This window comes from Hibiscus syriacus, unplaced genomic scaffold, assembly GCF_006381635.1.
Source record: "Hibiscus syriacus cultivar Baekdansim isolate YM2019G1 unplaced genomic scaffold, ASM638163v2 tig00012370_pilon, whole genome shotgun sequence".
Classification (NCBI taxonomy): Eukaryota; Viridiplantae; Streptophyta; class Magnoliopsida; order Malvales; family Malvaceae; genus Hibiscus; species Hibiscus syriacus.
This window is the reverse complement of record NW_024062270.1, coordinates 1-236,914: the sequence shown is the minus strand read 5'-3', so window position 1 is coordinate 236,914 and position 236,914 is coordinate 1. Positions and strand designations below refer to the sequence as shown.

Here is a 236,914-nt window from a genome sequence, read left to right as displayed (position 1 = left end):
ATAACAGAGATTCTATTAATAATAATGTAAAACACTTCCCCTGAAACGCGTCTTTCATTTCAGATGGGATGGAACACCATGACATAATAGAGATTCTCTAAATAAAACATTATGACATGAAAGAGATTCTCTAAATAATAATAGAAAATGTTTCCTCTCGAACACACCTCTCATTTCATATGGGACAGAACACTATGACATGACAGAGATTCTCTAAATAATAATGGAAAACGTTCCCCTGGAACACGCCTTTCATTTCGGATGGGATGGAACACTATGACATGACAGAGATTTTCTAAATAATAGAAAACACTAAGACACGACAGAGATTCTCTGGAATGCACCTTTCTTTTTCTTCATATTTTATCTTATCGAGCATCAGACACTATATATATGAGAGATGAAGCAAATGGTCCTCAGTAGTTAAAAGGTCACATTTTGGGACCTTTTCACTTACGTTATTGAGTGTCTAATAGCTCATTTAGGACCATGTAGATGCATTTAGAAGCATTTAGTTGCATGTGGTGGAATTCAGTTTGTCACGGCGTTTTATTTTTAAAACGATGCTGCCTTATGGGAAAGGTGCTTGTTTGAAGATGTGCATGAATTGAAAGCAAGGAGAAGAGGAAAGAAAATATCGTGACATAAGGAGATTGCTGAGCAAAATGAAATTGTCAAGTTCAACCGACATTTCGAAAGCGCTTAAAGTGCGAGAAGATATTTTTAAAGCCAGCTGTCTCCGACTTTTCGAGAGCTCTGCCCGAGAAATCCACCTCGAAGATCAGCCTGGAGGGACCGACACTGTAACCGCCTTTTCTTCTTATGACGTCGCCTGACCCTGCAGATCCTGTCTGTCCTTGGGTGCCTGCAAAGGGATTATGCCGGTCACTCAGCCAGCTACCCAAGCTGTATCATAGCCTGTTCTGCTCGACTCCCAAGCAATTTAACCATGGTTTTGGGGTATCCTAAGATAGTAAACACCAAGTCCTAGGATTAGTTTTCCCCTATAAATAGAGGATGAAGCCACATTGTTAAAGACTTTGCTTCCACCCAGATTTGAGCTTAAAAAGTTAGAGAGAGAAGGTATCATCTTTCTCCGTCAATCCTACTTATCGTGGCATTTCTCCTTGACAAGCCTGAGGGAGTGGCGTCCTGAGCGTCAAAGATGAGCCAGTTCGCTGAGAGCAGTTCTTGGTGGCCGAGGGAAGCACTGGGCAGTGAACGTCGAAGGATTTCTCTCCTCTCCTTAGTTCTTTGCTTTCATATTTTGTTATTGGGTTGTAAGGAACGAATGGAACTTGCTTTGTACTTGTTTATTTCGAACCTCGCCATGAACTAATCCTATTTGGTGGAAGTTCGCTTGGATGTTTAAGTTGTTATTTCAATGAATGGTTGTTTTTATATGCTTTAATCTGTTTTGTTTATGAAACTTAATGTCTTAAGGTTATAGGAGCTACGAGAGTATTTTTTTTCTTGGGAGGTTTTTAGGGCTTGAGAGAATACCTTGGCAAAATATCCTTAGTATTCGAGAGAAACTAGGGAGGAGCCATATAAACAAGGGGTTCTAGGTAGTAACTAGGCCTAATCCACCTTAGAGATAAGGCTAGGATTTCATTCGACTAAAAGGAGATATGCAAGAACGATAGGTTAGATGTTAATGATGCCGCAAAAAGGTATTGCCGAGACATATCCTGTTATCTGGACCAATAGGATCACTGTAGGGGTTTACGCCAATCGGTTTTGCCAGGACATCTTTACTATGTCGATTCCCTTACTAGAGATAGCATAGGGCACCTCATACCGAGCGGACAGTAGTTTACCTTCTGTGTATCTTTCTGATTATTTTATGTCATTTTCATAGACTTTTCCATCGTTTTCAATGGTAGCTAAATATTCATTATCATATCTCCTAAATGATATATTAGTTGAGATTTTATGTTGCACTGCTTCTAATTCTATTGAGGACTTTCTCCATCTTCGTTTAACTTGCTGAGACATTTGCTTGGTCATCAAACTATATATTCATATTTGTAAATGTTCGAATTCGTTGATATGCATTGAAACATATGGATCGTTCTAAATGGTTGCTCGTACGAAAGACTTATGTTTCCAAAAATCCAAATGCGTTGTTTAAGGGAGGTATAATTCAGTGTTTTCCAAATATTATGTTAATGTTGAAGTTGGTTGTCATATCTTCAAGCAAGCCTCTACCATGGGTGTCATCGAAGCAACTTACGCTTTAGGCATACGATTGCTCCACATAAAAGAGAGTCTTCAAGAAAGATATTGTTGAAAATATTTTTGTTTCGATATAACAAATTAAGTTTAAATGAATTTTAAGATTTTACAAATGATTTTCTAAGTATATTCGATTTAATTAATCGAATATCAAATTATTACTCAAAGTCTTTCAAATTCAAATTCAAACCTTACTAAATGTGTAAAATTGTGTTTTATACTTAAACTATTTTTGAAACAATTTTCACAAAGTATTTTGAACCAAAATCAAGCCTAAAATCAATTTTTCAAAGTGATGCACCGATGCACCAATCCATGCATCAATGCACCAATTATTTTTTCAAACATCGAATGCATTTTATGCATCGATGCACAATATCATGCATCGATGCACTTAGGCTTTTTCAAAACATCGAATGCATTTCATGCATCGATGCACTCTTAGTGCACCGATGCACTGAGAGTCCAATGGTCAAAATATTTAAATTTTACACTGATGCACCGATGCACCTAGGGTATGCATCAATGCACTGACGCTCCCAACTGCTTTAATTAATTGTTTTCATACTTAAACGACTCTATTGACACCACTAATCATCCCAACGTTCAGAATCATTTGAAGGTGTATTTAAACAAGCTTAGAAGCCATTGATAAAAAACAAGAAACAACAAGCAACTAGAATCAAGAGAGAATCAAAGAGAAAGCACCAAACCTCAAGTTTGAGCATTTCAAGCCTATTTTTCATTCAATATTCATTTTGCTTTCAAGAACACTACTTGTACTCAATTGTATTCACTTTTGAGTGTTTTTTCTTTGTTCTAGAATTGTGCAAACAATCTACCTTGTGAGGATTTCCTTGTAAGTTTGCAAATTTGTAATCTTCTCTTTGAGAAAGAGTGTTCTCAAGAATTGGAGTATATTCTTGAGGGAGTTGTAAGGTTATCTCTTTGGCCTCAAAAGAAAGAACAAATTAGTGAATTTGTTGGAAAATCCTTAGTGTGGATAGCTAAGGTAGTGGACATAGACTTTGGTTGAGAAAGTCAAACCACTCTAAATCGCTGCGCAATTACTTTCAATTTTCTGCACAAGCTTCCACCGGAATTTTTATTTGCCAATTCACCCCCCTCTTGGCCATATTCATAGATCGATTAACTCAACAGATTTCAAGTGTTGTCCAGCCTAAACCCACTGTATATAGAGATGAAGCAAAAAGAGCTTTTCCACTGCAGAAGCATGACTATTTCAACTATTGCCAAAATTTCTCAGTTTTGTACATCAAAAAGATTCTACAAACATATTGCTCATGTGATGACACGTTTAGAGGTTGTTTTTATTGTTTCTGGAATAGTGAAAGTAATATTGTAAAGGATTTTGTTCTTAGTATGACTAATTAAATTCAATATGAGATTTTTTATAGATGTGGACTATAAAAACAACAAACCATAAACATTATATTAAACAACAAACTATTAAACATGACATGAAGCATACCAAACCAACGAACCAGAAATACCACACATCTTTCACAGACTAAACAATAAATAAAATCATACACATACACCTAAAATAGTAAATAAAAACATACACATACACCTAAAACAGACTTTTCTTAATGATATTACGATGCCCAATTACGTTTGAACCATGATGCCGGGTGTTCATACTCAATATATGTGTTCCCGAACTCATTCTGCTTAATTTGTTGGGTAGTCGAATTCGAAACATCATCATCAACATCCTCAAACTCTACAAACAAATCCACATAAGATACAGAATGAGAGTAGTATGTCTCAATCATACCACAAAGGTTAACAACATCGCTTAGAAGAAACCTCTTTAATGATACTGACAATCTATAATATAGCAAAGAGGTTCTTCTTTTCCTCCAAAGTTTAACATTTCTTTTTATTTTAAGCTTTAACTCCTCAAGTGAACTTTTTTGTTGAAAGACATGCTTAAATATTTGTAATAAAAAAAAACTTTTGCCTAAATAGTAGTCATCCTAACTAAACAACTAAAGTTTTTGCCTGAATAAATTAAAATTAGTTTTCACCTCGCACATATATATATATATATATATATATATATATAGGCCTAAGGAAGTTGTCTTATAAAACGAGTCTACCCAAATTATTGTGTTTTCTTTGTCCTTGTTCGCAAAAAGACATTAAACATCATACAAAAATATGTTTTATATAAATACAGAATAGCGAAACAAAAACCAATTAAGAGCAAACACATGAAAGACCATATTTGAAGCTATTATATTCTTGTTCGTCATGCACCCATTTGATGTGGGTGACAGGTGCAAAATTGATGGAGTTCAGGTACTTAGATAGCCGTTTGAACCCTTCTTTTTTCCTTTTATGTTAATATTCATATAAATTCTTGGCGTATCAAATTTCTTATTGAATGAATTTCAGATGTTCGTGGAGGAAATGAGCATCTTAACTACTGTTTTCTTAAGATACGATAACCAGAAGATCATAATCCCGAACAGCGTGTTGGCTACGAAGGCCATAAATAACTACTACCGTAGCCCCGACATGTTAGAGATAGTTGAATTCTGTATCCATGTGAAAACTCCTGCTGAAAAGATTGGTCTCATGAAGCAGAGGATATTGAGGTGGGTTGAAAAAGATGCAAAATTTTCGGTTCTTTTAACTTTATTACAAAAATCTTCAGTTTTTAATATATTGCTTGAGTGCATCTATGAGCTGTATTATTATTATTAGTATTTGAACATAAATCGAACATGTCTGACCAATTCAATTTTCTCTTACTGCAGTTACATCGAGCACAGGAGTGATCACTGGTATCAAGATACGATGATCATACTCAAGGAGCTCGAAGTGTTGAACCGAGTAAGGATAGCAATATGGGTGACACAGAGAATGAACCACCAAGACATGGGAGAGAGGTTTATAAGAAGGGCTCTCTTGATCGAAGAACTGGTTAAGATTTTCAACGAATTGGATATTAAATACCGCTTGTACCCTATCGACATCAATGTTTGTGGCATGCCTCCCATGGCATCAGACCGCCTTCCTCCGACTTGGACCGGACCTGCCAGTTGAACAAGGTAACAACCAAAGTTAGGACACCACATTTTACTCCCTTCGTGACATCGCTTTCCTGGATATGGTTAGTTTACAGGGAGATGATCTTTTGAATTAGATGATTAGATAATGAGTTACTAGCATAATATTTCATTATGTTTTTTGGTAGATTGAACAAAGTCTGATTTGCTAGATGCTTCTTAATGCTCATGTTTTCTATTCCTCGACTTCAATGACTGGTATTGAACCTGGTTGAGTCCTGTTTTGGAATTGCTAAAGCATATAAATTTATATATGCCTGAATCTTTTTGAGTCCATTTCATAAAACATGAGCTGTTAGTTTTCATGATCACTGGTAATAGGGTTTGAAACTTATGGTTTGAAGTTCAGTTAAAGTTTGACTATTAGTAAGTTTTTAGTTGGTTCACTCAACTTTAAAAAATTACAAGATAGTCCATTTCCGCTAAGTTGGTAACAGAAGCTGATATAACGATTTACAATATTGGCATGACAATAATAATAACATTGTTATACATTTTGTCGGCGAATGCTTGAAGAGGCTGAAAGTGGCTCACTCGTTTATTGATGAGGTGCACATAGGATGTTTTATTTATCCCCGAGAAACTCGGGAAATACACCAGTAATTTTTTTGATGATGAAAGGTTATATCGGTGGCGTATGTATGCAGTGTCGCATGTTGATCGACGAGGCATGGTTGCTGGAGGTGTAGTTGTTGGAGTGGCTACTGAGGAAGCCACAAGTTCAGTTGATACTACTAGAAATCAGTTGCTTCAGTTTTTTATGGAGAACTTGAGGACCTGGACAGAAAGATTCAAGCATGGCAAGTGAAGCACAAGTATGTTAGAATGCATGCACCAGCCCCTGGTGAAATTGAGTAGGCTGGTATGGTTCTTGGTATGGCTGTTTTTCTTATTGGCAAACTGGTATGGTTCTTTGTATGGCTGTTTTTTCTTATTGGCAAAAGCAGCAGCTCTTTTTGTTTATTTTGGATGTGGCTGCTTTGATTCATGTTCTTTTGTCTCTCTTTTTTATTTTATATTTGGCATTGGCAGTTCTCCTATTATCATGTATATTAGATCTGAGGGTTAGAACTTTTTGTAGAATATTATTTGATGCCTTGAACTATTGGTTGAATCATAACGATTGGTGCTTCGTATCTTTTCTTAACGTGAGAGAATAGGTGAGTGATTAAATATGTAATTTATCCTAAAATATATTGAAAAGTAACTCTAGAACTTGTAAGATTTCATAACAGAATACAAGGAAAAGAAATCCAAAGGCTACACTCCTTTTCGATCTTAGACAATTATAATATAGTTGTTCAACTCAGCGCGAGAAGCTTATTGAAATCATCAGTAATTGGGGTATTTGAGATCACAAAAATCAGTTGACCACCCTGCAGTTCCTTCTGATCTCCCCACTTGTTCCGGTGAGGGGACTAATGTTTCCCATCCTCACCATGGCAGCCGCAAAATCGGCCGAAAAAGTAGCAGGGTTGTTGCTGTATGTTTGTACAAGAGCGTCCTGAGATCCTCCATTGAACAGCTCCTGGTCCGAGTGAAGAAGCCCCCTTTGCGCCACGAGGTCTCGGTAGTAATTGTTGTCGAACCTGGTCGAGGTCAGCGTATCGAGTGGAGCCAAGTTGTTGTCACCTCCGGAAGCAGGGCAGTTAGCACGTCTGGTGGCTGCGAAATTCGCATCGATGTTGGTGTCATTGTAAATGCGACTTCGGAACATGGCGCATCTAGCCAGGCCGATCGTGTGGCCACCGGATAGGGCGGTTAGGTCCCGGGCACTTAGGCCTTTGGCAGCGAAGGAAGAGGTTAGAGCTGCAAGGTTGGCGAATGGTGAGGGGATTTGATTGTTGGCTGCGCTTTGGCTGGCTGTTCTTGCATCTCTACGCCCCAGGAGTACTTGCCATGTAGGACCTCCAAGCTGCCACAACATAATAGTAAATATTTATTTACGAAAATGATTTTCGTAAAATGAATTACGGCTTTAAGAACAATAACCTGGACTACACCATCTCTAGCAGCGAGTGCCAGGATATCTGCGCAAGAAACGGTGGCATTGCAAGCAGCCTCTGTTGGATCATAAACTTGATCCATTATGAGAGCCTAAACCCAAACCCAAACTAAATTGATGTCATTACTTACATCATTTAATTAAAGATGTCATTGCTTACATCATTTAATTAATGATGTCATTGCTTACATCAATTTAGTTAGGTGAGAGTTAGATATTTGTTGAATTTGTAATGGTTTAAATTAGTTTATTTGTGTGGTGTAGGATTGTTCTTGAGTAGTATAAATACCCCTTCCCATTTTAGTTTTAAGCATCAAGAAAAATCAATAGCTTCTAAGTGAGTGAAGAAGCAAAGTCTTATAAGAGTGAGTTGTAGTTCTTGTTTTTGAGTGAGAGTGTTCTTGTAATATTTCTTTGAGCTTCAATAAAAGTTGCTTGTGTGAGCGTTTTATTTCCAACAAAGTGGCATCAGAGCGAGTTGGAAAGATCGAAGGTCTCGACAAGAGGAATACGACGCCGCCAGAATTTTCTCAATCTGAGTTCTGACGCACCGCCACGCACCGCCGGAAGACTGCTGCCAGAAAATCGAGTTGACTCACCGAGTTGAGCCGATTCAGCCGAGTTGGAGCCCTTGACCGAGTTGTCCAAGTCCCTCCAAAGTTTTTTTTTTTCATCGTTCCGGATTCATCCGTGCAATCAGATTTTACAAAATCTCATTATATTGAGAGATATGGCAAATGGTATGGCACCATTCCAAGTTCCGACACTCAACAACAACAACTACGACAATTGGAGTATCAAAATGAAGGCACTTCTTGGATCACAAGATGTGGGATATCATAGAGAAAGGCTATAATGAGCCTGCGGATGATGATGTTTTTGCTACTCTTACACCAGATCAAAAGACAACTTTGAAGGATTCAAGAAAGAGAGACAAGAAGGCTCTCTACCTCATCTATCAAGCATTAGATGATGATGGTTTTGAAAAGATTTCAAGTGCAAGCTCTAGCAAGGAAGCGTGGGAGAAGCTGCAAACCTCTTACAAAGGATCCGAGCAAGTGAAGAAGGTTCGTCTCCAAACATTAAGAGGTGAATTCGAATCCTTAAACATGAAAGCATCTGAGTCTATTTCAGATTATTTCTCAAGAGTAGTAGCTGTTTCTAATCAATTAAAAAGAAATGGTGAAAAGTTAGACGATGTGAGGATAATAGAGAAGATACTCCGTTCGTTGGATCCCAAATTTGAGCACATCGTCGTGACGATTGAAGAAACTAAAGACTTGGAAGAAATGAAGATCGAACAGCTCCAAGGATCATTGCAAGCATACGAAGAGAAGCATAAAAAGAAGCATGAGTTTACTGAGCAACTCCTCAAGCTGCAACTCAAGGATATGCATGAGAGCCAACGCAATGATAGAAACCAACGTGGCCAAGGCAGAGGTAAAGGCCATGGACGAGGTGGAAGTCGAGGTCGTGGACGAGGCTGGAATTACAACAATAACAATTCCAACAACAACTATGAGAAAGGAGAAAGCTCAACACGAGGTCGTGGAAGAATTAATCCAAACTCAAAGTATGACAAATCTCAAATTCGATGTTATAATTGTCAAAATTTGGGCATTATGCTTCAGAATGTAGAGCTCCCAACAACAAAATTGAGGAGAAGGCCAATTACGTGGAGGAAAAGACAGATGGCAAAGAAACTCTTCTTCTAGCACGAAAGGAAACTGATGGTGGCCAAGCAAATTCCTGGTATCTTGACAGTGGTGCAAGCAATCACATGTGTGGAAGGAAAGACATGTTTGTGGAGCTAGACGAGTCAGTAAGTGGAAATGTTTCGTTTGGAGATGATTCCACAATAGCAGTGAAAGGGAGAGGTAACATTCTTATCCGTTTGAAAGATGGGAGACATCAATTTATTTCAAATGTCTACTATGTGCCCAATATGAAAAGTAACATTTTAAGTTTAGGGCAACTGGTAGAGAAAGGTTATGATATTCATATGAATAATTATAATCTTTCTATAAAAGATGATAAGAATAACTTCATTGCTAAAGTGTCGATGTCAAAGAATAGAATGTTCTTGATCAACATACAAAATGATGTTGCAAAATGCCTGAAAGCTTGCTACAAAGATGCATCATGGCTTTGGCATCTTCGATTTGGGCATCTCAATTTTGGAGGTCTAGAGCTATTATCTAAGAAGGAGATGGTGAAAGGACTACCTCACATCAACCATCCTGACCAACTCTGTGAAGGGTGTCTAGTCGGGAAACAATTCAGGAAAAGCTTTCCAAAGGAGTCAGAGACAAGAGCTAAGAAGCCACTTGAGCTCATCCATACCGATGTGTGTGGACCGATCAAGCCAAGTTCTCTCGGTAACAATAACTATTTTCTTCTCTTCATTGATGATTTTTCAAGAAAAACCTGGGTATATTTCTTGAAACAGAAGTCAGAAGTTTTTGAAGTATTCAAGAAGTTCAAAGCAGCAGTGGAGAGAGAAAGCGGTAGAAAGATCAAAGCCATGAGATCCGATCGAGGTGGAGAATTTACTTCCAGGGAGTTTCAAGAGTTATGTGAAGCAAATGGAATTCGTCGACCAATGACAGTTCCTAGATCCCCCAGCAAAATGGTGTGGCAGAAAGAAAGAATAGAACAATCCTCGACATGGCACGAAGCATGCTCAAAGCAAGAAACTACCCAAAGAATTTTGGGCGGAAGCAGTATCGTGTGCAGTCTACTTGTCAAATCGATCTCCAACAAGAAGTGTATGGGGAAAGACACCGCAAGAGGCATGGAGTGGAAGAAAGCCTGACATTTCCCACTTGAGAACCTTTGGAAGTATAGCCCATGTTCACGTACCAGACGAGAGAAGAACGAAGCTTGATGAAAAGCGAGAGTTTTATCTTCATCGGCTATGATGCTAATTCGAAGGGCTACAAGTTGTACAATCCAGAAAATAAGAAGTTTGTGATTAGTCGAGATGTGGTCTTCAACGAAGAAGGAGAATGGGATTTTAACTCCCATACAGATGACTTCAATTTCTTTCCTCAGTTTGAAGAAGATGAGCAGACAATGAGGGAGCAACTAGATGAATCTCAACAAGAGCTTGCAACTCCACCCACTTCACCAACATCAACCACTCAAGGAGACTCATCACCTTCATCATCGTCAAGTGGGAGTCAAAGTGAAAGAGTTGTGCAACGCACAAGAAGCCTTAGAGATCTCTATGAGGTAACTGAACGACAAGATAATCTTACATTATTTTGTCTGTTTGCCGATTGTGAACCAGTGAGCTTTCAAGAAGCGGTACAAGAAAAGAAATGGAGAGATGCGATGGACGAAGAAATCAAGGCCATCGAGAAGAATGACACATGGGAACTTACCTCACTTCCCAAGGGACATAAGGCGATAGGTGTCAATGGGTGTACAAAACAAAGCAAAACGCCAAAGGAGAGATTGAAAGGCACAAGGCGAGGCTAGTTGCTAAAGGCTATAGTCAAAAGGCTGGAATTGACTATGATGAGGTATTTGCTCCTGTTGCTCGATTGGAGACTATCAGACTAATCATTTCTTTGGCAGCTCAAAACAAGTGGAAGATACAACAGATGGATGTAAAGTCCGCCTTCCTAAATGGAGTTCTTGAAGAGGAACTTTACATTCAGCAACCATCAGGCTATGAAGTCAAAGGGCATGAAGACAAGGTGTTGAAGTTGAAGAAGGCTCTTTACGGGCTAAAACAAGCACCAAGGGCATGGAATAGCCGAATCGACAAGTACTTCCAAGAGAATGGCTTCAACAAATGTCCCTACGAGCATGCTCTATATATCAAGATCAAAGATGAAGATATTTTGATCGTGTGCCTCTACGTGGACGATTTGATCTTCACTGGAAGCAACCCAAGCATGTTTAATGAATTCAAGGATGTGATGATGAAAGAATTCGAGATGACAGACATGGGGCTCATGGCGTACTACCTTGGCATTGAAGTTAAGCAACAAAATGATGGAATTTTCATTTCACAGGAAAGCTATGCAAAGGAGATACTGAAGAAGTTCAAGATGGAGAACTGTAAGCCAATAAGCACACCGGCAGAATACGGGATCAAGATGACCAAACATGAAGAAGGCGAAAGTGTAGATCCAACATTCTTCAAAAGTTTGGTAGGAAGTCTACGCTATCTAACTTGCACGAGACCCGATATTCTTCACGCAGTTGGATTGGTTAGTCGCTACATGGAATCCCCAACAACCACCCATTTTAAAGCTGCAAAGAGAATTCTTCGCTATCTGAAAGGTACAATTGACTTTGGCTTGTTCTATTCAGTTTCTAATGATTACAAGCTTGTTGGATATAGCGACAGTGATTGGGGTGGAGACATAGATAATCGAGGAGCACTACTGGATTCGTATTTTTCATGGGAGATATTGCATTCACATGGATGTCAAGAAACAACCGATTGTCACATTGTCCACTTGTGAAGCGGAATATGTTGCTGCTACCTCATGTGTTTGTCATGCAATTTGGCTTAGAAATCTATTGAAGGAGATTGGTTTGATACAAGAAGAGCCTACCAAGGTTTGTGTCGACAACAAGTCAGCCATTGCCTTAGCGAAGAATCCAGTATTCCATGATCGAAGCAAGCACATTGATATTCGCTACCACTATATAAGGGAGTGTGTTGCAAGAAAAGATGTGGAAGTTGAATATGTGAAGTCACAAGATCAAGTTGCTGATATTTTTACCAAGCCACTGACCAACGAAGACTTCTTAAGATTAAGGAACCTACTAGGGGTCACGAGATCAAGTTTAAGGGAGGGTGTTGGATCATAAACTTGATCCATTATGAGAGCCTAAACCCAAACCCAAACTAAATTGATGTCATTACTTACATCATTTAATTAAAGATGTCATTGCTTACATCATTTAATTAATGATGTCATTGCTTACATCAATTTAGTTAGGTGAGAGTTAGATATTTGTTGAATTTGTAATAGTTTAAATTAGTTTATTTGTGTGGTGTAGGATTGTTCTTGAGTAGTATAAATACCCCTTCCCATTTTAGTTTTAAGCATCAAGAAAAATCAATAGCTTCTAAGTGAGTGAAGAAGCAAAGTCTTATAAGAGTGAGTTGTAGTTCTTGTTTTTGAGTGGGAGTGTTCTTGTAATATTTCTTTGAGCTTCAATAAAAGTTGCTTGTGTGAGCGTTTTATTTCCAACAGCCTCCACATTAGACTTGATGGTGTCAATCACTTCGTAACCTCGAGCCGAGTTCCGGTTCGGTGCCGCATTCTTTTCTCCGGTGAACGTCGAAGTGTCGTCCAGCAGTATCGATGCATCACAGCCCTGCATCAACAATAACAAATACCATATATCAGCACCATTAACAATGCATACATCTTACAACTCGATGTTTCGAAACCAATAGACAAAGATCATTACATTAACAAAGCAGTCATGGAAAAACAAACGGAGAATCGAGGCACCGATTCGCGCCTCTCTATTAACGGCCTGCGTCATCCCATTGAGGACGATGGTTTGAAGGTTAGGGCAAGAGTTTGCATAGAAGTTGGCAGAAAGCTGAGCATTGGCAACACAACTGGAAAGCAGCAGAATGAGTAGAATATTAGAAAGTGTCAGTGTGGAGATTACAGAAGCCATTAGAGAAAAAGCTTCCGAATTACAGCAGATAACCGTGAATAATCCCTGATTGAAAAGCGTTTATATAGGGAACGTAATGTGCTTAAAACTTCAAACTTTGCTGCTAAACGCGGCCCTAGATGCGTTTACAGGCATGCATGCATGAGATTTGCATGGAAATTGATCAAAAGTCTAAAAGCACTAATCAATGCAGATTGACTTGGTGCTAAATCCATACCAGTCCTTTTCTATACAAAATGAAACTGAGATTTTTCAATTTCTTGCATTTAATCCGAATTCAGTTTAGAATAATTTAGTATTAGCAACCATTCCCAATTTTATTTTTAACATTGTCGAGGTAACAATTAATCCATCTTTTAAAAGCACATATAATGCTTCTATTTCTTGTTCATCCCATTCCAGGGAATGCTATGTCATCCCAATTTAGTAAAACAATTTAAACCAGGCTTACATGGAATAAGGATCAACCTGGTATAAAGAATGAAAATTGAGAAGTAAATAGGTGTTCGGAACATAATTAAGTAAAAGTGCAAACTGAAGGATAAGAGATAAGCTTACGTTCTTTGTTTAGCTTACAGAACAAAAATAAGTATAACATTAACCATCAAAAACAACAACAATGTTTAGACTTACAAAAGATAATAGTCATGACATTCTAAACTTAATCATATATGTTGGTTATATTATATACACAAAAAATTCTCCAAGTCAAAAGCTTCACATATACCTAGTGAAGCTAGACAAAAAAGTTGGGACCATATTCTAAATTCAAAATCAAAAAAGATCGACATACAATCTCCATCATTTGCAGTTGTAAAATAAGAATTGTATCTGCAGACCACTGAAACCACATTGCCAGTTGCCAAGGTTATATCCCAGAATAGAAGTATATTTCCAAGGAATGACTTACTGCCCCCAACATATGGTAACATGAACTAACAGCAGAAAAATTCAGGATGAACTACCTTGACATGTCAATTTTTTTACCACTTTCCAAAATCCAAGCTAGAAAGCATAACAACATGATTCTTTCATCTTACAGCAGCAAAATTTGCCAAGTATTTGGCAAATTCAACCATTCGCCCCTGTTTGGAATGACCATTCAAAGATCAAATCATTCAATCTACATTCAAGTTTTGTATAGCTTGAAAATGAAGGGGGAGAAATTATTTGGAAGACAAATTTTAACAATGGCAAAAGGATACAGTTAGTTCACAATTGAATTTCAAATGGCATTGTGATCCCTCAGTCAGGACAATCAGAAATGACCCAGCACTCGATCTAAAAGTAGTCATTCATTGCTTCAAGAAGGTAATTGAAAGAAAAGAATCCATTAGCATAGGACACCAATCCAGGCACTTAACTATATAAATTCAAAAAAATTTATTAATGGGGTTCCCTGTATTGAATTGACTAATCATTTAGTTAACACAGTTGCTTTCTAATAACGACAAATAAAAAATAACAAGCAGTTTACAAGTAAATTCAATGGTTGTTATCCTTCTAGTTCAGTTTTCAGTAGTAAAACGACCTTAAATCGATGATGATTATTCAATGTTAACCATCTCAGAAGGTCATGGCAACAGAACATACTTGCAACAAGAAAATATAATCGAAACAACCAGAGACTACTGCTGGAGAAGAGTGAGATGACTGAAAGACGACTCGTAAGCTGAAAGATCAAGAAATGACGTACTCAAGTTCTAATATATTAGTCCAAGCTTACTATAACAAACAATATGAAAGGGGGGAATAAAGTGAGCACCTTCGAGAGGAAGAGCAAGGTCGCCGCAAGGAATATGGTATAAGCATCGTTTCCAACGCAGGGAAGCACAAAGAGATCATCTAAGTATCCAATTCTCTCAGCTTTCATTGATGCTACTAATAAATCCACTGCTAGCTGCCCCACATTCCAATCGACAGCGCCAGCTAAAACCCAAAAAACAAAAAAAAAGTTCAATTTTTTAATTGAAAACAAAAACAAGTACCCTAAGGTAAGGAACTGAGGGAGGGGGGAGGACAAACGCTGAACGAACCAGAAGCAAAGTAGACAAACCTAACAACAGATTAGCAGATAGAGCTAGAGCACCACAGAAAAAGTTCGTTGGAGCAGTAATAGACATATCTTCGCAACTCTCGCCAAATCGAAGAAGAAGAAATTTTGTTTCAGCCAGAACCAAGCTAACGGGAAGAAGGGTAATTTAGCCAACAGGACGGGAATAAACAAATACCTAAGGGAGATATGGTATTTGGATTCGCAGTTAAACAGAACAAAAAAAAAACCACTGTTGGTATTTAGTTTTTACCCTCACTTGGGAATATGGCCTATTCAAACATGGGTATCTTAATCCGGGAAAAAAAATTCCTCCTAGGAATGAAGAAATCCGTGAACCAAACGGGCTGTAAAGGGTTATTTTTTTCTAGATTTTTGCATAATCTGATGGGAATTTAAATGATCTAATTATTCGTTTTTCTAGAATATTTGATTCAAATGATTCAAAATTAAAAAAAATCAAATTTTCAAATCATATCAACAAATCAATGAATAAAATCAATCAAATATGTGTTTTTACACACCCCTAAAAACATCATTCTATTGTCTTAATTAACCTGATATCATCCCCAAACTCGTGGGCTTACTCTCTCATATAAGATTTGGGAAAAATTATTTTTCTATATAATGTATCTACCATATTATTTCTTAAACTAGGTTTTTCTATTGGTTTGAAAACGTCGTACACTTCTAAGTCTTCTTCATTTGTCTGAATACGTCATAAAGTCGTAGAGTCTTCATATTTAGTTTGAAGACGTGTGGAACACCTGACGTCTTTAGGTTGATACTATATAATCCATCCTATATAGAAAAATAATCCTCGAAATGAATTATATTAAAAATTAAAAAAAAAACTCATTTACATTATCTCACCAATTTTACCCAAACTCGTATATATATTGAAAGCTTTTAAATCAAAGCTAACAAAATTTGAATAATTCAAGGTACTGAAATTTTCTCGCGGAAGAGATCTAAAGGAGCATTAATGGCAGCGCAAGGTGACTGTGACTGTGACTGTGACTGCGCCTGTGATTAGGGAAAAAGCTCAGCAGCCTGCACTTGGGCATTGAAAATTGATCACCTTTAAATTTTGGGTCTGCTTCAGATCTCATTATATTCGATATCTAATAAATAAATACAGACTTTTAGTACATACATTGGGGTCGTTATAGAGGGCATTTTGGTTTATTTGGGCCTGTTTGATATTGATAGAATCCAAACTTTCAAAGATGAGGAGGAGAGAAAATTATAAATAATCTCTCTCTTCGTATATTTTAGGATAAATTACACGTTTAATTTTTAAACTATTAGTTTTAATCTATTTTAATATTTAAACTTTTACTTTTTTTTCAAATATACACCTAAAATTTAGTTTTTTGTTTCATTTTAGTAACCCCACCGTTTAAAATTTTAGTTTTTGTTTCATTTTAATACACCGTTTAAAATTTAATGTTAAGTTTTGAAAAAAATTGAAAGTTTAGGTATTAAAACGAACCAGAATTGATAGTTTAGGTACTAAATGCGTTAAGTTTTTAACAACGAGATACTAAAATGAAATGAAAACTAAACGTTATGTATGATTTTGAAAAAAACTGAAAGTTTAAGTACTAAAATAAATCAAAACTGATAGTTTAGGTATTAAATGCGTAATTTACCTTATATTTTAATTTTTAGAAAATTTTGAAAATATTTATTTTGTAAATAAAGATGAATATGTAGGTTCATGATGAAAATAGTGAAAATATGTTACCTAGGTAAAAATACGTTATGCAGGTAAAAATACAATTAGAAAATTTTGTTTCTAAACCTATGATATTATTTCATCAATTGTAACCGTATTTTTAGTTTATGAAGGAATTAATTGAGATGTTATTGTTTGTTGAATTTCATATCAAACTATGATATTTACCCACACACTAAGATTATATCACACACACAATGTGTCATTCACGTTCTAGTTCCCTATTTAACAACTTCTTCAAATTGTTAATCTCTTCCTCATCATCTACAGTAAGAATTATGTCATTCACATACACAATTAGAATAACTTTCTTATTTGTAGAAGTTACCTTGATGAAAAGAGTATGATCGACGAGGGACTGCTTGTAGCCGTTTTTAAGAATGACTTTAGTGAACTTCTCGAACCAATCTTTGGGTGATTGTTTTAACCCGTATAGAGACTTGTTGAGCTTGCAAACCTTGTTGCTACCTTCAACAGACTTTAAGTCAGGTGGCAATTTCATATAGAATTATTCCTATAGCTTGCCATTAAGAAATGCGTTTTTTACATCAAGTTGGTGTAATTTCCAATCGCAATTTACAACCAAACTTAGGAGTACTAGAACAATGTTAAGTTTTGCCACAAGTGCAAAAGTTTATGTGAAATCTATCCCACATGTTTGCGTAAAGCCTTTAGCCACTAGTCTAGCTTTGTATCGTTGGATACTACCATTGGAGTTATACTTTACAACAAATATCCATTTACAACCAACAACCTTTTTTTCCTTGAGGAAGGTTTGTAACGGTCCAAGTAGCATTTTTCTATAGTGCACAAATTTCCTCTTCAACAACCCTTCTCCATTTTGGATCCTTTAGAGCTTCCACTATGCTTGTGGGAACTTGTTTTTTATCCAAGGTTGTTGTAAATGCTTGAAAAGAAGGCATCAATGAATTATAACCAGCAAATTTTCCAATATGATGCTTGGTGCACTGTCTAGCCCCTTTTCTAATAGCAATAGGGAAGTCATCTAGAGTAGGAGAAGTAGACTTACTAACTTCTTCTTCCATTTTGCCAGCTGGACCCAAATCCAATTCTCGAAAAAAATTAGTTTACAAAACAACCACAGGGATATGTTTTATTTTCCTTGTGTAGACATGAAGCTATTTGGGTGGTGGTGTTTTTAGAAGACTTTCAATAGAAGTAGATGTATTTTCAGGAAGGGTGTTTAAAGTAGGTGTAGGTTAATTAGTGATAGGTATTATAGGAGAATCAATGGGAGTATTCACGGGTGACAAATTTGTAGGTAAAGGCAAAAATGGTGGCAATTTTAAAGGTTGAGAATGAAGATTATGAGAAGATGCCTAATGTGGTTGAAATTCCTTCCATGTCTCTCCCTGAATTTTAGACTGAGTGAAATAGGGATCCTACTCATAAAATGTTATATCCATAGTGGTAAAAAATCGTGTAGAATAAAAAATCGTTTAGAAGGAGGATGATAGCATTTATAACCCTTCTTAAGTGAAGAATACCCCACCAATACACATTTTAAAGACTCGAGATCTAACTTGGACTTATTAGGAGCAATGTTTTGGATAAAAAGAATACATCCAAAGATTTTAAGTGAAAGAATAGAGGAGATGGGTTTAAAATGGGGAAAGTGTTGCAAAAATATAGATTGAGGTGCTTGAAATTGTAAAACCTTACTAGGCATTCGGTTGATTAAATATGTGGTAGTTAATAAGACTCCCCAAAAATATTTAGGAACATTAGTGGTAAATAGAATAGAACAATTAACTTCAAAGAGGTGTCTATTTTTTCTTTTGGCAATGTTGTTTTGTTGTGGGGTTCCAACACAAGAACTAAGTTGAACTATGTATTTTTCCTGAAAAATACCCAAAGACCTAACAAAAAAATCACTGCCATTATCAGATTTAAAGAATTTGATTTTAGACTCAAATTGAGTGAGAACCATGTTAAAAAATTGGATAAAAACACCAGCAGTTTCAGATTTATCTTTTAGTAAATAATTAGTCTAAGTTATCCTACTGTGATCATCAATGAAAGTGATAAGTCACTTACAATTATCAACATTCTTCACCCGAGAAGGGCCCAAATATCACTGTGGATCAAAGCAAAAGGGTGAGAAGGCTTGTATGTAGAAGGAAAACAAGATGATTTAGTATGTTTGGCAAGGGATCAAACTTCAAAAGAAAAAGAATTTGGCCTTTTATTAATGAATAGAGCAGGAAACAATTTTGCAAGGTATTGGAAACTAGGATGGCCTAAACGAAAGTTCCATAACATAACATTATCAACTTTTCCTAAAGCAGTGAAAGATTTGGAGAGCTCGGTTTTAGGAGAGGGATGGAGGATGTAGAGACCATTTTGCAAGCTAGCCTTAGCAATAATCTTCTTCGAGTTCAGTGCCTGCAAAGTATAATCAATATCATTAAAAATTACGGAGCAATACAAGTCTGCGGAAAGTTTACTAACAGAAGCGAGATTGCAAGCAAGATTTGGTACAAAGAGAAATTTTTTAAGTACAATATGTTAATTGAGAACAGCATTGCCATGTCATTCTATTTTGCACAAGGAACTATCATTCGTTTTGACAACTTTACCAAAGGTTGGGAAAAATTGCAAAACAAAGCCTTGTTACCAGTCATATGATTTGTAGCACCAGAATCGAGGATATAATTATGAGTCAACTGGGAGGAGAAAAAAGTTGTAGCATAAGGGTTACCTTCTGCTTCTTTCATGACCAGATTACCCTCACAAAGCCCCTGAAACTTTCCAAACAGTTTTTGAAGTTCAATAATTTGTTCTTTGGTGAAGCTACTGACAGATGTGGCAATACCTACACTTGATTTATTATCGCGAGAGTTTTTGGACTTCCAGTCCTGAGGCTTACCATGAAGCTTCCAACACTTCTCCTTGGAGTGGTCGGGCTTTTTGCAATGATCACATCAGGCAGCATCACACACCTTCGGCTTTTTTCATTCTTGACAATAAAGAAAGCCTCTCAAAGGGAAGGAAGAGGAGAAATAACTAAGACCCTGCCGCGAACCTCGTTCAGGTCCTTGTTTAAGCCTTGGAGAAATTGAAAAAACCTTCTTTAAATATTTCGAAAGTTCAATAAGTAAATTTGAAAAATTAAAACTACAGTGAGTAAAATAGGAAAGAGAGTATAGTTCAGTGAGGAATGGTGAAATTTACCCCTTATTTAAAGAAAATTTGAATGACCAAAATAGACACATGAAAAGTTAGGTGACTAAAAGTATAGTTTATTCCCATATGACTTTCTTTTCATTTTCCGCCACAAATCGAAAATAAACGAAATCAAAAACAAAAGATTTGCACAGTTCCTAGCTTCTCTTCCCACCAACTTCAAAACGTATTGCTTGCCCCAAAAAAAAGAATATGGGCTTTTTAACCTAATTTTGATTCTATTAAGCCTCTTTTGCCTTTTGATTTGAACGTTGAGTAAGAGAAGAAAGTAGAACCAGAGGAAAATAGTAGAAACCTAATTTGTAAAAATCCCAAAATATGCACTTTGGATGCTTAAAATGAGATTTTGGATAGAAGCAAGAAAACCCCATGTGAAAATTATCCCCCCAAATACATCAAAACTAGGCAAGAAGAAGAAAACAAGGAAAATAAAATCCATGTAGAATAAAAAATCATTTAAAATGAGGATGATAGCATTTATAACCCTTCTTAAGTCAATAATACCTAACCAGAACACATTTTAAAGACTTAGGATCTAACTTGGACTTATTAGGAGCAATGATTTGGATAAAAATAGTACATCCATGCCTATTTTTTCTTTCGGCAATGTCGTTTTGCTGTGGGGTTTCAATACAAGAACTAAGTTGAACTATGCCCTTTTCCCTGAAAAAATCACCTAAAGACCTAGCAAAAAAATCACTGCCGTTATTATATTTATAGAGTTGGATTTTTTACCCAAATTGAGTGAGAACCATGTTATAAATTGGGCAAAACACTAGCATTTTCAGATTTATCTTTTAGCAAATAAGTTCAAGTTATCCCACTGTGATCATCAATGAAAGTGGTAAACCACTTACAATTATCAACATTCTTCACCCGAGAAGGGCCCCAAACATCACTATGGATCAAAATAAAAGGGTGAGAAGGCTTGTATGTAGAAGTAAAATAAGATGATTTAGTATGTTTGGAAAAAGAGCAAACTTTGCAAGAAAATGAATTTGGTCTTTTATTAATGAATAGAGCAAGAAACAATTTAGCAATGTATTGAAAACTAGTGTTGAAAACATTTTGATGTTTCGATATAACAAATGTGTAAAATTGTGTAAGTATATTCGATTTAATTACTCCAAGTATTTCAAGATCAATTTCAAACCTTACTAAATGTGTAAAATTGTGTTTTATACTTAAAATATTTTTGAAACAATTTTCACAGAGTATTTTGAACCAAAATCAAGCCTAAAATCAATTTTTCAAAGTGATGCACCGATGCACCAATCCATGCATCGATGCACAAATTAATTTTTCAAACATCGAATGCATTTTATACATCGATGCACATACCATGCATCGATGCACTCAGTGCATTTGATGCATCGATGCACAAGACCATGCATCAATGCACTCAGGCTTTTTCAAAACATCGAATGCATTTTATGCATCGATGCACTCTTAGTGCACCGATGCACTGAGAGTCCAACGGTCAAAATATTTGAATTTTCACTGATGCACCATGGGTATGCATCGATGCACTGACGCTCCCAACTGCATTTATTAATTATTTTCACACTTAAATAGCTCTATTGACTCCACTAAGCATCCCTAACGTTCAGAATCATTTGAAGGTGTATTTAAACAAGCTTAGAAGCCATTGATCAAAGACAAGAAACAATAATCAACAAGAATCAAGAGAGAATCAAAGAGAAAGCATCAAACCTCAAGTTTGAGCATTTCAAGCCTATTTTTCATTCAATATTCATTTTGCTTTCAAGAACACTACTTGTACTCAATTGTATTCATTTTTTAGTGTTCTTTTCTTTGTTCTAGAATTGTGCAAACAATCTACCTTGTGAGGATTTCCTTGTAAGTTTGCAAATTTGTAATATTCTCTTTGAGAAAGAGTGTTCCAATAATTGGGGTATATTCTTGAGGGAGTTGTAAGGTTATCTCTTTGGCCTCAAAAGAAGAAAAAAAAAATTATTGAATTTGTTGGAAAATCCTTAGTGTTGATAGCTAAGGTAGTGGACGTAGACTTTGGTTGAGAAAGTCGAACCACTTTAAATCGCTGTGCAATTTCTTTAAATTTTCTGTAAAAACATCCACCAAAATTTTAATTGCCAATTCACCCCCCTCTTGGCCGATTCTATCAATCGATTAACTCAACAATTGGTATCAGAGCCTCACTCATTTGAAGGTTTAATCGCCTCTTGAGTTGATTCGGGAAGAGTTACATCGATAATCAAGCCATCAATGGCCTCCACTTCAAACGTCGACTCCGGTCTTGATTCAATGCCCGTCAACAAGCCTCATTTCTTCAATTGAGCTAACTATTCCTATTGGAAGAATAGAATGATGTATTTCATTCAAGCAAGTGACATGGGAGCATGGAATATTGTAGAAGACAGATATATCAAACCTCTCACTCATCCAAGATTGTGGAGTGAAGGAGAGACAAGAATGTTCCAACTCAACTCCAAAGCCATCCATATCATATTTTGTGCTCTTGGACCAGATGAATATGGAAGAGTTTCATCTTGTACAACCGCCAAAGAAATATGGGATAAATTACAAGTTACTCATAAAGGCACCGACGAGGTAAAAGAATCTAAAATTAGTCTTCTAACACATAGCTATGAAAATTTCAGGATGAAACCAAATGAAGATATCAAAGCTATGACGGATAGATTCTCAACTATTCTCAATGGTCTCAAATCATATGGAGAGATCATTCCAAACGAGAAGCTTGTGAGGAAGTTAGTTTACCCACTTCCAAAATCATGGCAATCCAAGAAGACGACAATCATCGAGGCTAAGAACCTAAAGTCCTTAACTCTTGAAGAGTTAATCGGTTCTCTCCTAGTTCATGAAATGATGCTTGAAGATGAGGTAGACCTCAATAAGATTGAAGAGACATCGAAGGAGAAGGAGAAGAAGAGAAAAACATTGGAGTTGCTCTCAAATCCACAAAGATGAGAGTGATTCGGATGAAGATGACGATGACGAGGAAATGGAATTGTTTGCCAAACGGTTCAGAAAAATGATGAGACCTTACCGAGGAAGAAAATTCAAACGAAATAAAGGCCTAAAAAATGAACCAAAAGAGAAGGACCCGATCATTTGCTATGAATGCAAAAAGCCGGGGCATGTCAAATATTATTTCCCACAATTGAAGAGAAAAGGTCAATCAAAGAATAAGCACAAGGCTCATGTGGCTACATGGAGCGATGAAGAAGGTTCTGATGAAGAGGAACAAGAAGTAGCAAACTTGTGCTTGATGGCATTCGGGGAAGATTCTAAGGTAACCTCTAACTCATCAGATTTTGATGATTTATCTTATGATGAGCTATTAGAGGAATATAATGGGTTGGTTTCGGATTATGAGAAATTGTTTTTAAAATATAAAAATGATATTTCAAAATTGAAAAATAAAAATAAACTCATATCCAAAACCAACAACGATCTTGAAAGTAAAATCAAAGATTTGTAAATCAAACTAGAAGAGTTTGAAAAGAAAAATTCGGATTTGCAAAATTTACTTTCAAAGGTCAATGATGATCATCAAAAGAAAATTGATGATCTTAAAGCTTCTTTTGATAAAGTTGGAACAAAACTTTTTGAAAAAGGAGAAAATTCAAAATCCAACTTTGTTATAAAAAGTTTTAAAAACCACAATCATAAAGGTCCCCGAAGAACCTCTAATGGAAAAATTGTTAGAAGTATATGGGTTCCTAAAGAGCTCATTACTACTAAAGATAATGATATCCTACACAAATGGATACCTAAGGGGACTAGGATTTTGGAAACTAATGAATATGGACCCAAAAGAATTTGGGTACCAAAAATCAAAAATTAATCTATGTGTGTAGGAAAAGGAGCATTGCTACAAGGTATGGGAAACAAATTCAAATTCATGGTACCTTGATAGTGGATGCTCGAGGCACATGACCGGAGACAAAAGCCGGTTCATTGAGCTTAACGCCAAAGATGGAGGAGAAGTGACTTTTGGTGATGATTCAAGAGGTCACATTGAAGGTATAGGTACTATAGGTAATACCTCTTCCATACAAATTAAAAATGTTTTATATGTGAATGGATTAAAGCATAATCTCTTGAGTATTAGTCAATTTTGAGATAAGGGATTCAATGTCATGTTTGAAACTAATGGTTGTAAAGTTATTGACATTGCATCTAATCGAATTATGCTTGTTGGTCATAGAATAGGAAACATTTACATGGTGCATTTAGACTCTATTGTTATGACTAATTTATGCCTAGTTGCTAAGGATGAGCATGATAGTTGGTTATGGCACAAGAGACTAGGACATGCTAGTATGAGTGTTTTGCATCGGCTAATTCAAGGTGATTTAGTTCGAGGGTTGCCTAAACTAAAATTTGATAATGAAAAAATCTATGATGCTTGTGCTAAAGAAAAACAAAAGCGAGTTTCTTTTAAATCCATTAATGATGTATCAACTAGTAGAGTATTACAATTGATCCATTGATCTTTTTGGACCAACTAGGACTACTAGCTTGGGTGGAAAACAATATGCATTTGTCTTGGTAGATGACTATTCTAGATACACTTGGGTTCTATTTTTAAGTACTAAAGATGAAGCATTAGAAAATTTCATCACGTTTTCAAAAGTAATCCAAAATGAAAAAGGTTACTCTATAACTAGTGTTAGGAGTGATCATGGAACTGAATTTGAAAATCTTGGATTTACTAAGTTTTGTGATTCTAATGGTATTAGCCATAATTTTTAGCACCTAGAACCCCTCAACAAAATAGAGTTGTTGAGAGGAAAAATTGAACTTTAGAAGAAATGGCTAGAACCATGATTTGTGAAAACAATTTGCCAAAATATTTTTGGGCGAAAGCCACAAATACCGCTTGTTATGTTATTAATCGAGTAATGATTAGGCCTATTTTAAAGAAAACTCCATATGAACTTTTCAAAAATAAAAAACCTAAAATTAGCTATTTTCATACTTTTGGATGTAAATGTTTTGTTTTAAACAACGGTAAAGACAATCTTGGCAAATTTGATGCTAAAAGTGATGAATGAATTTTTCTGGGTTATTCCTTAAATTCTAAAGCTTATCGAGTATTTAATAAAAGAACTTTAGTTGTAGAAGAGTCTATACATGTTGTTTTCGATGATAACCTCCTTCTGAGGAAGGATTCTTGTGTGAATGATGATGTAGGTGTTATAAATACAAATGACGTTAGACATGACGTTGGAGAACCATCATCAAAGGAAGAAACAAAAAATGAGGAAACTCATGATCCTCTCGAGAATCCAACCATTGAAGAAAGAGAAGTATCTTATCCAAGAGAGTATAACTATGTCAAGGATGTTAAATCATAGGTGATCCATCCAAAGGGGTAACAACTCGATCTTCTCTTAGAAATATATGTAATTATGTTGCATTTATCTCATGCATTGAGCCTAAGAATATTAAAGAAGCATTAAATGATGAACATTGGATTATGGCTATGCAAGAAGAGTTAAATCAATTTGAGAGAAGTAAAGTATGGACATTAGTTGAAAGGCCTAGTAATAAATCTACTGTAGGTACTAGATGTGTATCTAGGAATAAGCTTGATGAAAGTGGTAATATAGTGAGGAACAAGGCTAGACTTGTTGCTCAAGGTTACACTCAAGAAGAGGGCATAGACTATGATGAAACATACGCTCCCATAGCTAGAATGGAAGCAATTAGAATGTTATTAGCATTTGCATGTTTTCATGAATTTAAATTTTATCAAATGGATGTTAAAAGTGCATTTTTAAATGGTTTTATAAAAGAAGAAGTGTATGTAGAACAACCTCCAGGTTTTGAAGATTCAAAATTTCCGGATCATGTTCTTAAATTGACAAAAGCGCTTTATGGTTTAAAACAAGCTCCTAGAGCTTGGTATGAAAGATTGACATATTTTTTAATTGAAAAAGGTTTTTCAAAAGAGAAGGTTGACACTACATTGTTTTTAAAGCATAAAGGTAAAGATCTATTGGTAGTTCAAATTTATGTTGATGATATAATATTTGGTTCTACTAATGATGTTCTTTGCCAAGAATTTTCTAAGCTAATGCAAAGTGAATTTGAGATGAGCATGATGGGGGAGCTCTCATTTTTCTTGGGACTCCAAATCAAGTAAAGAAAAGATGACATCTTCATCAATCAAGCTAAATATGTCAAAGATATGCTCAAGAAGTTTGGACTGGAAAATGGGAAACCTCATGACACTCCAATGAGCTCATCAACAAAGCTTGACATAGATAAAGGAGGTAAATGTGTGGATGTTAAATTATATAGGTCAATGATTGGTTCTTTGCTTTATCTAACCGCAAGTAGATCGGATATTATGTTTAGTGTTTGCTTGTGTGCTAGATTTCAATCTTGTCCTCAGTAATCACATTTACTAGATGTTAAGAGAATCTTTAGATACCTTAAGAACACTCCTAGTTTAGGACTTTGGTATCCTAGAGACTCTAGCTTTAGCTTGCATGCCTTTTCTGATGCGGATTATGGAGGATGCAAATTAGATAGGAAAAGCACCTCCGGTACTTGCCAATTCCTTGGAAATATGATGATTTCTTGGTTTTCAAAGAAACAAAATTGTGTTGCATTATCTACCACTGAAGCAGAATACATTTCAGTCGGTAGTTGTTGTGACAATACTAGTGCTATTTGTCTCACTAAAAATCCCATCCAACACTCTAGAACTAAGCACATTGAAATAAGACATCACTTCATTAGAGACCATGTCACTAAGGAAGATGTATTTCTAGATTTTGTTGATACTTTGCATCAATTAGCGGATATCTTTACAAAACCTTTAGACAAGGAAAGATTTTGGACACTTAGGAGAGAATTAGGTTTAACTGACCTATCTTCACTTAGTGTTTAAAATAATTTTAGCACTTTTAAGAATAAATGAAAAATGCTTATAATGGTAATTTTTGATTGCATTCATTGCTATTAGTTAGGGGGAGTTTATGTTATTTGGTGAAAATTAATTTTATATTCAAAAATTGTTTAAAGATTAATTTGATTGATTGAACATGATTAATTTTCAATATATGAGTTGCCAATACCAATAGAGCTAATTAATTTAGCATTTTAAGTGTTTAAAACGGATTTTTGACATTTTTGTGCTTCATGCATCGATACACTTAACAGTGCATCGATGCATCCCTTTGAATGTGCATTGATTCATCATGTTGATACACTGATGCACGCCTTGAATGTGCATCGATGCACAGGGTCATGTATCGATGCATCCGTCGGGTTTTGGATTTAAAAGGCTTATTTTCTTATTTGTTTCAAACCCTAAAACTAAACCCTCTCTAGCTGTACGCCTCTTTTCTTCCCTAAACTCTCCTCTTGCTCAAAATCAATGAAAATTTGTCAGAATCTTCGAGTTTTTCAACTCCTAATCCTGCATTTATCATCAAATCGTGCAAAACAACATCACATTCCTCTCAAATCCGAAATTTTCAAGGTAATATTTCAAAAACTCCATTTTATTGATTTTTGATCTTAGGACTAGTTTTAATTAGTTCTAGGATGAATATTATATTGGGCATTGATAGTTTGATGATTACAAACTAGTTTTTACTACTAATTTCATCAAGAAACTCGCAAATTTTCAATGAATTTGTGAATTTTCAAAAAAAAAATCGAAAATCTAAATTTAATTTCTAAATTTGATGTTTTTGATTTAATTATGTTGTTTTGAAAAACTATACATATTATTTACAAATATTATTTTCAAATAGTTTTTCAAAACCTTGCCCATTATGATTTGGTTTAGAGAACCTTGAATTATTGAGGACTCAATTGAGTTTTGGGATTGATTATTGTGCGTACATGTGTTTCATATTGCAGGATACATTCCTTTTTCCGATTCCTAAACCATGTCTAATCCCAAAAGCCCTAGAACCTCATCGAGTCATTCTCGTTCAAACCAACCTCCAAATCCCATTCCTCCTCCTCCTAATAGTCTTATAGGACTTTGTTTCAACATGCCTGAACGTCGTAGAGATGACCTGTACCATAGGTATATAGAGTCTTTCCAATCCTATAGAATCCGGGAAGAGCATATTCCTTCTCTTCCAGCCATGATTGACATTGATTTTGAATACCTCTCAATTCTTAAATCTTGGAAGTTTGATAAATTGTTTCGTCTCAAACCTGTCGTTTTTCATCAGTTAGTCCGTATTTTCTATTCTAATGCGGTGTGCATTCAAAATGATACTCAATGTGGGACTATTGCTATTAGATCCTATGTCTTAGGCCAATATATTAATATTGACCCCACGACTATAGCCTCACGTTTTGGGTTATATGATGATGGTTTATATAATGAAAATGAAAATGTGGATTATCCTTATATTCCAAACGCTAGTGTTAGTACCCTTTGTTCTCATCACGATCGTTTTCTTCATTTGATAATCTCGTGGTGGTTTCGACCATCTGCTAGTAGGTACTCCACTCTTCGTACTAGGGATTTATGGTGGATGTATTGTATTAAGAAAAAAATCAAAATAAATCTGCCCCATATTATTTTTAGTCAACTAGTAGATATCATAAACATTATGTAACATCCTTAATATCGGGTTAGTGACCAAATTGTAATATTTCAGAATTTGGTAATTATAGTGGAATAGTTGAAAAGTTCAGTGATTTATTTGAAGATATTACGTTAAGGATGCTAGTAATTATAAAAGATATTAAAGGGCAAAAGGATTTGACCAAGAGATGAATTAAATAATTATATATATGGATAAGGATGATAGATTTTTTTCCTAAAATCTCTTCTCTCTTTTTCTTCTTCATCTTCTTCTTCCTCCCGTGAAAGCTCCAAGGCAAAGGTAAGATTCCTGGTTAGCTGATTATTTGTTAATTTTAAGAGTGGGTTTTGATCCTTAGGTAATATTTAAGCTTATGGAAAGTTTAGATTGTCCTAAAATCAAAAGATGAAGAAGTTATGAAGAATTAAAGAGAATGGGTTTTTAAGTGAATTTTCGGTAAAGAGTTGATAAGTTGAATTTAAAACTAAATTTGACTTGTCATCAGCTTAATTAAGAAGTATTAAGTGTTAGAATTGGATTTGAAACATGTGGAAAATAGGGTATGATTCTTGAAGTTCTTAAAGAGGAGAGGATATTAAGGTTAAAGATGAGATAAATGAATATTAATAAGTTTAAGTATGTATATGTAAGTTAGGAATATGAAAGAGGTTGAAATATGAAGGATTTAATCCAAAAAGAATGAATTTTCGGGTTCAAAAAGAGGATTTTGGGCAGAGTGCATCGATGCATATTCATAGTGCACCGATGCATCAAGGTTAAAACCCAGAAATTGTTTGAAGGTGTATCGATGCACAGGTAGTGCATCGATGCACTCTTTAAAATAAAAACATCGAATGTATTTTTTGCACTGATGCACAAGTAGTGCATCGATGCATCGTTAGGGAATGCATCGATACACTGTGCAGTGCATTGATGCATACCTTCATTAAAAGATGAAATTGGCTTTTCTCTTAGCCTAAGGAGTGATAGTTTCGAATATATCAATTAGTATACTGATAAGTATAAATTTATGATTATGTAGATATAGAATGAAAGCTTGTTCCGGAACAAACTAAGGATTAGGATTGATTCGAAGCAAACGAGGCCTAGGTGAGTGCATATTCAGTAGTATATGATAGGTGATGGGAAGAAGACTTGCGATGAGTCTATTTCCTGAAAAGTTACATATGAATTCATGATTAAAGGCATGAGTTGAATATGAGTGTATGTATGCTTGATTATATGAATTGATACGTTTTGTATGTACTATGTGGTTTATGTACAAACACTATTAAGTGTTAATGAGAGAATATCAAATAAGTTATGAAATTATATGAATATAGAAGATAAGTCAAGAGATGTAGGGAAATGGAAATAGAGGTTTATAAAGAATCATAGGAGAATAAATATAAGTAATATGATTAAGTGTAATATATATGTTTAGAAATACGACATAAGTTATATAATCTAAGGGAATACAAAGAAATAAAGTATAAAGTAGACGAAATGAGATAAGTTATTATATACCTATATGATATATGTTATCATGTAATATGAAAGGATTCAGAAAACTTATATAAGCTATGTGAAAGTGATCTAGGTGTTTATATGTGAATTATGCGGTAATAAGTTATATGAAATGAGTGTAGTGATTATCATATCATAAGAGATAAGTCAGAGAATGTGAATAATATGACCAGAAACTATGAGCATGTGTGATGAAATAAATATATGAAGACATGACTATGAGATATGTGATAAGAAGTTATGATTAAATGATCAAAAGATATAAGCTAAGGGATATCTGTGAATTGACATGAACTACGTGATTATATGTATGTGTGAATGAAGCTATGAGCTTATATGAATATGTGATATGTTTACATGAATATGTGCAAGGATATAAAAGATAGTTCCCATGTTATGTGCCTTGAGAGCTTTGGGGTATAGTTGGCATGCCAAGAGTCGAGGGTCTACGCGGTCCTTTGGGACATATAGGTATCCTATGGAACATCTATGAGGTCCTTGGCGACACATATTTGGTCCTTAGCATATGTATATGATTCTTAAGGAATGATATGTGGTCCTTATGGACATTATTATATGGCACTACGGTGCAATTCTACGCGGCACTACGGTGCAATTCTACGCGGCACTACGGTGTAATTCTACTTGGCACTTCGGTGCAATTATACGAGCTGTGGTGACAACATAGTGCACAACCTCTATAGACTCACATACCTATAGTTCTCACATATGTCCATGGGCTAATCATAAGATAATAACTACAAATATATGTTTGTGATATGATAAATGTTGTAGAAATGATATGATGTTATGTGTATGTAGGTATATTTTGTTAAGTAATCTGATATGATTTGTATGCTATGATGAAATAAGGTGATTTAGTATAGCATGATAGAATGAAACATGCATGCATTGTTAAATGTTATTAAGTGCGTTATAAGTTTTATTTACCTCACTAAGTCATCGACTTAGCGTGTGAGTGTTTCACACGTAGGTTCCGAAAAGCTAGAAGAAAATCTAAGAGAGCAAGACATGTCAGCATCTCTCTTACAAATTTCAGATCAGAAAATAGATGATTTAAATGATTTTTGGTTATTTTGAATATAATTGGCATGTACTAAAGGATTGAGTTAATATGCTCTGATTAATTTTAGTTATTGTGGTCAAGTTATGTAAATAAACTACTTTTACTTTAATTAAAGTTTTAAATTTTCTTTGAATTTTGTCAAGAGTCAAAGTTTGAAAAGTCAATGTGACACCTCAGACTCGTATCCAGGTCAGGTACAGGTTGGGGGTGTTACACATTATTCCTTCAAAACATGTAGAAACATTAGTTTATGGATGTCTTCATAGTAACCTCTTTATCAAACTTGGTCTAGACGTCTCTCTCGATAATCTCATTCCTCTCCAAAATCCAATCAATCTAACCTCGTTAAAGAAGGCTGAGTGGAAACAAGACGAGGAAACCAGTCAATGGGTCTTTAGACCCGGTAAGCAAACTCCGGGAGCTAGTTCCTCACGAGTTGGTCCTAGCTCCTTTGTTGCTCCTCCTCCTCCGGCTCCAGCTGCTGACAATGATCCTGAATTTCAACAATTATGCAAGACATCAACGATCACGTACCAGATGATGAGCCTGCTCCATAAGAGGATCAAGTGCCTCCATATTTTCATTCGTTTTTGAAGACATTTAATCTACGGTATGCTTCCATCGAATCCCACTTGACTGCTACTCACGAAGCAGTAAATCAACGCTTAGACACTTTGGAAGCTCGACAGATGGAGTTTCAAATGGAGATGCTTGCACGTATGGATGCTCTCTCTCTTGAGATGCAAGCCCGATTTCCTCCTCCGCCTCTCGATCCTTCTATGGACGAGTAGACCTTGTTTTGTTTTGGATCATCTTTGAACTTTTATTGTTAAAACATTTTGAATACTTTGGGGATTATTGTTTTTATTTGGATTGTTTGAATTTGTTTGAAGATATAATTTGGATGCTTTGTGGTTTTTAAACTTGATATATATATATATATAGGTTTGATTTGAATTTTCACTTTGAGATTAATATTTATTAATTTTTGCATCAATTTCATATTAGTTGCATTATGACCAATTATGTCATTTCACATTTGATTATGAATGTTGATTATGAAACTAATGGCTAATGTTTCTCTTGATTGTGATCTTAACAGCTTAAGATATATTACTAATCAATTGGCTAAATGTTTTTTAAAACCTTGTTTAAATCGATTTTTAAGTCTTTTTTATTTAACAAAAAGGGGGAGAAATGTTAAGTGATGTTTTAAAAGGGAGAAGTGTTATAGTAAGGGGGAGTAATTTTTCAAAATTGATTTCAATTTTTTAGAAAATCTTAAAATAACACAAATGTTTTGTTATATCAAAAAGGGGGAGATTGTTGAAAACATTTTGATGTTTCGATATAACAAATTAAATTAAATGAATTTTAAGATTTCACAAATGATTTTCTAAGTATATTCGATTTAATTACTCGAATATCAAATTATTACTCCAAGTCTTTCAAGATCAATTTCAAACCTTACTAAATGTGTAAAATTGTGTTTTATACTTAAACTATTTTTGAAACAATTTTCACAAAGTATTTTGAACCAAAATCAAGCCTAAAATCAATTTTTCAAAGCGATGCACCAATTCATGCATCGATGCACAAATTAATTTTTCAAACATCGAATGCATTTTATGCATCGATGCACTCTTAGTGCACCGATGCACTAAGAGTCCAACGGTCAAAATATTTGAATTTTACACTGATGCACCGATGCACCGATGCACCATGGGTATGCATTGATGCACTGACGCTCCCAACTGCATTTATTAATTGTTTTCACACTTAAACGGCTCTATTGACTCCACTAAGCATCCCCAACGTTCATAATCATTTGAAGGTGTATTTAAACAAGCTTAGAAGCCATTGATCAAAGACAAGAAACAACAATCAACAAGAATCAAGAGAGAATCAAAGAGAAAGCGTCAAACCTCAAGTTTGAGCATTTCAAGCCTATTTTTCATTCAATATTCATTTTGCTTTCAAGAACACTACTTGTACTCAATTGTATTCATTTTTTAGTGTTCTTTTCTTTGTTCTAGAATTGTGCAAACAATCTACCTTGTGAGGATTTCCTTGTAAGTTTGCAAATTTGTAATCTTCTCTTTGAGAAAGAGTGTTCTCAAGAATTGTGGTATATTCTTGAGGGAGTTGTAAGGTTATCTCTTTGGCCTCAAAAGAAAGAACAAATTAGTGAATTTGTTGGAAAATCCTTAGTGTGGATAGCTAATGTAGTGGACGTAGACTTTGGTTGAGAAAGTCGAACCACTATAAATCGCTGTGCAATTTCTTTCAATTTTCTGTAAAAGCTTCCACCAAAATTTTAATTGCCAATTCACCCCCTCTTGGTCGATTCCATCAATCGATTAACTCAACAACTAGGATGGCGTAAACGAAAGTGTCATAACATAACAATATCAACTTTTCCTAAAGCGGTAAAAGATTTGGAGATCTCAATTTTAGGAGAGGAAGGGAGGATGTAGAGACCATTCTGTAAGCTGGCCTTACCAATCATCTTCCTTGAGTTCAGAGCCTACAAAGTACAATCAATATCATTAAAAATTGCGGAGCAGTGCAAGTCTATGGAAAGTTTACTAACAAAAACGAGATTGCAAGCCAGATTTGGTACAAAGAGAACATTTTTAAATACAATCTGTTCATTGAGAATAACATTGCCATGTCCTTCTATTTTGCACAAGGAATCATCAGTCGTTTTGACAGCTTTACCAAAGGTTTGGGAAAAATTGCAAAACAAATCCTTATTACCAGTCATATGATTCGTAGCACCAGAATCGAGGATCCAACTAGGAGTCAACTGGGAGGAGAAGAAAGTTGTAGCATAAGGGTTACCTTCTGGTTCTTTCATGACTAGATTACCCTCACAAGGCCCCTGAAACTTTCCAAACAGCTTTTGAAGTTCAACAATCTATTCTTTGGTGAAGCTAGTGACAGATGTGGCAGCGAGTAGGCTTGATTTATTATTGCGAGAGTTTTTGGACTTCCAGTCCTGAGGCTTACCATGAAGCTTCCAGCACTTCTCCTTAGAGTGGTCGGGCTTTTTGCAATGATCAAACCAAGGTCTCCCCCGTTTAGAAGTGGGAGATGATTGATGGGTGAGTATGGCAGATCCTTCAGTAGGGGAATATGGTTCATCAGGCAGCATCACACACCTTCAGCTTTCTTTCTTCTTGACAATAGAGAAAGCCTCTTGAAGGGAGGGAAGAGGAGAAATAGCTAGGACCCTGCCGCGAACCTCGTCCAGGTCTTTGTTTAAGCCTTGGAGGAATTGAAAAAGCCTTTGTTGAGTGACAATTTGCTGGTAAAGGGTAGCATCTCTTGGATCTACCCAATCATGTTGTGCATACATATCTAATTGCTGCCAAAGGGCGGTAAGGGTATTATAGTAGAGTGTGATGGGCGATAAGTGGGATCATCTGGTTTGTGCTCTTTTGGTTTCGGAGGTGTTCTTTGGGGATCCTGAAGGAAGGGAAATGATCGATTGTTCTAGGGTGCCTGAGAAGAGATGGAAAGGTAAATGTTATGTTTGTAAAACTAGGAAGGGATGTGCTATTGAGTGCTCGGAGTCCAAATGTGGCTTGGAGTTTCATGTCACTTGTGGATTGAATGAAGACCTCTGCATTGAATATACAGAGGGAAAGAAGGGTGCTGTTGTGGCAGGGTTTTGCAACCCCCACACTGAGTTGTGGAAAAAGGTACACTCTTTTGAGTTTTCTGTATAATTTGGATTACTTCTTTCTGTTATCATTCATGGTTATTGCAGTATATAACATTAAGGCATAAAATGTAAGACTCTGAGCAATGTTTGCTTGTTGAAGTTTTGTTTTTGATTATGTGGCTTTCTTCTGTTTGCAGCAACAACAGACAGGGAAGTTCAAGATTGTAGCAAGAGATTATTAGCACAAGTAATCAAATATTGTCAACATTGTTGAAACTTGGATCACAGGTTTTATATGAGATTTTTGTGCGTTTGTTGATGGTTTCTTTAGATCATAGATTTCAGAAGTTTAGGTTGTACTCTTAATTGTAACTGATGCTCTTGAATGACATGTGCTACTACTAGATCAAGACTCAAGAAACTGTAATTTTATTCTCCTACCAAAATTTTAATCAATTTTAATAAATTTTTTCAATAATTCATGTTTTAGAAAAAAAATAAATTAGATTTTAATAATATATGTTTATGGATTGATTGATATTCATATCTATATCAAATGCATAATATTTGAATCCGCAAGGGGTGATGCAATCCCTAAATCATTATTATTAATTTTATAATGGAAAACTGCAATGTGATGCAAAGCATAAATCAGAAATAAATAGGATGCATTTGACACTTGGATAATACATCAATTACATATAAAATTTTATCCAAAACTTTTTGTTTTCCATACAAGGAAGTTCTTTCTTCCGACGTTGAATCCATAGAACATCATAACAAAAACAAGTCGAATTATCCATAACATGGTATTGGAATCAAAGTTTGTTTTGAGATTGTCTACAACTTGAGTTGGTGTTACCTGCATCATATGACCAATTCCGATGACCCCACTTCCGAGCAAAGAAACCGAAACCTCATCATGTTAATCGGCATTACCGCAACTTCTTACTGGCCAAATTTCAAGTTTTAGGCTTCTTTGGTGCGCCTGAATTCCCAGGCTCAGCCTTGCGCTTGATTCCCAAGAAATGCTCAACCTATTGAATTGGAACGGTAAACAAAGATTAACTAAACATAATAACTTGAAAGTAGCAAATGTTCAAAAATTTGACACACCAACGAAATCATCCGCATCAATGAAGAGCTACAGCATCATAAGCATCTAATAAATAAATAAAACTATGCCTGAAAACCGATTTTACGGTAATAAAACATGACTGGTTTTCATGTATATAATAATGCAAGGTAAGAATTAACTTGCCTTTCTATCACCAATCATAGGTGTCAAGCTTCCTGGAAAATCCTTCTCAACAGTAGCAAAGCCGCTTGCAGGATCACTAGTTTGCCTGAAATTAATCACATAAAAGAAATGAACAAGCACTTAAATTAGTAAATGATAAAAAATTATAAACAGTGGTAAAGCTATATCATAAAAATGTACCAAGATCGTTGAATGTACAAGAAAGAAGAAGAAACTAGATAGTACATCCTAATTCTGAGTAGCTGATATGATACGTGAACTTGTTTAAGTTATTGTACTGAAATTTAGTTAAACCGAACAAGCAGAGATCGTAAATTAACCCAAGGAAAGAAGGAACATACCCTGGTTTAACATGACCACTAAGGACAAGGTAAGGTGTTTTCAGCTGAGCTTGAGCTTCCTTCATCCTCTCCACTGAAAGTGAAGGTGTATCTGAATTTTTCATTTGCTTCAGCTTCAATTCTTCCTGATATTGCTTCATCCGTTTTTCTTGCTTCATTTTGCCTGGCCCCTTGCCATGAAATTTATGAGAAAGATTCCGGAAGGCTTCCTTGGGAGTCATCTGGAGAGATAAGAAAGTCATAATGTGTAAGCCCAAATGCATATATAATAGAACATAAATTATCATTAAATATAATAAGCATTGGACTTGTTCTAGATCACAAATTCTGATACCAAAAGCAATACGCATCAGCATGCCCATTAATTTGAAGCATTTCTAATCCTTGACAAAGTTAGGCTTTTTCTGCTATTTGACATTAATAGAATAGAACTAACTCCCAAGGCATAAACTTAAGAAAGAAATAGATCAGATTGAAGTACTTACAATTCGACCAAATTCATCTGTCCTTTCGATGCGAATATCTTTGAACCTATCATTTTGACGATCTTCGTCTACAATGCCAACAAGTTTGCTCTTTTTCTTGTCCATGTTCCGGCCACCCCATTCAACAGTTTCTTTAAGTGTTCCTCGATCTTTAAGCAGCTTCAGTGCGCCTGATAATCCTTTGCCAACTGCAGCTTCGTGAATAGTTTCATCAGGAACAATCTCATTCTTATCCTCATTAGCAGGCTTTTCATCAGCACTAGTATCAGCTACTTCCGACCATCCACCCACCTCATTTTCTGCATTTGTTTTGTCTTGTTCAGAAGCTCCAGGTACTTCATCCTCATCCATGAAAACATCTTCACTTTCGGGCTTATGGGCTTCTGAAAACCAAACCAACATTAAAAGTTATATCATTTACCAGAAAGATATGATGTACATAAACATAATTCTTTTTATTGTTATTATTATTATTATTGAAAAGAGGGTCAGGTTGGCTGGTCTAAGCATGTGTGGCTAAAAGAGAAAAAAGGGAGATTCAAAAAATAAGATAAAATTAAGACAAAAATGCGTGACCGGTGTATAATCTAGAACCTAAAACTTCCAATGAGACTACCCCAGGACGGGAAACTGTGAGGCTAAAATATATAATCCAAATTTTTAGCAGATGATACAGTAGCTGGCAGTATACACAATAAAAGGGGTCATGTTTTGAACAAGATCATAGTGATGTAAATTTTGAAAGAATGTGCAAACCTTCATCAAGTTGAAGACCCCATACAAACTCCTCCATCTCTGTAATTACAACCTTGTTTTCCTGTACCTCTCCAGTGGAGGTGTTTTGACCATCTGCAGTTTGATTGCTGGCAGCTTTGGTAGCAAGAAGTGCAATAGCTTGTGGACCTGATTTTTCTTCTTGCTTTTTAAGAGCCAACCTCCTTGCTTTTTCAAGCGATTTATAAAGATCCTCTTCATCATCAGCAAAAACTTGATTTTCATCTTCTTCAGGTTTTACTGTAAGAGTTTGTTCATGCCGGAGTAGCTTAGATGCCTCATCTGCTTTGGCATATGCTGCTTGGTATGCATTATATCTCTTTTCAGCCTCAGATCTGGCTTCCTCCTCTTTAATTGCTTGTCTTCTAGAGTCATTTCTAGAACCAAGATCTCCAGCACCAAGCCCAGAAGAGATGGCTTCTGCTTCAAGGGCATCTATATCCAACTTCTCTTTCTTCCGCAAAGCTTTCTTCTTTTTGGGCTTTTTAAATCGAAGCATTTCCTCTTGGGTGTAATAATCCGATGAAATCTTAGCAGCATTATTAAGATCTTCGACATGGTTATTAGTGGGAACTCCTTGTAACCTTTTACGGAGCTGCCAAGTGAATGAAAGGAAAAATATGAGGGAACATCAGGAGCAGAAAAAATGTTAAAATATGTTTCATTGTTTCTAACAGCTCAAAAAGGCCAGTAAAAATTACCTCTTCTAGTTTCTTTTCAGCTTCACCAGTAAAGCGCCCCCTTTCATCCAGAATTACACCCTGAAAATAAATAAAAAGTAAAACAGCCACCAATAACCAAATGCCACTTTTCCTCCAATAGAAATACAAGGAAACTTTGAAAGGTAAGAATTTAATTGAAATTTAAAAAGGAAAAGAAAGATAAGCATGAAGGCAAACCTCGTCTGTGACTGGATCGTCATATTGCGGCAGTATTTTTTTCTCTGAACCAGGCTCATCATTGAACCTAGATTACAGAATTCAAATTAAAGGTAGATAATAAATTTGCTAATAGGGGAGTTAAACTTCAGAAAAATGAGTACATTGTAATATAGACTTAAAACCTAAACTAGCATCTAAATAAAAAAAGTCAACAAATTGACCTATTATATTTTGTTCAACCTAGGATTACATATTACAGGTAAATACAAAATATGCTAATAGGCAAATAACGCACCAAAAAAATGCATACACTGTAATATAGAGATAAACCTAGATCAGTACCAAAACTTCGATTTAAAAAGGGTAAAAAATTGACCAATTATTTTGTTCAATCTAGGGTTAAATATTTGATTTTTACTCGATTGAGAAAAACTAAAGGCAAAATAATGTGCATATGCTAGAATCGAGCATATGCACATTCATCAGCAAACACATTACAATCAGAATCTTACTTGTCATCGTAAACCCCAGTTTTCTTCTTTGCAGCCTTGTAAGCCTCATCTCGTCGCTTCTGCTCTCCAATTTCAGTATTTTCAAGCATATCAATATCTGTCGGATCATACCAGAAAGCTCTGTTACACAAAAATCTACATCACATCACAAACATACACAAAAAGATAAACGAGTAGCACCCCAACACTTGTATACCTTCATTAATGTCACCATTAGCAAGTATGCTTTGATCTTTGAGTGTTAAAACAACAGCTCCGCCATCCATTACTTTGTCAAGGCCATGAAGAACTTTCACCCCTGCTAGATCATCTGTTAACAGATTGTCAATTTAAAAAAAGAGCCAACAAGTCAGTTGCTGAGATGGAAGAATAAAAACAGTCATGACACTTGAAATGAAACATTAGCTCCTACACTGAACAACACCCCAAATATATTAGGGCCATAAGAAGGACCATTTGGCCGACTCACATGAAGTAATTTTACAGATACAGTAGTTACAACATCATTTGTAAATAACAATAAACTTAATCCATGACAATAAGCAATATCCTAAATTATCTGCTCTATTTATAATTAATGATTCAGTTATTCACATTATCAGTTGCAGTATTTGCTTTGGTCATCTCAAGAAAGAAGGATAAATATGGCACTAACAAAAGCATACTATCCTAAACACATAACTGATGTTACAAATAGAAAATCTTAAAAAAGAAAGCAAACGCACGAGAAGGGTGATTATCAGCCTCCTCATCTTCATCTTCTCCCTGAACGAAATTATCCTGTGAAATTTATTCCATAGCATTAATTATTACCATCATCCATATCACTTGCAAATAAATATTACAGTGAGAAGAAACAAATTAACCAAGTATTGTAGGAAAGAAAGAACAAAGAAATCAAACCTGCTCTTCAAAAATTTTTGATAGCTGCAAAGCTTTCTCCTTTTCAGCATTCCTTTTCTCCTCAGTTTTACGACTTTTACTAACCCATGTTGAAATCTCCGAAATACCTTCAGATTTCTTTTTCAATCTTTCTTCTTTCATTCTGAGCAGACAAATATAAGGAAAAGGTTCACAATAAATACTTGCATTAGGTTAAGCGTTTGAATACACAGTCCGAAAGAAAAGGCCTAATATGTCATCAAATTGAGAAATAAAGCCTGAGTCAAGCAACTAGAAAGCTTCTGACCAGATCACCAAATATTTTAAAGACTCTAGTATCATAGTCTTTCTTTATAAAAATTAATTCAAAATCACTGCATGACCTTAATATTCCCGTCTAAGATATGAAATAGCAGAATGCCTTTCAGAGAATTAATTTTACATGACAAGTAACACTTCATAAAAGATATATTGAAGCAGTAAGAATTTGTCTAATATGCAGACAAGTTAAAGTCAAATGTGACTAAATGATTCGCTCACCTCACAATACGCTCCTCAATCTCTGAAGCTGCCTGCGCTAAACCTGAATTGCGTCCAGCATTCAATTCATCTCCATCTTTATCCCTACTCTCTTCATAGTCTAATGCTAGCTCCCCATCTTTGCTTCCTTCATAGTCTTCCTCCCTATTTTTCTGTTTAATTCTCTCCTTTCCCTTCTCTCGATCTCTATCCTTCTCACCTTCCCTCTCCTTCTCTCGATCCTTAATTTTCTCTCTCTCCTTTTCCCTTTCCTTTCCCTTGTCTCTTTCCTTTTCCTTTTCTCTATCCCTATCTCTAATTTTATCCTTTCCCCTCTCCTTCTCAGACTCTCTATCCCTCTCCCTGTCCTTTTCCTTTCCTCGATCCTTTCGATCCTTCTCTCTTTCACGCTCATGTTCTTTATCTCTATACTTATCCCTGTCATGATCTCTTTCTTTTTCCCTCACCTTACTATCTTTACTTCTTTCCTTCCCATGCTCATCTCCGTCATCCTTCCTCCTCTCCCTGGTTGACACTCTATCCTTTTCTGAGGATTCATTCTCCCTTTCTTTCAAGACCTCATCACTGCTTCTCTTAGAACGGTCCCGCTCTCTTTCCCTACCCCGGTGATCCTTTTCTTCTTCTCGACTGCTCTTCTTCTTGTCCTTATTCCGATGCTTTTCATTTTGCTCCAATTCACCACTGTAGGCTCCTCCATCCCAGCGTTCTCTGGAAGCATTGTCTTCCCTATCATATCTATCCTTCTCCATTGCAAGTAATAGAAAAACTCAAAAAATTATCTGCAAATAAACCATCAATATTTTGTCATTCATTCGATACAATGACCCAAAACATTAACGCAGATGCACAACCCAAAAGCATACCAGTGGTGTGGAATCAATACATAATTGAAACCATAACAAGCAAGGTCCTAGTCGGTTATCACTTTCGAATATTCACGCCCACCTTTTTCAAAAAATTGCACAAAAAAGGGGGAGAAAAGGTGCAGAGTAGAAACGCAAAAGCATAGGAAAATTCAAATTAAACAAAAATAAGTACAAAAATACAATATTTTTCTACATAAAAGTAGAATCATATACTTTTCTAATTCTTTAAAAACTACCAGTTGCTTATATCCAATCGCGCTCTTTTTACGATTTTACCTCCAAAAACAAAACGAAAGTGGTACATAATAAACCAAACAGCGCCTATGTTATGTTCTGCACACGAAATCTAAAAAGTTCACAACTTTAAAAGTAAAAAAAAAAGTGGATAGCAATTTGTTTTGTTCAAGTTAGGGTAAAGTATGTAGATTACAAGAAGCTTCCTTAATAAATTGAAAACCAAACTCACCAGCAGAACATAATAAAAATATTATCTAAAACATAATACCATAAAATTCCAAGGACCCATAAATTCTCGACAGAGAATGAAAAGATGAAAAAATGATAGAGAGAGAGGGGAACTGGAAACAAAACAAGCGAGATGGATGTTACCGGAAGCTCGAATGGAGGTCAATATATAGGGGCAACGGCGGCGAATGAGGAGATCCGGCGGCCGGAGATGAAATATAGGTGACGAAGTTTAGAGAGTAACACTAGTTTCGCAGAAAGAGAACATTCGCAATAGTTTGCACTCTTGATTCCGAGAAGAAAAGGATTTAATGGGTCGGATTCAATTCTTGGAGAAACGATATTTTATATGGGTTGGGCTTTTGGAGTTTTGGGAATTTGCAAAATCCTATTCAAAGCCTAATATATACAGGTCGAACAAATAATCGAAACGTATAGATATTTAATGGTTAATTCAATCATCGATCAAATTAAATTAGTTAAAATTAAAAAAATTAATTATTAATTAAATAAATTTTTTAGTTGGGTTAATATAAATTTAATAGAATATTATTTTCATTTAGATTAAAATTTAATTGAATTTTAAAAGTTTAATGGGTAAAATATCTCATTTCGAAATTTTTTAGGTTGATACTTTTTAAAGGTTTTGAGATCTAATGTATAATTATTTATGATTTAGTAGTTTAATGTGTATAATTTTATCATATAATTTGTTATATTACTACTTTTTATGTTTTAATGATTTAATATAATTACTTATAAAAATAAATACTACATATTATGTTTACGATTATTATCAATTTTCATATATTGCGAGTAGATCTTTTTTATCTAATTTATTTGTCCGTTAAAATATTATATAACAAAAGCTCGGTTAAAATATTCTCCAAAATTATAAAATCTTTGAACATTCAGAAATTAATTCTCCTACTTTTAAGAATATAGTTTATTTAATTTTTAGATTTTAAATTTTAAGTTGGATTTTAACATTTAACATCATAATTTTTATATTAAATTTTATTTTTATTAGAGACCACTGAACCTGACTCGATTAAAAAAATATAATTTTTCTTCACTGGCATTTTTTGTTTATATTAATTATGAACGTTGGGGGGAAAATATCAACGTATAATGTCCTTATACCTCATCTTCGACATTAGACTCAATTTTCTTTTGGTTAATGTATGTGATATGTGATGATGATGCATAATAAGTTTGTTCAAGGTGCATGATGTTAAATGCATGAATATTTACTAAAGCATGACCGTATAGATTAAATATGTAATTTTGGAATCTTGACATGTTTATTATGATTCTTTAAGTTAATATGTTTATTGAGTTTTTTTTAAATAATTTGAGATGATTATAAAATAATATCTATTTAAAGTGATGTTCGAGCATGTAATTTGACATGCTCGAATGTGTGCATGACTATATGATGTTTTGATATGTATGCCATGTTACAAGTATGTTCATCTATTTTCATTAATATTAGAATCAATCAATTGCATATTAACTAACTAACAAGAACATATTCAAATTGATTTCAGTAAATTTTCAGGAAAAATGATTGATCCCTCAAACTCGGGTCGATCCCTCAAACTCGGGTCGGATCTTAAAATGCTTGGTTGATCAGATAATGCAAGAAAATTCAAGAAAGCATGAAATGATTCCCTCAAAGTGGCTTCAATCCAAAGCACGACCGAAATCTTTCAAAGATGAAATTAAATATTGCAACAGATCAAGAAAAGTTCCAACATCCCTTCAACGCAATCAAGTTTCTCACGATTTGGAAGTCGCCAAACTCGGTTGATCAGTTACTGCAATGTCGGGCGCGTAACTCGCGGCCTCACCGGTGTCTTTGAAGGACTTACCCTGAAAGTTCGGAATTTAAACGCAGTAGGGTTAAGCTTTTAATCGACGACAATCATGGAATCGAAAGCAACAATTTAGGGGGAAACAATTCAGGGACACACCTGATAGGCTGAGTTCCAAGCACCATCCCACTACAATTCAGTGCAAGTATGGCGCTTTCCGCCTGTCGATAGAACGGAAGAAAATTATTAATCCGATTCAAGGCACAAAACATCATGCAGGAAATATTATTAACTCGGAAACAAGTAAAAGTATTCTCATTAACCGTCACTGAATCTTATTGCATATTATATATGTAAAAGTGCAAGCACAACGGCGTTGTGCTTTTTGCCGGCGATGATTCAAGCATGTACAGCCGATTTAATGCAAGAGTAGATGGATAGTTACTTATCGTAGTTAAAAACAAGTCATGATATGGGAACAAAGTTCAGTGGTAAACAAACAATCAAACGGATAGACATTTATGGTATCGCTATGCGATATTTGAATGAACTATGGAAGAAGTCAATCGACTCACATACATCCTTTGTAAGAAAAAAGAACATAAATGCCTTGTCGAATTATCATCGATGACATTATAAAATCAATAAGAAAATCAAAGAAGACAGAAACCCTTTCCTAAATTTAGATGGTCCGTGGAAATGTGAAAGAGGTTCAAGAAAAAAAGAAAGCATCGATCGAACAAACATACAATCAACTGTCTCGCAATTGCATAGTTAAAACCTGAGATCGAGATTACACATGGAAAAGCTGAATTATAAAGGTTATGAACTCAGTCATAAAAGGAGTTGATGAAAAAACATGCTTATATATGTCATTGGCTGTAATAGATCAATATATATATATAGAAAACTTGTTCCAAGAAGAGCTCGTGTTTTGATATAGACTTCACTTAATCATTTGCACAAACGGTTTGTAAAGAGTCGACCGTGACATATTATAAATAATTTTACCGACATAAAATATACTAAACCAAAGCCAGAAACATAGATTTTAAATCATCATAAATATAGTTTCAACCCCAGATCTATTTCGAGAAGAATCCCACAAACATAAACTCACCACGGCAAATTCAACAAAAGCTATACGAGTTGAATGGACTTGATCCCCTAAAAGCCTCAAGCAAGTGACCTGAGAATTAAATAAAATGACCATGATAAGCCCCTCTACCTTTAATCTCCTTCAAGAAAAGGTGTGAGGTTTTGATGTACTAACCTCACCACAGGTTGATTCAAAGAAATTCTTCACTTCAGCTTGAGAAACCTTCAGTTGAAGTGAAAATGTTGATCGGATTAGATCAACAAAGTTACATTAATAATACAGATGATAGAGGAAGAGATGATAACCGATTACTTCAGTTACAAATGTTCGGAACTCAAACATTCATGTGGGCAAACATGGCGGAGTTACCTTCTTGTCAATATTTGTGCAGTAAACCGTCCTGGTGCACATTTCCCTTTCATCTTCTGACTGCAATTGTAGTTATTACCCGTATCAACAAAGAGAATCAGAACAAAAATATAGAGAAAAATCTGAAAAGCTATTTAACGATGGTGAAACAGTATTGGATAAAATGAAGCCCTGTGCAAAACCGAGACAACTAACAGCCAGAAAGTTATTCATTCATACCCTAGGAAGAAATGTAGGGTTCACAGGAAGGATGGCAGTTTTTGATGGCAAGACCCTAACTGGATAAAACCCAAGCATTGTCCCATCAATGTTCAAAGCAGCTCTTGCACCATCTGTGAAAACAAAGTTCATTTAAATTGTGAATAAATGTACATCGATTTTATGAAAGAAAAGTTTTAAGTTCAGTCCATAGAAGCTGCTTGCCTTCATCTGCAAATTCCACAAATGCAAAGCGAAGAACTGAATGCGGATCACCACAAACTCGGCAATCAACAACCTTCAATAATAAATTCCCAAACCACTTGAGAAATGCCATATATACAGTAAGTTGTCACATAAGCTATCATATTTACAGTAATATCGTCACCATTTTAAACTCAAGCAAAGAGGAGATAACAACCAAAAATATGAAATAAAAAGATGATTGAAAAACGTGAAAAAACCCCAGGAAAACTCAAGTCTTGTGCATACCGCAGCAATAGAGAGAGAGAGAGAGAGAGCTCTAGAGAAAGGCATGATAAAGCTTTAAAGAATGAAGTTACGCTACAATACACTATTAGCCAATTGTAAGTGAAGTTGCAAGAAAAACTTTAAAGCCATCATTATAACTTACTTGTCCACAATTACTAAATAAGCTGGCAAGTTGCTCTTCGGTAATCTAACACAAAGAAGGAAATGAATTTCACAAGTGAGCTATCCAAATCAGAATAAAACAACAAAAAGAAAATCACTAGACCGGATTGTTGTTTAAACTTACAGTCAGATCAATATTGGAAACATAGACTGTTCGCCTGATGCCATCATCTCTTTGAGCTCGAAAACCTCTACCATTAAGCCTTCTTCTACCCTGGTTGAAGTTATTTTTACCCTGAAAAACACAACTATAATCATTTACCAAATGTAACCAATGTAAAACTATAAACAAATATAAGGCCCTCGCGTGTCAATAACTCGATATTCAGCATAATACCAAATATGATGATGAGTAGAGGGAGCAACCAAGTCCAAATGCATCCAAGTTCCAACAAATCAATCAAATTAATGATTAGACAATAATTAGGTTTATTAAAGCTCTTGGAATCATAAATTCCAGCAAAACATACAGTTTATCAATCAAAAGGGGAAGAAATATCAGAAACCAATTCAAAATGCAGAGTTGAATAAGCATATAAACAGGAAACAAACTGCCAATTTAACCATTAAGATTACAGAACAAATAGAAAAAACCCCAATTTATCTATGCAATCAAATTCATATCATCAATAATTTCCCACAAGAGAAAAACAAACAAAAATGGGAAAAAAAAAACTAAAAATTAGCAAACACCCATGATCCAAAACAAAAAAGAAGTAAGCAAGAATGCCATGAGAAAATGTAAGTGATCAGTGGAAAGAAATTACCCTTTTGTTGGAGAAATTCTCATTCCCATCTGATTGCTTGTTAACAGGAATCTGATTAAAAATATCTGTTTTTTTGGTCCGATCATGATAATAAGATGATGGGAAAAATTCTTTGGCCAAAGGATTCAACTTTGTGAACATATCAACCAGGTTTTGCACATTGAAGACCTCCGATTCTGATTTGGCTGTTTCTACGACCAAATCGTTGTTTTTAACCGCACCCATTGCTTCATCTGAGTTGTCAACAACTGCAGCCATTGGAGCAAAACCCAAAAACCACCAAGAAATTCTCTTTTCCTTAGCAAAAAGAATACAAATAACCAGAAGAAATGGGGATTTCGCTTTTGTGAATCTATTCTCTTCGTTTCATCTTTCCCACTAGAGAGGAAGAAAGTTGAGAACTTTACAGAGAAAATAAAAATAAAAAACTTAGTTTTTTATTTATTTTATGATTATTGATGCCTAATAATAGACACCCCCATTTGGAACAAACAAATTTCTAGAAATGGAAGTGAAATCAAAATACAGAATGGTTTCCTTTTTTGCTCCTTTTTGGATGTGTTTAAATTAAATGGATAAATATCTCAAATTAAATAAAAAGAATTCAGGGTTTTGAAGGAAGCTGGAATGAGCATAAAAAAGAGGGGGAATAACAGCCTTTTTGGGTTCTATTCTTTTCTTTTCTTTTCTTTTCTTAATTTTCCTTTTCAATTTAAAAAATGGTGAAACTAATAATCAGGGGTTAATATCTGGATATTCTTATGACATCAATAAATCAATTAATAAATCCAATTATTTTATGTGAAATAAAAAGCTATATATTTTTATTATTTGTCCTTTGTATTTTTCATAATAATTTAATTAAAAACTAGTCGGAAAATCTGTTATATCTTTGATTCTTGGAACAATAAAGGAAGAATAATTACATTACTTTAAAATATCCCAAAAGTTTATGCATTTATCTTATCGGAATATTAGATAGATATAACAATAATAATTACTAATCACTAAGTCTATAAAAAGATATTATTATTCATAAGAAAATTGTTATATTTTAAAAGATAAATACTATACGTAAACATTTAATTATAAAGTTATTTTAATTTAAATATTATTTTTTACATTAATTAATGAAATCACTAAATATTTAAAATATGTTATTTATTATTAACATTTAACAATAAATAATATAATAATTAGTGAAATTATTATAATTACACATTTAATCGTCACTTCTCATATATCTATCAATTTTATCCTCTAATTTAATCGAATATGTCATTAATGATATATTTCATTGTATTAAATTAAATTAATAGATATATAAAATAAAAATTAAGTATATATTTATACAAAATTAGAAAAAAATAATGATAAAATCAAAATCATCCACGGTTACTTAAATGACCCAATTTCCAATGATTCAAGCCTTTCCTTTTTCATCTTACTAAATTTAAAAATTATTAGTTGGCAAGTTTTTTTATTTTACAAATACTGCTAAAAGTATCATTTTTATTTTTTAAAAAATATTTATTTTTTATAATAATGAAAGATTCTTTTAATTCGATGAACACGTCAAAACATCTCGAAATTTTAATCGGAAAGTAGCTTGGCCTTGATACATGTTTTTGGATCAGACTGATAGGGAACAGCAACCTATTTGCCGAACTTTTCGTATAAATATGTTTTGCTACATTCATCCAGTAATGTGTATCTGATTCTTTGCGAAACAGCAGTGCTCTGAATTTTGCGGTATGTACATGGATTACACCATCGGCTTCCTCATTTTCCGGCGGTTGCCAGAAGAGTAATCACTGGTTGCCGGTTACTGTTTGGGGTTTCATATCCCTTCGAAAAGAACTCGGTGCTCCAGAAGGTCTGACAGAACACTTCTCATCTTATCAAGTGAAACGGGTTTCAATATAAGACCATCCATGCCGATCCTCATGCAGTTCTCCTTCGTCAACTTGTCTGTATTTCCGGTGAGTGCCACTATTAACGGCCTTTCATTGCATTTTGCGAATTTCTCGTGTATTCTGTCGGTGATTCTGTGACTATCCGTACCGGGAACACAAATGTCCATGAAAACAACCTTGTGCTTGTGAGAAACCGACCGCAAACACTCGTCACTCGATCCAACCGTCGTCACGTCACACCCTAAATGCATAAGAAGCTCTTTGGTTACCGTCCTGCTAACCCTGCATTACCCCATAAAAGATTTCAATGTTCTTTCACATTAAAAGGAAAAGCTGGAAAAAGAGTAACTTGCCTATTCCCGAACTACATTATGCAAGTGTTCATAAAACCCGATAGAAGAAGTGTTCATAAAACCCGATAGAATAATATCGCAGGAAAAATGTTAAACTTCACCGATTTGAATCACAAACTAGACATTCATGATAAACTGGCCGGATCATTTCATACGTTTTCCAGATCGTTCTCGCACAAAGACTATATAACATGTAACGAAAACGACCCCATAAAATACATTAAACGGATTTGTAAGTTAACGAAGTATGAAACAAGATTATGAGACAGATTTTATTGTTTTATGACCCGTAACTTTAAATATGGTTTAGGAAATTAATTAATTAATGATTAAATTGAATGTAATAGAACTGACCCGTTTTCATCCATAACCAGAACTTTAAGCCCCGGAAAAGCTGTATGCCCGTGATTAATTGGCATCTTCAGCATGCATGGAAGTTTATATTCGTTCATGCGCTCCGGGATCCCAAGTTTTACAATGAAGATAGCAGTACATCCCTTACCAAGACCTTCGCTCTCTATCCAAATATGTCCCTCCATTAGACTTACAAACCTGATTATATCATTCTATGTAGAAAATCAGAAAGATGGCTAAAAGTTTATAACACCTACATGTTAAACCGGTATATTGGTTTAGTCAAAAGTGGTACAAGGGGAAAACGTACCTCTTACAAATAGCAAGGCCTAGTCCGCTGCCACCTGAATTTCGTGTTGCTGTTGATTGATTTTGTGCAAATTTGGTAAATAAGTTGGGAATGTCTTGGGGGCTAACCCCACAACCTGAATCTTTCACCTATACCAGAAGCAAAGACATAAACACATTATCAACCTCTAATTTACAGTGATAGCAGCCTAAGGCAGATTATTACAACTGACAATGACGGACCAACCTGTACTCGCAAATAAAAGTGATTATCACTTGGCACCGGGAGAAATTCCGGGGCTCGAGAATCTCTCAGTGTTTCTGGTTTTGCAACAAAAGCAGTGATTGCTATGCTGCCCTCCTTTGAAAATTTCACAGCATTACCAACAACATTCAAAATTGTTTGCATCAAGCGCTTCTCATCACCAATGGCATATTCCGGCAAGTCCGGAGCCAAACTTAATGAAACATGAAGCTTTTTAACAGATGCAATTGGCTTGATCAACTTTAGGACCTATGACGAAATGAATGTGTATTGTTAGAATAAAAAACACCCATCGGTACTCTAGAAATTTCCAAAAGCAACAAAAGAAATGAAATTCTACCTCTTTGAATACGGCATAAAGATTAAAAGTTCCAAGGTCTAGTTGAAGACTACCATCTTCAAGCCTCGAAAGATCCAGTACATCATTTATTAGAGTTGCAAGAAGGTTACTACTCTTGAGAATAGTTTCAACCATCAGACGTTGTTCAGGTGTCAACTCGGTTTCCTGCAGCAACGAAGACAAAGCGATAATTGCATGCATTGGGGTTCTCATCTCATGATTCATAACAGCCAAGAAGTCATTTCGAGCATGGATTGCTGTCTCGGCTTCTCTTCTGGCCAGATCAAGAGCAACATTCTGCTCCATAAGAAGATTCCTTGCCCTCATTGACTCTTCTAAGATTGCAGCGTGTGAAAGAGCAACTGCCACCTGAATTCATTACACATATTTACAAATAATTTGCTTTAAGCAACATTGATATCTGCAACATAAGCAGTAATCCAAGAGGGATGAAGTTATCTACAGCAACCAGCTATGAGAGCACAACAGAAGGCATCAACAAGAGATAGGAGAGAATGGAGGGAGCTCTCAATGAACAAACTATGTAGCAAGAGTCCCGATTCTGAATTACAAAACTAAATCTAAAATCCAATAATCACAATAATGTTCGTATTTATTGTTGCAGCAAATGTTACTCAAACTTGGTTGTGAGTATTTAATATGAGTAGGTTATTAACACGAATATGATAAATTTTTCCCACGTTCTTCCTCGTCTTTGGAGGGCGCTTGCAACGGAGTAAATATGTGCCAATAGTCCCGATTTTGAATTACGAAACTAAATCTAAAATCCAATAATCACGATAATGTATGCATTTATTGTTGCAGAAAATGTTACTCAAACTTGGTTGTGAGTCTTGAATATGAGTATGTGATTGACACGAATATGATAAAATTTTCCCAAGTTTTTCCATGTCTTTGGAGGGTCATATCCATATACCCATATTCGAATATTGATCAAACATGATTACTTCATTAAAGAAGAGTCAAAAGCTCTCCAACTTCCATAAATAACTTGAAGGTGTCAAAGTATTGAAGAATTAATAGCAAATTATAGATATTAGCCTAACAAAAAAGCATGTTTTGTTGTCAACTACAAAATATTCTTTTTTTTTATAGGAATTGCAAGCCTCGTTAAAAACCTCCTTCATGATTAAAGGAGCTTATAGAGAAGCTCCTTAATCAGCGGAAGGAGGAAAATAGTGCTTTAAGATTTTATTAACCATAGAAAGAACACGATACAACTAGGGAGCCACCCCCAATATGAACAAAACACCAAAAACAGCCACCAACAATCCTACCAGAACCAGCCTAATCCAACAAAGCAACAACAACAGCCTAAAAAGGACTGGCCAAACAAAAAACCTAAACGAGGCCCGATAGACACTCAATCAAACAAAACAACCAGAAAAAAGCCAAGGGTGACAACTGACTAAAACCATAAAAGCCAACTTCTAACTCAAAGGCACAAGGTTCTTAACCTTGAGGTCGTGGGATCGAGTCCCACTGAGGGCATTTCATAATTCGGAAGTCTCTTACGAAAGCTGCTCTCAACCTGGTGTTGGGGGTAGCCTACTATCTTACCTCCCCCTTACCCCATACATATGGGAAAAAGGGACAGCCATTTTCTAACTTAAAGGCCACGGAGCTTTCACATGATAAGAAAACAAAAAAAACACGTATATAGCCGCCTTTCCACCACATCACCACGTCTTGTTGGCTAAAGACCATCCGAACTTCCAGCTCCAGACAAAAAGCATGGTGTAGATCACCTGAACCTTCTACTCCTTCCCCCGCCATCGTCTTCCGACAATAGATACACTACTGCGCCATTAGACTCACAACCCAAATCTTTCCCAAAAGGCAAGGAATTGAACGAAACTACTCAAGTAGCTATTTATCAATAGCTCAAATCAAATTACTATAGGCCATCGAAATATGTATTTAAATATAGAAATGACATCGCAATACTATTATTGTACATGCACAAACAATGTAAGTATTAAGAAACATTAAATATTATAAATGTTTACCGGACAATGGAGTATTTAAAAACATAAAAAATGGGGAAGGGTGGTAGGAAATAATTAACACATGGTTAAGAAGCAAAACAAGGCAATTTTTACCTGATCAGCAACCGCTTCAACGAGCTCCAACTCGTGAATATGCCATTGCCTTGCACTATCTGAAGGGAGCATCAAAACCATCAAAGCATATCTTTTCGTTGAAAGTTCAGGCCAATCATTAATATGAAAATTCGAGAGATGCAGGAGTGGGACACGAACAGCAACAACCTCTCCAGGCAGGTACTTCCCTGCAGGCCGTAGTCTTGCCACTGGACAATTTGGGGAGATGTTTATGGCATGATTGGTGCTAAAAACTTGATTGATCACAGGATGATGGATCGGAACAGTATAAACAACTGGATTCTGTTGACGAAGGGTGTAGGAAAGTTGCAGCTCTAACCCGGTACGTGTTGGCATCCACAATGCACATTCTTCTAATGACAAAGTTCGACCCAATTCAACAAGTGTAGTTCTTAGTATTGTATGTCTATCCAAAGTACTCCGGATCTCGTGTGTAAGCATCCGAACATGTCGACCTGTTTCTTCTTGTGTACGAATCAAACCCATTTCTCTATCAAGCTCAGCAGCCTTATTCTTTAAAAACAATTCTCTTGTTTTTACACTCAACAGATCTGGAATAATATGTACAAGCATCAAGGCCGTTACGCAAGACACCAGAGCTGTCAAAACCTTTGCAGTGGTCATCACTGACGCCACGGTTCTTGTGTGCGGTGTAAAAGTCCACAAGTTAATAAGATGAGTTGCACCACAAAGCACAATAAAGGCACCAAACTGCACGAGGACCCATCTATAAGGAAACACAGCAGATTTCTTGACGAAGTATATAAGCTCTAAGGGGATTGAGAAATATGCAAGTGCGATGAAGAAATCAGAAATATATTGATATTTCATCAACAGGTCATCCGGAGGCCCTTGCGGCTCAATACAGTTGCACGCCATCCGACTGAATCACCTAAGCTCTAGCTTCTTCTTCTTCACATACCTGACAGCAGATCATAAACATTTAAAAAATGCGCTCAGCTAAAAAGGTACAATTTCTTGGTTTAGGGTTTGATTTTACCCCCAAAACATTGATTCATCAACGCTAATGATAATATTTCTTAGATTCAATAAGCATACCAAATGGAACAAGATAAAAATTAAAACTATATACTATTTTTAGTATCGACCGCAACCATAAGCTGATATAATCCCACCCACTTACTTGCTTACCAAACATAGCCTTAAGCATAAACAAGAAAGAAATTAAAATAATGCAAAATAGTCAAATTTTGAGTTGAGCAAGAACAGAGCTTAAACCTGAGAAATCAGATAGAGAATAAATGCCGGAAAACAGTAAATTAAAAAAAAAAACTTACCCAAACAAAACAATCAAGCTAGCAAAATTTCTTGCTGGATCATCAAAATGAATTTCACAAACAGCTGCCCAGAGCACAAAAATCAGATGTCCAAAACAATTATAATTTAAAAAAAATCAAAAGAACTGGAAAATCAAGGAACGGAAAACAAATTTAAAAGTAAATTTAAGAGTAAATTACCTAGCTGGGTTTTTTTGGGGCAGTTTAATTGCAAAGCCTTCCCTTTCAGGCAAGCTTTGACGATCTGTGTTCTTTAAGGGAGGGTTCTTTTTCCCCCGTCATTATAGGGAATGGAAAGTAGGCACCAGAAACAAATATGCGGCTTATGATGCTGTTACTGATCTTTGACTTTTAGTAACGGACGGTTTAATCAAGGCCGTTGGTGTTTTCAGTATTTATCCGTGATGGAGGTGGGATTCTCCCCGGGGCCACAGTGTGGTGTGGAGTAAGTTGATCGTCACAGACACGTAGCTTTATCAATCTTGGCTATAGTGATCCAACATGGATGACAGCTTGTATTTCCTACGTGTAAATAGCAAGACAAACCAGATATTTAGTTGGGAAAGGAGAAAAAAGTAATTTTTTCTATTAATGAAATTTATTAATTTAATTTTTATAATTTAATTTGAGTATTTTTTAATTAATTTATTTATTATTAAATTTAAGTGATTATAAAGTAATATATATTTTAAATAATATTAATCATTTGACAATAAATGTTAAATCACAATATTATAGACATTGATGCCAAAATCTATGACCTCTATAAACAACGAAAATTTAAAATTTCGATCACAAATTATATAATAACTGTTAAATTTATTTAATTAAGTATGCAATTAGTCTTTGTATCATGCATAGTTAAAATTTAACTTCTATTATCTAATATAGTACTGACATAGGTTTATAAAATTTCATTTAGCATATGAAAATTATTAGAAATTATTTTATTTTTTTAATTATATTTAGAGTACATAAAAATATACTTATTATTTTAATAATTAGACTCACATATAACCACAAATAATTTTAATTTTCTTATCGATGATTGAATACTAAAGTTCAAGTCTAATTTACTATTTAAAAAATAGAAAATAATTTCAGTAATCGAAAATGCCTTATAATATACGATTTTAATAATTTTATCTTAAGAATTTTCTCTAAATTTCGCAACGCTGGTTCCAAATTCGCAACGCGAACACGATACTCCAAAATCGCAATGCATTTGTTTCTTAAGAATTTTCTCTAAAAAGATAGTATCCGCGCGGACGTGTCGAAAACACGAATGACCACGATCACGACGGGACGGGCGGCGGCGCGCGAGAGTCCCCCTTGTTTTCTTTCACTCAACAAGGAAGTGAGAAATCCAAACCTTAAATACCCATTCCCAATAGTGTTTCTAATACTACGTGAGATTGAAAATATAAGATCTTTGTACTTGTTTCAATGCTTAATTTGGATGATTTGCCCTTCTTTTAAATTGCTTGTGTGTTTTTATATAGTTTTATCACATGGTCTATACAGCAAATCCTACATACCTGGATTGTTTTTTTGTTGCCAATAAATGAAATATGGATTCTGGGCAATGTTTATATATGTTTATGTCGAAATATTTTAGCATTTCTTTTTCTTGATCTATATAGCAATCCAGCTTGTTAGAAATGTATTAGTTTCTTGATGTTCTTGTTGCTTATATATTGTTGTGCGGATTGAATTATTTTCCTTGGTGATAACCGGATCATACATGTCACTACTAATGAGTTAGAAGTGCATAATTCATAAATGTGATAAAGTTATGTGATAGCAATTGTCACAACATAACTAAATATGTGTAAACCCTTGATAGGGATAGTTTCTCTTCCTTTGCTTTGAGCTTTGTTCTGCATGTTAGGGTATTAAATTTTGGAAACTAATTGAAATGGGGACTAGTGGTCTATAATGCAAGTGATACTTTAATGAGCAGGATGGCATAATAAGGTAGTGCAATTTGCTTGGTGTTGGATCTTATAAAGAGGTTGCTGCGAGAATGATAATTGCCTAAATGTAATACTCAATCCCACATAATATTGGGAATACTATTGGGAATGAGTATTTAAGGCTTGGATTTCCCACTTTCTTGTTGAGTGAAAGAGAACAAGGGGACTCTCACGCACCGCCGTCGTCGCCCGTCCAGTCCGGTCGTGGTCGTGGTAATACGTGTCTTCTAATCTTTTTAGAGAAAATTCTTAAGAAACAAATGCATTGCGATTTTGGAGTATCGCGTTGCGAATCTTAAAATCGCGTTGCGATTTTGGACTATCGCGTTTCGAATCTGGAAACTGAGTTGAAAAATTAGAGTTCGCGTTGCGATTTTGTTGGTCATTTTGGCAAATCTAAAAAAAGTTGGTTAAGATCGTATATTATAAGGCATTTTCGGTCACGGAAGTTATTTTCTCTTTAAAATATTAATTAATTATCGAATCTCGTATTTCTGTTCAAACCGATGGGGCCCAAATAAAACGGACTTTAAAGGCCCAAACCAATAACCAGAGTGCCGGAGTCAACAATGGCAAAATCGGTATTAAATTCTTTTGTTCCGTTATGGCCATATAACTATATTTTATTTTAAAATCATATTTAAAGTTTAGTTTTGGTCACCTGCTGTTAAAAATTAACGGTAATACTGATGTTTCATCATAAAATAATAATATATCATCATTGCAAAAATAGAAAAGGTCACCTCAATAGTTGTGTTAATTTTTTAGCTATAGGTGACCGGAATAAAATTAAAATTAAATATTAGATATTAGATATGATTTAAAAAAAATAGTTAGATGATTAAAATAAAATAAAATTGATAATTAGTTACTAGATGTGTAATTTACTATAAAATACAAAAAAAAAATCTGAAAATGTGAAGTATCGAAGATTTAAAGAAAAGTGATGCTCAACTTGCATCTAATATCTTCTTATGTTTTAATTATTATATATATTATGCACACACAGATATGCAAATGAGTCTAAACAAACAGTAAAGCGAAGACCCACAGGAATGGCAGATCCTGTGAAGAAGAAGATGTTGAAAGAAGAAATCATTACCTACGCTTATCTCATTCTCTACATCGCTCTCTCCAGCGGTCAAATCTTCTTCAACAAGGTGGATTTATCTCTTTTCCCTTTTTCTTTTGGATCTCTCGTTTTTTTTATTAGCTTCATGTGAATTTAAGACGGTTTTAAGTTTTAGACTTCACATTTGGTGGAAATGCTTGTAGTTTCAATCAATTGCATTACATTTAATTTTATGTTTAGCTTAATTATTCTAGTCGGAATTGTCTTTCCGTCGAAAGTAAGCTCGTAATCTGATGTTTTTTTGGATAGTGATTTTTGTTTTAAAATTGGCGTATTTTTTAGGTGATGCTTCGCTTGTAATTTGATAAAGACGTTGATGCTGAATTTGTAAGCTCATAATCTTCCCGCATTCAAGCAGGAAAACGAGTCTCAAGTAGCTTATTATTAGTTCAGGGTTGGCCTTGCAATAATTTTGGCTTTTTTTAATGATTTTATGACTAGCAGATATGTTTCCTTTATAGTCTTAGAACTTCATGTGACAAAATGGAAATGTTATCATTTGTTACATGTGCCTGAAAATGGGCGTCTTTTCAGGTGAATGGGCTTAATAGTGGTCCATAACTGTGTCACTGTTAACTTCTTATGCATACTCCTTTCTGTCAAACCTTTTCGATTTCAGAGATCAGATCTATGTTATTCATGGTGAATGCAATGCATTTTGTATAAGTTTTAATATTTCGTGTATTGTTAGTTTGACCATATTGTTCATGAAATTTTAGTGTTGCTTGTTATTTTTCTGCCATAAAATGTTTGTTTGAGGTGGTAGAGAATGTGAAACGCAATCTTCTTGTTTGCTTGAATTCTCCATACTACGTTGGCAATATGCTGACAAAGATTTAGAATCTCACGAGTAAAGAATGCCCTTCTGTAACATTTGTCTAAAAAATGGTCCCTCAGGTGAGTGGGCTAAAATTGCTATTGATAACTATGTTATTCCTTATGCATACTTGATTGTGAAAACGTGCAGCTTGAGAGTTCAGAATAGTGTTGGTAACGTTGAATTGAACTCAAATACAATGTTTTCTCTGTCAGTTCAAACATTGTATGTTTTGTTAACTTGACTATGTTATCCATTAATTTTCAGTGTTGCTTGTCATTTTTATCTTCTCCGCTTTCTGTGAAAATTGCAGTGGGTTTTGTCATCAAAGGAAATTAATTTTCCATATCCCCTTGGGTTGACTCTGCTTCACATGCTCTTCTCCTCTGTTCTATGTTTCGTACTCACCAAGGGCTTCAAGGTATCCTCAACACTATATATTTATATAAACTGGTATTCAGTGATGAACTTTTAATTTCTTTTATGTGGAAACCTTGATCTCCCTTTTTTACCATGCCAGATTTTGAAAGTTGCAGATGGAATGACATTAGAAATGTAAGTTAGTAACAGACCACCTTATTTATGATGCTTGAATGTACTTTGTATGGTTAGAAACAGGTTTATATACTGGGTGGTTTTGATTAGTGTCTTTAATGGTGATTGCAAATGAATAACCTTGGTGTTCTTCAATGAAAATTGAAAGGACACGGATGTTACTAACTAGGGAAAGGGAAAGATAGTAAAACTTGGAGGAAGAATACTTTTTAAAAAGAGAGAAAAAGAAATATAGAAGGACAAAACAGTTACAGAAAGAGAGAAATTAGAAAGAATGGGAAGAAAAAATTAAATAGACTGGGAAAACAGGATTAATATGGGAGAAAAATAACAGAAAGAAATGGGCTGTTTGCTTTTTCTTTTGGTACTCAGGCAAATCATAAACTGAAATGATATAAGCAATTATAGATTACTTTCTAAAAGTAGTTGATAAATTGTAACTTTTTTTCCAGATAATTTTCAATAAAAGATGGAATTGTATGAAATTACATAATAAACTCCTAAACTACGTAGTCTCTGTACGTGCATCCTCCCTTGCATCAAAGATTCTTAACAAGTTGTTGACTGTGGTCTCACTAACCATTTCATTTTTGATTAGGGAAGGTATCATTGTTATGGTGCTCAAATATGAACTTGGAAAGGGATAGTTCCTTTTTTGTTGGTGGTTAGGAGAAGCGCTTCAACCTGCCATACCTTCCTCGTTCCTTAATTTTGTTCTTATGTCCTCACTCTACAATAATTGCATAGTGTAGCTGGTACTTAGTCCTTGGCTCTGTTGGGGTTAGTTACTCTTTAAGCATCTTAATAGGACTCTTACTAGAAAAGGAAGTTGTTTTTAACCTAGTTTGGTTGTCCCTTTTGTTCTGATCTTGTACTCTAGAAAATAGACAAACATTTCCTGTAAGTTAAAACTTGTAGAGAGATGAGATAAAGTAAATGATTGTGTTAATTTATTTCACTGTTTCTGATTCATCATGTTTCGTGCTCTGGTACTCGCCCCAATCTAAATATTTAGAACTCCATGCTATTTAACTCATGCCAATTCTCTTTTCTCCATGGAAGATTAGTAATGAACGGTAGTTGTGGCAGTTTGATGTTTCAGTTGATGCTGGTAAATGAAGAACCAAAATGTTAAGTAGGGTATTCTAGTAAAGAATAAATTAGAAACTTAAAGTACAAGCCAAGAATCCAATGCAACTACGATTGATTTGTAGCAACCCTTATCTGAAATTTGCAAGATGGGAGCATATTTTGAAGTACAGAAAGCTAAAAAAATTCCGATGATAAATTGAAGTTCCCTTCCACTGCAGCTCCTGTCATCTCTTTGGTCATTATATATAACCATTATCATACATCTTGTTTTTAATTGAGATTATATTAAGAACAGTAATTCGTCTTTGTTTCCTCTTCATCATTCTATGTATGTTGTTATTCTTCTTTATATACTGTACCCTTAATTTGATGAAGTTAAACATGCACAGATACACAACATCTGTGGTCCCAATTGGTGCCATGTTTGCAATGACTCTTTGGCTGGGAAACACTGCCTACCTGTATATATCTGTTGCATTTGCACAAATGCTGAAGGCAATTAGTAAGTTGTCAAAATTCATTGAGCAAATTACACTTTATACCCATATTCTTTTTGTTGAATTTGTTTTGATCAAATGTGCCATATAAATGTACCCTTAACCCTGTCTGTTGTTGACTTGTTGCTGTTTGACTAATGGGGTTATGTTATCAAAATATGGTATGTATTGTGATGTTTTCATCTGATTTGTTTTTTGAAATAGAAGAGCATCCCTTGCTTCAGTTTCTTGACCCTTTTCTTGATTTTGAAGTGAAGCAAAATCCTGTAGGAGATAATGTGTAAGCATGTATATGTACATATATTGGACGTATTGTTAAGGTTTTTTTTGTTTTGTTTTGATAGTAATAATAAGGTTATTTTTGCTACTCTATTCAAGTAGGGATTGGTGTGACTTGTTGATAAGTCAAACAGTGAGAATTGCACTAGGTCAGGTGAAATCTTTTATATCTTGTTAGATGAAGTTAATTCTGCCCTAACCACAAGGGATTAACTGTTATTGTCTCTATATTGAGTTTCAGGTGGGTGGGTAACTAATGCATGTATAAATTGAGTTGGTCTCGATGCTGTAAAATATATTTTTTATTTTGCAGAAGATGTTAGACTAGTGATTGAACTCTAGGCATTCAAACACCATGAATAAGGGTCATGAATGTGCCAATAAATACATTACTATATATTACCATCATTTAGATGGCAGATATGAAGATTGTGATATCAATACTTTTCTTGAATGAGCTTTCAGTGCCTGTGTCTGTTTTCATCCTTGGAGTAGCAGCAGGACTTGAGGTAATGAGCTGCAGAATGCTTTTAATAATGTCAGTGATAAGTTTTGGTGTTCTGGTGGCTTCTTATGGAGAAATAAATATCAGCTGGATTGGAGTTGTTTACCAAATGGGTGGTGTTGTCGGAGAATCTTTAAGACTTATATTCATGGAGATTCTGGTTAAGCGAAAGGGTCTCAAATTAAACCCTATATCTCTCATGTATTATGTTAGTCCTTGCAGGTACTTATTACATCATTCTTCATATTTACCCTTCTCCTGCCAGCATTCCATTTCTTCCCCATATACAAATTTAATTCCGGTTGGGATTGAAGGTTCGTGTCTCTTTTGCAGTGCCCTTTGTCTTTTTATTCCTTGGCTCTTTCTGGAGAAACCAAAAATGGACGCTCATAGGATGTGGAACCTTCAGCCTATTGTGCTAACGCTCAACTCTCTCTGCACCTTTGCACTCAACTTGTCAGTTTTCCTAGTGATCTCCCACACTAGTGCTCTAACCATTCGTGTAGCTGGAGTTGTCAAGGATTGGGTGGTGGTTTTAGTTTCTGCCCTTCTCTTTGCAGATACAAAGTTGACATTCATAAATTTACTTGGTTATGGCATCGGTAAGTATCTTAAAGTGAATTCGTTTTTATATCTTCATCTCTTGCAATGAGCATTTTCTATTTACATCATTTTGAGGACATAGTCAAAAGCCAACAATCCATTCATATTACGGAGGATAAGGATGTAGCTCAGTCTTTCAGGTTACACTTAAAAGTACCTTAGCAGCAGCTGGTTAAGTATAAGCGAAGTATAAAAATTTGAATTGACTGATATAGACAATTGATCTTTCAAGCATGGTGGAGATTATCCATGGTTTTTCTGGACAGACCTTGAAAATTAATGCCTTAGATATGCTAAACACTGCATCATGCTATTAACGATTTACTCTGATGGGGTGTGCGTGCCTAAGGATTCACATAAGGCACAACTGAACTAACTAGTTTGATATTAAGTCTTACAACAACTTCTATAAGTTTGAGATGATAAGTTTAGTTAGTTCATTATTGATTTTTAATTTCTTTTTATCGCTTCTCTTAGTTTTAGCTACAACTGATTTCTCCATATACTTTTTTTAAGGACAAGAATCCCTTTTTTTTTTTCCTGGTAACTTGAGGTAATTTATGGTCTTGGAGCTTACCTGGCTTAAGATAAAAATCTTTATAATCAGATGCTAGACGTTTCTCACATACCTAATCACTAACTTGCCTTATGTTAATGTGTGGTTGTTTCAATGATGTACCATGAGACATTGATTTCATTATGAAAATTGCATGAAGTTTAGATGGTACCGAAGTTATGCCGTTAAAGACAGGTTCTTGGCTGGGTTTATCCTGATCCAGTCCTAGGCTTCATTATCTTTTCATCTAGTAACTAGTTCTCATGCTTTGATATTGTCATAAATTTCGAATAATTTCTAGCTTTTGTTGTGGCATTCCGATTCTTTTCTGTTTCTTCGATTAGCTTAGTATTTTTTTATATTATTGTGTAGCCATTGCTGGTGTGGCGGCATACAATAATCACAAGTTGAAAAGGGAAGCATCTCGTAATATCTCTGATGACTCCCAAGATGCCCAGAGCATTCCGATGACTACAGCCTCGAATCCGAACAGATAGTTATGTGCAACACTAATCTGCCAAGATGGTGTTGAAAGTATAAAATAATTGCAAGAATGACAGCTACTTGGAACCACCAGTTAATTTCATTGCCCCTGTTTATTCCGGAATGTTCATCACACGCTGCAGGCAAAAAAAAAACCATTTCCTGACTTTTCGATTACAGATTTGTCGTAGTTTTAATTAGTTTTTCCACTGATTCTTCAGCAGATTATTTGGGGTACTTTGTGCCACCATCGAGCTGCAGCACCCGTTGTTATCTTTGGAGAAATTGCCCTACTGGGATGAGGTAAAGTAGAAAAACTGTAAAGAAATACTTGGACTATTTTAAACTACAGTGTTACTATGATTTTTGCTTTTACTCCTTAAATGTACACTGCTTTATTGGATCGAGTTAGAGGTCCATGCTTTTGTTGACTCGGGTTTGGTTTTAAACAGTAAAAGCTTATTTACCCAAACTTAATTAGACTTTAAAGCTCGTTTTACTGTTTAAAATAACATTAAATATGAAAATATCAATTTATATATGTTATTTATTATCGTTATATTAAATTTATGAAAAATATTTCCATTATTTAAATAGTAAAGTAAATGGAGTTCAATCTATAAGTCATCTCAACAGTAATAAAGAGTTGTTATTTTTAAAAGTCATACATTTATACAGTGTTCATAGGGCGTGTTGTTAATAATTAAAAAATTAACTTAAAATAATTTGGGTGAAGTCGAGTAACTCAAATTACCAAAATTCTGTCCTGGGGAATTTTTATACCAGTACTATGTATTTGTAAATTAAATTTAAAATATTTAATTTATTATTTAAATAGTAATTTGAATTTTTTATTTTTAATGTGTTACTTTTACTTAATTAAAAAATGCAGTAATTTCTTTCTTCTCATTAACATGTTATGCCAATCTCTACTACCTAACCCTTCTAACATTTTTTTAATGATATAAAAATAATCGAAAGCAATGAAATCTATCTAGTTGTATAAAATAAACCAATATATTAAAGAAAACTTGTATTTATAGCTTTAAATTTTATTAAAGTTTGTTATTTTACCTTTAAATATCTTTTCCCCAATCACAACTTATTTTATTATCGACTATATAAGTAAGCCCAAAATACAAAAAGCCCATGAAAACCAAAACGATGGACCCTTAACATAAAAGAAAACCCAAAATCCAAGATGAAGAGAAGGGAAAACTGAAAAGAAAATAAATAAAAGTATTTTTTGAAGCAACGAACCCTCGCGATTTTTCTTATTTCCTATGAGAAGGGGGGAATTTTTATTTTGAGAACAAATTTTCCCGGAAAATTGAAGGATATGCGATTCTGGCGGTGCGGGTGGCCGTCCGATGAGAGATCGTCGAAGGAGGATCATCGTCGTTGATGGGATTTGTCGAGTTACAAATGACTTGGCAGCCGAGTCTACTCAGTGAAAAACGGAAGAAGGGACCCCCTTTAGGCTTAAGAAATCTCGGCAACTCGTGTTACCTCAACAGCGTTCTTCAGTGTCTCACCTACACTCCACCGCTCGCCAATTTCTGCCTCCGCTCCCGACACTCCTCCTCCTGCGACGCATCAGCCTCCAAAAAACCCCGCGACTGCCCTTTCTGTATCCTTGAAGCGTGGATTGCACGCTCCTTAACCCTCGATCTCACCCTCGACTCGCCTTCCAAGATCCAAAGCTGCATTAAAATCTTCGCTGAACACTTCCGGTTCGGCCGACAAGAGGATGCCCATGAGTTCTTGAGGTACGTCATCGATGCTTGCCATAACACATGTCTTCGTTTAAAGAAATTGCGGCGAAAGGTAAGTGAAGGCGGGGGAGGCGGGGGAGAAGCAGTGAATGGCAATACCGTAGTTAAAGAGATCTTCGGCGGTGCTTTGCAAAGTCAGGTTAAGTGCTTGGGGTGTGGTGGGGAGTCAAATAAAGTTGATGAAATTATGGATATTAGTCTTGATATTTTGAATAGTGGTTCACTTAAAGAAGCTATGCACAAGTTTTTTCAGCCTGAGGTTTTGGATGGAAATAATAAGTACAAGTGTGACAAGTAAGTTCATGTTTCAATTTGATTGAATTATTAGTATTATTTTTGCTTAGCTATGGTTTTATTGTTACTTTTGCAACTTGGGTGTTTTGCTTTCAAGTTAGAATAACAAACAAACAATTATTTTGGAGAATATTGCATTTCATGTTGTTTACTTTTTACCCTTTAAGAATCCATTTAAGCAGAATACAAACAGGAAAAGTAGTGCCAAAAGTAACAATAAAATGGTGCCTTGTTTTTTTGGTGCATTGTTGTTTGCTTTTGTTACATGCTTGAACTTTGGTGAAATAGGACAGGAAGGAAAAGAACTGAAAAAAATAGTAATATAGTGTTTCTAGAGAACGAAATTTTACTGCCGTTTGTGGTGTTTCTAGTGAACATAATCAAGGCTTTGGATGGAAAAAATGAGTACAAGCCTGAGAAGTAAGTTCATATTTCAATTAATTGCATTACATGGATATTATTTTGTTTGGCTATGATTTAATTGTTGCTTTTGCGTCTTGCTTTTTGGCTTTCCAGTTAGAATAACAACCAATATTACTTCTGAAAAGAACAACTTTTTACCCGTTATTAACCATTCAGGAATCAGAAAACAAATAGGAAAAAATAAATGATTTTCAGAAGTAACAATGAAATGGGTCTTGTTTATGTATTGTTGTTTGCTTTTGTTTAATGCTTTTACTTCGGAAGAATAGGATAGGGATGAGAAGAACTTAAAAACTAGTAATATAGTGTTTCTAGATAACAAAATTTTATTGTTGTATGTAGTGTTTCTAGTGAGTTTGTAACTTTTTATCCAAAGTTTTGACTTTATTTTGGCTCTTTAGGAGGAAAAAACAAATAGCAAAATGCAAGAGAGAGAAACAAACTGAATTGAGCCTAGTTAAATACTTTGCTTGTAATTTTATTTATTTATTTTGTTTTGAATGAGAAACTTCCGGTTGTTTAGTTGTAAGAAATTGGTGGCAGCAAGGAAGCAACTGTCTATACGTCAGGCACCAAATATCCTTGTTATTCAATTGAAGGTCAGACACAGAATTTCATTAATGTTTCCATTCTGATTTTACTTTTGCTTATGTTAGTCTTTATTATTATTATTATTATTATTATTTGTGGAGTAAGTGAATGATTGTTAGATTGTTATGGCAGAGATTTGAGGGAATACTTGGTGCGAAGATTGATAGGCTAATTACATTTGATGAAGTTTTGGTTCTTTCAAGCTTCATGTCCAAAGCAAGCCAGGTTTGTTAAGTTGTTAATTTTACTGCGCGGTCGGTAAAAGTTACAGTTGCAGGCTTGCAGCATTCTACGGATTCTAGAATCCAAGTTTGATTTTGTGGATGATAACGATATAGTAAGAGTTACAAGTCAAATATTTTTTTTTTGAAAAGAACAGGTCAAATAATAATATTTCTAGATGAGATGTTATAAATGAATTCCTTGCGAATAATTTATTTCCTGGGACAAGTTAATTGCTTGCTGCTGTCAGAGTTCTGTAGATGTCATATTAGTATTACATTTTATGAGCTTTCCTTTTGCTTGTGTAGAGTAGCTATGAACCTGCCTTGTGTTTATTTTACTAAATGATTGGGGGAAATTATAGTATCTTAATGTGTTTGCTAGCAATGCTTATCTTTTGGAATTTCTAGGATAATAATGTGCTTGAATATCTCAGCTATCTGTCATATATAACAGGGTATGATTTTTGGGTTAGTACTCTCTGTGAGTGAGTGGGTCTATGAAATAAATATTACATTTACTTCAATCATGTCATTGGTTTGCTAGCAATGTTGAATAAGTCTGGCAGCATTACCCTAGAGGAAGGAGAGTGAATGTTAGTGATTGACAAGGATTACATGATTTGGTTGTTGAAGTTTATGCATGGTTCTACCAATTGAATTTAATGCATTCAAAAGCATTTTCTTTATTATCCTGCACAAAGTAATCTTTTCTACTGGTTGTATTCCGTATATCCTATATTACTTTTTTCTTTTTTTTCTTTTGTGATTTTGTTGGTATTTTCAATGCAGGATCCACAGCCAGTGTATAACCTATTTGGTACAATTGTGCACTCAGGATATTCACCAGAATCTGGGCATTATTATGCATATATTAAGGTGCTTATGTTCTCCTGTGTCTTCAATGCCACCGATGTTGAGTAGTTTCTGACATTAGTTCTCTATTTGTAAAGGATGCAATGGGCAGGTGGTATTGCTGCAATGACACCTTTGTCTCACTTTCAACCTTACAGGAGGTCTTGTCTGAGAAGGTTTATATTCTTTTCTTCTCTCGTGCTAACCAAAGGACAGGGTCTCACGGGACCACTGTTTCTTCTAATGGAGTTAAACAACATGATTCTAATGGAAGTGAGGCATCCAAAATCCTGAAAGCGGTTCAATTGAAACCAGTCCAAACAAAACCTTGTGTTGAGCAATCTTCACAGAAGGTTGGAAAATTGTCTTCTAGCCCTCGTGTGAAATTCAATATTTCTGAAAAGCCTGGTCCCAGAAAGCTTCCCCTTACGAGTAATGGAAAAGTTGATTTCCATAAGACTCAGACCATTGCTGTGAATGGAGTTTCAATGGATTCAATTCGTATGGAGAAGAATGGGAAAGACACTTTGTCATCGATGAACAGGAATTGTACAGACAAAATTGGAAAAGTTGATGTTGTTGCTGGTGGAAATAACCAACAATTTGCATGGTCCAATGGAAATAAACCAGATTCTTTTGTAGTTAATGGTACCAGGAGCATGGCGGTCAGAGGGCAGATTGATACTACGCTTTCTGATGCCTCTGATAACTTGGGGCAAAAGAAAAGTTCAGAAAACTCTTGTGCTATTTCAGTACCGAAGATAAAATCTGAAGATTCTTATGATATTTTAGGGACAAAGCATAAATCCGAAGATTCTTCTGATGTCTCAGGGGCAAAGAGAAAATATGAAAATTCCTGTAATTTCTCGGGGACGAAGAGAATATCTGAATATTCCTGTAATTTACCAGGGTCAAAAAGAAAATCTGATGACTCATTTGATAACTCAGTTCCAATGACAAAGCCGAAAGACTCCTCTTTTAACGTAAGGGGGAACATAAAATTTAAAGACTCGTGTAATCACTCAGGGCTAAAGGAAACAGAAGGCATTGGTGATTTCTCGATGCTAAAGGGAAAATCCTGTGTTTTGCTTTCCCAGGATGCCCAATCTCGAGCAGAAGTTGAAAAGATGAAAGAAATGTAAGCTACCTTTTTATCTCAATTACTCTAGGTATGCCTTTTATCTAGACGTTGCATGTTCTATGTGACGTAAGAGGGTCTCTTTCTTTTAATATATATATATATATTTTGTGGGTTTTCATTCCTGACATGTCTTTGAATTGTGAGTTCAATTAGTTCCAACTAGGGTGTTTTGCTTTACCACATTTGGCTGTAGTTATCCAGCTCGAACTTGTCGAAGTTTTGTAGGACTCCTATACTATCCTGGGGTTGTGTTTTAACTTCATCAGAAGTTGTGTTTTTATTCATCTTAATATATATTTTTTTAATTTTTTTACATGTTTGATTCCGATATAAATTTACCAGGTTGAAAAACAAAGCTTCTTCAGTTTTGCGATCTTGTGGCTGGTATGTTGATGTTTACAATTTCATGCATTCAAAGAAGCAGTCATATGCACAGGAGACTGGAAGCACCCAGAGTGATAATGATTTAGAGTAAGCCTTTCTTATACTGTTAAGTAACTTTCTTATATGTGCAAATTTAATTCTATGTGCACTTCAAGTATGCTTGATTTTCTTTAGGAATTTATTTGCTTTGTTGTGGCTAGTTTTTGATGCATTTAAGTTGCAGTAGATTTCCCGTCTAAATTAGTTACAAGGAAAGGATGGAGTTTCTTTTTTTGAATAACCCATGCTGATTGGATTTGGCGTAAATAGCTTGAGTAAAGAAATTGGTAGTCAAAGTAGAGAAGTCAAAATGTGTCATGAACCAATTTTAGGTACTCTTCCCTTAGGATATTCCAAGGAAAACTCGGAACAAAATGACCATATTCGCATTCGACACTCAACACCCGATTTTGAGTAACATAGGTTTCTAATGCATTTCATTTATTTCATTAAAGTATTAAAAAAGGCTTTTATTTTCTTTCCTTTGCTAGATGCACTATCCAAATCTCATATATTTATTCTATCAAAAAAAAAATCTCGTATATTTTCATATTCGTTTTTTCTACTGAAATTTTCATACTGAACACTCAAGTTTAACGTGTAATTTACATTGTTGATCATGGAACTTCAACTTTCATTTAGATCACAAACCTTTAGTTCAATCAAATTAGATCATTCAACTTTTATTATTAATAAAGTAAGTCACTTCTACTAATATCCTTAAATAGTTCTAACAAAAAAATTAAATTGACACTTTAACCTAACATGTTTTTCACATATCATTGTCAAATAACGTTTAATTGATAATTTAAATAATTTCTGTGAGAATTTTCTCAAACATTTCATTCAAGTAAATCCAAAGGAAAAAGAACATTATTTGATGACGATATGTGTAAAACATGTTAAGTGAAGATGTCGATTTAAGTTTAGAATTGTTTAACGGTGTTAGTATAAGTTCCATGATCTAGAATGTAAAATTATCCCATGTTCTGAATGTTTTTATGGAAATATGACTTTTTAAAGACCTTCTACATGCATGAAAAAGGGCGTGTACTTGAATTCCAAATTTGAGTAACATGGCTTTATCGTCATTATTTTGTTTCATAAATAGAACTTTGGTTCATTCCTTAACTACTTTTATGCAGGAAGAAGCTGATTGCAGATGCAAAGCCAACCTTTATTCCACAAATACCCGAGTCACTGAAGGAGGAATTAATTAAACATCTCCAATCTTTCAGCCAAACAAACCGAGAATCTCCAGATCCTTGACTGGTAATGTGACAATTAACTTTTAAATATGCAGTATTCTTTTATTAGAATTCTGGTAATTATTGATGCGATGAACTTGGCTAACAACTTCCATTCTTGCCAATGCTTTCCGCAGTCGTGGTGTATAATCTGTATTTTAGATTGGTATTGTAGCGAAAGAACATTAATCGGCGTACATTAGTCCTCTCTTTGAGCAACTTCCAGCGATGCCTGTCGTTTTCCCGATGCCCGAGTTCAAATATTGCCGGAAGACTCAACAACTCGAAGTCGATTTTTCTTTTTCCGGCAAAGAAGGAATCTTTAATTCATTTTGTAAGATATGCATTTTTGGGGAACACAAATTATTAGCGTTAAAATCTTGATTTTTCATGGATGCATAAATGACAATTTTCCCATAAAAATTGTGGTGTCTATAATGAAAGCTATGAAATTGAGTTATCATTTGAGTAAAGATGAATCTTAGGGGGCGTTTGGTTCGCACAAAAAACCATTGTTTGGTTTATGGAAAAGAATCAAAAGATCATTGTAAGGTAATAATTTATTACCAGAAGTAGTTTAGTGTTAAATGATGAAAATGTTATTACCTTTAAATTTTTGTAATTTTGGATAAAGGTAATCTTGAAAAATAAATTATTTTCATATTGATCATTATTTATTCTCATTCTTAATGTTTTATTCAAAATTACAAATATACTAATAATATTATACGAGTTTAATTTAATAAAATATTAATAAATTAAAATTTAATATTTTCAATATTTAATATACTATTCATTTTTAATTTGAAGAGGTTAAAAATAATATTAATATAAAAACGTACTTATTTTAAATAATATTTAACGTTAAATTATAAAAAATGAGTAGTTTTATATATTAGAAAATAATATCTTTGTCATTTAAGATCACAATATTATTTTTTATATTATATTATATTTTGAAAAAAATAATTAGATAATAAAATAAAATAATAGTTGATGTCTAGATGTATAGTTTATCTTATTTTTTACATCAGTGCTTATAGAGAGAGTAAACTACATGTTTGACAACTGAATTTTATTTTTCTCCCTATTTCGATCATTGTAGTTTTTAGGGTTATAAATGAGAGAAGACAGATCGTGTGACGAGCTCGACTCGAGTTCTTAATGAGCCGAAACGAGTTACTTGATATTTGAGTTGAAAGGCTCGCAAGCAGTTTGAAAATATTAAGATTTTAAAAAATAAATCATTAATAATATTAATATTTATACGTTTATTTTTTTAAATCTAGTATAAGATTTTCATATATTTAAGGTTTAAATTCAAGTTTGAGGTTTCAATTGAGTTAAGTTTAAGATTTTTTTTTTTCATTTTGAGCTTTTACGAGCTTCAATTCATGATTTCGAGTTCGAATATTATAAATAGAGAGATATTATAATAATTGTTATGTGCATTACCCTTGCAAATGAATAAAAAAGAAGAAAAACTCCAACTCTAGGGTTGTGCATAGTAAGGAATCATTTAGATTATAGGGTACACTATCCCAAATGTCATTGATCTTTGGTTTGAAATCATTTAGAATATAGGGTAAACTATCCTAAATGTCATTGATCTTTGGTTTAAATTTAAAACGTTCCAAATTTAAATTGAACTTTAATTTTGGTTTCAATGTAAATATATGAGAAACTAAAGTTAAAAGTTTAAAGGTAAATCGTTTTAAAATTTAATGACAAAATCGAAACACAACCTAAAATTAACAGGAAAGAAAACATTACCATACAAACCATAAAGTTTAATGACATTTGAGTGTTTAATCTAAATTATAAACAAATAAAATTTAAGATTTGTTCAGGTAAGATCCTTAACACCTCTGTTAATACATTCTTGGAAGTCAAGGAAGCAACTGTATCTCTAATATCTGCATATATAAATAAAACAAATGATTATTGAAACGCTAAATATCAAAGAAAATTACCTAAAAATTAGTTGTTGATTTTGGAGTTTGAACTCATTCGCGTAGAATTGGAGCTTCGAATCGAACTTTTTATCCGCTTTAGAAGAAGAATCTGGTCTGCTAGAAACAAAGGAAGGAAGTCATAAAATTGCATAAACCCCATGAATTTACACTGAAAAAGAAAAAGAAAATACAGCATACTCGCCGAGAGCTTGGTTTCCCCATATTTGAATAAATTCTTAAGGTTTAATTCTTGGAACGAAGGAAACCCAAGCTAGAGTTTTGGGAGGATTGGATTATAGATACACAAAGAAGGCAGCAGAACAAACACAGAACTAAAATTCAGGAATGAGAAACTCAGTTTACAACGAGAAACAATGGATTTTCCTTTGAGGTTTCAGCCTTCTTTCAAGCCTGAGAAAGTTTATGGGTTTTACAGAGATTATAGGCGCTCAATTATTAATCTTCCATACTCAACCTAGTCAAATGTGCGGGCTTTAATTTTGACTATAACTCTGCACTCCCACAAAACCTTCAGCTTCACACATCACAAGAAAAAAAAAACCCAGGAAAGCCATATTTGATTTGTAAACCTTCGAATCTGTACGAGGTTTCTCAGAGATGGAGAATGAGGAGGTTGTTCTGTTGGATTTCTGGGCAAGTCCCTTCGGGACGAGAGCCAGGTTCGCTTTGGCTTTGAAAGAGATAAACTACGAGCACAGGGAAGAAGATTTGAGCAACAAGAGTGATTTTCTTTTGAAAACCAACCCGGTGCATAAGCAAATCCCGGTTCTCATCCACGAGGAGAAACCCGTCTGCGAGTCGCTCGTTGTGGTTGAGTATATTGATGAGATTTGGCCTCACAAATCTCCTCTGCTCCCTCTTGATCCTTACCAAAGAGCCACTGCTAGATTCTGGGCTGATTTCATCGAAAAGAAGGTATTTCTCTTTTCAATTCTCAGCTTTCAGTCTTCATAGGTAACCCCGTTTGTTTGTTTTCCACGCACAAATCATTGAATCAAATAATAAAACGGTTGAACTTGTGCCTTTTGGTGAATGAAATGCAGATATGTAGTCTCGAGACCAGGAAAGTATGGACAGGAAAGGGTGAAGAGCAAGAAGCAGCAAAGAAAGTGTTCGTCGAGGGCTTGAAACTGCTGGAAGGAGAGCTCGGAAACAAGGCTTATTTCGGCGGCAAAAATATCGGTTATGTCGATGTCGTGTTGGTTCCGATGTATAGCTGGTTTTATACCTACGAAAAGTGTGGGAATTTCAGCTTCGAAACCGAATGTCCGAAGCTGGCTGCTTGGGCTAGAAGGTGCATGGAGCTAGAGAGTGTTTCCAAGTCCCTGCCTGATCAAGAGAAAATCTACGAGTATGCTTTGCAATTGAAGAAAAGGTTCGGTTTTGAGTAAAGTTTAAGACAAGAGCAAGAGCATGTTATTAACTATGTTTTGAAATAAATGAGGGCACTTAGTTGTGCTTTGGGATGCTGATTTGGTACTTGTTTTTATGTTCCCTAATTTTGGATTTCATCTAGCACATATCCAATCTCTGCCTGTGATCACATTGCACCGAATCCATTCGGATGAACTCCTCCATTAATTCCGATTTAACGATCTCATTCTATGCCGACCGAGCGATCACACATTCGTGGAAAATATGCGATGCAAACTTCGTATCAGCACCGCCGCGTTTGTCATAAGGCGATCCCTACAGGTTAACCATAACAGCGTCCTCACTCGTGGCATCACACGGTTGCGACTCTGTCTCTCCTCAACGTTGATAAGCACTCTTTGTCGAGAAAACGACTTTAAAATCTAATGTCAACTAGAATTAAAACGACTTTTCTTATTAGTACCCCACAAAGGGTAAGCTTTAACTTATGCTTTAATTGTTACATACCCTATGTACAACTCTATAAATGAAATCATAAACAGGATAATATATATGATTCTCAAAGAAATGAAACCACCTTCTCCAGTAAGGATTCACATAGAGAATTATTATGGAAGTAAGAAAGAAAATGATGCATGTTATGCTCAAAGTCACGTAGAAGACTATAGCATCAATGCCATACCATTTCTCCTTTGATCCACAGATTTCATCAGAGGATGTGGTGATTCGGTGCTGTAGTTTTGGTTCAATGGCTGTCCACAGAGAAATCGAATCCCTTCGTAACAGCTGCGATCGAAAGTCCCTAATTGAGCTTTCGTATCCGAGATTTTACCCGACAAGTTGTTGTAGGCCACACTGAACACTTCGAGGAAGTATAGATTGATCAGAGACGAAGGGATTTCTCCGCTCAAAGCATTGTGGGAGAGGTCTAAGCTTTTGATTTGGGTGAGATTGGAGAAAGATTTCGGGATCGGTCCGGCGAACATGTTGTAGGACAAGTTCAGTGCGTGGATCCAGGATAGATTTCCGATAGCGTTCAGGATCCGACCAGAGAGATTGTTACATGGCAGATCTAAACCCGATATGAAATTTAGAATACTACCTTTGTAGGTGCTTGATCTATGTTTCGTCAAGAAATCAACTTCCACATGTGTGACAGATTGTTCAGCAGTGCTATGGAGCTTGTATCCCTTCTTTAAAGTTTCATATCTGAAATATGTGGTGCAATCCCATTCATTAGAAACTTTTTCATGTGAAATGTCGAAATACCGAGGCTCGATCTTTCCAAAGCCGATATCCTGGAAACAGGAGGGAATTGACCCGAAGAAGGAGTTGATGGAAAGATCCATCATGCTTATTTGTTTCAATCGACACAATTCCTCCGGAATCAAACCGGTCAGGCGATTCTGGCTCAACAGCAGAACTCTCAAGCTACTCAGCGAGCCGATCATATCGGGAACGGTCCCGGAGAGGTCGTTATCTTTGAAGTTCAACACCAAAAGTTGTGTAGTATTGAGAAAAGCATCTGATATTGATCATAAATGCTGCAACCCAGAGCATATAGGCAGTGGACCGGAAAAGTGATAATGAGACAGGTCTAAATAATACAAAGATCGAGAAACGCCTTCGCACTCGAACCGACCCTCGAAATAATTGTTCCGCATCACAAGTATGTCCAGATATGTCACATTACCGATCCAGCTACCGATGTTCCCCGTCATGAAGTTGTAACCAATGTCTAACAAATAAAGACTTCCTAGTACCCTTCCTTCTGGTCTCACATTCGACATATTCCCACTGAAGTAATTGTCCTTCAACTGCAGCACTCCTAATTGACTCAAATCTGTCCATGAAGTTCGTTACCAGATAATATCAGAACGCGTAAATCACCGCAGCCAGCGATCAGTTCTTCGGGAATTTCTCCAGAGAAATTATTATAAGACAAGTCCAGAACTTGCAAATTTCGCATGTCACCAACGGAGGGCAATAAGTCTTGATCGAAAGCATTTCTCAACAATAATTATTATACTCGTGTAATTATATCCAAAAGAAAGGATCGTTTAGAAATAATTATATTATTCAGAAGTATTATTGTCCAAATGGGAATGAATTGTCTAATAAATAATGGATTCCGGTGAATTCAAGGTAAAAAAAAACACTGTTGGTAACGTTTCATTACGTCATGATGGAAATGCCTTTGAACCATATGTGATTTCGGAAAATACTATTCCCCTAATAATGAATTTTTCCTTGATCCAAACATCCTCTTACAGTCTCCTATTCGTTTTTCACTTAAATTCGTAATATTAAAGTAAAAAATTATCTTGTTGATGTTAGAAATGTATTTGGTGGCTTTTGATTAGATGAGTTGTGTGAGCCCTACAAGCACAAATGTAAGAAAGAAAATTGGTTATATGGTGAATTAAAATAAATATTTTAAATATTATTATTTTTAGATGGAACAAAAGATCAAGTCCAGTCAATGTACAAATCAGTCATTATAAATGTTGAAAATATATTGCAACGTAACATAAATTCTCCTCAGCGCTGTTTTGTGTGAATATTTCGAAGTTGAGTATTGGGCAGTAGAATTTTTCGATGCAATAACTTTGAAAGAGGAAACAAATGGAAAGTGGTCAAGTGTCGGACTGGGTCCACTCCTACCGTGGGTCTGTAATAGCATGACTTAGCGGGAATTGGCGTTCGCCTCATTCTCAAACTCATTTCAAGGCCTTATCGCCCCCACTCTGCACTAAAGTCGGATTTCATTGACTATGGTGTTTTGAGCCGATCCCAAGTCTATTAAATTTTCAAATTAAATATGATTTGTGTTTACGTCAAATTTATCCCAAATTGGACTTTTATTTGAAAAGTTACTCGTTTTGTATTATTTTTTTTATTAGTGGTTATTTTTGTTCACGTAATAGATTTAATTTATCCCAAATTATTGTTGTTTCTAAATATCACAAGTTCAAATATTAACAGTTACGGTAGGGTGATTGAGTACTTATTTTTAAAATTGATGAGAGTATTTAGAATAAATATTACTTTATAAACACCTTAACTTAATAAAAAAAATTGTAATCTACCGATTTAAACTACCCTTCGTGTACTACAATCCATTACTGTATTTAAGGTTTGGTCTCCATAACAACTTGACGTAAATAATGCACCCTATAACGTTGGATTAAGTATTCTTAATTAATGGAACACCCTTTTTTGAGTAATATGCATGGTTTTCAGAATCAGATCGGTTAGCGAATCGGTCATACTATCGATTCACTGGTTCAACCGGTTGAACCGGTCCGACCGGTCGGAAGAATCGGACGACGTCATAATTATTTAAAAAATTAAATAAAAATACCAAAAATATTTAATAAAAAATAATTTTTTATATCACAAGTCATATTCAAAGCAAGTCATAACATATATAAGTTAAAAACCATAAAATCAAGTGAAACAAAATGATTAAAATTAACTACAACATAATATTTAATGTAAAACATATTAAATAATAAATATAATTATATAACTATAATTAAAAAATAAATTTGGGGTTAAAAAAATCATAACAAAATTATATAACTATAATTATATAACTATTTTTTCACTTCAATCAAACTGGTCCGGTTTGAACGGTTCAACGGTTCTGGCCGGTTCACTAATAGCGGTTCAACCGGTTTAGATTGAACCGGATTAAGCAACGGTTCCCGGTTGAACCGGCCGGTCCGGTCCGATTTTCAAAACAGAGGTAATATGTCACTGTATTATGACTAAATTTATAACTGGATTATAATATTTCAACAAATCACATTCCGATCACTCTAATTCAGAAAAATATTATTGATTGGATTAATATAAATAGGATAAAAATGTATAAAATAACTTATATATATTTTTTTATCTCTATAAAATAACCTTGTTACAAAGCAAACAAGGTTAAACAAAGCTTTATTCTATAGCCCTCCTATCTTTGTCAAGCAGTCTATGTATCCCTTCAAGAGCTTGTTGGAGTATGCAGAGCCCCGGGTTACAGGAGCGGCCAAGATGAACCAGCGAGTCTGCCACCTTATTTTTTCACGTGTGATGTAAAAGATCTTCACCCTCCATTGACGATTCAGTAGGGTCCTGGTTCTACGAGCAATCGAGGGGTCATAATAGTTGGGGGACTGTTGGGAGTTCTCACAGCTTCGATGTTATCAGTTTCAACCTCGATGCTTCTAGCTCCTCTGTCCCAAGCTAAGGACAGTCCATCCATGATCGCCCAAAGCTTAGCGTGGAGGACGGAACAACGGCCGATGTTCCGAATAAATCCCGAATACCAACTTCCACCTCCTCCAAATCAAAATTCTTTATATCATACATACCTTCAAAGTTCATGCATATATTTAGGGATTATTTCTATATATATATATATAGCCTAATCAAAAACTACAGCAGGCGATGAGCCAATCCCCAACGTATTAGCCTGACAATATCAGAGCTTCTAAAAGATTCAAACCCAAACACTTAAAAGAAATAAACCAGAACTCGAGTTATATCATGCAAATATGAATTATATTATGCAATGACCTTCCACGAATAAGTGTAGCAAAATTGATAACAAAACAGACTATCAGACTTAAAACAAGCCATGAGTTATATTATGCAAATATGAATTGTGGATTTCTATATTTTAACATCCAAAATTGAGAAAGCCACGGCGCAATCCATGGGGTTTAGGAAAATTAAAAAGATCTTTAAGGGGCCTAGTCTTCTTGTTTACTAGCTTAACTTTTTACCAGTTCCACTACTTCCACAATAATATTATATAAATTCTACAAGTATGGATACCAACCATCAATGCCAAATCCGGGTATATATTAATGTTTGATAATTTAAACTAATACAATAGAATTAAAGTTAATTTAAATACAACCTCTATAAAACCCATTATTTACACACTGAAGGGATCAAAACCAAACTCTACAACTGACTTGAGCTCATCCCAGTTTGCATGAGTGAAGAAATCATTATTTTCTGGACAATTTGTATGGCTCGAAGATGATGCCATTGATGAAGTTTGAGCCAAGCTGCTCAATTGCTCTGCATGCCATTGGTTTCTTCCACTGATAGCTCCGAAAACCGGCTTCTCGTCGCAGCTTCGAGCAACCGAAGAGCCGAAGGCGATGTAATTCTCGTGAGTGTCGGATCCCAGACTGCGGATTTGAGCACTCGGTGTGGCACTCGAACTGCGTTTCGCTGCAATTTCTCTCCAGTCCGGTGTGTATTTCCTTTGCGATGCGTTCCGCTTGAATATTCGACAAATAGTCCACACTTCCTGCAATGATAGCAACGAAGTATACATCAAACAAGTTTGTACCTAAAACCCTACGTGATAATAAAGATGAGTGACAATGTGGGAGATTGTTATTATTTCTAGAGGTGTCGGATTTAAATAATTGTATTTGTATGGTGTACGTGTATGTGAAAACAGTATGTTCCGAATAGTAAAGGTAATGCTTTTTTTTTTTGTTTCTCACAGCTTCTAGTGGAGGAGATTTGGGATCGGAAAGACCGGCGTCGTTGGGAAGGCGAAACTCATGCATCATCCAATCGGTTTTGGTGCCCTTCCCTGCAGTTCCACGGTAGTACACTAACGTTTTCTTTAGCCCGATGCAGGCTTGAAGATGACCGGACGATCCTCGACGATCTCGGTGCGAATAAACCGGCTTGTCGATGCCCGTAGCTTTCCAAAATCCGGACCCCGTCACTCTGTTTGGTCTAATGCTGTTTTTGTACTTTCTTCCTCGTCTGCAGAAGAAATACGAGTCACCGTCTCCCACGGAACCGCTGGTCTCTGCTTCATTAATCATCAAACATATTAAAGAGAGAGTAATCATTAGCTTCAAGAACTTGAAGTATTTTTGCCAGGAAACAAACAGTTTTGAAAGAAAACCCTAGAATGTTTTGTTTATCAATCTTTCAAAACAAAACCCGAACCGATTTCCCATACTGAAAAATCAAAGACCAAGATCATTGAACATACTTGGGAGATCCCATGGATCGAATTTGTAGATATCGATCTGTGCGATAAGCTCGATTCTGAGGGGTGTATTGTCGACTTTTCGTCGGAGATAAAACCCTAAGAGCTCTTCATCTGTAGGATGAAACCGAAACCCAGGAAGTGGAACATCTTCTTCTTCTTCTTCCTTGTTATGATCAGCAGAAGAAGCTTGGACGACGTCGTTCATCATCTTCATTCAATCTTTTTTTTTTCAAGCTCTGTTGATGCCAAGTACAGCACAGATTTTGAAGAAACAAAATGGATTTTGATTGACTTTGTTGGGTGAATTGCATGAATCGGCAAACGATACAACGAAAGCTATCTTTGAATACTGTGGAACCTTCTTAAATAATGTCAAATTTGGAGTCATTCTGAATATTAAATATTGTTGTTCAGGTCAAGTCAAATTATTGACTTTGGGCCAAAAGAGAGAGCCTAGCTTTTAGAAAGAGTCTTTCTTACAAGTTTCAAATACTCGTTAGGGTAAATATCTAATTAATAAGGGATAAATGTCTTTGCTTTTATGGTGGAATTATACCTTTTATCCGTATAAGATATTAATGATTTTGGTAAAGTAATCTTGTACATTGAATCTATTGATGAGACGCGGTGATAAAATGAAGTATTATTTTTTCGTGATTTACCGATGTGGATTATGTTGTTAGTGGTATTTTAGGGTAGACCTTTATAATTTAATAATGTCGGGATCACGTAATTTTATTAATTTAAAGAAGTACTAATTAATTGATAAATTAATAATTTATTAATTTAAATATTTTTTTTCAATTCAATACATATTGTGTTGAGTAATTGAATGATGTTCATGTAATGTGACTAATTAAATAAATTTATGTAAATATATAATATTTAAAGGTTATTAATTTGTTGAGTATATATTTGTAGCGGTTCTAACTTTGTCGTTGTTATTTCTCTAAAAGACATATGTTCAAGTAGTTGCGTCTTAAAGTAATAGTTTTATGTTACAAAAATCAAAGTAAAAAATTATAAAAAAACTATCTACATGATACGTGTGTTACATATCATAGGTACACGTTAAATATTGATTTAGTATGCCACATCCCAACCCTAAGGCAAGTCTTTCGGAACGTTCAATGGTGTGTGAGGTCGCCCCTTGTACTGACAAGGAAAGGACATAAGCAAAATAAAAAAAATAGGGAAAATGTTAAAAATTAGCTTTCACATACGGAATTGAAGGTGGAGCAAGTCCTTGTTTGCAAACTAGAATTATTCGGGCCTGGTTTTGAAAAAAAGGGAAAATGTTAAAAATTAGCTTTCAGAATAAATTAATTATTGACTTTATCGTAATGCATAAATCAAAGTAATATAATGACAACCGATCGAATGAGTGGATGACATGATGCATGAATTAGTTTGATAAACTTTTTAATTGAAAAGTAATATAATGACAACCGATCGAATGAGTGGATGACATGATGCATGAATTAGTTTGATAAACTTTTTAATTGAATTTTTGTAATTCAATATCTATTATATTGAATACTTTAATCGATGAAAATTTATTTAAAATTGGGTTTAAAAAGATATAAAAAAAAGACTTGCATCCAACCTGAGGCAAACATATATAGTTTTTATTTTTATTCAGTAAACTAATGACTTAATTAAAAATATATAGAGACATTATTTGATAATTATATTATTGTCTCGGATCGGGTCGAGGATTTTGCACCCTAAATTCAAATTCATTTTTGATCTGATCTTATTTTTCAAAGATTCGATCTAACCTAGATTTTAAAAAATTAATATTATAAAATCAGATCAGATCAAAACCTGCTAAATTCGAATTCTATATTTATCCCTGGTTTATGTTATAAAAAGTGCAGACATTTGAGCTTAAGAGAGTATTAATATAATAGAAAAAGTAAAGACAAGTTCCCATATCTAAGGGAAATATTCAAAGAGTTGTGTAGGTATATACTTATTGGAGTAAGATGAGACGCCTATAAAATATTTGTACCAAAGACTTGACTTGCCGGCGCCCTCCCTATTTTGTTGGGTGGTACTTTTCTACCATGTAAATCCAATATTAAGTTTCTTTATTCAAATAAGCCCTTTATTATTTGACTTTCATTCATGGAAGTCCTCGAATTTGTGTATTAACTTCTCGCCTGAATAAAATTATAGAATCTTACAAACCCAAATCTCGCCTGAAAGTTCTAAATTATATGTACCGTGGACCTTGAATTTTGTTCAAATTCAAAATCACATGTTCCGATGATTTATAATTCTAGAATTCTTATTAATATTAACAAATAACATGATACTTATTATATTATTTCGTCATTTTACGTGCCGTATGAGAACTGGGAAAAAGAAAGTATGCATAACGCATGTATGGAAAATTCATATACAAAACAAAGCCATCTATATCGTATGAATCGAGTGATCTTAGTAGTTAAAAATGTATTATTATTTTTTGAGATTTTGGATTCGAACACGACATTTATAGAGATATGAACATTCATTGTTAAATTATAAAAAAGTCTTTCGAACAGATACAATCCCTTCTATTCATCTCAAATTAATAAAAAAAATTAAACCTATATCAGTATTGATTATTGTAATTTTAATCGTCGGTTAATAAAAAGGTAGGAATTTCTTAAAACATTTACTTGATGTCTTTCTTTCTTTTAATCAAACTAAAACTTTTATTAATCGTGTATATGATTAAATATACTTAAATCTATATCTTCTAAGTTCTTTACGTTAGGTCAGCCCTAAAAGATAGGTATGCCCTGTATTATTTTTCAAAACGAGACCTTTAAATATATTATAATAAGAATTAATTTGTCAAATTTTATCATAGAAAATAATAAAAGATACTGTCAAAATATTCGTTTGACGTTTTATCTGTCCTCTTTCCCAGAACCAAACGAAAAGTTTGTTTTTCTTTTGATATGCTAACCAAATTATGCTAGCTAGGGTGCGATCCTTTAAAATTTAAGAAGGGGACGGATTTATAAAATTCAGGAGGACAAAAATAAAATTTTCAATAGAAAATACATAAAAAAATAAAATATATGATAATTTTAAAATTCCAGAGGACGACTACACCATCCGCCCCCTTCGATCTATCTCTATGTGCATGACCAAACCTATATGATATTCATGTCTGAACCTCCAAGTTTAGAGACATTGTGACATGTCACAGAATAAACATACAATTGGACGGTTTACTTTAAATAAGATCAAAGGTTTATTCTCTAGTCAAGTTAATGTAATTTAATGAGTTTAAAAGTCAAATTGATACAATTAAAATGTATGAACAAATTTATTGATTTAAATTTACTACGAGGACAAATTTATCCCTTAAGCCTAAATAAAACAACTAAAACTCTTGCTACTTAAAGATCAAACACATAATTAATAAATTTATATACAAATCCTTTACAATTTCACCTATAATTATTTCTTGAATAAATTCCATTAAAATATTTAATTATATAAATAGTTATGTTCACTCTCATAATGTGTGACAAAATCTAAAGACCACTTAAATTATTTTATTTTTCTTTTATTAAAGATGAAATACTTAAGATACAATTGAGTACCTAAATTAGTGTATATATATTTTAAATATTACACATTTGGTACTTGAATATAACATTACAACATGTCAAATCATTCAGACACTAAATCTGTTTATAAAAAAACAAGTATCATTATACCATATCTGATTTTGACAAGTACAATTACCAAATTGAATAAAAGTGCAGGTATTCGATTTGTAAAATGAAATTTAAACATTAAATCATATATAAAATCAAGATGAAAATAATTTAAACATAATAAAAAATTAAAAAATATATATCAAAATATATTAAAAGCCAAAATTTATAAAATATAAACGATTTTATAGAAATGTATTCAAATATATAATAACTTTTAAGTTGTTTTATAAGTAAAGGGCCAACGACAAATAGACTTAGAAAATTCATAAAAATCAATTGAATTTTGAATAAAAGGTTAGGTGAATTTGTCGTCAAAACCACAGACCACTTTATCTCTAACGTAAACTTTGTCCTTTTTTTATGGAAGTTATCTCTTATGCAAATTATTAATTGACACATTTTATTGGGTAAGGGGAGGTATGATAGTAGGATGCCCCCAACGTCAGGTTGAGAGCAATTTCCGTGGGAAGCCTCCGAATTATGAAATACCTTTCGTGAGACTCGATCCCACGACCACAAGGTTAAGAGCCTTGTGCTCTACCAACTGAGCTGGATAAAATTGATCCAATAAGTTACATAGATAAAAATATGATTTATTAGGTAATTTTTAAAATTAATTTGGGATATACGATATTTATGTCATGATCGAAGAAGTAGAAGGAAACGGAGAGGAAGAGGTTCGTTGCGAAAAGAGACAATTGGGAATTGTTAATCAAGGGTTAGGGATTGTGGATACTGAATGGGAAATTGGAACTCACATTTATGTGATGAATTTGAATAAAAAATAATATTTAGACAAACTCATCATGTGAACGTTACGATTTTTCTCTGCAATGTAGCGTTTGTCGTAGATCCTAAATTAATTTTGTACATAGCCTAATGAGCTAATTCTTCTACCCGCTCGACTTATTAGGCCAGTTTTGCTGAAAATTTTCTATAAAACTTAACAATTCTATGATCGGCCCGAATGACAGCCCATATATATAATTTTCTTCCGCCTTGCTTAGTTTTGGTCCAATTTAGTTTAACATTTGAAATTATTATTTATTAAAAATAAAAATAAATAAATTATACTTAAATTCAATCTCAATTAGAATTAAAGTTCAATTATTTTTAATTATATTGATTCATTAAACTGTTAATATCTAATTAAATTTTATCCATTCTATTAAACTCAAATTAATTTAACAAAAAAAATATTTTTTCAATTAATTCGATCATCGATCGAAATAATTAAAATTACTCAGTTTATTAATGATTTTTAGAAAAATCGATTTCAATTAAGGATTAAAAGAATTGATTAATTTGATTTTTGAAATTTAGTTTGGTCAATGGCCGCTGCTGTTTAAACACCTTTATTTGTTATTTATGTAGACATCAAATTCATTTAGATATTTTTAAAATAATTTTAATTTAATTTAAATAATTAATTGTCATTTTCATCGAATTTTAAATTAAATTGTTGGGTTTAGTTTGATTCGTGATTTAGGAGTTGGATTTGAGCCCATTCTATTTGAATATGGGTTTCTATCAAGTAGCTTGGGTCGTAGTATGTATATGATATTTAATATAATTATATTATTTAATATATAAAAAATAAAAAAAATGAAAATTACAGAAAGACAAAAGTAAAATATAAAAGGAAGGGAAAAACACAGTCAACAGCTTATCCTCTTCACCGTAGTCTATCGTTTGATTATGAAATATATTAGTTGTCATGCAACTAATAATAGTTACATAATGCATCATAATAGTTTATAATGCATTATAAATTGACAATAATAATGGTTCATAATTGGTATTAATAATGGTTGAAAAGTGACATGGCAAATTACACATTTTAGTCATTGTATTTTAGGGTATTAACAAGATTAGTCCTTAAGCTTTAACTATAAATACCCTAGCTCATTTAGCTTCAAAATCATCCCAAAATATTATAGCTTTCTTCTAATACTCGAGAGAATTTATAGAGTTTCTTGAGAGTTGTTTTCTCATTTTTTATCAAGAGAGAATTATCATTGTTTTCTCCTTGGTAGATCGAGAGAGGTTGTAATTCCTATTTTCTCATAGTGAAATTCTTCTACCGTTGCCCGTAGTTTTTATCCTATATTATTTAGAGGTTTTCCACGTAAATTTTATGTCTTCTTTATCTTCATTTTTATTTTGTCAAATTATCAGTTGTGATTTTGCTCAATCTGATAACCGTCTTCCGCAACAAAATATTATGAATATATATTATATATAATTAAATTATTAAAAAAAATATAACTTTCGGATATCATATTTCGTGTGTAGAAACAAGTCAAAGTAATCATGTGTTTTTTTGGATTAAAATGTTATGTATGTAAAATATGTTTAATCATTAGTATTTTTATGGATTTAAGTTTAAATAATATTATTTTGATAAATAATTAAAGACATATAAAATTTTAATATTTAATTATAAACCTGATATATTTAGGTAAATTTTTCTAGAATTTTTGTTATCAGATTTGGTGCATGCAAAAATAGGAGAGAGGTGTTTTAGGGAAGAAGATTTGTTTTCTATATAAAGTCATTAGTTTTATTAAAATTTAAAAATATTCAGAATTATAATAAAAAATTATAAGTATAATTGTATGTGTAAACTAAATTATAATTATGACACTTTCCTACAACTATTAATACAAAAACTAGACACTTAGATTACACAAAGACCAAAGAAGAAAAAGGTTAAAAACCTAACCAAAATATTTGAACAAAATAAACATACGAACAAATCTAACTACATCGATAAACGAACCATAAAAGGAAATGAAATTATTGAAAAATCACCGATAAATTGTAAATCATAGTCAAGCGACGTGAGAAAACTATTCATAAACGCAAAACATGTATCAAAATCAATCCAATGGTCCAACGCAGGGAAGGTGAACATGATAACAAATAAACACCATCTTGATCAGTCGTGATGATGTTAAATCTAACCCTGAAAAACATATAAACGAAAACAACGAGAAAAAAAAAAGAATGTCAAAGACAGAGATAAATGTGTCATAAAGACAGAGATAAATATGTCATAAAGACATAATTATTCCTAAAAACTAAAAAGAAAAAAGAAAACCGAAAGTCAACGACCAATATTAAAACATGTTAAATAGTCTCAATCATTTGATAATAAACTGTTTAATTACCTTGCTGTAGTCATTTGCACTCGAACTTATAACCTCTAAGAGCAATAACAATTTATTTAACCACTGAAGTAAGTTGGTCTGTGCTTTTTTTTTCTTCAGTTGGTTACTCATTCTTTGTTTTTCAAATGGTTAAATACAACCGTCATTTGGTATAGTGAGATGATGTACTAAATTTCTTAAATAAGTTTAGGAATTTAAATCATGACGTTTATGAATGGAGTAAATTAGTTGAGAGTGTCGCCCTTAGAGTACCTGATATGAATTAGTCGATTAATAGATCAACTAATGATTAATTTTTAGAAATTTAAAAGGAGAGAAAAAGTGTGGTTTTAGGCTATTTTTTTGTTCTTATAAAATTAAATGCGTCATTTTTACTATAACTACCCTCCTAGTCAAACTAGCTTTAGTTTTCCAATACAATTTACAAGTAATATATTTGTAACTTTCGTTAAATGTATATTTTATAATTTTTTTATAAGATGACCCGATTAAAAACATTCCTTAGTTGGATGACTATCTCTATATTTTTCCCAGAAACATATTGAAAATATATAAAGCTTCCGAAAGTCATAGATATAACCCTAGCACACATGCAGTCTCAAACGCATTTCATCGGCATATAAAATATCTCATCGAATATAAATAAGGCAGATCCTTTGTCTGCCTCTCATTCAAGTGAAAGTGGGTTTCCCCTACAATCTTCATCTCTCTGCCTCCTCTCGCCGCCTATAGCTTATGGTTTGCTCTCGCCCCCTTCATTTCCATTAGATCCTTATCTATGCATTGTTCTTGGTTTTGAACATTAGATCATGTTTTGATTTTCATATTGAATCTGGTTACTAGTAGATTATGCAGTCACATAGCTTTTTAGGAAATCGAGGCTTATACTTGTACTGTATGGTCTTTGTTTATATATATATATTTCTGGGTACTGATTGCTTTCAGCTAATATGGTTCAGATCTTGAAATATTGATTTCTTTCATTGGATGAGCTTTGGGTTTTTGAAGATTGAGAAATCTGTTTTTTGTTTGCTGGACAGGTTTTGGTTGTTCAGTGCGATTTAAAGACAAGTCAAGATGGTGAGTTCAGAGAATACGTTACGTTTTTCTTCTTTTGCCGGTTTTCTGTTTAGTGTTTAGTTTAAGTTTAGCTGTTTTTGTTTATTTTATATTTGTTGGATGTGTTACAGGTGAAGTTTACAGCTGAGGAACTTCGTGCTATTATGGACCGCAAGCACAACATCCGTAATATGTCTGTTATTGCCCATGTTGATCACGGTACGTTTAAATTCATGTTAATTTTCAAAGAAGCTGTTGTTAAAGATCAAACTTGTTTTAGTGAATTTGTACTTGATGATGCTGTTTATGTCAAAGTGTCATTGCAAGGTTTTTGAAAGACGTGATAGTATTATATGAGCATTTTGTTTGTATTAAAGTTATGCTAGATTAGTTACAAAATGAACTTAGTTTAGTCTGTTATGATGAAAGGTTTTTGGATCTTGATGATTGAAAGTTTTAATATGATGTATTCTCTTGTTGTAAATCGTTGATTTTGTTGTCTTCATCTCTGATTACCGTTTCTTTGATATGCAGGGAAATCGACTCGTACTGATTCTCTTGTGGCTGCTGCTGGTATCATTGCACAAGAAGTTGCTGGTGATGTTCGTATGACAGATACTCGTGCTGATGAAGCTGAGTGTGGTATCACCATCAAATCTACTGGTATCTCTCTGTATTATGAAATGTCCGATGACTCTTTGAAGAGCTACAAAGGAGAGAGACAAGGGAATGAGTACCTCATCAATCTTATTGATTCCCCTGGGCACGTTGATTTTTCGTCTGAGGTCACAGCTGCTCTTCGTATTACTGATGGTGCCCTTGTGGTTGTTGACTGTATTGAAGGTGCCTGTGTACAAACAGAGACTGTCCTCCGGCAGGCACTTGGAGAAAGAATCAGGCCTGTGTTGACTGCTAACAAGATGGACAGGTGCTTCCTTGAGCTCCAGGTTGACGGTGAGGAGGCTTACCAGACGTTCCAAAGAGTAATTGAAAATGCTAATGTCATTATGGCCACCTATGAAGATCCTCTTCTTGGTGATGTTCAAGTCTACCCAGAGAAGGAACAGTTGCTTTCTCTACTGGTTTGCATGGTTGGGCTTTTACCTTGACCAACTTTGCTATAATGTATGCCTCAAAGTTTGAAGTTGATGAGTCGAAAATGATGGAAAGACTTTGGGGTGAGAGAACTTTTTTGATCCAGCTACCAAGAAGTGGACCACCAAGAACACCGGAAGTGCTACCTGCAAGCGTGGGTTCGTTCAGTTCTGTTATGAACCCATCAAACAGATAATCAACACTTGTATGAATGACCAGAAAGATAAGCTCTGGCCCATGTTGAAAAAGCTTAATGTCACCATGAAGTCCGATGAGAAGGATTTGATGGGGAAGTCCCTAATGAAGCGTGTAATGCAGACTTGGCTTCTGGCAAGCAGTGCTCTCCTGGAAATGATGATCTTTCACCTTCCATCTCCAAGCAAGGCTCAGAGGTATGGTGTTGAGAACTTGTATGAGGGTCCACTTGATATCTATGCCAATGCTATCAGGAACTGTGATCCGGAGGGCTCTTATGCTCTATGTTTCAAAGATGATTCCCGCTTCTGATAAGGGTAGGTTCTTTGCCTTTGGTCGCGTCTTCTCTGGCAAAGTTTCAACTGGTTTGAAGTTCAGGATCATGGGTCCAAATTATGTCCCTAGTGAGAAGAAAGATTTGTATGTTAAGAGTGTACAGAGAACTTTTATTTGGATGGGAAAGAAGCAGAAAACTGTCGAGGATGTTCCTTGTGGTAACACAGTGGCCATGGTTGGGTTGGATCAGTTTATCACCAAGAATGCTACCTTGACTAATGAGAAGGAAGTTGATGCTCACCCAACTCGTGCCATGAAGTTCTCTGTCTCTCCTGTTGTCCGTGTTGCTGTTCAGTGCAAGGTTGCATCTGATCTTCCCAAACTTGTTGAAGGGCTGAAGCATTTAGCCAAGTCTGATCCTATGGTTCTGTGTACCATTGAAGAGTCGGGAGAGCACATTGTTGCAGGTGCTGGAGAACTCCACCTTGAGATCTGTCTCAAAGATCTGCAAGAAGATTTTATGGGTGGTGCTGAGATCATTAAGTCAGACCCTGTTGTGTCATTCCGTGAGACTGTCCTAGAGAGGTCTTGCAGGACAGTAATGAGCAAGTCTCCTAACAAGCACAACCGTTTGTACATGGAAGCACGACCTCTGGAGGAAGGTCTGGCCGAGGCCATTGATGACGGACGAATTGGTCCAAGAGATGATCCCAAGAATCGTTCTAAAATTTTGGCTGAGGAGTATGGTTGGGACAAAGATCTTGCTAAGAAGATATGGTGTTTTGGGCCCGAGACCACTGGTCCTAATATGGTGGTTGATATGTGTAAAGGAGTTCAGTACCTGAATGAAATAAAGGATTCTGTAGTTGCTGGATTCCAGTGGGCATCAAAAGAAGGTGCATTAGCTGAAGAGAACATGAGGGGCATATGCTTTGAAGTGTGTGATGTGGTCCTTCATGCTGATGCTATCCATAGAGGTGGTGGTCAGATCATTCCAACTGCTAGGAGGGTTTTCTATGCATCTCAGCTCACGGCCAAACAAAGGCTTCTTGAACCTGTTTACTTGGTAGAGATCCAAGCCCCTGAGCAGGCACTTGGCGGTATTTACAGTGTTCTTAACCAGAAGCGTGGACATGTCTTTGAGGAGATGCAGAGGCCCGGTACTCCGCTATACAACATCAAAGCTTACCTTCCCGTTATCGAGTCGTTCGGATTCTCTAGCACCCTGAGGGCTGCAACATCAGGACAGGCTTTCCACAATGTGTGTTTGATCACTGGGATATGATGTCGTCCGATCCATTGGAACCTGGTTCCCAGGCAGCTGCCCACGTTGCTGACATCCGCAAGAGGAAGGGATTGAAAGAACAGATGACCCCACTTTCCGAGTACGAGGACAAGCTGTAAGATAGAGGCTAAACCGAAGAGGGTACGGTATGATTCTGCCGGCCTATCTTTTTCGCTGCAACCTAGTTTTGTTTTGCTCTCTTTATGTTTTACTAGTGTTTTGCTTCTTGGGTTCCCTTCACCCACAAGACCTATCATTCAAGGTCAGGTCTTTTTGGATACTTTTCACAATGAACTCAGTATTCCACATTTTATTACTTCTGTTGGTTTGGTGCAAGTATTATTGCATCACTGGGCGTCTCCTTTGGTTGTTCATGAGTGGAGTTGAGAATCATTTTGGTCTAGCCTTGATTGAAAGTGTCATTATTATAAAAAATATTTTATTTTTATAAAAATAACATTTTGAAATTTAATGATAAAATGTTTCAAATTCCAAAATAGCTTCATTTTTATAGAACGAGCACCTAAAAGAATCATTTTTCACAGAAGTTTCTATTACCCTTCAATTATATTAAGATACTAATTAAATATTAATTAGATGCTAAGTCAATATCTAAAACCAGACATTATCTTTTTAAACAATATTTTTCGATTAATCTTCTCGTATTATCCGTTTAAATAAATATTTAACACTATCCTTTCAAACAACATATTTAACCTTTTAAACAAGAAGACTTCGATCAATCTTCTAGTATTAGTAAAACACTCAAATATCTCATAGTCAATTTAGCCTTAGGTTGGAACCAATTACATGTTAAAATTTAACTTGTTAAGAGAATAAATTTGTATTATTGAGTGAAACTTAAACGACAAAAGGTTCAACATCCATCTCGATTCGAAATTCATTAATCAAAACTTAGTTAAAGATTACATTCTAATGCATATACATAGATATTGTACAAAAAAGTGAGACACGAGAAACCCCAGTGGAAAACAAGACTAAGGCTAGCAAAATCATCGCCTGATTTGGTAAGGGCTAGGTTAATGATTCATGCTTGCCCCTGCCGCCGCTACATGGCTCCTCAACTCTTCATTCTTCTCATCCTCTTCTCTTTCCAAACTTTGCCACCTTTTCGAAATCATATCGATCGCAGTAGCATCATCGTCTGCACTTTCCATACTAGGCCTTTTATTCGAAACCGTCGGTCTCATGTCGGTATGAGGTGATTCCTTAAACTTGTTGTAAATATCGATAACGGAATCCGAACCCGGAAAGGAAAAAACTTTCCCATTCTCGGAGATGGAAACAATGGCGACTCGTGCACCGCATAGTGTCTCGAGCTCCGCAGCTTTCTTGAACAAGCTCCGTCTTCGTCTCGAGGCGGCTATGTTACTCGCTTTTTCACTGTCCATGGCCATTGAAGCAAAAGGGAAGAGAGCAAGTAGATGATACAATGTTACACAAATTTGGCCTAAGAAAATTATGTTAATCACAGGCGGTCGAATTATAGACCCGTTGGGTAATATATAGACGTATAGAATTATTATTGTTAAGTAGGACTTAAACTTTATCAAGGGAATACGAAAGTAAAAGAAGCAAAAAAAAAGGTACTTTTCCTTCTTTTTTTAAATATTCTACTAATTAATTAAAGGTAATTATTTGAATATATTTCCTATTTTCATTGTGATTTTAGGGTAGGACAGTTAAACGGAAACTAAAACTTTCCAAACCTAATAGAATTCTAGAAAGGCAAAGTCGTAAGCTTTATATATGAATGTTTATCCTCAAATTTCCTTTTATCTTAAAGCTTTACGGTTTACACCCCGAAACCCTAATTTTTATGGGGAAACTATTTAGGGTTTTCGACCTTTTTTAGTTTTCTTTAAAGCTAGTTTTGGAAGTGTTAACCATGGAAGTGCCGAGACAGAGACCAAAAGGGTGCGGTCGAAAAAAGATTGAGATCAAGAAGATAGATGACCAGAGGAAACGATGGGTGTCTTTTTCGAAACGGAAAAAGGGTTTGCTCAGCAAAGCCAGTCGGTTGTCGAAGCTGAGCGGGGAAGAGATCGGCGTCGTCATAATTTCCGAACAGGGTAGGGTTTATACCTCCGATAATGCCGATGCGGTTATTCATCGTTATCGGTCTCAAAGAGATGTCAAAGAAGGCGATGATCGTAATGAGATGGAGACGACAACGTCGGGGCTTAATACCCTAGCCTTGGCACTTGATGATATCAATGATGACGAGGAAGACTATGACAATGATGATGATGGCGGTGTTGATATTCATTGTTCGTCGTCCAAAAGATTCGACGAAGACGACGATAACAAGGATTCCGGTGCCGGTGGTCGTCAATATCTACCTCCAAGAATTGTTAAAGAACGTAACGACCATGACGATGGAGGAACGATAACATCTAGGAGTTTAGAACACCAACAGCGAGCCTCGACCACTACAGGCGATGATGATAATGGAAACTCTAAGAATGGAAGGGCGGTGGTGGAATTTTTCAGGCTCAATGATGAGGAGATTGAAGCGACAAATACTTGATTGATCTAAACGAAATTCCGGACGATGAGTTATCCATGAAAGCGGCCAAGGATTTTTTTAGCTGATTGTTCAACTGTTACAATTTTCTCGCCGTTTAGCAGAGTGAAAGTATGAACTCGTTATAGTTTTGATCTCTTGGAATTTGTTTTTGGCATTATAATAATACGATAGAGTTTTCTGTTACGATTTTCTTGTGTTTATTTTTAAATTTAAAATTTTTCATAAGTTAATTATATATCCATTGTTTTCGTCTTAAAATTCTATTTGTGTTCGTCCTTATAAAAATTTGTATAAAATATATAAATGGTTTCCGATTATGTGGTTTTGTTTTATCAGTCATCGACTATTAAAAGTTATGAAATGATTCTCTGATTATATAATATTACTTTATTAGTATTCCAACTATTAAAAATTATAAAATAATCACCTAAATATTCATCACGTTACAAATTCGTCATTTTTCGTTGAAAACTGGTAGTTGTCTAAGCCCATAATACCGTCACTATTTTAATAGAAAAAAGAAGAGTTTGGAATAATGAATAATCTAGTACTATTTTATAAATTTTAAAAGTTGAGGAATTAAAAGACAACCCTTTATTTATAATTTTTAGTAATTGAAGAACTTAATAAAACAATATCTTATAATAAAATGACCATTTTGTATTTTACCCTAAATTTATTGGGTTAATATATATACGTTTACCTTCAAAAAAAATATTTTTAAATCCGCAATAAAGGGTTGGTTTTTTAATATAATTGAGAGGGGGGAAATTAGTTTAGGATGATGACATAAAATTTACACAGTTGTAGACAAATTAGGAAGATAGTAACAGTTCAAGGTAACTTTTAAAAATTATCTCAAGACGCTGATTGCTTTGGTATGATACATCTAAGAATATAAATGATTAAAACAATTTAATCTAATAAATTTTTATTTTGATTTTAAATTTTTAAAATTGTTTGAAACAATATTGAATTTAAAGATGATATGCTTTGATTTAACATAATATATTTTATTATCCTATTTGTTATTTCTAGAAATTTTAAATTCAAGCACCAAATTACGAGATATTTAAACATTTATTATAAAATAATTGAGAGCCTTTAACTTATCCCAAAAATTTATTCTAAATTTTTTCAATTTTTCTGCTATTAACTTCATCGTGAGGTAGAATTAGCCCAATAATCATGATGGAATAATTATTTGGGTTTATAAAATGATCCAAACATTAATTAACAATTTACAACAATTATTTACATTGATTTGTAAGCGGACATAATGAATTTTAATAAAATATAATTTTTATTAAAAAATTTCACCATTTAATCGATTTTAATACAAATTTATATTCTTTCAGAACTTATCACGTTTAGAAAACGAATTACAATAAATTTTTTTTCTGAAACTTGTCATTATAATATGACATATTCATCTTCCATTATAGTTATTACCGTAAATCCTAAAATAAATTTTAAGCTATATTATCAAATTAAATAATTTATTCACTTAGATGATTATCCTGATTTTACCTCATCATGATTCATTAAATAATTTTAGAATTAAGATATTTCATTTAATTATTTTCCCTATTCAACGTTTTCCCGAAAGATCTTAAAAAAATAAAGAAGCGATAAGAAAACAATGTAAAAAGATTTTTATGCGAAGAGGTTTGCAAATTCAAAAGAATATTCCAACAGAAAAACTAAGTTTAAGTATAGACCAAATAATTTCTCCTTCTCTCTCATTCCAAATTAGTATTAAAAAAACAGCCCTAACGTTATGTCGCCGCCGCCGCCGAACGGAAAGCCCGAGTGTCCGATTTCCCGGCGAATTGTTCGAATAACCGTTACGGATGCCGACGCTACCGACTCTTCCAGCGAGGACGAAGCGGTTTCGCCGAAGGAAACCCTAAAGAGACAGAAGAAGAAGCTTGTCAACGAGATCACCATCGGAGCTTCTGAGAAAGAGATTGAAGTAATAGAGGAGCCGAGCCAGGGCAAGGCGAAGAGGTACAGAGGGGTGAGGCAAAGGCCGTGGGGGAGATGGGCGGCGGAGATTAGGGATGGTCGGAGGATGAGGCTTTGGTTGGGCACCTTCGATACGGCGGAAGAAGCGGCCGTCGCTTATGATCAAGCGGCGCTGAAGCTGCGCGGACCTAACGCCCCTACTAACTTTAAGTTGCTTGATTTAAATGCTGTTCAGTCCTGAATTTTCTGTAAATATTAACCTTCTTTGTCCTTTTGTACCTTTTGTTGTTCCTGATGTCTATGTTGTTGTTGTTAGGGCTTTTAGTTTTTGTATCTTTGACTCTTTGCATGCAGTAACCTTCGAACAATTGTTCCTCTTGTTTTTCTCCTTCATTTGATCATAATATTGTACATTTTTTTAACTCCATTTCCTAGTTTGTCAAGTAGAACTACAATTTTTGTTATCTAAATTTGAAGAAGCTTTCAAAGTTTAAGGTGATTTTAGTACCATTTCTCTTCTCATATACCTTAAATGTTATCTGAATTTAAACTGCAACGAGCAACACAACGAATTCAGTTTTCCAGGTGGTTGGATGGAAAGCAAAGATATTCAATATGTTAAAGGTACATACTTCCTTGCTGATAAAATTCTGTTATTATTTATTTCCAAAGAAATAAGATATTTTAGGAAATATTTGTAGTTATTGATTGGTAAATTAGTGAAAGTTGGAGCAATTGGTATGGTGTAACTATTTCTTAGTAGAAGTGAAGTTTATTCTTTTGTGAGTAGAATTTATGTAAATGTAATGGTGTAACTTGTGTTCATCGGTTAAGGTGATTCTGAGCGGAGAGTTTTATCAAAATGGTTTTACAGAAGGCATAGCATCCTCAGCTAAGTGATTATCTATTCCTCTGTTTCTTGACATCTTCCTTGCATCTCTGATTAGATTTATTTAGATTTCTATTGGATGCCGCATGTGCACATTGATCATATAAAATTTCTGATGTGGAAGCCTCTGAGCTCTTTTAAATATGCGTTCTGATGTAATATTAGCTTTAACATGCATATGAAACCTCGCAGAGTATAGTACACATCTTTGTAAAACTAGGGTATGGTAGAGAATTGATGTAATCTTTTTTGGAAAGTCTTATTTTCAAACTAGCTGTTATTTTCCGCTTGAATGTGGAGGAGAGTGATCTTGAATTCTCCTCAAACTTTGTCCCATTTACACGGGTTCTACTTTGTGATAAGGGTTACTGGAACTTATTTATAAAATATTCATGTGTTCATTTGGTCCGAGTGAGAATGAAGAGATACTGAATTCACCTAAATCTGGTTGGGATTTTGTGTGCTGGCTTACTTGTTCTTTGACTATGCTGTGAATTTTTATTTCTAATTATGATCTGAAGATTAAGGCGAACTCTCGTTCTTTTTTGTTTTATAAATTTCAGGTGGGGAGATGATGGCTTACTTCCATTGCTTCTTCCTGGTTAGTACTCTCAAGTATACAGAGTTGTGGATCCCAAGTGAGTCAAAACAGTGGCAACAACTCCGATAATCCCTATCGAGTCTATGATCCCAGAACCCTCTGACCAATTATCCTTGGAACATATGAGCCTATCTGATGCCTTAAGAGGTAACTCGTACAGCGATCATAGTAATCTGGTACGACACCCACACATGGAAATTATGCCCTGCTTTTTTGGCACGTAACTTACATGCACTTTTAACATCAAGCTTAGAGTATGAAGTTGAGCTAAACAAGAATATATTTGAATATCGAAGCCAAATTCGAAGAAGGGACCAAACCCAAACGTTTTGAATGAGGAAGCTAAAGTATAGCCTGTTGATTACTCTGTTGATATACCTATTTGATGACTTGATTAAACCTGTTTTATCTTATAACTAGGGCTTGCTTTCTAGTAGAATGTAAATGGTTAGCAGATTATTGATCTAGGTAGATTAAAGCAGGTTGACATAGTGTTTATGTTCTCAATGAAAGTTTTTTCGTTATCTTGAATTAAATGTGGCTCTCATGTCTTCCTCTACATGATGCTTGGTGCTCTTTCTTTGCACCAGCTTTGTTTGATTTGAGTAGCATACAAACTTCGAAAATCTAGGGTTTGTATTTTTAGTTTTTATTTTCAATTGAATATGTTAATTAAAATTAAATTTATTACTATAAATATCATTGGTAAGAAAAAAAATAGCATTCAAAGGGAATTATTGGTGAGAAAAAATATATAGATTGTTAAATTAACAAGTTAGCGATTTTTTTATATATAAAAAATAAGCATTATAATAATTGTTTTCCCAAGAAGTATCAAACTATATTCTAATAGCAACTATATTCTAATAATATGTTATATTTGATATTTTTTAAATATTATGATTTTTTATTTTTATTTTTAATAGAATATTGATTTTATTTATTAATCCAAGTAAAAAATCAAAACTTTCATGTTTGATAATGTCGTGGAAAAGTTGAGAATCTTCTTTTAAAAGAAAAAAAAACGTGCAACGTTACGAACACAATAATCGAACATTCCTCCGATAAGTTTATTAATATTCATAATAAATATGACAGTAAATTACACGTTTAATTTTTAATTATTATTTTTATTCTATTTTAGTTATTTAGTTATTATTATTTTTAAATTATATTAAAATGTTATGTTTTTGTTTTTTTAATTATTTATCGATAAAAAAATAATAAAATTATCGATATAACATTTTTAAAAAATTCAATAATAACATGATTATCTTTTGATGACATATCAATATATTCGCTAATTTTTAACATTATAAATTATTATTTCAATATTATAATAATCAATAACAATTTATATTACTTAAAAAATGATAAGTTATGTCATGTATCCTTTCCTAACCAATTAAAAATAGTCACATCAATTAAAAATGATAAATTATGAATTTTATTTTGTCCTCAATGTGTGACACACATAGCACGTATACGTCTTAAAATACGAGTTAAAGATATCACATCAATTTTACAAACATTCACTGATCATAAATGCTTAAAATTTTATTCTATTATAAAATATTCTATTATTAACTTTCCAATTATTTCATTAATCGTGTAATCATAAAATAATAATTATAATATAAATCAAGCTTAATTTTAGGCAGAAGTTTAGTAGCTCAATAGTAAATAATAATGCTTAAAAACTGCTTAATTTTAAAATATTTTTTATTATTGTAAAATATAATTTTGATCTAAAATATAAAACTTCGGTTCACATTTATAACCCTAATAATATATCTTTGACATTTCTTATTTGTATACATGCTATCTATAAAATTTAAAATAGTAGGATGTCATCTGATACACGTATTTGTTCTTTGTTGATTGATGCCAACTCGACTCCTTACTTCACTTGTTTTCTTTACCTAAGTGTGAAAATCATCATAACTAAGTATTTACTTAGTGAGACATTATAAACAAACTAAGGTAATATAAAATATTAAACAACTTAACAACATCATAACATTATTTTTCTTTATATACAACTTAACTTAAAATATCATAGCAATTCAAAACATTAAACTTAAATTCAAATAAAATCATTAAATATTTAAACCGATTTATTCAAGTCGTCTTTCCTTATCAGAGACCAGAAAATCATAATCTCATGATTTTGTCAAAACCCTCATTTCCAAACTCATCATACATGCATGATCTCCATGTAAAATTTATACCAAATGATAGAGAATTTCAAGGAGATTAATTCTCTATCTAATAGCTTAATCTAAAAATCAATCGAATAAGCTTAAAAATAAAAAAAATAAAATTCTTACCTTGTAGCTATGGTGGTGCACGTTTTGGGGCTAGAATAAACTGAAAATTTTCTATTTTTCTTCAATTAAAACATAATACACTTGTCTTAATCTAACATAAATGAATTTAAAATTCATTTAATGTGAAATTATCATTTTACCCTTAATTAAACATGATCATTTCAACTTGTCATTGCATTATCATCCCTTTTAATATTCCAAAGTCAAATATGAACAAATAAAAATCCACTTTCCACCTTTTCCATTGAAATTTTTTTAAAACTGTAATTTAGTCACTAAATTTTCCAATTTCAGCTAAATATGTAAAATTGACTTCAATTTCACTGATCCACATTAAATTTCACTGTTCTAAAATTTGGAAATAATTTTTCCAACCTTTATCTATCGTCCTTCAAATTTTTGTAAAATTTCGGTTAGATCCAATTATCCAATTTTCTTTCGAGCTTTACTACTTTATAGCTTTTAATACAAGTTATAGATCTAAATTTTGATTCCCACAAAAATTTCATTCTTGGAGTTGAACTATTCATTTACGGGTTCAAAATACATAACTTTTAAAATTTATCCTTTTGGTCCCTAAACTTTTCCAACTTTATACTTTAGCCATGTAACTTTCAAAATTTATGTTTTAGTCACAAACCAAATTGTACTTTGGCCACTAAACTTTCAAAATTTATGTTTTAGTCACTAACCAAAATTTGGGGTATTACAAAATGTGATTTCCATATTCAAGTGAATAATCTTATAAACTGAAGCAGAGTTGGATGAGTATTTAAGTTTCGATTTTTAAAATATGTCTGCAAGTCATCTTACTACTAACTAACCACTACTGAATCTGATCTAGCAAGAACTTCGAGCACTATGCATCATTGATTGCCTTCTCAATTCGGTTTCTTATGGAAAACCTATGCGTGTATGTATAAAAATGCTATTTCAAATAAAATGTGTTCAAAATTTCAAGTAATTTTTTTACTTGTAAATGGTCTTATTTCAACAACTCGATTAGGAAGAAAAACAATGGAGTAAGAGAAATAAGATTGTTTTGATGGATACGAAAAGGGTATTAATTAAGGTTCTAAAAACAATTCCTAAATTTAAGTTTTATTTTATTTTGATATGCATTAATGAATAAGCTGATATGGAAAATAAAATACATGGTATAAAAGACATGGTCAAAATTATTAACGTGGCTATTTTTAATTGGTTGGACCATTAATGACGTGATGAGAAGATTCATGGAATAATTTATCCTTAAAAAGATTATATTAGTTAATTTTTTAAATTAAAAACTTAATCAAGTTTAAAATATTTTAGAAATTTAATTAACTTTTTCTAAAGTGCAAAGACCTTTTGCACTAGTTAAGATTAAAATTTTAAGATTTGATATTTTGCACTAGTTACAATTCAAATTTTATGTATTGAGTCAAATTTTTTATATTTATTAATAGATTTTTAATAATTTAAGAGGATTATAAGATAATATTTTTTTAAGAGTTTTTTAATTAATTAATAATGTAAACATACTTTATTAACACAATCACTCAAATCTAAAATCTCTAAAAAATCTTTAATAATAAAAAAACTAAGATTTAATTACACGATTCATGAGGAAAACGTGCAAAATGTAATTCAACCCCGTAGGAGCCTGTATTCATTCCTGTTCTAAATACGCATTCAAACAATGTAATGTAGTCGAAAGGGGTAACATTTTGTTCATTTTGTCGGAGTAAAAAGGACAGGTGAGATAACTACACGTATGGGGTCGAACAAAATTTTGTCCATTCCTAGTTAATCTTCTTTTTTTTTAAAAAAATATATAATATTTGGTTATCTTCGTTTATATTTAGTTAAGATATGATTTTGTTTTTATTTAATTAGTATGTGGTCACTACGAGTTAACATTTAACATATTAGGTGATGTGATATTTGGTATAATCACACATTTGGTGTCTGTTATTTATATATTCTCTCAATTTAGTCATAATTTTAATAAATTAAAATAAATTTAATCCTTCAATCGAATGATACCACATGTCATTGTTGTCACATATCACCATTCGATTGAGTAACTAACTTTATTTTAATTTAATATATTTATTTTCCATCAATACTTTGAAAAGTTAGTCCTTCAATTTAATAGTGACCAATGACACATGGCACGACACACAATATCATTCGATTAGAAGATTAAATTTATTTTAATTTATTAAAAGTAATGTTAAATTAAGATAATATATAAATAATAATGATCAAATGTGTAATTATATCAAAATATTTAATGATATTTAATTGATGATGATCACATCTTAATTAAATAAAAATAAAAATATCACATATTATATTTTAAAAATAAGTGAAAAAAAAGTGAATAATGAATCATATAGTTAAAAAAATCAACAATTTAACGTAATTCCAAAGAAACAATTGAACCTCGACACACTGTCACACTGATTTACCCTCCCGATTATGACTTCTAAAACATAAAATAAGATTCTTCAATCCTTTTTTTCTCTCCAACGGAAGGTATTGCCAATCGATCGAAATCCATTTCTCCATATCTGGGTTGTTTGTTGATCTCGAACCGGTTAGTTGTTCCAATACTGGTTTTGGGACTTGCACACCAACTGTTCGAGGGTTTGTCTCATTGAAATAAAAGCACCGTCTTTATTTATTAATCGATGATTAAAAGATCCATAATAGCGTGGCCATCTTCTGCAACCAGATGTCAAAAATCGGATTCTATGTTAGTTTCAGTGCGGCAAATAATGGAGGAAAAAGAAGAAATATACCATAGGGACTATCAACTTGACAAAGTAAGGACTTGCAAAAAGCCATCTTTAATTCTTCAGCTAAAGTCCATCATCCAATCTCAAAAGCATCAATGTCTTCTTCTCCGTGACCTTGAAAAGGAAGTTGGGTTTGTGGCAAAATGGAACTTCATGCCCATCATTGAGAAGTACCCTTCAATATTCCGTGTTGGTGGTGGTAGTGGAAAAGAACTCCCTTTTGTTACACTAACCGGAAAAGCCGAAAAGATTGCTAGAGAAGAGGGTGAAGCTAGGAATTTAATGGAACCCATTTTGGTTAAAAATCTAAGGACGTTGTTAATGTTGTCTATTGATTGTAGGGTGCCATTGGAAAAAGTTGAATTAATCGGAAATGAACTTGGCCTGCCCCAGGACTTTAAAAAGTCACTGATCTTCAAATATCCCGACTACTTTTCGATCAAAGATATCAATGGTAGAGCTTATCTTAACTTGGAGAGCTGGGATTCTTCACTGGCAATGACTGCTCGTGAAGAGAGATTAGCACGCGAAGGGATGTTGCAGTCTGCTGGTGGTCAAAAGAAGATTAGGATCATGAAAGATGGTAACTACCTTGGTCCATTTGCTTTTAAAATGTGTTATGCTGCTGGTTTTAGACCGAATAATAGTTATCTTGAGGAGCTTCAGAAGTGGCAGAAAATGGAATTTCCTTCTCCATATTTGGATGGGAGGAGATTCGAATTCGCAGATCCGAAATCCCGAAAAAGAATGGTGGCCGTACTTCATGAACTCCTCAGTTTAACTATGGAGAAGAGGATGGTTTCAGCAAAATTGGATGCATTTCATTCAGAATACCGACTACCGTCCAAGTTATTGCTATGTTTGATAAAGCACCACGGCATCTTTTACATTACAAATAAAGGTGCAAGGAGCACTGTATTTCTTAAAGAAGCTTATGGTGGTACAATATTGGTAGACAAATGCCCTATCTTGATGTTTAATGATAAGTTTATTGCACTTAGCGGTAGAAACGAGATCAGTCATGTAACAATATGAATTCTTCAGAGGTTGTTACTTAACAGAAATGTCAGTTTTTATTTGGATGGAGAAAACCAGAGTAGATGGAATTCTTTCTGTCTTTATGGAATTCTTTCTGTCTTTCTCATTAAGAGCGGAGTATGCACGGCACCATTTTCTGCTATGAGTTGCTAGTTTTTCTTATGGTAGTTATTTTATTTGATAAACAAACTAGACATCACTTTTCTTAAAAGAAAGGCAGGGCAAACAGAGGCTACTTTCTCTCGGGTGCAGGTTGTAAAATTTTCTTATGTTTCTCATTGGTATTCAGCATTCATTCCCTGTTTAGACTGAAGAAAATTTTGCAGCTTGTCCTTTAACCATAAATGTTGAAGAAGTTCACTGCTAAAATTGCAGCATGTGTGCGGAGATTGATAAATCCTATTGTTATTGTTAATGGAAAGAACCTCAATCGTCCAATTCTCCCATTTTTCTAAGTTTGGAGCGATTCGTTAAAATGCAACATTTGGCTAACAAGGGTCAACAACAAAGGATGGAGAACGCCAGATGAAGAATTCTCTGCAACTAAAGTGAAGTGCTTATTGGACCTCCTACAATATAGGGTCATTTGTTTGAGGCCTTATGTAATTGAAGCAGTTTCATAGTGTATGCTCATTCATATGGTATCTAATGAAGTTTTTTTTAGCTTGTAATTTGTTATGGCAGAATGCAGATTCAGATCATTTATTTAATTCCGCGAAAAAGGTACTGTCAGATGTAGTATTGACATTTGTTTCACATAAGTAGCCAAATGACAGCTCATTTCCGAGCTGAAGCTCAGATCTTTATGCTTGTGAATGCCTTTCTTTTCTATGTCCTTTTGGTCCTGCAACTTAATCGCGAGTTCATGCTCTCATCTTATGATAGGTACTGGCTATTGAGACTTTATGTTACAATGTTGAAATAAAAGGAAAACCAAGAACGAATCCTCAACTTTAAGTAATGGTGGTATCTGCTGGAAAACAGGATGATTTTAATGGATCTTCAGTTGTGTATTATCATCTAAAGGCGACAAGGATTCGAGTGGCGCGACTAAGCCATCGACTGTCAAGAATAGGGATAGGAAGGACAAACAACCTATCAAATGTTACAACTACAAGGGACTTGGGCACTTGGTGAGGGAGTGTCCACAGAAGAACAAGATCCATGCCATCACAGACAAGGGTGGGGAAGAGACCGAGACTATTAAGTTTGGCTCCATACTCAGTACTATGTAGGTCAAGAAGGGTCGGAAGAAGAAGGGGTTATGTTCGTGGACATCAATGTTGCTGGCCAAAAGTTGAGTGCACTAGTTGATACGGGTGCCTCAGAGTTGTTCATGTCAAAACAAGTTGCTAAAAAGCTTGACCTTCGTGTGGAGAAAGTAAGTGGTACCATCAAGACCATCAATACTGAAGAAGCTTCGATTGCAGGAGTCGCAAAGGGAGTGGAGTTGGTTGTTGGGGGCCGGTCCGACAAGGATTTCATCATGGTGATTTCTCTTGATGACTTCGATTTTGTGCTTGGGTTGAGTTTCTTGGACCAGATCAGTTCTTTTCCAATTCCTTTTGTCGATTGTTTATGCATAATGGATCCAAAACAACAGTGCATTATTCTAGTGAATTGAGGGTCCAGAGTAAGGCCAAGATCTTGTCTACAATTCAGTTCTTGAAGGTGGTGCGCAAGGAGGAGCATACCTTTTTGGCTACCTTGGAGTGCGATGATGTTATCACAACCGAGGATGTTCCTAGTGAAGTGAGACGTGTGTTGGCAGAATTCAAGGATGTGATGCATGTCGAGTTACCGAAGAAGTTACATTCGAAGAGGGAGGATAATCACAAGATTGAGCTTATGCCGAATGTTGAGCCAGCCAGTCGTCCGAGCTCCTTACTGGATGACTCTGTATGAGTTAGAGGAGATGCGTAGACAGTTAAAGGATCTCTTTGATGCTAGTTACATTCGACCTTCCAAGTCACCCTACGATGCTCTGGTGTTGTTTCAAAAGAAGCACGATAGGTCACTTCGGATGTGCATCGACTAAAGAGCTTAGAATAAGCTCATGGTGAAGAACAAGTATTCAATTCCTCTTATTGTGGACTTGTTTGTTCAACTTGGTGATACGAGGTGGTTCACTAAGTTGGATTTGTGATCGGGCTATTACCAAGTCATGATAGTCGAGGGAGATGAATTGAAGATAACTTGTGTCACAAGGTACATTTCATATGAATATCTTGTGATGCCTTTTGGCCTCACGAATGCTCCTGTCACTTTTTGCATGTTGTGCAACCCTTTCTCGACAAGTTCATTGTAGTCTATCTTGATGATATCGTGGTTTATAGCAAGACATTGGAGGAGCATGTTGAACACTTGAGAAAGATGTTCATGGTCCTGCGAGAGAATGAGCTCTATATCAAGGAGGAAAATTGCTCATTTTTCCAAAAGGAATTTCTGTTACTCGGCCACATTGTTAGAGGTGGCGTGAGCAAGATGGACAAGGACAAGATTCAAGTCATTGAATAATGGGAAGCACCAACCAAGGTAGTGGATTTAAGATCTTTCCTAGGGTTGGCTAACTACTATCGGAGGTTTGTCAAAAACTACTCTAGAATCGCCGCACCATTAATTGAGTTGTTGAAGAAGACCAAGGCGTGGGATTGGGGACCGGAGTGTTAAAAAGCCTTTGACAACTCAAAATCGCAATGGTGAGTGAGAAGGTCTTGGTGCTACCAGATTACACCAAGCCCTTTGAGATTTACACTGAATGCATCCAATGTGACAATTGGTAGGGTCCTTATGCAAGAGGGACATTCGGTTGCTTTTCAGAGCCAGAAGCTCAAAGATGCTAAACGGAGATAAATGGTGCATAAGAAGGAGATGACCGCGATTTTGCATTATCTACGCACATGGCGGCATTATGTGCTTGGGTCAAAGTTCGTGGTGTACGCGGATAATGTTACCAACAATTACTTCCTCACATGGAAGCAAGCTCGTTGGTAAGGGTTTCTTGTTGAGTTCAATGTTTTCTTAAAGCATAAATATGGGAAAATAAATTTTGTTATCGATGCTTTAAGCCGAAGGCACATTATCGGAATGGTGAGCTTGTTGGAGGGACCGATACTAGATCATGTCAAAGAGGGCTTGTCACATGATCTTGTGGCAAAATCACTGAAGGAACTTGCCGAGGGCAAAATTCAGAGATTTTGGCTTGAGGGGGAGCTTATGTATGCTCGAGGATACCGACTTTATATGTTGCAATTTGGGGGATTACAGAAAAAACTCATAAGGGAATCCCACGATTCCAAGTGACGGGACATCCGGAGATTCACCGGACCTTGGCCTTGATAGCAGAGCACTATTATTGGCTGCATATGGGCGGTGATGTTGAGGCCTATGTGAAGACTTGCCTTGTGTGCCAACAAGACAAGATTGAGAAAAAAAAATCTGGTGGTTGTTGCAGCCATTGCCGATCCTGGAGAGACCATGGGAAAGTGTTTCCATGGATTTTATAGTCGGTTTTCCAGTTTCAGAGGGATGTTCGAGCATCATGGTCATTGTTGACCGATTTTCTAATTATGGGATGTTTATTCCAGATCCAAAGTGTGCCCAGTTGAGGAGGCGACTCGTCTTTTCCTTAAGTACGTGGTGAAGTACTGGGGTGTTTTAAAGAAGATCATCAGTGATATGGACACAAATTTCACTGGGAGGTTTTGGACGGAGTTGTTAAAGTTGAAGGGTCAGAATTGAACTTCTCAACGAGTGTCCATACGCAGACTGATGGGCAAACTGAGCGAGTAAATGCACACGTTGAGATCTACTTGAGGCACTATGTGAGTGCCACGCAACGTGACTGGCCGAAGCTGCTAGATGTAGCCTAGTTTTCTTACAATTTGAATCGAATTGAGGCAACCAATCAAAGGTCGTTTGAGATTGTGATTGGTCAGCAGTCGCTCACACCAAATACGGTTGTGATCGGGTACCGAGGGTCGAATCAAACAACATACCAATTTTCCAATGAGTTGCAAGAGAATCACGACTTAGCCTGCGATTGTTTGCACAAGGCGAGGAAGCAAACCAAGAAGTGGGCTGATCAAAAGCGTCGGGACGTGAATTTCAAAGTTGGCAATCTAGTCATTGCCAAGTTTATTGGGATCTTGCGCAACATGAATCACAAGGGGCTTGTGCGAAGATACGAGGGTCTCTTCAAAGTTGTGAAATGAGTAGGCACCATGGCCTATAAGTTGGAGTTACCATCAACCATCCAAGCTCATCTTGTGTTCCACGCGAGTTTGTTGAATCCGTTTCATTAGGATGAAGAAGACCTGGATCGAGGTAAGTCACACCGAGCGTCAGTCGAAGTGAAGGTCTCATACAAGAAAGAAGTTGAAGCCATCCGCATAGAAAGAGTTGTTAGACAAGTGGGATGTAACCCAAGGTATACATACCTTGTACAGTGGAAAGGACTTCCCATGAGTGAGGGGAGTTGGGAACCTTCCGAGGCCTTGTGATAATTCTAAAAGGAGATTGACTAGTTTCATTCGAGCCGTGCGACGAGGTTGTTGCTAGATTTAATGGGGGAGAAAGTTATGGACCACGAGCCCAAGATCGAAGGAAATGCGATCAAGGCTGCCCAAAGCTTTCATTGTCACGTTTTGGGTCTTTCAGAAGATCCATAAGAGTTTTGAGAAGACCTAAGAAGCTGACCCACTCATTTGAATGAAGAGATAAGGCATGATAATTCTTTATTTATCATTTAAAAAAGATAGAAAATAGAGTTTTAAATAGAGTAGGCTTTCTTCTGAACCGTTGATGTAATTCAATTGTAACCGTTAGATGTAGGGGACTCCATATATAAAAGGAGGCTCTCTCTACTTCATTTGTGATCATCACTTTGAGGAATACAAGTTAGCATTCACTCATTCTCTCTTCTCTTTACTTTGAGGATCCATCTCTTAGTTTTCCCTTTCTTTTGTTTGTTTCCGTTGTGCTTTAAGCAATCTTAGCTTAGGTGTTTGGGTTACTTAGCTGCTGATTCGACTAAGAACGCGACTAAGGCCGCACGAGCTTGCTAGCAACAGTCTAGCCCCATGACACTATGCACTCAATCAATGTTGTATTCCTAATTGGTTACCCCATTTTGAATTGCATGGTAAGTTTTGCGTTTTTGGATAGTGTAGTGGCTATGTTATTCAAAATCGAATATAAGTGTTGCATATCATGGATATGTGTCCTTCACAGTGGCATTTCATTTCCGGTATCTTACGATAAGTCCGTAAGGTAATACTACTCTTTGCCTTACAGCGGTTCCCTTTGTTTAGAATTGCATATTTCATTTTATGAACGGGCGCATTTGTTGTTTTCCAATTAGGGATGGCAACGGGCCGGGTTCGGGCCGGGTATTGGTCTCCCCGTCCCCATCCCCATCCCCGTTTAAAAAACCGGTACCCGTCCCCATTTAAAAAACCACGGGGATTTAAACGGGGATCCCCATCGGGTAATCGGGAAAAACCGCGGGGAAACGTGTATCCCCGTTTAGCATAAACGTTTGTTCAATCAGTGGCCGAACCGACCGAACTACCATTAACCGAATTTTTTTTTTCTTTAACCGTTAATCGAACCAAATTTTTTTTCAAAAATATTAACCGAACCGAATAAATTTCGGTTAATTCGGTTAATTTTTGAATTAACCGAAAATTTTTAGAATTTTCGAATTTAATACTAGAGAGCAGTTGTTGTTCCATTTGCTAGGGAAGAACGTGATGTTGGTATAGGTCCTGAGGCTGATTTTAATATGGCTAATTCACATGCTTCGCTTTGTTAGAGGAACGTTAAAGCTTGTGTAATGGAGACAGCTTGTATGAGGTTATTGGGATGCGAGGTGAAAATAAGGGTTGCTGTCGAAGAGACGAAGACAATATTCAAGTTGCATTGATTTTAAATTATGCTGGACATAATTTCCACCTTGCCAATGCTAGTGGTGGGCTTCAGGTGTGTAATGTTGTACTGGACGAGGACTCTGCAGCAAGTACACGTTCGTTGGAAGTGACACAATACCACCAAACCAACTAGACTTTTCCCATTTAACTAGACAATGTTTGTCTATTAAAAGATATTAAAGGTTCACACGTGATTGCAAACAAGAAGTGTAAGCACTATTTTTACGATTAAAAGAAAAAAAGAAAATTATGAGACAACGAAAATTGAGGTAAATTCTAGAAATTGAAGCGGGAACGATGTTTTAAAGTGGGACAGTATGGGGTGAAAAAAAAATAAAAAATATTTAAGGGTTAATTTAAAATATGTTATTAATATTATATATAAAAAATAATTATTTTTAATATTTATCGGGTCGGGAATCGGGTGGTAATCGGGTCGGGTAATCGGGTAATCGGAACGGGGATTATCAAACCCGTCCCCGTCCCCGTTTATCATATCCGAATTCGACCCGTTAAATTCGATTTTCGGTTTTCCTCGTCGAGTTCGGATTTTTTTACCATCCCTATTTCCAATGGATCATCCATGCTTGTGTGAACCTTTGGTAAAGCCTATATTTGTGCTTTTTACAGTTTTATCTACTAGTTGAAGTGCTTTAATCTCATAATATGTTACTCCTCTCTTTGCAGGTGGCCATCTCACGAGCCGGAGAAGAAGCCAACTGATAATACTCTTGTTAATTTTTATTCTATAATTAATTAATATTTTATAAAAATTTATCTGATACACATATTTTGTAAATTAAAATTTACATAAATCTTTTTAAATAATATCTACTTAGAGAAAGAGAAGGAGAACTTTTACTCTTAATTAATATTAAATTCACAATCTAAAGAAGATGATTTATATACTTATCTCTAATTGTTGACATATTATATCTAATCTTTAGAATTTAGGATTTTAGGATTTAAGTTTCATATTTTAAATTTTAAATTTTTTATTTTAATTTAATTTTTTATTAATATAATATAATTAAATTAAAGTTTATATTATTTTATTAAAAATATAATAATAGACTATATGATAATTTTGATAATACAACATGTCATTGATAAAAGTGTATTGAAATACCTTACATGTAAAAGCCTATGTAGAAAAGATCTAGCCTATTACTTGCCCTCTCAGGCTCTCTCTCCCTCTTATCAGAAACAGAGTAGATAAAAGAAAATGGCAGTGTCTACAACCACCGCTCTATCCATCGGCGGCAACGTCTTCTCCGGCCAGCTACGGCGGAGGGAGCTTAACGAATCCAAGCTCTTTCAAAAACCCAGAAGTCATTTTCGGTGGTCATGCCTTAATGACCTCCATTTGCTCCGCTTCAGAACCAAAACCTCGAACTTCAACCCAAGGGGAAGCTCGCTGCCTTCACTTTACGCCTACGGAAAAGAAGCTGACGATGCCTATCTCTCGGTACCGGTCTCTTTTTTCCCCATTTAGTTACTTTAAATGACGGAAATTGAGCATGGTGGAAGCTTATGTTTTTTTTTTTTGCTTTTGAAGTTAATGTTTTGAAAATTTAAGTTTCAAATGTTAATTGTTCGGTGAACCTTTGAGGATATTAGAAGATTTTTACTACGTATTTGCAGTTTCTCAGAGAGTCATAGTGTTATATTAAAGCTCGAGAAATTCCAGCTCCATTTAGCTGTTATTTACTTTTGCTGCTTTTTTTTTGGCCTTTGGAACGTATTATAAAGCAAAAATGTGCTCTTAGATACAGTGGTTTTGTTTCTAATAGTAATATTTACATAATAATCGATTGTAATTTATTTCTGTTAATGGCTTGCACCTTCTGGGCATGTTTATGTAATTCTATATGATGTACAGTATAGTCATACATCCATCGGCAATGTTCTTCGTTCCTTGAATTCTTCCTTGCATCCCAACGAAGTGATACTTTTTGCAGAATGTAAATGAGGACACTGATGAGATGTTTGATGATTTGATGAAAAAGTATGGAGAAGTAGTATTTAGAAAGAGTGACCGGAAGTCTCCGAGCGCTGAGCTTGATGATGATGCCGAAAGCTTGTCTTGTAAGTTCATCCTGTACAGATCCGTTACATATTGACAACTCCCATTACCATCTTTGGTTTTATGTTGTACTAACTTGGATAGATATCTAGCCTCACCTCATCCATCAATGATCATAAATTCCTTCCTTCGAGCTTTCAAGTTCGTGTCTCCTTGTTAATTATTGCATTTATGCTTGCAAACTGTAGTCAAAATCAAGATTATGCTTGCCTACAAGTTTAGCTGCTTTGCAATTGTTTTTGTATATTTTCTGTCTGCAGCTGTTTTTTTTATAACTAAATAAAGGCGCCTTATACTCTTTTTGTGCCCTTAAGTATATCTGTATATGTCGATAGGGTGATTTCACTGCTCACGCCTGTAATGTGGCATATCACTTGTGGTGTGGTTTTAGTTTTGTAACCGGCTCATCATGCTGTGGCTACATAGCCTTAACGTGTGCAGCATCTCATAAACAATTTTAGAAATTTGAAGTAAAATCGTACACCCTATGTGGCAAACATTAGTAGCTCTGGTTTAAGCTTGCACCAGCTGACAGCTTCCTGCTATATCTGTAGTTGCTGTAGAAATGGCCAAGGTTGCAAGTGATGTGAAGGCTGGAGATATAAGGGTCCTCTTTGTGAAGCCTCTTGTGTATTGGACTCGGTTTTTCATCATTGCCACAGCATTTTCTCGTCCTCAGATTGATGCTATTGGGTATGGACTTTAACTTTGACCTTTTACCCCACTTTGTGGATTTGGTTTTTAGTACTTTTTCCAGCAGTTCTTTAACTGATTTGTTTCTTCCGAGTAACAATATAGATCCAGAATAAGAGATTTGGCTGAGAAGAAGTATGGAAAAATTCCCTCGGGAGATACAAAACCAAACTCGTGGACACTTTTAGACTTCGGTAAGCCATCTACGGTGACTATTCGTTCGCACATTTGTTGTATACCATTGACATGACTATGAAAGTTTTACAAATCTAGCTTAGATTTTGTGCCTTGTTTTTTTCAGTATGGTCAAAAAGCATTATGGAAAATTTAAGAGGCAAAAACAGTAACAAGAAATAATTTGTAATGATTAGGAAGTCTTAAACTTAGATGTATAAAATTCCATTTGATCAATATGTTGATGAAAATATAAAGCGTTACCATAGTCCGGCATGATACGAGTCCCGTGCTCAAGTAAAGCTATTTTCGTTTCTGTTAATCTTTTAGCGGTGTTTCATCTGTCATAATTCCAGGTGATGTTGTTGTTCACATATTTCTTCCTCAACAAAGAGCATTTTACAATCTGGAAGAGTTTTATGGGAACGCGACGCTCATTGAGCTTCCTTCCGAAAACCAACCACCATTTCACGCTCGAGAGTAACTGATTCCGACGGAACCAAAAGCACCGACATATAGAACCCCGTTGTGAAAGTGCTTATCTTTACCGGGGTACACTTAGCATTACATCCTCATCACCTCAAAACCTTGAAGGGAGGCTTGATCTGGGCTCACAGGGGGGGGGGGGGGGCACAGTTCCGTTTCCGGCAGCTATCTTTTGCCGATCATACGGAAAAGTTGGAATTATCATATGTTTTGGTTGATTCTATTCTTCTTGGATGATGCTTTTAAGTATTTATGGCATGTACCTCGAACAGATGCAAGCTCTTACGCAATGAGGCTTGTTGAGATCTAATCAATGTGAATGTAGGTTGGACTTATAGGTTAAATTTAGCTTATAATCCGAATCTAAGAATTCTAGCATGCATCGTTCGACACGGGTGAGAAAAATTTGACTCAAAAAATTAATTTTTTCTACTCGATTTAATATTAAGACTTAGTAATTTTATAAATTTGATTTAACTCGAAAAAAATTAAATTCGAGTCGGGTTATAAGATAGAACTTGAATAATTCAAAAATTTTATTGATTATTGGATTAATTGTATATGATTATAAAATATCATTTAAATTGAAATCAAATAGTATCATACTTTTATAAATATTTATAGTTAAATTAAATATAAACTCGAGCAATTTAACTCTATTTAACTCGAATTTTATAAACATGACTCGTAATTTTTTTAAAATAAAATGAGTTATAAAATAAGATTCATTAATTTGAATAACTTAAATTTTTTAACTCAACTCTATGATTATTCCTACCACCAATTCAACTAAATATACAAATAAAGAGTTCAAATAAAACATAAATTCCGTTTCATCTCATCCCACAAATTAGAGATTTTCTATTAACGTACATCACAATGTGTATTTTACATATTCAGGTGTTATATAACTCTTTTTTTTAGGTAAATAACTTCCAACGCAATGCATATTCAACTCAAGGTTGAGTATTCGATTGAATCAAGTTAAAAATTTCAGAGTTATTTGAGTTAATGAGTCGTATTTTATAATTTGAATTTTATTTGAATTTTTTTTTAAATTTGAGTCGAGTTTGTATTTAAATTTAATTATAAATATATATAATATTATGATATTATTTTATTCTAATTTAAACGTTTTCTATAACTATATACAATACATATATATTTTTCTTATGTGAATACATATATTATACAAAGTTAAGAGATTTGACTCAAGCTTAAAAATTAATTCACTAATTACTAAAAGTTTATGAGTTATTTGAGTTACTCAAGTTCTATTTTATAACTCGACTCAAATTTGAAGTTTTTTTCGAACCAAGTATAAAATTATTGACTCGGGTCAATTCGAGTCGAGCTTTCCGAATCAAATCAAGTCTAAAAGAATAATTTTTCAAATCGAATCAAGTTCTATTAGCCCATAACCGATAGATGCTTTAAAAAACACAATACTAATTCCAAAATAGAAATATTCAGAAGTTTCAACAAAACTCCCATGGCGATTCGTGCTCGACCGCAGCTTCTCGACCAGCCCACTTAGAAAAATATATAATCTGGATTACTATAAAAGCATCAAGCAGCGCACATCCACCAGCATCCACCAGCCATGGCAAGTTCGGTTCTATTATCGACCAATCCAAGCTCCTCACAAGTATACTAGCAACATACGTAAAGTTCCCAACCAAAGCAAAGATGAACATAAAAGGGCTAAGTCCCTCTACATTGCCTCTTCTAATGATCAAGTAAATTTGTGGAAGCCGTCCACCCATGTAGATAATCGCCATTGCCCAACCAAGAAAAGTCCCAACTCTGCTACCTCCTTCAGAACCGCTTGAATTTGACTGGAGAAGCTTTCTTCCTATATGTATCATAAATCCTTGATTTACTTTGAATTTGGAGACGTTTGAATTGAATAAGCCGATGAACATTAATGCGGACACCGAGCATAGCAATGATTTCAAGCTCCAAGGCGATATGAGTTCCCGGTGCCGAGAGGTCGATTGTGTTGTGACATATGTACCCAGCAATGGCTCTTGAACTAAATCCTTGTTGCGCACGTCAGGGTAGCTGTGACCATAGTATACAGTCTGTGCCGTGAGGATAAAGGTGGTTATCGCATACAAAACCGCCATGTAGTACTGCATCGGGAGAGTAGCCGGTTCGAGAATACAACCGGAGAGATTGAAAAGATCGCCGACTATCCAAGTAATCAAGAAACCGAGAGAGAGGCCTTCAACGGATTTGTTCTTGTAGTTGGTCATGATCTGAGGGATTTCGGCCACGGCCCAGCTTAGTACACTGACCAGCCCCAAACCGAACGAAACTCGGTCTCTCGTGCCGCAGACGCAGTCGTCTAAGTAAACTTTCGCCCATTGCCAGCACTCCCCGCTCAGCCGGCTGCATGTCGCCATTATCTCTGCCCCTGATTTCCCTTCCTCAATGCACTGATACTATGGGAATGACTGAAATTATCTCTTAGCCTTGCATTCTCTGTTTAAATAAGTTGTCTTACGTCTTCTAATCTTTCAAATAATTCCTATTTGAATTAGGTCTTCTAGTTGTACGAGAATTAAAATCATTAATAAAAATTTAAAATAAAATATATAATAAAATAATCTTGGAAGAAATATTTGAGAACTATAGTTACACTATATGATTAACTTGTATTTTATTTGTTTATCCTTAAAGTAGCTTTTTGATTTACCTGTTTTTTATTTAATTAAAATTTTAAAGTTAAAGAAATTATTAAACTGTCAATTTAATAATGAAATTAATCTTTACTTAAGTTTTTTAATAAATAAATTATTATTAAAAAATTTAAAAAAGTCGTAATCTAAGTAAAATTATTAAAAGCAGTATGAAATTATTTTATATTTCAAAAGAAAAAATATGGGAAATATTGAATAAATACCAAGGATTGAGGCTAAGTGGTTAGGTGCAAATCTTTTCATAAGCATCATTATTTTTTTAATTTATTTTCTTTTTAATAAGATGGTGACACGTTACATAATTTTCAATAAGATATTTTGACACATTAAATGTTAATGGTTAGTAGCTTAATTGGAATTATTAAATAGTTAGATGATTTAATTGAGAAATATTTAAAATAAGTGACCAAAATAAAGAAAAAATAATAGTTAAGTGATCATATGAATAGTTTACCAAAAATAGGACTTATATAGTAATATGGATAGAGTTTGTAGATTTTAAAAATAGAACTTACTTTTTTTGTGTTAAAATAAATTTTTAAATGATGATATTAAATTTAGTTTGAAACGATCTCTATCTTTATAGAAAATTTTAGAGCGATTATAAAAGATAATATATATTTTAAATATTTTTAATTATTTGACAATAAAAATTTTAATATTTTATAATTATTGACGCTTAAATCAAAAAAATTAAAAATAACAATTATTTTTTAAAATTTAACCAGAAAATAAAAATTACATTAAGCTCAATGAATCCATGAGTTGAGTAGGTATAGTTTTATTACAAAAATTCTAAATTTACTAGAAATACAAATAAAATAGTAATCCACAAGTGGCCGCTCCACGTGCGTTATTCTCTTCTTTTAATAATCTGTACAGCTTTCTTTGTAAATTGTAATTGTTCCCGATTAAAAGCAAAACTGACTGCAGAAACATAGTAGAAACCGAAGCAGAGAATGGGAGTAGCTCGCTTCGCTCTTTGCGAGATTGCCGCCTCCTATGAATAATAAAATGTTTGATGTTAGCTTACAATGGAACACTCATGTTTCAGTAAATGTGCATTTCAGTTTAAACAGCAGAATGTGTGATTTGATCTGGGGCCTTATTTCTATGGTCAGATGAAAGTTTTTGTGTTCCTTGATGTTATCTTGTATGCTAATGGATTGAAGAAGTCATCATTTGGTAGATTTTGCAAGCAGAGGTTCAAAGTTTTCTTAGGTCTGATATCTAGTTTTACAGATTATCCTCATTCCTTCTTTTTTTTCCTTGTCTTTTTCTTTTCTCGTCATAGCTTGGAGTAAACTCACCGCTGCTGAAAGGATCAAATTATCTTAGAAAATGGTATTGCCATGTCCTGCTATATCTTTTTATGATTCATTATATTCAAATTTGGAATGGCCAACCATATGATAAGAGCCATGCTCTTTTTCCATGTTTCTTTTTGTGGTTTAGCTTGAGATATCTTGGCAAATGATTGTAGCTGATGGATGTGTGGAATCTGACATATTTTTTAAATTATTGAGGATTCATTTTTCGAAGCATAGTTTGGGAGTTCAATCTTCTGCTTTTTAATCAAAATGGTCCAGATTGACAGGATATTTTGTAGCATGGAAATTTAAATGCTTATCTTTAATGGCTGACACCCAGAATTTAGTCGTTTGGCAAGACTGAACTAATCATTCTTGCATGTTTTTAGTATCGGATAATTTCTTTCTTTCTTTTGAATGTTCTTTAATAGGTACGATCTTATAATGTCCCACAAGGAAGAGCTTGGCCAACTAATAACATTAGAGCAAGGAAAACCTTTAAAAGAAGCCCTGGGTGAGGTATTCATTTGAAAATTTAGTGTTATTAAAATTGAGCAACTGGTTTTGACCGCAACATGTACATCATCTGTCAACTCTAAAGCAAGATTCAAATTATAGGTTAGTTATGGAGCCAGTTTTATTGAATTCTTCGCAGAGGAGGCCAAACGGGTCTATGGAGATATAATTCCGGCTGGTCTAGCTGATCGTCGTTTGTTTGTTTTAAAGCAGGTGAGGATAAATTCTTCGATGTTTAAATCACATTTTGATTACTTGTACAAATTTTAAATAGTTTCTTAGTTATGGTTTGATAGTGTATTCTAAGGGAAATATGATATGTTGACCTCAATTTAAGGGGATAAATTTGTTGATATCATTGTTAAGCATTCGATTTACTTCTTGCAGTCTTGTATCCGTGCAAGGAAATATAAATAGTGTCCCTTTTGTATTTAAAAGAAGAAACCAGCATATAAGAAAAAGGATAAGAAAGACAAACATGAACTAAAAAAAAAATTGGAGAAGTTAAATTACCTCAACTATCACAATTCCCTTCATAACCATTGAAGTAGTTTGACATCTGAAATTGCATAGCATTTGGTGTCATATGTGAATGTCTTGGATGATCCTTTGAGATAAATTTTGGTGTTTGGTATCACTTTTAATATCGCTATGGTGATGTAATTAACATGGTGATAGGATCACAAAGGTGATTTGATCACTTGTGACCTTGGATTACCGAGTTTGGTGCAATATTCTAAAACACTACTGATATTAAATCTGTGTTTAGTGTAGTGTAGAATGAAAAGATGGCCGAATATAAAGCACTTAAAATAATCTTATTATAATAACAAGATTTCTTTTTATTGAATGAACAGTTTTATATAAGAATAATTCATTGTTCTAGAGCAAATCAAGCTAGTTTTGTCGAGTATGATACACAGTTATTGACATGTTCACGATTAATGATCAAACAAATATAAAGATGGAAATTTGATTATAAAAAATAAAAAAATGGAGGGATATATATATTGTGGTGGGCACTACTTCCCAGGTAAATGTGTCGTAAAATTTTGAAGATAATTCTCCTAGGAGAAAACCCCTTCATAGTCTTTGGGCATTTAGATCACCCCAGAGGGCCATGTAGGATTTGCAAGTTATTACCAAATACTTTGATTACATCACCGAAGGTGTTACCCCTCTTCAAACAGCATCTTAAAATCCATGAATTTGTTGCCTGGGACTGCTGATCCTGGTGGCAAATCTCTCTGAACAATTAGATGGATATGTCATGCTTTTAGCTTGGGTGCATTCAAGGGAACCAGAATAGCAGGCTCTAACCAGCAGGTGGCATCTTGATTCTGCCCCAACCTCATGGGAAGTCTAACAAACATTCTGAAGAGGAAGGGTTTTGAGGAGTTTTGAGGAGCACTATTTATACAAGGCCTCTAACATCCAAAAGTTTGAGGAGTTTTGAGGAGCACTTCTCAGCTATAAACTTGATAGGTGAATAGAGGAGAATTCACACTGGAGAACAACTTTCCTGCTGCTTTAGTTTCTTCCCTTTTAACTATTGTTGTTATTATGTTGGCTTATAGAGCAAATGCAGTGGAAACCAGTTATATTGAGTTATTTTTTAGTGACTGGGGTTTTCACAAAGCTTTAATGTACTTCTTAGTGCAAACAGTTAGTGTCAGATTATGTATTAATTTTAAAATTCCTTAATTTCTTTTTGGCAACCTTTAGGTGTTGTGGGTGCAATTACACCCTGGAACTTTCCCTTGGCAATGATCACCAGAAAGGTGGGTGCCATATGTAGAAGTTTTGGTAATATCATGTTTCCATGCTGCTGAAGAACTAAAATGTTCCTTTTCATGGCTGTATCAGGTTGGCCCTGCCCTCGCTTGTTGTTGTACGGCGGTTGTAAAACCTTCTGAACTTACTCCCCTCACAGCTTTAGCAGCAGCTGAACTTGCTCTTCTAGCAGGAATTCCACCGGTAATCGTTATGCATTAGTGCCTTTTACAAGGTTTTATTATTCAACAAGTTTATATTGCAGTGTCTTAGCATGTAATGTTAATTCAAAGCTTGATCTAAAAACAATTGGATCATTTGTTGATTTCTAAAATATAGGATAGATAGTTTCACACATGCATACATGTGTGGGTGTGTCATGCCCAGTGTTGTCATCTGATAATAACGTTGACCTTTTGAAGCCAAGTCTGACTTCTCACTCTTGTTAATTTAGATATAGATTGATTTGGCAGTCTTGTATGCATGGACAACCTAGAGTTGAGGATACCTATTTTTTGGCTACCTTTTACAATTCTTTTTGACATGTATAATTTTTTTAATAATTTGTTTTATGCAAATTTTGACATGCTTGTCAATTACTGTTGTATTTATATTATTTTATTTCTAGAAGAAAATTGTTGCCCCTGCTGCATTTTATTTCTTGGTCATTTGGTTTGCATCATTTGTTATTAAGGTTGTCTACTTTCCAACCTTGCAGGGTGTTCTGAATGTGGTTATGGGGAATGCTTCTGATATTGGTGATGCATTACTTGCAAGTCCACAGGTCTTCTATCATTAACGTGAAACTCAGTTGTTGTCACATGACATGACATCACAATTGATTTGCCTCTAGAAATAGAGGGTTTTTTTTTTTCATATCCAGGTAAGAAAGATCACATTTACTGGCTCAACAGCGGTTGGGAAAAAGTTGATGGCAGGTGCTGCTGGGACTGTTAAGAGGGTATGGATATTCTGGTAAATGGATATATGTATATATATAAATGCTAAACCAGTATGATCATGCAGTTGACTGCTTGTATTCTGGATTCTTCTAGATATCACTTGAACTTGGTGGTAATGCCCCATGCATCGTCTTTGATGATGCTGACCTGGGTGTGGCAGTTAAAGGAGCTGTAAGTTTACACTTTGAAGTAGCTTTGATATGTATTGACATCATTTTGCGGTAATTTTCGGGGCGGATTATGCTTTCATTAAGTCGATGTCAGGTTGGGGTAAATTATGTTAAAATCGGGGTCGGGTCAGGGTCAAGTTGGGATTACTAAATTTCGGGTCGGGAGGAGGCAGCCAAAAACCCGCCCCACTTCCGCCCCGTTGCCATCCTTACTTGTAACTGGTTGTGGGACTGCAGCTACCATTCTAGATTTTGATAGTTGTTATAGAATCAAAATGGTTATCAAAATAAATGTTGTAGCAAAATCTTATCTGAACTAAAACCTTCTTGGAATTAAACTTGGTTCGAGTTGGATTGACTCAAAAGGTCAATGAACCAAAGTAACTAAATTGTATGGAACCCAAATTGAACCAAGCCGAATAGGCCTGAACCTGAAAATTGTCAAAAACATAAATGGCATGAACCGGTGCATATTAGACCTAATAAGCTGAAGTCAAATCTATTTGTAACCCAGAACTGAACTGATCAGAAACCATTACTACCCAAATCATAACCTTTGAAGACTGCAAATGAATGAAACAGTGACACTGACTGTTTTAAAAGATCATCAAGTTTACTACGATTTTCTGGATACGTGAAAATTGGCTGTAATATGCATTCTACTCTCTTGTCCAATTGCATCTTTTGTTTTATTCTTAACTCGATCATGTAGTGTTACCTTTGTTACATCATTAACAATGCCATGCAATTTGCAGGTTGCAGCAAAATTTCGTAATAGTGGACAGACGTGTTTGTGCAAACAGAGTAATTGTGCATCATTAAGGAATTGTACTGTTAAACATGGTTATGTTGCCAGTTTATGCATGGATTGATGTTTTGCGTTCTTTTTGTAAAATTTGATAAATTCTCTACATTTTCAAAATCACAAAAGATACATTTTTTTTTATTGTTATCTGCAATATGGTGCATGCTAAACTTCTTAACTGATTATCATAAGAGCCAGGAAGCACAGACACAGGCACACAGTACATGTACGACTAGACACATGCAATATGGTGCATGCTAAACTTCTTAACCCTTGAGGGAGGATGGCTCCGTGGGTAAGTTTTCCTGATTAGAATAATTTATTTTTAGCAAGTATTTTTATTGCAATTGGAAGTCTTTAATTTTAGTTTCTTACTTTACAAGAATAAAACCCTATAGAACCTCTATTTAAGAGGACGATTCATAGTAATATACTAAGAAATCATTCAAATTTATAGAGGTTTAAGATTGTATCTCTAATGAGTCAAGGATTATAGGAGCTGCCTTCGAAGGTTCCACACATTATTAATCATAGGTTCTTCATGAGGTAGGGATTGTAATGAGGATAACGCTTAATCAACTGAAGCAGGTTTTCTCGTGATCCCTGGTGACTTAAACGACAACTCATAAACTTAAGAATTTGGTGTAAGAGTGGGAGACTAATGGAGATTCCCACACAAAAGAAGAGTTGAGGAATTAGTTGCAAGAAGTTAAAATAATTAACAAAGCAAGAGTGGTAGAGGGCAAGTCACAAATGGCAGCAAGTGTAGCCACAAATAGCCTAAATTGGGAAATCAGTTGCAACAACTGTCTAGTGACTCAATCCATAACTTAACTTGTGAACTTAACAAATACAACAAGAAATAAATGTATTAATTTACATTCTTATATGTATGTATTTAAAAAAGGGGAAAAGTTAAACCATTTAGATACATTTCTCATCTGAAAGAATTGATAATTTAGTACAACCAAATAGACAGCCAAACCTAAAACTATTTGGTGGGTTTTTTTTATGTTTTAGTTTGTTGGAAAATTTGGGCTACAATTAGGCTTAATTATGAGCAATGAGCCACAACATTTTTATCCTTTTGCTGCAAACATGTTGCATACAACTACTCTTTATTCTCTAGGATTCGGGGTGCAAATTAAAACAAGTTGTAGAATTATTCTAAATTCAGTTCTTTGTTTGTTTATCTTCCAGATGGTGATTAGAAAGGCCTTTTTTTGTGCTTCTTTTATCATATTTAGATACCCAAAGCATAAACTATACGGTTGGCCTTTTTGGTCTTGGTTGCTAAATTTCATCCAAAATTCAATGATGGATTATACTATGACCGTGATTATTGCTTTTATTTGCATGAATGCTGTTGATATCATTGCTGCTTCAAAGAAGTTGATAGTCTACTGCATTACAAGTGTGAAGTGTTTCAAGCCAATCTGGTGTATTTGTCATTGTGTACATGTTTGGCTGTTTTGATTATATATATGTTAAGAGTCAAACATGCAGTTGTTAAATTTCTTGTCCTGTATATGCTGTCATGTTTCCACATCAATTTTGCTGCTTGATTGTGTCTTTGTATTTACGTTTTAGATTTATGAGATGCATTTCAATTTGTCTTGTGTCAGAGAGGAAGTGTTTGGACCTGTGACCCCTCTTTTGCAGTTCAAAACTGAGGAAGAAGCTATCCGCATTGCAAATGACACCAATGCAGGTTCGTTTTCCAGGGTTCATTGTTGTCTTCTGGATAAGCTAATCCGTAGTCTTTATTAAGTTCATTTCCATTATGTTTTTAATTGTTCTGTTGGTGTCTAGAGAACTATTTGTCTACCAAACCTAATAAATCACTATTGGTAAAATTACTTGTTTAAAAATTATTCATATACCACCTCTTCTAGGATAATATTATACAGTTTGATTTATTAGATCTCATTCTTTGCTGCACATATTCAGGGTTAGCTGCTTACATATTTACAAACAATGTTCAATGGACATGGCGTGTTTCAGAAGTGCTCGAATATGGACTTCTTGGTGTTAATGAAGGAATCATTTCAACCGAGGTGAGTCATATTTGGATAAACTAACAGAAAAGCAACAGCAGCGATAGATTAAAGTTATGGTTTGTCTGTTTCAATTCAGGTGGCACCATTTGGTGGTGTCAAACAGTCTGCTCTCGGGCGAGAAGGTTCCAAGTATGGGATAGATGAATATCTTGAAGTGAGTGTAACCGAATATTGCCTCGATGCATTTTTCTCCTTGATCTCCTGTTTCCCTCGGTAAAGCAATCTTTCATGATTTTGCAGCTCAAATACGTGTGCTTGGGAGATATGAACAGAAAATGAAGCGCAAGGTATGTACTGGGATTTTTGTTTATGATAGAAGCCTGGAACTCGAAACCGCAGAACATCAAGTGGTTTGTATTGCTAAATGTCTGTTCACAGAATTTAGGCAACCTTTGCCGCCGCTGTAGACTAATTAATAGTTGAGAAGGCAACTTGTTCGAGAGTGAGGTGCACTGAACAGTGCAGTCTTTGAAGGTAGTTATGGTCTGAAAGCTTTTATGATAAATTAAACAAAATCCGAATCTATAACATTTATGAGCATGCATGATCCATCAACCCTCCCCACCAATATTTTATACGTTCATTGTTGATGATGAAGTTAGTTGTTACAGTGAAAGTGGAAATGATTAGTGAAGGTAAATACATATATCTATATTAAGGATCAAAGATATCAGCTGGAGGAATGAAGGAATCAATGGAGAGTCCCTGAACATTGAAAACAACATCATCGATGCTCCAAAATTCCTCCATCCGACTCCGGCTGTGCTGCATCGACTGCTCCCCGAATAGGAAAACGGTAGCGATCGATCGTCCTTGGTGCGCTATCAACACTCCGTCCACGTCTCTGTAGTCCTCAATGCTGCTTCCGATGGTTGTTTCCCAGTAGGCATCGTCTCCTTGCGTTTGGACTCTGGTCAAGTGGGAGTCCTCCAAGTATATCAACAGCCCACTCTTTTGGGAAAAGTAACCATACAACACGTGTCTGATCACCTCCGCCGGCCCTTCATTCCGTTCCATAACTGCTGCACGGTCGGCGCTTACTTTCAGTACGAAGCAATCCTCATCGCCTATTCGTTTCTCCCCCAAGCATTGCGCTTTTGCAAATAAGCTGGCTGTTGTCCTTGGATCCAGCCCCTGAATATTCATCCCAATTAGCCCATCTTTATCCAAATAATTTAAAAAAAAAATCACAATTGTAATAAAGTAACACATTAAAAAGGAGATTATTTGAGAATGGGATAAAATACCCATAAAAGCAAAGGAGGAGAGCAAAATAATGCAAGTGTATGGTAAAAGAAAAGAAAAAAAAAAGCAAAAGCAAAAGGCAAAAGGCAAAAGGAGAAGGTGACAATCCCAAGATGGAAGCAGTGGAGGTGTTGTTGGATGCAAGTGATTGATGAATGGATCATACATTACATGACATTTGATGATGTCAACTACACCATATACTCAATATTATCACACATTCATTTCTTTTCCAAGGATCAAAACAAAAAAGAACAGAAATTTTGTCTGCTTAAGCATGAGACAGTTTCTCCATCCATCTTGTCACTTAGTACCATCCTTGTCTGCTAAATCAAAAAAAATTAAATTTGGATATAATTTATCAAATTTTAGAATTAACAGGGATTTATCAAACATAAAAATTTAAGTAATTTTAAAATTAACAGAAGTTTCAAATACAATTAAATCAGAAATTTAGAGGACTGATATTTAATTTGATTAATTTAAAATTAATAAGGTCTGATATGTAATTAAACCAACAAATGAAGTCCTCCCCTGCACCATATGATTATTTACATCATATGTTAATTTTTTTTATCATGTACAGAAATGTTAATGCCACCATTGATAGCTTAGATACCTGGATAATGCGTCTCAAAGGACGTCGAGGACCCTTGGCAGCATGCGTGCCCAGCCAAGACGTGTGTCGCCACACCGTTTTTCCGTCGCTGCCGGCGATGACCTTGTTGCCTCCTACGACGAGCTCGAGAGACCACATCTCCGGCTTCATTTGCCATACCACAAAACAACCGGTCATCTCTTCACTCCTCCTACCTAAACTCTTCACCATACTCTTCCCTTTCCCCAACCCCGTCCCCGTCGATATCTCCGTCTCGCAACATACCATCTTCACACTCCCCGTCGCGAACATGTTCTTCGCCCCGCAATTCTGCCGCTGCTTCAAGCACCCCGACGCCGCTAAGTATTGCTGTATGATGTAATGCGCCATTGATACTTGCTGTATTCGATTAACAGTAAGAAATGATATAAAGACAGAGTGACAGACTCAGAATTTTATCTAAAATTTAAATAAATAAAAAAAGGGAAACTTACAACGGGAATGTCTTTGGGGAGAATGTGATGAATTTGGTGATCAGGTAGCGGAATAGGGGCGAGGGGGCAACCCAAGACGCCGAGCAAAAGCCTCAAGTCTTGTCTCTTGGCCGCCGCCGGAACATTACTTCCGGGATAATCGGACAGTGGGAAGCTGTTATTATTAGTAGGAGACAATGACAAATCCTTGTGTGTTCGAAAGCATTCTCCGATGAGTTCCCAAGACCTCTCCTTCTTGCTCCCTTCATCTTGGATTTCCGGGTCCATTGGTCCTTCCATTAATGGCGTCAGTGTCTGCTTGTACCAGCTCTGCTTCCTTCTTGCTCTCGTTCCCATTGATTTCGATCGGTTAAAGACGATTTATTTGTGTCCTTTTCCGTCCCAAAGAACTCAGAAAAGATTAAAGGAGATGACGGTCAGAGAGTAATGGAAAACTGGGAAATTTTCTTGTGGCAAAAGAGTGAGAAAAAAGGGACCGGTGATGAACCGTTCAACCACATGGGGAGAAAGGGTTTGTTGATATCAAAATTTCAAAAAGAAAACTTAAATCGTATGAAAAAATATTCTATCTTTACCTTTAACATTCTTTCCTTTTTGCTTTTGGACTTGGACTAATAGTTTATGCATGTAGTCAAGTGTTGTTTTGTCTTTTTTAAGGTTAAAATTACTCGTTAGAACTATTCATTATAATGAAATAAGAAGAAGAAGAATTGTGCTATAAAGCAACATGGTGTTAATATGGTAGCCGGTAGGTTGGATGGGAGAGTTAAGTAGAGTACCAAACAAGGCCCCGGCTCTTTGTTAGAGGGGCATCCACTAGTGGACATTTACCTTCTCCCAAGCATCACTTTAGTACGACAGTAGATGAAACTAGAGACAAATCGCGAATTATTTGATATTCGATTCGAAAAATTCGTGAACTACTCAAAAAATCTAATATATTAAAGTTTTAGTTTTTTTTAAATTAAATTATTAATAATAGTAACATTTATATATTATTTTTTAAAAATAAAATATACGGCTATTATGTGGTTAAGGCTTGGGTTTGAGTTTGAGTCGAGTTTCAATTTTTTTATTTCGAGTGGAGTTTGAAAATTTTAAGCTCACGAGTTTTCAAAACGAATCAAGCTTAATTCTAAGTTTTTGAGTCGAGCCGAGCTCTGTGATACTTGAACTCGACTCAATTCATTTACAACCCCATACTTCTTTCATGTTATCATTGAGTTTTTAGAAGGTTTAATGGTAAAATTTTCGTGAGTCAGTGTTTGTGATTGCAGAATTCGTCGAAAACAGCAGCAAAGAGACGATGACGATGGGGTTCAAAGAAAACAAAAATATGATAGTTATGGATAGACCAATGAAAGAGGCGGATGTACAGTCACACCTTGAAATTTTTAAATTTCATATATTATAAATTTTTTTATACTTTTTATTGATAATTTATTTTACTTTATATTGAATGGTATGATTTATTTTACTTTTTAATACATAATATCACACTTAAGGCTGATTGGAGGAATCCCTGTGCCTCATATGCAGGGTTCCTTAGGGTCAAACCTAAGATAGATTGGAGGAACCAATATACTTCACACATTAGGCTTAATAGGAGGCACAGCTATGTATGTTGTATTGCATATATGTTGGACATTTTATGATTCTATTTTATATCTCCGGCAGCTTTAAAACTTTTGAACACTATTGCTGAGGTTCGATGGGTATTTAATGCCTTTCTAGACAATCATCTATTCAAATTAATATTGTTTGTTTGATTTATTTAAGTATATGCTTTTAGGTACTAAAATAGAAGTATGTTTCGTGTAAGTATAATCATCTAGTATTTCTTTTAAGCATGTATGTTTATCTTTTATACAAGGGTTGGGAGGAGATAGTTGTTAAGCAAGAACAGTCTGATGGGGGTGCATCAGAGATGAAAATATCACTCCCATCTATGCCTTCTCTCTATGTGATCTCCTTCTTATGTCAAGCATGTGAAGAAATTCATAGTATTGGAGGCCATGTTCTCAAAAAATCAATTGTGCAAAGGTTTGCATTAAGCCTTGCAGAAAAAGTACAAAGTTTGTCTTGCATCATGTTCTTTGATTATTCTACTAACACTGCAATTATCTTGTTTATATTCTATATACCAAAATCATGCTGTATATACTTTAATTGTCTTCTTGATGGTGTTATTTCTAAAGTTCTTTTTCTTGTAAACATATACATTAAAGCCTTAATTTACAGTTTATTTGTTGTAATTGTAATTGTTAAACTGCTATGGTTAGATCCCTGTTTCTTAACTTGTAGTTGTTATTCCTTGAGGAGTCTTCTTCCATACAGCTCCATACCATATGGTTTTTGATGTCTCTAGTTTCTTATATTTTTGGGGCTTTATTACCATATGAGTTGATTGACCATCTGATTTTCTGTTCATTTTTTGAATACTAGAGCTTGAGACAACCATGATGATGGCAGTTGTTTCCCTTTTTAAAGAAATATTAATAATCAAGTTATTTAATTTTTTCTCTTTTTTGATGTAAAAGTGGATGTGTCCTTCATAAACAGCATTGACAACCATGATCTGTGACTGACTTAAAAACTGGACACGAGTTCTATGTTTACATCATTAGAAAGAAAATTACACATTGCTTCTGTATTAAGAATGATTTCTTTAAATAAAGAAAGAAAAATTATGCCTCTTGAGAAGTATTATATGGTGGATTCTTTTTCCCAGGAAGGTTTCTTTTCAAAAATATTTAGCTCTAAATTATATTTTGCTTGGTTCCCATATGTTTCTATTCTTTTTGGGTAAATTTGTTTCTATTCATCGTGTAGCTCATTTCGATTTATGAGAACTCTCTCTCTACTAGAGAAGCCTCTGGAGCTCAACTGTCAGAGAAGGGAATTTTGCAGGTGTTGTGCATGAGATTTGCTGCTGATGTTCTTTCTGGGGGTGATTTCAATGTAAATGAAGAGTTATCTAGAAAACCGAAGTATAAATCATCATTCAGAAGGAAGCAGGATCAAATTCAGACCAAGTCTGTTGTTAGAGACAATGTTGATAGGCTGATCTATTCTCTTTCTCAAAAGTTGGATCCTATAGATTGGCTGACGTAAGTGTTTCCATAGCATTTTACATAAATTTGTCTTTTGATAATACTTCTAAAATTCTTAACGACTGTTATATAGACTAGAGACTACATAGTATTCCTTCAATGTCGGAAGGAGAACCGAGATGCATCGAAGCTTGATTTTGATTTCTTTCATGTTTTTTTCATTTTGTATGGTTTGCTACCAAACTCCAGCATATGTTACATTCAAGTCTAGCTTTGACTAGATCCATGGTAGCCATCTAAACCTAGTGTTGGTAAAATCCCTTACATATCGACTAAATGAAATATGTAGCTTGGGTAAAAAGTAACTTTGAAAATGATAAACAAGAACAATAATTAAAATTAGAACTAATTGGAGTACATGCTCTTAGACTTGTTACTTTATTTCACCTTAAGTAGTGAAGTGGCCTGATTTTCTGCTGTTGATATTTATCTCTGAACTCTAAGCATATTGCACGTACAGGGTGCTGTAATTTATTACAATGGGCTGTTCCTGTAAAAGAAGTTTTCTGATTGTTTAACTCAAACATTGCAAAAATTAATGCAATGGTTCATCTGATAAATTATTTCATTTGTTTAACTAGACCAGATTGTTTCTAGTCTGATATTTATAAAATGTGTACTGCTATTTATCAAAATGCACTACCTTAATTAAACTCTGTTAAAGCCTGATGAAATCGCCAATGTGTCATCTGTTCTCTGGATGCTTCCTTTTGAGCACCTTTGTGCCTATCAGTTTATGTTTTAGAGTCGTTATTTCAACTAGCAAATGTTTATATGTTATATTTATGCTGTTGGCTTAAAGGCATGATTGCTTGTAGCTCTTCTGATTAATGGTGTTTTCTAAATAATCTAAGGTATGAGCCATACTTATGGGAGAATGAGAGGCAGTCATACCTCCGGCATGCTGTGCTTTTTGGGTTCTTTGTTCAACTTAATCGGATGTATACAGATACTGTACAAAAACTGCCTACTAATTCTGAATCGAATATTATGAGATGTTCTGTGGCTCCTCGTTTCAAATACCTTCCAATCAGGTTTGTGTTTTACTCGTTTATTTTGCTACACGATCTTCTTTTCACTTTACTCGATGTACAATACTATCTTGCGGTATTTATTGATGTATCTGATTTTCCTATACTTTATGGTTTGGTCATGTAGTGCTCAAGTTTTGTCTTCTAGAGGTAATAATGGGAAACCTAATAAGGGCGCCTCCAGCAATATTACATCAAGTTCCTGGAAAGCTTACACGAATGGAGACCTTTCCCAGAAAGGTGATTTGGATGATCATCAGAGTTTAGGTGTTGCGACACCTTTCTTGAAATCATTCATGCAGGTGATGCTATTCATCATTCTTTACGTCATTTGAAATGGTTTTTCCTTTCCCTCTGTCATGTGATGTGAATGGAAAGTCTCCGTATAGTTAGTGTACATTTCAAAAGCATGTTTGCCGATACGTATAAACCGGTTAAAGTTGCACCCTTTCCGGTTTTACGTCGTCGCAAATAATACCTCGTAGTGTTTCGTTTTCTTTTTAATTTGCATTTAGTACTTAGCACTCTGGTGTTTCATCTTCATGTTGTAGGAGATTACTTAAAGTTGCTTATCAACAGATGGTAAATATTTAGGCACATTTGATGCTTTGGCACCGTGTTAGGCATATGAAATCTCATGTTGATGATGAATTACCTTGTATTGGCCCTGGCAGGTTGGCAGCAGATTCGGAGAGAGTACTTTAAAACTGGGATCCATGTTAACGGACGGACAAGTGGGCATATTCAAGGATCGATCCACATCTGCCATGTCAACCTTTGGTAACATTTTTACCTGTACAAGCTGCCGGACTTCTTTCATCTTTTACAAACACCAGGTCAGATTCTTGATCTCTGCTGGATTTCCCATATTTTAACGGATACATCACTATATTATATGGAGGGTAGGGCGGCTTGAAATTTCCGACCTCAAAGAGCAACGATGGGGAACAGCACCGAGTGATATATACTTTGAAAGTAAAAAGTCGAACCGCAAAGTAAATATAAATTCGTACCCCCACTTGAAATCATTTACAATTATCCACTTTAGGAGCTATATCTTAATGTATCAGACAAGCGCATATAAGGCGACATCGACAATCCCCAACTTTTGTAAATCAAATTTTGTAAAAGACAAGTGTAGTGTGTATTAATTCCAAATGCCGGACATTCCAATTTCAGACAAATAGCTTTGGTCTGAGCTTCCTTCTCCGAAGCTCGGCGATTCCTTCACATTAAGATAAGCATCCAGCTTGGTCAAATGGTTCAGCACAGCTTTGATCACTTTTTTATCACAAGGGAAAGAGTCCAAGCAAGCAACATTAACGGATGTTTGTCCAACAGCTGTTTGTGTTTCGGCCGGAATGTTCGGTCCGACGTCTATGAAATCCGGGTCGGTTTGGGTTTGGGGCAAATTGGAGAAGCAGGGCACTTGCTGCTCATCTGGATTTGGTTGATTCTGATGAGAAGTGAAGTAAGAATCCGTCAACGGCGGAAGAGGTGTTGAAGAGCCTGTGTCATCATTACAGCTTCCCATGCTACTGTGTTTTGCACTAATCTCTTCGTTCTTGTGCAACACTCGACATAACACCCAATCTTCCTGCAAGTTCCAAAATGACACAGCTTTTATCATTAATTTTGGGTAATCATATTTTGATGTCATGTGATTATAAGAACAAATCACAATTGAAGTTCGGTATAACAAAATCTTACACTAAAAAGTTATGGTAATGTAACACAAAGGACAAAGGTTTTTATTTTATTTTTATAAATCAAAGAAAAAGATGAGATCAAAAATGTGTCGGCTTCTGGTATTTGAAAGTCAGAAAATCATTTTTAGAGATTTGACTTTGACATTAATATTTTTTAAGTTACAACCTGCCCCAATGTTCATGCAGAAATTTACGACTTCATAATTTATATTGATAGAACATACAACCAATCAATTTATTAGTTGAAATATTGGTAAATTCAGCCATCGAATTATAAAATTATCAGTCGTATAGGGAATTCAGAATATTGGGAGGGTCGTCCTTGTTTTAATAGTATTCGATTTAGATTAGTCGATTAATAGATCAGATATCGATAGTTATAATTTTTTTTTATTTGAAGCAATACAGAAAGAGTGACATACCTTGAAGGTGGAAAAGAGACCATGAAGCCTGAATTCATGCATTACCCAATCAGTTTTTGTGCCTTTGGGAGCCCTACCATGGTAGAACACCAAGGTTTTCCTCATCCCTACAATGGTGCCCTTGCTTAGGACTGCCCTATCTTTCCCAGTGGCCTTCCAGTACCCTGAGGCTGTTGCCCTATTCGTCCTCAATCCTGTTGCATATTTTCTATCTCTTTGACTGTAAAAATACCATTCCTTCCTACCCACTCGAGCCGTTTCTACAATTCATTTCCATTTCCAAATTAACTATATCATTAAAAGTATTATTTCTCTTTGAGATTTTGGGTTCGAGTAATTGAGTCTATAGGATGTGTCTGCGTTGTCAATAACTAATAAATATTATAGACAAATTCATGCTCAAAACTTTTCTTTTGCTTTAAATATTCGAAATCTTCGATGGATAAAATAAATTGTTGTTATGTCTAGAAGTCAACAGTTATATTAGCAGAATAGGTATGCGTTATTAATAGTTAAAAAAGATTCGGAAGAGATGTTATCTTGTAATCACACCAGACTATTTTAAAAAAATATTAAATTATGTAATATTTTAATTTTGTTTTTACTTTGAAGTTAAACTCTTACGTTTATTTAAAAAAACGTTTACCTAATGAATGTATACATAATATGTATTTTCAATAAGTGTATTATTAATGAAAACAACTCTCGACTTTATCGTTTGAGTTTTTATATGCAATAATACATTTGTTGTCATTTCTTTGAAGAAGTTGCACTAAAATTGTTAGTTTTTGAGGTTGACTATGTCATCAAACTAACTAACTTTGAATTTTGGGTTACTTCAACCTAATTCTTCTTGGATGCACCTTTTTGGGGTTAATTGAAATTTAAATATTCTTTAGATTAGGTATATACATAGGGATGCACAGGAGACCCGAACCCGATCGAGTCGGGTTTTTTAATCGGGTTCAGGTCAGTCGGGTTTTTATTTAAAAAAATGGGTTCGGGTCGGGCCATATTTTTAAAAGGTGATGTTTGGGTCGGGTCGGATTCGAGTTTATGGTGAAAAATATCCGAACCAAAAATATATTTTACCTTATATATTTAGGAATAATTACAATAATACTCCTTTATATATTATTTTTTTCAATTAAATCATTATTTTTATTGAATAAAAATAATATTTTTTATTATTTCAGATCGGGTAGTGTTGACAGTAACTCTACCCAAAACTGACCCATATACATCCCTATATATACACTCGCATAGCCAGCTAAATGTGAGGGTGTCATATAACACCCCAATTTTATTTTTTTTGAAATTTACAAATTAACACCTTAAAATATGTATTTTTTAAATTTGACAAATAAATTTTCTAATTCAGTCCCTTGGGTATATACCTAATAAAACTCATATATATATATATATATATATATATATATATATATATATATATATATATATATATATATATATTATTTTATATATAAATTATTTAAAAATTATTTAATTCTTATTTTTAATTTCAAAGTCTAAACCCTAAAACCTAAAACTTTAAAATCTAAATTTAAACCAATAAATAATAAACTCTCAGTTTTAAATGCATAAAGGGTAGTTTGTTGATTGGCTTAAAATAGCTGAGCCAAAGCCAATCAAAGATCTTAATTTGTCCCTTTAATGGAGAGTTATTGAAGATTGGTAGTTTTTCAAGAGGACAAAAGAGGGATGCTTTGCTTACACGTGTAGCACGTGTGACAGACGTGCAAATCTTTAGGAAGAAATTGAAAATTAATTCCCACCACAGTATTTTTAAATTATTAATAAAATAATAATAATATAAAGTTTGAATAGATGATGAGATGTAGACGGTCTTTTGGATTTGTTTAGGACAATCGAAGTACTATTTCAATTCCTTTGAATAGAGGAAAGTTATATAGTGCGATAATCTTAATATACGGTTAAAGAAAGACATTATCGGTTTTGTTATTATTATTTTTAACAAATATGGTAAAATATTACCTAAACCATATCCATCATCCCAAGTCCCAACTCGCCCGTCACTCCACATATATTTTCTATCATGATATTCATATTTAACATTTAATACAAATTTAAATATAAATATAAGACTTAATATATTTTTTAGAGCCTGAATTATATCTCAAAATACGATTTAGTGTATAAAGGACTTCTTTATTGACAATTGGTATTTAACGTTTTTAATATTATACTTTTGGACCTTAATCGTTATTAAAAGAAACCGAAAATGCAAGGCAGCTTAGAAAGGCAATGGAAAATGAATAGAATAGATGCATGGTATGGTGAGAGAAAAGTTACCAGGAAGATCCCAAGGCTCGCACTTATTAAGATCAACTTCAATCAAGAGGTGCAAGGCATCAGTTAAAGTGACCTTCCTCATCAAGTAATCACACACCAGCTCTTCATCTCTGGGATGGAACCTGAACCCTGCTGGCAACTTCGCCTCTACCAACTTTATCTTGCTCATCTTCTTCACAACCTTCAAACCCAGAATATTGCAGAAGAAAAGGGCCTCTTGTAGTTGAAGGAGAATGGATGAATAAATAAACAAGAGTTTGAGTCAAATCAAACGCATCCAAATGCTTAGGTGTTTAATTATTTGGACCTCACCTATCATCACCAGTTTCCCATTTGTAATTTATACCAACTCCCTGTCCTTTTCGTTTCTTTTATATTCTAAAATCAACTTTCGTTTCAGTCGAGGCGGAACATAGAATTTTATGTTAAGAGTTAATTTATAAAATTTTAGAATACGATGAGTTTATAAAATTTAAAAAATAATAATAAATTATTAATAAAAATACAAAACAATCTAATATATATAACAATTTGAAAATTTTAGGAACACGACCACCTTCGGCCGAGCTTGGATTTGTTGGTCCATTCAACATAAATAAATGGGGGAAATATTTCTCTGCTGCCCTCATGATATCCAATAGATTGGATTTTGTTTTACCAATCGTGTACTAATATAATATTTCGTTATTTTTTGAATTAATTAAAAATTATATAAGAAATTATTGAAAAAGACTAATGAAATATAGTGCAAAGGTCAATAAAGTCACATTTTCAGTTCCTTGGTAAAGGAAATATTGTTATTTTGAAGATTCGAGTTCGAGCACCATAAACGTCACGAGTACGGGTGTTCAATGTCAAAAGATTGAGAGTTATCTTTAAAGAAATATTGCTTTGTATTTACCTCAGATTAACCAAAAGAAATGAAAAAAAACTATCAAATAAAATATTTTTAAATATATATGTTTAATTATTTTATTTAAATATACAAAATTATAGAAGAGAGGAAATACACTTCTAATAAATATTAATTATCATTTATAATAAAAATGTTTTAATTATATTTCAACTCTTTTTTAAACAATTTTTGTGTAAGAAAAAAAGGTAAGGAGCAATGAACATTGAATTCACAATCTATAAAAAGAAACGTTTCAATTAAGAATTTTTAACCAACTTTATATCCACTTTGAGAGTGCTTGTATGATATTAGTAACTTTTTTTTAAATAAAAATGAGTTATTGTTTAATTATTTAATTTTATTTAAAGAGCCATCGTTCGATCGATCTATCAACTAATCTTAGTGATTAAATAGAATATTATTTTCCTTGGAGGCATCGGGTTCAACTAATCGTGTCTGTAAAGTGTGTATATTGCCAATGGTTAAGATATTTTCTTTATATTTTTAAATATTTTAACGATATGAGATATTTATTTCATTGGAAAAAAAATGAAAGGTGGTAGTAAAACCCATTGAAATCCAAAAGATGGTAGGGGATAGTATATTGAAAGGAACAGCCTCTGAATCCCTTAAAGCAAACCCTTATCCACAACTCAGTCAAATTCAATTCCTTCACAAACTCTTCTTCAGATAGTGCCGGTTCTTCAATTTGTATTTAAGTTTTTTTAAGTGAAATGCATGGGGAAAAAACAAAGGAATTGTGGGGAAGAAGACATCGATGGTGGAAGGAGCCAGAGAAGAAACAGGACAGGTGTTTCAAACGACAAAAATTGTTCAAAAGCAACCAATAACTGAGATTTGCTTCTTTTTCATACGTGGTTGGACTTTGCATGCCCTACCCAACTACCTAATGCTTAAGCAGCAATCTACAACATCTATCCAACCATGTGCATTGAATAAATGCATAAAAGGTTCTGTATTTTTTTAAAGAAAAACTAATGTGGCCTTTGTGTTCTTTTTTTTTTATCAACGTGGCCCTCCAACACACACATACACAATTTTTTTCACATGTACAATTAAAATTTGTAATATCGTTTAATATATTAAATATTATCTAAAAATATGTAACATGTCAGTATTTTTATTTATTAAAGAATTGATTACGATGATAAAGTATTGGAGTATAAAAGAATCAAATAATTGATGAGAATTTTTTTTACAAAGAGTTGTAGTTGGAGGAGAAAATTGAATAAAATATAAAGTTGTGAGACCAAATAGCAAAAAGAAAAAAATTGTTCACAAAAAAATTATTAAAATCACATAGGTGTTATGCACTGATTAAGAAACGTATGGTTCAAATTTAGTCAAAATAAACGTGAAACAGATGAAAAGCTAAAGAAGCAAGAAAATTATTCAAAATTTAGGACTAAATAAATAAATTTAAAATAATTCAAAATTTTTTAAAAAAATGAATCAAATCATAAAACAACCGCATTATTTTGTTAAAGTCCAAATTGATATCAATTTAATTTTTATTTTTCTATTATTCAAACTTTACATATTTAAATTTGACTCAAATTTAAAATTTGAAATAAATCAAATATTAAATTTGACTCAAATTTAAAATTTGAAATAAATCAAATATATCAAGTAAATTGAACAATTCGAGTTAAATAAGTTAATTTATTTTAAATAGTTTTAATTAAAAAATGACTAGGCAAATTAAAATTTTCGAGCTCAGGTTGTGACTGGGCAAATCACTTGACGAAGAGAAGTATTAATTACAAAACGACCCTCGCACTTGAACACAATTTACACCCGAGCGAATTAGGGTTTGGGAAGGGTAGGCATTCAAATATCAGTAGTGGAAACGTCACTTCTCTAGATAGATCTTCTGCAAATCGATCACAAAGCCCCAACCCAAGATGAGAGCCAAGGTAAGTTTCATCTTCATCTTCAATTAATCTCGCTTTTCCGTGTTTTTTTTATTATTTTCTTTCATTCTTTTTCCATCTTCAATTATATACATTCCTTTTTGCGGTTGGAATTTAATTTGTTTTTACTCATTAGAGTTTCTACTTTTTTAGACATCGTACAAGTATAGGGTTTTATAATTGGATGCGTGGTATGTTATCTATATGCAAAAGAAAGTGGAACCTAAATGGGATATTTGTGATGTTAGCTGTAGTGGATTATAGAGTCTGGAATGTGTTTGGTAATAATAATTTTGTTAATCCGAACCCTCTAGTTTTAATTGCTGATAAAGTAGATGAAGAAAATGTAAGAGGACTGGGTGAAGTTGAGAGATTATTGAGTTGGAACAGGAAAATGAGGAAAGCTGGTGAGAGAAGCCTTTAGCTTAGGTGAATTATATTTTAACATGGAATTGTCATATGGTTTATCGGTTTGGAAAATGCTTATGTTTTGATTGGCATTTATTGTTTCTTTCTTTGGATATTAGCTTTGCAAAGTGACAGATGAAGTGCATTGAGGAAATTAATTTGTTTGTTAGCCTAGAGATGTGTTTACATTGTGGAACTTTAATGCCTGGTTTTGGATTGGGAAATGAATGTAATACGATATGCAACTCATGCTAAAATTCTTGAGCAAATTCTTGCCTAAAGCATTATTTTTTTACTTTTCTGGTGATTTGAAGAAAACTTTTGTATTTCACACTTTGGTCTGGTTGATAAAGGATACTCATTTGTTTTACTTGTTATAAAAATGCATTGTTTTGACTTAAATTGAGAGATGTGATGGTTTGCAACGATTGAATTTTTAGTTATTTAAACAAGTGGAGATGGTAACATTTTAGAATAATTTACTGCATGAGCCATTTGGAGCAAATTGTTTAACTGTGTTGTGCTTTTCAGTGGAAGAAGAAGCGCATGAGGAGGCTGAAGAGGAAACGCCGAAAGATGAGGCAGAGATCCAAGTAGATGCGTCTTTCACTGGATTAGTTTTGCCCTGGAACCCCTTGTCTTCATGATTTTCCAGCATATGTTGCCTGATGTTGTGAAGATAGAAGGGTGTTTTAAGGCAAGCTTATCTGTTTCGTCTTCTGAATCTAGGTTTAAGTTTTAAGACTGTTTGAGATGTTATCTAGTACTACTAGATGTTATGCTGGTATTGTGTGGTTTGATCTTTGTAAACGGTTATCTTTGGCATCCTAAATGTCTGAAATCGGAACTTTTATTCTCTTATATGGTATCTAATAAATGAAATAGGTTGTTGGCATATATATATCCTGTAGCACTCAGCAGTGTCGAATTGGTTTAAGGGGGCAAGTTGATCATGTCATATTATGACCATAATACATAATTAAGTAATGTTCTACATGTGAGAAGGGATTAACAATAAAAATATTAACCAGCTCACTCAATATTAAGTCTAAAATACGAGTCCTTGTGCTTGAACTTGATTCATCTTCATTCCACCTTCCATAAATTTGGTTCACAGTCAAATGATCTTGAAGCTTCTTCTTTCCTCTTCAGAACAAAATCCATATTTTAAACTGTCAAAGGAATTGAACACTCAGAATCAAAATCACAGACCAATGACCTTCCGTTTTCTTCCATTTCCCCCCGTATTTTGGTACTCTAAAATTCAAAAGTTATCAATGGCTGAAAGGTTGTACTGCATTATAAGTCTGTCTACAACATGTTGACTAACAACTTCTCTCATATGCAACTCCTTCAGTACTTCCGCTGCCAGCACCATTTCTCCTTCATGTGCAATCCCTTCCACAAGTATGGTATACGTTGTCTCGTTAGGCATATAGCCTTTCTCGATCAACAACTCAAAAACCTTTAAGGCTTGACCAGTTCTCTGGGATTTGCAGAATCCTAATATAAGTGCATTGAAATTGTCAACATCAGGCTTAAAGTTGCTTTCTTCCATTACTGTGAAAATTTGCATAGCCGCTTGCAACATTCCCTCCAAGCACAATCCTCTGATTAGTGAGGAATAGGTGTAAGAGTCTGGCGTGAAGCCGGACTCGGTCACTTCATATAAAAGCTGAAATGCTGCAAATGTATTCCCTTTTCTGCATAAACTTGAAATCACACTCTTGTAGAAATCATTCGGAGACGAATTTTGTTTGCTTGCTAAGCTTTGAAATATGGAGAACGCCTCCTGCACCATTCCCTGCTCACAGAGCACAGCGATAGCATTATATGTTCCTTCATTATGTTTACAACGTCTATAGATCATTTGGTCCAGACACTTAACCACAAGATCCACCTTCTCCTCTTGGCAAAGTCGAGCGATTATCGGATTATAACTTGTAGCACTGACCTTAAAACGTCCTCGTATCATTTCATCCAAAACATCCATAGCATGAGAAGTCCTGCCATGGAGGGCAAGAGAACCAATCAATATATTGTAAGTAACTACAGAAGGAGATCGATCCTCACCATTCATCTCCGCCAAAAGCTCATTCGCTTCTTCCCACCGTCCCTCATAACACAAATTCCGTAGCACAATGTTATAGCTCACAACATTCGGATCAAACCCTTTGGCAGGCAAATCCCGGAAGAATCTAATCGCTTCATCTGTCCTCTCTTCCTTGCACAACCCGGTCAACAAAACATTGTAAGTAACCAAATTCGGCTTCCCACCTTTGGCAATGATCTCATCCAAAAGCTTCATTGCCTCGTCCACACCTTTTTCCTTATAAGCAGCTTCAAGCAAGAAAGAATAAGTGAATTCATTTGGAACCAATCCTTTCTGTATCAACCTATCCATCAACTGCAAGCTTTGCTTCAAGTTTCCATGCATACAAAGCCCTCTAACCAGAGAGTTATAAGTAACAGTATTCGTGGGATAACCATGAGCCTCCATCTTCTCCACTAATTGCATAGCATGCCCAACATTCCCCCTCTTGCACAAATGATTCACTAAGAAAGTATAAGAAGCTGCATCGGGTATGATACCGGAGTCGACCATCATCTCCATCACTCGAATCGACTTCTTCATCTTGTTAACCTTGCACAAATCGTACAACAGCTGAGTTGCTTGAACTACATCAGGCTTCTGTCCTTTCCCCACCATGTATTCCATGTGGAAATACGCATCGCTAAGCCTGAGTTCCCTACTCTTAGTGTCGCCCTTCCCTGTTTTCCAATTGGGTAAAGTGAAAACAGAGTGTTTAGGGGAAATTGTGATCTGGGTCGTTGCTAAAACCCTGGAAAACCCCTTGCTGAGTGTGAAATAATGACGGTTTGCGAGCTGGTAAAAGAAACCAGGTGGTCTCCTCGTTGGTTCAGGCGATGGGTTGGTCATGGAAGATGTGAAGTTGATTAAAGTTTCCATGGACTCCACAGAAACAAATGGGGAAAAAGAATTAAAAGAAACAGAAAGCGAGAACCTAATTTCTGGCAAATAGTTTCGTTTTCATTAAACAAAAATCAAGAGAAAAGGAAGGATGAACGTACATATAACTCGGTTGAGTGGCCTTTTAATTGTTGGGTGCTTTTCTTCAGGGAAGAACGCTTTGTTGTTGTTTTTTCTTTGGTGAGTTGGTAACTGGGAAGGCGAGGCAGACTCGGGTCATCTTCTGCCCATTGCCATCCACTGCTCTTTCCCTCGTTATCCATCTGCGACTGGTATCTACGCGCTATTTTTACTAGTCTGCCTGCCACGCGCTGATTCTCACTGTTCTAAATTAGAGGGCATTGAGGCTCATATTTTTTGTTTACAGAAACATAAAATAAAATAACAATCCAAAACCATTGAAGCCCAAATTTGCCATTTTAGTTTTTGGGTTAAAATATTGGGGTCCTTGAACTATTTTAAAACTTATACTATTAGTATTTTCTTTTACGTGACATTTTTAATTATTATTTTTAATATATAATTAAAATAAAAAAAAGGGGTAGTGCTGGTGACAGTGGGTGATCGTAAAGAAAGGGATGGGTTGAAGAGGATGGTAAAAGAGAGACCGTGAGGGTCGTATGAAAGATTTGTGATTTAGGATTTGTGGTATAATTTTTATTATGTATAATTTTAAATTTATTTTTTATTATAATTATATATTCATAAAATAATAATAAATGTCATGTAATAAAAAATATTCATAAAATAAATTAGAGTAATTAAAACCTCGTCAACAATTAAATTGAAAGTTTTTAAATTTAAATAATCAAAATAAGAGTGAAAAGATAATTGAATGACGAATAGTGTAATTTACCTACAAAAATAACATACAATTCCGTTAATTTTCAAGGCGTGGTACCAAGAAACCTAAATATGTGACAGTTTAGGTATTAAACGTATAATTTATCCTTATTATTATTATGTTATAATTAGGCTTAATATAAAACTAAATGTTTAAATTATATTCAAATTTGACTTTTGGTATCTAAAGAATTTTTTGTTAAAAATAAATGTATAATGTTTTCTTTGTTACACTTTTAGGTGTCTATCGTTAAAAAATAATTAAGTAAGACATGTCAAGTTTAGATTTTTTTTTCAAAAAATACTTTTAAAAAATATTTTATTTAATAAATAAATAAATATAAACGTGACAAATATCAATTGACATTTTTTAGTGGTAGATACTTAAAAGTATGACATAAAAAAATATTAGCACTTATTTTTAACAAAAAATTCTTTAGGCACCAAAAATCAATTTTGGATATAGTTTAACAACTTATTTTTATATTAAGCCTCAACTATTCATTTTTGGGTAAATTATAAGTTTGGACTAAATTTTATTCTCTCTCCTATTTCAGCCATTGTACTTTTAATTTTTTCAATTTACTCTTGAACTTTATAGATTAATTTTTTTGTCACTCTGTCATTAATAATTAAACGATGATAAGACATAACAACTTACATCAAAACGTTGTTGTTTTGAATTCCTGAAAAAAAAATTAGACTAAAACGAAATCATTTTGATTAAATATGACCGTTTTATAATTCCCTTAATTATTTAACGGCGGAGTGATAAAAAAATTCAATCTATAAATATAGTGAGTAAATTAAAAAAAATTAAAGTATGATGAGTGAAATAGGAGATAGAGTAGAGTTTATTTACTAAGCCTCTAGTTTACCCTATTATTTCGTAAACTGTTAGCCATTTAGGGCTCTTTGTCGTCTTCTTCGAGTTTCCACTTCCCAGCTTTCCTTCCTTCATCAATCTTCCTCAAAGTCCCTAACTTCGTTTTCTTCTTGGCTTTCTCGTATGTTAATTTCATTTTTTATTCAATTTTTTTAGCTATTAATTTCATGGATGTTACCGTTATATTTCAGCTGTGTTTTTTGATATTCATGTTTTATTCTTTTCAGAAATAGGAAAGAAATTGTTTCTTTTTTGTTCCATTTTTCTACTCGATCTTGTTAATTTCCGATTGATTATAAATTGGGTTTTCTCCGTGTGCTCGTGGCCGAGACGATTGTTAGTTATAATCCATAATATTTCATTAATTTTGTTTAGAACAAGGGATTATTTAGATGAGATTTGATTCCTTTTAATCTTAAAATTCCGATATAATCTGATAATACAACCTTTGATATATTTTCAGGTTTTGTTCTTATTCGAATGACCTTTTTGTTATTTGCAAATGCTGACTGCTAGCGTTTGTGCCAATTCTCCACCACGTCTGTCTACCGGTATGCTCATTTTCCATGCTAAAATTCTTGGTACTTTCTTATAATATTCATATGATATATTTGTTTTGTGATAATATTCTGTCATGGTTTTGAGCAGGGACCCGATTAAAGTTGCAAATTAATTGCAATGATCGCTTTGATGCTGTCAGAGTTTGTCCGCAAGTTAAGCCAATCGGACTCGGCCTGGAATTACAGCCTGTTGTTGGAATAAGCAGGAAGCAATCTATCTCTGTTGTATGTGCTGCTGCTGCTGCTTTGGTAAGCTTGTCACCGTAGATAATCGCTTACTTTTCTGTCTTGCTGCTTTATTGAAATTTAAATGTAGAGGAAACTAATTGAGTTATTGATATGGTTTGAAAAACTACATCTCAAAAGCTAGTTGTTGAGGTTAGAGATCTTAGGTCTATATAAAGAATAAACCACACCAAAAAATCCCTTACTTTCTTAGGTGGGATAAAAGTCTCATGCCTTGCAATGAGGCACCATATCAGTTTGTTTAGAGTAGGTAACATGGGAATGGACGAGAGAATGCATAGTGAGAGTGTCGCTTATCTTTGATCATATCAAATATTAAAATTCAAAACTATATATATGTGTGTGTTTGTTCTTCTACTGGCATAAACAGATACAAATCCTGAAATAGATTTAGTGAAAGAGATCACACCTGTACCGCCTCCTCCCTTGTCTCCAATGGTTAGGTGCTTTTTCACTCGGCATTGACAAGGTTCGAGAGTCTTGGTAGGCAAAAGACATGAAAGGAAAAAATGATCAAAACTTGTGTTTGAAAACGCTTATATGTTTTTGTGTGTGTTATCTGCTTTAAACATGCTAAAAGTTGACGTTTTAATGAAGTTGGTACTGAGTTTTTTATTTCCTTATCCTGCAGAGTGCAACATGTAGTGCATCTGGGCAAACTCAGACTGTTATTCGCGAGGCACCAACAATCACCCAAGCTCCTGTCCATTGTAATAACTAACAAAAACTTTCAATACTTTGCTGAAGTTCATTAGATGTATTCCTTTTTGTGTTTTTCAAGTGGACCTAGAGCCACCAACCTTAAGGTGAATGATGGTTAAGAAGGTTATGGAGGGCTAGGTGATTTGGTTGGAATAATAGAAGACATGGACCACATGGTGATAGGCATTTATCATTCTCATTCTTTTTGACACTTAGCCATTCTGCATCCAAACTTGCATGATCATTTGCTCCGTGTACATTTGTAGGATAGGATGATTGTTATTTTAGTACTTGGGAATCCGTATGCTACCTGTCACTACTAGCATTGAAAAATGTTCCATTTAAGTTTTACTAGCTTCTCATGGTGTCCCATGATTATTCAGGATTTCACTGTGAGTTCCAAGCTACTTTATGCTATTTTTTAAATATCTGGAATTTTATGTACTATTTTAGTTGATAAATACTAAGCCACAGCGGCTAGGGATAGAATCCTGGCTCTGGGGCTGTGTAACTTATTTACCTTGGGTGGGATACAACTATAAGCTGCTCACTTGAAGTTCATGGATTCGGCGCACTCTTTTCTAGTTCAGAGTATAAGTCTGGTAATTTTGCCAGAAAATGTACCATTTAAGATTGTTTTTATATGGCTTATTGAATTGCAGCAAAAGAGAAGTCACCACAACTGGATGACGGCGATTCTGGATTTCCTCCCCGTGATGATGATGGTGGTGGAGGAGGTGGAGGTGGTGGTGGAGGCAACTGGTCAGGTGGATTCTTCCTTTTTGGATTTCTTGCATTTCTAGGCTTCTTAAAGGATAAAGAAAGCGAAGAAGATTACCGGGACAGTCGAAGAAGGAGATAAAGAGTGAGAGACTGCAAATTGATAATATTGTGGAACCATTTGCATATAGATTTTAATACTGTATGCCTTTTGATAATGAATAACCTAATTCATCTTGAAATAAGAATTTGTAGTTAACTAGCCTTGTTCTTTTCCTTTTCTGGCAGAACATATGAAGAAGGGTAATAAGAATAGAAAATTTGTTCATCTAATGATTTAGATTTCATAAATCACTTTCTGATCTAATATATGTATCAAAGTAGGGCTCTGTAATTTTCCTTTTAATGAAATATATTTCTTTTACTTTTTTTTTTTTTTTTTGAATTTTGATATTAACTTGTATATGATTAGGGTTCTAAATGAGGAGTCGAGCTTGAGTATTGATGAGTTTGATTAGATTTGAAAAGTTAATATTGAGCTCGACTAGAAGCTTGTGAGGTTAAAATTGTTAAGTTTAACTCAAACTTGAAATAAAAAATTGAAGTTTGACTCAAAAGCTCGAGAGCTTAAAATTTTCAAGCTCGACGTGAAACCAAAAATTGAAGTTTAACTCGAGCTTCAAAAAACTTGAGCTTGGAACATCCTCAAACTTTGCTCGATTAAAGCTTAAACTCGAGTTTGGTTCAAGTTTGAACATGAACCTTTAAGTACATAAAAGTCTTGCATTGTATTAAAAAACATATACATATTAATTTCATTAATAATTTAATTTAAAAAAATAAAAATTTAATATATATTTTTTTAAGTTGCTCGCGAACTTTTCGAGATGAATATCAAGTAGTTCATTTCGGCTCATTAAAAACTTGAGTCCATTCAATTCTAGTGTTAAACTAAATTTTGATTGGGTTGAACTCGAGTGACTTATAATATGTCTCGTCTCATTTACAACCTGATAGATTTTACAAACCTTTAAACTAAAGTTAAGGAGCTCATATATCATTTTTGTTAAACAGATTTACTTAGAATTTTCTACAATTCAATAATACTTATTTGTCCTTTAAAAAATACTTATTTTTTATGGAAGGAATATGCAATTTTTTTAACTTTAAATTCTCATATGTATGAACGAATTGATTTCTTTCAATTTATTGCAATAAGGGTCCAATTGATTTTTTCTGTATTCCATAAGGGCTTTTTAGAACATTAAGCCAAAAATTATCAAGCGTCAATAGCAGGATCTATTTACAGGGAAAATACGAAATTGAAAGAAAAGTAAACTAGTAGAGATAATCTCAAAATTAACAGAACTTATAAGCAAAATTTAAAATTTCCCAAAAAAAAAAAACTTGTAAAACCCGAAGGCCATAAATCAAACCAGAACCAGTGGCCGTATTCTTTTATCCACTGAAGCCTTCGTCTTCTACAATGGCAAGAACAGCATGCAATAGTCTTCTTTCTTCTGTAACTCTTTTTCCAAGCAAAGCCTCCTTTTTCACCGAAATTCCTCAATTCGTAACTGCTTTGAATGGGTCCAAAACGAGATTATACTCTTCCAAAGTAACCATGAGCTTAAGAGCCGGCATTGTTGGTCTTCCCAACGTCGGAAAATCAACTCTCTTCAATGCTGTTGTAAGTTTCACTCAATTTCAAACTTTGGGTTTTATTTATTTTTTCTTCATTAGAACTGACAAGATTGATTTTGAGGAGTGAATTATTGAATTTTGAATGAAATCTTGTAGGTTGAAAATGGGAAAGCACAAGCTGCTAATTTCCCGTTTTGTACGATAGAGCCAAACGTGGGGATTGTTGCGGTTCCGGATCCTCGGCTTCACGTTCTTTCTGAACTCAGCAAGTCTCAAAGAGCTGTCCCTGCTTCTATTGAGTTTGTTGACATTGCTGGTCTCGTTAAAGGTGCTAGTCAAGGGGAGGTAAAACTTCTAAAACTATTTTATCTGTTTTTTCAGATTCTGTTGCAATTTTGGTTCTTAATTTCGTATCTGTTATTTATTTGTAGGGATTAGGAAATAAATTCTTATCGCATATCCGTGAAGTGGACTCCATTCTTCAGGTTCTTCTCTATTCTTTTCCACCATTCACCTGTAATCTATTCTGCATTTGCATATGCTCCGCTGGTTGCTTCTCTTATACGTCTTTTTAAGTTGATGATGATGTCATTTAAATGGAGTTTTCCTAATAGAAAACACAGGACAAATAATGGAAGGCATGCATATGCTAGCTTGACCGTCATTTTGCTAACTGAAATTAACGGAGTTCCCTTTTCGTAGTCTTTGGTTTAACTCTTTAGCTTCATATGCACAAATACAAGCTAATCTCTTTGTTAATCATTACCTCACTTGTGGCATTAAATGTCTGGTTCCTGCCTTTCTAATACTTACCCAAATCTGAGTGTGTATCTTTCAATCTCAGTAGAGCTATATAACCGATGGAGCTAGGACGCAATACATGCACAACAGGATATGGACATACAACTTTCCAGAAGAATAGGACACAGATAGCAGGACAGTTAAGACAGGATAATAAAAAGAAATTTATACAATAATATAAATAAAAAAATGTAAAATTTGATGCTTTTCAATTAAAATATAAGATGCAAATAGCTATTCAATTTTTGAAAAGCAATTCTGAATTTTAAAACTTGAACCGAAGAAACTCATCGGTACCAAATAGCTCAAACTCAAAGACCCTAAATTATCAGTTACACTATAAGAGAATTCTTTTCATGCTTGTTTCATTCTGCACTGCATCAGCCTTTTTCCCTCAAATTCTCAATCCGTGTAATCTTATGTTGATACTTTACTTGATACTCTCTCTCAGTCTATCATTTAACTCTCGTTCTTGTTTCCCTATGTTATTTTTTTTTCTTTTTTCATTTCATGACCTCCTTAGGACATGAGTATTCACTCTTTGTTGATTCTGTAATTGGGACAGAAGAAAACCTCTTCACCGTGTGTCCTGCTGTGTCTTGACTATTATTTGATCGTGTCTGATTCTTTTTGTTATATCCTCACATATCCGATGCATATTTTTCCGTGTTTGTCACTCATGCAAGACACTTGGACAATCCCTGACACTAGTGTCCAGGCTTCATAGGCTAAAACCTTTAAATGGTGAACTTGCTTCAAATTAGCTTAGTTGGAAGTTCAAACCAGTACTCCTTATTGATATTTCCCCCTTTTTCCAGTCTCTTTTTAAGTCAGCATCTTTATGCATGAATAAAGAAAATTTTCAAGAAACATGTAAAACCTTTTATTTTTCAACGATAAATACTGTATTTTTCCATATTAGTTCATTCCATTTTTTGAATGTTTAGAATAAAGATCTTAGTGGAAAAGCAAACAAAGAGGTCCTTTTGATTTGAGGGCAACCGGGCAAGGGATCATATTAATTATTGAGCCATTATTCCAGTATTCTATTTGTTTAAAATTATAAGGAGATCATCCCTTTATCCTTATACAGGAGACTACTCATATATTTAAGAATTAAGGAACCCAACTAAAAACTCCCCACCCTGAACAATCTTTTACTCTTTTTAATTGAATATGAAAGTACTCATTTTGAGAATTTGTTGATTTTTATGCTTTATCATTGTCCAATCAAAAGCTCAGCTATGTTGTCATTAACTTTTATTTTTTGAAATCAATGCTGATTTTATTATTCTTTTAGGTTGTACGCTGTTTCGAGGATAATGACATTGTTCATGTGAATGGAAAAGTTGATCCCAAGTCAGATATTGATGTAATCAATTTGGAACTTGTTTTCTCTGATTTAGATCAGGTATGCTTGATGGAGCTTTAATACAGCTTCTGCATTTTTTTCCCGAAAAAGTGGGGATTCTGATTCAATAGTCTGTAACACATTATCATCATATGAGTGCATCGAAACATCTCTTACAATGTCTAATCTTTCTGCATTGTTTGTGTGGTGTCTAATTTACATGTTAAGAGAAAACTTTAAGAAGATTTTACTCAATTACTGCTCCCCTCATGCATTTGGGATGATATTGATTCAAAGAGATTTCTATCTCAAAACTTACCCCTCTTTTAGCAAATAATGGTGGACCTATTTTGTTTAATTTATGTATTTATTTGAGAATCGTAGTTATATCTGATTGATAAAACACAGTCCTGTGTTTAATGGCTTATGGTGATGTGAATCAAATTACTATTTGTGTTTTTTTTCATATGCATTGTATCATCCATACAGCTAATCTATTTGTGTAGCCATCCCATATTGCATCCTGTAAATGATATGCATGCATATGTTTCATATCAATGTCAGTTTTTTCCAACATCTGGTTTAACATTAGCTTTATGTAATATCATATCCTTGTCCATGCCTGGGATTCTTACCATGCTGAAATATTTGTTTACACATTTATCTGTGAATTCAAATTAATAATTTTCTGTCCTGTGTTATGTTTTACTCATGCACTAACAGACAATAAATTTGTTTAACTGTTCTTTCTCAAGGAACATTATACCTTAAATAGGTTTTCTTGATTGCTTTTTTCACCGATAACCTTTATGAATCCTCTATGGCCATATTACATTCCTTTGGCCGCCTAAACCAAAATGGGGATATATTAAAGTATTGTATCTTTTATAACAACTGCAGATTGAGAAAAGATTGGAGAAGCTTAAAAAGGGAAAGGCGAAGGATTCACAATCTAAAGTAAAGGTGAAGCTATTTTCCCTCCTCTTATCTTTTGCCCGTCAGTCTGTCTATTCTATTCTCCGATATTGTTTGTGTTTGTGTTAGCATTGACTTTTTTAAATTTATGATTTTTTAGGAGGAAGCAGAAAAGTCTGCCTTGGAAAAGATTCAGCAGGCACTTATAGATGGAAAGCCAGCACGATCCGTTGCACTAAACGACTACGAAAAGGATGCTGTGAAACATCTTTGCTTGCTGACTATGAAACCAATCATATATGTGGCCAATGTAGCAGAATCAGATCTTGCTGAGCCTGGAAATAATTCCTATGTTAACGAAGTGATGAATCTTGCTTCTGAATTTCAGTCTGGAATTGTAACAATTTCTGCACAGGTTTGGTGTTACTTTTGAAAAGCATAGCATAGGGATAGTAGCATAGACCTTTGCCTCCTCTCTCTCTGATGTGCTTGAGCCTGTTGGCAGGCATCGATGCTCTGTCATCTTTTACTAAAATAAGAAAATATATCTTCATTTAACGCCTGATGTTGATTCATGTTATATAGCTGGTATTCTACCCTGCAGAGGAACTAAGGAAGCTTAACATTGCAGGTTGAATCAGAGCTCACTGAACTTCCGTCAGAAGAACGAACAGAATTCTTGAAATCTCTTGGTGTCAGTGAAAGTGGACTTGGAAACCTTATTAGAGAAACATATAGTCTTCTAGGGCTACGTACGTACTTTACATCTGGGGAGAAGGTGAAAAGACACTCATAATTAGTTCAACAGTTTTTAAATAATCCTGTGAAGTTATACTTCTGCTTGAATCCTTAGTTGTTGCATTGATTGAAAGCATTGTACTTAATGCTGCAGGAATCAAAAGCATGGACAATACTTGCAGGTAGCTTTAGCCGTGCTAGTGTTTGATCCGTACATTGTGGAGGCAGTCTTATCTTTATCTTGAATCTTAAATACGTGTTCCACTGTTGTCTAATTTTTTTCTTTCTTGATCAGGAATGACTGCTCCTCAAGCTGCCGGAGTCATTCACTCTGATTTTGAGAAAGGCTTCATTCGTGCTGAGACGGTAAGCATCAACAGTAATTTTGTGGATTGCATCCCATATATATTCAGTTTTTTCAACTCGAAGTGGCTGAATGGATGCAGTTTTTTTTTCCTTTTCCTGCTATTTGGTTTTATCCCACCTACTGTCTTGGCTGATGTTTTAGCTCCAAAAAGGGAACTTCAATCGTTTTGCTGGGCTATGCTTAAAAAACTGGACCAGAGGTCAACATGGTGAAACCACCTATTATCGGTTCAACTGGTTGGATCTGTTAAAATGTTTGATTGTCAAGGATAGAATTCAAAGATTACAAAACTAGTTTTTAAATTAAAGAAATATTAAAATAGTGAATAGCAATTAAAATTTTATATTTGATTAAATGGTATAAAACTTTAATCAAGGGGTTATAGGTTCAAATCACATATGATGATGTTTAGCACCTGTTTTCTTTCTTCAGATTTTTACTCTTTTTTACCAGTTCAACTGGTTTTTAGTCAATACGAAAATCTAATGGTAAGATGATATGTGCTTGATAGGATGCACCACTGCTTTCCGTTTTGACCTGACCGCCTGGTCCAGTTCTTGTTTAACAAAGAAACCTGCATGTAGCACTGCAGCGAGCTACTATCCCTGCAGTCATCAGCAAACTGTATAGAACATTATTCTATAGAAAGACATGGAATTCATTAGATGCTGGCCGAACTAAATATGTTATGAGGCCATCTGCTTATGTCAAAAGTGCAGAATTGTACAGTATATGCCGATTAAGGGGGGAAAAAAGAAACAATGTTTTACATTTTTGAAACATAATTCTTTAATCTGAATATAAGCATACTTTACCTTTTCAAACATATGCTTCTTTCCAAGTTATATGAAAATTCAGATATACACTCACATGCCGCTTGTTTCACCTTAAGATGTTTACTCAAACACTGAATCGTCGTATGGAGGGTGTTTGATCATTGATCATGAGATGAAATATATGCTTTGTTCTTTCAGTAACCATCTCTTATGAACAACTTTCTTGTTCTTAACAGGTATCCTATGATGATTTTGTCGCGTCTGGTTCACTAGCAGCAGCAAGAGAGAAAGGACTTGTAAGTTGTTTCATTGTTATTATCATATAAACTTCTAATCCTTAATAATTTTCCTGAAAGGAATGTGTATTAATACCTAGCATGATGTTCGTTTGTGCTATCAGAAAAGTAAGATTGTTTTGCATGCATTTATTTTATTTGAAAATGGTGAAACTCTTCCTTGGTCCCTATCTATGTTGCTATGTTTCTCTTCATTTTTCTTAAAATACCCGTATCCAATGCACAACTGGAGATGGGTATGGGTATACGACCCTTCAAGACCCTCCAATACATGTGAAAACTCGGAAAAAGTTAAAGCATACCTGTGGCTCATACATACCTATATTTGACACACATCTTGATCTAAGTAGGAATAAGTTCCCATGGCGCCCTATCCAACAAAACCCGGACTTGTATTTAATTTCATCTTTTCCTTGTTTATCCTTTAGTTTCATGCATATTTCAGCTATCCGCATTACCGAGTTTTCTTCATCTCTCTCTCTCTCTTGGATCTAATGCTCAACATACTTTTTCCTCTGTCTGCTGATGTTGTACTTTCTGCAGTTGAGATCCGAGGGTAAAGATTACGTAGTACAAGAAGGAGACGTACTGCTGTTTCGCTTCAACGTTTGATGACTGTTCTTCCGACGCCGAAGGCAAATTCATGATTCTTTTTCCCATCAAAGCAGTGAACAAGAAATGTAAAACTCTTTGGTTTTATATACGACAGTTGTCTAAGAGACTAAGACCATGTTCAACGTCAGGAAAATAGTATAGGATTGAAATTATTCTTTCATCATAGCCAAACCAAGAGATATTTTCGGATATTTTGCTTGAAGAATTGTTTGTCTGTAATTCAAAAGTAAAACGAAGGTAAACCCAAGATTCAGTCTAGTTGGTTCTTACATTCAACGTCTATAGCATATAACAATTTGTACTCTCCTTTGTACCAAAAACAGATAAACATTTGTAGTATCTTAAAAGAAAAATTGGGGGGAGGGGGGCATTTTTTATCTCAAGGTTGACATTTTTTATTAAGCTACATGTGATTACAAAGTAGTATATGTTCTAAGTATTCTTAATCATTGTCATGTAATATTTATTTTAAGTACTTTTAACCATTTGACAATGAACGTTTAAGATTAACCTTATATTTAAAGGTATGCATTATACTTGTAAACATTTGTATCTTTAAAATTTCACCAAAATTTTGGACTTTGGGATAGCCAAAATGTTTGGAGGTGATCAAGTTGAAGCCAAAACTAAAAGAGTAATTGGGACATAGTAAGTCTAATTTTGTTGCATGAAATTAATAGACTGCTTGTTTTCATCACTTGGTTCAAAAGCTTACACTTTGCTTGATCATTTGTTTCAGTGGTTATATGTCGCCGGAGTACGCGATCGACGGGAAGTTTTCGGTTAAATCAGATGCGTTTAGCTTGGGGGATGCTTCTGTTAGAGATTGTGAGTGGGAAAAGGAACAGGGGCTTTAACCATCCGGATCGTTACCACAATCTCTTGGGACATGTAGGTCGTCTTTCTTGCATTGTCATATGATTTCGTCGTGTCATTATCCTTATCCACTGGTGGCTGTCGGTCAGTATTCACAGATAAAATGTATTTGTAAAAAATTATATTTGACGAGCGTGAATTCATTAAATAATTTTTTAGTAAAATAAATAAGGTTAAGTGTTTCATATTAATTTTAAAAATCTATTATACGTTGCCATAGATATTTCTCCTAAATGAATGAAGTATGAAAGCATATACCTGAAAATCATCTTCATTCCAAAGTTGTTCTATGTCGCTCCGTGTCAATTTTAACACGACAAGATTCTTTGGATTGAAATTTGGTGATAAAGATTTGAAGGGGTAACACTCCCATGCAACATACCTTAATTCATTTGGAAGAGATGCAATACCAACCCCATTTACAGGTGGCTTCGAAATCCATTCCCATGAAAAAGGAGAGACATACAAGTTGATATATCTAAAATTAGACATGTTTTCAAAATTAGTAAGCATGAACTGTAGATTATCAATTTGAGCACATGATATACATCTTCAGATACCCATAACCTACTGCGTTTTTTAGGGTCTTTTGATTCTTGATCAACGATATCTTTTCCCATTTTTTCAAGCATATCATGCATAGTAATCCGCCCATAAGAATTGATATCGAATAAGCATTTGTCGAGCAAGTTACTTAGTCCACTCACAGCACCCATACGTGCAATTTAGAATTTCTTCTACATCTTCCTTGGAATCTCCCTTAGAGAAACATGCTATGTCAAGAAATATGTTCTTCTCTAGCTTATCCAGTCCATCAAAGCTACTCTTCAAAATGTCTGAAATTTTTGGTTCAACATACCGTGTTAGTCTATCCACCTCACTTTCCCACTCTTCTCTAGACTTTGAATATAGTAGCTTACCACCCAGAATCTTCAGAGCAAGTGGACTGCCTTGGGCGTACCTTACAAACTTGTAGGATAAATCTAAAAGTTCAAGAGGAGCAGGATTCAACAACTTAAATGCAGAAGTAAAAAAAAAGTTGAAGAGAATCCTTCCCATTTAACTTTTTCACCATACGTATTTTGTTAACTTCTCCATTCATAAGCACTTGTCTATTTCTAGACGTCAGAATGATTTTACTTCCATCACCAAAATGTTTAACACCCATCCGGTCTACTTGTTCTGAATCATAAACATCATCGAGAACAACAATTACTCGTAAATTGTTCAGCCTCTCTCTGTAAGGGTACCCTATCGAAGGGGTGTTTATATGAATTTCTTTATCCTTCAAAAGTACGGAAAGAACTTCATTTCGCGCAAATTCCTTCCCTTGTTTTTCTATTTTCTCTCTAACATTTTGAAGAAAGTAACAACTTTCAAATGTGGTAAAGACTTCATTATAAACAGCCTCAGCAAGGGTGGTTTTGCCTATACCACCCATTCCTCATAGTCCTACACATTTATTTTGCTTAATCAACTCCAAAATCTTATTTTTCTGATCATCTATTCCGATAAACTCTTCAAAAGCACTTTCAGAATAGCTATTCACCAACTTCTTTAATGCATATTCAACAATATCAACTTTCCATCACTTCACTTGATCAGCAGGCCTATTTGACTCATGGTCTTCAAAGGATGTTTTGAAACTGCCACTAAAATTTCGAACACCAGAAGGATCAACATGATAAAACATGGGAAGAACAAATTGACCATGAGTTCTCTTGCGGTCCATGATGACAGAGAGTTAAGCCAAGCATGATTTTGAAGATGCATAGTCGGAAGATAAAACAATGATGAAGAGTCTCGAGGCTTCAATAGCTCGAGAAAGTGCTGGTGAGATATGCTCCCCTATTTCCAATTGGTCTTCATCGAAGAAGACACTCATCCCAGTTTCTTTCAAAGCTTCGAGTAGATGAGAGGTTAAGTTAAGACGGTATCTTCACCCCTAAAGCTCAAGAACACTTGATGCTTCATTGGAGGAGAAGATGAAGAAGAAGCCATGAGAAAAATACTGATTGTGTGAGTGAAGCAAAAAAGTACCATCATTATTGGTGCCTTCTGTTGATCCTGAAAGAAACCGGACGCGCTTCATTTTTTTTTTTATAGCATTCTCAAGTTTACTTGGTAAACAACGCTTCTTAATTATACAAATTCAGCATTAGTTTAATTTTTTAACATATGGTTTAATCCGAAAACGACTTGCAACCTTTCAATATCTATGGTTCAAATCATACAAAACTAATCCAATATTCAAAGGTTGTCACATCAACAATAAAACACAAGTGAACTGTCATGTCAAAAGGAGAGGAAAAAACAAAGAGAAGTAAATCAATTCAAAGGTTAGGTACACAATTCTTAATTATACAAATTCAGCATTAGTTTTCATCTAACGTGTTAGTTCAATAATACCAATTCAAATTCAGCAATCCATAGAATAGTGACTCATGCATGTTAAAACTTGTTGAAATTGTCACAACTAATTTATTCACTGGTTTGTAGATATGCAGCCATGTGTTTCCAAGTTTTGTAGATATGGAGGAGGGTGTGAGAGTAATTTAAGGCCCTCGCAATCGTTAATCACCAAGGTGTTTCAATATCATGGGTCGAGTCAGGTTAAATTTTTTATCTACTCGAATTTGACCTAAAAATTGAACTCATCCACCCCTGAATCTCAATTTAACAAGAAGGTATTAACTTAACAACACTAGCATGTAAAGTAAGTGTCAGTGTGGATTATTTAGCAACTGATTTCTTCATTCTTTAATCAGACAAGAACAAATGAATGACGGGATTATTGGAATTTAACATACGAATTAAAAAAAACAGCTTATATATATTGAAAAACTGTAGATTATTAACAAGGTGTTTAATTCATAGAATTTAGGAGTTGTCTAATCCATGAAAGATTACTTCTTATAATAGAATAATTATAATATAACCAGGTACATTGTATTTGTCTATTTGATTTATTTAATTTAATGAAAGATTTTTATTCTTCGGTTGATAATGGAGGATCATTGCTTCCTCTTAAAATCTCACCTTTTGATATTAAATTAATTAAAGGGTAAATTACAAAAAGTCACTAATCTTAGAGTAAATTTTCACTTTTCCTATTGAAATTTCAACACTATCAAATTAATCACCAACATTATTGATTTATAACAAAAAAACTGATGTTGCATAGGCGACTCTTACTTGGACCGTCTGTCTACTCCTGGTAATGCACTTATGGAAGACCATTTAATTGTCTGTTAGTTTTCTTAAAGCTTCAACATCTTTCATCTCTGAAATAAACTTTTCTCTATTAGCGATAGTTGTTTATGTTAACAAATATTCTTTTCTCAAGATTGAAAAATACTACTACTTTAATAAATAAGAGAATGATTCAAAATATAGTTCAGTCAGCCTCAGAAACATATCAGATGATAGCCATTCTAAAGAAAGAAAGAAAAACAGAAGCAAGTTGCTCCTTGTACAAAATGGAGCTTCCACTGTTGCAGTGGAGATGGTAAGGGTTGTGTTCACTGTTAAGATGCACTTTAATCACTCAATCACTAATCTTAGCACCTGATTTTTCACGCTTTCTTTTCTTACTCCTTTTCTTCAACAACCCTTTCTCTGCTAGTGTTTTCAGTTTCTGCTTTTTACGTTCTTTCACTTTCTCCTCAAACCCATCGTCCATCATCTTCATCCTGGCCACACGTTTAGCTTTCAATACCTGCCAGTTTGCATAAGATACTAATTAACCTGACATGCATAGATATCAGAAACTACTATGTAGAAAACCAACTCTTTAGTGCCTTAAAACAGCCAAGTACTCGGTGCTTCAAGTATGGTTCATATTCACTACATTTGCACATCTCCCTGAACACATATTTCACACATGCATAGTAGACCTAATAGCATCAACGTGTTGACCAGAGGCATCCTTTCGCAACAGCCAATTTTCTTTTATTTCTCTCTCAAGTTAATGCAGTAAGACAAGAACTTCGATGCCTAAATGCATATTATTGCTTAGTTCTAAGAGGTAACCATATAGTTTCAACTTAAGAGCATTAGTTGGAATTGCATAAGCAGTTCACACAATGCCAATCCTCAGAAGGTTGAGTTCTGACAGTTGTCTAAATGAATAGCTCTGCAGTTTAAGCAGAAAAACTACAGGAAAAAAAGAAGAAGAATCTAACTGATCATACCTTTGTGAAATCAGACAGGACTTCATTCTCTTTGCATTCAAATTCTTCCAACTGTTTTCCTAGTTCTGCTTCTATTTCATGAACAAGATCCACATCATTCTGCAAATTACATTACTCTAATAAGCAACTCAAGAAAATGAACAACTAGGATCCTCATACTTAAAAAGCCTCTTTATTAGATCAGAAAAGGATAATCCATAACATACATGAAAACAATATAAGAACACAAATGAATTGGGATTGAGGAGGGTGATAGAGAAAACAGAAGGTGATGTCGTTATCAATAAGTTTTATATCTGAAATATGAGAGAGGGTAGACAAGGCTTAATTTATTGATGGAATTCGAACTCAAATTGGTTTCGGTTAACTAGCTTGTAGCTTCCTTATCTAACAAAAAGTCTTTAAGTTATGTAGAATTGACCACATATTACAGGAAACATGTACAGAATATCAACTACGGATTGTTTATAGATGGCAATCCCCTTTAGGGCATATAACACATGCAAAGGAACATGCTATGCCTTTAGAACAATAACTAGATAATTCTCATTTCTAAGGTTTGTGTTCTTCAAGATTTATGGGAAAACCTTTCAACACTTATCTTCAGGATCCATAGCCCTCAGAAACCATATTCAATGTCAACAACCACTTCATAGTTCATACTCACCTCAGTAACAAAGCTCACAGCCAATCCTCCTCTACCAGCCCTTGCAGTTCGCCCCACACGATGAACATAATCCCTAGGATACCTGCAACAAGTAGCAGCTAACATTCAATACCCAAGCATAGTTCAGAGACACTGGGTAAGAAAATTCTTAATTAATAGAACCTTGGAAGATCATAATTGATGACAAGATCAACAGTAGGAATGTCTAAACCGCGACTAGCAACATCAGTAGCAAGCAGTATAGAAACCCTTCCCGATTTAAAATGCTGCACTGCTGAAAGTCTTAGAGCCTGTGATTTTAATGAATGCAGAGCTGCAGCCTCCACTTCAAGCTCTTCTAACAATAAACTTAAAAGATGACAATCTCTGTTCCAAATTTATAAGAAATGTCAAAACAGAAATTTATGAAGAAACACAAATTTTATAACTTCAAAATAAATTCTGATAAAGCTACTAAGGAGAAAAGAATCACAACTAATGCAACATCTACAAGGTGGAATATTTTATTTTATACACAGCTTAACCAATTGTAGATGTAATAATAATAGTAGTAATAATAATAAGATGACAAACTAATATAAAAAGGGAAAGAACCAATCTACTCAAAGGTTTGATACCTGCATCTTGAGGCAAATATCATAGCGGAGCGGATATTCATGTCTTCCATTTTAGACAAAATGTGAACAAGATAAGCATCCTTCACAGTCTTAGGGATGAAAACATACTGCTGCTTAAGTGTTTCAACTGTCCTGAAGCCTTCATAAGCCTCATAGAAGTAGGCCTTGTTGGCAGAAAGCTCAAGCAATGTTTGCAGTTCACTGGTCATTGTTGCAGAAAATAACAAAGTTTGTCGATTCTTTGGCAAGCATTGGAAAACCACTCTTAGTTCCTCCTCAAAGCCAGCATCCAATACTCTATCTGCTTCGTCCAAGACTAAAAACTGAAACAAAATAATAACATAAAAGGAATACGTAAAGGTGGAGCAATTTCAAAACAAACATATTCATTTATTTAGCATGAAGGATCTGAAGAAGCCAGTGATCAGATAAAGAATCTCAACATCCTTATCCTGCTTTCCCGAGTCAATTATCACTGTCAAGGGTAGTTAAAAATATCATGTTCCAGTTACTCACATTCAACAATCTCATTCTAAAAAGTTCAGCTTATTTTCTGAGGAATAAACTCCATTCTGAAGATATTCAAATCTTCCTGTAAACTAATAATAAACAAAAGAATACAGAATCATTTAAACTCAATCCCAAAGTTACGTAATAATAGATGAGAAAACCTTCTCCATCCCTTAGTCCATATCACATATCTCAGCTTCTTATTCTCAGGTTTTGAAGATACTTGACTAGAAAATTACTCAACACTAATTATATTAATTAAACTAATACAAATGCAAGAAAATAATTAAACCCAACATCCTATGTTGTCCTAGACTTCAACAATTCATCCACCAAGTGCGTGAATTTGCAAGACAGAAACCCATACATAAGCAATGAATTCAAATGCTTTACCCGACATTCCAATTTTTATCAAATGAAACACAAATTTATCACGGCTTACCATCCACATCATCCCCATTTAGCCAAATTACTAGCTAATTGCACGTATTATCCAAAAATTAAATCAATCGAAGTTACATTCTGAATTTGTCAGTGTCAGTTCCAAATCATACACTAGCAAACAACTCTCATCAAAATCCGCTCTCTCACTCATGAAAATAACAACGAAGAAGATGAGGGATTTACCTTAGTTCTTTGAAAGACTTTAGGAATATCAGGATTCTCTTCAAGCAGAACTTTGACTCTTCCAGGTGTAGCCACGACCACATGCGGCCTCGAGACCAAGGCTTTCGCCTGTGTAATCATATCCATTCCACCCACCACAACCGAACACCGCAGATGCAAACAAGACCCCAAAGCTCTAAACTGCTCTGCCAACTGAAAAGCAAGCTCCCTCGTCGGAGTAATCACCAGCGAAAAAACCCCATACGGATCCTCCGCTAAACGGTTCAATATTGGCAGAGCAAACGCCGCCGTTTTCCCACTTCCCGTCTGAGCTATCCCTAGCACGTCACGACCAGCAAGTATTTTAGGTATGCAATGGGACTGAACCGGCGTTGGCTCTCTCATCCCAAGTTCTTTGCATGTCTGGATGGCCCATTCTGCTAGGCCCAGGTCGGAGAAAGCAGAAGTAGACGCGGCGGCGGAAGTTGAGGAGGAAAACTTTTCTAATTGGGGAGTATGGGAATCATGTTTCAGGGAGGGTTTAGGGGTTTCAGTGGCTTTGGGTCTTCGGGGTTTGGAGAAAAGAGGAAAGCTTTTGTCAACTAAAGTGGACGAATTTTCTTGTTCCTCTCCTCCTTGCTCCATCATGAATTTACTGTTTGGAGAACGAGAAACCCTGAGGAGGAAAGAAAGAGAACGAGAAATTATTATTCAAATTTGCAACACTTAAACAAACAAGATAATGCTCCAATGGGCTTATGCGTCCGACCCGGTCAGCCCAGTTCGACTTGGGTTACATTTGAGTCCATAATTCCAATTTGTATGTCCGCCTAAACTTTATTAAATTCTAAGATATAAAATATATAAATATTAATTATACTAATATTTTTAAATTATTATATTCTAATATGATCATAATAAAGTATGTTGTAACGTTTAAGAAAAAATTAAAAAAATTTCAAAATTAACCCCTCAATGTTTACTAGAATGGTGAATTTGGGTCCTATTCTTTTTTTGGAGCATTTTGATTGTGATGTTTTATTTTAGGGCAAAAAGACCCATAACATTTGATAAAATAGTTACTTTTGCTCTTATCGTTTTTCTTGGAGCATTTTAGCCCTTGATGTTTCATTTTAGGGTAAAAAATATCATATTTTGAAGCATTAATCATTTACTAACTATTAGTTTTCATCTATAGTGGGACCTTTTGAAACATACTTAACCCCCGCATTCGTACCCAAATACAAGTTAAGAATGACACTATTTTTATATAACATTTCTTACTTGAAGTTGATAAAAATTTTGTTTCTTTTAAAATTTCTAATTTAACATTTATTATTAAACTATTTAATCACATAAAATCATAATGAAATATTTAATTTTCAATTCACATTCGGTTTTAGGCAATTTAATATTATTTCATAACACAATTAAAAATACCCAATTTAAAATCAATCTATTAATCTTTCTGATTTAATACTACTCATACACAATTACTTAGTCACTTACCATATTTTCTCTTCTCTTTATTACGTTTTCTTATATTATATTACTTTACGATTTTAGGACAACTCTTATCATATACTTTTATATCATCATATATATAATTTTTGTAATATCTATAATTAAATTTATTGAAACATCTCATCTGTAGTTGTTGTCTACCGCCACACGACTACCCACAGATAACAACTATTATTATAGTTCCATTTCATCTACAGAAAATTCGTATTGTGCACATAAATTTTCTCACTATACACGAAGTATCATAATGCACTGATGTATTACAATTCACACTAAGTTTTCACTTAATGAGGCATTCAAATTAGTTAATAAAATATTTTTATAACATTATGTAACAAACATATATTTTAGTATAAAATATCGTATAAAAACTTAATATAACATTTTAATTAATGAATGAGATTTATCCAAATCATCCGAGTAATTTGTAATTCAAATTTTCATATATAAATCATTCAATGTTAAATCGAACTTTACATATAAAATTTTACTGTAAAGCATAATAATCAAACCAGTAATATACTTTTTTCCTGTACCGTTCCTTTTCTTGTATTGTATCTTTTACTATATATCTTTTATTATATTATATCTTTTACTATAATAATATTTCTTTTAATTTCATTTAATAGCCCAATGTATAATCATGGGAATACATGTTACTCAAATTAGTCATGAGTATTCAGTACGATATGCAGTGTAATTGCCTATAACTGTATGTCACATTAGTATCTTGTATGCAACATAGTTGCTAGTAACGATATGGCACATTTAGTGCCCACTATACAATATAAACTGACAGTAACAGTATGGCACATTCAATGCCCAATACGCAATATTAGCTACCACTAACGGTATGGTACATTCTGTGCCCATTATGCAGAATAAGATGCCAGTAATACTATGGCACATAAAGTGTCAATATCAGTGAACATACAAGTACTGTAGAACATAACATCAATATACCAATAATCAGATATGGTACCTCACAAACGTCAAAATATCATGAGACCCATAATGTACATATAGTGCCAGTAATCAATAAGTACTTCACCTCACGTACCACAATCTCTCAAGTCTTATACACTGGGTTTTTATTAAATTTTATATCATTTTTCATATAAAACGTTTATAGGAAAATTATCACATTCATATAATGTTTCATTCATATATTAGTATATTCAACTAACATAGTAATTTTATATTCGTACAAATATATTTAAAATGTCATTAATATATATTTAATATTGATTTCTTTCACCAAATTTTAGCATTATCAAATTAATCATCCGAGTTCCTTAAATAATTAGTTCTCACAACAATTTACTTAGTTTTTCAACATTTCACACTTAGCTATGAATAAATGTTTCTTTTAAATATAACCTAACATTTTGAAAATGTCCAAAATAATTCCTTAATATTCAAATTAAATCCATATCAATCATCATAATCAACCACTTTTACATTATTTTCAATCTAATGCATTATCTTTACATAATTATCATTTTATCTCCAATTTTCCTAAAACTTTTGAATTGGACCTCTATCTTATACACTTTTCACATTAATCCAAATTCAATAATTTATTATTCAATTATAAATTTTAGCATAATACACTAACTTTCTAACCTTTGCATATTAATCCTCCAACTTCAAGTGATTGCAAAAAAGTTCTTAATAACTTAACCGAATTCTAATTTTTCTTTACATGTCCTTCTAATACTCTTTTATCATTATAATTTACTTAAACTTAACATATTATGTTATACCCAATTTCTATTTTAATCCAAAATTTCTCCATATTTATAAGTTAATCATTAAACTTTTACATATATCCAAAATCAGTCCCAATAAACATTAGTATCACTATTCTATTATTTAAACTTTAAGTGCTTTAATATTCATATTTATTTAGTTACTTTCAAACTCACAATTTATGAAATTTATATCTTAGTCCCTTAACTTTAATAAACTTACAACATCAACCCAAAAATCAACATCCCAACATTAAATCAACATTTTAATATTCAATTCTAATATGCTGCTTAAAATTCTAAACAATTACACAATTGCTAGTTAAATTCTCATCATTTTTCCATTATTATGATTTAGCCCTTATACTCTTAAAATCTTCCAAATTCGATTCACCATAGGATAAATTCTTCTAGAATTCATCTCAACTTTTCTATTTTATTCAAGATGGTCATTTTTATCATTTAATCCCAAATTCAAGCATCATAAGACAACTTAAAACATTCCAACAATGTATTCAAATTCTACTCATCAACTTTCTGCCAAATTCCATTTCAAACCCACTACTTATATAAATTTGCAATTCAATCCTCAATCTTAATAATCTTACAAATTAACTTTAATTCAAGCTTTAATTAACATAACCAAAAATTCCAATGTTTAATTCAAACATAATACCTCAGTAACTAAACATTTTTTACTTAGTTCTTATCTCTTCCATATTTACAATTTAGTCCTCAAACTTTACCAACTTTCTAAACTTTACCCCAGATTATTTTTTACGTTATGCAAAAAAAAAAAAAACTAAAAAAAAACTAATGTTATGTTTAAACTTTGAATTTAATATTATATTTTATAACATTTTGTATTCTTTGATCATGCTTATTTTGGAATCCCTGATAGTTATGGTTATTCTCTGGATTATTTTATTTTATTTTTACAATTTTCAAATATTTTTATAAAAAAGTATTTTAAAATAATTTATAATTCTGCAATATCCACCTTCAAAAAATGATAGAGTAAAAAATAAAAGTTAACGAATCCAGTTCCATATTATTCATTATCGTTCTTCATTCTAAAATCCAAAGCAAATATTGATTTTCCTTTTTCTTATGAGCAAGTGGGGTATTTTATATCTAAATCTTTGACCACTCGGTACTATACTGAAAGTTAACAAAAAGTCGAGAAGATGAGATAACGCCCGACCACGAACGCACCGCCTCTAGAATCGTAGGCAAGCGTGCGGTGAGATTGGTCGGCAGCGGCACCACCGCCTTTGGATAACGACTAAAATTTTAATTTGCCGACCTATTGCAAGAGATCAAATTGACTTTGTTCCTGTCCATACAAAAAGATATTTATATATATATATATATATATATACACACGCACGTAGGCCGATTTCATGATAACTTCCCTTTCATTTTCCTTTCGGATTCTTTATTCCAAGACACTGAATGGCGCAAACCTCAAGATCCTTCGTTGTGTGTAAATGGCGAAAGGTATGTACGTAAAACTAACTAACTCGTTCCTTTCATTTTCTTTCCATTTTCTACTTCATTTTGCTTTGTTTTCATGCATGCAACGGTTTTTAGATATTAAAACAAGACCGGTTTGAGAGATTTCATGCATTCTCATTTAATTTAACACGTAGGACCGTAATAAATTTTATGTTAGGAAATGATTTTTTAAAACTTTTAAGAGATAGATACAAATTGTTAATAGAAAATTAAAATAAAATATTTAAAATATATGATAGTTTAAAATTCTTAAAGGGACAATTGTTGTCAGCTCTCTCGATCCATCTGTGTGCGTGATACTTATTAAGTAATCTAAGTGTACTGAAGTCATATTATTAAAATTTTAGAAATGGAGGTATAAAATTACAATATTATTTTATTTTAAAGAAAACATACAAATTAGCTTAATACTTTCGTCCTGACGTGTATTATATATAGAAGTTAAAAAACTAATAGAAGTTATAACCCCAAGTTAATGAGTAGTTGACTAACGTGGACTGTTTAATTACGCGGGAACCGAAGAGAAAGAATTCAGCAAGGTATCTGAGGAAGAGATTCAAAAGGTTGAAGGTAGACATGAAAGAGATGAGCAAAGAGCAGGAAAGCGTCAAAGAAGTGCAGAGGCAAGTGGAGGCAAACCTCGGAGCAATCCAGGAAGAATGCGATAAGCTCCGAGACGAAACCGCTCAAATTATCCGACAATCTGCCCATACTCAGACTCGTCTCGCTCTCGTGTTCAACATCCTAAAGGCACGAGAACAGGGCGATCTCGCCCAGGCTGCCCAATTAACTCGGTCACTTCGGTAAACCCTAATCCTTTCCATTTTTTTCTTTTTCCATCTTCAATTGGTAGCTTTTGCCTTGTCACAAACGATTGATTTCTCCTCCTTGATCTTTTTTTAGTGAAACATTTGGCGGAGATGAAGCAACAATGAAGCAGCTGTAGTCCAAAGATCAAATCCGAATTTTCTTTATCCAAGTTGATGATGTGTATAATTTCTCGATGTTATTTCCATGATTATAATATTTTCTTATTGATGTATTATTGCAAATATTACATATACTTGAAGGCCAAGTTCAAGTATCATTTAATATACTTTAGTTTTCTTATTGGTGCAATGCAGATTGGTTGTATTCATTGAAAAATATAATATTAAATTATTTTGTGCAAATATTTATTTTATAAATTATATATTAAATTTCATTTTTAGAAATTTAGAAGTATATTTTCAATGAACAAAGGTGCATGTTTCAATCATAAAATCATAGTTTTATACTTTCATAAAGATTTTATAATATTATATCATATAATCAGAATAGTTGAATGATGAACAAAATAAACCATTTTATAGATTATATTAAAGAAAATGAAAAGTTTATATTACACATTAATGAAATATCAAACGTAAAAGATATGATTTTTTTATTTATTTGAGTAAATATAAGGTAATATATATTGAAAGATAACTTTAAACCATTTGATTTTGAATGCTCGAATATGAAATCACAAGGAATAACAACAATTCATTTACCATTGAAGTCGCTTGATTTGTACATAAGAGATATGATGTTACATATTCTTTTAAATATATTTATTTTTTAAAAAAAATATTTAATAAAATATTTAATATCATCTAAATATTGTTTATAAAATTATTTTTCACTGATAGTTTTTCAAATAATAATCTATATATACAAATTGCTTTCAATAAACTCTCAAGTTTAGAAACCCTTCAAAACACAACAAAAACAGGCCTCTCTTTATCTGTTTCTCTTTAGCTATGGTTCGATCCCCTTTTGCTCAACAGACTTGGCACTCGAGCCCACTCTGCTTCATGATGGTGTCGGAAGGCGACCATTGCTGGCTCTCCATTCCGTAATTCATCAATTCAGTGTCAGTTTTGAAGGTCACTCCTCTACTTGGACGCTCGTCTTGATGCTTCATTTTGATTTAGTTTCTGGCCATGGAAGACCTCGCAATAACCGTACTTTTTCTCTAACCCTAATTTCCTCTTATTCCGTCTTTACTTTGCTAAATTACCTTGTTTTTTTTAATTATGCATATGTTATTACAATTTAGCCATGTTGAAGCGCCGTTTGATATTAATCATTGAAATATATAACCGCATTTATTTTTCTTGGATTTGTTATGTGTACTTGTTCGTTTGGTTGCCGATAAAGTAAGGTTAGTTTCAAACTTTTTGTTTTTCTCCCCTTTGATTTTTGGTTAGGAAGCCAATAGAATCTACTTTGAAAAGCTGAATATAACTAAACAGTTGTTACTGCTAATTGAGTTTGGTAAACAGAGCTTGATTTATAATTCCTTTTATTCGAATCAAATTCTTGAATGAGAAAAATTAAAAGGCTTCAGATTGATAGTTTGTTTACCTCATGGTTCATGAAGTCTAATTTCTTATAAACATATGCGAGAATTAATGATACGAATTATTAATTTCTATCACCACTTCATATTCGTTCTGTTAAAATGAGTTTTCTATTTTAGTTAATTCTTTACATGATAATGATTTTTCTGGACATATTTTTGGGTTTATCCATTGTTTATTTTGAGTAATATATATTGCTTTGATAACGATAGTCATTTATGTTGTGCGTTTGGGTGACAATTTAGTACTAGTAAGCTGTGGAAAGGGCAATGAAAGACCTGAAAATTACTTGGAGGATGAGTCTGAGTGAGAAATGATGATAATAACAGTGATAGATGAGAATGAGAATCGAGGTGAACTTAACGAGTGCAATGGTAAAACCCTGTCAGCTTTTGAGGTAAGTCTTTTTCCCATTCTCAAAGATTTACAGTACTGTCGGTGTCCGGTTCCAGAATTTTGCTACTAAATTCTGAATTTGAGCTACATTTTCATTACCACTGTATATATGCGTTATATTCAACCAATATGTTAGGACCTGAATTCCTATCCATCTAAAGTAATTGATCAAATAAATTGAATTTAGTTCTCTATTCTTTATTCGGTAGCCATTTCTTATTCTTATTCTTTTCTTTTAACTTTTGCATCCATTTTCAAAATTTGAATCTCAATCTATGTTTTGTTGCTTCAGTTGCTAAGGGATATCTGTTTTGGCTCTTTCATATCAATTTTATTGGTTAGAACTCTCAGTTTTAAAGAAGCAGACTGTTTTGAGTAATAACGGTACTAAGTTTGCTTACATATCAAGTTCTTATTGCTTTAGTTTTTTTTATGCTTTGTTACTCTGACTTGTCCATTTTGGCACTATACTCGTGTCAACACAAGTCGACACTAACTTGGGTTTGGGATCTGTGTTGATTTCCTGGGACACGGCCTCTTTTTACTGAATGGAGAAGAACAGTTCAAAAAAAGTAGATTAAAGGAGGCAAGCAAAATGGTATCAGCAAGAAACAGATGGATCAAAGAAACTGAAGAATTAGGCCTAGGCTTGAAGAGTATGGCCCAAAATATATATCATTGTTTAGTTTATAAAGCCAGTTAAGTTACTTAAATTTGATTACAACTAATAAATAATTTTAATAAATAAAATGTTTTAAAAAGAATTTTTTTCCTAAAAATCATAAAAAGATTGTATTATATTTTACTTAAAATATTTAATATGTAAAACGAACCCTTGCAACCGTATCCTTCTCTAGGATCCCTTGGTTTAAAATCCTCGTGTCTTAAGTTAAAGGCGGATGATGAGTCAAACGTTTAGGTACATATCAGCACCTGACACTGTTATTCGAGCAACATAGCTTTGATAAGCCAAAGTATCACATAAATACAACTATTCAAATGTAAAAGGTAATTTAAAATTTAAAAAAAATGCTAGCTAGTATGGTTTAATGTTTTTGATGTATATGCTCTTGGGCAAAAAGAAGATAAATGTTGCATGTCGGCTAACGACATGGAAATGAGAAGTTATTGGCATCATTCCATTTGTAGCTTAAATATAAATCTCAACAGTTGCTTTTGGTTTGCTAAATCATGTGTTTAAACATAGATGACAACATGAATAGTTGTGGTTTTAGTTGTTTTACTTTACTTTTGGCCTTGACTAATATAGTTGCGATCTTAATCCACAACTTTGTTGTGTACACAGTCTATACTGAAGAACATGATGCGTAAGGTGACAAATTGGGCTTGACTTTTGGGGTTGTGGTTGTGGATTACGATGGGTTGTAGTCACAACAAAAGCAGTTCAGGCTGCAACTTTTGTTGTTACCTAATATGCATAGATCTCTTCCACCGAGTAAAGTGTGGGTTTGAGAATCCTAAACTTATAGCATAATGATTTGGTTAAACACAATTCTAAACTTGTTGGGGGCTTCTATGTTGCTTTTTTGGAATTGTTTTTGGAGGTTGGCACTTGGGCCTAAGTTGCTATTGAAATTAAGCTATTTTTGAGATTTTCTGAATCCAAATATCCATTGCCTTGCATGTGATTTAGCTACTATTTATCCTGTTGAGGTTTTTCCATATTTGAAGTTTTCTAGATCGTTGAAACGTAGATTGGTCTTCTGTCTGCGGCATTTGATTATCTGTTTTATAGTTCTGACTTAGATTATGTGCTGAATTGGGAATAGTTTGATAGGGTCATATTGTCGCGCAGGTTGCATTTATGATGTATATGTGAAAACCATCTCATTGAACATTCAACTAATCCATTTGGTATAGTTTCTGGTGTAGTTGTTAGAGACCTAGTTGAAAATTTGTTCTTTATCTACATATTTGAATGTGAATGTGAGGAATTTCTTGATTACTTAAAACTGAATTCTTCTCGCTCTCTCTTTTATGTTTGCCTTTGTTATTTTATAGTTTACATTGTGTATCATCTCTACAAATATGGACTGTTGTTGGTTCCTTCCATTGTATGGTGTGTTGCCCTTGCTTTGTTTTCTTTATTCCCTTAGTTTGTTCTTACTCTAATAGTTTTGATTTGGTCCCTCCCCAATCCCCTTGCCACTTGTATGTATAAAAAAAGTTTTGATTTGGTAATTCATCACATTTTATTTTGTTAATAATTTTGACATATTACAACTGGTTAATGTAATATTTAACCTTAAGGTAGCTTTATTCTATAGTCATTTTCTCAGAAAATTCCAAGATAATTCGTCTCAATTATTTTGCAAAATAAATCTATTTGATATCCTTTCGCTCTCAATCTTCGCTGTAAAGGAGCAATCAATAAAACTTAGGGTTACATTTGGTCCAATGTCCTATTTGAACTGAGAATTTTGACGCAATTATATAGTTAAATTTTAATTTGGATTCAAACCATTAACATCCTTACATTTTACCATTCAATGCTTATCTATAACGTATAAAAATTTTCTAAAAAGAGAAACTCAAGAAATAAAGGGAAATAATTAAATTTATGAGTATGCACAATGAATCGAATTCAAAATTTTCAAGGGTATAGGTACATCAAACTAAAATTTATATGCAAAACTTAGTAGGCAAGTAATCGAAACCCTAATGTCAAAGGATAAAATAATAGGTAAAAAGAAAGAAAAATATTTAAAAGTACAACCAGTAGCTTGGTTGTGGAATCAACCAGCGTACGACAAGAGGAAAAGTAAAACTGGGCAAGTGGGGATTAGAATAAAAGGCAAGGCGATCGAGAACGAACGATCTCGGCAGCAAAGGGGCGAATACTTATGGTGTATCGCACGAATTTTGGTGGAAGTCGGTTGCTTTCCGTGTTCGAAATGTGTACAGAAACCATTATAGTAGTGATGGCCTACAAATTGTGGACATTAAATAGGATTGACCCCAACATGTGTCAAATAATACGAACTTATCAATTACATTATTGCTGGATTTGATCTGTGTACACGTCAATTTTTTTGAATAATGTGTTACAAAAATAAAATTTAATCATATAGAGGATATTGGAAATTATTTTTCCAAGTAGGGTACCTGTTACCAAGACGGACACATGATTTTATATTAGGAGAGGTGAATTTGAACTTATAAAATTTCAGGCGGCGAACTTGAACTTATAAAATTTTAGGTGAGCAAGAACAAGTTTTCAATAGAAAATACATTGAAAAAATTTAAAATATATGATAATTTTAAATTTTTGGAGGGCGACCGTCTCCACCAAAGTTCATCCCTATCTGTTACGATGTTTATTGGAAATCATCAGAAAAATACTATAATTTATAGAAGGCATCTAGAGTACATGATGTTTTCTTCATATTTCATATATACACGATAGCACAGATAATTAAGTGGTGCTACAGATTTTTAAGTAATGTTAGGGTTTGAATCCTGACGTTTGCAAATGGAGTAAACTGAGTTGGGAGAGTTGTCTCTCGCCTTGTAGTATTTGATCTAAATCAGTCGATCAATAGATCGAATACCATTGATAAATTTAAAAAATACTAATATATGTAATTTTATATATCGCCAGTGAATTAAAACAATAACAAATCATCATTAAAAGTTTTAAATAAAATTTATTTACATCCATTACCAACAATGTGTTATAAATTTTTTTAATAGTTGAGAGTGATTACAAAGTAGTATTTGTTTATAATCTTATTTAGTCATTGATACACACATATTTTATAACAGTCTTAATCACTTAGGGCACTCAATGAGTTCATGATGTATTATAATTTTTTTTTGAATAGTTTGAGGTGGTTATAAGGGTAGTATTTGTTCATAATTTTTTTTAACTATTGACAACACACATACATCATGTAAACACAACTTCTCGAAGTCATAACATCAAGAAAGAATAAAATTTTCTTTAATCACTAAGACCGTTCGATGATTTATAGTGACATAATTTTAAATATGAAAATATGTCATCATTTAATTCGGGGTATATAAAGTATTAACCTTATATATAGGAGACTTCCCCCTCTTTATATATTTGCATATGGCGAGTGCTATTTGAGAATAGAAAGACCAAGACTTTGGCAAAGATAAAAAAGAAGAATATGAGAATGACTTTCTCTTCCCATACTCATTTGCATCCTCCGGCAGCCATCAAGAAGAGATGCCACCTATCTCGGATAAAGCTCAAGGTTTGTTTCTATTCTACTATTAATTGTTACTATGTTAATGTTAATCAATCAACAAACAAACGAATGCGTTAACCAATAATTAGTCGGTTTAATGAAATAAAATATTGAATCTTCTAAATAAAATCAGAAGTTCGAATTATAACGTTTATGAATAGAATAAACTAAGTTAGGATGATCGTCTCTATAATAAGCATCTATAAAACTTAATCTAAAATAGTCTATTGATAAATCGAATATTGATAACTAAATCATAAAAAATAATTTTTTATTAATTTGGGGTAAGTACAAGACAATATTTTTTCATAAATAATTCTCCACCATTTGAGATTAAAAGCGCATACTCTTGACATTTCTAATGCACGGACTCGGGATCTCAAGGATTAACAGAAATTCATTTACCACTAAAGTGGTTTGGCTCGGACTAAAGACAAACGAATAAAACCATTAAATGGGTTCAAAAAAATTCTTTAGAAAATTATAAATTTAAATTCCTATCATCTTTACTTTTAATCTCACTTATATGTTAAGGTGGATATTGGATTTACATTCTAGAGGCTTATTATTATTTTCATTAAAAATACACAAACTAGATTTGAAATTTATAATGTATTATAATTTTATTAGTTTTAAATTTTATTGTATAATGCATGCAAGATGAGTTTAGACAAAATTTTATTATTATATTAATTTATAATTTTAAGATTAAATTATAATTTTATTATTAAAAAAAGACTCTTGTTTGTCCTTTTAACACTGACATGAATGAATAAAAATTCAGGATGATTTAGGGGTGGGTGGGTGTATTCCTCCTTTTAAAAATTATAAATTATTATTTATTTAAAATTTTTAATATATTTTCTATTGATAATTTTTTTTATAATTTTATAGATTTGATCCTAAAATTTAGAAATTCACTCATAATATAAAATTACGTGTCCGTCCTTATATAGAATAACTATTTTAAAATTGAGTTTACCTTTAATTTATGTAAAAGTTGAATTAGGAGAGTTGATATTTTATTGTTTGAATTAGGGAGTTAATATAAATAAAAGTTCCTAACAAAATTAGGTTAAGCCGAGTAGTCATAGGAAATTTTCAAGCGTTGATCGGTATTATTCGCTTATCTCTAATATTTTCTTATTGGATTAAATTTCCTTAAAATTTCTAATTTTTTATTATAAAATATTAGGATATAGTACACAAACGATCCCCGGATATATGACTCTTTAAAGAATGGTTGTCGATTTTGAGTGAATTTTGTAGGAAATCAATTTAATGAGAAAAAAGAAGAGTGAAATGTGAATGTTTTGATATTGGTCTTGCTGTAAATAACAACTAGTGATCAATGAGATTGACTGCCAATGACAGTCGGAAAATTTTAATATTTACAATTAAACCTTTTTAGAGTTTAGTTGTGAAATCGAACACTCCTAAAGTTTAGTGCCTAAAACACCATCGTTTTGGGCATCAATATTCGCACTAAAAACTACGTCATTTTGTCTACATCATCACAGTGATGTAAAGATCCTTCCACGTCACCGTCCTATTAAAATTTAACAACAAAAATGATATAATTGAAGCTAAAATCAAAGTTCAGTGCTATAATTGAAACAATTTGAAAGTTTAATAGTATAAACAATACAATTTATAAAGTTCAGTAGTGTGTATATATATATATATGGATTAGGATCCACTTACACTATGTAAAACCAATAAGTTTTACGCCGATTTATAGCCATTAGATTTAAATAAATAAATAATTTAGATTTAATTAAAATTTATAACTCATAAATAAATATCTTTTAAATCATAGTAAAACAATAGCTTTTTTTACCCTAACCTCAAACCCTATACCCCAAAATCCTAATCCATAACCTCAAACTCTAAAGCCTCAAAAATTTTGAAACCAATCCCTAACCATAAAGCATAAACCCTAAACCCTAAATCCTAAATCTTAAACCCTAAACCCTAATCCTAAAAAGAAAATTATTGTTTTATCATTAGTTAAAGAAATATTTGTTTATGGGTTATAAATTTTAATTAAATCTAATAGCTATAAATTAGTGTAAAACTTTTAGTTTTACATAGTGTAAAACTCATTGTTTTTTTCCAGTGAATATCTTCTCATTTTTTACCGTTAATCCCAACCTTTGTTTTCCTCTCATCAAACGATCTTAAAAAATGTAAAAAAAATTAGTTTTACATTAACTATATAATTTGATTCTAACCCATATATACAGAAATAGGTGAGTTCTTATGAATGATTTTTTTAAAATAACATTAGGTATTTGAATCAAATTCAATAATAACTCCAGTGCGATAGATGAGATATTATAATAATAATAATAATTATTATAACAAATAATAATCCTTTCAATTTTAATATTAATTAAAAAATTAAATTGTTAATAAATCAAATAACCATGCATCATACAAAATGTTTGTGTTTGGCTTACAGGGGAAGCTGGCAACGAAAGAGATGAGGAGGAGAGCTGTGGAATTGAAGGGGGAGATGGAAGAGATAAGTGAAGAGCAAATGGTGATAAAAGAAGAACAAAGACAAGTTGGAGAGAAACTGGAAGCCATAGAAGAAGAATGCCAGAAACTGAGGAAGGAAACTAATGTGATCATTCAGCGGAGCGCTCAAACTCAACTTCGTCTAGCTCTCATGTTTCAAATTCTCAAGGCCAGACAACAAAATGACTTCACCAAGGCTGCTCACCTCACCCTCTTGCTTCGGTCAGCTCCATCCTCCCTATACCTAAAAGTTCAAATTTCCATTCGGTACTAAATCTCGTAAATAAGGTTAGAGGTTCAAAATTTTCTATTGTGAACGAAGCAGATTCGGTCAGGAAAGTCGCCCTAATAAACAGACACTTACAATACTCAATCTGAATTAGTCGATCACCGGATCGAATACCACTGAAATAGTTAAAGGACTTTAGTAATTAACGTGGTCATTATGAATTTTTTAAAAACAAAAGTAACATTGACACCTGAAAACCCTAAAACTATAAATTTGAATATCAATATTTTATAATTAAAATTTGTTTTAATTTAAATCTTATAGATTTGAGGTCCATTTAATTGATCGAATGTTTATATTATCTCAATTTTCTTGATATTTACCTTAAAAATATAATACCGCTATTTAAAAAAAATCATAATTTAAAGTTATTACTGCGATAAATAGCCAAGAAAGTTGAAGAACAAAAGAACGACATGGAGATTAAGTGAGTGAAAAATTTTAATCTCCTTTTTGTTATGGTTTTTACAGTGGGATGATATCAACTTCGGCCGTCAAGCATTGAGTGATAAAATTCTCTGCCTATTGCAATCAAATTATGTGTAATCTATATGCTTTCAGTTGTTCTACTTCTTAAATTTGGCTATGTTCATCTTCAAGACATTGTAATTCAATTTGATCTGGTTTGTGATGTACTTAAAAGTTGAGTATAAGTCAAATATAAATTACCCTTTGAATCAATATGGGATGATTGCATAGGATGTCCTAAAACTATGGCTTCTATTTTAAATTAGTCTTTAAACTTTAAAATATTCGATATCAATCCTCAAGCTACGACTTCATTCTAAAGTAGTCCATAAACTCTAAACATTCTATTATCAGTCCCCAAACTGCAACACTTGTTAAAAAATTAATATGTTTTTGAAGGTAATGGGAATTGAACCTACGATGTTCTAAAGAAATTCACAAGACGTTCAAGCACATATTATTTTTTTAGAAAGTCACAGGTTCAATTCTCATAACTTTAGAAGGTCACATTGTTCAATTCCTAGGACCTTCAAAACCTAGTAGAGTTAATGACAAGTTAAAGAAAGGCCAAAATGGAATGGTGTTGATAGTTTGATGACATATGTATAACTTCTAAAGCTGAGATACCAATTTAGAATGAGATCCATAGTTTAGGGATTGTTATAGTATTATAAAATTTAGGGACTAATTTAGAATAAAGATCATAATATGAGGACCTCATGTGCAATTAACTCAATACATACAAGAGTAGATTTTTTTTATTCATCACGTTTCTACATGTTTTCTAAGTTTTTTTTACTGAAAGTAAATTTTATTTATATTTGTTAAATATGATTTTTATTTTAAAAATAAAAAAAAAATTTTGAATAAACGAAATCAATATGACTATTTTATAAAATTGAAAGTTTTAGATAATCAAAATTGCAATTTTTTTAATAAAATGATAAATAGGTCACTCAATTAATAGATTGTTTTGTATATATTACTATATCATTTATAAATGAAACATTAGAAAGTGCTGGTAAGAAATATTTTTTAATATTTTATTAGTAAAATTATGAATGAATCACCCAATCATTGCTAAGACTATAAATGTATCATCCAATTTTAAAAATTCACAAAAGAATCACTTTTTTTTAAATCACTCAATTAATCCTAATGGTAAAAAAGTTACCATCAATGAGAAAAACATATCACAAAAATAAGACAATGTAACAATAAATGATATAAATCAAGATTCAATAAGTTCGATAATTTTGAGTGGTTTCTTGGTTTTTGAAAGAGATTCTCAAGAATCTAATTAAATTACGTGAACAAGGAGATGGAGGTGGACCTTGTAATGAAATTTAATTTTCATTGGTCACAGTCTAATACGACAATGTGATATGATTTTAACAATTAATTAGTTGGGTAACTCGATTGTTACAATCAATTAATTAACTCTCTTTCTTTTTAATTCTTTAAAATCTAAAACTTTTAAGGAATGTAATTTTAAGTGTCCGAAAATCATTGATATTTAACGATATGATAATATGTTTTTAACGATCAATTAATCGACTTATTCACAACTTTTTAATACTAAACGGTCTATTTATGATCTTATTAATAATTGATTGCCATGTAATAAACTTTTGCATAAAACTTGGGGTAAATTACACTAGATTCAATCAAATTTTAGGTTATGTATCGTTTAAACAGTAAGTTTTCAGTATTCTCAATTATACCATTGAGTCTTTAAATCGTTAACAGCCAGATCAAAACGGTATCGTTTTGGTGAGGTGTTTATGTCAATTGTCATCAGTCACGTCGATAGCGGTCAGCCATGTCATCATGATGTTAACAATTCAATGATATAATTGAAACAAAAAAAAGTTCAGTACTATATTTAATAAAACTGAAGTTTACTGATATAATCGATATAACGCCTAATGTTCGGTGGTATCTAATATGGTTTACCCTAACAATTGTCCCCTTTGCGGGTGTGGAACCAATAACCGTTTCTCCACGGTTCATATTAAATTCCAAAAAGAAACCCCCGCCCCCCCCCCCCCACCAAAACTTATAAATGATTGATTTTCGGACGACTATACCTAAAAAAATTAAAAATAAAATCGGACGACTCGCACTGGGGCCTGGGATGGTTGACTTTACAATCTGAACAATGAACTCGATGAAAGAAAAAAGAAATCTCTAAAAAATAATGCGTACGAGCAACTTGGACGGCATCGGACGATTAAAGTAAGCGGCAGGTTTTCGAACGATGAAGTGAAGAAGAAAGAAGGAATTAAGAGAGTTGAAGGTTGGGTTATAAGAATCAGATGATAAGTCTCTAAACATCACTGGCCTTTGTAGTTTCAGCTAAAGCAGGAAAGGAAGATTCCGTCCAGCTCTAGTTCTATTTTCTCCCACTCAAGTAAGAATCAGATAATGTTGAGCAGTTCTTTTCAGAAATCCGGTTGAATTCAATACTTGTTTCCTTGTTTTTCTTCTTCTGCTAGTTAAATATATATAGGTGTACCGCAAGATGTTTAGTGGTTATTCATCAAGTCGGAACTGGTCCATGGAGGGTTATTCATCGGATGGATCCACTCCATTGGTGCGAGATACACCACAATTTACTTTCGATAGGAGCTCGTTCATAGATGATTCTGAATTGATTGGTTTGATTGACTCTGAGTTAGTCATTGACACTAATGAGATCTCTGGGCCTGCTATTAATGGTGGACCAATGGAGTCTCCAAATTACCAGTTTAATCAAGTTGAAACGTCTGAAGCTTCGTTTCAAACAGAAGCAGGATGGGGCAAATCTAAGCTTACTCCAACACAAAGAGAAAACAAAAGAAAATGTGATGTCAACTACAGACAAAAGCTAAAGGTATAGAAAGTTTTTCTTCTCATTTATCCTACGTAATAAATCCTAAATTGATTGTGGTTTCATATTCAAATCAAGTATCGTATTATCCTGGATGCTTAAAATGGTATCAAAGACCAAGTCCTGTGCTATTTTGTGAGTATCATATTGTCTGGTAGGCTTCTTTGTTTTCCCCTTCCAGTTAAACCGTGAATTGCTTGTGGTTTGATATTAAAGTTGGATTACTTGCTGATTGGTTCTTCAGGAAAAGATGGGCATTTCTTCTGGGACTTGTACCTGGTTGCAGTAAGGTGTGTTTTTCTTGGATGTTATAGCTGAAAAATTACCTTTAAAATAACACCTAACAGTAATTTTGAACAGCTAGTTATGCTTAGTTTGTAAGGGTTTTATTGTGTTCCTGCAGGTTAAACGCAAGGAAACAATGCTAGATGAAATCATTAACTATGTATTGTCACTTCAGCGACTGGTTGAGATATTCAAGCTTAATTCAGCGACTGAAATGGTGCTTTTATTAAAATGCTCTGTTAAATGCACTAAATATAAAATCTTCAGTTTTATATTCAAATGTGTATTTCTATCTATTAGCAATACTATCTGTTGAAGAATCGGGAAAAGTAAACGAAAGAACACAAGAATTTTAACGAGGTTCGGCAATGTGCTTACGTCCTCGGTGCCTAGGCGGAGCTAGAAATTTTATTCAATGTCTCATAGGTTTAGGCTCCATCCCCTGTCCTCTTTACTGGTATATTTATGAGCCATACCTATCACTATCATATACTATCTTGGATACTTAAAATGGTACCAAAAGTCCACAAGTCCTGTGCTGGTTTGTTTTTCTTCCATATTGCTCTTGCTTGATATCTCTTTCTTGTTTGTTGCATGATAAGATCCTTTGTTATCCCATTTCAGTTGAATCAAGAATTTCTTGTGGTTTGATATTAAAGTTGGATTACTTGCAGGAAAAGGCAAGTGAACAGATAGTTGAGAATAAACACTTGAAAGAGGAAAACAAGCGATTAAACGCTGAGAATACAGCTCTAAAAGTGCAAATAGGACTGCTGCCTTCCAGTGGCAAGCATCCTGAGCATCAAAGTGTTTCATTCCAGGTAGCAACTCTGAGCTTCTAAAGTTTTTTAAGAACCTGAGTATTAAGTCATTATTTTGCAATTCGGTTCTTTTTCATGGCTGGCATTCATCACTAATGTTTATTATAAGTGACCTCAATAGCATTTGTTACATTATAAATTGGATGCATAAAACATACATTTAACCATTAAAACCAGTAATTCTTAACATATCTGTTTTTTGTAATTTGCAGGATCATCATGAATCTAACTCTGAAGATGTTGGCAAGGTATGGTATATTATTATACATCTTTACGGGTCTAATGGGTTTGAACTTTAACTGAAATTCATCTCATACATTATAACTATTAAAATCAATCAGTGTTGCTTATTTGCTTTTTTTCATTTGCAGGATCACCATGGAACTATTTCTGAAGCTGTTGACCAGGATCACGCCGAGAATACAGCACTAAAAGAGCAAATAGGATTGCTGCCTTCCAGTGACAAGAAGCTTGAGCATCAAAGTGTTTCTCTCCAGGTAGCAACTCCGAGCTTCCAAAGTTTTTTAAGAACTACAATAGAAGTCATTATTTAGCAGTTCGGTTATTTTTCATGGCTGACATTCATCACTAATATTTATTATAAGTAGGCTTAAATGGACCATTGCCTCTAAAGTAAACACTTTATACCGAATTGCTCTTAAAGTAGTTTTTTGTCTCAAAGTTTAAATTGTTACCTTATTTGTCTCCAACTGCTAACTTTGTTTTAAAAAACAAGGGTAAAATACATATTTAATCACATAACTAATTTTGCAATTCTGTTTTGGTCACCTATTTTTTTTTCAAAATCAGCCCTAAACTTAAGCTTTTATTCCATTTTGATAATCTAGTTCGATTCGATTTACTTTTTAAATTTGTAATATATAAGAATTCGTTTATATCACATATTTTTACAGTGACTTTTTGTTTAGCTGACAGGCATGGGTAGAGCTCGATGCAAAGCAAATTTGAAGAGAGGGCCTTGGTCTCCTGAAGAAGACGCCGCTCTCAAAAGCTATGTTCAGACCCATGGCACTGGTGGTAACTGGATCGCTGTGCCCCTTAAAGCTGGTACCCAAATCAACCCTCTTTTGTCCCTTAAAAACTAGGATTACTGAGAATCCTGCCAGCTTCTTGGTTGTTTTGTCATGATCTTTGTTCATAATACCAAGTTTCATGATTTTTGGTTCTTCTTTTTAGGCCTAAAGAGATGTGGCAAGAGTTGCCGGTTGCGATGGCTGAATTATCTCAGACCAGGCATTAAACATGGAGGGTTTACCGAGGAGGAAGACGACATTATATGCACTCTATATACTCAAATGGGAAGCAGGCAAGTTGTTGTGTTGTCTATGTTTTTTTCCCGGATATTCACTAAAAAAAACCCAACTTGTGATTGCTTTTAGGTGGTCTCTCATTGCATCTCAACTCCCTGGAAGAACCGACAACGATGTGAAAACCTACTGGAACACCAAGTTGAAGAAGAAGCTACTTGCCGGGAAATCGACAAGCTCTAATATCGACAACACTTTCACCAGTGCTGCTGTTTCATTGCCGATTGTATCTGATGTTGGCTATGGACTCGCTGTCACCAGTACCTCTCAAAGCTTGCCTTTAGACCCGGTCATGCACTTTTCTCAGCCGTCAGGTCCGAATCTGGACAACAGTCACAACAACATCGTTGTTGCCTCATCCCGAGAAGGATCCGCCGGGTCGGATTTTGCTGGTGATGGCTATGTTGAAGATAAGGGAAGTGTTCTGGTCGATGTTCATCATCATCAACAACAACAGTTTAGCAATGAGTTCATCAATGGCGGCGAGATTGGTGTTCCGAGTTTAGCAGATTTCTCTCATGCTGACATAAAGGTTACTCGAGGACTGAATCAAAGCGTTGTTAACCGATATTGAACGTGAACAAAAACTTAAACTTCATGGGAACCAAATTGGAATAAAAACTTGAGTTTATTGATAATTTTGAAAAAGAAAATAGTTGTGTGACCAAAACAGAACCGTGAAAATATTGAGTGACTAAATATGTAGTTTACTCTTGTTTAAATTTAGGGAAAGAAAACGTCCTGATAAATGCTTTAGGGAAACTTGGTACAAAATGCATAGTTTTGGAGGTAATGGTGCATTTAAGCCTCATAAGTAACCTCAAAAACTTTTGTTGCATTATAAATTGGATGCATAAAGCATACATTTTAACCATTGAAATCAGTCATTCTTAACATATTTATTTTTCGTAATTTGCAGGATCATCATGGATCTAACTCTGAAGCTGTTGACAAGGTATGGTATATTATTCTACATCGTTACGAGTCTACTGGTTTGAAATATATAATGCTTTAATTGCAATTCATCTCATACAATATAACCATTAAAATAAATCAGTGTTGCCTATTTACTTTTTGTCATTTGCAGGATCACCATGGAGCTAACTCTGAAGCTGTTGACAAGGTATGGCATATTGTTCTGCATCTTTATATTGGATTTAGAATATCTAATGCTTCAGCTGGAATTCATCTTTGGACTTCAATTGGATTAAACCATATTACGTCTTTTATAAAGCTTGTAAATATCGAATCTTTATTGCTTTTCCTCACAATTTGATCCTCTCAGCCCAGCAGTTTGGAAATGAATGAGTTACAAAGAAGCCTACCATACAACCAACATGAAAGAGATGTCAAGCAAGAGTAATAATGAAGAGAAAACAAAATATCATAGGGTTTGGACTTTGATAGCATTTTAAGCATCCAAGATAATTTGATTCTCACTTTGAATATAAAACCACAATCAGTTTAGGATTTATTACCTAGGATAAGTGAGAAGAAAATTTAAACTTTCTTTACCTTTAGGTTTTGTCTGTAGTCTACATCACATTTTCTTTTATTTTCTCTTTGTGCTGGAGTAAGTTTAGATTTACAGCATCCTGCTTCTGTTTGAAATGAAGCTTCGGATGTTTCGGCTTGATTAAACTGGTAATTTGGAGAATCCAATCAGTCCACCATTTATAGTAGGCCCAAAGATCTCATTAGTGTCATTGACCAACTCAGAGTCATCCATGAATGAGCTCCTATCGAGGTTGAACGGATTAGTTTTGAATGGGAATTGTGATTTATCTCGCATCAATGAAGGGGATCCATCTGATGAATAACCCCCCATGGACCAGTTTCGATTTGATGAATAACCACTAAACATCTTGCAGTACTGCTATATATATATTTAACTAGCAGAAGAAGAAAAAATAGAAGAAACAAATCTAGTGTTGCAGCTGGAATTCATATTTACAAGTTTAATGTCAGGAGGTGTCTTTTTACCGAATATGAACCCATTGTTACCATTAAAATCAATCACTGTTACCTATTTGTTCTTTTTAATTTGCAGGATCACCATGGAACTTGTTCTGAAGCTGTTGACAAGGTATGGCATATTGTTCTGCATCTTTTATATAGGATTTGAAATATCTAATGCTTCATCTGGAATTCATCCTTGGACTTCAATTGGATTAAACCATATTAAGTTTTTTATAAAGCTTGTAAACATCGAATCTCGATTTGCTTTTCCTCCCGATTTGATTGTGTCAGCTCAGCAGTTTGGAAATGAATGAGTTACGAAATATGCAGGAAATGGTTCTAGCAAATCCAACAAGTTTAATGTCAGAAGGTGTCTTTTCACCGAATGCGACTCCATCGCAGTTGGAAACCGTTTCAGCTTCTAAGTTCCCAGGCTTTACTAGTGTTGGCTTGATGCAAGGATCAGAAGACATTTTAGAAGTCAATGGGGTGAAATCAGCAGCTGATGTGGAGGCTCAGTTGAATGCCACTGAAGCTCCTAGAGATGCTTGTTTGCAAGTTCAAGAAATCTCACTCAACAAAAGAAAAAGAAATGTGCAGGTAACGAAATGATTTTCCATTACATACTTGTTTTTGTTCGTAGTCTAAGGTTTGATTGCTAAGATTATAGCAATTAGCAGGATGCTGAGATTGAAGGCCAACCACTGAACAAGGCAAGAAAGGACAGTACTGTTGAAAATCAAGAGAAGGGAGAAGAAGAAAGCATCCATATCATAGCCCAAATAGGCCAGACAAAAACCAGTCACAGTTACGATGTAAGATTTTAAATCCTATACTTTTGAAATTCAGCAATGTTTAGATCATTTGATTGGGGTTAACTGGTTATGACCGCAGGTAAGAATAGAAACCATCAAAGAAAAGAAGAGAACTCTTCAAGGACTTGTACCTGGGTGTAGCAAGGTGTGTTTTTTCTGGATGTTATTGCTTATAGGTTACGGTTAAACTAATAATTAGAACAACAAGTGTTGCTTATTTTGTGAGGGTCTTATTGGTTCTTGCAGCTTACAGGCGCAGAAGCTCTAGATGAAATCATTAACTATATACAATCACTTCAGCTACAGGTCGAGGTATTCTAGCTTCATTCAACAACTGAAATGGCGCACTTCAATCTTATCAAAATGATAATATCTTATATTATTATTATGATTTGGCAGTTCCTATCGATGAAACTCTCTGCATTCCATCCCATATCAAATGGTGATGCGGCCATTACATCAAATGGCGACGCAGCCGTTACTGACTTTCTCTTGAAGCTTGAAGCTGATGATGAGAGTAAAGTGAAATTGTCAGACTTTGTTGGCTTAGATGGTGAGCGCATACTAATAGGCAAATATAGGTTCCCACTCTCTCTACATCCTATCATAAAGAACATCATTGATGCCTATGGTGATGTTTCTGCAACAAGTAAAATGAATCCGACTATTGTCGAGGCGATCTACATCATGTTTTGTGCTTCCATCAAAGAGATGAGTGATCTACGGCTAGAGAAAGTTACCGAGGGCCTGATATTGAAGTGGAGGGATGTAATCAAGGATGCTCTATGCATGAATTTCAAGGTGGATTTTGCCATGGAACATTTGAAGAAAATTGCTAGCGCATACATTGGCTTAATGGAGCATTCTAAGATACTCAAGTTAGAGGCTCAGTTGAGTGCTATGAAAGAAGAGCATTCTAAGATATTAGAGAGGTCAAAGGTATTCATGGATGCTGCAGAAGATTTTAATGATAAGCCTGTCAGCTCGGGAATGTTTCTTTGCGCAAGGGGTGTTAAACAAACTCTTGAACGCACAAGCAACTCGAGTTCGACTTAAGAAGAGGATTCAGCTAACTCATTAATTTATTATTATTTATCTCCTCATTAATAGTTCACATGCCATTTTAATTTTAGTTATTTTATTTTACCATCTTATTAAAATAATTTTTTCCCCATTTGAAGCCCGTAAATGAGCTGGCAAGTCGAATGGTTTCATCTGTTATTTGGAAGCTCCAGTTCCTTGAAAGCTCGCAGATTTCCGCAAGGGATTGCAATCGCTGAACACTGAAACCGGTTCAAGATTTCAGATTTGGGTTATTTACAGTTGAATTAAAACCTATCATGTACAATGAAAATTAAAAAATCATAATTTTTTTTTAAAAAACCCCATAAAAACATTATTTTCAAAATGTATGTTTTGAACTTATATTTTATAAAATTATAATGCTTAATTTATTATTAAAAATTAAAATTCAAAAAATAGAAAAATAAAAAAAATGAGTTTTTTAAAAAGAAGTTTTAGATTTTTTAGACATTTTGATTTTTATTTGGTATCTTTATGATTTTATTTATTTATTTTAAGAAAATGTATTGTTTTTCCATTATGCATAATGTGTTCTGATTGTGCCACATCATTTTTTAATAGTAATGGAAATAGATAAATTGATAAAGGGAGGAAAATTGAATATATATATATATATAAAAGAGCCAAATTAAGAATTAAAATAAAAAAGAAAGAAAATTAGCTATTAATCCTTTTTTACTATTGTTAGCGATTCTATTTTTATATGTTTTTATGTGTTGAAAATAGAAAAACTCCAATTTTCTATCAAAAATTAAAAATAGAGAAAAGAAAACAAATTTATCGATTAAAAATAGAAATGGATTGCAAAAGCAGAAAAATGATTCAAATCATGGAAGTAGATGGTCCATAGCCATTTTATATGTTCCAAAGTAACTACTTGTCAACTTTTCTTCTAAATTTTACAGTCAAGTTCAATAAAATGAAAAGTCTGGCATTTTTTGTTTACAGGGAACTGGACTTGGAATTGCAAAGAAATGGTGATATTATTAGCAGCATGCACGATGATATTCTCGGCCATGTCATATCGTTTCTCCCTTTCGAATCAGCAAACCGGTTTCCTTTCGACTCGATGGAAAGATGTACGGAAGAGAAACTTTCCGGAACGAAAAGGAACCATAGACCAATCTTTTGCTGCAATTTCAAGCTTCCTATCGGACCAGCAAAGAACAATTAATCGGGGGTTCATTTTCAATTTAAGAAACTTAGTTTCATCGCGGTAACTGGTGAGCCTGATAAAGCACTTCACCTTGATTTCTCCAACGTGAAGCATGAGTTTCCATGGCTTTTTTATTGGTCCCTGGTTTATCATGCACCATCGCCATTGTCAGTTAAGGTGAAAACCCTTCATCTCAAATCAGTTTCTTTCACTTTCAGTGGGGCAGTTTCTTTCACTTTCAGTGGGGCAGTTTCTTCCATAATGACCAAGTTCAAGTTTCTTGAGAGTTTGACGATAGAAAATTGCCATGGCTTACGCTCATTAAAAATACACGCCAGGCCTAATTCGAGGTTCAAAAAACTTGATGCCTACTTCCTGCAATCGCTTCGATTCCAAGGCAAATTTCCGTCGTTTCAACGAGGTTGTGTTATTAGCTCACCTTGGTTCTGGCCTTTGTTTGATCATGAGATTTACCCGGTGGATGTCATGCTTGATTTCAGCCAAGGCTCTTGCTGTAGTAAGCTTGGAAGTTGCCGATTCCCGTCATTCTTCATTGGCTCCGAAGATATAGAATCTCTCACGCTTAGCTGCTGGTGTTTTAAGGTATGCTTCCGCTGCCTATAATATGTCTGTTTTAGGGTAAATGATTCCAATTCTTATGCCTTTGGTTTTGTCTCTGAATTTAGCCACTCGTCTATCCTAGGCTACGAGTACCGCCCTTTTGCTGGGCCTTTAGATTCCGCCTGATAGAGCTTTGGTGGATTGATTATGCAAAGGACAGATTCAACAGTGATGGCTTATTCTCCTTTTTGAACTTCTGCCCTCGACTTATCAGACTTTATATCACTGTAAGCTTCTTCTTCTTCATTTCATATTTCAATCCATATATAGAGTTGCAGATATATTAGAAGATCTAACTATTCCGAATGAAATCGGTCCTTATAGATTGACCCTAAAAGCCACAGAAGGAGAAACAGGGTGAGTAACTATTCGGTGGGAGTGGCAAGTGTTTCAAGATTAGAAGATCTGGAGGTAGTGAAATTTGAAGGATTTCCTAATGAGAAGCAAGAGATTATGTTGGCAAACAGGTTGAAACAAGAATTCAATGTGGAACCGCTAATCATAACAAACTCAAATTATTTGAATTGTGGGAGACTTATGGTAAAAGCACCTGCTGTTAATGAGCAAGGGGAGGAGGATTCATACAAGTATATTGAGGTGAGAGTTGAAGATTTGTATGGTTTATGCCCTAAACATCTTCACATGTGCATCTAATTATAGCTGCAAAGATTTTGGCTTTGTGCTAAATTTATTCTCTAAATCCAAAGAAAAACATGGGTGCTGTTGACACAGGTTGTTCTTGTTCATGCCCAAAGCTAATGTTGAAAAACTAGGCCTCAAATTTGAGAGCAACTAGCAAGATCAAGATAGTGAAAATCTCATGGATCATGCAAATATAGGTGTTCTTATTCATGCCCAATGCAATATAGGTGGTAAATCAATCGAACTCTAATGAATAAGGTTGTGCTTTCGTTTGTTTGTTTATGTTTGAAAGCATTCATGTTAAGTTCGTGTTTGTTGAAATTTTTAATATCATGTTCATATTCAATTATTTATTTTTGAAAGTGTTCGTGTTCGTTTAAATTTTAAAAATCACCTTCATATTCATATATTTATTTTTGAAGTTGTTTGTGGTCGTTTAAATTTTTAATATCATGTCCATATTTATTTATTTATTTTTGAAGTTATTCGTGTTCGTTTATTTATTATTAGTGAACATGTCCGTTTAGCGTTCACAAACATATTCATTTATCGTTCGTTTTATAGGTTCAAATTTTAGTTTTTATCTTTTCATTTGCATGCTACATAAAAAATAGTAAAATTATGTCACTAGTGCTTAAACTCCTTAAGATTCACAATTTTAAACTCTAAACTTTATCATGTATTCAATTTAGTCATTATTTTCACCAATATTTAAAATTTAAAAAAATAAAAGAAAAATGAGAACCGGATAAGTGAGCTTGTTTATGAATATAAATGAACGAGTCGATAAATAAGCTTATAAACGAGCTTATTCGTGAACATAATCGAACCATATACACCTCTATTCGTCTTTGTTCATTTATTAAAAAAAATAAAAAATTTATTCATACTTATATATTTAGCTTAATAAATAAACATAAACGAATGATAAGTTCATTTACACCCCTATTAGCAATCATCTTTTATCAGCTCATATGTTCAATGTTGAAGTATATATATATATATATATATATATATATATATATATATATATATATATATATATATTAGTAAATTACATAGATGGTCTCCTTTATTTTTGGTTCGAGTCCTTTAAGTTAACAGTCCATTTAATTTTGGTTCATCGGCCGTTTACTCCTGTTAATCACAAACATAAGTGTGACTTGACATTTAAAAAAAATAAAAGAAAATCCACATAATGACTGGCTGTAATATAGAAGAGGAAGAAGAAAAGCTCGAGATACTTCCATGAAGGATTGATAGAGATAATGTGGCTGCAGCAGATAAGGTTGGAGCAACTCATGATTATATAGCTTGTGGCTTCCAGTTTTTGTTTCATCCGGCTGCATTTTCAGTTGTTACGACCCCCTCGCTTGCAAATTGAAGTTGGAGGAAAACGTATTTCCTTGCCCTCAACCTTGATTATAAAGAGCATTCCTTTGTTGATTCTATGGTGCTATCGATTCTCTGTAAAAACAGACGACGAGAATTCAAAATCAGATGCGGCACTAGAGAGTAAAATAATGGTAAATTCTTTCAGGTTTTGGTACCTGTGAGCACGAGTGAGTTTGGCTTCCTTATCGTACTCTTGGTTTTCTCTTGCGTTGAAGATTTGGAACATTAGAGCAAGGCGGATTTGGGTGTTCACTCTCTGTTGCTTCATTTGGTTAATCTCCTCCCGGAGTTGGTGGCATTGAGATTCGAGGGCTTGGAATTTTTCTCTTACGTGCCTTTGCCCCTCCCTGATCTCCTTTTGTTCGTCTGCCATGTCCGATTTAGCTTTCTAATGCATCCATCTAGTTTTTTCAACCTTCTTTGCTGGAACAATACAAGGGTTCCGTTGCTTCTTATATGCTCACTCTCTCTTGATCATAATAAGCAATCAATGGAGATTTGTATCTTGGTGAATTGCGTTAAACCTCCTTCCAAGGAGATAATGAATTGATTATTAAACCTTCATGAAAACATGCAAATTCCATCTTTCTCTCTTAATCAATCACGTGGATTAGTATGAGGAATGGGGTTGAATTCTGCACACAAATTCATGAAAAAGAAGATGTGTAAACAAGACAACTGCAACTTCGATTCTCATAGATCTCTTTATATACAACTTTGAAGTCTATTCCGAGTCTTCTTTTTTCTTCTTTTTTTTTCTTCTAGTTTTCATTTTTGTTACAGTGTATGCTTCTAAAGATGAGACTTATTCGCTTATTGCTGCTTATTCTATTCAATTTGAACTATTTTTTTCCGACGCTCTACCCTTTTTCTGGGTTATTCCTGTAGGTATCTTGAAACAGTTAAATCGATCACCGATGGAATTGGATTTTCAATAACCGAATTAACTAAAAATATTTCTTTAATCACTAACTGATCCGGTTTTTTTTTTAAATATTATCGAATCGATTTTTTTTTAAAATATTAACCTAATCCAACAAAGTTCGATTAACTCGGCCAGTGATCATATTAATTTAATTTTTATAGGTCTTAAATTTTAATGGTTTGAGTTTAAAATATGTATTTAATATATTTAATATTTTTAATTAATTAATCAATTTCGAATTGAGTTAACAGTTAATCAAATATTAAAAATATTAAATACGAAAAAAATCCGAGAATGAAGGGGAAAAAACCCTAAATTTTATTCTCTTTTTTAGGGTTTATGTTGTTGAAACGAAAGGGGAGATTCTTTTTTAAGATTCCAATGGTCCAATGCATTAAACTTTTCGTTTCCTCTTCATTTTTTTTATTCTCGTTATCGATTTTCCTTATTAAAGAGTAAAAAAAATATTTTTTTATATTTTAAAATTTTTAAATTAATTGCATTTAATTTTTTAAATCTTTTTTTAAATATTAAATTAAAATAAATAAATATATAGTATATAATTATCAAGCTGGAAGAAGTAGACAAGCTCAGGGACCACTACTACTAGCTCTATCATGCCAGAAACAGCACATAAACTTATCCGTTGAAATATCAAATCACGAACAAAAACCAAACATCAAATAACAACAATTATTACGACACAAAAAGTTTAATCAGATAAGCTCATGGATGAAGATAACATATCATAATTAATCAGATTATTCAAACGGAATTTTATTTTTTTTATGCTTTTAATGTATTATTTTTCATTAATTAATACAAAATAAGTCAATTAAGTAATTCGACTATTAAAAGTTACAAAATGATATTTTAACTATAGAATGTTGTTTTATTAAGTCCATTGACTATTAAAAGTTACAAATTGATCACCAAACTATTCATTATATTCTATAGTCATCCTTTTTCATTAAAGAATTGACGGTTGTCTACGCTGAATATTAACATGGTGACTTAGATATGATAGTCGTTTGTGATTCCGGGATCAAATTTTTTCATATCATAGTCAACAGGTTAACGCTCAGCTCAGAATACCATCAATTTTTAACGAAAAATGACGAGTTTGGTACATAATGAATAGCCGAGTGATCATTTTGTAACTTTTAATAGTCGAAAAACTTAATAAAACAACACCTTATAGTCAATGAATCATTTTTATAATTTTCCTTTTTTGGTTTATTTAATTTATTTTTTAAACCGTTTAAAATAATTATAATACAATATTTATTCATAATATCTCTTAATTATTGATAACACAAATAACTATTCAAATCTTGAACCTGTAACGAAAACGGTGATAAAAAGTCGCTAAATGAGCCATCACCATAATCGAAGTCGCTAATTGAGCAAGGTGATAAAAAGTCAGAGAAGCCGAACTATTGGAAGCCCAAAATCAAATCCAAGTGCAATGAAAGTGGAGACAAATCATTGGATAATATTTTTTAATGGAAAATAACGGTATTACAAAAAATCTAATTAAAAATATTATTGTAAAAATCTGGATAATATTTTTTTATCGATAACATTCAATAATATTTTTATAGATAACATTATGGTAATTTTGATTTTTTTTAAATTAAAAATATTATTATATTTATAAAAAAAACCTAATTTCTTTTAAATTTTAAAAAAATCAAATTCATAAAAATCTTAAATCCTAACCCTAATAAGCCGTTGTCTTTTTCGGTCATGACCACTGCCGTCGACTTAACCTCTGTCATCCTCCTAGTCATATGCTATCATATTTTCCACCGATTAACCGTTAGATTCATTGGGGATCGTGATTTTTATCCTAATGTTCGTGTACAAAACGTCAATTTACCGTCAATCAGTCACGATTTCATAGGGATATTGATCATCGGGTAGGTGAGATCACTTGGAGCTTTGTCGACGGCAAAAGGTGACGGCCGGCTTGAGTTTAAAGGTTGAAATGAATGTCTTCAAAATTTTGGGTTTCGAAGTTTGTGTGTGTGTGTGTGTTTTTAAATATATGTAATTTTAATTTTAAATAAAATTTTAAAATTATTCGAATGTGATATATGTCACTTAACGAAAAAAATTGACGGTGTTTACGGCCCGACCACTTAATGTAGTCTCTTTCGTAAAATTAGACACCAAAATTATTTAAAAAATACTATATACACCTATTCATGAAAAGCGATTTAATTTTATCACTTATTTTATGTTTAAGCCTTCATGTAAAAAACTTTGATGGTTCGTGCATGATAAAAGACTGTCCAAATCGAATCAAGATTTCTACCTTTAAAAAAGGATGACGAGCTAGAAAAGAAGTTCCTAAAACTTGGTTCCATCATGATTTCTTTTCAAACTAGGGAAAGAAAAAAAGTGAGAAGGACTTAATATTAATAAACATCACTGTTTATAAGTAAGACATGAGTGCTCTCATCATAGTATTAAATTGTAGTCGTAATATTTTTTAAGGTCATTGCAACACTATACGTCGTGTTATTAACATAAAAATATAATTATTTTTTAAAAAATAAATCGTGTTGTAACCTCTGTAACATTTGTAGCTTGTATACCGCAACTGCAACTATAATTTAATACTATGACTCTGGTTGATACAGGTGTAATAGTGTTGTTCATGTCCAAAGCAGAATGAATGCATTAAGAGTAGAGATGGGCATGGTACCCGAACCCAACGGGTTCTGACCCGACTCGACCCGATTGGATTGGATTTTTTTTTTTTAAAAAAAAAAATCGAATTCGGGTCAGGTTGGGTTGAGTCGGGCATTTAAATGTGATGTTCGGGTCGGGTTGGGTTCGGGTTTAGGGTGAAAAATATTTGACCCGACTTAAAAAAAATATAATTTTACCTTATATATTTAGGAATAATTACAATAATACCCCTCTATATATTATTTTTTCCAATTAAGTCACTGTTTTTATTTAATAACAATAATATTTTTATTATTATTTCGGGTTGAATCGAATCGATTTTTTAAATAATATATCGGGTCGGGTTCGGCAGGGCGTGTGGCAACTAAAGAAGGTGGTGGCTTGCTAATGGGCTAAATCAAATGGGCGTTGGTTGCAGCAGAGGTTGTTGTGTAGGCTTGCTTCTAATGGGCCGGAAGGCACTGGTCCGGCTCAAATCATTTAGTTTACAAAATTAAAATATTAAGTAATTAAAATAACTTGAAAATAAAGTAAAACCAAAATTGACGTCATACGAAATGGAAATTTTACTGAAACTTAAGTGTTGGTTTTAAAATTATTATTATTTAATTATTAATGTTTTAAGAATGATGTTTTTAGCTTTTCATACTACTCATTTATCCTTTAAATAAAAGTATTATTTATTTAAGAATCGAATAAGTGAAATGAACTTTTGATATTTATTAATGATTAATCTAAATATGTTTATATGATTTTTATTTTTAAATATAAGTTACTTTTAATGTTTAATAGTTATATATATTTATTAAAATTTTAAATATGAGTAGGCAGGATGGAATTTGATATTGACGAGCGGCAGGCGGCGTGCCGCATGGTGTCAAACGACAATCGCAAGACTCGTGCAGGCTTACCACCAAAATCGCTCGGCCAAATACTTGTAGTGACGCGAAAGAGAACAATCTACTCTATTCTAATTTAATCTTTAAAGGCTGTCCTACTCGAACTTCACGTGCCATTTGTCAAGGAGTCGTAAAGAGAACAATCAACTCTATTCTAATCTAATCTTCAAAGGCTGTTTCCTACTGGAACTTCACTTTGGCATCTGTCAAGGAGTTGCGGAACCATGCATTCAGGGATGTCAATTTCACCTCTATTCGATAGGTTTTGATTCGATCTGATCAGCTCAGATGTGTTTTTTTATAATAAAAAAAATTTGAGTTAGATTTTTTAAGGGGTAAAATCAGGTTGGATTCAGGTGGAGGGTGAAAAAACTTTAATCTGATTTGACCTGAGGATAATAATATAGTTTCCTTAAAAATTTATTATCTTTTTAATTAAATCCTTAATTTATATCGGGTAAGGTCAGGTTGGGGTTAGAACATATTTTCGGATCCGGTCAGATCAGATGTAAATATCAAATTTTTGAATCGATTGAATTCAGGTGGAGGGTACATATTTTCAGATCAGGTTGATAAAAAATCCGATCCTAACCCGACTCTTTGCTATCCCAACATGTACCACACTTTTTACTGGATCTCAATGTCGAGGAATAAAAACTATAAACAAAAGTAATTAAGATAATTCATAATCAATTTGATACCAATTTCGAACTTCGTAAAGATTCACAACTGATTTGATATCAATTTCGAATGCTGTTAGGAATAAATAACTCTCGAACTCTTTCAAATAAAACTTTGATCATTACGAAAGTTAATGAAAAAATGATTTCAATGGCAATTGATTACAATTCAAAATTCAAATAGTTTAATTTGATGCTATTCCAAGAAGTTCTCGATCTTTCTCTTTGAAGTCTTAAACTAGAAAAATTCAACAATTGAGACTTCTAACTAACGATTCATGCTGTTAATCGTTGTCATGCTAATGTGGGCATTAATCTTATTGGCATGACGGTCGAGAATGATGATGTTTCAAAGGGGATTGATTACTCTTTTTTCTTCTTCTGAAAGTCCAAAAGTTTGATTGTTCGAGTATTAAGTACCGCATCATATGTCCTCGAACTATGACTATCATTTTAAATTGATCTCAAAATTTTTGGATATTTCAATTTAATCTTTAAACTATGACTCTTATTTTAAATTATTTCCTAAACTTTTGAACATTCTAAGTTCATCATCGAATTCATCCAAATATGTAATTAGTTTCAATCATAATTTAACCAAAATTTTGTTTTTTCCCCAGATATATAATAGTATAACTTGGACTAACGATTTTATTAACAATGAATGTGATTTGTATATACGTATAGTTTGGGATGAAATTGGAATGCTAAAAGTTTTTGGGGACCAATTAGGAAAGAGGGTCATAATTTGAGATTGAAATTAAAATATTTAAAAGTTTAAGGACTAATTTAAAATGATAGTCATAGTTTAGGGATGAATTCAAAACATTAAGAAGTTTAGGGACCAACTTAAAATAAAAATCATAGTTTGAGAACACGATGCAATTAACTCAATTTTAAATTGTAGGGGAAAGTCATACGATCCGGAACTTGGAAAAAACATATGTTGGGGGATTATTTAAAGTTTTCAAAAAATTGAAGACTTTAAATAATTTTTCAAATATTTTAAAAAGTTTAAAATATTTTTTTTTAAAATAGACTTAATGAGAACTTAAAAAGGAGGAAACTTAATTATTCAAAATTTTGAAACATAAAGAGGATTTTTAAAATGTTGAACTCAAACTAAAATTTTAAAAAATTTAAAGATATAAATGTCAGTTTTTCAAAAATTTTGGATAGCTAGGCCCCTCTAACCTTTATTCTGGTCCCTCTAGCCTTTAAAAATTTTAAAGATATAAATGTCAGTTTTTCAAATTTTTGGATGGCTAAGTCTTAGGGGTTAATTTAGGATTTTTTTTTGAAAAAATGATTTTTAAAAATGTTGTATAAACGTGTGTTTCAAAATTTAATTGTTTAAAATTATTGTTAAAAAATGAGTTTAAAAAAATAAAATGTCTATTATAAATACTATGTTGTAAATTAAAAATATAACATTTAAATTATATATACACTTATTAATACTATATATAAAATATATTAACTTAAACAATATATTTTATGATAACTCATTAATAATATTTTTGTATATGAAATATTTTATTAGGAAAAAATATATTATCAATATTTTTCAATACGAATACATCAAATTATTATGAATTAAATATTTATTTTGACAAAAAATATTATAAAAAAATTTTAGTAATTAAAATAAAATAATAAGTCATAAATTATTTTTAATGATTTTAATATTAAATTATTAAAATGAAATATGAATATATAATTAAGTGAAATCCATGCATTACTAAAAGTAATACTATAATTTACTTTTAAAGACAAAGTTGAAAGCGAAAAAAATAAAAAAAAATCCTTATTTTTACAGTTAGTTTAAAACTATAATTTTTACCATAATTCTTTTTTACCCGTTTATAATTTTACTCTCGAAAGGTACTTTTTACTTAAAAATAATTTTAATAAGCTATGCGAAATGAAATCTAATTGTATTGAAAAAAACTATGTTCACATAATGACGATATATTTAGGCTAGCAAGAACGAATACTTACCTAGTAAAAAGATTTGGTTTTTTTAAAATTTACAATATTTGAATATTTTGTCCTAGTTTCTTTTTGTCGTTGTTAATTTTTTTTTTTGGTAACTGATAAGATGTCAATTTTAATTTTAATAGTCTACTATCGATATTTATTATTTTCCATTTATTTTTTATAATGTATGTTTACTTTCTGTTATTGTTTTTAAATTTTAAATAAATTTATCCGTATTATACGTTTTTCTATCTTTACGACACATTTTTAATCGTTTGATTATTGTTTTCATTTTTTTCTTAGGATTGATTTTTAACATCACCACGACTGATTAAGACGACACTTATTTATTATCATGTTTATCTTCCTTGCTTTGGAGCCTCAAATTTGATTTAGATACGTGAATAGTTTTTTCACGTCGTTCTACTATGATTTTGTTGGAAAAATTAATAAATAATTGAATAAAATTGATGTGTTTCAATAATAAATTATGTCACTTGGTGAACAGACTTATTATTTGGTATAAAGTTGCATCCATTTAATTATACCTATTAGCTTTTCAATAAATCTCTTCATCAAAAGGTCATAACCTTTTGATTAATTTCTTCTCCTCTATAAATAGGTTAGTTAAGGCTCAATCTTAGAAACAATTTCCCAAACATTGGAATAGGAAAACTCTTAGAAATTCCTTCCAAATTCGTTCTTTCCGGTGATAGAGAAAGGCAAGCTTGTGTCCGTCGGATCACTGTGGTTGTGCTTACTATTGTAATCGTTTGTTGTTGTATCCTGTGAGATCGACGTCCAACGTTACTCAAAGCACCTAGGAGAGGACGAATTTGTCTTAAGGAAACTGTTCATACAGACTTCAACAAAAATCCTTCTTCGGTTTATTTTTCTGTACTCATCTGATTGAGTGTCAAAATATAAGTAAACCAATTTCTTGTCTCTACTTTAAGTTTTATTTATTTTGCTTCGTTCGATTATAAAATAATATTTATTATTATTATTATTTTATCTCGGATTAACCATTTTGTCTAACAATCTTAAGACATATCTCATATTTTATTTTACGATTCTAATCCGTACGAAATAGTTTTGAGTTTAATCTAAGCCATGCAGTAATCGACCAGTGGGAAAAATGAATTGATTTTGCTTAGTGATCGAGTCTGCATGTTTGGAATGTGAATCCATATAGATATACACACATATATATAGTTATAATCCTTTTACGTTTGGGTTATTGCGCATAAAGTTTGGGGTTATTACGTACAAAGCCAAGCGTCTTTCTGGTCAAGTTCCATGCCTATTGAACGTAGAGCAACTTAAGAAATCAATCAAATGTGGTGCTAATATGCGAAGTCCCCTGGGTCCGCCCTGCGTGGATTACCCAGATTTGAAGGAAGTTTGACAGAGACTATTAAGAATGGGGTCTCGGGCTCCATATTGATCCAAACAATGGACATCAATCCAATCTGGTTTCTTTGCCGCATACAGAAATTGCATGACAAGGGAATTGGAGGCAGTAAAATGAAGAATAAAATCTAATCAAGCAAAAGTACATTCAGCTGGTATAATTCAGGAAATTGGTTAGTGGCATTTAATTAGTGCGCATATACTAAATTTTGTCTTATTTAATACTTATCTTGTTCCTTACAATGCTATTTTTCTTGGTGAGAAAAACAATAACAAAACAAACATTGGACGCAAGGAACCAAGATTGGAAACTTCATGGAAATAAAGTGAAATTCCCCCACTGATTTGAAAAGCTATTCACATACAAGTTGGACATAATATCGATTCGTCTAACTTTTATACGTGATGAGACACTTCCATACCAATTTGTCTACAAGCCTCGGTGTAGGATTACCCTATGATAAGTGTATGTCGATCAAGAATTCAAGGGGTAAGTATTTTTGTTTTGAGTTTTAATTTTATTAAATCCTGACTATTAATAGCTTCAACAGAATGATGTTGATTGTGAACTTCTATTTCCGGTTTTAGTTATACTAAATTCCCGTCGTTTAACAGAAATCACTTAATTGTTGGATTTTAGTCTTGACTAAAATTCGTTGCGATAAATAAGGGACCGAACAGAATTATGATGTATGTAAACAAAAATCGGGCATATAATTATGTTTTCAGGATTTTAATCATATTGTTCAACAAAATTTCTTTGATTTACTGTTGATAACAGAAATCATTTGGAGGTAACAATATTGTTACAAATTTTGTTTTAGAAATTTAATTTCTAATTAAATTTTGTTGTTTAACAGAAACAAATTGTAAAATAAATTGAATTAACTTTCAATTTATTGTTGGAATATTTACAAATTATGGTTATGTATTTTAAACGAAACAATGGTAACCCCATTGATTCACCTAACTCATGATTTGAATGTTGATTCCTATTCAGACTTTGAATAAAATTCAACGATGTCAGTGGTTGTGAGCCACAATGAGAAGCATGTGAAATTCATGGATAGAATTTCAAGACATAGTGACATAAGATGTTATATTTAATCATGTTGAATATGGTCAAATATAAGATGATCCTCCTATTCATAGAGAGGATGAGATAGACATTATTGTCATTAAAGCTTGAAAGCACTCTAAGTTTCTACGTCGGAATTACATCTCGAATGGATTGTCAAATACATCATATGAAGTGTATAATATCCATAAGATCGCTAAAGAATTATGAATGGCATTTGTCCATGTTCTGAGTTGTCACAAAACATGTGAAGGAAGCTATTTTATTAGCAAATTACCTTTAAATAAGGCAACTTACAAGAAAATAGGTGAGGCATCAAAGTGTGAAGGTGCCTTATATAAGTATAATGGTAAGTCGAGACACATACGTCGTCGATATAATATCATTAAACAATTGATCTTAACTAGAGTTATCTATATTGATTTTGTAAGATCAAAGGATAACATTGTGAATCCGCTAAATAATGAGTTGAATCGAGATCAAGTTGATAAACATTGAAAGGAATGTGACTAAAGCCAATTAATATTTAAGGCACTATGTGAAGGAAAACCCAACTTAGTTGACTGGAGATCCTAAGATCTAAGTTCAATGGGACAACCTACTTGCATAGACCTTGTGAGGTCATTGTGGGGGTTCTTATCCCCAAGTCCATTCCTATGATGAAAATAGTGACTAAAATATGGAAAAGGTTAAGTAATGCTTTTAATGACCACTATATGTTTTGGTGAGTCGAACAACATAAGTCATCTATGTGAGAGTGAAGTGGAGCCACTTCAAAGAGACTATTGGGGCATAGTTCTCTAACCTCTTGCAGAACCAGAAGATGTCCACAGCTATATGGACATAACCATGAGAACCAAATTCTTGTCAGTGAGATATTGTGTGAGGTATGTCATCGCTTACAACAATGGCATGACAGTTTAAGGACATCACGTCTACTGGACAGCCAGTAAGGTAAACATATTTTTACAATGGAATGTTCAAAAGGGGACGCCTACCTATCCCATGCAAATATCGAGCGCAGAATCTATCACCATATCGAGTAAGTGTTTGAAATCATTAATTTCATTCATGTGGGGGATTGTTGGAAAAATTAATAAATAATTGAATAAATTGATGTCTTTTAATAATAAGTTATGTCACTTGGTGAACATACTTATTATTTGGTATAAAGTTGTATCCATTCAATTATGCCTATTAACTTTTCAACAAATCTCTTCATCAAAAGGTCATAACCTTTTGATTAATTTTCTCTCCTCTATAAATAGGTTATTTAAGGCTCAATCTTTGAAACAATTTCGCAAACATTAGAATAGGAAAACTCTTAGAAATTCCTTCCAAATTTGTTCTTTCCGGTGATAGAGAAAGGCAAGATTGTGTTTATCTGATCACTATGGTTGTGTTTACTATTGTGATCGTTTGTTGTTGTATCTTGGGAGACCGACGTCCAACGTTACTCAAAGCACCTAGAAGATGACAAATTTGTCTTAAGGAAACCGTTCATACAAGCTTCAACAAAAATCTTTCTTTGGTTTATTTTTCTCTACTCATCTGATTCAGTGTCTAAATATGAGTTGACCAATTTCTTGTCTCTACTTTAAGTTTTATTTATTTTACTTCGTTCGATTATATAATAATATTTATTATTATTATTATTTTATCTCGGATTAACCATTTTGTCTAACATATTTATGGTTTATCGATGGTCTTTTGATAGCTTGATCATCTTTTTACGTTTTTTACCGATACGATTAGATCTATTTGTATCTACTTTTTATTCGAATTTATTCGTCAGATCTTTTAACTTTTTTCTTTATATGATAATATAATATAATATTCAAATAAAAATTCATTTTATCAACGTTGGTGTGAGTTAACTTCCGGTTTTAAAAATGAGGTGTTTTTCCCGAAAAATCACTTTTTTAATCTAATATTCCCGATCAGGCACCGGTCATACTATATTTCTCGATCTAACACCATTTGTAGTAAGGCGCGCCCCCTGCAGCGCGCTATACGTTGATTTGACGTCACGTGGGGTAAGGCGCATCCCCTGCGGCGCACCTTATGCTGACATGGATACACGTGTGTATGGCGCGGGGCAGGGGGAGCGCCATACGCCACGTTAGAGATAGCGCGGGGCAGGGGCCGCTCTATTCAATTATCTCAATTATCAAACATGCATAATGCAAGACGCGGTGCAAAGACCGCGCCTTGCATTATTTTTCCAAACTTCCCGGCTTTAAGACATTCTCTATCGGCTATAAATAGTAGTCTCCCGTAAACTCTCTCACCAACAATCCTTTGAATCAGTAAATAACATCCGACAATCATCTTATATTTGATTCAGAAGTTTGCTCGATTTTTCGTTATAAGGTAATTTTGTTATAATATTTATTTTATAGTTATATATGATTATTTGAAAAAATATTATACTAATTGTTTTCAATTAATTTTTGTGTTTGTAGAATTAGAAGTGGGAGCATACGTCCAAATTGCAGTTGTTTTTTTACAGATATAATATTGTTGTACTTTTAAACTCTAAGAATGACGCGACTTTCAACTATTGTTTATTATGATAGAGAAATTCGAGAAGATGAAACCGGCGTTGTTTTCGTATCAAATGAGCGTGTTAAAATATCATTCAAGAGAAACATAACTCTTGAGGAGCTGATAACGAAGATTTCGAGGAAGATTCATGTTGGAAGTAGTAGAAGAATATCGTCGTTACAGTACATATTTCCAACATCATTGTTGCCATTATACAACGTTAGAACTATTAAACAATGATGATGTTGAAATGATAGTTGATAAAAGGATCTAATATACGTTTTCTCTCCTAAAATATAAATAATTACACAAATTAATTTTTAAACTAATAATCATGCATTAAATAAATTAATTAATTAAATTAAAACGTTAAAATGTTACCGTATCAGCAAATATCGAAATATATGATTTTCATCCAACCGAAGTAGATCGCCTTCCATTTTATATTTGCAAAAAAAATTAATTAAATAAAATAATTAAATAAATTACTAAAAAATACTAAATATAATAAAATATACTTTAATAAGATAATATAAGAGTATTTGAGAGAAGTTGAGAGGATTTGATGTGATGAAAGTGATTGAGAATGAGGATATTTATAGGGAGGGATGAGTGTGAATGAACGGGGGTAGGTTGGTAATTAAGAGTATAGCGCGGGCAAGGTCTGCGTCTTTTTGACGCGTGTCAGAATCTCAGGTAAGGCGTGGCCCCTGCGTCGCGCCATATACTTAATTATCAACATATCCTCGCCCGTTCATACGTGTATCCATGTCAGCGGCGCTCCGGCGCGCCTTACCCCACATGATACTAAATCAGAGTATAGCGCGCTGTTGGGGGCGCATTTTATTACAAAGAATGTTAAATCGAAAAATATAATTTGATCAGTACCTAATCAAAAATATTAAATTAAAAATATGATTTTTCGGGAAAAAAACTCCTAAAAAGGTTTTGCTGATTCAAAACTAAAGCTGGTTCAAATACAAAGTTCCAGGTATTGGAAAATGAAACCACAGCTATAAAATACTTGGAACTTGACCCAACTTTTATTTTCCTTGTACACGATGATTTCTTTCGTTTGGTTTGTGAGTCACTTTCCCTTTGTTTCATCTCCGAACTCTGTTTGCTCAGGGGAACTGTGGAATGATAGGAAGGAGAAGGATGAGGAAAAAGTGAAACGGCAGGGAGCACTGCAATCAGAGCTGAAAGCTGAAATGAACTTCTGAAATGAAAACTGTGGTTTCATTTATGCTGTCAGCTCTGCTTGCACGGCTCTTATTTACCAATTCCTTCACCTTTTTTCTTATCCTTTTTCTTCTCATCATTGAATGGCTTTGATACTTCAAGCACAGAGGAAGAGGATGAAGCTAAGAAAACCTTTTCTCTGTCAGCTGCCTTAATGAACCCTTGTTTCTGTTCTGGAGCTTTTGGTTCACTTTCCTTCCATTTGAAACATACCATTAAAACACGAAGAATTTAAATCTGAAAAAGAAATACAAAGCGAAAATCTGCATAGACCATCACCAATATCTGGTCGCTTCCTAGCAGGCGGTAAGTCAATCTGCTCGCTTATAGAAATAATTTTGATCTAAAATTTTGTTTAAAATGGTAAAATATTCTGTTTAAAATGTAAAAATATTTTTAATAAAAATTTTATATTCACAAAAGATTATCGACTCAAATCAAAAAGTTTAAAAAACGATATTTTTATGTTTTAAAATTTCGTCTGAGAAAACATTTTCAAATGAAATCAATCAACTGTTACTTAAAATTGTTATTTAATAATTTAAAAATATTTAATTTTATTTTTAAAAATATATAAACAGTAATAGTAAATCCCAGAAGAAGAAAAACCTAGTTTAAAAAGAAAGATTAAATCATTCCAAAGAAACTAAAAATTTGGGTTGGATTTGATTCAAGAATAAATGTAATTGCTATTGTTCATAAAGGTTCAGGACTTGCCAGAGAAATTATTGTAAGGTCAAATTCTTTTAAAATTGTTTCAACTGTACTTATTTATGGATGCCATAAAAATAACTATGTTTATAAGTTAAAATAGATTTCAAGTCCATGCACTTTTCATATATTTAATTTTAAGTATATAATTTTTAAAGTTAAAGTGCACTTTAATGCATTGATATATATATATATATATTTGCTGACTTTATTGATGTGATGTTTTAAATTAAAATACCCATGCTGAAAGCCATATGGTAAAAAAAATATTGATTGTTGTAATGCACTTTCGTTTATGTGAAAAGATTATTGATTTGGCATTTCATATGAAAAATGAAAAAAAAAATTAGAACAATATGCCAAGTTGATATATAAAAAATAATAAAGTAAAAAGTTCAATTATTATATACGTAGTATGAATTAATTTATCTCGATCGTTAAAAGAATTATTATTGTTCTTAGATATCATCAGCGATTGCGAGAGTGATTGAATGTTCATTTTAAAATGGTTAAGAGTACTTAAAATAAATATTACTTTGTAATTAAAGAATACTTCAGGTACTTAGATAAAAAATGAATACTTCTCTTTGGAATAGAAGACTATTCTGGATCGCCTGTCTACTCGAGATAGACTAATTAGAATGAGAATTATTACTGATAGTCTTTGTATTTTGTGCAATGAGGATCCTGAATCCAGAAATCATTTGTTTGTTGACTGTATTTATGCTACTTCTCTTTGGAATTCTATAATGAATCTTTCTAGCATGAGAGATACACACAGGTCATGGGAATTAAGGATTGAATGGGCTACTCAAACTTGGAAGGGTAAATCTCTCCTTTCCACCATTTTGAGGATCGCATGGACTGCTTTTATATGCTTCATTTGGGAGGAAAGAAATAGAAGACTTTTCAACAGAGGATCCAGAACTGCAGATCAACTTCTCACGTCTATAAAGGAGCAAGTTCGAATCAAACTCCGTGACAAGAATACTAACAGACTAGATTATGTTAATTCTAGACTTTGTAATTATTGGGGTATAGACTAAGCCTTTTGTTTGTAAATATGTGTTTATACTCCTAATAGGGATGACTGTTGTACTATGAACCATTCTTACTTGGGTAATAAAATCTACTTATCCAAAAAAAAAATGAATACTTTAGATACTTATTTTAACAAAAAATATTTTAAGTATTTATTGTGACAAAAAAATTAGGTACTTATTTTGACAAAAAATACTTTAAATATTTAAATGAAAAGATATTATACTTTAAATAATTATTTGTTATATAATCCTAATATAAATAAAAATTTGTTCTTATCAAAAGAAATGCTAATTATTATCCATGAACACGTATATAATAGACTATGCCCACGAATGTTGGCACATGTGGTTGTGATTCAATAATTTGAGTTTATTGGACAAGTTTGAATCCCATCATCGTATTCTTGGTGGACAATTTGTAAAGTTCAATGTAAATTTTGTAACAACCCGAATATTTACAAAATAATATTTAATTGAAATTGGACGTTAATTGTGAAAATTGGTGAAATTTAATGACTGAACTAAAATTTATGAAAAGTTATAGGCCATTTTATAAGTTGAAGGAAATTCAGGGACCAAGCCCTGAATTCCTCCAAGGAGTGTCGGCAGGCTTATAATTTAAGCGTGGTTTCTGATTGTAAATCAGAAAACACAATTGAGAATTTGCTCAATTTTCCTTCTCTCGTACCCTTACTTCCAAGCCCGATTCCGACGCCGTTCGACGTCCAATCGTAAAATTGAAACCACCGTTGTGTTCATCATCAAGCGAGGAACAAACCCTTCAAATTAATTGAAGTGAAACGCTGCCAAACATCGGGAATTTTCAGTCAAAGCATCGTCGTTTTTTTAGCTCTATCGCCGGGAAAAACTTAAATTCACCGCCGATCGTTGTTCCGTTTACGACACCTCCTGCACCATCGTGTTCCTTGTGTCGTTTTGAGTCCGCCGGTGTCAACCTTGTTCGCCGTAGACGGCGGCGCGTGAGGAGGTGGAGCAGTCAAAGATTCGGCCGAGTTGAAATACGAGCTCTCCGCCATTCAAAAATTTGAACCGATCGTTGTAAGTATCTCGGAATCGCTCAAAATAATTTTTAGAAATTTTTCCGGGAATTTTCCGACACCGTGGCACTGTTCACGCGTCGCACGCGCCGCCGCAGGGAGAGTGAGCTGCTGGAAAACCGGTTTGACCAGTTTTGAACCAGTTTGACCGGTTCGAACCGGTTTGACCGGTCTGAACCGGGTTGACCCGACCCGACTGTTGACCGTGACCGTTGACCGTGACCGTTGACCGTTGACTTTCTTTGACTAAAACTTAAAATGTCTTGGACCGACCCTTAAACGACCGTAAATCTTTTCCGAGTATACCTATCCTGATAGTTTTCGATGTGCCAAATCCATTTCCGCAGTCCGTTTCGCCAAATTCAAACCCGAAGGTCTCCAAATCGACGGTCAAAGTGGTTGACTTTGACTTTGACCAAGAATCTGAATTTATGAAAAGTCATACTTTATATTTTTCGATGTCCTGAATCCGTTTCCGCAATCCGTTTGGCCAAATTCAGACTCGAAATACCCCAAATTGATAGTCAAACTCGAAAAATGCTTATATACTTAAGAAGACTAGCTTTGAACAATTAAATAGGATTTGGGACTGATAGATTATTATTGTTTGAAGGTACAAGAGACTCTCCGGATCGTTCGACAGCTCGACCTAGCTCTTCTAGATCAGTTAAACCACGTGTGCCAATATTCACCCGTTCGAAAATTGTAGCAGAGCGTGGTGAAACCAGCAATCAGTAAATTTGCTATTTGAACCTATTGTCGAGGTGTGTTCCCTACTTATTATTGAACTGTTTTATTGGTTTTAATATGTGGTACACCGAATTCATTGGCTATTGTTTTATGGATGCACCAATTTAATGTGACAATTTATGGAATATGGCTGCTATCTAATTTTTGTTTTGAAATGGTATATGATTACCATGTTTTTGGATTTATGGAATTTATGTCACGGTGCAATTGAATTTTGGAATTGAAATACGATGGAATAGCTCTGATCAAGCTAACTGGGCTTAATGTGACTCTTGAGGGCCCCAAGATGTTTCATTAGGTTGGCTTTCCTTTGCTGTGTGCTTAGGGTAAGCTATATGGACTTATTGACTTGGGCTTAAGGATACAAGCTTCATAGCCTATCCTTAAGTCGGCTTTCTTTTTGCTATGTGCATAAAGTAAGCTATATGGAAAATACTTTTGGGAACTACTGATGGTGTACCAGAAAAGGGTTTAAACTATGATTTTCAAAAAGTTAAACTCTTTTACGAATTTGTGAGATTACTGGACTATGATTTGTACCTATTGTGATTTTATGGAAATGTTGGGACACACTGAGCCTAGCTCACCTTTTGAAAATGTTTTCCCCTTTCAGATACTGTTGGTTAGATACCTTGGTTCGAGCACTTGGAGGATCAACATATCTCTTGAAGTAAATCAAATTGTAATGTTTTTATCTGGCAAGTTGACTTTATTTTGGTGACATGGACCTTATTTTAAAATATCAGATTTTATAATGATAACTCTTTTGCTAATACTGCTTGGTTTATTGTGATATTGAATTTGAAGACAAGTTTTAAATTAAATTATTATTTATTGGTACTATATTTACGAGTTGGACTTTGATAGTATAATTTGTTTATAATTTCATGTTATTTATAATGTGATTTTATATTGATGGAATAACGGTTTCGAAAAATGTCTTTAATAATCATAATGTGATCCACTAGACTTAGTCGAAACGCATAGGTCGGGTCTAGGGGGTTACATTTATTGGTATCAGAGCTTTTGGTTTTTAACCCTCGGACTGTGTATGAGTCCACATTGAAAATACAGTTTTGAAATATTTTACAAAACGAGTTACTAAGGCCATGTCACAAAGTTATTAAGATTTTAACTATGTTCGAGACTCCAAGTGCTTATCTAACCTTAAGTTTATCTTCTGTAGTAATCTCGAGATCTACCAAATGAGTGCTAGACGTGGTCGTCGAACTAGTCGTGGACGAGGTCGAGTAGCTAGATTTGCAGATCCGATTGATGAGATACGAGTAGATCCCCCACCTCCAATAGGTGATCCTGCTCCTACGAAACCAACGAATATGCCACCTACCGATGGTATTGGCATGACTACACCGATCATAGGAGCGACCGATATTGAGTCAGAGTCTACTGGAGTTGCATTGGATGAGAATTTTAGTAGACAGTTTCTGCAGTTAATACAGGGAGCAGTTAGAGCTACTGGTGTTGTATCTGAGGTTCCTATTTCACAGACGTTGATTGCCAATGGAGTTAGAACTTTTGGGGGACATATTGGTGGAGCTCCTACTGAAGCTGAGGATTGGCTCCAGGATACAGAGAGACGCATGGATCAGTTGGGTTTGGACTCAACTAAGAGATATCTGGGTGCTGTAGCAATGTTAGATGGTAATGCCTACACTTGGTGGGAGTCAGTGACCAGTAGTGTTCCTACCGATCGTTTGACCTGGAATTTCTTTAAGGATCGCTTTCGGAGTCGTTTTCTGGGAGAGCGCTACTTAGCTCAGAGACGACAACAGTTTCAAGACCTGGTTCAGGGAGACATGACTGTTTCTGAATATGAGATCGAGTTCCTGAAATTGCTGAAGTATGGATTCAGTATGGTACCTACGGAGAGAGATCGATGTCGTAAATTTGCCCTTGGACTCAGATACGAGCTGCGTAGGCAAGTTGTAACCCATCAGGATGAGATATTTGATGTGCTGGTGGGCAGAGCCAAAGATGCGGAAGAGGTGGAGGTTTTAGCTTCTGGTAGAGAGCGTGTTGATCAAGATCGATCTAAGAAATTTTCAGGCCCGATGGAGTCATCAACACAGTCCGGAAAGAGGACTCGTACTTCAGCCCCTCAGAGAAGCAATACACGTTTCAGGCCTGCAACATCCTCACCTTTAGCTGTCAGTCGAGGCGGTTCCTCGTCGTATTATAATGGGCCCCTTTATGAGTATTATGGTAAACAGCACTCAGGAGAGTGTCGTAAGAAGATGGGTCTTTGCTATCAGTGTGGATCTAGTGGTCATTATCGGAGGGATTGTCCTCAGTTAGTTTCGTTTGAGCAGACCACTACCCAAACTCCTGTGCGTTCGCAGACTACAGTACAGACCCCAATTAGAGATCGTAGTCAAGGAAAGACTCGAGGATCAGCGTCCAGGACAGACAATAGAGCCCGACCTCAGCAAAATAGAGTGCCAACAGCTTCTGAGGCTAGACAGCCAGCTTTGGTTTATGCAACTAGACGTCGTGATGACAGAGATGAGCCTGAGGTTATTACAGGTACATTTACTATTTATTCTACCCCATACTTTGCATTATTGGACAATGGTTCCACTCACTCCTATGTATCGAGCTCAGTATCTCGAAACCTTCAGATTCCGATCGAGAACACTGAAAATACTGTTACAGTTACAAGTCCAGTAGGACAAGCGGTATTAGTGAATAAAGTATTCCGGCATTGTCCTCTCGAGGTTCAGGGAGAAATTTTTCTCGCTGATCTTATGGAGCTTCCTTTAGAGGAGTTCGAATGGATTGGTTGAATAAACACAAGGTAAAGCTGGATTGCGAATACAAGCGGGCTACTCTGAAGACTTCAGATGGTCGGACTGTTGTGTTAATTGGTGAACGGCGTGGTTATCTCTCCAATATAGTTTCAGCGATGGAAATTGATCGTATGATCCAGAAGGGATGTGAGACCTTCATTGCTTGTATTTTGAACACCAAGGGTGAATTGTCCACGATCGAGGAGATTCGTACAGTTAGCGAGTTTCCTGATGTTTTTCCGGAGGAGTTGCCTGGGTTACCTCCTGATAGAGAGGTAGAGTTCGAGATTGAGACTTATCCGGGATCGTCACCTATTTCTATGGCACCTTATCGTATGGCTCCAAGGGAACTTAAAGAGTTGAAAGTCCAATTGCAAGAATTATTCGATCGAGGATTTATCCGACATAGTACTTCACCATGGGGAGCTCCAGTTCTGTTCTTGAAAAAGAAGGATGGGTCGCTAAGATTATGTATTGACTATCGGAAATTGAACAAGATGACGGTCAAGAATAAATACCCACTACCCAGGATTGATGATTTATTTGATCAATTGCGAGGAGCTACTGTATTCTCTAAGATTGATCTTCGTTCGGGGTATTATCAATTGAAAGTTAAAGGATCAGATATTGCAAAAATGGCTATTCGCACTAGATATGGTCATTATGAATTCTTAGTGATGCCTTTTGGTTTGACGAACGCTCCTGCAGCTTTCATGGATTTGATGAATCGGGTGTTCCGACCATATTTGGATCAATTTGTGGTGGTCTTCATTGACGATATTCTGATCTATTCTCGTACTGAGGCAGAGCATGACGAGCATTTGAAGATCGTTCTGCGGATTTTGAGAGAGCATCGTCTATATGCCAAACTAAGCAAGTGTGAATTTTGGCTTCAAGAAGTGTCGTTTCTGGGGCATATTATTTCTGCGCGAGGTGTTCAGGTCGATCCCAGCAAGATAGAGGCTATTATGAATTGGAAACGACCTAAGAACGTATCTGAGATCCGCAGTTTCTTGGGCTTGGCTGGTTATTATCGACGTTTTGTTGAGGGCTTCTCGATCATTGCTTCTCCTTTGACAAAGTTGTTAAGGAAGAATGTGCCGTTTGACTGGGGCGAGGCACAACAGGAGAGCTTTGAGAAATTAAAGGCGGTTTTGACTCAAGCACCGGTGTTGATTCAACCAGAGTTCGGGAAGGATTTTACAGTGTATAGTGATGCTTCACACTCAGGACTTGGCTGTGTTTTAATGTAGGAAGGTAAAGTGGTGGCTTATGCATCCCGTCAGCTGCGACCTAATGAGTGTAATTATCCTACTCACGATTTGGAGTTAGCAGCAGTGATTTTTGCCTTGAAGATTTGGAGACACTATCTTTATGGAGAGAAGTGTTATATTTTCACGGATCATAAGAGCTTAAAGTATCTCCTGACCCAGAAGGAGCTTAATTTGAGACAACGGCGCTGGCTAGAGCTTCTGAAGGATTATGATTGTGTGATTGATTATCACCCTGGTAAAGCTAACATTGTAGCGGATGCTTTGAGTCGAAAGACGGTATCGGAGTTGAGATCTTTAATGGCCAGGATGAATTTATATGATGATGGCACTTTGTTAGCAGAATTGCAAGTTAAGCCGACCTTGGTTGATGAGATCAAGGCTAAGCAGCCCTTTGATAGCTCCTTGCTTCCCATCTTTGAGCAAGTAGAACAGGGGACAAGCTCAGATTACGCCCTTGACCGGGATGAAGTTCTATGCTTCAAAGGTCGGTATTGTGTGCCTGATGATGCTGAGTTGAGATAGACTATCCTTACTGAGGCTCATAGTAGTCCATATGCTATGCACCCCGGTGGAGATAAGATGTATCGGAATTTGAGAGAGAGGTATCATTGGATCGGCATGAAGAAGGACATCTCAAATTTTGTAGCGAGGTGTTTGACTTGTCAACAAGTTAAGGCAGAACATCAACATCCATCAGGTTTGTTACAGCCTATTAAGATTCCTGAATGGAAATGGGAGCGTATTACTATGGATTTGTTACTAGCTTGCCTATGACTCCTTCGAAAAAGATTCAGTTTGGGTGATTGTTGACAGACTTACAAAGTCAGCTCACTTTATTCCTGTGCGAGTAAATTATACTTTGGACAAGCTGGCAAGATTGTATATTTCAGAGATTGTCAGATTGCATGGTGTACCATTGTCTATTATTTCTGATCGAGATCCGAGATTTACTTCGAGATTTTGGAAGGCGCTACATACGGCTTTGGGAACAAGATTGGATTATAGCACATCCTTTCACCCACAAACTGATGGTCAATCTGAGAGAGTGATTCAGATACTTGAGGATATGTTGCGGGGTTGCGTAATCGATTTTCATGGTAGCTGGGAGAAATTTTTGCCTTTGGCTGAATTTGCTTACAATAACAGTTATCAGATCATCATTCGTATGGCACCCTATGAAGCACTCTATGGGCGTAAATGTCGCACTCCGATCTGTTGGACTGAGTTGCGTGATAGGAAAACGTTGGGACCTGAGTTAGTGCGAGAGACGGAGGACACAGTCAGATTGATACGTGACCGTTTGAAAGAGGCATTTGATAGGCAGAAGTCTTATGCAGATCAGAGAACGAAAGATATACGATTTGAGGTTGGTGATCAGGTCTTCTTAAAAGTTTCACCGTGGAAGAAAGTATTGAGATTCGGGCGTAAGGGTAAATTGAGTCCACGATTTATTGGGCCGTATCGTATTCTGAAGAAAGTTGGACCTGTTGCTTATCAGCTTGAGTTGTCTTCCCACCTCAGTTGTATTCATGATGTTTTTCATGTGTCTATGTTAAGGCGATACCGTCCAGATCCAGGTCACATTATTCAGGTTGAAGAAGTAGAGTTGAGACCGGATTTGTTATATGAGGAGGAGCCCATTCAGATTTTAGAAAGAGATGAAAGAGTTCTTCGGAATAGGCGAATTCCAATGGTCAAAGTTCAGTGGAGTAATCGAGGCCCCTCAGAAGCTACTTGGGAGACATTGGAGTCAATGGAGGCTCAGTTTCCTCAACTATTCTCATAAGGTAAATTTCGAGGACGAAATTTCTTGTAGAGGGGGAGAATTGTAACAACCCGAATATTTACAAAATAATATTTAATTGAAATTGGACGTTAATTGTGAAAATTGGTGAAATTTAATGACTGAACTAAAATTTATGAAAAGTTATAGGCCATTTTATAAGTTGAAGGAAATTCAGGGACCAAGCCCTGAATTCCTCCAAGGAGTGTCGGCAGGCTTATAATTTAAGCGTGGTTTCTGATTGTAAATCAGAAAACACAATTGAGAATTTGCTCAATTTTCCTTCTCTCGTACCCTTACTTCCAAGCCCGATTCCGACGCCGTTCGACGTCCAATCGTAAAATTAAAACCACCATTGTGTTCATCATCAAGTGAGGAACAAACCCTTCAAATTAATTGAAGTGAAACGCTGCCAAACGTCGGGAATTTTCAGTCAAAGCATCGTCGTTTTTTTAGCTCTATCACCGGGAAAAACTTAAATTCACCGCCGATCGTTGTTCCGTTTACGACACCTCCTGCACCATCGTGTTCCTTGTGTCGTTTCGAGTCCGCCGGTGTCAACCTTGTTCGCCGTAGACGACGGCGCGTGAGGAGGTGGAGCAGTCAAAGATTCGGCCGAGTTGAAATACGAGCTCTCCGCCATTCAAAAATTTGAACCGATCGTTGTAAGTATCTCGGAATCGCTCAAAATAATTTTTAGAATTTTTTCCGGGAATTTTCCGACACCGTGGCACTGTTCACGCGCCGCACGCGCCGCCGCAGGGAGAGTGAGCTGCTGGAAAACCGGTTTGACCAGTTTTGAACCGGTTAGACCGGTTCGAACCGGTTTGACCGGTCTGAACCGGGTTGACCCGACCCGACTGTTGACCGTTGACCGTGACCGTTGACCGTTGACTTTCTTTGACTAAAACTTAAAATGGCTTCCCTTAAACGACCGTAAATCTTTTCCGAGTATACCTATCCTGATAGTTTTCGATGTGCCAAATCCATTTCCGCAGTCCGTTTCGCCAAATTCAAACCCGAAGGTCTCCAAATCGACGGTCAAAGTGGTTGACTTTGACTTTGACCAAGAATCTGAATTTATGAAAAGTCATACTTTATATTTTTCGATGTCCTGAATCCGTTTCCGCAATCCGTTTGGCCAAATTCAGACTCGAAATACCCCAAATTGATAGTCAAACTCGAAAAATGCTTATATACTTAAGAAGACTAGCTTTGAACAATTAAATAGGATTTGGGACTGATAGATTATTATTGTTTGAAGGTACAAGAGACTCTCCGGATCGTTCGACAGCTCGACCTAGCTCTTCTAGATCAGTTAAACCACGTGTGCCAATATTCACCCGTTCAAAAATTGTAGCAGAGCGTGGTGAAACCAGCAATCAGTAAATTTGCTATTTGAACCTATTGTCGAGGTGTGTTCCCTACTTATTATTGAACTGTTTTATTGGTTTTAATATGTGGTACACCGAATTCATTGGCTATTGTTTTATGGATGCACCAATTTAATGTGACAATTTATGGAATATGGCTGCTATCTAATTTTTGTTTTGAAATGGTATATGATTACCATGTTTTTGGATTTATGGAATTTATGTCACGGTGCAATTGAATTTTGGAATTGAAATACGATGGAATAGCTCTGATCAAGCTAACTGGGCTTAATGTGACTCTTGAGGGCCCCAAGATGTTTCATTAGGTCGGCTTTCCTTTGCTGTGTGCTTAGGGTAAGCTATATGGACTTATTGACTTGGGCTTAAGGATACAAGCTTCATAGCCTATCCTTAAGTCGGCTTTCTTTTTGCTATGTGCATAAAGTAAGCTATATGGAAAATACTTTTGGGAACTACTGATGGTGTACCAGAAAAGGGTTTAAACTATGATTTTCAAAAAGTTAAACTCTTTTACGAATTTGTGAGATTACTGGACTATGATTTGTACTTATTGTGATTTTATGGAAATGTTGGGACACACTGAGCCTAGCTCACCTTTTGAAAATGTTTTCCCCTTTCAGATACTGTTGGTTAGATACCTTGGTTCGAGCACTTGGAGGATCAACATATCTCTTGAAGTAAATCAAATTGTAATGTTTTTATCTGGCAAGTTGACTTTATTTTGGTGACATGGACTTTATTTTAAAATATCGGATTTTATAATGATAACTCTTTTGCTAATACTGCTTGGTTTATTGTGATATTGAATTTGAAGACAAGTTTTAAATTAAATTATTATTTATTGGTACTATATTTACGAGTTGGACTTTGATAGTATAATTTGTTTATAATTTCATGTTATTTATAATGTGATTTTATATTGATGGAATAACGGTTTCGAAAAATGTGTTTAATAATCATAATGTGATCCACTAGACTTAGTCGAAACGCATAGGTCGGGTCTAGGGGGTTACAAATTTCACTTGAGTCTTAGGTATGCCATGACCTGGAATGGGGAGCCACCGACCTAAACTTTTGTGTAAAAAAAAGACTAATAAGGAAATTTCATATTCATTATAACATAATCAAATTACAAGCTTACCAACAATACTAATATACTACACATACATGTTCACTTATAATATGTTCATGGCATGCATAATATACATATTAAAAAACATGCATAATATTAGCACATCAAACATTTATATACCAAAACATATATAGATATACATAATTATATAACCAAAATGATTATATATACATGCACCATCACTCTATTTCTATTTCTTTATATCTCTTTTTATTTATAAATTGTTAGAGAATATTTTAATTTCTAAAATACATTTTAACATCGATAAGATAAAAATAAATTTTGAGTGACAAAACAATGTGTGGCTCCGCCCCTAGTTCAAAGCATATGCTAAATTATTCAGCCCATCACTGTATAATGGACACTCATAATTATTGTTAGGTTATCATATCACTCTATGACGGACCTCCATAATTCTTGTTAGGTTACAACAGGATCGACTGTTTAAAAAAGTGTTCGGCAGGAATGGAAATATGTATTAATCATATGGACCAACAGGGACCATGCTAGAAATTTGTGTCATAATTTTAAATTATGGTATCTAAATAAAATTATATAAATTAATATAAAATCATCAAAATTCAATAAATTAATATAAAATATAGCTAAATTAACGTAAGACTATTACAAAGCTATTAAAATAATAACAAACAGAAAATATTCATGCATACTAGGAGTGTTCAATTTTTGGTTTTAATTTAATTAACTGAGTGAACTGAATTAATTCCGTTAAAACAATCGACCACTAAATTAGTTCGATCGAAGAACAATTAATTCTTTTAATATTCAATTAACGGTTAATTCGATTCGAACTCGATCAACTAATTGAATTAGCAAAATATATTAAATATTATATTATATATATTAAATAAATATATTAAGCTCAAATCTATTAAGAATTAAGAACCAATTATTTTTTAATCACACTAGACCCATTAGATTACCAAGATCTAATTAAATTTTAACCTAAATAAAAATATATATTAAATTCAAATTAATATAATAAAAAATATATTAAAAATCGATTAATTCGATCACCGATTGAATTAATTGAACTTTATTCGGTTCGATTCAATTAACGGTTAAAAAAATCGGTTAATTCGATTAATAAAAATTTAACTCGATTGGTGATTGAATTAAGCGAACAAACACTTAATATATACGGTGTCAAAACTATTTTAAAAGGGGTGTCATTTTTTAATTATATATATATATAGGAAAAATAACTTGGAAACTTGACACCCCTCAATAGCTATTGGCTCCACAGAAGTAATAGATATGGGTGTGAAGAGGTCTGAATAGATACAATATTTTATGTTAGGGTGCGAATTTAAATTTATAAAATTTTAGGATGTAAAAATAAATTTTCAATAAAATACATATAAAAATTTAAAATATATAATAATTTAAATTTTTTAGTGGCTATTGTTCCCACCCACAAGTAATCAACACTTGCAAAGAAAAACTCTCAATGTATTGTATTCAAGAAAAGATATGTTTTCAATGGTGGGAGGAGTCTCCTTTATATAGGGTGACGGAGTTCTTGTTGTAATATGCCTTAATGCTTGAAAATAATAATAAAAATAACAATAACAATACTATCCTTATTCCTAATAACAATAAACTAAAGATAATTATTTTAATTCTACCTTAATTCTTAATAAAATAATAAATATAACCCTAAAAGATAATGCATAATCATATATTAAATTATATTACAAATAATCAATAAAAATATTAAAAATTTGTAATATTTATGAAATCCTGTATAGGAATTTATGCATGTGTTGTCTTCAATAAAATGGGCGTATCTTGAATTCCCGATATCGGATTGATGTGATTCAAAAACTACTGGAAAGCAAGAAACAATCAGTCATATCTCTAGAATAAATGTTGACTGAATAAGATGAGGATCCCATTTGAAAAGTAGTCACAAGTCTGTTGTTCTACTACTGTTCTTTTCCAAGGTTAGTTCGTGTAGATCAATTGGAAGTGCTAGTCTATCTTCCTTTAATGTGAGCCTTGTGATGCATGTATCATCCTCCATCTCTTCAAAAGGATTCGACCTCGAATCCAGTAGATTTACTTTGAATCTTTGGGACTTTGTTCTTCTAATAGGTTCAAGTAGAATCGTTAGTCTAAAGATGAAGGCTTTGTCATTATGGGTTTTGGTGCATGTATCATTCCCTCTCTCCTCAAAAGGATTCGTTCACGAATCTTTGGACTCTTGTACATCATGACTCTTCACTGATATAACACCATGATTAGGGCTTTCAAGTGATAATTCGTTAGGAGGGTCACCTAACACTCCTTGAAAATCTTGTAAACGAGATGAAAACACACTAAACAAATCCTTGTTAATGTTAGAAATCAAAAGAATTGATTCCCTAAAGCGAACAATGATACAAGGTTGTTGAACAAGGTTCTCTCTCAATTCTTTTGTGCTCATACATAGATTTTGAGTCATTCTTTTCTTCTCATAACTAGGATCACTCACCTCTCATAGGTCATGTTCTTGGCTTTTATGGGTTGTTACCTCTTTTGTTTCAGCCTCTTCTTCATTGTTTTTTTTTTCAGTTTTCCCAACCTCCTCAAAAAATTTCATCTTATGACTTTCAAGTTCATTTTTTGGTTCCAGTGGTGTAGAACAAAGTAACTGAAGATTGATATATTATATTACAAGGCTACTATCATTGTATTCACCATTATCATCGTTGGATTCATTATCCGCGATAGGAAGTGGAGTAGAAGATGAAGTGGAAGTAGGTGAAGTACCTTGAAAAATGTTTTTGAGATGATTTTTCTGTTGTTTTTCAATTGTGAGGGTCTTCTGTAGTGTACCTTGAAGAGCTTTGAAGTATTGTTCAACAAATTCATCACGAATGTCTCGATCGAGACCTTCCACTAATTGGTAACAATGGTAATCTTCATTTAGAATTCTCGATCGTAGAATTAAAGGATCTATCTCTTTATAATAATCCTCTACAGATCCTTTACCTTGTCGTAGTCTTTGAAATTTTTGTACGATTTCCTTAGTGTAGGAGTTCGAAACAAACTGTTATTGCATATCAAATTTGAGCTCATCCCAGGTTTCGACAAAATCGATTCCATATAGAACTGAGTAACTCCAAACTCTTACCTTGTGTCAAAGTCTATGTATAACTACAGGTAGTTTGTCTCGTTCAGAGCAATTGTGTAGTGAAATATGAATTCCAGCTCGGTTTCCCACTCGTAGTTGTCGTGTGGGTTTTCCATGCCATATAATTGTGGAATGCTTGATTTCGATATATTTGGCTTGAACATCCTGAAAATCACAACACTCAAAACATGTAAAGAAAATTTAAGAAAATAAGAAATCTCACAAGTCATTCCAAGGAAGCAACACAACGAGAGACAAGAAAATCGATCATGTACTCTGTAAAACTTTTTCTCTCTAAGAGTCTTTCGATGTTCGTATCAGAGTTTTATCACTAAGAAAAGAATATAAGAAAACTTAGGAGTTCTAAGTGGCCAAGGAAAGATAGACTCCAAGTGAACAAGAATGCACAGAAGAAGAAGTATGCAAACTCTTTGAATCCTACTAACACAAGGAAAAGAATGTGTTAGATGGTGTAAAGGTACAAGAAAAGGTAAAACAAAAGAACCTAGAAGCAATAGGAGTCAAAGAAAAATTTATGGAAAATCCCAAACCCAAAGCAGAACCTAAAACGCTAGATCAACTTGAGAAACATTTTTGAGGACGTTTTTTATCTCCAAAAATTATTATTTTTTGGATTCTCCTAAGTGAATCTAGTTGTGATCTGGAAATTTTCAGCACGAAATTCCTTCTAGAAAATTTTGGAAAAATCTGACAGTGCGAATAGTTTGAATCTGTCGAATAAACTTTAATGGCCGATTTGAATGACTGAATGAACTCTGATTTGGCTGAATTTTTTTAATGTTGAAGTAACAAATAAACTCTAAATTCCTTCTTTCATTTGTTTTTTTTTTGTTTTAATTTTTTGGCCTTTTTTACCTTTTGATAAATTAAAAAAAAAACTTACAAAAAAGAATTGGAACTAAACTGAAAAAAATTAAAAAGAACCTGAACACAATGAAACTTCATAAACTAGCTCTGTTGGGGTACTTCGGTGATTGATGTTGGACGAACAAGTCAAATCTCTTTGATTCTTCCAATAATAGTCCCAAATCTGATACCAATTTATAGATAGGCGGCAGCGGATGAATGAATGTTGCTCGTATGGAAGCGGAAAGATTTGAATGGAATGAGAAAATAATGGAATTATGGAGATGGAGATAGATGAATAATTGTCCTATCGAACCCTTCTAGTCGCAATGAAAAGGCAATCTCGATAGATGGCTCTAACTAGCCCTTCTAATCTCAATGAAGAGACAAACTGGAGTGTGAAGATCTCTCTCACAAAGAACTTGAAAAGAGCTTAAAGAAAAGAAGCTTTGAAGGTACAAGTAATCAACACTTGTAGAGAAAAACTCTCAATGTATTGTATTCAAGAAAATATGTGTTTTCAATGGTGGGAGGAGCCTCCTTTATATAGGGTGAAGGATCCATTGTTGTAATATGCCTAATGTTTGGAAATAATAATACTATCTTAATTCCTAATAACAATAAACTAAAGATAATTGTTTTAATTCTACCTTAATTCTTAATAAAATAATAAATATAACCATCAAAGATAATGCATCATCCTATATTAAATTATATTACAAATAATCAATAAAAATATTGAAAATTTGTAATATTATGAAATCCCGTATTAATCTTTATAGGAATTTTTGCATGCACTTTCTTTAATAAAATGGACGTATCTTTAGTTTCTGATATCAGATTGATGTAATTCAAAAACCGTTGAAAATATAAGAAACAACCGATCATATCTCTAGAATAAATGTTGACCGAGTAAGATCAGGATCCCATTCGAAAAGTAGTCACAAGTCTGCCATTCTATTATTGTATGTTCTTTTCCAAGGCTTGTTCGTGTAGATCAATTGGAAGTGCTAGTCTATATTCCTTTAATATGAGCCTTGTGATGCATATATCATCCTCTCTCTCTTCAAAAGGATTTGACCTCAAATCCAATAGATGTGTTTTGAATCTTCGAGACTTTGTTCTTCTAATAGGTTTGAGTAGAATCATTAGTCCAAATATGAAGGCTTTGTCATTATGGGTTTTGGTGCATGTATCACATGTCTCGTGTAAACTTGCTCTCATTATGAGCACTGTGCAGTTCGGTTCGAGTTTTTCACTTTACGATTTAGTTTCAGTTCAATTTAAAAAAAACAAATATACAATTCGGGTTGGTTTCAGATTTTTCAAATGAAAAACATTTGAACCGAATAAAAAAAATAAGTATAAAAAATACATTCATTTTGAATTTATTATAAGATAAATTTAAATGAATAAAATATTAAAAATAATAGTTTTAATATTTTATTTACTTAAATTTGAATTTATATATTTGCACTCGATTTAAGCTTTAAATTTGCTTTTTGGAGGTTGAGTTTGAAAATAAATGAACAGTCAAAATTCGTCGAACCGACCCAAATAAAAAACCGTGGTTTTTATGCCATTCAATTTCGAGTTTAGTATGCATTTTCAAAAACCCGCAAAGTGCAATTTAATTCATATTTTAATGAAACCAAACCAAACCGAATACACCCCTACCTAACGGTTGAACTTCCCTTTGTACTAAAAAAACAATAGTATATGAATAATTTAATTTTTTTATAAAAAATAATAGTAAATAAATAATTTAAATATTATTAAAAATAATGAAAAAATTTAGCCAATATGTATTGTAATAAAAAGTAGATTGATGAATTTTAGTTTGACAAGGACTTCATACTTATCCCCCAGTCTTCTATTGAACACAGGCAGAAAGATAATATTATTTATATTGGGCGTTCTAGAGAACTATAAAGTGAGTGAGCGATACCCCCCGAACTGCTCTGTTTGACGCCCGTAGTCGACCGATTCTTATTCCTTAACTATTAAGTATTAACTTGCCCTCCAAGTTTCAGTTTCGGAAATATTTTTCTTTTATCTTTTTAAAAGTTTTAATTTAGTTTCTTTTATATTTTATGAAACTTTTAATAGAAAGTTATTTTTTTTAATATTTTAATTCATTTCACATCTTTTAGAAGAAAAAAATAATTTTCTAACTTATTTAAAAAATCATAATTAGACTCCTAAAAAAATATCAAAATATGTCACAGATATTATCCGTATTTTGTAATAAAACCTGAAATTTAAAGTGATATGTAAATTTTAAAATTAAAATAATATTATTCGAATTATTTTTTAATAATATCATTATTTATCATATAAGAATTTAAAAATTAAAGTACTATAATGATTATTTTTATTAGCATTGATACTGTTAGAATGTTTTTCATTTTATAAAAAAGTTGAGTAGAGAGCAAGGGGGAGAAGGGTTATCAACACTCGATCATCCTCATTCTCCACTTCACACTCCTGGGCGCAGATCGGTGTAACTAATCACTGGAAAACAAGGAATTTCAAGGTTAGCTTTATAAATCACTGAATTTCATAACGAGTTTATAGTAGTATTGATGCATACCAATCAAATACCAGTTTCTTTCTTTTATACTCCGAATCAACAAGCATTTTATAGCATATACTATATGAAATCTTCAAAGAAAATAACACTGACAATAACTTGCAGAGAGATGATGAAGAAAATTAACAATTCCATGGGTGCAACTAACGAAGCTGTATCCAGCGCTTCCCAAAAGAAACAACTTAGGTCAAGGAAACCCAAGTTTGAGGTACTTCCTATAAGCTGAATCTTTTTTCATCTCTTAATATATACATACACTTTTCTGGGTTCTTTTCTTCTTCTTCTTCTGTATCGTTGTTCTTTAAATTTTCCGTTTAGGTTGGCAAACCAAAGCAAGGATTTGATATTAAGGAGAAAAAGGATAAGAAAAAGAAAAGGAAGGAGACATCAGCCACCAAGATTGAAAAGCTATTGGAGAAGTTCCCTATGATGTTTTCTGAGATTAGGGCAAGCAATCAGAGGCTGAGAGAACTGATAGCTGAGATCGACGCACACATTGTTGATCAGCTTAATGCATGGGATGACGGTGGCAACGGCTTTTAACTGCTTGATATCTGGTTGGTTTTGCCCTAAACTTCATCAGTTTTACGATCATTTGTTACTGGCAATTTGTCTGATGGAATTTAATTTGCTCCTTCCTCAGGCGGAAAAAGAGAAGACAAGACCAACAAGTTCCGATATCTTAGGGCTTCTCACTTGAATTCTCTACGTATCTAGCTATTTTTCTACTTATTTGTCAAGAATCAATAATTGAAATGGTGTGTTTAGTTATTGAAAGACAATCTATTTGCTACATTTGATTCAAGTACTTCAATTTGGGAAATACTTATTTGATTTCTGATTCTGGTGATTCATCTTTGCTTCTTGTTGAATGCTATGTATATTTGTTGATGTGAATCTAGTGAAGACGAGTTCTTCAACCATTACTATATGCACCCTAGGTATATATGACTAATCTTATTCTTTTAAATAATTTTACGTGAGAAATGCAGTTTCTCGCCTTTTATTTTTCTTAGATTAGGGGAAAATAAAGAAAGAGAATGTTTGGAGACCAATTCCAATAGCAAAAAATGTTCGGGGTTAGAACGGATTGTTCTTTCTTGAGATCTCGTGTTCTAATAATTACATGTGCAAAGCGTGTGTGTGATCAAATATCAATCGACTAAAAAAATTCTAAATATATACTCATCTATAATCACCCAGGCTAAAGGTTATGTACTAAACAAGGGTGAGAGAACTCAAGTCCTTGTCAGTTGTCCCCTAAACTCTTTAGCTTTAACCACTTCATAGATTTATCTGCATGTAGGGTTCTGATTTTGATGATTCAATCGATTTTGATTTTGGGTTTACCTCTCGGCTGATTTCGAAATTGGTTTATATTTATTTCAACATATAGAATAGGAAGGGTTGTAAATAAGTGGATGGTTGGAATAATTATTTGTGACTTGTTTATATATTATTCCTTTTATTAAATTAAAGAGATGAGTATAAATAAAAACACTGTTTATTTAATTAGAAGATTGAATTTGAACAATGATGTATTTCGTTGATTTGTGTTTATAAATAAATTCACTTATTAATTCTTATTATAAACTCTGGTTGATTTATTAAAGTTGAATTTTATTGGATAAAAAATACATGAAAATATTCTTTCTGATTATTTTTATTTATAATATTAATTTTTATTACATTATATTTGAAATAAATAAGAAATTTATTCATTTAAAATTTATTTGTTTATTAATCATGAATAGTTTTTAATTATTCATGAACTTTTCAATTATATGTTAATGAATATATTTATTTTGTGTCTACAAACATTAAACATTAAATGAACAAAACATAATTTAAAATTTTTAACGGAGTCAAACTAAAAACAAACATATTTAAAAAAATAAAAGAATAACCACGAACAATTCGTTCTAATTTTATTCATTTACGGTTCTAGTTGTTGGTGCACACATAGTCTATTAAAAATATGTTTTCGTTCTCCTAAAATTTTAGACTAGAGTCCTCCGTATATACCTGTGCACGCCTATAAAACTATAAAGAAATATGTTTATAAATATGTATTGGATATATTTTTGTAAGTGGATATGAATTTGAAATAAAAGGATGAAATATATGGTTTGATAAAATTTATACATTTTTATTGCTTTGAATATAATAATTTATTAAATACTTATAAATATATTTAATATAATTTATAAAAGTAATAAAATTCGACTTGGACGCTCTTTTTATCGTTAACAAATTCATACACATTGATCCCTGTTTAGGTAGGATTTGAAATTCATCCATTTATATTTATGGAATGGAGTATGGGTTAGGCCCACAAGGAGTGAGTTCTTGATATCTATTTATTCAGACTAAGCCCAGATAAGGTCATTTAATCTGGACTGGACTTGCTTTTGGGTCAGGTTGAACCTAGGCATAGTGAAAAAAAATAGAATTTTATATTCTTTTAAAATAGTTTAAGATAATTAAAATTAATATCTATTATGATTTTTTTTAGAAATTGATGATTTGAAATATGCATAGACTTATAAAAAAAAGGACAAATTATGCTTTTAGTACGTAACTACCCATTTTAGTATCTAAATTTTTATTTTTTTTAAATCATATATAAAATTTAGTTTTTGTTTTATTTTAGTACATTTGTTCAAAATTTAACGTTAAGTTTTAAAAAAAAATCAAAAGTTTAGGTACTAAAATGGACCAAAACTAATAGTTTAAGTATTAAACGCGTTAAATTTTTAACGACGGATACTAAAATGAAATAAAGATTAAATGTTGGGTATGATTTTAAAAAAAAATTAAAAATTTAGATACTTAAACAGACCTAAATTGATAGTTTAAGTAGTAAATGTGTAGAGTTTACAATGTTATGTGAGGTTGTCTGAGCTTAACAGCATCTACCCTTGGATTTCAGATATTGTTTGGTTCATCACCTACGCATACAATTCAAGTGACAAAACCCATTCTTCTGAGATTCATGCTTCCACACATACGATATATTCAACAAAACAGTAATGTTATATTTTTGTAAGTCATTAGTACCATACATTTTTTGCCCTTAAAGCAAAAGATTTATATGTAGGGTTCATTTTTATCCGTTTTACAGTATACCATTAGTAGGAGAGAAAGGGAAAAATAAGTAAGAAGAATTCTTCCAGTGAAGTAGGGAGTATGAACACAAGTAAATATGGAACAATAGAAAGTAAAACGAAAGAGGATTGTGAAGACTTACATGGAGTTGTTCACAAATTTAGTTGTGTTGTTTGCCAAGATCCCCCCATTTGTGGAACTGAAAGCTTTCAATTATTGATTCAGTCTGTCTCCCATATTTGTACCCTTTTTCAAGTCAACGGATGACTTAAACAAAGACCACACGATGATATCTCAAATCTCAATGCGTGCCAACTCCATTGTTAATTTTTAATATAGAGACAATTGCTGGGAATTGGGATTCCATTCCTACCCTTACCAATAAAATATTACTTTTAAATGACATGGGGAATTTAATATACCAACAATTGCTGGGGAATTTAAAATTGGCCCCCTAGGATAAAAGAATCGGTTTATTAAGTTATCTCTAAAATTAATTTGAGATCTACTGTAAATATTATAGTATATGTAGAGGTATAAATGAATAGAGTATTCGATGAATTGTTCGTTAATCATTCGTGTAATGTTCGTTTATGTTCGTTTGTTAAATTAAATAAATGAATATGAACAAAAAAGTTATGTTCATTTAATAAACGAACGAACACGAACAGATGTGTGTTCGGTTTGTTTATGTTCACAAACAAACTCGTTTATAAATGATTCAATATGACATTCGAACGAGAGTGAACTTAAAAATAATCAAGTGCGTCTGAACTAAAAAAATATAATAATGAATAATTAAATAAAATAATAATTTTATTTTAAACGTAACCTCATACTTGTTTATCTTTGTTATTGTCAACACATCTTTTCGTCTTACTAGGATTCAAACTCCTAAAAATATGATAGAATTTTGCTAGGATTCAAACTCCTAAAAATAGGATAGAGTTCTACTATTATTTAAACTCATAAAGATAGGATCCACAATCATTATAAATAGTCATTGTAACTCACTATTGTAACACATTCGGAAGAGATATATGAAATATCAAGCAAAAAATTACAAGCAACTCGTAGCCATTTTTCGAAGCATTTATATTTTGAAAGGTAAAGTTCATAGTTTCGCATGTTATTTTTCCTTACCCTTGTTGTGTTTTGATTCGAAAGAAAATCGAGAGAAGTGTTTTTGGCCAATGAACGAGGGCATTTTCGATATCTATTTTTGTAGATCTAGCCCCCGAGGCTTGTGTTTTTTTGAAAAACTATTCGAATTTTTATAAACGGGTTATGTGGATCCGTGTGTTTTGCCTCTACAGTGGGTTAATGCCCATTTCGGTCCCCCTGATTTTAAATACACGCAGATTCGTTTTTTCTTCAATTGGCTTTTAATTTTGACCCCTAATTCATTTTTTGTTTTAATTTAACCCTTATTATTTATATATATATATATATATAATTATATTTTATTTATTTATTATAGTTCTCTTTTTTTTCATTTTTTGCGTTATATTATATTATTTTCCTATTATATATATTATATTATTTTTTTTTATATATGTTTACTTATTTACTATTTTTTTACTATATTTTCCCAATGTTATATATATATATATATATATATATTCTTACTTCATTTTATTTTATATTTCTATGATTACTATTTTTTTAGTTAATATTATATGTATATTTATTTTTCATTTATTTATTATTATTATTACTATTTAGTATTTTATTATATTATACATATATTTTTATATTTTTATAAATATATATTTTTATTATTTTATGTATACTATTTATTTATTTTTATTATATTTTTAGTTTCTTTGCTCTTATTATTATTTTTCTTTTTTAAAAAAAACATTTTACTTTTTTTATTCTTTTGGTATATATATTTTATCTTCATTTATTTTATTTTATTCAATTTCATTTTTTTTGTTTCATCCAATTATTTTATGTTTATTATTATTGATTTCATTTATTTCTTTGGTTTACTCTTTAGTTTTGTTACTTTCTTTTATTATTATTATTTTCTTTTAACATCTTATTTTTTAAGGGTATTTCTGTAAACTTATTAAGGGTAAGTAATTCGGATCAAATTTTACCTTTTAATTTAACTTGTAATTTTCTTAATCAAAGACAACTGGAAATTACGTAGTACCGAAAGGGCGGTTCAAGGGTGTTAATCCTTCCTTGACCGTAACCGACTCCCGAACCCGACACATCTTTGGAAAAACGCAGATCATGTAAGAAATAGGGTATCCGATCAACCCATTTGTTTTAAATAAATGATCGGTGGCGACTCCAATCCACATTTTTCAAGTCGAAGCCCAATTCCGGGGCCCAACCGAAAGACGGTTGCGACAATTATGTTGCTTTAATTCCTTAATTTCTATTTTATTTCATATTTAATATGAAGTCCTAATAAACGAGGAAGGAATATTCCCATAATGGGAAGAGATAGAGGGGATAGCCTTCTCGATGGAGGACGTGCAAATCTCGTGGTCTATTCTAAAAAAAATCGAGAATATTCTTGGAGGTTCGAAACGAATTAATCAACGAAGAATAAAATAAATTAAGGAATAATTTTTTACTTTAGCATTTTTAGTTCCACTACCAGGATGATGTATAAGCGATTAGGTATTAATTTTGGGTGATGTGGGAGTACTTACCCTTCCCCACTAAAAAAATGAATTTTTGGTAAATGCATATCGATTTTGTTTTAAAAAGTGATTTTTATATTTATTTAAATTATTTTTTAAAACATTTTCAGGTATTCGGTCTACCTAACCTAAAGGTCGATGGCAGCTCCGATTTAAATTTTATTCGATTTTAAAATAAATAATTTTTTACACCTTTTTAAAATAAAAATCGTTTTCATTTTGGAAAAAATGGTTACAACAATAGTCAATCCAATAATTTTTTAAATTTAAAAATCCATGACCAAGGTGAGAAGATTATTAAAACAATATTAGAGATTTAACATGTCATCATAAGGTAATACATGTCATTATTAAAAAAATAAAAAAAATATCATGTCAACAATTATGCTAATTTTTTAACGAACGAGTGACTAAAATATAACATTAGACAAAATTTATTAAAAAAATAATTAGGTGATCAAAATAGAACAAAAGTGAGAGTTAAGGTATTTTTTTTTTGAAAATGAGAGTTAAGGTACTAAACATGTAGTTTAACCTTTTTAAAATTACAAATGTTTCTTATATTAATAGTCTAATTACCAAAAGAACATTTATTAATGATCTATATAATCTAACCCACCGAGTTCCTCCATTCAGCTCACACAAAGGAAGCCAATACAGAAAGGTAACAACCATAGCACCCTTCCTCCATTCACTTGTCATGATGGGTGTAATTCTGATTATTTTTCTCATGTATTTATATTATGTTTAAATTGATATCATATTTTATTACAACTTAACTTTAAATTAATTTAATATTTTGAATATTAAACTAATACATGTTGTAATATAATCCATCAAATCGCTTGAGTCAGCTCCTGTGTTCACACAAAGTGAGCCCATAAATTTTTCTTGGCAATAAGAACACACTCTTTCTTCCCCATTTTGGGGTAATTTTTTAAATTATTTGTGTCCTTTTATTCATTATCAATTGATTTTAAGTTTAACATGCTTTTTGAGTATAAATTATGATTCCATTTCACATGATTATCCATTTTCATAATGAAAAGCTTAACAAACAAGGTGGCACCCAAGTGATGACCGCAATTTGTTCTGTATAAAAGGTTCATGCAATTGGAATTCATTAATTTCATCATTCATAACAGTCGAACTTTGAGGAAATTTATATTAAAAAAATTGTTCAAAATCCCAGTATAAGTATTTGCGTATGCAAAGTGGTATATACATAGAGTAGTCATTCGTTTTGTGGCACGATGCATCATCGACTGCTTCTTTTGCTCACTGCCATTTCATCTATCCTTGTAAAGGCACCATGTGGTTTCAGTGTTGATCTTGTTCATCGCCATTCACCACTGTCTCCCTTCTACAATGCTTCTCTAGTCTCCTCCGAGATCCTAAGAAAAAAATGCCATTCATTCAATGCACCAAGTCGAACTCTTACAGTCTTCGATTAAGGACAACGTCGCCAAATCCATCGTTGTTCCGAGTGATCAGGGCTTTTATCTGATGAACCTGTCCTTTGGAACCCCACCTGTTGAATACTTTGCCATTGTTGATACAACAACCGACCTTACTTGGATACAATGTGTGTTCCGTGTACTCGGTGTTACTCTCAAGGCTCTTCTCTTTTCGATCCCGATGCGTCTTCTACTTACCAAGCGTTTTCTTGCGATTCACAGATTTGTCAAGCTTTGAGTGGAGAACAATGCTTCAAGACCAATGATTGTCAATATAATATTACCTATCCGGAAGGGTCGAGTACCCTTGGAATCCTGAGTTCCGATACCTTGAGTATCGATTCCGAAAATGGCGAAAAAATCGCATTCCCCATGTCTATATTTGGCTGTGGACGTAATAATCAAGTTAACTTCGGACACCCTGGCTTTGCTGGAATTGTCGGCCTAGGAGGAGGGCCTTTTTCATTAATTTCTCAGAAAGCAACTCAAATTAATTACAGATTTTCCTATTGTTTTGCTCCAGATTCTGCAAAATCTAGTGGTAAACTAATATTCGGACAAGAATCGATAACTTCTCGTCCGGTTCTGTTTCGACTCCTCTTGTGTCCAATTACCCTCAATCGTTCTACTACCTTACTCTCGAAGGTGTTACCGTAGGAAACAAGACCGCATGGTCGTCTTCAAGCCAAGGGAATGTCGTCATTGCTTCTGCGATTACATTAACGATCCTAGAACAAGATTATATAATGGCGTAGAGGCTATGGTGAAAGATGCCATTGTAGAAAAGCCGGTGCAAGACCCTTCAGGCACATTTAACTTGTGTTATGTGGCCGGGACTAACATCAATGTTCCGGAAATGGTGTTCCATTTCACCGTGCCGACGTTCGGTTGCGACCGATCAACACATTTCAAGTTAACGGCAACTTGGTTTGTATGATGATAGTTCCAACCAATTCTAACCCCTCTGTCTTTGGAAGCTATGCACAAGTAAATTTTCAGGTGGAATATGATCTTCAAAACGGGACCGTCTCTTTTGCCCCAACAGATTGTGTCGGAAAATAAACTTGTAGTTAGACTAGGTTTCTTGCTTTATTATATACATATAAAAGTGTAGTCGGTCAATTGGTAACTTGAAAACTACTTCAAATAAAGAGATGATGTTATGATTAGTTATTAATGAAATTAAAGATTCTCATCTCCCAAATATTTCTTAAGATTGGAAACAACTTAGAGTTCAGCATATGTTTGGTTTTTATATATCAATGTTTCATTAATCCCGACAGAGTGGTCCGTAACGACCAATCCAGCAAACTGCATAAACCCAAACAAATAATACAATCTATGATAAAACACTTGAGACTCTGACTGAAACATCTATAATCCATTATTCAAGAGAAGCTCATCAACCGCCATGCAAAACGGCAATGAGTTGAGCATCGAGCCAGTCAGGTGGCAACAGGGGACGAATCATTTCCCGAATCTGGGTGATTGTAAGGTGAAGCTCTTCCAAGGCTTTCAATGTGCTGCTTGTATCCGACTTCACATTCGCTAACTCAGCTTTAAGCCTCTTTATTTTCAGTTCCTCCTCCTTCCAATCAGCAACAAAAGTAAATAAAGATTTTATCAGAAAAGAAAGGCTAAAAACACTAAAATTTGTGTACCTTGATCTTCTTCCATGAATTGTTCTTCTTGCCTGCTCGTTTTCCAATTCTTGGGGGCATGATGTTGGATTCTCTCCTCCTCAGGTACCGGGACTGTGAGAAGTGTGTTGGTACCCTTTTATATTACGAGGAGGTTTGACTTTGTTTTTGCATGCATCTGAAAAAGGTAGATTATAAAACTACATTATCATATTAAGGGTCGGTGGTCTTACGTATGTGGTTGGAAAAAGAGGCTTAATATAAAAGCTGAAGACCCATAACATAGTTGGAATTTACATACATAACTCAACCAAATCGGTCACGTCACCTTATTATATTTGAGAAAATAATCTCAGTGACCAAAAATCCCAGATAATATACGATTTTGACCAACTTTTTTTTGAATTTACGAAAATGACCAACAAAATCGCAATACGATCTCTTTTTTATTCAACGTCTAGAGCCCGCAGGCCGGGAAATGAGGACAAAAGATCGGTCGATGCAATCTATAGACTCGTGTTGACAACCAGAAAATCGTCCGATCCCAGATGGGGTAGCAGTTGGGATAAGGGTTTTGAAAAAACAGTCACTTAGCCATCGTCTCACAAAGATGAAAATTTGGCCACTCTTTCTTTGCTGGCATACGCTTTCCTCGTTAGGTGACACTACTGTAGGATGACAATCAATTTCCTTTGTTAATGTCTACATGTATCGTGCGACTGTTTTCCATATTGTAAGAAGTGAATTTTAATGTGAGATAAAAAAACAATAGGTAAAAAAAAGTATAACAGATTTCTATACTTTTTAAACAAATTAATGTGGTTTTCATATTATTATTTTTAATGTGATCTTCAACTCAGAAATTAAATTTAATGTGGTCTTTTAACCAACGTTTTTTGTCGTTGACCGTTACAGTGCTGACGTGATAGTTCACGGTATTGACATAGCGGTCTACGGTGCAAACGTGATAGTCCATGGTGGTTGATAACATGGTAGATAGGTTAAATTTATAATTCAAATATGAAAGATGAACTTCTACGTTAACACTGTGGACCGTCACGTTAACACTTAACACCGTGAACTGTCACGGTAACACGATAACGATCAACGACGAAAAATATTGATTAAAGGGTCACATCAAACTTTTTTCGAAGTTAGAAAATCAGTTAAGAGAAAAAATTAATAAGATGATGACATTGTTTTTTTTAATTACAAAAACATCGGATGTAATTTTACAAAAAAATATTTAGCAATTCTTTGATCGGACAATTGAAGTCGTTGCAAAAGTACGAGAAAAATAAGTTAGTTACCAAAAAAATTTGTACATGCATCGATATTTGTAGTAATTACGATAAAAAATAATTAAATTGTTAAAACCTTTATACATTTTTAATAATTATCCTAATTATGAAAATATTGAATATTTTTCAATATTCTGGAAAACGTACTATTTTTTTTAATATTAGAATTAATTTTGATATTTTATGTCATTTATTGAACAATTTATAATATTCAATTGTTCTTGGTAACTACAAGAAAATTGTTTAAATATTGAGGAAAAATACTGGTATCGATTTTGTCTCGAAAGATATTGGGGAAAGATAGTGATTAACTGTCAACGATGGTTATAAAATGTAATGTCAAAAAAATATTTAAAAATTTAATGACAAAATAGATGCATCTCTGAAATGAATAACCACGTCAAATGATATTGTTTTAGTATAAAAGACAAAGTAAACAACTGTTAACTTATCATCATCTTGTTGATAACCTATCGACGAAGTGATATTATTTTCTTATTTGATTCATTAAATCAAGTTCTTTTTAAGAAATTAGTTTAAAAATCGTACCATCTCTTAAAATTACTCATATTATTTTGGTAATGTAACATAGATTAAAATTTTTACAATTATTTTCTATGTTTAAAATACGTGGTTAATTACGTCCTTTACGTGTCAATTTGATACCATATTCGTGACATGCGCAAAGTAATCCCAGACGATTTTGTTCATGGAGAGAACAACAGAAAGCAAATCAAAAGTTTTAAATACATAGACCTCAATTCAGTCCAAGGCAAAATATTCTACATAAAGGTTATGCAAAGTGCTTCATGGATCGGTTCTCCGATTAGAACAATTACATAGGACAGGCTATATTTCGACAACCATAGAGAAATCTACTGTGCCAAAGCACTTGTGTTGTAAACAAGAAGTGCACCTCCGGCGAGAATCCCGGCGAGCGTGACGGCCCAGATTGCCAATCCGGTAGTACCTGCAAGCGATGGCGTTTTAAAGCATATTTAGTTCCACGATCACACCAAATTTACTTCTACGAGTGTCGAGTATTTGAACCAAACAAGTTGTATGCTTACCGCCAACATAAACATCACCACTGGGAGACCAATCGTCGGTGTTGTAGATAGGGCTGCGTTTCAACCATCACAAATATATTAGAACTTCCCATACATGTATTCTGGGATGGACGGAGGACGTTTAAGAGAGAATCATTTTTAATAAATTTTAAACTCTCGTATAATTTAAATATTGTTGGTAATTTTATTTCATCCTAATATTTTTATAATTTTACCTTTTGATATAAAATCATGTGTTCATTACTGCATGTATATATGAATAACACATGCGGTAGGCATGAGGATTATGTATCATACCTGTAACCATCGACGTTAGCACCATATTTGTCAGTGTATTGGTAAACACCCTTTCCCTGCATCAAATTTAGGCTAAATTCTCAAGATATATGCAATAAATTTTCAACTATTTTTTTTAGCACAAAAGGGAAAGGCTAGAAAGGGTAGGAAATACCAACCTTTCCCTTCCTTCCGGAGGCATCAAGACCATCCCTCAAGTTCATTCCACCGTTGATTCCTTTGAAAACGTTCAAAACCCATTATTAAAAGAGCTTAATTATATTTAGTAAAATAATTTCTTATACATTAATAAAGAAACATTAAATATATAGAAGATAGTATAGGTTAATAATTTTTTTTAATTATTGATAATACGAATTTGTATATTATAATAATGCTCGAACTTAGAATAACATTTCTTTTGACTATTGTAATCACTCATAGATTTTATTATATTTTTGTATTATTATGTAAACTATTCTTTTAATCTAATTTGTTATTTCATAATTTGAACTTTGATATTATTTTTTGAAAAAACTTAATTTGTAGGCTTAAATTGTTCTTAACCGACACTATTCTCAAGTCCAAGTGATGGATCTAAACCTTGTTTAATATTAACCAGACTCTCTAATTAATATAATATTCCCTTATTATAAAATGTTAAATTCTGAAGATGAAATTAGAATAAAATAGGAAGAGAGAGAGAGAGAGAGAGATGATTACCATAAGGCTTGTCGGTCTTGATCTTGCCGCCACTGGCTTCAACCTTGAAGGAAGAAGGTGCCCTAGCAAGGGACGGGAGACCCCTCACACCCGATCTCTCGACTCTGAAAGAAGGCTTGAGGCTAACCGAAGATGCCATAACTGAGGCTGCCATTATTACTCACAATTCCTTCTTCTTCTTCTCTGTAAAGGCAACGGCTTCGTCGGCTTTTCTATTTGATGATGAGATAGAAAATCTGGAGATGGTGGATATGTTTTGACACGTGGACATGCATGTGTGGTTCATATCTGGATATGAATGCTTGCCACGACACAACATTATCAGGATTAACACCATTTCATTGGCTCATTTGTTGCCATCTCCTTCACTAATGCTTCAGCACCACACCTTCTTTGATTTTTTTAATCAACCTAATATTAATTAAAAAAATCTGTTTCTCTTTTAGTTATGTTTCAACCTTCTATTCGCTTCAATTAGGAAAACTACATAACATTAAAATATTATGCTTGAGTTTAAATAATTGTGTCTTTAAATATATGAATTATTAATAATTATGAAAGATTTTAAATAAATATTACTTTATAGTCACATAAAATTTTTAAAAAAATTAAAAAATTTGTCTCTACTATGATCGCTGTTGAGAGAAGCTTTAATGGCTTTTAATTTAGTTTTAAAGCAAAACTAAAGTCTTATGTTAATCATGAATTAGCTAAAAAGGGTGTATTTCAATTTATCACATTAGTGATTTATTTCGGTGCGTGACATTTAATTTATACTCAATTCAATTTGAATAGTATAAACCAAGTGACTCTAATAGTAAAAGAATTATTGTTATTCCTTGAGGTTCTGAATTCGAGCACCATAAATGTCAGGGGGCATGTGAGCATTCAATATCAAATGATTGAGAGTTATCATTGAACATGTGCTACCTTATACTTATCCCAGATTAATAAAAGAATTTAACCAAAAAGATATTTAATTATAATGAGTTGTATGTGTGTTTTCATGGCTAAACTCTCGAGATAACGTTCTCGAACAAATTATTTCACCAGATAATGCTCTCCCAAGATTAATTGCTCAAATAAGGTGAAACTACAGTGTTGGCCGTAGGTCGCCATGCTATCCGGGCGACCTACTAGGTCGTCATGTCTTCCCGGCGAGCTATGAGAGAGATTGCATGTGCCATGCACGTTCCAACACACTAGGCATCCGAGGCCATCCGACCGAGAGCATCCGACCGAGGCTATCCGAGCGAGCTATGCGAGGGCATCCGAGGGCAAGAGGAATCACGCGAGGAGCAGGAGGGAGTGCATGGCGACCTACAAGGTCGCCAGGAGGGCATGACGACCTATGCTTGGGGACGTGCATGGTTGGCCACGTAGTAGGTCGCCCGGAAGGCATGGCGACCTACGGCCAACACTGTAGATTTCATCCTATTTGAGCAATTAATCTTGGGAGAGCATTATCTCGTGAAATAATTTATTCGAGAACGTTATCTCGAGAGTTTAGCCGTGTTTTCATGGCATCTCAGTCCAAGTCGTTTCATTGCATGGACACGGTTGATCAGGCTAACATGGCGGAATCTTTATGGTCTTACTAGCTAGCTTGGGTTTAGGGTTAATTTAATGTTTCTTTATTTTTGCTTGCTTTTCATGGCTGCCTTTTATTTTCTAATTTTCAGTACTATTTCGTATACCACAGTTCTACCTGACCCAGACTGAGTTAGATTAAAACGATGGTGATGATCATGACCATTAACATATTGTAAATATACATATACTAATTAAGAAAATTATAATATCAGTAGCTGTGTTTAAGTTAATTAATTAATGTAACTATGCTTTTCTCTCTCACACACTTCCTTTATATATATATCATTTTATTTACGTAAAAGTTAAGCCTGTTTGTAAATATCACCAAAGCAGGTTTAATAGCATACCTTATATTTATTTTTTTATCAAAAAGGAGAAAACCCAAAGCATCAACTACATTGTGTTCCGATTATCTTTACGAAAAATACGTACTACTCAAACTTCCCATGACCACTTCAACATTCGTTCAATACTCTATATTTTCTTGTTCTGTTTTAGGAGGCTAAGGGTAAAACAGTCGTACTAAAAAGACCGATTTTAGGACCTTGAACATGATCATACGTAAAACCCTCAATTAGAAGACGGTCCAAACACCTATAAAATTAGAAAATGTGTTGTTGGTTGATAGGATGTTGTATATTTTGTTCTTCACCTAGATTTTATTAGGAATCATGTATTTCCTTTTTATAATCAGAACCTCCTACTGTTTCTTGACTTTCTACTTCTTTTTCTTCGGTATGTTGCCTTAATTTGATATATATAGATAATCTGGTGCTGAAAGGATTTTGGGTTATTGAACTCAAATTAAGACTTAGGTCCTCTAACAAATCATGCACATAAAAAGGTTTTCAAAACTTTTCTCACGTTCCAAATTTAAACATATTTATTCGAAAACTTGATTAAAAAAATATTGATCATCAAGAATCGAAAAATTACTAGACCGATTTTAAGAGTATTACACTAATTTTGTTAAACTAAATAATAACACAAATATAGTAAATATTACTCGTGAAATATCTATTATTATCATATTCTAAGAATTCAAATCTAAAATTTTAACCAACTAAAACCATCCGTGCCAATTTATTCAAATGCTTTAGCGATTTAAAATGATAAATTTCAACGCACAATACATATTCATGCTTAGAATTTCAACAAACACACGAGCGAGAGCGAGAGAGAGAGAGAGAGAGAGAACAAGAGGGTGCAAGCCTGCAGCTTTAAGATCTGTAATGGATCGAATATTGATGCAACAGTTTTTTTATTCTTAAAACAAAGGTGGAGTAACAAAGTAAAAACACCACACTTGGACCGAAGATAGTCTTTTTGCTGCTACACGTCATCCGTCGCTATTGTTTCACTGCAAATAAAACCAGAAGGAACAAAAAACATGTCAACCATTGTTCTTAAATGTTGAATTGGAATCCTATGCAAAAGCCGATATGTAAAAACCGTAGCAATATGTGAAGTGAGCAGCCTTATCGAAATCGGCGTCCTCTCGTGCCTTGATTATATGAACATGAGAGATAGACGAAGTTGGGTAGACGCACTTCGCTGGATCATCAACTTAGTTTCTTCTCGTAATACTTCACACTCCGTTCTGGTTGCCGTGAGTTTCTCCCGTAGTTGTGATTGTGCTTCTTTGATGCTCTTTTGCTCCTTTCTTATATCCTCCATCTCAACCTTTAACTCTTTTCTACATTTCGCCTTCACGCGTCTCCTTGCCTTTTTCTTCAAAAAATTAGCAACAAAACAACTCAATAAATTTATTCTTTCAGTAAATAGGTAGCATCTTCAATTACAAGGAATGAATGCAGTTATCTTTACTATACCTCGTGCTTACTGGAACGGGCCTTGGACATTGTTATATTCGACGTTGTTTCCTCTCGTTCCAAGTGAGTAGCCGTAAAACAATGAAGCAGAGAGCCATCATTTAAGGGGGGAATATGATAGGGTTCTTTGTCGAGTTACACAACTTTCGCATGGTTTTGTACAGAAAGATGAAGCGAATCGCGCGATCACCCATGGTTTTACTTAATTTTATTGTGCGTTACTGTATGCAGACGCCTTGTCGAACCTAAAAAGTTCTTCTTTATGAAGAAACCTAGTCATCGCCACGCCATAATGCCTGGACGGATAGACCCAAGAAACCTAGAAAGTAACATGCATTCACATGCTATATGCGAGAGAATTAATTTTTCTACATTAATTTATATATATATATATATATTTCATTTTATAATTTTCTTAGTACGTATGAATCGATAATAATAGTAGATGTTTCCTTCAGAATGACGATACGAGTTTACCGACTTTTGTCTGATGAGTGGTTCACATTTGATATCATTATAATTAAAACACTAAAAAAATTAAACTGAAATTTATGTATAGATTCACATTTCTTGCTTTAGATGATAGATTATCATCAAATTTGATATGTTCGTCATCCAATTATTTTTACTTTTGTAGAAAGGAAGTATGTTACGGCAACAACATTTGCTTAGTGATTAAGACTTGGTAAAAAAAACTCCTGTTTATTTGCTTAAGAGTTGCAAAGGCAATAGATCATTATAGCGAGTATTGTATCACTCGTGTAGGAAACTTTAAATCATTGGTTAAATGATTTAAAACAAGCATAAATGAATTGAATATGTATTATTGGTGTTCTTGTTTAAACGAGCACGAAAATTTTATTCTGCTGTTTATTTAGCATAAAAATAGTCACTCGACTATTTATATGTTTCAAATTTGTTTTATTCTGTTAAAAATTTGTGGTCGTCTGAGTTGGATGTTAATCTGTTGACTGAGATATGATAAAATTTGATCTCAAAGTCTTTTGAGTTGTATTTTGTGTATCGACTCTGTTACATTATGTCATTGAACTAGTACTTAAATATTATGTGGTCGAACTAGTGCTTGAAACAACGGCGATGCTAGTAGATATCATTAAATATATAATTTTATCATATCTCAATCAATAGACTAACGTCCAACACAGACGACCGTCAACTTTTTAATGGAAATGGAAGAATTTGAAACTGTGAATAATCAAGTGACCATTTTTTTAATTTTTAATAGTCAGAGGATTCAAAAAAACAATATCTTATAATCATGATCATTTTATAATTTTTTATAGTCAATGAATCAACGGTCAACCCCTATAATTGTAAAATCAATTGTGTACTTACCCCAGAATCTAAGCTTTCACTGAACGTTGTCCTCAAATTCCTAAGAGAATTAATCTGATGTGAAGGTCAACCCTATATACAGTCTCTTCCCCCCACATATCCCCAAATGGGGTCCAACACTCCTCATTCTATGAGGCAGTAGTTCCTAGGGCTGGAGCCATAATTTTATGGGACATCAAATGCTGCAAGGTAAGCATTTGGTCAACCGATAAATCTCTAGGAATGATCCTTTGATATGATCCAAGTTTCCTGCTTGATTCCAAGGCCCTGCATTTCAGCAACAGTTGGAGAATTATTCATTTCTTCAATTTGTACTCGAAGCCAGAAATCGAAGCTTTTTCATGTTGTTCTGAGTTCTGACATACCTGTTCAGCACATAGTAGAGCAACAGAGATTCTGGCTTTGATAGTTGATACTCTTTGAGAACGGGGAAAGGTCTCTGATGGTTCGATCCACAATCGGATAACGGCTTTCCGTATTTTACAATGCCTCTGATGTTTCCTCTTCTTTCTTTAAAGCAGCAAATCTCTGAGTTCCATGTTTCAACAAGTTTGAAATTGTTAAGTACACTTGGTATATCTAAATGAACCATCCGAACATCGATAAAAGATAGTTCATATTTCTAAAATGAAACTTGAAACGAGCATGCCAACCACTTTCATCTCATTCAACAGCATTCTTCGTTCCGGAACATTATCAATCTGAGATTTACACTCTTTGAGTTACTCAGTATAATCACCAGAAGATTGTACCCGTAATGCAGCCAACAGAAATCGAATCCGAACACTTACATTCCCTCCCCTATCCTTAAGGTAGGACTTCTTTTGTACCAAAAAACGACTTTCCTTTATAGATGCAACCTGAATCTAGTACTAAGGAATTCATATGATTAGTGTAAAAAAGGCCTAAATCAATCACGCCCTAGATGCAACTCTAGTTCTAAAATATGCCATTTACTATAACAAATGATTCCACAAATGTGTAGTATTAGTCTCTGTATCACTGTATGTATGCATATAATTTAAGTACCTTCGGCCACACTGTGTTCTCGTCCGTCGGCTCTCTCATGGGTATGTTGCATCAAGCTCCAATCCACCACTGTCATTCTCGACAAATTCCCATACTGAGAACACGAAACCTGATCATAAAATGAATCACTTTCAAGGAAAAAGAAAAGGGATATCATTGACTGCAAAAACATTGAAAATTTAAAACCCTGTTGAAAACTTGCAATTTTCCAAAGGGAAACATGGCTAAGTGTAGAAATTCATACCCCAGTTCATCAAATCTAGCAAATATGCCAGACAATTAGCAATGGTGAGTAGTAATATATAAATACTAGTATAGAAATTCTTGTGATGATCACATTGTTTAAATTGCAAAGCTTTAGAAAGAATTCTATGATTCAACTACAATGTGAAATGTGATCAAGGTAAATCAAATTCCTACACAAAGTTCAGAGTATTTGAGCATGAAATTCCATGCTTTACAGCAAGCATAAACCAATCAACAGCTTATAATTTAATCATAGAAATATATGTTTTCCCCACCGGTTTTAACTCTAGAAATTGAAGGATCCTTTGTTTTCCTAAAGTTAACAAAATACAAAGGCAAGGTTAATTCCAGGAAAATCCAATCAAATGATTTTGAGGTATTTACTGTTTCAGAGAGTAAAGCAGATCAAACCCAGAAACAAAAACTCTTAAGTAAATCTTCAGTGCACAAAACCAGTGAAGATGAAATCAGACCCACAAAATTTTGCAGAAAAACAATAATAAAGCAAACAGATGGCTATTGAGGTATTGACTGTTAGAGAGTTTAACAGATCAAACCCAGAAAAAACTCTGAACTACAATCTGAAGAACAACCCACGTAGATGAACATCGGACCAAACCCAGAAAAACAAAGAAACCAAAAACCTCTAAATTCAAAACGAAAAAGAGATGGAAACAGAGCTGAAAATTTGCAAAAAGAATAAAAAAAATTTGGACCATTTCTCGATTTGTGCGTGTCATCCTTGCGCAGGGCCATGCAATCTTCTCTGTATCGTTCCAATTTTATCGGATGTCCCCGTAAGGGACAAACTGCAATCGCTTCCTTCTTGTATATGATGCTCGTATTGTTCAGTTCTTTCGCAGTGTGGGGTCTTTGGTCGTTTCTAACCGAGCAGTGAACTATGTGACTGAGGTCCATCGGATGCTGGCTAAGTCTTCTGATTACGAATGGTCCAGTCCGATACATCAACCCGGCCCCGGGCCGATCAATTTCCTTAACCCATTATTAGCTTTGAAAAGAAAAGGGGTAAATCAAAGTTTAATTCTGAACTTTCTAAAGTTAAAAATTTAATCCCTAACTTATATCTCATGATTCACATTAGCCTTGAGTTGAAGCTTAACAACTTCTCTCAATTCATCTTCGCTTTTGGATTTTGTTAAAGTATAATGACATAACACTATGAAATATACCAAGTGATCACCTAAAATTTT

The 236,914-nt window shown here is 33.8% G+C and overlaps 31 protein-coding genes, 4 long non-coding RNA genes, 1 other non-coding gene and 3 pseudogenes across 44 annotated transcripts; 23 read left to right on the top strand and 16 right to left on the bottom strand.

Annotated features, from left to right (window-relative positions):
• Positions 1-4,670: 4,670 nt before the first annotated feature.
• On the top strand, positions 4,671-6,054 carry LOC120205176 (mechanosensitive ion channel protein 6-like). 4 transcript variants are annotated; one of them, XR_005524009.1, is made up of 3 exons: positions 4,671-4,865; positions 5,028-5,408; positions 5,479-5,613. XR_005524009.1 is itself a non-coding variant. In XM_039205094.1 (3 exons), the coding sequence occupies exons 1-2, from the start codon at positions 4,678-4,680 to the stop codon at positions 5,314-5,316; spliced, it is 477 nt and encodes a 158-aa protein (XP_039061025.1). In that variant the 5' UTR covers positions 4,671-4,677; the 3' UTR covers positions 5,317-5,321; positions 5,987-6,054. The 4 variants fall into 4 exon arrangements, 3 of the variants coding, with proteins under 3 accessions (XP_039061025.1, XP_039061024.1, XP_039061023.1); XM_039205094.1 differs by lacking the exon at positions 5,479-5,613 and adding an exon at positions 5,987-6,054 and having other exon boundaries at positions 5,028-5,321; XM_039205093.1 differs by lacking the exon at positions 5,479-5,613 and adding an exon at positions 5,978-6,022 and having other exon boundaries at positions 5,028-5,321.
• Positions 6,055-6,552: 498 nt separating this feature from the next.
• LOC120205226 (peroxidase P7-like) lies at positions 6,553-38,322 on the bottom strand. The gene is made up of 7 exons (XM_039205139.1): positions 38,319-38,322; positions 30,734-30,737; positions 15,278-15,290; positions 12,787-13,016; positions 12,568-12,690; positions 7,332-7,400; positions 6,553-7,254 (listed from the first exon to the last, which is right to left on the bottom strand). Exons 4-7 carry the CDS (start codon positions 13,003-13,005, stop codon positions 6,703-6,705), a joined length of 963 nt encoding a protein of 320 aa, XP_039061070.1. The 5' UTR covers positions 13,006-13,016; positions 15,278-15,290; positions 30,734-30,737; positions 38,319-38,322; the 3' UTR covers positions 6,553-6,702.
• LOC120205228 lies at positions 7,157-32,193 on the top strand. Its single transcript, XR_005524019.1, has 4 exons — positions 7,157-7,270; positions 13,644-13,649; positions 22,436-22,438; positions 32,167-32,193. It is a non-coding gene; the product is annotated as an uncharacterized LOC120205228 (long non-coding RNA).
• LOC120205316 (protein Jade-1-like) lies at positions 34,604-35,108 on the top strand. The gene is made up of 2 exons (XM_039205226.1): positions 34,604-34,903; positions 35,064-35,108. Exons 1-2 carry the CDS (start codon positions 34,604-34,606, stop codon positions 35,106-35,108), a joined length of 345 nt encoding a protein of 114 aa, XP_039061157.1.
• LOC120205225 (SART-1 family protein DOT2-like) lies at positions 35,514-42,161 on the bottom strand. Its single transcript, XM_039205137.1, has 13 exons — positions 42,018-42,161; positions 40,543-41,321; positions 40,024-40,165; positions 39,846-39,900; positions 39,317-39,430; positions 39,121-39,217; positions 38,627-38,693; positions 38,429-38,488; positions 37,710-38,322; positions 36,954-37,336; positions 36,469-36,689; positions 36,128-36,212; positions 35,514-35,903 (listed from the first exon to the last, which is right to left on the bottom strand). Exons 2-13 carry the CDS (start codon positions 41,289-41,291, stop codon positions 35,829-35,831), a joined length of 2,661 nt encoding a protein of 886 aa, XP_039061068.1. The 5' UTR covers positions 41,292-41,321; positions 42,018-42,161; the 3' UTR covers positions 35,514-35,828.
• Positions 42,162-43,523: 1,362 nt separating this feature from the next.
• Positions 43,524-47,237, bottom strand: LOC120205227 (polyadenylate-binding protein-interacting protein 9-like). Its single transcript, XM_039205140.1, has 10 exons — positions 46,778-47,237; positions 46,135-46,245; positions 45,991-46,035; positions 45,582-45,654; positions 45,378-45,490; positions 45,159-45,218; positions 44,964-45,011; positions 44,811-44,879; positions 43,850-43,911; positions 43,524-43,748 (listed from the first exon to the last, which is right to left on the bottom strand). The coding sequence occupies exons 1-10, from the start codon at positions 47,033-47,035 to the stop codon at positions 43,691-43,693; spliced, it is 897 nt and encodes a 298-aa protein (XP_039061071.1). The 5' UTR covers positions 47,036-47,237; the 3' UTR covers positions 43,524-43,690.
• A 1,154-nt stretch (positions 47,238-48,391) lies between these two features.
• On the bottom strand, positions 48,392-54,017 carry LOC120205221 (ethylene receptor-like). Its single transcript, XM_039205131.1, has 8 exons — positions 53,916-54,017; positions 53,736-53,799; positions 52,417-53,359; positions 50,294-50,662; positions 49,936-50,202; positions 49,711-49,838; positions 49,401-49,598; positions 48,392-48,975 (listed from the first exon to the last, which is right to left on the bottom strand). The coding sequence occupies exons 3-8, from the start codon at positions 53,314-53,316 to the stop codon at positions 48,618-48,620; spliced, it is 2,220 nt and encodes a 739-aa protein (XP_039061062.1). The 5' UTR covers positions 53,317-53,359; positions 53,736-53,799; positions 53,916-54,017; the 3' UTR covers positions 48,392-48,617.
• Positions 54,018-56,715: 2,698 nt separating this feature from the next.
• On the top strand, positions 56,716-62,633 carry LOC120205223 (probable sugar phosphate/phosphate translocator At3g14410). 4 transcript variants are annotated; one of them, XR_005524018.1, is made up of 8 exons: positions 56,716-56,871; positions 57,974-58,081; positions 58,181-58,215; positions 59,697-59,809; positions 60,549-60,810; positions 60,922-61,190; positions 62,120-62,323; positions 62,452-62,633. XR_005524018.1 is itself a non-coding variant. In XM_039205136.1 (8 exons), the coding sequence occupies exons 1-8, from the start codon at positions 56,767-56,769 to the stop codon at positions 62,145-62,147; spliced, it is 816 nt and encodes a 271-aa protein (XP_039061067.1). In that variant the 5' UTR covers positions 56,716-56,766; the 3' UTR covers positions 62,148-62,633. The 4 variants fall into 4 exon arrangements, 3 of the variants coding, with proteins under 3 accessions (XP_039061067.1, XP_039061065.1, XP_039061066.1); XM_039205136.1 differs by having other exon boundaries at positions 60,922-61,044; positions 61,149-61,190; positions 62,120-62,633; XM_039205134.1 differs by having other exon boundaries at positions 62,120-62,633.
• Positions 62,634-63,505: 872 nt separating this feature from the next.
• LOC120205222 (ubiquitin carboxyl-terminal hydrolase 25-like) lies at positions 63,506-69,660 on the top strand. 2 transcript variants are annotated; one of them, XM_039205133.1, is made up of 8 exons: positions 63,506-64,299; positions 65,246-65,321; positions 65,446-65,538; positions 66,327-66,413; positions 66,488-67,527; positions 67,873-68,001; positions 69,099-69,225; positions 69,338-69,660. In XM_039205133.1, the coding sequence occupies exons 1-7, from the start codon at positions 63,635-63,637 to the stop codon at positions 69,220-69,222; spliced, it is 2,214 nt and encodes a 737-aa protein (XP_039061064.1). In that variant the 5' UTR covers positions 63,506-63,634; the 3' UTR covers positions 69,223-69,225; positions 69,338-69,660. The 2 variants fall into 2 exon arrangements, with proteins under 2 accessions (XP_039061064.1, XP_039061063.1); XM_039205132.1 differs by having other exon boundaries at positions 69,099-69,226; positions 69,314-69,660.
• Positions 69,661-71,758: 2,098 nt separating this feature from the next.
• Positions 71,759-72,642, top strand: LOC120205220 (probable glutathione S-transferase parA). Its single transcript, XM_039205130.1, has 2 exons — positions 71,759-72,091; positions 72,220-72,642. The coding sequence occupies exons 1-2, from the start codon at positions 71,774-71,776 to the stop codon at positions 72,565-72,567; spliced, it is 666 nt and encodes a 221-aa protein (XP_039061061.1). The 5' UTR covers positions 71,759-71,773; the 3' UTR covers positions 72,568-72,642.
• Positions 72,643-73,212: 570 nt separating this feature from the next.
• On the bottom strand, positions 73,213-74,519 carry LOC120205315 (receptor-like protein 9b). The gene is made up of 3 exons (XM_039205225.1): positions 74,441-74,519; positions 74,244-74,393; positions 73,213-74,075 (listed from the first exon to the last, which is right to left on the bottom strand). The coding sequence occupies exons 1-3, from the start codon at positions 74,517-74,519 to the stop codon at positions 73,213-73,215; spliced, it is 1,092 nt and encodes a 363-aa protein (XP_039061156.1).
• A 2,864-nt stretch (positions 74,520-77,383) lies between these two features.
• Positions 77,384-78,887, bottom strand: LOC120205175 (transcription factor JUNGBRUNNEN 1-like). Its single transcript, XM_039205091.1, has 3 exons — positions 78,579-78,887; positions 78,073-78,389; positions 77,384-77,870 (listed from the first exon to the last, which is right to left on the bottom strand). The coding sequence occupies exons 1-3, from the start codon at positions 78,790-78,792 to the stop codon at positions 77,487-77,489; spliced, it is 915 nt and encodes a 304-aa protein (XP_039061022.1). The 5' UTR covers positions 78,793-78,887; the 3' UTR covers positions 77,384-77,486.
• A 7,230-nt stretch (positions 78,888-86,117) lies between these two features.
• On the top strand, positions 86,118-89,656 carry LOC120205219 (annotated as a pseudogene).
• A 773-nt stretch (positions 89,657-90,429) lies between these two features.
• Positions 90,430-90,807, bottom strand: LOC120205314 (agamous-like MADS-box protein AGL62). The gene has a single exon (XM_039205224.1). The coding sequence runs from the start codon at positions 90,805-90,807 to the stop codon at positions 90,430-90,432; it is 378 nt and encodes a 125-aa protein (XP_039061155.1).
• Positions 90,808-91,262: 455 nt separating this feature from the next.
• On the top strand, positions 91,263-91,940 carry LOC120205313 (agamous-like MADS-box protein AGL29). Its single transcript, XM_039205223.1, has one exon. It carries the CDS (start codon positions 91,299-91,301, stop codon positions 91,938-91,940), a length of 642 nt encoding a protein of 213 aa, XP_039061154.1. The 5' UTR covers positions 91,263-91,298.
• A 1,677-nt stretch (positions 91,941-93,617) lies between these two features.
• On the top strand, positions 93,618-94,403 carry LOC120205218 (ethylene-responsive transcription factor ERF070-like). The gene has a single exon (XM_039205129.1). It carries the CDS (start codon positions 93,721-93,723, stop codon positions 94,147-94,149), a length of 429 nt encoding a protein of 142 aa, XP_039061060.1. The 5' UTR covers positions 93,618-93,720; the 3' UTR covers positions 94,150-94,403.
• A 5,861-nt stretch (positions 94,404-100,264) lies between these two features.
• On the top strand, positions 100,265-101,574 carry LOC120205217 (protein WHAT'S THIS FACTOR 1 homolog, chloroplastic-like). The gene has a single exon (XM_039205128.1). The coding sequence runs from the start codon at positions 100,407-100,409 to the stop codon at positions 101,547-101,549; it is 1,143 nt and encodes a 380-aa protein (XP_039061059.1). The 5' UTR covers positions 100,265-100,406; the 3' UTR covers positions 101,550-101,574.
• Positions 101,575-108,661: 7,087 nt separating this feature from the next.
• LOC120205216 (protein Iojap, chloroplastic-like) lies at positions 108,662-111,265 on the top strand. The gene is made up of 5 exons (XM_039205126.1): positions 108,662-108,950; positions 109,444-109,570; positions 110,123-110,261; positions 110,367-110,455; positions 110,792-111,265. Exons 1-5 carry the CDS (start codon positions 108,708-108,710, stop codon positions 110,917-110,919), a joined length of 726 nt encoding a protein of 241 aa, XP_039061057.1. The 5' UTR covers positions 108,662-108,707; the 3' UTR covers positions 110,920-111,265.
• Positions 111,266-112,399: 1,134 nt separating this feature from the next.
• LOC120205312 (lysosomal amino acid transporter 1-like) lies at positions 112,400-113,329 on the bottom strand. Its single transcript, XM_039205222.1, has one exon. It carries the CDS (start codon positions 113,327-113,329, stop codon positions 112,400-112,402), a length of 930 nt encoding a protein of 309 aa, XP_039061153.1.
• Positions 113,330-114,856: 1,527 nt separating this feature from the next.
• Positions 114,857-121,677, top strand: LOC120205311 (annotated as a pseudogene).
• A 91-nt stretch (positions 121,678-121,768) lies between these two features.
• On the bottom strand, positions 121,769-123,974 carry LOC120205174. Its single transcript, XM_039205090.1, has 3 exons — positions 123,560-123,974; positions 123,087-123,464; positions 121,769-122,356 (listed from the first exon to the last, which is right to left on the bottom strand). Exons 1-3 carry the CDS (start codon positions 123,893-123,895, stop codon positions 121,877-121,879), a joined length of 1,194 nt encoding a protein of 397 aa, XP_039061021.1. The 5' UTR covers positions 123,896-123,974; the 3' UTR covers positions 121,769-121,876.
• A 4,712-nt stretch (positions 123,975-128,686) lies between these two features.
• On the bottom strand, positions 128,687-133,623 carry LOC120205212 (NAC domain-containing protein 21/22-like). Its single transcript, XM_039205124.1, has 4 exons — positions 133,591-133,623; positions 132,169-132,337; positions 129,835-130,094; positions 128,687-129,300 (listed from the first exon to the last, which is right to left on the bottom strand). Exons 2-4 carry the CDS (start codon positions 132,335-132,337, stop codon positions 128,851-128,853), a joined length of 879 nt encoding a protein of 292 aa, XP_039061055.1. The 5' UTR covers positions 133,591-133,623; the 3' UTR covers positions 128,687-128,850.
• Positions 133,624-134,891: 1,268 nt separating this feature from the next.
• On the top strand, positions 134,892-136,270 carry LOC120205215. Its single transcript, XR_005524017.1, has 2 exons — positions 134,892-135,000; positions 135,937-136,270. It is a non-coding gene; the product is annotated as an uncharacterized LOC120205215 (long non-coding RNA).
• Positions 136,271-136,447: 177 nt separating this feature from the next.
• On the bottom strand, positions 136,448-138,595 carry LOC120205210 (pentatricopeptide repeat-containing protein At1g79080, chloroplastic-like). Its single transcript, XM_039205122.1, has one exon. It carries the CDS (start codon positions 138,374-138,376, stop codon positions 136,670-136,672), a length of 1,707 nt encoding a protein of 568 aa, XP_039061053.1. The 5' UTR covers positions 138,377-138,595; the 3' UTR covers positions 136,448-136,669.
• Positions 138,596-140,145: 1,550 nt separating this feature from the next.
• LOC120205214 (protein YELLOW LEAF 1, choloroplastic-like) lies at positions 140,146-142,722 on the top strand. The gene is made up of 5 exons (XM_039205125.1): positions 140,146-140,247; positions 140,590-140,677; positions 140,775-140,935; positions 141,564-141,642; positions 142,297-142,722. The coding sequence occupies exons 2-5, from the start codon at positions 140,629-140,631 to the stop codon at positions 142,494-142,496; spliced, it is 489 nt and encodes a 162-aa protein (XP_039061056.1). The 5' UTR covers positions 140,146-140,247; positions 140,590-140,628; the 3' UTR covers positions 142,497-142,722.
• Positions 142,723-143,763: 1,041 nt separating this feature from the next.
• On the top strand, positions 143,764-150,147 carry LOC120205211 (ribosome-binding ATPase YchF-like). The gene is made up of 11 exons (XM_039205123.1): positions 143,764-144,044; positions 144,155-144,343; positions 144,430-144,483; positions 146,100-146,210; positions 147,051-147,113; positions 147,226-147,480; positions 147,697-147,843; positions 147,958-147,985; positions 148,099-148,169; positions 149,183-149,242; positions 149,786-150,147. The coding sequence occupies exons 1-11, from the start codon at positions 143,841-143,843 to the stop codon at positions 149,852-149,854; spliced, it is 1,251 nt and encodes a 416-aa protein (XP_039061054.1). The 5' UTR covers positions 143,764-143,840; the 3' UTR covers positions 149,855-150,147.
• Positions 150,148-150,676: 529 nt separating this feature from the next.
• On the bottom strand, positions 150,677-152,174 carry LOC120205310 (disease resistance protein RUN1-like). The gene is made up of 4 exons (XM_039205221.1): positions 151,811-152,174; positions 151,452-151,716; positions 150,992-151,211; positions 150,677-150,811 (listed from the first exon to the last, which is right to left on the bottom strand). Exons 1-4 carry the CDS (start codon positions 152,172-152,174, stop codon positions 150,677-150,679), a joined length of 984 nt encoding a protein of 327 aa, XP_039061152.1.
• Positions 152,175-154,080: 1,906 nt separating this feature from the next.
• LOC120205203 (DEAD-box ATP-dependent RNA helicase 36-like) lies at positions 154,081-158,013 on the bottom strand. Its single transcript, XM_039205117.1, has 6 exons — positions 157,348-158,013; positions 156,211-156,533; positions 155,756-155,959; positions 155,594-155,675; positions 154,927-155,025; positions 154,081-154,451 (listed from the first exon to the last, which is right to left on the bottom strand). Exons 1-6 carry the CDS (start codon positions 157,972-157,974, stop codon positions 154,281-154,283), a joined length of 1,506 nt encoding a protein of 501 aa, XP_039061048.1. The 5' UTR covers positions 157,975-158,013; the 3' UTR covers positions 154,081-154,280.
• A 4,004-nt stretch (positions 158,014-162,017) lies between these two features.
• LOC120205206 lies at positions 162,018-162,941 on the top strand. Its single transcript, XM_039205120.1, has 2 exons — positions 162,018-162,103; positions 162,618-162,941. The coding sequence occupies exons 1-2, from the start codon at positions 162,092-162,094 to the stop codon at positions 162,924-162,926; spliced, it is 321 nt and encodes a 106-aa protein (XP_039061051.1). The 5' UTR covers positions 162,018-162,091; the 3' UTR covers positions 162,927-162,941.
• A 917-nt stretch (positions 162,942-163,858) lies between these two features.
• On the top strand, positions 163,859-166,746 carry LOC120205209. Its single transcript, XR_005524016.1, has 3 exons — positions 163,859-164,104; positions 164,749-164,900; positions 166,206-166,746. It is a non-coding gene; the product is annotated as an uncharacterized LOC120205209 (long non-coding RNA).
• A 2,240-nt stretch (positions 166,747-168,986) lies between these two features.
• LOC120205205 lies at positions 168,987-172,630 on the top strand. Its single transcript, XM_039205119.1, has 3 exons — positions 168,987-169,143; positions 171,602-171,882; positions 172,421-172,630. Exons 1-3 carry the CDS (start codon positions 169,057-169,059, stop codon positions 172,452-172,454), a joined length of 402 nt encoding a protein of 133 aa, XP_039061050.1. The 5' UTR covers positions 168,987-169,056; the 3' UTR covers positions 172,455-172,630.
• Positions 172,631-175,252: 2,622 nt separating this feature from the next.
• Positions 175,253-175,766, top strand: LOC120205207. Its single transcript, XR_005524015.1, has 3 exons — positions 175,253-175,292; positions 175,534-175,579; positions 175,693-175,766. It is a non-coding gene; the product is annotated as an uncharacterized LOC120205207 (long non-coding RNA).
• A 335-nt stretch (positions 175,767-176,101) lies between these two features.
• LOC120205309 lies at positions 176,102-183,360 on the top strand. Its single transcript, XM_039205220.1, has 12 exons — positions 176,102-176,395; positions 176,608-176,643; positions 176,767-176,892; positions 178,643-178,678; positions 178,811-178,846; positions 179,974-180,282; positions 180,363-180,497; positions 180,577-180,642; positions 180,744-180,809; positions 180,897-181,542; positions 182,529-182,659; positions 182,779-183,360. The coding sequence occupies exons 6-12, from the start codon at positions 179,989-179,991 to the stop codon at positions 183,358-183,360; spliced, it is 1,920 nt and encodes a 639-aa protein (XP_039061151.1). The 5' UTR covers positions 176,102-176,395; positions 176,608-176,643; positions 176,767-176,892; positions 178,643-178,678; positions 178,811-178,846; positions 179,974-179,988.
• Positions 177,334-178,297, top strand: LOC120205204 (transcription factor MYB36-like). Its single transcript, XM_039205118.1, has 3 exons — positions 177,334-177,463; positions 177,593-177,722; positions 177,796-178,297. Exons 1-3 carry the CDS (start codon positions 177,334-177,336, stop codon positions 178,295-178,297), a joined length of 762 nt encoding a protein of 253 aa, XP_039061049.1.
• Positions 183,361-217,200: 33,840 nt separating the features above from the next.
• Positions 217,201-218,259, top strand: LOC120205195. Of its 2 annotated transcripts, XR_005524013.1 has the most exons (4): positions 217,201-217,352; positions 217,515-217,617; positions 217,728-217,966; positions 218,053-218,259. XR_005524013.1 is itself a non-coding variant. In XM_039205112.1 (3 exons), the coding sequence occupies exons 2-3, from the start codon at positions 217,519-217,521 to the stop codon at positions 217,950-217,952; spliced, it is 324 nt and encodes a 107-aa protein (XP_039061043.1). In that variant the 5' UTR covers positions 217,201-217,352; positions 217,515-217,518; the 3' UTR covers positions 217,953-217,967. The 2 variants fall into 2 exon arrangements, 1 of the variants encoding a protein (XP_039061043.1); XM_039205112.1 differs by lacking the exon at positions 218,053-218,259 and having other exon boundaries at positions 217,728-217,967.
• A 6,174-nt stretch (positions 218,260-224,433) lies between these two features.
• On the top strand, positions 224,434-225,699 carry LOC120205308 (annotated as a pseudogene).
• Positions 225,700-228,339: 2,640 nt separating this feature from the next.
• Positions 228,340-236,906, bottom strand: LOC120205173 (photosystem II 10 kDa polypeptide, chloroplastic-like). Its single transcript, XM_039205089.1, has 7 exons — positions 236,894-236,906; positions 235,510-235,513; positions 229,648-229,812; positions 229,104-229,162; positions 228,946-229,001; positions 228,649-228,701; positions 228,340-228,548 (listed from the first exon to the last, which is right to left on the bottom strand). Exons 3-7 carry the CDS (start codon positions 229,799-229,801, stop codon positions 228,454-228,456), a joined length of 417 nt encoding a protein of 138 aa, XP_039061020.1. The 5' UTR covers positions 229,802-229,812; positions 235,510-235,513; positions 236,894-236,906; the 3' UTR covers positions 228,340-228,453.
• On the bottom strand, positions 234,557-235,174 carry LOC120205202. The gene is made up of 2 exons (XM_039205116.1): positions 234,794-235,174; positions 234,557-234,695 (listed from the first exon to the last, which is right to left on the bottom strand). The coding sequence occupies exons 1-2, from the start codon at positions 235,018-235,020 to the stop codon at positions 234,557-234,559; spliced, it is 366 nt and encodes a 121-aa protein (XP_039061047.1). The 5' UTR covers positions 235,021-235,174.
• On the bottom strand, positions 236,408-236,509 carry LOC120205351. The gene has a single exon (XR_005524023.1). It is a non-coding gene; the product is annotated as a U6 spliceosomal RNA (small nuclear RNA).
• Positions 236,907-236,914: the final 8 nt, after the last annotated feature.

Excerpts from the sequence above, each read along its gene's own strand:
- LOC120205202 (XM_039205116.1), bottom strand. The coding sequence starts at position 235,020 with ATGGTTCATTTAGATATACCAAGTGTACTTAACAATTTCAAACTTGTT. Across the intron at positions 234,696-234,793 it reads CTCTACTATGTGCTGAACAG|GGCCTTGGAATCAAGCAGGA; the intron begins GTATGTCAGAAC and ends GCTGAAATGCAG.
- LOC120205175 (XM_039205091.1), bottom strand. The coding sequence starts at position 78,792 with ATGAAGATGATGAACGACGTCGTCCAAGCTTCTTCTGCTGATCATAAC. Across the intron at positions 78,390-78,578 it reads CGATCCATGGGATCTCCCAA|AGACCAGCGGTTCCGTGGGA; the intron begins GTATGTTCAATG and ends TTAATGAAGCAG. Across the intron at positions 77,871-78,072 it reads AATCTCCTCCACTAGAAGCT|GAAGTGTGGACTATTTGTCG; the intron begins GTGAGAAACAAA and ends CTATCATTGCAG.
- LOC120205195 (XM_039205112.1), top strand. The coding sequence starts at position 217,519 with ATGATGAAGAAAATTAACAATTCCATGGGTGCAACTAACGAAGCTGTA. Across the intron at positions 217,618-217,727 it reads CAAGGAAACCCAAGTTTGAG|GTTGGCAAACCAAAGCAAGG; the intron begins GTACTTCCTATA and ends TTTTCCGTTTAG.
- LOC120205216 (XM_039205126.1), top strand. The coding sequence starts at position 108,708 with ATGGCAGTGTCTACAACCACCGCTCTATCCATCGGCGGCAACGTCTTC. Across the intron at positions 108,951-109,443 it reads CTGACGATGCCTATCTCTCG|AATGTAAATGAGGACACTGA; the intron begins GTACCGGTCTCT and ends TACTTTTTGCAG. Across the intron at positions 109,571-110,122 it reads TGATGCCGAAAGCTTGTCTT|TTGCTGTAGAAATGGCCAAG; the intron begins GTAAGTTCATCC and ends CTATATCTGTAG.
- LOC120205221 (XM_039205131.1), bottom strand. The coding sequence starts at position 53,316 with ATGGCGTGCAACTGTATTGAGCCGCAAGGGCCTCCGGATGACCTGTTG. Across the intron at positions 50,663-52,416 it reads TTGAAGCGGTTGCTGATCAG|GTGGCAGTTGCTCTTTCACA; the intron begins GTAAAAATTGCC and ends TAATGAATTCAG. Across the intron at positions 49,839-49,935 it reads ACTTTTATTTGCGAGTACAG|GTGAAAGATTCAGGTTGTGG; the intron begins GTTGGTCCGTCA and ends CTTCTGGTATAG.
- LOC120205314 (XM_039205224.1), bottom strand. The coding sequence starts at position 90,807 with ATGGCCATGGACAGTGAAAAAGCGAGTAACATAGCCGCCTCGAGACGA.
- LOC120205176 (XM_039205094.1), top strand. The coding sequence starts at position 4,678 with ATGAGCATCTTAACTACTGTTTTCTTAAGATACGATAACCAGAAGATC. Across the intron at positions 4,866-5,027 it reads ATGAAGCAGAGGATATTGAG|TTACATCGAGCACAGGAGTG; the intron begins GTGGGTTGAAAA and ends CTCTTACTGCAG.
- LOC120205173 (XM_039205089.1), bottom strand. The coding sequence starts at position 229,801 with ATGGCAGCCTCAGTTATGGCATCTTCGGTTAGCCTCAAGCCTTCTTTC. Across the intron at positions 229,002-229,103 it reads CCTCCGGAAGGAAGGGAAAG|GGAAAGGGTGTTTACCAATA; the intron begins GTTGGTATTTCC and ends AATTTGATGCAG. Across the intron at positions 228,702-228,945 it reads GCTAACGTCGATGGTTACAG|CCCTATCTACAACACCGACG; the intron begins GTATGATACATA and ends GTTGAAACGCAG.
- LOC120205316 (XM_039205226.1), top strand. The coding sequence starts at position 34,604 with ATGGGCGATAAGTGGGATCATCTGGTTTGTGCTCTTTTGGTTTCGGAG. Across the intron at positions 34,904-35,063 it reads ACACTGAGTTGTGGAAAAAG|CAACAACAGACAGGGAAGTT; the intron begins GTACACTCTTTT and ends TTCTGTTTGCAG.
- LOC120205174 (XM_039205090.1), bottom strand. The coding sequence starts at position 123,895 with ATGGGAACGAGAGCAAGAAGGAAGCAGAGCTGGTACAAGCAGACACTG. Across the intron at positions 123,465-123,559 it reads TCCCCAAAGACATTCCCGTT|CAAGTATCAATGGCGCATTA; the intron begins GTAAGTTTCCCT and ends AATCGAATACAG. Across the intron at positions 122,357-123,086 it reads CTTTGAGACGCATTATCCAG|GGGCTGGATCCAAGGACAAC; the intron begins GTATCTAAGCTA and ends ATGAATATTCAG.
- LOC120205225 (XM_039205137.1), bottom strand. The coding sequence starts at position 41,291 with ATGGAGAAGGATAGATATGATAGGGAAGACAATGCTTCCAGAGAACGC. Across the intron at positions 39,218-39,316 it reads TAATGGTGACATTAATGAAG|ATATTGATATGCTTGAAAAT; the intron begins GTATACAAGTGT and ends ATGATCCGACAG. Across the intron at positions 38,323-38,428 it reads CTGAAAAGAAACTAGAAGAG|CTCCGTAAAAGGTTACAAGG; the intron begins GTAATTTTTACT and ends TTCACTTGGCAG.
- LOC120205226 (XM_039205139.1), bottom strand. The coding sequence starts at position 13,005 with ATGGCTTCTGTAATCTCCACACTGACACTTTCTAATATTCTACTCATT. Across the intron at positions 12,691-12,786 it reads TCCATGACTGCTTTGTTAAT|GGCTGTGATGCATCGATACT; the intron begins GTAATGATCTTT and ends TTGTTGATGCAG. Across the intron at positions 7,255-7,331 it reads CTAGAGATGGTGTAGTCCAG|CTTGGAGGTCCTACATGGCA; the intron begins GTTATTGTTCTT and ends ATGTTGTGGCAG.
- LOC120205212 (XM_039205124.1), bottom strand. The coding sequence starts at position 132,337 with ATGAGCAAGATAAAGTTGGTAGAGGCGAAGTTGCCAGCAGGGTTCAGG. Across the intron at positions 130,095-132,168 it reads CGAGCCTTGGGATCTTCCTG|AAACGGCTCGAGTGGGTAGG; the intron begins GTAACTTTTCTC and ends AATGAATTGTAG. Across the intron at positions 129,301-129,834 it reads GTCTCTTTTCCACCTTCAAG|GAAGATTGGGTGTTATGTCG; the intron begins GTATGTCACTCT and ends TGGAACTTGCAG.
- LOC120205313 (XM_039205223.1), top strand. The coding sequence starts at position 91,299 with ATGGAAGTGCCGAGACAGAGACCAAAAGGGTGCGGTCGAAAAAAGATT.
- LOC120205211 (XM_039205123.1), top strand. The coding sequence starts at position 143,841 with ATGGCAAGAACAGCATGCAATAGTCTTCTTTCTTCTGTAACTCTTTTT. Across the intron at positions 147,844-147,957 it reads ACTTTACATCTGGGGAGAAG|GAATCAAAAGCATGGACAAT; the intron begins GTGAAAAGACAC and ends TTAATGCTGCAG. Across the intron at positions 147,986-148,098 it reads AGCATGGACAATACTTGCAG|GAATGACTGCTCCTCAAGCT; the intron begins GTAGCTTTAGCC and ends TTTCTTGATCAG.
- LOC120205309 (XM_039205220.1), top strand. The coding sequence starts at position 179,989 with ATGAATGAGTTACGAAATATGCAGGAAATGGTTCTAGCAAATCCAACA. Across the intron at positions 180,498-180,576 it reads AAACCAGTCACAGTTACGAT|GTAAGAATAGAAACCATCAA; the intron begins GTAAGATTTTAA and ends TTATGACCGCAG. Across the intron at positions 180,810-180,896 it reads CACTTCAGCTACAGGTCGAG|TTCCTATCGATGAAACTCTC; the intron begins GTATTCTAGCTT and ends ATGATTTGGCAG.
- LOC120205223 (XM_039205134.1), top strand. The coding sequence starts at position 56,767 with ATGGCAGATCCTGTGAAGAAGAAGATGTTGAAAGAAGAAATCATTACC. Across the intron at positions 56,872-57,973 it reads GTCAAATCTTCTTCAACAAG|TGGGTTTTGTCATCAAAGGA; the intron begins GTGGATTTATCT and ends TGAAAATTGCAG. Across the intron at positions 58,082-58,180 it reads TACTCACCAAGGGCTTCAAG|ATTTTGAAAGTTGCAGATGG; the intron begins GTATCCTCAACA and ends TTACCATGCCAG.
- LOC120205204 (XM_039205118.1), top strand. The coding sequence starts at position 177,334 with ATGGGTAGAGCTCGATGCAAAGCAAATTTGAAGAGAGGGCCTTGGTCT. Across the intron at positions 177,464-177,592 it reads CGCTGTGCCCCTTAAAGCTG|GCCTAAAGAGATGTGGCAAG; the intron begins GTACCCAAATCA and ends TCTTCTTTTTAG. Across the intron at positions 177,723-177,795 it reads TATACTCAAATGGGAAGCAG|GTGGTCTCTCATTGCATCTC; the intron begins GCAAGTTGTTGT and ends GATTGCTTTTAG.
- LOC120205312 (XM_039205222.1), bottom strand. The coding sequence starts at position 113,329 with ATGGCGACATGCAGCCGGCTGAGCGGGGAGTGCTGGCAATGGGCGAAA.
- LOC120205315 (XM_039205225.1), bottom strand. The coding sequence starts at position 74,519 with ATGCGAAATTTGCAAGTTCTGGACTTGTCTTATAATAATTTCTCTGGA. Across the intron at positions 74,394-74,440 it reads AGAACTGATCGCTGGCTGCG|ATTTGAGTCAATTAGGAGTG; the intron begins GTGATTTACGCG and ends CTTCATGGACAG. Across the intron at positions 74,076-74,243 it reads GAACATCGGTAGCTGGATCG|ATGCTTTTCTCAATACTACA; the intron begins GTAATGTGACAT and ends GATCAATATCAG.
- LOC120205222 (XM_039205133.1), top strand. The coding sequence starts at position 63,635 with ATGGGATTTGTCGAGTTACAAATGACTTGGCAGCCGAGTCTACTCAGT. Across the intron at positions 65,539-66,326 it reads TCATGTCCAAAGCAAGCCAG|GATCCACAGCCAGTGTATAA; the intron begins GTTTGTTAAGTT and ends TTTTCAATGCAG. Across the intron at positions 67,528-67,872 it reads GTTGAAAAGATGAAAGAAAT|GTTGAAAAACAAAGCTTCTT; the intron begins GTAAGCTACCTT and ends TAAATTTACCAG.
- LOC120205310 (XM_039205221.1), bottom strand. The coding sequence starts at position 152,174 with ATGGGTGGTATAGGCAAAACCACCCTTGCTGAGGCTGTTTATAATGAA. Across the intron at positions 151,717-151,810 it reads TGGAGAAGTTAACAAAATAC|ATTTATCCTACAAGTTTGTA; the intron begins GTATGGTGAAAA and ends TTGAACTTTTAG. Across the intron at positions 150,812-150,991 it reads GGAATGAAGATGATTTTCAG|CCACCAGTGGATAAGGATAA; the intron begins GTATATGCTTTC and ends ACTGACCGACAG.
- LOC120205205 (XM_039205119.1), top strand. The coding sequence starts at position 169,057 with ATGAGAATGACTTTCTCTTCCCATACTCATTTGCATCCTCCGGCAGCC. Across the intron at positions 169,144-171,601 it reads TATCTCGGATAAAGCTCAAG|GGGAAGCTGGCAACGAAAGA; the intron begins GTTTGTTTCTAT and ends TTTGGCTTACAG. Across the intron at positions 171,883-172,420 it reads CACCTCACCCTCTTGCTTCG|TGGGATGATATCAACTTCGG; the intron begins GTCAGCTCCATC and ends TGGTTTTTACAG.
- LOC120205203 (XM_039205117.1), bottom strand. The coding sequence starts at position 157,974 with ATGATGGAGCAAGGAGGAGAGGAACAAGAAAATTCGTCCACTTTAGTT. Across the intron at positions 155,960-156,210 it reads ATATTTGCCTCAAGATGCAG|AGATTGTCATCTTTTAAGTT; the intron begins GTATCAAACCTT and ends AATTTGGAACAG. Across the intron at positions 155,026-155,593 it reads CTGTGAGCTTTGTTACTGAG|AATGATGTGGATCTTGTTCA; the intron begins GTGAGTATGAAC and ends TGTAATTTGCAG.
- LOC120205214 (XM_039205125.1), top strand. The coding sequence starts at position 140,629 with ATGCTGACTGCTAGCGTTTGTGCCAATTCTCCACCACGTCTGTCTACC. Across the intron at positions 140,678-140,774 it reads TCCACCACGTCTGTCTACCG|GGACCCGATTAAAGTTGCAA; the intron begins GTATGCTCATTT and ends GGTTTTGAGCAG. Across the intron at positions 140,936-141,563 it reads GTGCTGCTGCTGCTGCTTTG|AGTGCAACATGTAGTGCATC; the intron begins GTAAGCTTGTCA and ends CTTATCCTGCAG.
- LOC120205220 (XM_039205130.1), top strand. The coding sequence starts at position 71,774 with ATGGAGAATGAGGAGGTTGTTCTGTTGGATTTCTGGGCAAGTCCCTTC. Across the intron at positions 72,092-72,219 it reads CTGATTTCATCGAAAAGAAG|ATATGTAGTCTCGAGACCAG; the intron begins GTATTTCTCTTT and ends AATGAAATGCAG.
- LOC120205210 (XM_039205122.1), bottom strand. The coding sequence starts at position 138,376 with ATGGAAACTTTAATCAACTTCACATCTTCCATGACCAACCCATCGCCT.
- LOC120205227 (XM_039205140.1), bottom strand. The coding sequence starts at position 47,035 with ATGGCTGCAGTTGTTGACAACTCAGATGAAGCAATGGGTGCGGTTAAA. Across the intron at positions 45,491-45,581 it reads TGTGGAATTTGCAGATGAAG|ATGGTGCAAGAGCTGCTTTG; the intron begins GCAAGCAGCTTC and ends TTGTTTTCACAG. Across the intron at positions 44,880-44,963 it reads TTGAATCAACCTGTGGTGAG|GTCACTTGCTTGAGGCTTTT; the intron begins GTTAGTACATCA and ends TTTAATTCTCAG.
- LOC120205218 (XM_039205129.1), top strand. The coding sequence starts at position 93,721 with ATGTCGCCGCCGCCGCCGAACGGAAAGCCCGAGTGTCCGATTTCCCGG.
- LOC120205217 (XM_039205128.1), top strand. The coding sequence starts at position 100,407 with ATGATTAAAAGATCCATAATAGCGTGGCCATCTTCTGCAACCAGATGT.